The sequence below is a fragment of the Scyliorhinus canicula genome, chromosome 1 (assembly GCF_902713615.1).
Source record: "Scyliorhinus canicula chromosome 1, sScyCan1.1, whole genome shotgun sequence".
Lineage (NCBI taxonomy): Eukaryota > Metazoa > Chordata > Chondrichthyes > Carcharhiniformes > Scyliorhinidae > Scyliorhinus > Scyliorhinus canicula.
In genome coordinates, this window is record NC_052146.1 from 18,474,357 (window position 1) to 18,762,714 (window position 288,358).

Here is a 288,358-nt window from a genome sequence, read left to right on the forward strand (position 1 = left end):
ATCTTTTCAGGGCAATCGAAAGAAAACATCAGCCTTTGATGCAGAGCAGGTTCCTTACACCAACTTGTTGATTCCAGCTGAACAATCAACTGACCTCAATTTTGACTGAACTATTTGCTTAACTTCACATTGTGAGGAGATAATGGAAGCAAAACTGATATGAAAGAGAGCTTACCTGTAGTTAGTTGCAAAGCGCTAATGGCCTGTATTATCAATCAGTAATGTATGGTTATATATGCTTTGAATTTATTAATGAAAACAGTTAGTTACCCTGGTGCTAATTGTCTGCTGATCCATTGAATCAATATTTTGACATCAAATGACGTTTAACCCGTAGAATAGAGACTCCTGCCTGATTGGGGAGATCAGGGATTTTTACTACTACTAGACTACCTGGTGAAGTAACACTGATAAACTGCAGCTACCCAATAATTAGGTCCGAGCACGGTAGCATTGTGGATAGCACAAATGCTTCACAGCTCCAGGGCCCCAGGTTCGATTCCAGCTTGGGTCACTGTGCGGAGTCTGCACATCCTCCTCGTGTGTGCGTGGGTTTCCTCCGGGTGCTCCGGTTTCCTCCCACAGTCCAAAGATGTGCAGGGTAGGTGGATTGGTCATGATAAATTGCCCATAGTGCCCAAAATTTCCCTTAGTGTTGGGTGGGGTTACTGGGTTATGGGGATAGGGTGGAGCTGTTGACCTTGGGTAGGGTGCTCTTTCCAAGAGCCGGTGCAAACCCGATGGGCCGAATGGCCTCCTTCTGCGCTGTAAATTCTATGATAATCTATTTACTATTACTCAAATGTCAGAATTTTCCCTTATTGCTTCAGGGATTTTTCTTGGCCAAAATAGCAACTCTTTGGGCGAAAAGCACTGAAAATGCAGCAAGTGTGGATATTGACGTGGAAATTAATGAATTCGGGCAGTCTGCCGGTGATCGGAAAATTGTTCCGATTGCCGAGTCCCTGTGCAAAGACTTTCTTAGCTAGTGAATTTTGGATCAATCCCATCCTTCTTTCTCCATGCTACCACTGCGTTCGTGACTTTCCAGTTCCTACAGACTGAATCTGGCCCATCTTTGCGTATTTCTAAATTGAAAGTGACACCCATAGAACATAGAACAGTACAGCACAGAACAGGCCCTTCGGCCCTCAATGTTGTGCCGAGCAATGATCACCCTACTCAAACCCACGTATCCACCCTATACCCGTAACCCAACAACCCCCCCCCTTAACCTTACTTTTTACACTACGGGCAATTTAGCATGGCCAATCCACCTCATGTATCTGCTTAATTGTGACTTACGCGCTGAAGGGAAAACATACCTCATGCCTTTACTCCTACCCGATCAGTTTCCTAAATGCTTTCTGGTGACGTGCATAGATCTCTGGCTGCCAGTATTTAAGATTTGATAGATTTTAAAAGCACCTCAGTGTTAACTTGGCTTCAGTGGGGAATACCTCGGGACAGAAGTTTGTGAATTTGAACACCTTCAGGTTGATACTTCAGAGTTGGTCCGAGGAGTTGCTACATTGCCGGCTTGTTCAGGGAGACATTAAAAGCTGGAATGGGATGAGAGGTTTGGCATCATGCAGAAATAAAATCACACGAGCTGAAGTCTGTCTGAGGGTGAATCGCAAACTCTGCATCTTGCCTTTTATCTGAATCTTACTGCAGTCAAAATGTGTGGCAGCCAGTACAGAATAGAATACAGCCTATTGCAAAAATAAATTTAATTGCTAGTTATTAAAAGGTGATGGGGAATGAAGAGATTTTTTTCCCCCTTTGCCAGATTCCCAATAATCATTTATTGTTCAAATGATGTCTCCATGGGGGAATGTATGAATTTCCAGTGCTTCGACACCTGAATCCTTAGTTTGTTTGATTAGATGAAGTGCTCCAAAGGGAACTATTTGGGCAATTCAAAAAAAATGAGGCGGGGGTGGGTGGGTTGAGAGAGAGAGCCTCCACTGATCTTGCACTGAAACGGTTTAAATATGTTAATGAGTCTTGAATCCGGCCACACTCTTCCCCCTCGATCGAAATTAAACACATTTAGAAACAAGTTCAAATTGCACCCCTAGAACTTGGCTGAAGGCTGTCTGCCTTATTTCATGTTACTCAGGTGGGACTTTCCCAGTCAGCATGTATCCATGTATATATCTTCACCTCGAGGAGTTCAGATATACTGAATGAAACCTATTGAAGTTTATTTTGATTTCCTGCGTGCTTAAACTTTTTGTTTTATTGGGCTGTCAGTAGAACGTTCTAAAATAGATCCATAATCCAGGGATGGTTAATTTTGATGTCAATAATCAGCCGCTACAACCTTAAACTCCATCTGATTTATTCTGGTGCAGGTTTTACTTCAGAGCTGACAGCCAGCACAGGTCCCATTGCCTCACAGTTTGAGCATTACAGTGAAGCTCGTATATAACGTGTGATTAACGGCTATTTTTGTTTTGCAAAGACTGTGTGTTAAGAGGAACCAGCATTATCAGCCACGGGGGTTATTGAAATTGGTAGTTAATTGATGGGTCTCAAATTTTGGCCTCAACCATTTAGTATAAGGATGAATACACATAAAGTGCAAGTAACAAAATAAATATATAGTCTCAACCGCATAGAAATTTGATTAGATAAAATTGGCACACAAATATCAAAAATGAACAAAAAAATAATTTCAGTTGATATAACTCAAAATGAATGACTCAGTTGTTTAATTGCTCTACTTTAATAGCACCAGAAACTAAGAGTAATAATAATAAGTGGTGTCATCCATCGGGGTTTTTCGACTTTGGAACAACCCTATTGCCTCAGTTTGAGGTCTATAAACTGACCATCAAAAAGGAGCACAAAAAACAATTGGTGAATGTCACATTGATCAGCAACCTTGGTCCACGATGCAGTACCACACGTGACTCTTGTCCTTTACCTGACCTCTGTATCCTCTTTTTCTAACAAGCACCCAAAAGATGGTTGGAAAAGTTCTTACCTTCTGCAGTTGTTACTAAGATTAAATGTTTTACTTCTCTGGTCTTGTATCCCCTGGTCTTGTATCTTCCAGCCCCACCTTATTAGGCACAACCTGAATTGTGAGAGACTCTTTACTGAGGTTCCAGGATTATCAGTTTGACTAATTTCCACATACCAAAACTCCAGGTCTTACCAAACACAATGTTTTGAATGATTTTCTAGTCATTCAAGCACAATGTGTCATTTTGATGAAAGAGTAACCACGGTTTTACTATGCCAGGGTCAACTTTGACGACAAAGCTTATTCAAAGCTCCTGATTACTAGTCATAGTGCTAAGTGTAATGAGTTAGGGCAGATCCAAGGGGACAGGGAACCACAGTGTAGAATTGTCGTTAATTGACATTTGTGCTCCAAGATCACTGAGCAAATTAAAGTGGATAGCGGAAGGCAGTGCTCTCCTGAGGTCCGTCACTGTTGAACTGAGAGAGCTTTACTCTACACCGCACTGCTAAGTATTGGATGGTTCCTCTGAACTTGAGTCATAATACAAGTTGTTGGGCTACATGGAGTTCTGCTCTAGATCTCACCATGGTTTACCTAATCTGGGGTGGCTTGGTGGTTCCCTGAAATGGAGTATGTTCATCCCCAAGTACTAATGTCCTTCACCGTAACGCCAAAAATGTTTTGAAAATCTGTAATACTTGAGCACAAGTGATTTCAAGCCAGTACTACTGCAATCTATTCACTGAATTGCACTTATAAACTCAGTCTCACCAGCACAGCTATCTGTAGGCAACTTTAGATTATGTTCAATCAGATGTCTGTTTTTCCTTGATTTTTTAAAATTAAGACATATTGGAGTACTGGTTTAATTTGATGTGTTCAAATATTTGAACTGCCTTTGATTGAATGTCATGGATGCACGTACTATGCTGTATTCCGTTTTTAGTTTTATAATACTCAGTACATTGTTGAAAAAAGTCTGTATTTTGTACAGTTGTGAAACTCTGCCACTTTATTTGGCTAAATAAAAGGTAAATAAAGCTTGAACTATATTTATAAAAATCTAAACTTGCCTGTCTACGTATGAGGATATGTGCATTTTCTGCTTACCCTGGCTTCCTCATTTGACACTTTCTCTTCTATGTAATGATATTTCCCAATCAGTTAAAATAGATTATGTACTTTTTCAATGGGGGAGCGTGGCGACACATCTGCTTCTCAATGCCAGGAATCTGGGTTCAATTCCGACTGTCTTGTGTGCAGTTTGCACACTTTCCCCTGTATCTGCGTGGGTTTCCCCCGGGTGCTCCAGTTTCCTCACTAAGTTTAAAGATGTGCAGGTTATGTGGATTGGTCATGCTAAAAATTACCCCTTGAGTGTCCAAATTTGTCCAGGTTAGATGTTGCAGGGTGAGGGTGGAATAGTGGGCCTAGATAGCCACGGGCAACTTCTAACCTCATGTTAAAGCAATCATCAAAATAGCTTAATTTCTATGGTAGAATATTATCTGCCTTTGTCCTATTTCATCCCAACCTTGCTGAACTCACCCAGGCTTCACTGCTTGTCATGATCCCTGAACCTTCACTGTTACGACACCCTGGGCTAGTGCACGGTCAATTCCAGTCCCACAGATCCCGGAGTCACAACACAATGTAATTAGCCAATAATTCTCATTAGAAAAATACCCAAAATCTTGTCCCTTGGCTGTTCAATTAGAACAGTCACCAGGTTTAAACAACTGTTTATCTAGAACTAGAACAAATAAGAAATATGCAGTGAAAACAGTTGCTTAATGACAAACTAAAATCTGACTTCCCCCTTTAACTGCCCCCCCCTCTACTCACAAGGGCAGCATGGTAGCACAGTGGTTAGCAATGTTGTTTCACACCACTAGGGACTGGTTCGATTCCCGACTTGGCTCACTGTGCAGAGTCTGCACATTCTCTCCGTGTCTATGTGGGTTTCCCCCGGATGCTCCGGTTTCCTCCTGAAAGACATGCTTGTTAGGTGAACTGGACATTCTGAATTCTCCCTCTGTGTACCCAAACAGGTGCTGGAATGTGGCGACTAGGGGCTTTTTGACAGTAACTTCATTGCAGTGTTAATGTAAGCCTACTTAAAAATGAAATGAAAATCGCTTATTGCCACAAATAGGCTTCAATAAAGTTATGGTGAAAAGCCCCTAGTCGCCACATTCCGGCACCTGTTCGGGGAGGCTGATACGGGAATTGAACCCATGCTGCTGGCCTGCTTTCGTCTGCTTTAAAAGCTGGCTGTTTAGCCCTGTGCTAAACCAGCCCCTCTTGTGACACTAATAAAGATTATTATTACACATTCAAGACAGATAAACACGTGTGGAAAGGGGTATAAATAATAAGGATTAAGTTCAAAAGATTAAGAGTCCTTGGTTCAGATGATGAGTTCTTCAATGCACTTTCTTCACAGTTTGAGTGTGGTTTAAATTCTCCGGCCCACAGCCAGGAATGATCTTCTTTGCAGTTAGTGATGTCTTGCTCTCGGCTTTTCTAGGCGAGCTTCAGACCAGCCTGTTCTGCAGCGAGAGTTATTAGATTCTGGTCTCTGCTTGAATCAGCCATTTCTGGAGAAAGAGGTAGTTCTCACAGTGGCCTTTTGCTGGGAATTACCTGGATATTGCTGGAATGAGTTGGTTCGATTCCTCCATCCAGCTTGCAGAATCAAGAGTGAAACGAAAATGGACCTTCGTGGCTCTGAGGAACATTCCAGTGAGGTGACATCCAACCTGTTACTGGGCAGAGCACAGCCTCCTGGGCCTATTCATTGGCCACCAGCCACGTCAATCAATCCGAGTCATCACTGATGTCAGTCTAAAACAGCACAGCCTTCTGGATCTTTCTGTTTGAATTAAAGGTGCAGGCTGTTTTCCTTAAAAGACACAGGTCCATTAAAGATCCATGGATCAATAATGTGACAGCAAATGTAAAAGCAAGGGGAAATACAGGAACCGACCGGAAGGACTCTTACATCACTCATTAGCTTCAAAGTCCTGAGGTAGAATTTTCCCATAATTTGTGTCGGGGCTCTGACTGAAAATGGGCGTGTACCTTTCCAGATGCACTCCGGTTTTCAGACAGATCATGAGCTACATTGACGGAATATAAATCAGGATGGGGTGTTCAATCAGTCTGGTTCGCCCTGATAGAGCTGGCAAAGCCAGCCCCCCACAGCAATCAGGGTGCCCCAATCGGAACTGAGGTGAATCTGTCCCCTTTCCCACCAGGAAGGTATTGGGAGGTCTCCTCTCTCTTACCCCCAAGGTACAATTATCAGTAGATATCACCCTCTCCCTTCATGCCACAATTATTGGGGGCTCTCCCCTCCCCCACAGCGGTATCACACCACTCTTAACACCATCCCACCGCCCCGCATGCCAGATCCCCAATCACTGCCAAATATCCGCTACCCCCCCCCCCCCCCCCTCCCCAAAGGCCTTGGCGCCTTCATTCTCCCAACCACACATAACAGACACCTTGGAGGGTCTACCCTGGCACTACCCGCTGGCACATGATGGGCATAGGGATTTTTACATTAACCTATGCCCCCCTCCCACTGTGAGCTGTGCTTAATGTGGAAACCCCCAGCGGGATCCCCTCTAACTGTTTCCCGTCTTCAAACAGCTGTTGTGAAGTTACGTCGGCGACATTCGGTGATGGGGGAATTATGTACCATGTTGGCCCTTCAATGATATGCAGATTCATTAAAATGTGTTTGGGACCTCATTCCATCACCAGTGAGGGGTGGAAAAAATTGGGAAATGAGGGCACATATTTAAAGTTAATGGCAAAAGAAACAAAAGCAATTTGATGAAAAATGTTTTAGAGCCATAAATACCGTACTGTGCAGAAGGCCATTCGGCACATCGAGTCTGCACCAACCCTCTGAAAGAGCACTCTACCTTTTTTAATGCAAGTTTAGAATGTCCAAACTCCACATGGACAGTGACCTGGGGTCAGGATCGAACCCTGGTCCTCCAGCCATGAGGCAGCAGTGCTAACCACTGTGCCACCATGTCCCGTACCAGCCTCCCAAGAAAGGCGCCGGAATGTGGGGACTAGGGGCTTTTCACAGTAACTTAATTGAAGCCTACTGGTGACAGTAAGCGATTTTCATTTCATTTCATTCATGTCACCTCAAGAAAGCTCTACCTAGGCCCACTCTCCCACCGCATCCCCATCTAACGTACACATCCCCAGACACCCTAGGGCAATTATTTTCAGCACAGCCAATCCACCTAAACTGGAGATCTTTGGGCTGTGGGAGGAAACCGAAGCATCCAGAGGAAACATAAGCAGACACTGGAAGAAAGTGCAGACTCCGCACAGACAGTGACCCGAGGCCGGAATTAAACCCGTGTCTCTGAGGCTGTCAGACAGCAGTGCTAACCACTGTGCCGCCCATAACCCAGCAAGTGGTTAAGATCTGGAATGCACTGGCTGAGCGTGATGGAGGCAGGTTCAATCATAGAATTATCATAGAATTTACAGTGCAGAAGGAGGCCATTCGGCCCATCGAGTCTGCACCGGCTCTTGGAAAGAGCACCCTACCCAAGGTCAACACCTCCCCCTATCCCAGTAACGCCACCCAACACTAAGGGCAATTTTGGACACTAAGGGCAATTTATCATGGCCAATCCACCTCACCTGCACATCTTTGGACTGTGGGAGGAAACCGGAGCACCCGGAGGAAACCCACGCACACACGGGGAGCATGTGCAGACTCCACACAGACAGTGATCCAAGCCGGAATAGAACCTGGGACCCTGGAGCTGTGAAGCTATCCACAATGCTACCATGCTGCCCAATCGAGGCATTCAAGATCAGAGTTAGACTGTTATTTAAAAGGATGGTTGCAGAGAGATGGGCCGGGACTCGTCGGGTCGGATAATCGCCCGGGGCGGGGGGGACTCCTGCCACGACGCTCCGATGGCGGGCCGCCAATTCGCCGGCCAACAGAGAATCGGTGGCAATCGCACCCGCGCGTTAGCCACGGCACCAGTCGGGGGCCGTTGCAAGCGACCGCCACGGCAATTCTCTGTGCTTGATGGGCCGAGTGCCCCCCAAGTTCTGCCGAGTCCAGCCGGCGTGGTTCACATATGGTCCTACCCCAGCGTTCTGGTTGTGGGGGCCGTCCTGGGGGGGGGGGATCCAACTCTGGGGAGGGGGGGGGGGGGCTCCACGGTGGCCAGGCCCATGATCGGGGGCTACCGATCGGCGGGTGCGCTCATTCCTGGGGGGGGCCTATGTTCCTCCGCGCTGGCCCCTGTAGGGCTCCACCCTGTTGCGGGGGCCGGCGTGGAGACTGCAACCACGTGCATGCGCCGGCGCGGAGATGGCCGACACGCACATGCGCTGACCTGCACCGGCTGTGGCATGCATGCACGGACCCGCGCCAACCATGTAGGGCCGGCTTTCGGTGCCGGAGCAGCGTGCAGCAATCCGGCGTCATTCTAGCCCCCGAAGAAGAGCAGAATTCCTTTGATGCCAGCGCCGCTCCCGCCAGTTTTGACACTGGCGTCAACACTTGGCTGCGATATCGGTTAATCCCAGCCCTGGGCTGGGATTCTCTAAAAACACGGCTAAGTGTTGACATCGGTGTAAACACAGTGTCTGGGGTGACAGTAGCTGACGGGGGGGCCACCATCTACACTGAGCCCCCTTAGCTTAGAAGGGGATAATTCAAAGGTTAACATTGTGGATGCCGGCCAGCACTGAAATAAAAACAGAAAATGCTGGGAATACACGGCAGGTCAAGCAGCATCCGTGGGGAGAGGAACAGCGTAAACGTATCAGGTCAATGACCTTTCCTGAGAACTGGGAAAAGTTAGAAATGTAATCGGCTTCAAGCAAGTGAAAGGGGGGTGGGGGGGGGGGGGGGGGGGGGGGGGGTTGTAGGCTGGGATAAAGATCACAGAGGGAGGAGGGGTTCTGTGAAGAGGCGGAAAACAGGAGACATCAAATGGTAAAAGTACTGGCGGCGCAGAGCCAAGGGTAACGGGAATGGGACAAGTGAAGGAGCAGATGATGTGTCCAGAGGAGGTGTGAATGGCAGAACTGTCACCCGTCTGTGGTGAATCACAATTTAGTAATTCACACTGTGTTATATTGTCTGTGTTGTGTTCTTGTAAGCTCGGTATACGAGCAGTTGCGCGGCTCTGCCCATAGGGGGAGATGAGGAGCTTGTACCGGGCTCCACCCATGGCTCCGTCCATGGTTCCGCCCATGGCTCCTCCCACTAATCGGAAGTATAAAGCTTTGCAGTCGTGAGCCTGCTGCCAGTTCATCTCGTCGCAGGCGTAAGACTATTAAAACCTCTGTTCACTTCCAACCACGTGTCTTGTGAATTGATGGTCACATCAATTTAATAGTCTTAGGAAACTTGAAAAAAACGACTATGGAATCAGCCATCAAACCTGATCGACTAGAACTCGACCCGCAGGCTGCAGAGGCGAAATAAATTTTTCAACACTGGCTCCGATGTTTCAAGGCCTACCTGGCTGAATCAAGCACATCAGAAATTACAGAGGAGCAGAAACTCAGTCTACTGCACGCAAGGGTGAGCCAGCGTATATCTTCTCAGCTTAACAGTACTACCTCGTATACGGGGGCCCTAGCCATGCTAGATCATGTGAGGCCCATCAACGAGGTCTACGCGCGCCATATTTTTACGACCCGCCGCCAGCGCCCCGCGGAGAAGTTGGATGAATTCCTGCGGGAATTAAAGACTTTAGCTCGGGACTGTAATTACCAAGCTGTATCAGCTGAACAGCATATGGAGCTCGCTGTCCGAGATGTGTACGTGGCAGGGCTCAGGTCAAACTATGTGCGCCAGCAGATGCTTGAAAAAGGGGCCCAGAATTTGGAGGACACTGTAGAATTGGCGACTACCATGGAGGTCTCGTTCCGCAGCCTCACCTCGTTCCCTGTGGACCAAACGACCCCATCCTGGGCCCCCGACCAGTGACTGCCCCAGGTTTGCGCCGCGCGGCCGCCCACCCACTACGCAGCTCCAGTGTGCCATTTTTGCGGACAGCCCCAGCACCCACGGCTGCACTGCCCGGCCCGCAACGCGACCTGCAGCAGCTGCGGTCGCAAAGGACACTATGCCCGGGTCTGCCTGGCGAAGAAATCCCCCTCTCCAAACTCTCCCGCAGCCCAGAGCACACGTTTCCAAAACTCACAGGCCCGCAGGCCCCAAAATGCTGCAACCTGTACTCCAACTCCGCCCCCACCCGACAGGTGCGACTCATGGGGGCCGCCATCTTGGAAATCCTCCCCGACGCGGCCGGCCACGTGTGACTCATGGCGGTCGCTATCTTGGACGCCATTTTCCTCGCCGCCTGCCACGTGCGATCCACGGGGGTGGCCATCTTGGGATCCATCCTCTTCAAACTCGGAAACTCACCTCGAAGACTACGAACTCAGAGGGCAGTCATCACGGGGCCATTCCAGCACAGCTGATCGAGCCGCCGACTACCCGCAACTCAGCGCGGTCACGTTGGATCAGTCGCGTCCGAAACACCTCCGCAACTCAATGATGACCGTTAAAATCAACAGGTACAGGACACCGTGCCTCTTTGACTCCGGGAGCACCGAGAGCTTTGTACACCCAGATCTGGTAAAACGCGGTTCGCTCCCTATTTTCCCTGCACGGCAAACTATCTCCATCGGCCTCGGGCTCACACTCCGTTCACCTCCAAGGGTGCACCGCCGCGACCCTAACAATCCAGGGCACTAGCTGCGCTAACTTCCAGCTATACGTACTCCCCAAACTCTGCGCCCCACTCTTCAGGACTCGACTTCCAGTGCAACCTCAAAAGCCTCACACTCAGCTTCGGCGAGCCCTTGCCCCCACTCACTATCTGCAGCCTCGCTACGCTAAAAATCAACCCCCCTCCATTCTTTGCCAATCTCATGCCGGACTGCAAACCCGTAGCCACTCGCAGCAGGCGGTACAGCCTGCAGGACAGGGTGTTTATCAGAACCGAGGTCCATAGGCTTCTATGTGAGGGGATCATAGAGGCCAGTAACAGCCCCTGGAGAGCTCAGGTGGTGGTCATCAAGACCGGGGAAAAATTCCGAATGGTAGTGGACAATAGCCAAACCATTAATCGGTTCATGCTCCTCGATGCGTACCCCCTCCCCAGGATTGCAGACATGGTGAATCAGATCGCCCATTATAAAGTCTTCTCCACGGTGGATCTGAAGTCTGCATACCACCAGCTCCCAATCCGCCCGGAGGACCGCCACTACACGGCGTTCGAGGCAGATGGCCGCCTCTTCCACTTCCTCCGGGTTCCCTTTGGTGTCACGAATGGGGTCTTGGTGTTCCATCGAGCAATGGACCGAATGGTGGACCAGTACGGGCTGCGGGCACGTTTCCGTACTTGGATAACGTCACCATCTGCGGCCATGATCAGCAGGACCATAACGCTAACCTCCATCAATTTCTCCAGACTGCCCAGAAACTCAACCTCACGTATAACACAGAGAAATGCGTTTTCCGCACGACCAGGCTAGCCATCCTCGGCTATGTAGTGGAAAACGGAGTCCTAGGCCCCGACCGGACCGCATGCGCCCTTGCAACTCTCTCTCATTCATTGTCCCAGGGCCCTCAAAAGGTGCCTGGGGTTTTTCTCATATTATGCCCAGTGGGTCCTCAGTATGCGGACAAAGCCCGCCCACTATTTAAGACCACACTCTTTCGTCTATCAGATGAGGCTCGCCAGGCCTTCACCTGCATCAAGGAGGACATCGCCAAAGCGGCCATGCGGGCGGTGGATGAATCCGTCCCTTTCCAAGTGGAGAGCGATGCCTCAGAGGTCGCTCTCGCAGCCACTCTGAACCAGGCAGGGGGACCAGTCGCCTTTTTCTCCCGAACCCTCTCCGCTTCGGAACTTCGACACTCCTCGGTCGAAAAGGAAGCACAAGCCATCGTGGAAGCGATACGTCACTGGAGGCACTACCTCGCAGGTAGGAGGTTCACCCTCATCACCGACCAAAGATCGGTTGCCTTTATGTTTGACAACTCACAAAGGGGCAAAATTAAAAACGATAAGATCCTACGGTGGAGGATCGAATTCTCCACTTACAAGTACGATATTATGTACCGACCGGGGAAGCACAATGAGCCCCCAGATGCCCTGTCCCGCGGCACATGCGCCAGCACGCAAGACGACCGCCTGAAAGCTATCCACAATGACCTCTGCCACCTGGGGGTCACCCGGCTCGCCCACTACGTCAAGGCCCGAAATCTGCCTTTCTCCACCGAGGAGGTAAAAGCCATCACCAGGGATTGCCCAATCTGCACGGAGTGCAAACCGCACTTCTATAGACCAGACAGGGCCCACCTGGTAAAGGCCTCCCGGCCCTTTGAACGCCTGAGCATCGATTTCAAAGGGCCACTCCCCTCGACCAATCGGAATGTGTACTTTCTAAACGTAATCGACATGTTCTCCCGCTTCTCCTTTGCTATCCCGTGCCCCAATATGACCTCCCACACAGTCATTAGGGCCCTGCACAGCATCTTCACCCTGCTTGGTTTCCCCAGCTATGTACACAGCGACAGGGGTTCATCCTTTATGTGCGACGAGCTGCGTCAGTACCTGCTCGGCAAGGGCATCGCCTCGAGCAGGACGACCAGCTACAACCCCAGGGGGAACGGGCAGGTGGAGAGGGAGAATGCGACGGTCTGGAAGACCGTCTTACTGACCCTCCGTTCCAGGAAGCTCCCGCCCTCCCATTGGCAGGAGGCCCTCCCCGACGTGCTCCATGCTATTAGGTCCCTCCTATGCACAGCCACCAGTCAGACCCCTCACGAACGACTATTTGTTTTTTCCAGGGGCACCACCACGGGGGTTTCGCTCCCAGCATGGTTGAAGACACCGGGCCCGGTTCTCCTCCGGAAGCAAGTCCGGACCCACAAAACTGACCCACTCGTGGAGAGAGTGCTCCTACTCCACTCGAACCCTCAATATGCCTTCATCGAATACCCTGACGGCCATCAGGACACTGTTTTCCTCCGGGACCTGGCGCCTGCAGGTTCCAGCTCCGACACTACTACCGTCGAGGTACCCCTCACACTACACCCCACCCAACCCCCCGCGCCCGGCGTCCCCACGCCTGCAGGTTCACTGCCCGTGCTCTGCACCCCCACGCCTATGGTTTTCCGGCGCTCCCCGTCACCAGTCGAACCAGTCAGGTAAGAAGCTCGGACCAAATCACCCCCAGAGTCCGTCATGGTACCCTCGCCGACCGCCACCACCCAGCCACCAGAAGAGGCTGCAACCCCGGTGCTTCGCAGATCTCTGAGGACGACTCGACCGCCGGACCGACTCAATTTGTAGGCCCATCACCCCCGCTGGACTTGATTTTTTTTACAGGGGGTGAATGTGGTGAATCACAATCTAGTAATTCACACTGCGTTATATTGTATGTGTTGTGTTCTTCTAAGCTCGGTATACGAGCAATTGCGCGGCTCTGCCCATAGGGGGAGATGAGGAGTTTGTACTGGGCTCCACCCTTGGCTCCTCCCATGGTTCCACCCATGGCTCCTCCCACTAACCGGAAGTATAAAGCTTTGCAGTCGTGAGCCTGCCTGCCAGTTCACCTCATCGCAGGCAGGCTCTGTTGTAAGACTATTAAAACCATTGTTCACTTCCAACCACGTGTCTTGTGAATTGATGGTCACATCACCGTCCGAAAGCAAAAAAAAAAGAACGGGAGTAAAACACATCCTGAAAAGAGAAAGGAAACAAAATGGCGGCAGAGATTACGGCCTGCAATTGTTGAACCTAATATTGAGCCTGGGAGAGCTGTAAAGTGCCGAACACAAAAAAAAGGTGTTGTTCCCTGATCTTACGGTCTGTCTCATTGGAAGATCACTCGGCTGGGTTACTCACTCAGGCAATTCCTGCTGGAAGTGTGTTCATTTGGACATGAAATGAAATGAAAAATGAAAATCGCTTATTGTCACAAGTAGGCTTCAAGTGAAGTTACTGTGAAAAGCCCCTAGTCGCCACATTCCGGTGCCTGTTCGGGGAGACTGGTGTCAAGATTGAGCCTGATGTGCTACTTTGCATTAGCACATCCGCTGCAAACCTCTGTCCCATTTTGCACACACCGAAATGCTGGACGGGTAAAGGACCAGAAACCGGCCGACTCCCACAAGGCCAAACCCAGCTGCAAGTCATTGGTTACAGGAGTAGAGGAGAGAAACCTCACCCAGGAACTAAAAGGGCCTGATGACTCTATCTCTAAATTCTCGTATTTGTTATTTTCTAGCTTGCGCAAATTACCGAGGCAGAGAATATATTTTCGCCATGTCTGCTACAACTAATTACATTACCAAAGAAAAGCAGCAGTGACTGAGCTGGGCAATTATTCCATATTTGCAAAATTGGATTAAATTATCAACGCTATCATTCAAACCTCTGCAAGTGTCCAGCGTGAACGATTATATGACTGAAAACAGGTCATTGATGAGTTCCTGGATGAGAATCCATTATTTTATTATCCAGCAGAACACTGAAGTGGCAAAACCCACAGCAGATTAAACAGAGGAAGAGGGCGGGGTGGAGGTGGATAGTGGGGAGGCAAAACATTTCCTTCAGGTAAGCAAAGCATTAATGGCTTCTCAAGTCAATTATTGGAATGAGTAACAGGATGAGTAAGGTCATAGTCATAGAAGAATACGTTTGAAACACAGGAGTGCCACAATCAGGTTTTTTTCTACACCGCTTGTATCTAAATCCTGGAGTTTAATATCTAGCTGATCATCATTTCTCCTGACTCATATATATCTAACTTTTACATTTGTGATCGCTTCCTGGGAACTATTTCTTTTTAATTGCATTGTAAACTAATATTGCATTTTCTAGGCAAAGAAATTGTGCCGGGTGAGTTTGAATGTTGCAGTAAATATTGCACTTATTGCTTTAGCTGCTCGCCCCCACTGGCAATTTCCTCTTCTCTTGATTGCTTAGTTACTACACTAGCAACCCAGAAGTTGCAAGTTCAAATCCCACCATGGGGACGTGTCGACTTTGAATTCAATTAATTTGAGAAATAGCATCAGAAAATGGCAGATCGTCACTTAACATGCAACTGGTTCATGAATGTGCCACAGGGACTGGTGCCTGTTACCTTTGTGCGTGGCACTACAAAGTTGACTCTTTTTTTTTCTTTTTATAAATTTAGGGTACCCAATTCATTTTTCCCAATTAAGGGGCAATTTAGCATGTCCAATCCACCTACTCTGCACATTTTTGGGTTGTGGGGGCGAAACCCACGCAGACACGGGGAGAATGTGCAAACTCCACACGGACAATGACCCAGAGCCGGGATCGAACCTGGGACTTCGGCGCCGTGAGACTGCAGTGCTAACCCACTGCACCACCGTTGACTCTTAAAACCCCCAGGACAACTAGAGGTATGAACAGATGCAACAGGAAACACAGAGTAGGCATGAATGGATCTTTTTCTGGTTGGCAGGATGAAGCGAGTGGTGTGCCACAGAGATCAGTGCTGGGGCCTCAACCTTTTTACAATGTTTATCAATGATTTGGATGAAGGAACTAAGGGTATGGGAGCTAAATTTGCTGATGACACAAAGATAGGTAGGAAAGTAAGTTGTGAAGAGGACGTAAGGGACATGGATCTGTTAAGTGCGTGGGCTAGCAAATGTAGTATCATGTAGGAAAATGTGAAATTGTCCATTTTGGCAGGAAGAATAAAAAGGAAGCTTATCTAAATGGTGAGAGATTGCAGAGCTCTGAGATCAGGAGGGATCTGGTGTCTTAGTGCATGGATCACAAAATGGTAGAATGCACGTACAGCAAGTAATTAGGAATGCTAATGAAATGCTGCTGTTTATTGCGAGGGGAATTGAATAGAAAAGAAGGGAGATTATGCGTCAGCTGTTCAAGGGACCGGAGAAAGCACATCTGGAGTACTGTGCACAGTGTTGTTTTCCTTATGTGAAGAAAGATATAACTGCGCTGGAAACAATTCAGAGAAGGTTTACCAGCCTAATAAAAGCAAATTACTGCAGGTGTTTGAATCTGAAACCAAAAGGGAAAAGAGCTTACGTTTCGAGCCCAGGTGACCCTTTGTCAAAGCTCCAGTCTGATACCAGGAATTGGCGGGCTGTCTTATGAGGAGAGGTTGGGCAGGCTAGACTTGTAGATTGGAGGTTAGAAGAGTAAGAGGGAACTTGATTGAAACATATACGATCGTGGCGGATCTTGACCGTGTGGACGTGGAGAGGATGTTTCCTTTTGTGGGGAGAATCTAGAACTAGGGGGGGTCACTGTTTACAAATAAGCGGTCATTCATTTCAGAGGGTTGTAAATCTTTGGGACCCTTGGAATCTCTTCCATAAAAAACAGCGGAAGCCGAGTCTTTGAATATATTTTTAAGGCAGAGGTGGATAGATTCCTGTTAAACAAGTGCGGGGGTGGTGGTGGTGGGGGGGGGGGGAGGGGGGGGGGGGGGGGGAGATTATTAAGGGTAGGTGACAATGTGGGGTTGAGGTTACAACCACATCAGCCATAATTTTATTGAATGGTGAAGCAGCCTCGAGGGGCCGAGTGGCCTACTCCTGTTCCTAGTTCGTATGTTCATATGTTTGTTTGCAGTTCGACCCCCATCCTGAAAGATCCAGCTCTTGGATCTTCCTGATCCTGCTTCCCTTTTTTAAGATTAATTTATGGTAACTCAGCACCACAGACTGAGCCAGCGCTTATTGCCATCCCCCGTTACACTTGGCGGCGAGCTGCCATTTTGAACTGCTGCAGTTTGTGTGGTGTAGGCACACCCACAGCGCCATTAGATAAGGATATGTGGAGATGCCGGCTTTGGACTGGGGTGAGCACAGTAAGAAGTCTCACAACACCAGGTTAAAGTCCAACAGGTTTGTCTCAAATCACTAGCTTTCGGAGCACTGCTCCTTCCTCAGGTGAAATCTGAGGAAATAGAAATCATTTCATCTGAGGAAGGAGCAGTGCTCCGAAAGCTAGTGATTTGAAACAAACCTGTTGGACTTTAACCTGGTGTTGTAAGATTAGGTACGGAGATTGAGGTTTCTGACACAGCGACAGTGAAGGAATGGCGACATATCTCTAAATCAGATGGGTGCGTGACTTGGAGGAGAAATTTGCAAGCTGGTTGTGCTCCCAGGCACCCTGCTGCTCTAATTCTTCGAGGTGATAAAGATTGCGGTTTTGAGCAGTGCTAGTAACCTTGGCGAATTGCTCGAGTACATCTTGTAAATAGTGTGCGCTGTAGCCACGAGTATCAAGATGTTTTACTGCAAATGTATAGGGCATTGGTGAGGCCACACCTGGAGTATTGTGGGTACAGGGCAGCACGGTGGCCTAGTGGTTAGCATAACCGCCTCACGGCGCTGAGGTCCCAGGTTCGATCCCGGCTCTGGGTCACTGTCCGTGTGGAGTTTGCACATTCTCCCCGTGTCTGCGTGGGTTTTGCCCCCACAACCCAAAAATGTGCAGAGTAGGTGGATTGGCCACGCTAAATTGCCCCTTAATAGAGTATTGTGGGTAGTTTTGGTGTCCTTATCTGAGGAAATGAAATGAAAAGAAATGAAAATCGCTTATTGTCACGAGTAGGCTTCAATGAAGTTACTGTGAAAAGCCTCTAGTTGCCACATTCGGGGAGGCTGGTACGGGAATCAAACCGTGCTGCTGGCCTGCCTTGGTCTGCTTTAAAAGCCAGCGATTTAGCCCAGTGTGCTAAACCAGCCCCTATCGGAAGGATGCTCTTGCTATGGAGGGAGTGCAGCGAAGGTTTACCAGGCTGATTCCTGGGATGGCTGGACTGACGTATGAGGGGAGATGAAATCGGTTAGGATTATATTCATTGGAGTCTAGAAGAGTGAGAGGGGATCTCATAGAAACTTACAAAATTCTAACAGGATTAGACCGGGTAGATTCAGAAAGAATATTCTCGATCGTGGGTGAGTCCAGAGCTAGGGGGTCATAGTTTGAGGATAAGGGGTAGAACTGAGGTGAGGAGACATTTCTTCATCTGTGTTTGTGAATCTGTGAAATTTGTTGCCACAGAAAGTAGTTGAGGCCAAAACGTTGTGTAATTTCAAGAAGGAATTAGAATCTTGGGGCTAAAGGGATCAAGGCATATGGGGGGGAAGGTGGGATCAGGATATTTAACTTGATGACTGTGGTAAACCACTGTAATGTATAATACGTGTATTGTGGTAATGGCCACTGTATTATGTGTAAGGTGGTAAACCACTGTCGATGGCTCCGCCTCCCCTCGAGCTGATATAAGGAGGGCTGGTCTCCGCCTCTGATCCAGTTCGGGATCTGAGGCCAGGAGGCTTTCTGTTTAGTGTATTAAAACCTCAGTTACGTTCACCACTCGTCGTGTTTTTATTGATGGCATATCAATGACCGGCCATGATCATAATGAATGGCGGAGCAGGCTCAAAGGGCCGAATGGCCTCCTGCTTCTATTTTCTATGTTTTCTATGTCTCCAATGGTGGAGGGAGTAATTGTTGCTGAGTTCGCTGAATTCAGCTAGCAATGATCTCAGCACTCAAATTAGGGAAAGATAAATTAATTCATCCCGAATTCTTGCTCCAGCTTGCTACAAAGCAAACCCTGGCCGTGTGTAGAATTGGAGGGGATCAAATCAAGGATTCAGTTGTAGCCCATGATGGAATATACTTTGCTCGTGCTTGCAAATGAAGAATGGCCACTTTAGCAAGAGAGAGCCAACCTGGGTAGTTAGTGAGAAGAAAAAAGGACAGAATGGAAAAAAATACTGGAGGTAAAAAACTGGTGAAAGTCCCATCTTATGGAATCATATCATAGAATTTACAGTGCAGAAGGAGGCCATTGAGCCCATCGAGTCTGCACCGGCTTTTGGAAAGAGCACCCGACCCAAGTCCACACCTCCACCCTATCCCCATAACCCAGTAACCCCACCCAACACTGAGGGCAATTTATCATGGCCAATCCACCTAACCTGCACATCTTTGGACTGTGGGAAGAAACCGAAGCACCCGGAGGAAACCCACGCACACACGGGGAGAATGTGCAGACTCCGCACAGACAGTGACCCAAGCTGGGAATCAAACCTGGGACCCTGGAGCTGTGAAGCAATTGTGCTAACCACTATGCTTATAGTTAGAGATAATCAGCATTGGAAACCTAAATTTACATATGTGCATACGAGTGAGGGGTGGGCCATTCAGCTGCTCAAGCCTGTTCTGCCATTCAATAAGAAGATAACCAGTGGTCTTTCCTTCCAGCTTTTCCCACATTACGTGGGACCGCCACAATGCTGGCTGACCACTCCATCATCATCAACCATCTTACTTTGAATTTCGCACTTAGTTTTATACCCAGATGCCTTTTCTGCCATAAACCCTCCCTGTTTATCCAGGCTGGGGACCAGCACTGGCGCACACTGACTTCCTTGCACCCATGGCTGGGTTTCGTACCCCATAGTCGACGAGCGCTGAAATAGGGCTTGAACCCAGGCCCTTGCAGTTCTGAGGTAAGGCAGCTGCCCACTGAGCCACCCTGAAATCTTTCTGACTCAGCTCTCCGAGTTCAGGAACTTCTAAGTTAACCATGTTGGCCCTCAGTGTTGTCACAATGTTGCTAACCAAGCTCAGCGTTATCCCAGGATCAGAACTAGACACTTGCAGCTATGTACAGCCCAATTGTACACCATCTAGTACCGCACTACTGTATTTGTACATATTCCACCAAATATTTCAGCACAATATGTGCATGACTCCCCACTTGCTGCTTTCAGGAAGGTTCCATTGGAATCACAGCCTGAATCTGTGAATGTCTGGTTAGCTGACTGGGCTAAATCGCTGGCTTTTAAAGCAGGCCAGCAGCACGGTTCAATTCCCGTACCAGCCTCCCTGGACAGGCGCCGGAATGTGGCGACTAGGGGCTTTTCACAGTAACTTCATTTGAAGCCTACTCGTGACAATAAGTGATTTTCATTTCATTTCATTTCATTTCTCTCTGTTCATTCCTCTAAATTGGCTGCAAGTTGGAAAAAATACATAGCACAGCCACTAGGAGGCGATCTTTCCCAACTTTGGACCTGTCATGCGTCAGAGGATTAAAAAGTTGTCTTCACCGCCTCTGAGGGTGGCTGGATGAACCATAAATGTTTCAGTGCGTGAGGAAAGGAAAGCAGTGGAAGTGAGGGAAAAGAAACTAAACAAATGTGCGATACCCTCACTTATAATTACACGTTGTTTAAGAGATGTATGGCAGGATATTTCCTGGCAGAAATCTTTTTGAGTGCCATCATGACAATTGCAGGTTTGTTTTATTTATGGGTGAACTATCTGTCCTCCTCAACATGGAATGATTAAACATTTAACACTTTTTTGTGTCTTCTGTCTGTGTCGATCTCTGATTAACTGGAGGGGAAAGCTGCCTCTCTGCTGCACCAACGAAGCCTTCGATCACTTCCAATTGCACCAGTATGTTCCTTCAATTCTCTACTTGGGAGAACAGCCAAGGGTTTTCCAGATGTCTTGACCAACAATCATCCCCCACCACACGCCAATTTAAAAAAATTACCGTTAATTTTTATCACTGCTTTTTGCGGGACACTGTCGGTACACGATGGTCACTGTGTTTGCCTTCATAACACAGTCACGTTAATTGATTGTGTGATGTTCTTTAAGAAATGATAAATTTCTCAATAATTCTATGTGATATTTCATAATGAAAAGCTGGGGAGCAGACAAGAGACGAACACAGCTCTTTCTCATTCCACCGCCTATCATCCGAATCACCGCTCTCCCTTTGGATTAGAATAATCGAGGGATTCAGGGATGAATTCTGGATTGGGAGAAATTGACCTGTACTTTGCAACTAGGTGATTGGAAAAGAGATTGTAACTATCAACAACTTTCATTTACACATTGTGCAGTGGATGATGCGGCTCTGACAGTCTTCCCTAGAGTTGAAGATCATTCCTCTTCTGAAACTCTTTCTCAATGTGCTTCAAGGGAGCAACAAGTTCCTCAGATTCTCCTGAGTTCTTCTATTCCAGTCCCTGAAGATCCAGAGGTCGATTCTCTTCCGTCTTCTCATTTGGATCAGACTTTCATTGAAAAGTCCTCAATGTCTTCGCAGTTTAGTCATCCTGCTACCGACATTCTGTTTCCCGGTAATACTGACAGTAATGTTGTTCAAATGTTGTCCTATACTGTAGATGATGAAGTCCTACCAGATCCAGAAGAAATCCCTCATGCCTCTAAGACCTCTTCCCTAAGGGCTGGGAGATTGACCGTAACTTGGGAAGGGGAAGAATAGGAGTTGGGATTGGGTAGAATCTCTAGTTGCAAAAGGGAGTTACAGAAATGTACTGTAAATAGTTAAAGATATAGTTTTAGGTAGTTGAAAATTGGATAGTATATTTGAGGAGAGATGTAGTATAAAGGGTTAACAGTTGGGATATGTTAACATATGATGTAGATGCTGATGTAATACTGATATTAGTCAGTCATATGTACTCCCTCATGAGATAGAGGTTGGAACTCACGTCCAGGAGCAAAATGCATACTCTGTAACTCATTTCGAAGCAGCACTAACAAGTGTTAAACAGGTACCAGAGTATGTCTACAATCTGTCTATTAACCAAGTCTACACCTAGAGTCCGCAGATAGAAGGACCATCACAGAACACGCCTGTAAGGTTTTCAAGCTCCTCTGCACCTCCCCCTCCCTATCTCCGTGACTGTCTCCAGCTCAATGAGCCTGTATGCACCCCCTATTCCTCCAATCCGAGATCATTTCTCATTCCCCACTCCCTCCACAATACAGGTACAGGCATTCCCTTCAGTCACATGAACTGTGGCCTCCGGAGTTCCAGCTGGCAGGAATTCTGCCTGGCCGTCGCCCACCTTGCTTTTCGAAAACTTCCTGAAGACTCTTGTCTTTTGGTGTGCCCTCTCCCATTCTACCTCCCCTCCCCCTCCTGCCCCCACTCAACTTGGTGTCCACTCGCGAGCCACCTTCACATATGTAATGACCACATGATGTATTATCCTTCTCTGTATTCCTAACATCAAAAAGTTAAAATATTGGACTTTATCTGAAGTGGTCTGAGATAAATATGGGAGGAAGTTGTTTCTCAGGCGCACAAAGTCTTTGTCAGACCCTCATCTTTGTCAGGCCCTCATCTGGGGGCCATCGTCTTCCATGGTGGGTGTTATTATGGGCCAGGGTTTAGAGAACACCGAAGTATGTCATGGAGTTCATCTGACCCACAATTTTGAATAGATTTGGGTAATGGGGAGCACAAGGGCCCACTTTACAGGTGTGATGAAACAGAGATCAACAGTATGTTTAAAAAAATGTTTATTCTATGAATCCAGATAACATTTTGTAAACACACAGTAAACATCTAATCAACTATCAACACCGATAGCCCCCCCCCCACAAAGTTACAGTACTCTATAGATAACCCTTAATAACTTTTCTAACAACATCCATAAGTCAAAAACCCTTTTTAACAAAGACAGTAGGTTTGCATTCCTTACAGAAACAGGTATTACTTTGAAATCATCAAGTGGAGACATTCTTTAGCAGGCAGAGAGAGAGAAAGAGAGAGAAGGCCTCCTTGGTTTGAATGCAGCTTCCAACTGAAAACGAAACTAAAACTCAGAGCCAAAAACAGCTTCCAGCTCCAACCACACAATGACATCACTGCAGCCACTTGAGAAGACAAACATTTCTTAAAGTGACATTCCCACGACAGTGTGTTACAGTTCACCGAAGAAGCCTGAGTTGCTATGGCAACATGTACATTTACATGCATGTTGGAGTCTGGAGCTGTGGACAGTGATGGTAGAGGCTCCAATGTCCTTTCCAGCAGGACTTTCTCCCACTTACCATCTGTCACTGGTGTGTGTTTGAAGGTTGATACTCGACTTGGCTGCATTATAAGTGTAACTTCCTTGGCCGTAACGTCCTGGGGTGGGAGTCGATCCCAGAGTTACAAGCTCTGGGGGCAGGGACGCCACTGAAAGCACCACAAACCTTCTCAGATTTGGCCTTGGAAGAGTTACAGCATAGACCCAACACCAGGGCCTATAGGGTTATGCTGTTACATTAACTCTGCTGATATTCCCTTGTGTTCAGAGAGCTGAGGGGTAATTTGATTGATGGTTTCAAATAATAAAAGGACTCAGTGGAGTAGATACAGAGAAACAATTTCCTTTGCAGTCCAGAAGAATGGGCCACAGAGTTAAAATTAGAGTGACACCAGTTAGGAGTGAAATATGGAAGGACTTCTCCACATGATGCTAACTAGAAATCTGGAGTTCCCTCCCACTGAAGAGTGAAAATGTTGAGATAATTTATTTTTCAAGACTGAGATTGACAGATTCTTTCTGAGGTAAAATAAGAAAGGGATATAAAGCACAGGCAGGGAAATGAGGGTGAGATATCGATCAATCATGATCTAATTAAAAAACTCCAACAGGCTGAAGGGGCTCCTGTTCGTTTTGCTGAAAAGAGAGACATGATGCTGAAGTTTTTCATCTCAGACACATCAGGACAAATTCAAGAATGCCAAATTTCAAACGTTCACAACAATTTATTCTACACCAGAAAAGGGTTCTGATTTGTTGGCAAGCTGACTCTGATTGGCCAAATGGTGCTGTGGAGAATGCGACAGGAAACTATAGCCCCCCCCCCCAAGCTCTCAGGTAATTCAAAAAGGTGCAAGGTTTGAACATATTTATTTAGTTTTCAGAGAACAGGTCCCTGTGCATGAATGTATGTTGCTTCTAGTGAACTCCCCTTCCTATGTTTCTAAATCTTGGCACGAAAGTCATCCCTCAGTCTCATCTTGCATATCAAACCCATTGATACACCCTTGGATATAACTATCAGCTCTTCATTGCTATCCCTTATGAGATTTTATCATCTTGTAAGCTTCCTGTTATATATTAATGATCCAGATCTTGGTGTGCAGGGGACAATTTCAAAATTTGAGGAGGGCAGTGTAGAACTTCAGAAGGACATAGACAAGTTGGTGAAGTGGACAGATAGATGGCAGATGACATTCAATACAGAGAAGGGTGAGGAGGTGATGCATTTTGGGAAGAAAAACATGGAGAGACAATGGGCTGGATTCTCCGCTCTCGGGATTCACTGTTGCGCCGGCAGCGCACCAACGCCCAGGGATTTTCCAACGGCGTGGGGCTGCTCACAATGGAAAATCCCATTGACCGGCTGGCAGGATGGAGAATCCCGCTGCCGGACCAGAAAACTGGTGCGGTGGGCCGGAGAATCCCGCCCAATATAAAATAAGGGGTACAATTCTTAATGTGGTGCAGGAGCAGAAGGTGTATGTGTGCAAAGATCATTGAAAGTGGAAGGACAGGTGGAGAGCAGAAAATAAATCAGATAGTACAGTATCCTGGGCTTTATTAATAGGGGCATTAAGTACAAGAGCAGTGAGGTTCTGCTGAACTTATACAAGACACTAGTTAGACCTCAGCTGGAATATTGTGTACAGTTCCGGGTGCCACACTATAGGAAGGGTGTGAACGTATTGGAGAGAGTGCAGAAGAGGTTTACAAGAATGGCTCCAGGGATGAGAAACTTCACTTATGAGGATAGATTGGAGAGGTTGGGATTATTCTCCTTGGAGAGAAGAAGGCCGAGAGGAAATTTGAGAGAGATGTTCAAAATCATGAAGGGGCTGGGCAGAGTAGAGAGGGAGAAACTGCTCCCGCTGGTAAAAGAATCAAGGGCAAGAGGGCACAGATTTAAAGTGATTTTCAAAAGAAGCAATTATGATGTGAGAAAAAGATTGCTTCGCACGGCGTGTTGTTAGGGTCTGGAATGCGCTGCCTGGAAATGTGGTGGAGGCCAGTTTGATCAAGGCATTCGAGAGGGAATTAGATGATTATCTGAATAGAAACAGTGTTCAAGGGTACGGGGAAAAACAGTGGACAAAGTCCTGATGCTCGTTTGAAGAGTCGGTGCAGATACGATGGGATAAATGGCCCCCTTCAGCACCGTCACAATTCTGTGATTTTATCAATAGCCATGTCTCACAACCCATCATCCCTTTCTTACAGCTTCCTTTCCAACAGATTTTCGAACCCCAACTTTCTTTAATCCATATCTCTATCTGTCACAAGACAGTTTCTGAGCGCCTCACACAATTTCCTTTTGTATATCATTATTAACGGTCTGATCTGATCTCTAAATTCCTCACAGTTTCCCCACCCGTACATTATCCCTGGTACAATTCCCACCTTAAATCCAAGGGCCAGAAGTTTCAATCAACCTCAGACACAATGGGTCTGGTCAATCACTGCCAGATTGGCTGGATCACTTCATGAAATATTGTATTTCCTTCTCCACAGCCAGCTCTTTCTCCGAAGCCAGTAATATCCTCGAAGACAATCATAGAGTCCCCTTCTTGCTTAAAATTCACCTCTTCCTCAGCAACTCCCCACGGCTCCTTTGACAGCACTTTATAAACTCGCTCAGCCATCTAGAAGGACATGGCCAGCAGATCCATGGGAGGAAAAACAGCTCCAAGTTCCCCTTCAATGTACAAACCATCCTGACTTGTAAGTATATCGACGTTCTGTTGCCCTTCTATTCTCACTGGGCTGTGAGAATGCAGGAACTCCCTCTCTAACAGCACTGTGGGTGTACCTACACCACATGGACTGCAGAGGTTCAAGAAGACAGCTCATCACCGACTTCTCAAAGGCAATTGATGATGAGTAATAAATTCTGACTCAGCCAGTGATACCCACATCCCATGGTTTAATTAAAAATTCCTCGTCCTCTGCTCCCCATACTTACCTGTAGCGCCACGTGCGAAGTACTCAAACATTTTTTCCTGTCTCTACAATGGCCTCTTATCCCATCCTTGCATTGTCACTTTAAGATTGTTCCACATTCCATGTTTGATTGGTGGTTTCATTATAGCCATACAAAACCTTGGTTAGGCCGCATTTGGAGTATTGCTTGCAGTTCTGGTCACCACATTATCAGAAGGACGTGGAAGCTGTGGAGAGAGAGCAAAAAAGGTTCACCAGGATCTCCTGGTCTCGAGGGTGTAGGCCATGAGGAGTGGTTGAATAAACTAGGTTTGTTTTCACTGTAAAGACGGAGGCTGAGGGGAGACCCGATAGAGGTCGACAAAATTATGAGAGGCATAGACAGAGTGGATAGTCAGAGGCTTTTTCCAAGGGTGGAAGGGTCAATTACAAGGAGGCACAGGTTTGAGGTGAGAGGGGGAAAGTTTAAGGGAGATGTGCAGGGTACGTTTTTCACGCAGAGTGGTGGCTGCTATGGTGATATGCCTGTGAATAATATTGTGTACAGTTAGAAATGCGACCTCCAACCAGCTGGTGGCATCAGACATCAGTCATGTGACATCCGATTCTTGCCAGCTGGTAGTAAGGCTGTCGCACATAGGGTAGTTCCAGCAAAGTTCACGAAACGCAAATAGTAACTTAGTCTGTATACAGTAGTATTCTGTTTGTTATCTGTCCACGTGTTAATCAATAAAACATAGATCATAGAATTTACAGTGCAGAAGGAGGCCATTCGGCCCATCGAGTCTGCACCGGCTCTTGGAAAGAGCACCCTACCCGAGGTCAACACCTCCACCCTATCCCCATAACCCAGTAACCCCACCCAATACTAAGAGCAATTTTGGACACCAAGGTCAATTTTTCGTGGCCAATCCACCTAACCTGCACATCTTTGGACTGTGGGAGGAAACCGGAGCACCCGGAGGAAACCCACACACACACGGGGAGGATGTGTAGACTCCACACAGACAGTGACCCAAGCCAAAATCGAACCTGGGACCCTGGAACTGTGAAGCAATTGTGCTATCCACAATGCTACCGTGCTGCTGCTAGTTTAAGTCACCAGCAGTTCTATATGCATCATTTCATTGGCAAGGTCACAGAACACAACAGCTGCCTGGAACACATTGCCAGAGGATGTGGTGGAAGCAGACACATTAGCAACATTTAAGAGGTATCTGACTGGATACATTAATAGGGAGAAAATAGAGGGATATGGACCGAGTAAGGGCAGAAGGTATTTTTTTAGTTAGAGCATCATGATCGGCACAGGCTTGGAGGGCTGAAGGGCCTGTTCCTGAGCTGTACCTTTCTTTGTTTTTTGTTCTTGAGCGTTGTCTGTACCATAGATCATAGGATTTAAAGTGCGGAAGGAGGCCATTCGGCTCATCGAGTCTTCACCGACCCTTGGAAAGAGCAGCCCACTTAAGTCCACACTTCCACCCTATCTCCATAACCCAGTAACCCCACCTAACCTTTTTGGACACTACGGGCAATTTAGAATGGCCAATCCACCTAACCTGCACATATTTGGACTGTGGGAGGAACCAGAGCACCCAGAGGAAACCAACGCAGACACGGGAAGAAAGTGCTGACTCCGCACAGACAGTGACCCAGCGGGGAATCGAACCTGGGACCCTGGAGCTGTGAAGCCACAGTGCTTTTTAAAAAATACCCAATTATTTTTTTATCCAATTAAGGGACAATTTAGCATTGCCAATCCACCTAACGTGCACATCTTTGGGTTGTGGGGGCGAAACCCACGCAAACACGGGGGGGGGAATGTGCAAACACCACACAGACAGTGACCCAGGGCCGTGATTCGAACCCGGGTCCTCATCGCTGCAGTCCCAGTGCTAAACACTGCGCCACATGCCGCCCTACCACAGTGCTAACTACTCTACTACCGTGCCGCCCAGGATAGAGGGCAGGTGTTCTTACATCGAAAGGTGCAACACGGCACCGGCATGTTACCCTTAAGCCACCCACCAATCTGACTTGGAACTGTATCGCAGTTCCTTCCCTGTCGCTGGGGGGTCAAAATCGGGGAACTCTCTCGCCAACACCACCGTGGGTGTTCCTACTGGCGCAAGGGCTGGAGCGCGAGTCGAGAAGGCGGCAGACCCACGACCTTCTCAAGGGCAATTTGAGGGACGGGCGATGCACCCCATGGTCGAATAACAAAAATAAGAGGCGGGCTGTAATTAAACGATCTGCTATTTGATTTAAAAAAAAACAATGTTGCTGAGACAATTTGAGACGGGCGGGGGGGGGGGGGGGGGGGGGGAGGATGGTTAGGATGGAAATGAATGAAAGCAAAAAGCCAGGCAGTGTGTCTTTAAATCTGGGCTCTCTCCAGCCTGTGATAACCTGAGCTGTCAATCAAGGGCGCCCGGGGGTATGTATCAGAGAGGCGCTGACGTCACGGGGACCAGCTGTCAATCAAAGAGCCCGGGCTGCAGTTGCTGCCGAAGAGCAAAGGAATCGAGCAGTGTCTACATACCTGGAACATGGCGACAGCTACAGCAGGTAGGCTCAATGATCTGGATGCAAAAAGATTCCTCATATTGGAAACAAATATGCTTCTTCGTTCATTTGCTTTTATCTAATAAAAAAGAACCCAATCTTTCTCCCTTTGCAACAGAGGCAGAGATGCGTCAGAGGTTGCTGCGTACAGTCAAGAAGGAGGTGAGTAGGTTTGTGTACATTGCAATCACCACGTAGTGAATTGGAGCCTCGCTCAGTCAAGGGAGCAGCGGGACTGTGCTTTTTACCAGCCGCTACCTAATCCCATTACTGATCTTGGGGCTGCTGTTCTGGGGATAGGCAGCCTTTGGCATCACTGACAGGGGGGAAGACTTGGAAATTGTCACCACCTCACAATTGCCAAGCCTTTATTCTATGTATTTAGGTACAAAAGTCTTCCCTTGACAGACTGTGAGCACTGTCAGATTTCTGAATTTAGACCTTTCACGTTAATTTGAGTTCATGGGGGGAAATAATGATTTGGTTGATTTGCATTTTAAAATGGTTTAATATTTAGACACATAGGTATCCTCATGGCCAACTAGTCAGCCAGTCATTTTGGGATACAGCTGCCTCCCAAGCATTCTTGTTGGGTGTTTGCAATTCGCACTGTTAAGGTGGAAAGGAGTGGGATCAGGGCAGAGAATGGCATGAGATGTAGATGCTAGTTCAGAATGTTAATGTGTGGGGGACACTTGCAACATTACTGGCTGAACAGTTCTGGATATGAACAGTGCTGGTCGTGGAAAGTAGGCATTCGGGAGAGGGAAGTTCCTCTTGAGCTTGTAGCCCAAGATTGATATGATTTTAATTTGAAGATGGGATACTTTGTGCTTGGATGTGATATTTAAAGGAATATTCACGGAGGGCAACCCCATACCGCGTTCCGCCTGTGAATTTAAGTGGTTTGATTTGGCCAAAATTTAAATTTTGCCTCAAATACGTTTGATTCTGGATCCTTTTGACCGAAACTGAATTTCTGTGTAATGTGTGTGCATTCCTCAAGAGCATTCACTGGGTCTCATGTTAAATCACTTTCAGAGGTGTGGGACAGTTCCGGGATGTAGAGTGGGCAATAACCCATGCCAGACTAATGTAAAGAATCTGCCCCCTCCATCTCGTCACTTCCCTCTTAACGTGTTTATATGCCCATGACATAAATCATATTTCAAGTATCTCCAGGATATATTCTGTTTGTACCATCTGGTTAAATTAATTAAATAATGGGACAGGCTGTATTCCTGTGTGTATCAGTTGCTGTGCAGCGAGAGATATTGTGAGCTAGATTTTGAAGAAATAAACACATTTTCAGGGAGCAAGTCATTAGAATGATATGTGGCCTCCTCAGCCTGGGTTAGAATAATTTTGGAAAATGTAGCATTGTGAATTATAATTGTGCGATGTTATCGAGTGTCATTAGTAATGCTGATAGAGTAACATTAGGAGAAAGAGTAACATTAGGAGAAAGAGTGTGATTTGGGGGAATGTGTGAAATGGAACCTTATCATTCAATGCTGGCTTTTAATCAAAGTAGTATTAGTTATTGATGTGATTTCTGGATTGTGAGCAATGCTCCAAGGGTTAAGTAATGGTGTGAGATTACAAGAATTTAACTTGTGTTCCCTGGAATAGAGACGGTTAAGTGGTTTGGTTGAGTTCTTTTCGGATTTTGAAAGGCGTGATAGGGTAGAGAGAGAAAGACAAATACTTACAGCTACTGTGGGCTGTCCATGACCACGGGATTTAACCTGGAAATCACAGCCAGGGAAGCGAAAACACAGTTCTTCACACACAGGGGGTACAAGAGTCTTCCCCTACAGAAAGCAGTCGATGCTTCTCAATTGATCATTATACATTTGCAATGGATAGATTTTTGTTAACCAAGGTTGTGTAGAGGCAGGATACAGATCAACCATTGATCAATGTTAGAACAGGATGGAGGGGCTGAATGGTTTCCAGTTCCTGTGCTCTGTGTGTTTGGAAATGAATGAACTGGGGGAGGTTAATATCTCTTGTTGCAGCTATGTTGTGGGTGTGGGGCAGTTCGTGTATTTGATACAATGTGTGCGAACTGACTACGTTATATAGGAGGCATCATATAGACCATGGGCATGGAATGTGTTAGGCTGATGAGAATTCTACTGTTTGCACACCAAGCCACTTGTAATAATGAAACATTACTGTTCATTACAAACTGGGATAGAGGGGCTTAAAACATCAGAAATTGCCCATTGATGGAGATTCTGGGTCTTTGCTTCTAGCTGCCAGTCAAAGAGCTCCTGCAGCATCATCCATTTTGATGGCAGTGTTTGGGTCTGGTAGAGTTAACGAGCTGAATGTAATTTTACCCTGATTGCTGGCAGGATCACGATCTTTATATTCATTGACAGCATTGAATCTCCAGAGCTGACATCAAATTGATGATCCAGGAGTGGCTCCAGCTTCACATCGGTGTGGATTCAAGTGATCAGCCATGACTGTAGGTTGGGGGCTGACTCTGAAACTTGTTTATCCTCATAATACGAAGACCCTAGTGACTGAAGGGCAAATGCTGCCATTGTACCGTCATTAAAATGTTGATTAAACCGTCTGGATTTCTAGTTAATGGTATGAGTGATGCATTTAACACGAGTTAACCTTCCCAGTCATGTTTGATTTCATTGCAGGGGCTCACTGAGCAACACAAGGGTTGGTGGTGATGTTGCACTCAGGGAGTCCGGGGTTGCTGTGGCAACATGCACGTTTGCATGCATGTTGTTGCCTGGAGCTATGGATAGTGTTGGGAGAGGATCCCAACTTTCTTTTCATCAAATGGCCGACCAGGAATCTCTCCCACTCTTACCACCTGTCATTGGGGTGTTTTGGAAGGATTTACAGGTTGATACTCAACCTGTTTGGCTGCATTATGAACATTGTGGGTATGGTAGCTTGATGGTTGTATCACTGCACTCGTAATCCAGAAGCCTGGACTAATGATCCGGGACTGCATGAGTCCAAATCCCACCATCCTGGCCGGGAATTTAAATTCGCTCAATTATGGACATTCCAGGGTGGCAAGGCGGAGCAGTGGTTAGCACTGCTGCCTCACGGCGCCAAGGACTCGGGTTCGATCCTGGCCCCCGGGTCACTGTCTGTGACTGTCTCTTACCCCCCACAACCCAAAGATGTGCAGGGTAGGTGGATTGGCCACGCTAAATTGCCCCTTAATTGGGAAAACAAATTGATAGAAAACTGGAAAAAGTCTCATGAAGCAGGACCACAAAGCTACTGAAATGTTTTTAAAATTCCATCTTCACAAATGTCCTTTGGGGAAGGAAACTTACCATCCTTACCTGGTCTGACCTACATGTATGTCCAGTCCACAGCAATATGCTAGACTCCTGTCTGCCCCAGGCAATGGTTTATAAAGGCTTTCAGGTCTGTTCAAGAAGGCCGTTCACCACCACCTTCGATGGGCAATAAATGATCACAATGGTCGCATCCCATGACTGAATAAATAAACCAGATCCGTGCATCCTGTCAGTTATGGTCCTTCCTTATCTGGGATGCAAACGCTGATTCTGTATTGAGGCAAGTATTAAGAACCCTGCTGATGTTAAATGCAAGGGTATCCCAACACGTAGAAGGGTAACTTGAAACACTGGTGTGGTGTATGTTTTCAAACCGTTACATTGAGAGAAAAGATATGCAAACCAGGGAGGAATAGTCCTGTCGTTTTGCAATCAACTAATAAAGAATAAGAAAAACACACAAACACACAGTACACGTAACTACACTGATAGCTATACACACACACACACAGTGGCTGCAATTCACCTGCTGTTGGGATTTCCTGGCGGCGTGGGTTGGCTGCAAAGGGCAATCCCATTGACAAGCGGCAGAAAGAGAACCAGCGAACAGCACATCACCAAGAAACATGTGGCTGGGGGACCGGAGAATCCAGCCCAGTATCTCATGAAGTTACCCCTTTGTTCCCAACTACCTACGTGTCCTGAACTCTGAGATGCTCCTTTTTCCAAACAATATCTAATATTATAGACATCTATGAGGCAAAAGCAGCAAATATTTACCACGCACTGGTTATTTGTCCCAGTTTCAGCAGAGGCGTAATTTCTCAGTTTGTGTTTTGGGATTTTAACCAGCCGCTTTTTAGCAATGACTTGTTTTTGGGAGAGACTGCTTTCTGCAGTTGGGTGTGGCTGTGATTGTATCTGCTTCTGCTGTGTTTCTTTCTCCACTTATTGTGATACAGATATAACATTCTTTTCCTTTGATGTTACCCACCCTGTGGAGCTGGCTTTTAACATTTAAGTGCCAATTTCCCTATCTCTCCACTCCAAAGCTGCCTCTTCTCCACCTCATCATTTTTCCCATGACACACCGGTAAACACTTTATTTTCTCACTGGTACGCAAATTTGCATATCAAAACACCTCTTCAGACAGCTGCCCTTATCAACTCCCCATTTTATTTTATCCCAATTTCATTATTTAATCTTAATTTTCCACAGTTCATAACACAAATGGTACTCCGTGCTCATTTGTGGTGACTACTCGTCTCAGTCAGTCATACTTGGGATCAGATCTGTTCACTCCCTTGATTGCATAACACACTCGACCCTTGTGACACTCGAGTTGTAAACAATTGGAAGAGCCCAGGTTTGAAGGAGATTGTAAAAATCCTGCAGAGTTTATAGCGACGGTGCTGTGATTGATCGAGCATTTCAGGACCTCCAGGGGAGATGCTTTTTTGGCCATCCGGACACCATATCCAGTCCATCGAAATTGATTTTGCAGGAGTTTTCCTGAATATTGTGGAGCTGGCTTTAAGCAGGGCACAAATGTTTGTTCGACAGTCCTCCCATTGAATCCAGAGGGTGCGGCGGAGGCATTGCTGATGGAACCTTTCTAGCATTCTTATGGGTTGTTGATCATGGTCCAGGTCTCACTGTAGTACAGGAGTTGGTGATGATATCTACGCTATACAGTAGAACTTTCTGTTGGCTTGCGGAGATCATTGTTGTCAAGCACTCGCTGCTGTTTCGTTTTGTAGAAGGCCGACCTGCTCAGCTGATCCACTGTTGGATCTCCTCGCCACTGGTGGCCGTTGGCTGCCAAGGGATGGGACGTGCTAAACGTATTCCAGAGTCTTTCCTTTAACATATAAGGAAAGTGGCTTTAGGTGTGGGTTGATATGAGTTTTGGCAACATTCAAGGTTCGCTGAGCGTCTTGTATGTAGAACTGAAGAGATCAAGAGAGTGTCTTGCAAATTTGGTGCAGAGCGGGCAACAACACAGCAATCATACACAAACTGTAGATCATGTGGACCAAACTGAAATGAAAATGAAAATCGCTTATTGTCACAAGTAGGCTTCAATGAAGTTACTGTGAAAAGCCCCTAGTCGCCACATTCCAGTGCCTGTTTGGGGAGGCTGGTACGGGAATCGAACCATGCTGCTGGCCTGCCTTGATCTGCTTTAAAAGCCAGCGATTTAGCCCTGTGTGCTGAATGGTGGTCTACATTTTGGCATGGAGATGACTGAGGTTAAACAGTTTCCCCCACTTGTATTTATTTCTGACACCGGAGGGCAGTTGATCTTTGATGAGGTGAATACACACTGTCAGGTGGATTGTAAATACTTTGGGGCTATCACACAGCCTTCCTTGACCCAGGTTTGGATTGTTTCAGATCTCCTACTCAAGTCAGTTGCAGGTTGCAGTCATATCATCATGAAGCAGTTGGAGGATAGTGACGACGTTTCTTGGACATCCATATCTTTGGAGCATGATTTCCAGTGGCGGCCATGGAGTGAGTGGTCATGTATGTGGTAGCTCCCACTCGTGGCGGTCTTTTCGTGGCCTTTGCCCGGGTTTGCAGCAGAGATTTTAGAGGGAAAAGGTGTGGCAGGGTGAGCAGAAGAGGTTGACCCCTTAGTTTATGGAGCGGAGGACCATAGAACATAGAACAGTACAGCACAGAACAGGCCCTTCGGCCCTCGATGTTGTGCCGAGCAATGATCACCCTACTTAAACCCACGTAACCCGTAACCCAACAATCCCCCCATTAACCTTACACTACGGGCAATTTAGCATGGCCAATCCACCTAACCCGCACATCTTTGGACTGTGGGAGGAAACCGGAGCACCCGGAGGAAACCCACGCACACACGGGGAGGACGTGCAGACTCCACACAGACAGTGACCCAGCCGGGAATTGAACCTGGGACCCTGGAGCTGTGAAGCATTTATGCTAACCACCATGCTACCGTGAGGCCCTGAAGAGACCAGAAGTGCCCGAGAAAGAGCAAACCAGTTGGTTGAAGCGGGTGTAGTGCTGGCAACGCATGCGGTGATGGCGCAGGGGCCGGCCCTGCTGGCTCAGTGGTCGATGGATCAGCTGGTGAGCTTCTTGAACAAGACGTTCACCCAACAACGGATGGAACCTGGCCCGGGCAGTGGACTCGATCAAGGCAGGGGTTGACCGCGTTGAGACGAGACTGGCAACTCAGGGACAAGCGATCCAGAGGTTGGAGGAGCTGGTGGGGGAGCATGAAGAACAGTCCATCTCGACGGCAGCGGAGATGGGACTGGTGCGAGACCAGCAGAAGCGACTGCTGGAGAACCGATCTCGCAGACAGAACATTTGGATTGTGAGTCTGCTGGAGAGAATCGAAGGATCGGATGCGGGTGCGTATGTTGGGAAGCTGCTGGAGAAGCTGCTTGGAGAAGGTGCGTTTGACCGGCCGTTAGAGGTGGATCGAGCCCACAGCGTGCTGATAAGTCAGCCCCAGGGGGCAGCCGCCGAGGGCGATGGTGGTACGGTTCCATCGGTTCCTTGGTAAGGAGCGTATCATGAGATGGGCCAGGCAGACAAGGTGTTGCATTGGGAAGGTGGCGAGATCCGTGTGTACCATGACCTGGGGGCAGAGCTGGCGAAGAGGAGGGTCAGCTTTAATAAGGTCAAGTCGGCCCTGTACAAGAAGAGCGTAAAGTTTGGACTACTGTACCCGGCCCGCCTATGGGTGATATTTGGGGGCCGGGAATTATACTTTGGCTCGGCAGAGGAGGCAGTGGACTTCATGAAAGAAAATAGACTGGCAGGAGAAGGAGGACTTTGAACTTTGATGGAGGAGAAGTGGAGTGAATGTACTGTATTGCGAAAAACATTGTGGTTCGTTTTTCTGTTTTTTGGCTTTAGGCTTGTATACAGGTCTTTGTTGAGGGATGAGGGGGGTCCGTTGTTGGGTCTGTGTTCGGGCCTTGGGAGGGATTGTTTGTTTGTTTTTACTTCTTGCCTTTGTCTTGATTGTTTGCACTAAGGTTCGAGTGGGGGAGGGGGGAAATCAGAGGGGGTAGGATGATAGGCACCATGGGCGGGGGCTGCCAGGCATGGTGGAGGGACCTTGAATGAGAGGTCACAGGTATAGGTTGAGAGGCGGTAGATTTGGAAGTGAGATGAGGAGGAACTACTCGCAGAGGGTGATGAATTAGTGGAACTCGCTGCCCCATAGTGCGGTGGAATCTGAGTCATTAACAGCTTTCAAGAAGGAAATAGATATCTTTCTGATTAAAAAAAACAGGTTAAAGGGTTTTGGGGGAACAGATAGAGAGGTGGATTTTAGAGGTGGAAGAGATCAGCCATGATCTGATTGAACGGCGGAGCAGGCTCGAAGGGCTGAATCGCCGACTTCTGTTCCGATGTTCTTATGCTCTCTGTTGGGGAGGAAGTAGTATAAAACACTTTTTAAACAAAACAAAATTAAGTGAGTAATGGATGGTCAGAGGGGAATTGCAGAGGCGTAGAGTGGCCAAGCCACAATTGTACATTGTAGAGGTGTTAAAAGGTTTTCGAAGCTGGTCTTTGGTGCGGTTATTTGATCGGTTATAAGTGCTTTCCATTTTTACTCCTGTTTATGAGCAGGGCCCATCATCAAGCCTGGGTGGGTGGACTGTGCAGTTGAGAGGCCGCTGGAAGTTGCCATGCCAACTGGCGAAAAATGCTAATAGGATCCATGTGACAGCATAATGGAGGCCCTAATATCAGAAGAGTCAAAATACAGGAGGAAACACTTACCATTAATGTTGCCGATGGAAGGAATTACCAGTTGGAAAGAATTTATCATTAACTGCATACACTTGCACACACAAGCATTTTGGATGTGTCTTTACTTCTCATTTCGCAAGGTCAGTTCCCTTTTCTCTCCCCTTAAGCTGTTGCCTGTTGCTAATTCTTTCTGAAGGAAATAGTTGCTCGTCACAGTGACGGAGCATTAGTATTAAACCTGGCATTACTGTTGTTTGGTGAAGTAATCTTTTACCTTGAGGAGGTTGAACATCAACCCTCGGATGCTTCCTTTTGTCAATAGGATCCAAGCTGATTGGCCCCAAACAAAGACTTGTTCGCACCTCTACTCCCCCTCAACCCAGTGTCCCAGTTCTCCTCTATTTGTACCCTTAATAAAACTAATAGTTAGGAGAAAGAGGGAGGGAGGGAGGGAGGGAGGGAGGGAGGGAGGGGGGGGGGGGGAGGGGGGGAGGGGGGGAGGGGGGGGAGGGGGGGGAGGGGGTTGAAGGGGTGGTGACAGCCCCTGGTTGGGGCACTGCAACTAAAACAAAATGTCAAAGGAAATCCCCCATTTATATGTGCTGGGTGACCATTAATACCCATCACCTGTTTCTTATCCTTAACCATGTAATTGGCATTAACAATCGGCAACTATGTAATTGACAAGATGTTAACACCCCTCCATCAAACATCAAGCCATTGTTTACCAGACTGTTACTGACCTCTCAAACCCAAACTGCCAGCATCTACCTCCTTTGCAAAATCCACAGACATGGCTGCACTGGTAGACCCATCATCTAAGCCTGTTTTTATCCCACGGCACTGATTTCTTTCTTTCCCTGCACTTTTTTTTTCTCTCTTTGTCCAGTTACTTGGGCAGCACGATGGCACAGTGGTTAGCACTGCTCCCTCACAGCTCCAGGGACCCGGGTTCAATTCCGGCCTCGGGTGACTGTGTGGAGTTTGCACTTTCTCCCCGTGTGTGCGTGGGTTTCCTCTGGGTGCACCGGTTTCCTCCCACAGTCCAAAGATGTGCAAGTTCTATGAATTGGCCATGCGAAATTGCCCCTTATGGGGATAGTTGTATCCGCGATAGTTTCCTAGAACAGTATGTAATGGAACCTGCGCGGGAACAAGCGGTCCAAGATCTGGTCCTGTGTAATGAGACAGGATTGATTAATGATCTCATAGTTAGGGATCCTCTTGGAAGGAGCGATCACAATATGGTGGAATTTAAAATACAGATGGAGGGTGAGAAGGTAAAATCAAACACTAGTGTTTTGTGCTTAAACAAAGGCGATTACAATGGGATGAGAGCAGAGCTAGCTAAGGAAGACTGGGAGCAAAGACTTTATGGTGAAACAGTCGAGGAACAGTGGGGAACCTTCCAAGCGATTTTTCACAGTGCTCAGCAAAGGTTTATACCAACAAAAAGGAAGGACGGTAGAAAGAGGAAAACTCGACCGTGGATATCTAAAGAAATAAGGGAGAGTATCAAATTGAAGGAAAAAGCATACAAAGTGGCAAAGATCAGTGGGAGACTAGAGGACTGGGAAATCTTTAGGGGGCAACAGAAAGCTATTAAAAAGTCTATAAAGAAGAGTAAGATAGATTATGAGAGTAAACTTGCTCAGAATATAAAAACAGACAATAAAAGTTTCTACAAATATATAAAACAAAAAGGTGGCTAAGGTAAATATTGGTCCTTTAGAGGATGAGAAGGAAGATTTAATAATGGGAGATGAGGAAATGGCTGAGGAACTGAACAGGTTTTTTTGGGTCTGTCTTCACAGTGGAAGACACAAATAACATGCCAGTGACTGATAGAAATGAGGCTATGACAGGTGAGGACCTTGAGATGATTGTTATCACTAAGGAAGTAGTGATGGGCAAGCTAATGGGGCTAAAGGTAGACAAGTCTCCTGGCCCTGATGGAATGCATCCGAGTGCTAAAAGAGATGGCTAGGGAAATTGCAAATGCACTAGTGATAATTTACCAAAATTCACTAGACTCTGGGGTGGTCCCTACAGATTGGAAATTAGCAAACATGACACCACTGTTTAAAAAAGGAGGTAGGCAGAAAGCGGGGAATTATAGGCCAGTTAGCTTAACTTCAGTAGTAGGGAAGATGCTGGAATCTATCATCAAGGAAGAAATAGTGAGGCACCTGGATGGAAATTGTCCCATTGGGCAGACGCAGCATGGGTTCATAAAGGGCAGGTCGTGCCTAACTAATTTAGTGGAATTTTTTGAGGATATTACCAGTGTGGTAGATAACAGGGAGCCAATGGATGTGGTATATCTGGATTTCCAGAAAGCTTTTGACAAGGTGCCACACAAAAGGTTGTTGCATAAGATAAAGATGCATGGTATTAAGGGTAAAGTAGTAGCATAGAGGATTGGTTAATTAATAGAAAGCAAAGAGTGGGGATTAATGGATGTTTCTCTGGTTGGCAATCAGTAGCTAGTGGTGTCTCTCAGGGATCAGTGTTGGGCCCACAATTGTTCACAATTTACATAAATGATTTGGAGTTGGGGATCAAGTGCAATGTGTTCAAGTTTGGAGATGATGCTAAGATGAGTGGTAAAGCGAAAAGTGCAGAGGATACTGGAAGTCTGCAGAGGGATTTGGATAGGTTAAGTGAATGGGCTAGGGTCTGGCAGATGGAATACAATGTTGACAAATGTGAGGTTATCCATTTTGGTAGGAATAACAGTAAAAGGGATTATTATTTAAATGCTAAAATATTAAAACATGCTGCTGTGCAGAAAGACCTGGGTGTGCTAGTGCATGAGTCGCAAAAAGTTGGTTTACAGGTGCAACAGGTGATTAAGAAGGCAAATGGAGTTTTGTCCTTCATTGCTAGAGGGATGGAGTTTAAGACTAGGGAGGTTATGCTGCAATTGTATAAGGTGTTAGTGAGGCCACACCTGGCGTATTGTGTTCAGTTTTGGTCTCCTTACCTGAGAAAGGATGTACTGGCGCTGGACGGTGTGCAGAGGAGATTCACTAGGTCAATCCCAGAGTTGAGGGGGTTGGATTACGAGGAGAGGTTGAGTAGACTGGGACTGTACTCATTGGAATTTAGAAGGATGTGGGGGGATCTTCTAGAAACATATAAAATTATGAAGGGAATAGATAGGATAGATGCAGGCAGGTTGTTTCCACTGGCGGGTGAAAGCAGAACTACGGGGCATAGCCTCATAATAAGGGGAAGTAGATTTAGGACTGAGCTTCGGAGGAACTTCTTCACCCAAAGGGTTGTGGATCTATTGAATTCCCTTCCCAGTGAAGCAGTTGAGGCTGCTTCATTAAATGTTTTTAAGGTAAAGGTAGATAGTTTTTTGAAGAATAAAGGGATTAAGGGTTATGGTGTTCGGGCCGGAAAGTGGAGCTGAGTCCACAAAAGATCAGCCATCATCTCATTGAATGGCGGAGCAGGCTCGAGGGGCCAGATGGCCTACTCCTGCTCCTAGTTCTTATGTTCTTAGAGGGTGGAGGCGTGGGCTTAAGTAGGGTGCTCTTTCCACGGGTCAGTGCAGACTCGATGGGCTGAATGGCCTCCTTCTGCAGTGAAAATTCTATGATTGTTGATTATCACTTCCCACCAAGTCCATGCCTCTCCCAACAGCCTCCGAACAGTTTCCAGCTCTCTGGCCCCAGACATCTCCTTTTCTCGATGGACATCTAATCCTCCTATACCTGCATCTCTGAGAGCTTCTTTCTTGAACAGAGGCTCAACCAGACTCACATCAATCCACCACCATCCTCCTCCACCTGGCTGAACTTGTTCTCACATTGAACAATTTCTCCTTTAACTCCACTCACTTCCTTCAAGTAAAAGATGTTGCTATGGGTACCGATGGGTCCCAGCTAGGCTTGCCTTTCTGTGGGCTATTTGGAACATTTTTCCTCCAATCCCGCATTGGGCCCTCAACCTCAGGAAACCCACGCAGACACGGGGAGAACGTGCAGACACCGCACAGACCGTGACCCGAGCCTGGAATTGAACCCGAGTCCCTGGTGCTGTGAATGTCATAGAATTTACAGTGCAGAAGGAGGCTCATTCAGTCCATCGAGTCTACACTGGCTCTTGGAAAGAGCACCCTACCCAAGCCCATACCTCCACCCTATCCCCATAACCCAGTAACCCCACCCAACACTAAGGGCAATTTAGGACACTAAGGGCAATTTAGCATAGCCAATCCACCTAACCTGCACATCTTTGGACTGTGGAAGGAAACCGGAGCACCCGGAGGAAACCCACGCACACACGGGGATGATGTGCAAACTCCGCACACACAGTGACCCAAGCCGGGAATCGAACCTGGGACCCTGGAGCTGTGAAGCAATTGTGCTAACCACTATGCTGCCCTAAGCAACAGTGCTACCCACTGTGCTACCGTGCCGCTCCATTAGTGAACCAGATGGCTTTTTTATAACAAGCAATGGCAGTTTGTTGTCATCATCAACGAGACTGACCTTCACTGAACCAAATTTAAATTCCACCAGCTGCCATGGTGGGATTTGAACCATTGTCCACCGAACATTAACCTGGGAGCCCGGATTACAAGTCCAGTAACATTACCATTACACCACTAGCTTTATTACCTGACCTTTTACCTCCTCCCGTCTCACCATCCAAAACTCAAAACAGTTCGATATAGAGTGAAGCTCCCAGACTGAAACAGCGATGAACAGGAACCTCTTTCATCTCAGACAGAGATTTGAATGACTGTTTTTCTACTCAGTGGACAAGTCCACCACTGCTTTTTGGAGAGAGGTTTCAAGGCTTCGAAGGGCGATTTATGCGCTTACATTTCCGGAGGATTCTCTCCATTCACCCTACCTGGTCCTCTTAGTATCGTGAAAACTTGCTAAAATCCCCCCTTAACCGTCTAAACTTCGGGGAACATACCCTTGTTTGTGTCATGCTACCCTTAAACGTACAGATGCATAGTGAGGAAATCGACACTCCTTGCCCTCCATGGCCAGTATCCTTCCGAAGGTGTGATGCTCACAGGAATTTAGGTGTGGTCAAACTTGGGGCTGAACCTTGACATCCAGACTAACTCACTACACGGCAGTAACTGAGCTAAGGATGCTCTGATTTAGCAGCCTGTGGGGTAGTGCTATTTTGACGCTGTTTCAGGGGCTGGTTTAGCACAGTGGGCTAAATAGCTGACGTGTATTGCAGAACAAGACCAGCAGCGCGGGTTCAATTCCCGTACTGGCCTCCCCGAACAGGCGCCGGAATGTGGCGACTAGGGGCTTTTCACAGTAACTTAATTGAAGCCTACCTGTGACAATAAGTTATATCAAGATGATCAGAGGATTAGATCGGGTGGACATTGAGAGCCTTTTTTCTCGGATGGTGATGTCCAGCACGAGGGGACATAGCTTTAAATTGAGGGGAGATAGATATAGGACAGATCTCAGAGGTAGATTCTTTACTCAGAGAGTAGTAAGGGTGTGGAATGCCCTGTCTGCAACAGTAGTGGACTCGCCAACACTAAACGCATTCAAATGGTCATTGGATAGGCATATGGACGAAAAGGGAATAGTGTAGAGGGACTTTAGAAGGGTTTCACAGGACGGCGCAACATCGAGGGCCGAAGGGCCTGCACTGCGCTGTAATGTTCTATGTTCTTCTGCCCCAACATGGCTGGGCAGAGACGTTACACCTCTCGGAGGGTTGATGGGGGTGGAGTGACTGGCGGGTTTGAGGGGGGGGGGGGGGGGGGTGGGTGCTGCAGCGAGGTGCAGGGTAGAGGATTGACGATGTAATTCCTAGCTCCCAGCCTGCAGACCTATGAACAGATGCTTCGCTTTCCCAGCCCACGCATCCTGCTGGCTGGCTGCAGAAGCAGGTAGTTGAAATAGCTTGGGAATAATTGACATAAATAGGTCCGTAGGCTTTCGCTGAGGAGTGAGCCAAACAAAGGAATTAAATATTTATGGATCTTTCAATTGCAGTTTAAATGCAGGTCAGGCGTTCCATCTTAATGAGCCGACAGGTTATTAATGAGGCTCTGTAGGAAGTCGAATTTTAATTTATTATTCTTCATTCCTCCTCCAGTTCATTTGGGCCTGATGCACGATCAATTGAACAAAGACTAGAGTTGGGTACAACTGAGGCTTTATTGCTCTAAGATGTGTGGCCTCCCACAGCAGCTGGCGAAATGGCTGCAGCATGGAGGACACACATATTTATACTCCGCCTACTGGGCGGAGCCAGCAGACAGGGACCACCGGCGAACCTGTAGTACCATACATCACCTAATAAAGGTGTAACAATGGTTTACCACATTCACCCCCTGTTAAAATTGAGTCCGGCGGGGGTGGTGGAGAACTATATACAGCAATGAATTCATATTTACAATATTTAAGAGCAAAAAAAATGTCTTTTGAAGTCTAGTGGAAAAGTTAGAGGTTTAACCGATCCGGGGCCTTAATGTTCCGCTGGGAGCGACGAAGTGCTGGCGGCGATATCAGTGCTGGCCTGATGTTCGGTGACTCTGGGAGCATGCTGAAATTCTCTTCATCCCCGGGCAGGGGAAGGACGGATGGTCCTGGTGGGGTTAATGGTGAGAGCGCCGGGGGAGCGGAGGGTGGCGCCGGGCCGGAGGGGGTGTGTGTGGGGAACCTGCTGGTGCCAGGTCCCTGAAGGAGACAGTATCCTGGCAGCCGTCGGGGTACGCCACATAGGCATACTGGAGGTTTGTATGGAGCAATTGCGCCCTCTCCACCAACGGGCCTGCCTTGTGGAGTCGGACGTGCCTACAGAACAGGACTGGCCCTGGAGCCGCGAGCCAAGTCGGGAGCGACATCCCGGATGTGGACTTCCTGGGGAAGGCAAAGAGACGTTCATGGGGTGTGTTGTTAATGGCGGTGCACAGTAGTGACCGAATGGAGTGTAGTGCATCAGGGAGGACCTCCTGCCAGCGAGAGGCTGGGAGGTTCCTGGACCGTAGGGCCAGTTGGACGGCCCTCCATACCGTCCCGTTCTCCCTCTCTGCCTGCCCATTTCCCCGGGGGTTATAGCTGGTCGTCCTGCTGGAGACGATACCCCTGCTGAGCAGGAACTGACGCAGCTCATCACTCATGAATGAGGATCCCCTGTCACTGTGGCTATAGGCGGGGAAACCGAACAGAGTGAAGATTGTGTTGAGGACTTTGATGACTATGGCAGACGTCATATCGGAGCATGGGATGGCGAAGGGGAATCTGGAGTACTCATCGACCACACTGAGAAAATACGTGTTTCGGTCGGTGGAGGGGCGGGGCCCTTTGAAATCCACGCTGAGGTGTTCAAAGGGGCGGGAGGCCTTCACCAGGCGCACACGGTCCGGCCGGTAAAAGTGCGGCTTGCACTCGACACAGACCTGGCAGTTCCTGGTGATTGTCTGTACTTCCTCGACGGAGTAGGGCAGGTTGCGGGCCTTGATAAAATGGTACAACCGTGTGACTCCCGGATGACAAAGGCTGTCGTGCAGGGCCCGGAGTCGGTCTACTTGTGCGCTGGCACATATACCTCAGGATAGGGCGTCTGGGGGCTCGTTGAGTTTGCCGGGGCGATACAGAATCTCGTAATTATAGGTGGAGAGCTCGATCCTCCACCTCAAGATCTTATCGTTCTTGATCTTGCCCCGCTGTGTGTTATTAAACACGAAGGCTACCGACCGTTGGTCAGTGAGGAGAGTGAATCTCCTGCCGGCCAGGTAATGCCTCCAGTGCCGCACAGCTTCAACAATAGCTTGGGCCTCTTTATCGACGGATGAGTGCCGAATTTCTGAGGCATGAAGGGTGCGGGAGAAGAATGCCATGGGTCTGCCTGCCTGATTGAGGGTGGCGGCTAGGGCGACATCTGATGCGTCGCTCTCTACTTGAAAGGGCAGTGTCTCGTCTACTGCGTGCATCCTGGCCTAGGCGATATCGGCTCTGATACGGGCGAAGGCCTGTTATGCCTCAGCCGTCAGGGGAAAGTGGGTGGACTGTATGAGTGGGCAGGCCTTGTCTGCATAGTTTGGGACCCGCTGGGCGTAGTATGAGAAGAACCCCAGGCGGTTTTTGAGGGCCTTGGGGCAGTGGGGAAGGGGGGAGCTCCGTGAGGGGGCGCATGCGGTCAGGATCGGGCCCCAGAACTCCGTTCTGGACCACGTAGCCGAGGATGGCTAAGCGGGTCGTGCTAAACACGCCTTTCTCCTTGTTGTAGGTGAGGTTTAGGAGAGTGGCGGTGTGAAGAAATTTGGCACGGTTGGCATCGTGGTCCTGCTGGTCATGGCCGCAGATGGAGACGTTGTCTAGGTATGGGAAGGTGGCCCGCAAACCATACCAGTCGACCATTCGGTCCATCTCCCTTTGGAAGACCGAGACCCCGTTAGTGAAGCCGATGGGAACCGTGAGGAAGTGATAGAGGCGACCGTCCGCCTCGAAGGCAGTGTATGGATGGTCCGATTTACGAATGGGGAGCTGGTGGTAGGCGGATTTGAGGTCTACCGTTGAGAAGACCCGGTACTGTGCAATCTGATTGACCATATCAGCATGGGAGGGGGTACGCATTGAGCTGCGTGTATCGATTGATAGTCTGGCTGTAGTCCACGACCATTCTGTGTTTCTCCCCAGTTTTAACGACTACAACTTGGGCTCTCCAGGGGCTGTTGCTGGCCTCGATGATGCCTTCCCGAAGCAGCCGCTGGACCTCGGACCTGATGAAGGTCCTGTCCTGGGTGCTGTACTGTCTGCTCCTGGTGGCGACAGGTTTGCAATCCGCGGTTAGATTTGCGGAGAGGGAAGGCGGATCGACCTTTAGGGTCGCAAGGCCGCACACAGTGAGGGGTGGTAGGGGCCCGCCGAATTTTAGGGTTAGGCTCTGGAGGTTGCACTGGAAGTCCAGGCCTAGTAGTAGGGCAGCACGGGGATTAGGGAGGACGTAGAGGTGGAAGCCGCTGAATTCTATGCCCTGGACCGTAAGTGTGACCTTACAGTACCCCCGGATCGCGATGGAATGGGAGCCGGAGGCCAGGGAGATTCTTTGGTTGGCGGGGTGGACCCCGAGGGAGCAGCGCCTTACCGTATCCGGGTGTATGAAGCTTTCGGTGCTCCCGGAGTCCAGCAGGCAAGAGGTCACGTGGCCGTTGATTTTCACGCTGGTCGATGCGGGGGCCAGGTTGTGCGGATGAGACTGATCGATTGTCACTGAGGCGAGTCGTGGTCGGTCGTCGCTGACGTCGGATGATGTGGAGCCTGGGGGGCCCGGGTCCTGAAATGCTGTCGGTGTCCATGTGCCATGGGGAAGACAAGATGGCGGCGTCGGAAAATCTTGGCAGGGAAAAAATGGCGGCGCCCATGGGCCGCACATTGCGGGGGTTGGACAAGATGGCGGTGGGCGTGGGCCGCACGTGGTCTATGGGGGGGGGAGGGGGATGGCGGTGCCCACTGGCCGCGCGTGGTTTGGGTAGGTGAAGATGGCGATGCCCATTGTGCGTAGACTAGCGGGGGTGGGGGCGACAGCGGCGACTGCACGGGCCTGGCATACCGCGGCGAAGTACCCCTTCTTGCCGCAAGCTTTACAAAGGGCAGCGCGGGCTGGGCAGCGTTGGCGAGGGTTTCTGCTGGCCGCAAAAATAGCATCGGGGGCCCCCGGGGTGCGATGGCTGGCGTGCGGCGCAGGTGTATTGGCTGGGTAATGCCTCCGCTGGGGCCGCCGTCTGTGGGGTCCACGATGCGTAGGAGGGGTGGGCTGCGCGGCTGGGGTGTAGGCCTGAATGTTGCGGGAGGCAACTGTCATGGAGAGCGCTAGCTTCTGTGTCTCAGCTGGATCGAGCGTGGCCCCCTCTAACAGTCTTTGGCGTATGATGTCCGGCCCAATCTCCGTAATGAACGTGTCCCTCATAAGGAGGTTTGAATGTTCAGTGGCTGTAACGGCCTGACAGTCACAGTCCTGGACGAGTGGGATTAGGGCCGGCCAGAAGTCTTCGATGGACTCACCAGGGAGTTGAGAGCGAGTGGCGAGTACGTGCCTGGCGAAGAGCATGTTCATCTTCTGTGCGTAGTTTTCTTTGAGAAGCGTCATGGCTTCGGCGTAGGTGGGCACGTCCTGGATCAGCGAGAAAACATTGGAGCTCAACCTTGAGTACAGGATCCGTATCTTCTGAGCCTCCGAGATAGCACTGGGCGCCGAGTTGATAGAGGCCTCGAAAGAAGCTAGCCAGTGATTAAAGTCCTTTTTGGCGTCGCTTGATTGTGGATCCAGTTGCAGGTGATCCGGTTTGAATCGGAGGTCCATTTTTAGAAAATCTTAAGAGCAATCGATGCACGATCAATTGAACAAAGAGTTGGGTACAGCTGAGGCTTTATTGCAGTAAGATGTGTGGCCTCCCACAACAGCTGGCAAAATGGCTGCTGCATGGAGGACACACATTATTTATACTCCGCCTACTGGGCGGAGCCTGCAGGCAGGGACTACCGGCGAAGCTGTAGTACAGGTCCTACCATACATCACCTAATACAGGTGTAACAGTGTTTTACCACAGGGCCTCCTTTTTGTTTCTCTGGTTTTCTACCTGTTACTTCTTTCAGTTTAAAAGCAAGAACTGGGATGCAATGCTACAGACTCAAGACAGCCTCTGGTGCGTCAGCAATTGGGCAGTTCTCCTGTTACCTAGGTAGTAACCATTTGCACATTGTTCAATCCGTAGGGCATAACGACTAGCCTGATCCTGATACTGGCGCAAAGGGCACATTCCAGCCAAGATCAATGGGTAGTGATCATTGCTGAGAACTCTGGCTTCATCCTCACTTTTATATTGTGTCGTGGCATGTGGGCGTCGCCATTGGCGGCACGGCAATGCAGCAGTTAGCACTGCTGCCTCACGCCGCCGAGGAAGCGGTTCGATCCCGGCCCGGGTCAATGTCCGTGTGCAGTTTGCACATTTCTCCTGTGTCTGCGTGGGTCTCATCCCCACAACCCAAAGATGTGCAGGGAAGGTGGATTGGCCACGCTAAATTGCACCTAATTGGAAAACAATTATTGGGTACTCTAAACTTAGGGGGCGGCACGGTGGTTAGCACTGTTGCTTCACAAGACCTGGATTCGATTCCCGGCTTGGGTCGCCGAGTGTGCGGAGTTTGCACGTTCTCCCCGTGTCTGCGTGGGTTTCCTCCGGGGGCTCCGGTTTCCCCCCACAGTCCAAAGATGTGTAGGTTAGGCAGATTGGCCATGATAAATTGCCCTTAGTGTCCAAAAAGGTCAGCTGGGGTTACTGGGTTATGGGAATAGGGTGGAAGTGTGGGCTTAAGTAGGGTGCTCTTTCCAAGGGCCGGTGCAGACTCGATGGGCCGAATGGCCTCCTTCTGCACTGTAAATTCTATGATTTGTTGCCCATTCCTAATTGCCCTTGAGCTGAGTGGCTTCCTCAGCCATTTCAGATCAGAGGGCAGTGAAGAGACAGCCACATTGCTGTGGGTCTGCAGTCACACGGAGGCCAGACCAGGCCAGGATGGCAGATTTCCTTCCCTGATGGGTTTTTAACAACAATCGACAAGGGCTTCATGGCCACCATTACTGAGACTCATTTTGCATTCCAGGTTTATTAATTGAATTTAATTCCACCAGCTGCCGTGGTGAGATTTGTACCCATGCGGCCAGAACATTAGACTGGGCCTCTGATTTACTAATCCTGTGCCAGTACCACTGATGCCAGCACCACCACCACCCTCGAGCCCAGTACTAGTCTAAGGAAGTCCTTGGGAGTCCATGGGAACTGAACATAGAACATAGAAAATACAGAACAGGCCCTTCGGCCCACAGTGTTGTGGCAAACATTTGTCCTTGATTAAGAACTAATTAATCTACACCCCATCATTCTACCGTAATCCATGTACCTATCCAATAGCCGCTTGAAGGTCCCTAATGTTTCCGACTCAACTACTACCACAGGCAGTGCATTCCATGCCCCCACTACTCTCTGGATAAAGAACCTACCTCTGACATCCCCCCCTATATCTTCCACCATTCACCTTAAATTTATGTCCCCTTGTAATGGTTTGTTCCACCCGGGGAAAAAGTCTCTGACTGTCTACTCTATCTATTCCCCTGATCATCTTATAAACCTCTTATCAAGTCGCCCCTCATCCTTTTCCGTTCCAATGAGAAAAAACCTAGCACCCTCAACCTTTCCTCGTAAGACCTACTCTCCATTCCAGGCAACATCCTGGTAAATCTCCTTTGCACCTTTTCCAAAGCTTCCACATCCTTCCTAAAATGAGGCGACCAGAACTGCGCACAGTACTCCAAATGTGGCCTTACCAAGGTTTTGTACAGCTGCATCATCACCTCACGGCTCTTAAATTCAACCCCTGAGGCAAGGGTTGGCTCCTTTGGGATTGTCCAAAAAAAAAAGAAAGACTTGCATTTATATAGCGTTTCCCCAACCATTCAACATCTCAAAGCTCCATATAACCAACGCAGAACCTTCTCTAGCATAATCACTATTGTAATGTAGAAAACCCAGCAGCCATTTTGCGCACACCAAAGACATCCTAACAGCAGAGGCCAAAGCACCAGGTTTTTTGTGATGTTGATTGAGCGATAAATATAGACCAGGACACGAAGGAGAACTCACCTGGTCTTCTTTGAAATAGTAGCGTGGGATCTTTTACATCCACCTGAGGTGCAGGATGGGGCCTCGGTATAACATCCCATTTGAAAGGGAGAACCTCCAACAGTGCAGCACTCCCAGGTACTGCGCAGGAACATCAGCCTTGAGGTTTGCACTCAAATCCTGGAGTGGAACTTGAAGTGAGAGTGCCACCAACTGAGCCACGGTTGACATTTAATTGAAACGCATTCTTAGCCAGATATTTGAGAGCGCGCACTCCAGTTGCCGTCTTGCTGTCATTAGTCTAAAGGATTCCTTTGAGCAGGTGAGCTCTCATTTTGCTCCCTCCCCAGGGTTCTCCACAACTTGTTTGTTTATTTCTCCTCTCTAATTTGCTCCACTACTAGAGCTACTGACATTGGTCAGAGTGTGATGTTGCAACTGCCTGCCTTCCGTCACTCCTGTCCGGTGGGTGCATTATGGGTTATCTATAGGTTGCATTATGGGTTATCTATAGGTTGCATTATGGGTTATCTATTGGTTGCAATATGGGTTATCTATAGGTTGCATTATGGGTTATCTATTGGTTGCATTATGGGTTATCTATAGGTTGCATTATGGGTTATCTATTGGTTGCAATATGGGTTATCTATAGGTTGCATTATGGGTTATCTATTGGTTGCAATATGGGTTATCTATTGGTTGCAATATGGGTTATCTATAGGTTGCATTGTGGGTTATCTATTGGTTGCAATATGGGTTATCTATAGGTTGCATTATGGGTTATCTATTGGTTGCAATATGGGTTATCTATTGGTTGCAATATGGGTTATCTATAGGTTGCATTGTGGGTTATCTATTGGTTGCAATATGGGTTATCTATTGGTTGCAATATGGGTTATCTATAGGTTGCATTATGGGTTATCTATTGATTGTAATATGGGTTATCTATAGGTTGCATTATGGGTTATCTATAGGTTGCATTGTGGGCTATCTATAGGTTTCATTATGGGCTATCTGTAGGTTGCAATATGGATTATCTATAGGTTGCAGTATGGGCTATCTATAGGTTTCAATATGGGTTACCTATAGGTTGCAATATGGATTACCTATAGGCTGCAGTATGGGTTATCTATAGGATGTCCTGCGGCAACCCACAAAGGCTTTTCCAACAGTTCCTCCCAAACCCGTGTCCCCTCCACATTGAAAGACAAGGCAGCAGGTACGTGGGAGCACCACCACCTCCAAATCATGCACGGTCTAGACTTGAGCGTCTATCACCAGCCCGTCATCATCATTGGGCCAGAATTATGGGACTCCCTATCTAACAGCCCGGTACTTGGCGAGGTTAACGTCGCATCTTCGGCAGCCGTCGAATCTTCCCACCCATCAGGTGTGACATCACTCCGGTACAAATTATTGCTGCTTTTTAAAAATGGGAGCCAGGTGGCCGTGAGCTCCGAGAGGGAGGAAGGCGAGGTGAACACCGGCGTCTCCATTCAGCACCTGGGAGTCCAAGGGGTCAGAGCCCATTGACCATCTCCGGAGAGGGAGGCAGGAGAGGTGAACACCGGCGTCTCCATTCAGCACCTGGGAGTCCAAGGGGTCAGAGCCCATTGACCATCTCCGGAGAGGGAGGCAGGAGAGGTGAACACCGGCGTCTCCATTCAGCACCTGGGAGTCCAAGGGGTCAGAGTCCATTGACCATCTCCGAGAGGGAGGGAGGAGCACGTCAATGGTATCGGGGGGGGGGGGGGGGGGGGGGGGGGGGGGGGTGACAGAAGGAGGAGGGCAGCAGTCTGGGCATAAGGCTGTGCTCAGGGTGGGGGTCGCAGTTGGTGTGAGTGGTCCTGAAATCTGCTGCCTGTTGTTTAAGTGAGCTTTTAGTGCAAGCATGTGGCAGGGGAGAATGGGTCGAGGGTGGCTGCGGGGGACATGGGCTGGGCAGTGATGACAGTCAGGGAGCTGGGCCTAACCAGCTGGGACCCGAAAGGGAAGGAAAGAGAAGGCCACACCGTGTCCACCCTGGTGAAGAGGGGGCATTCTCAAACCTCTGGACTAACTGTCCAGGAGGCTGATCTTTGAATGATGCAGTGTGAGTGAGAAGGGTGCCTATTGGCTCTATCTATCGCTGAAGCACAAAGCAATTATACCCGCTAACATTCCTGAGTCTCATGTTCGTCAAACTAATTGGCCATCAAAAGTTAACCAAGAGTAATGTCAGCTGCCCACAGTCTCCAAGTTTTTTTTCATAAATTTAGAGTGCCCAATTCATTTTTCCAATTAAGGGGTAATTTAGGGTGGCCAATCCACCTACCTTGCACATAATAATAATAATCGCTTATTGTCACGAGTAGGTTTCAATGAAGTTACTACGAAAAGCCCCTAGTCGCCACATTCTGGCGCCTGTTCAGGTAGGCAGGTACGGGAATTGAACCCGCGCAGCTGGCATTGTTCTGCATTACGAGCCAGCTGTTTAGCCGATTGTGCTAAACCAGCCCCGTGTTTGCGTGGGTTTTGCCCCCACAACATCTTTGGGTTGTGGGGGCGAAAGCCACGCAAACACAGGGAGAATGTGCAAACTCCACATTGACAATGACCCAGGGCCGGGATCAAACCTGGGACCTCAGCGCCGTTAAGACTGCAGTGCTATCCACTGCGCCACCATGCTGCCCTCGAAGTCTCCAAGTTAAGGAATGTGATGAATACTCCGATTTCAGGGCTCAATGCTTGTTTGCAATGGATCAAGAAGAACTGGGCTGGTTTCTGTGCTGGGGCCCCAGGCCTGCCAGTCAGGATCCAGTAACCCCCAAAGCAGACGTCACAGTCCAGTTGACCCTGACCATTGGGGATGAGCGAGCATAGAACCCACCTGTCTCTCTCTCTCTCTCTGATCGCTCGCTCATCCCTCGCTGGATTCTGATCGATATCGGAACTGAGGGACCAGGGGGCCACAGGAGAGGCTCAGGGTCTGGAGGCCGCACTAGACATGCCGTGAAAGTGCTGAAGGAGACCAAAGGTCTACGGGGCTCGTGTCCCTTATGGAGACGTTGGACAACATGTGCCCTCGAAGACTCCGCCTCACGATGCAGACTGTGCAGTACCTGTGCCACCTGCTTGACGCCACGTGGCAGAGGACATCTGCTCCCTAATGCCGTGACTGTCACAGCAGCCCGCTACCTGTATGTGAGGGGGCTTTCTAGCGCTCCGCGGGTGACCTACGTGTGATATCACTGGCATACACCCATAAGTGCATCCATGAGGTTACGGAGACACTTTATTCTCGGGCTCTGGACTACATACATTTTGACTTGGAGCAGGCCCAGTTGGGCTTTGTGACCATAGCTGGTCTGCCACAGGAGCAGAGGGTGACCAACTACATCCATGTCACCCTCTGTGTCCCATGGCCTCTAGCTACTGATATCTTACCACTTTACTGTGGGTAGACTAACAGGAAGCAGCGAGTTAAGGGAGCCTCCCTCAAGTTGGAGAGCAGTAACCACTGGAGTGCAACAGGACTCAGTGCTGAGACCGCAGCTCTTCACAATATGTATTAGTGATTTGGAGGAAGGAACAGTGTGGGCTGTGGCCACTTTTGCAGAGAATACAAAGGTGGAAGGGTAGGCAGGATGTAAGGAGGATAGACATAGTTTACATGGAAATATTGACAGGTTAAGTAATTTTGGAAGAAAGAATGAGAAGACGGATTATTATTTAAATGGAGAAAGGCTGCAGAAAGTTGCAGCACAGGGGGATTGGGGGTCGTTGTTCATGAAACCCAGAAAGCTGACATCTAGGCGCCAAAGGTAATAGGGAAGGCAAATGGAATGCTGGCTTTTATTTCAAGGGGACCGGATGTGGTGAATGTAATATAGATGTATACATGTTAATTCACACTCTTTGTAAGCGCAGTAGCGCTATCCTACCACTAGGGGGAGTAGCGCTGGGAGCACGCAGGAACTTGTACTGGGCTCCACCCTTGGCTCCGCCCACGACTCCTCCCCCTAGTGCAGCTGTATAAATACCCTTGTCCAGAGTCAGCCTGAGTTCACTACGAGTTCATCGACAGGTAACAGGCTGGCTCTGAAGTAAGTCGATTAAAGCCTAGATTCACATCGGAAACACGTGTCTGGTGAATTGATGGATCCATCACCGGAGTATAAAAGTAAAGAGTTTTTGCTGCGACTGTGCAAGGTACTAGTGAGGCCACATTTGGAATATTCTGTACAGTTTTGGTCCCCTTGTTTATGGAAAGATATATTATCGTTGGAGGCAGGACAGAGGAGGTTTACTAGGATGAGCCTGGGCACGAGGGACTGCTATCAGAGGAAATATTAGAGTCATAGATGTTTAGAGAATGGAAACAGGCCCTTCGGCCCAGCGTGTCCATGCCGCCCAGTTTCTATCACGAAGCTAGTCCCACTTGCCTGCATTTGGTCCATATCCCTCTATACCCACCCTGCCCATGTATTAAACAGGTTGGGTCTGGACTCCTTCTGGGTTCTGAAGAATGAGTGGTGATGTGCTTGATACATAAAAGATTCTTATGGAGTTAGATAGGTGAAATGTCTGGAGAATGTTTCTACTCATGGGGGAGTGTAGGACCAGAGGGCATCGTCGCAGAGGAAGGAGGCGCTCATTTAAGACAGAGTGAGGAAGAAATTCTTCTCTTCGTGGTGAACCTTTGGAATTCATTACCACTGGAGGCTGTGGAGCCCGAGTCCTTAAAGATTTTTCAGGCTGAGATCGATAGGTTTTTTATCAGTCGGAGAATTAAAGGTGACGGAGATGAGGCACAAGTGAGTGTTAGATCAGTTGTGATCTTGTTAAATGGTGGAGCAGGCTTGAAGGGCTGAATGGCCTACTCCTGCTCCTATTTCTTATGGTGGAACCAGGGAGTCCCCTTCATAACCCGGAAAGGTTTACAGCTGGTGTGTGACCACCAGATACGCTTCCCTTTTTCCAGGGAGCGTGCACGGCAGCTACATCCTCAGCCAGTTGCAGAGCCCTGGAATCTTTGAGGGACACCCTGGGCTTGTGGGGGACAGGTATATCCCCTCCAGGTCGTGGCTGATCATGTCAGTGGGGCGGCCATAGGCCGCAGCAGGGGCCAAGTATGGTGAAGCCCACAGTGCCACCTGATCTGTCATTGAGCGATGCATCGGCCTGTTAAAGATTCAGTTCCGCTACCTTGGCAGCTCTGGTGGGGTCCTCCAGTACAACCTCCAGAGGGTCTCCTGCACTGTTGTGGTCTGCTGTGCCCTCCACAAGCTGGCTCTGCAGCGGGGCGATGACCTTCCTGAAGACGACCTCGAGGAACGGCACGTGTCATCCGGTGAGGAGGATGCGCAGGAGGGCATCGAGGAAGATCCCACTGAGGATACAGAGGATGGAGGCCAGACGGGGGTGAGAGTGCACATGGGCAGGAGGGCTGGAGGTACCCTAATTATCTCTCTGTCCCAACAGCGTGACCCCCTCTGCGACCAGGGGATGAAGGTGGCTGAGAAACCGAACATCAGGGTTCCGGAGCAGGGCAGTCCTTGAGTGCCTGCTGCCCGGTCCATGCAGGATGGTGATGATGACTCGCAGTGAGGAATAGTCTGTGATGCCCCTCAGCTACTGTTTATGTCTGAGTCCAGTCTGTCTGCTGTCAGCATGCTGACTCCCCGGCTAATATCTGAGTGAGGTTCTGCCCTACATTCCTTTGGCCCTTTGCCCTCGAGGGGGATTAGGGGCGAGGGTCTAGAGTTCACTGAATCAAGCCTGAGTCTTATCACTACAATTGAAACATTCACCCTGAGAGTGCCTAACTGCCTGGCGGGTATGGACACCCAGTGAGAACCCCTGAGTCCCAATGGGGAGAAGTGCAATGCCACTGAGAGGACGGTTCAGAGTTTGAGGCATTAAGGTGGTGATGAACAATAATATTTAATTCAGTGACATTTCCAAATTTAGCAAGTGGCAATGTCCTTCAAACCTCCTGTGCCTACCTTCACCTGTGCCCACACTTCCTTAGACTTGTGTACCCTCCCACTGTATCTATGTGCACTCCCAGGATGCACATCAGAGGTGGAGGCGAACTGTTGTCGTGCGTCCTCTGGAAGGCCGGGACACAAATTCGGGTGCGACTGGTGTTGTCACATCTCTGTTCTGGGCCGGTCTCAGGAAGCAGGGAGTCAGATTGGCTGGTCACTCCCGGGTCTCCGAGATGGAAAATCCTGGGCTGTGCTCCAGTGGATCGTCCTCCCTCCGGGTGCACTGGACCTCTGGGTTACTCCATGGGACGGAGGGGCAGCTGGAGTGAGCTCCAAAAGCCTCAACGTCATCTGGCCATTCCAGGCAGATTGCCATTGTCTGAACCATGCCTTCTCAAGGCCTTGTCTTCTCAACCTTGCCCCTCACCTGAGGTGTGGTGATCCTCAGGTTATATCACCACCAGTCCGCTCTCCCTCTCAAAGGGTAAAGCAGCCTGTGGTCATCTGGGACGGTGGCCACTTTACCTTTACTGTTACAGTTGAAGCCCTCAGCTATGGTTTTTGAGGACTGAGCCATGCCGAGCCTTGGCAGGCGACGGGTCCAGGCGGGATCCCTGGTCATGCACTCAGAGCCTGCGCGGACCAGCTGGCGCATGTGTTCGTGGACATCTTTAACCTGTCCCTACTCCACTCCGGGGTCCCCATCTTCTTCAAGAAGACCACCATCATACCAGTGATAAAGAAGAGCCAGGCAACATGCCTCAGTTACTACTGTCCGGTAGCCCTGACTTCAGTCGTAATGAAGTGTTTCGAGAGGTTGGTTATGAAGCGCATCACCTCCATACTCCCAGAACGCCTTGATCCACTGCAATTTGCATACCGCCGCAACAGGTCCACAGCAGATGCCATCTCCCTGGCCCTACGCTCATCCCTAGAGCATCTCCACAACAAGGACTCCTACATCAGACTCCTATTTATTGACTACAGCTCTGCCTTCAACACCATAAATCCAGCCAAGCTCACATCAAAGCTCCAAAACCTGGGACTTAGCTCTTCACTCTGCAACTGGATCCTTGACTTTCTGACCCACAGACCACAATCAGTAAGAATAAACAACAACACCTCCTCCACAATAGTCCTCAATACCCGGGGCCCTGCAAGGCTGGGTACTTAGCCCCCTACTATCCCGACTGCATGGCAAAACTTGGTTCCAACTCCATCTACAAGTTTGCTGACGATACGACCACAGTGGGCCAGATCTCGTACAACGATGAGTAAGAATACAGGAGGGAGATAGAGAACCTAGTGGAGTGGTGCAGCGACAACAATCTCTCCCTCAATGCCAGCAAAACTAAAGAGCTTGTCATCGACTTCAGGAAGCAAAGTACTGTACACACCCCTGTCAGCATCAACGGGGCCGAGGTGGAGATGGTGAGCAGCTTCAAATTCCTAGGGGTGCACATCTCCAAAAATATGTCCTGGTCCACCCACGTCGCTGCTGCCACCAAGAAAGCACATCAGCGCCTATACTTCCTCAGGAAACTAAGGAAATTCGGCATGTCCACTTAACTATGGGCAGCATGGTAGCATAGTGGTTAGCACAATTGCTTCACAGCTCCAGGGTTCCAGGTTCGATTCTCGGCTTGGGTCACTGTCTGTGCGGAGTCTGCACATCCTCCCCGTGTCCGCTTGGGTTTCCTCCGGGTGCTCCGGTTTCCTCCCACAGTCCAAAGATGTGCAGGTTAGGTGGATTGGCCATGATACATTGCCCTTAGTGTCCAAAATTGCCCTTAGTGTTGGGTGGGGTTACAGGGTTATGGGGATAGGGTGGAGGTGTTGACCTTGGGTAGGGTGCTCTTTCCAGGAGCTGGTGCAGACTCGATGGGTCGAATGGCCTCCTTCTGCACTGTAAATTCTATGAACCCTTGCCAACTTTTACAGATGCACCATAAAAAGCATCCTATCTGGCTGCATCTCAGCCTGGTATGGCAACTGCTCGGCCCAAGACTGCAAGAAACTTCAGAGAGCCCAGTCCATCACACGAACCTGCCTCCCATCCATTGACTCCATCTACACCTCCCGCTGCCTGGGGAAAGCGGGCAGCATAATCAAAGACCTCTCCCACCCGGCTTACTCACTCTTCCAACTTTTTCCATCGGGCAGGATATACAGAAGTCTGAGAACACGCAGGAACAGATTCAAAAACAGCTTCTTCCCCGTTGTTACCAAACTCCTAAATGACCCTCTTATGGACTGACCTCATTAACACTACATCCCTGTATGCTTCATCCGATGCCGGTGTTATGTAGTTACATTGTGTACCTTGTGTTGCCCTATTATGGATTTTCTTTTATTTCCTTTTCATAGATCATAGAATTTACAGGGCAGAAGGAGGTCATTCGTCCCATCGAGTCTGCACCGGCCCTTGGAAAGAGCACCCCATTTAAGTCCACACTTCCAACCTATCCCTGTAACCCAGTAACCCCACCTAACCTTTTTGGACACTAAGGGCAATTTAGCAAGGCCAATCCACCTAACCTGCACATCTTTGGATTGTGGGAGGAAACCGGAGCATCCGGAGGAAACCCACACACACACGGAGAACGTGCAGACTTCTCGCAGGCAGTGACCCAAGCCGGGAATCGAACCTGGGACACTGGAACTGTGAAGCAACTGTGCTAACCACTGTGCTACCGCGCTGCCCATGTAATTAATGATCTGTTGAGATGCTTACAGAAAAATACTTTCCACTATACCTCGGTACGCGTGATAATAAACAAAATCCAATCCAATGCTTTTGAGTTCTCCCATCATAGATCTGACCTCTTGCTCCAGGCCTTCCACAGTGGATGCCACCCTTGTAGTGTTGGCCTGGGTGCCACACTTTTTCCTGCCACAGAAGGCTGTGGGCTCCTCCAATCAGTGTTGCAGTTGGAAGTATACCACTGACAACTCCTTCTGATATTCCCGTCTCTACCGTTGCATCTCAAGGAGCTGAGGGACAAACGTGTCCAGAGGCACTGCACCTGGCTAGGGCACAGCTGATTCCTGGGATCTAGCAGACCTCCGACTGTCCGATCCCTGGGATGTGGATGATAGCTGTGACACTTCTTTGGTGTCCTCCTTGGACATCTATTCCAAGGTTGTGTCGAGGGTGGGCAGTGGGGCATTGCTGGCGGATGGGCCAGACTGATTGGGTGATGTCCCAGCAAGGCGATGAAGATGGTATTTGTAGATGGCCTTGTCAAGGGTTTGGAGTACACAGAACTCACATGAGTTTGATCATCTGGATGAATGTGCAGTGGCTCCTCACTTTTCTCTCGCAGACCCACCTCGCTGTCCAGACCCCCTCCTGTTCCCCTGTGAGGAGTCAGGACCCTCAGCTCGGGCATCCCACCACCGCTCCCCCTCTTCGCTCCCTCGCAACGGTTGTGAGCAAGCTCATCCAGCAGAAACACCAATGGGGATGATTTAACCTGGCCCTCTGGTGGGTTAGACATTGATGATACCTGGCATGTGAGGGAACTGTGGGTAAGCAGGGAGGGGTTCTGGAGGAGGGCCAGGGGGCGTAGGAAGCTTGTGGGAGGTCAGGTGCTGGGTGTTGCCTAGGTGGCAGCATGTGGGATCGAGGTGACATTCCGAGGGGTGCCGATGAGTGCAGAGAGGAATCTGGGAGCACTTACCCTGGCAGAACGGAGTAGGTTGTTCAACTTCTTGTGACTCTGCACACCCGTCCTCTCGTGCAGACCGTTGGCACTGACCAGTGCTGCGACCATCTCCCCAGGCGGGATTCGTCACCTTGCTGGAGGGTCTCCTGTCAGCCTGAGGGTATATTGTCCTCCTCTCCTCCAGGTCGCCTCGGTGAATCGAGGCACAGGTTTGCTCACTGCCATCCTCTTGGCTTGCATGACAGCAAGTGCTGTGGAGCCGTTTAAATGCTGCACTTCACTGAAGTGCTCAGGTGGAAGAGTGAGCAAGCCAGGTGGGAGGGGTCTTTGATTATGCTGCCTGCTTTCCCCCGGCAGCAGGAGGTGTAGATGGAGTCAATGGATGGGAGGCAGGTTCGTGTGATGGACCGGGCGGTGTTCACGGACTCTCTGTAGTTTCTCACGGTCCTGGGCTGAGCAGTTGCCATAGCAGGCTGTGATGCAGCCCGATAGGATGCTTTCTATGGTAAAAATTGGTAAGAGTCATGTCGAATTTCCTTAGTTTCCTGAGGAAGTATAGGTGCTGTTGTGCTTCCTTGGTCGTAGCGTCAACGTGGGTGGACCAGCACAGATTGTTGGTGATGTGCACCCCTAGGAATGTGAAGCTGTCAACCATCTCCACCTCAGCACTATTGATGCTGACAGGGGTGTGTACAACACTTTTCCTCCTGAAGTCATTGACCAGCTCTTTAGTTTTGCTGACATTGAGGGAGAGATTGTTGTTATTGCACCACTCTGCTAGGTTCTCTATCTCCCTCCTGTATTCTGACTCATCGTTGTTCGAGATCTGACCCCCTACGGTCGTGTCATCAGCAAACGTGTAGATGGAGGATCTGAGTGCACGACCAGGGGCCCCGTCAGGACCCGTTGCCTCCCGAAGGTTCACTTTCAAGAAGGGTGATCTGACTTTGGAAGCTGTGACGGTAGGTATGGGTGTTTCTGGGTTGCTGGGGCAGTTGACAGCGGGTTGATGTTTTCCTACTCAAACCGAACGTAGAATGCACTGAGTTCATCGGGGAGGGGTGCGCTGCTGCCGGAGATACTGCTCAACTTCGCTTTGTAACCCGTTATGTTGCCAAAACCGACGAGAGTCTGTGACGTCAGTCTGTGACTCTAGCTTAGTCTGATATTGTCTCTTGGCATCCCTGATGACTTTGCGGAGGTCATTCCTGGATTTCTTGTATAGGTCAGCATAAATGTGGTGAGAGTTTCTGCCTCTACCACCGTCTCAGGCCATCAGCCCCAACCACTTTGTGAAAAACAAACCCAATCTTCCCGTTAATCCTCACGTCCAATTACTTTAAATCTCTGCCCCCTGGTTTTTGACCCCTCTGCCAAGGTAAATAAGTCAACCCAGGCTCCTCATAATTTTACACACCTCAGTTAAGTCTCCCCTCAGCCTCCCGTGATCCGAGGAACACAACCCCAGTCTATCCAATCTTTCCTCGTGGCTAAAATCTTCCATTCCTGGCAACACCCTCATAGATCTTCTCTGCACCCTCTCCAATGCAATCCCACCTTTTGTGTAATGTGGTGACCAGAACGGTACACAACACTCCAGATAACCAGTGTTGTATACAGTTCCAGGATTACCTCTCTGATGTTACATTCCATGCCTCCGCTAATATAGGAAAGTATGCCATGTGCCTTCTTAACCACCTTAACAACCTCAGCTTCAAGGATCAGTTGACAAATGCTCCAAGGTCCTTTTGTTCTTCCTCCCGACTCAGTACCCTCCCATTTAATATATCCCAACAACCATCTCACTAAAGTTAAGGTCTGGTCCGGTGTGACTCGGTGCACACTAAATCGAGGAGAGCTTCCTTAAATGTAACTCCTTGTCCTGCTCCCAAGATGGGGCAGCCTTCTCCTTGCATGTCTTCCAGCGGACGCTGTATGATTGAGACAGGGAGTCGGGATTGTTTATTGGAGTTTCCTGATTCACGACGGGGATTCCTGATTTGCTGGGTGTTGGGAGCAGGCAGGGATTGAACATTTGACTGTGGAACGGGCTGGGGGGATTTTACAGGATGAGGAGGGAGTGAGAATCGGTCACCCTGAGCTGAAATTTTCCAGCTGGCAGACTCCAGCAATCACGACCTGGGAGTAGCTTTCCTCAGTTGCTATGGTGACATGAAGAGGAGCACATAAAAATCTCTTTCAGCCCTCTGCATAAGTACCTGCTTTTGGCCGTATCAGTTTTAAACTTAGCGCATGCACAGTTCAACTACTTTATATGTTAGCTCCACAGATTAATTCTATCTGTTGCTTGCAGCATTGTCCGTGTGTCGTTTGTAATAAATTAACACCAGGATGGAAAACCGGCTTCTCATGGCAACGTGCTGTATAATTAATTGAATCTGTCTCTTTCTTTCCCTCGGCCCTGCATTTTCCTGCTTCCCCCCCCCCCCCCCAAGGGGTTTGATCCTGCATTGTATCAGATTCCACTCCTACACCTTGGAATACGAACTCCCCAGGTGATTAAGGGGCGGAGCTCCCTCCCAATTGGAGGTTCCCCCACAGGATACAAACCCCAGCCTGGGAGCAGGACGAGGAAGGGCACTCTCCTGAGGGGGAGTGGAGGGTGAGGGAGTATTGTATTGAGGACCAGTAGAATAAACCTAGTTGCATCTATCTGGCTACATGTGGAACCTTCACACAACAAAGACCCTCTCTTCTGTTCTCTCCCACTGCCCGTACCCAGGGGAGCTGATGCTAACTTGGCTGAAATCAGCTTTTCTTTTCGTTTGGGAACTGATTGTGCTGGTTATATTTAATTGTTCCACTTTGATGTTTGTTACGTTAGAGTCTCCCTTTCCACTGGCAGTCCCCCATTTAACTGTCCTGTCAGAGGGGGGGGGGGGGGGGGGGGGGGGGGGGGCGAAGTGTCCTCTTCTCCCAGAACACCCTTGAGACTTTTTAACACACAAGAATCGAGAAGAATGGACGCACAGTTCTGGCCTCTATTTTAAAAAAAAAGAAAGATGCAGTGGTTGAAGTACAAAAAAGATTTACAAGAATCATCCGTGAACTAAAAGGGTGAAAGCTATCAGGATTCGGCTGGGAATGTTTTCTATGGAAAGGAGAAAACTGAGGTGTGGCCTGATAGAGGTCATTAAAATTATCATATTCATGGAGAAGGTGTTCCCACTTGTGAGGTATCCATGTGTCGGGGCTGGTTTAGCACAGTGGACAATTGGAAACTTATTTATTTTTTAGATGCAGTTTGCAGCCTACACCCATGGGCTTGGTTTCGCTAGTATCTTTAATAATAAAATCAGATTCATCTTGAAAAGGGACACTCAGTGGAGCATGATGCAATATAAAGGGGATGAGGAAAGGGATTTAGTAGTAATCATGTAAAAATAAAATCAATTTCCAATGCTGGCTTGTATTGCGAAACAAGGCCAGCAGCGCAGGTTCAATTCCTGTACCGGCCTCGCCGAACAGGCGCCGGAATGTGGCGACTAGGGGCTTTTCATAGACTATCATAGAATTTACAGTGCAGAAGGAGGCCATTCGGCCCATCGAGTCCGCACTGGCTCTTGGAAAGAGCACCCTACCCGAGGTCAACACCTCCACCCCATCCCCATTACCCAGTAACTCCACCCAACACTAAGGGCAATTTTGGACACTAAGGGCAATTTATCGTGGCCAATCCACCTAACCTGCACATCTTTGGACTGTGGGAGGAAACCGGAGCACCCGGAGGAAACCCACGCAGACACGGGGAGGATGTGCAGACTCCGCACAGACAGTGACCCAAGCCGGAATCGAACCTGGGACCCTGGAGCTGTGAAGCAATTGTGCTATCCACAATGCTACCGTGCTGCCTCCTTTTCACAGGAACTTCATTGAAGCCCACTTGTGACAATAAGTGATTATTATTATTATAACTTGGGGCCATAACTATAAAGTAGTCATTAATAACTCCAGTGAGTAATTCATGAGAAACTCAGAAACTGGTGAAACTGTGGAACCATGACCACATGGAGCGATTGAGGCAGAAAGCACAGATACTTCTTAAAGCCCAAGAGTGACAAAGGAAACATAGAAAATAGGAGCAGGAGGAGGCCATTCTGCCCTTCGAGTCTGCTCAGCCATTCATTATGATTATGATTGATCATCCAACTCAATATAGCCTTCCCCGCCCTCCACGCCAATCCTTTGGTTCCCTTTTCCCCAAGTGCAATCATAGAAACCCTACTGAGCAGAAGGAGGCCATTCAGCCCATCGTTCTGCACCGATTCCCTGAACAGCACCCTACCCAAGCTCCCATCCTATCCCTGCAACTCCATCCAACCTGACCATCCCTAGACACTGAGGGGAAATTTAGCATGGACAGTCCTCCTAACTTGCCCATCTTTGGATATATCTAACTGCTTCTTGAAAACATACAATGTTTTGGCCTCAAATGCTTTTTGAGGTAGGGAATTTCACAGACTCATCATTCTCTGGGTAAAGAAATTTCTCCTCACGTCTGTCCTAAATGGTCTACCCCGTATCCTCAGACTGTGACCCCTGGTTCTGGACACCCCCACCATTGGGAACATCCTTCCTGCAGCTACCTGTTAGAAGGGAACAGAAGGATATGTTGACAGGATGAGATGAGGTAAGGTGGAAGGAGCTTAAACGCTGGCCAAGATGTGTTGGGCTCAATGACCTGCTCGCTGTGCTGTAAAATTCAGTGTAATTCAGTTCCATGCTGGTCAACACGGGCAACACGGTAATGGGCAATGCGGTAGCACAGTGGTTAGCACAGCTGCTTCACAGCTTCAGGGACTCAGGTTCAATTCCCGGCTTGGGTCACTGTCTGTGTGGAGTCTGCATGTTTTCCCCGTGTCTGCGTGGGTTTCCTCCGGGTGCTCCGGTTTCCTCTCACAGCCCAAAGATGTGCTGGGTAGGTGGATTGGCCATGACAAATTACCCTTAGTGTTCAAAACGTTTGGGTGGGGTTACTGGGTTATGGGAAGGGTGGTGTGGGCTTGGGTAGGGTGCTCTTTCCAAGTGCCGGTACAGACTCGATGGGCTGAATGGCCTCCTTCTGCACTGTAAATCTTTTTTAAAATGCGACCCCAGGCGGAACTGTGGGCGATCTGATTGGGTTAGGAGGGTGGAGGCAAAAGTATTTTCAATCGTTCAGCTGGAGGATGGAGCTTTAGACAAGGTACAGTCTGGCGCCATTAATGGCCCATTTTCACCCTTTTGCGGTGCCTGGGGTAACTGTGGTAGGAAGTCTGTTCGGATCTACAATTAAAAATTAAATTGACGAACATCTGGAGGAGGGAAAAGCCATTAGAAGCACTCAACATAGGTTTCGGAAAGGAAGATCATGATTGCCAAACCTTGATCGAGCCCTTTGTAGGAGGTGACGTTAATACTGCGGGAGCGTAATGCTCTGGGGACATGGTCTTATAGAAAGCTTTTGACAAGATACCACACAAGACAATTGGCGATGATTAAACATTAGGAAATTAGTGGAAGGACAAAAATTTTTCGATTTGGCTCTGGTTCCAAGGGAGCAAAAATTAAGGGCGGTTTCCCAGGGTAGTGGGGATCAGTAAAGTAAAGAGGGAGGGCCGCCTAACTTTGCAGTCAGTAACAAAATAAGCGACACACGATTACACAAAGCTTTAAGATAGACTGGGGGAGAAAATGTGAGTAAGATGCAATGCAGCCCCATTGAGTGAGGGTGAGAGAAACAAAGTGAATGGAATACTGGGTTTAAGGCATGAGGTGCAGAATATAAAAGTTGAGACGTAATTGTGGACCCATATCCAACCAGAATATATTGGAAAACCGAGGGCGGTTTCGGCCCATAGGAAGGATGGATGGATGTGAAAACATAGTAAACATAGAAAATTAGGAAAAGGACATTCAGCATGATCACAGCTGATCCTCTATCGCAACTCCATACTCCAGCGCTCTCCCCATGCCCCTTGACAGCCTTACGAGTCTCGAAATCGACCCTGAGATGCTGCCTGGCCTGATGAAATCCGTAAATGAAAATAAAATTAAAATTGGATTTGTTATCATTCAAATAGAGGAGAATAAGGCCTCCTCCAAGATAGTCCTCAATACTGGGTCCCCGCGAGGCTCCGTACCTTTAAAAAAAAATTATTCTCCTTTTTCACATTTTCTCCCAAATATGCACCCAACAATAAACAATAATCAGTAATGAATGTATTGTCAATCCCCGCCTCAATAACAGCGACCCCACCCTTCCACCAAACCCCAGACATTGGCCCGCATGTTAACATAAACAAATGACTTAGCGGGATCAGGAATCACCCATAGTCACCATTAACACATACAGTCCCGTCCCCCAACCCTACCAACCCCCAACCCCCCCCGATGTGATCCAATTCTCGAAAGTGCATAATGAATAACGCCCATGAATTATAGAATACCGCCATCCTTCCCCTCAGTTCAAATTTGACCTTTTCAAGCGTCAAGAATTCTAGCGGGTCCCCCCGCCACGCTAGGGCACGGGTGGTTCTTCCGACACTCCCAAATATTGCCACCTCTGGGCTCGGAGTCACCCTCCCTTCCAGGACCTCTGACATGACACCTGGGAATCCCTGCCAAAATCCCCTCAGCTTCGGACATGCCCAAAACATATGTACATGGTTCGCAGGACTTCCCCTGCACCTCCCACACCTGTCCTCCACCTCCTCAAAAACCTACTCATCCCTGGCATAGTTATATGAGCCCTGTGGACCAGCTTGAACTAGATCAGGCTAAGCCTGGCACATGACGAGGTTGCATTGATTCTTTTCAGGGCCTTCTCCCATAGCCCAACTTCCAACTCCCCCCCCAACCCCCCCAACGCAATCATCTTCCCACTTCCTCGTCACCTCCCCAACCCCTATTTTTGACATCACCTTATCCTGTCGTCCCCTTAGTGCAGGGGTGTCAAACTCAAATACACCGTGCGCCAAAATTTAAAAATCGGGACAAGTCGAGGGCCGGACTGGTTCAATGTTTTTTTGCAAAACTTATTGAAATGAACTTATTGAACCTGGAACTAATAAAGCTTAGGTTATTGCCTATAAAAACAACATTAAATATTAAATAAATAAAAAAATTAGTTGCATTTATTTCTTATTGCTTTATCTGGAGCTTTTCCAGAGTAATTTCTAATGAAAACATTTTTCCACAGGCCAACACTTTGTGATTCACACTATACCTGAATAAACTCGGCATCAGCCATATCATACACCATAGGCGCTTCAATTGCTGGGGCCAGCTTTAATAGTAATTAGATATTATTAGGGCAGCACGGTGGCCTAGTGGTTAGCACAACCGCCTCACGGCGCTGAGGTCCCAGGTTCGATCCCGGCTCTGGGTCACTGTCCGTGTGGAGTTTGCACGTTCTCCCCGTGTCTGCGTGGGTTTCCCCCCACAACCCAAAAATGTGCAGAGTAGGTGGATTGGCCACGCTAAATTGCCCCTTAATTGGAAAAAATAATTGGCTAATCTAAATTTAAAAAAAAAAGTAATTAGATATTATCTCGCGGGCCAAAGATAATTCCACCGCGGGCCAAATCCGGCCCGCGGGCCTTGAGTTTGACATATATGCCTTAGTGGGAGGCGAGGGAAGCTTGGAACCTGCCTCAGGACAAAGTCCCGTACCTGCGGGTACCGAAATCCGTTTCCACCCGGTAACTCAAACTCCTCCTCTAGCTCCTCCAGGCTCAGGAAACCCTCCTCAATGAAGAGAACCCCAAATCTCTCTATTCTTGCCCGCTGCCACCTCCTGAAGCCCTCATCCAGCCCCCCCTGGAGCGAACCGGTGATTGTCATAGATCGGTGACCACACCGACACCCCCTCCAGTCCCATGTGCTGCCTCCATTGCCCCAACACCCTCAGGGCTGCCGATACCACTGGGCTTGTGGAGTACCGAGCCGGCGGGAACAGCAGAGGTGCCGTTAACAGAGCCTCTAGACTCGTGCCCTTACAAGATGCCGTCTCTACCCGCTCCCACACTGACCCCTCCCCCATTACCCACTTCCTAACCATCGAAATAATAGCCGCCCAGTAGTAATTAATAAAGTTCGGAAGTGCCAAGCCTCCCTCCCCTGACCTTCTTCATTCTCGGGGCTTCCCCAGCCTATATAAAACCCGAGATCGGTGCGTTGAGGCTGTTTACTGAACCCCCTACTATACTCCCTGTACACACACGACTGCACGGCAACATGTGGGTCCAACTCCCATCTACAAGTTTGCTGATGACACAACTGTAGTGGGCCGGATCTCGTACATCGATGAGTCAGAATACAGGAGAGAGATAGAGAACCTAGTGGAATGGTACATCTCTCCCTCAATGTCAGCAAACCTAAAGAGCTGGTCATTGACTTCAGGAAGCAAAGTATCGTGCACACCCCTGCCTGCATAAATGGTGCCGAGGTGGAGATGGTTGACAGCTTCAAATTTCCTGGTGTGCACATCACCAACAATCTGTCCTGGTCCACCCACGTTGATGCTACGAACAAGAAAGCACAACAGCGCTTATACTTCCTCAGGAAACTAAGGAAATTCGGCATGTCCACATTAACGCTTACTAACTTTTACAGATGCACCATAGAAAGCATCCTATCGGGCTGCATCATCAGCCTGGTATGGCAACTGCTCGGCCCAAGAACGCAAGAAACTACAGAGAGTCGTGAACACAGCCCAGTCCATCACACGAACCTGCCTCCCATCCATTGACTCCGTCTACACCTCCCACTGCCGTGGGAAAGAGGGAAACATAATCAAAGACCCCTCCCACCCGGCTTATTCACTCTTCCAACTTCTTCCATCGGGCAGGAGATTGGAAAGTCTGAGAACATGCACTAGCAGATTCAAAAACATCTTCTTCCCCGCTGTTACCAGACTCCTAAATGACCTTCTTATGGACTGAACTGATCTCTTCACACATCTTCTCTACTGAATAGTACTGTACACCATATGCTAATCTGCTGCCTGTGCCTATGTATTTACATTGTGTATTTATGTTATGTCCCAGGGTTGTTTTTCATGTACGGAACGATCTGTTTGGACTGTACACAGAACACTCCTTTTCACTGTACCTCGGTGACAATAAGCGATTATTATTATTATTACACATGACAATAAATCAATCAGGTTTAATAGAGATGCTTAAAATTATGCAGGGATTGAAGTGTTTTTCTTCTTTGACTCCAGTGGTTGAGGAGCCTAGAGACTTAACAGACAGGGTTAAATATAAGACGTTTAGGACCGAGACTAGCAATTTGTCTCATTGCTGTGAGAATGTAGGGTATACTGTGGAAATCAGTGACTGGTACAGAGACCATCTCAACATTTCAGATTAGTTTGGACAGGCGGTTGGAGGAGGCTTGAGAACAAGGTTCTGTTGTGGGATTAGGTTGTTGCTTGGGTCCGAAATATATGTTCCATTCAATTAGAATTTGCCAGTTGGGTCTGTGAATCTTTCCCCTGCATGTGAGGATGTGCCCAAACTACACTTGACTGCAGGCCTTCATCTCAAGTCTGAAGCCCTGTGTGAGGCGCAACATAGGCCGCAATCTGTATGGTATCACACTGCATTATGGGACAGGATGTCCCTGCAGGCTTGAAGACCCCGCCGGCTGGCTCACGTGAGGGCCCGAAGCCCATGGAGTGAGAGAAACAGTCATTTATCGGTGATTTTCTCCGGATCAGGCAATCAACCATCAAGAGGCCAGGCTCATCGCCCAATTAAGGATGGTGGGCGGGCTCTCAAAGATGGAAGGGCCATTGGCTTGAAAGAAGCAGTAGGATTCCATGGCACGTAAGTGAGGGAGAGGGTACTTCAAAATGGAGGCACCCACTCTCCAACTTTTTAAAAATCTTTTAAAAATGCTTTTGTAGCCAGGGCCATTTCTCATTGTTCATTTTATTATTATGTGGGCAGCACAGTAGCACAGTGGGCAGCACGGTAGCACAAGTGGATAGCATTGTGGCTTCACAGCGCCAGGGTCCCAGGTTCGATTCCCCGCTGGGTCACGTTCTGAGTCTGCACGTTCTCCCCGTGTCTGCATGGGTTTCCTCCGGGTGCTCCGGTTTCCTCCCACAGTCCATAGACGTGCAGGTTAGATGTGTTGGCCATGATAAATTGCCCTTAGTGATCAAAAAAGGTTAGATGGGGTAATTGGGTTACGGGGATCGGGTGGAAGTGAGGGCTTAAGTGGGTCGGTGCAGACTCGATGGGGCGAATGGCCTCCCTCTGCACTGTATGTTCTATGTTCTATTATCATTCCTTTGTTCCTATTTTGTGGGGTGGGGAAGAGTCGCCCCCGCCCCCTGCCGCCACCAACAGGGCAGCCTGTGACCGCAGCAGAACCCAGGCAAGTAGGGCCTGTATGTCTGCCCATCTCCACTCGCCTGGTCTGGCACTGAGAGGCCACCTGCCTGTGGACACCTGGAGGCCAAGTGGGGAGACCTGGTCAGCCTGGGGACAATAGGCCCGAGTAGCCCTTTAAATGTGGTACCGGAACCGGGAATCTGGCGTGGGAGGGTGTGACACAGAATTCCGTGCCCGTGTGCCCGCCCACCACCATTCCCCCTGCCCGCACGAGCCTTAAAATTCAACCCAAGGAGCCTGCGAATGGCCCTCAAGCAACCAGCCATGATTGGGATTGTGGCCAACAGCTTAAAATCAGTGTGACAGACTGCACAAATGTTGCGACCCCCCCCCCCCTTTCATGGCAAATTTAAGTCGGTCCTGCTTCGGACTTGAGGAGATGAGTCTCCTGGAGGCTGGATATTAAGCGGCTGCGAGGCAAGGGGAGACGAGAGACTGCTGCATCCGCAACAAGGGGTCCTCAGCTGGAACATTCCTCTGAATGATGGCGGGTGACGGTTTCTAGCCAGCTGTGCCGTCAGCATCAAAATGAAAACCATTTGCCGTGGGAGACCCATCTCGCTCATTCTGGCAGTATGCCTGGACTGCTGAAAGCACGGCATGTGATGTTTACACAAATTCAATTCTGCTAAATCCTTAAGAACATTTTAATACCTCAGTCGCAAAGAAAAAAGGATAATTAGCAGATTATCTGTCTGTAAATGTGAGAATGGGGTGGAGAAGCCCTGAACCCAATAACAGCTGTAATAAAATTTGAAGTTCAGTAATGGATTCCTCCGAGTGAGTTGGGAAGCTATAATCTAATGAAAAGAGGTTTAATTTACCCTTTAATCTTCTGTAGCGAAGGTCGAGTGGTTTATGAACTTCATCAGAAGCTTGAAATTGCATTACCGTCTAAAGGAATCTTCATGTTATTGGCTGACTCCCGAGATAGCAATACTAGAAAGCTCTCTCCATACATTCTAAATAAATAAATAAAATAAAGAATGTCACAAGTAGGCTTACGTTAACACTGCAATGAAGTTACCGGCGCCTCTTCGGGTACACAGAGGGAGAATTCAGGATGCCCAATTCATCTAACAAGCACGTCTTTCAGGATTTGTGGGAGGTAACCGGTGCTCCCGGAGGAAACCCACGCAGAGATGGGGAGAACGTGCAGACTCAGCTGGTACGGGAATTGAACCCGCGCTGCTGGCCTTGTTCTGCATCACAAACCAGCTGACTTGCCCACTGAGCTGAACCAGCCCCCATTCTGATTATATATCCTGCTCATCTTCCTGGTGGCTAATGGACAAGTGACCTGTTTTACAGAACATGTGCAAGGCCTTAATGTCACAGTAATTTTTAGCTGGCATTAGCATTGTGTCGAACAATCCCTGCAGCTCTCCAATCAGCTGAGATTGGTCGGTAACCCTCGGTGCATGCTGGGAGTAAGATGCAGTGAAGCCGCCATTTCTTCAGGATGGGCGACAGGTCATCAATTTGCCAGCACTGATTCTGCTGAGCAATTTAATACTTCAGTCCTGTCCGAGTGGAGAATTTGGCAGGGCTGCCATGGGGGGAAAGGCCGAGGGGGGGGCGGGGGGGGGGGGGGGGGGGGGGGGGCGGCGGCTGGTGAGCCTTAATCGAATAGCTCTTTCAAAGATCTGGCGCAGGCACAAAGCCCTGAATGGCCTCCGTTCTTTACCTGGCATGAACAGGTAAAGAAGTGAAACCAAACAGGGCGGAAAGGACCGGTCGGAAGGTTCTGGAAGAACGGAATTTGATGGAGATGTTCAGAGCCACCAGGCGACCGGGCAGAGTGGATTGGAAAAAATTGTTGCTGTTGGGCGAAAAGGATGGAGATCCAGGGGACATCCGCGTCATGAGGAAAAGATTTTTCATGCAGCGAGTGGTTAGGATCTGGAATGCGCAGCCTGAGAGTGTGTGTGTGTATGTGGGTGGCTGGGGATTGTGTGGGTGGGGATTGGGGGGGAGGGGGGTGCGTCAGCAGAGTCAATCGAGGCTGTCCGAGAGCATTTTATGATTATCTGGAGAGAGAAACTTGCAGGGCTGAGGGGAAAAGGCTGGGGTGCGGGGTTTGCCGAGTGGCTGATGCAGAGAGCCAGGCATGGGCATGATGGACCAAATAGCCTCATTGTATGCTGTAACCATTCTCTGACTCTGTGAGAGGGAGAGATCGGTGTCGCTTCAAAACCACCCAAGAATTTTGAGGTCATTAGTTTCAGGGAAATGGATTGTGTCTGGCATCAGAAAGGGAGAAGAGGGAAGATGCACTCACATTGTGTACGTGTTCTTCCGAAGGCTGAGCGTATTATGGAATGTGCTGCATTCATGGGAGAAGGTCACTTTGATTATCAGTGGTGATCTCAAAGTAGAAATCTGCCCTCCTTAGACTGAGCAGAACCTGTTGCTGCTTGTCTCATTGCTGGTGCTGGGGGGAAGGCGCAGGGCTTCATTTGGCTTTAACTCACTCTGTGACGGAATTGAGGGCGTGGCCAGTGTAAATGAGCTGTCGTTACAGAGATCTACCCCTTAATAATAATAATAATAATAATAATAACTTATTGCCACAAGTAGGCTTCAATGAAGTTACTGTGAAAAGCCCCTAGTCGCCACATTCCGGCGCCTGTTCGGCATACCGGCATATGTGGTGTGGGTTAATAATGCAGCTGTAGGTTCTGTTCCAGAAGCATTCTCTGCATTTCCAAGCGTCTTTATTCCCCATTGTACAGAGCTAAAAGATAAAAGAATGAATTTCTATTTCTGTGGCGTCTTTCAGAACTGTCCCAAAGCACTTGACAGTCACCAATGTAGTTTTGAAGTACAGCCACTGTTATAAGGTAGGAAACGCAGCAGCCAAATTGTGCACAGTATGATCCCGCAAAGAGTAAAGTGACGGCGGCCAGTTAGCCTAATTTAGTGATAATGGTTGAAAGGTAGATATCGGCCATGACTCTGGGGAGAACGTCTCTACTCTTAAGCAGTAAACCAAGGGCACAATTATGCGAATGGGAAGAGACCCATAATGAGAGCTTTTAGCCGGGTGTTTCCCGACGCTCAAGAGTGCCGACAAACGGCACGCTATTGAATGTGACTCGGTTCCCATTTGGGTCGATGCGAGGCCTCAGTGGGGAACTCCCCCATGAGGCTGCACTTAGCTCTGCAGAAGGATTTTTAAATGGCATCCCGATAGCTCAACTCCTCCCACCTCCCCTGACACAATCCCCAAAGCCCTAACTCACCTGTAAGGGGGTCGTCGGACCCCTCACTCCCCTGCACTGGACACCCCTGGGTCCAAACCCTATTGCAGGAAAAATGCCAGCTTGGCACCATCAAATTGGCACTGTGATGTTGTACGAATTAAGTAATGGCATGATGGGAAAACTGGTCAACTACTTGGTACAATATAAGAAAAGCTGACCTAGTCATTCCAATTTGCCAGACCCCTGTAAGACTGATGAGGTCGACTCCGCATAACTTAAAGCATGAATAAGATCAGAGAAGGTCAAGCTATTCCAAAATGCCTGACCTCTGTAACTTAAGATAAGGTTAACTCATCATGACCCAGGGTTGTATGAGTAAGACAAGATAAGGTCAGGAATTAAGGAGTCACCAACCTTTTAATGTTCTATCAAAGGACAAGATAATGGTATGAGGGATGAGACAAAGAGTCCTAGAAGGTCAGCAGGTCGTGCCTGTTTTATGACTTTGCTTATGTTTACACCTCTGATCGAATTCCTGACTAAGCTGCAGTCACGCAATCTTGATAATGATAATGTATAAATACTGAACTGATTCTCTGTGTAAGCGCGGACTTGAGGAGGAATAAGCAGTGGGTAACAACTGCTCTCTGAACTCAAGTTGCAGCCAATACTGCATGCGGTCTTTTCGTAAATAAAGACTACTTATTTTGTCGAAACTAACTCTGTTGAGTCTTTCTACCACAGTCCAGAATCAGGAAAAATATTGACTTCTACAGCACCCTGCCAATGCCAGGCTGTCACCCAGGTGGTGCTGGCAGTGCCACAGTGGCACCAACAGTGCTATGGTGCCACCCTGCCCAGAGGGCAAGCCATGGGGGCCTCCAATCCCCTTGGTGCCCCCCCCCCCACGAGTGCCATTCCACCTGGTCCCTGTTTGTGGAGATCAGCTCTGAACAGCAGTTGCCCGAGGTCTCCAAGGCAAAGAAGGGGTTTGATCCCAAAGCCTTGGGTAGATCGTGGGGATAGGTATTGGAGTGAGACTAGCTGTCTCGCTCTAATATGCAGATTTGCCATACAGTGATCGCCCACGATGGGCGGGATTCACATCGTGATGTCTTGCGAGATCATCTCGCACCTCGCGGCCTGCCTGGAGTTGTGCGGCCGGGAGATCGCGCCCCAGAGCTGTAAAGGTCACTGATGCTGAATCCAGTCCGCGGTTCAGTTTAATGATGGTCATTCCCGGATTTTAGAAATAACACAATAGCAGCTTCGACGCTGTGCGAGTGAAGACCATCTCTCTCACGGTTGACCGCGCAGTCATCAAATTCTGTGAAGGTTCAGATTTTGAGGATTTTTTCACGATGCACCAAAACGTTTGTGTTTTGGAGACTCAAATGTGCGGAGGTTTAAAATGAGGTGATACGCAGAGTTTTGTCGGCGTGTCGCAAGGTGAGAGCAATCTTTTTGTTTGCATTTTCAGTCAGTTGTCATCACAATCGTGCCGCTGCACAACAGGAGGTGAATAATTGATGTGAGTTTCATTAATTAGAGGGGCGCAGCCTCAGACTCGTGCTTTGTTGGAGATTGAAATAAGCTCCCTCAATGTGTGATGTCAAAATGGATGACAAGATGTTCCAAATTGCAAAAATACCAGCATGTTTTTGTTGCTGATCTTGGCAGCTATTTTATTTTGCAGTTTCTCCGAGGTTGTGTTTCCGAGATCGGGCAACCCTGGCATTTCCTTGCCAGCATTTTCTTTGAATTGCCTGACTACCTGTGAAGGTGGGACAGCTGCAGATGACCCATTTTGAGTTTTGGAGTTATCGCGTCTGACTTCAGATTCAGATGCCCACTCGCATGTAGCTCCCTGGGGGGGGGGGGGTCCACGTCCTTTGACCGAGGGATCGGCCTGCAGATGGGCATCCCCGATGTTCTGAATCCTTCTGGAAAAGTTATTTGGGTGATAGGACTGGCCGAGTCTTTGCGGCCAGGCGGAAGAAGCTAAACGTCGCCGGAGGAATTGTTTCTGTTATGTTTCACTTGTTCAGTACGGTAGTTATTACAGCCTGCTCAAAGCAAAAACAGAGCTTAACAGCAGGCCTTCGAGAAAGCAGATGGACTGCTCATTCCCACATCGCTGTTTGTGGGAGCTTGCTGTGCCCATATTGTCCTGTCATGTTTACTGCATTCCAAAAGCTACGACACTTCAAAGAACATGGTTTTTTCAATAAATGTAGAGTACCCAATTCACTTTTTCCAATTAAGGGGCAATTTAGCATGGCCAATCCACCTAGCCTGCACATCTTTGGGGTGTGGGGGCGAAACCCACGCAAACACGGGGAGAATGTGCAAACTCCACACGGACAGTGACCCAGAGCCGGGATCGAACCTGGGACCTCGGCGCCGTGAGGCTGCAGGGCTAACCCACTGCGCCACCATGCTGCCCCTCAAAGAACATGGTTAACTGACGGAAAGGGTCTTCCTGAGGCCAGGAAAGGTGTGATTATAAATACAGGTCAATACAATAAGTGGGGGGGGGGGGGTTAGGGAGTAAGGCGGATTGGGGGAGTTAGTTTAGTTTAGGCGGGATCGACGTGAAGAGATGGAGGGACTGGGGAATTGTGTGTATGAGCTATGTTGGTGGGGTATGGCTGTTAGTTAGGAGGGGGGTTACGTGCTGAATTATGCCTACATTTGTATTTGTATCTTTCGTTGCTTAAAACCATAAATGCCTTAATAAAATGTTTGTTAAAAAAATAAATAAATAAATACAGGTCAAGTTGTGTCACTGAAGTTGGTTTAATCTCATTTCTTTCCAATCCAGGGTAATAAACATGGAGATGAGTGTTTGGATTTAGTCATTTTTTTTTGTTTACGCTTGTTTTTGTGTTTTAATGAATTTTCCTCACTTTCAGAAGTCGCACAGCTTATGGGAGACAATCTTCCCGTAAGCCTCTAACTCAGCCATTTTGTGTTGGCCATCAAAAATGCCACCGTTGCTACTATGCTACTAAGAATGATGGATGGGCGGCATGGTAGCACAGTGATCAGCACTGTTGCTTCACAGCACTAGGGACCGGGGTTCGATTCCCGGCTTGGGTCACTGTCTGTGTGGAGTCTGCACGTTCTCCCCGTGTCTGCGTGGGTTTCCTCCAGGTGCTCCGGTTTCCTCCCACAAGTCCTGAAAGACGTGCTGTTGGGTGAATTGGACATTCTAAATTCTCCCTCTGTGTACCGGAACAGGCGCCGGAATGTGGCGACTAGGAGCTTTTCACAGTAACTTCATTGCAGTGTTAATATAAACCTACTTGTGACACTAATAAAGATTATTATTCTTGTTTCATCCGGATAAAGGATCTTTCAGTCCCGCCACTGTCAACGGGTTTTCCTCTTGTTCACACCCTCCACCACCTTCTGGTTGGTATGAACGCCTGGAAAACCCCACCCCTCGTCTCAGATCAAAGGGTTGTTGATTAATAACTGCAGAAAGGAGAAATGTCTTCGCCCAGAGCGTTGTGAATCTTTAGAATTCTCTACTGAAGTGAGTTGCAGACGCTTAGACTTCCTTAATATTCAAGGCGGGGGTGGGTAGATTGTTTGGATGCTTAAGGAACTGAGTTTGAAGAAAGGCCATGATCCTGTTGAATGCTGGAGGAGGCTCGAGGGGCCGCAAGGCCGACTCCTGCTCCTGTTTCCTATGTGCTGATCTCAGCCTTGTGACTGCAGCGAGGGAGTGGCCTGGATCTTGCTCTGACCCTCCGCGAGGAGAGCTGCAAAGCCAGGCTCTTCGAATCGCACGTTGGGGGAAGGAAGGTGAATATGGTCCAGAAACGTAATCTACCCCATCCATGAGTGGTGCGTGTATCCATGGCAACCGAAAACTAGCAAAACCTGACACGACCTCAGGAAAGCTGAGCCTCAAAGGCAGCCCTAAATGTAGGTCGAGGAGATGTTTTTAAAAAAAAAAAACAATTTGAGTTCTGCAAAAATAGAATTTTATGTTGGTCGGACCTGAACATTTCTTGCTGAGGGCTTGGGATATATTTACTGTAAGATCGGAGTGGATATTCACACAAACATCCTGTGAAGATTTTGACCGTTGGTAACTCCATTTGAAGCTTTTTCCTGTGTTTCGAAAGCCTTTGCTAATTCTTTAGCACACTGGGCTAAATCGCTGGCTTTTAAAGCAGACCAAGGCAGGCCAGCAGCACGGTTCAATTCCCGTACCAGCCTCCCCGAACAGGCGCCGGAATGTGGCGACTAGGGGATTTTCACAGTAACTTCATTGAAGCCTACTCGTGACAATAAGCGATTTTCATTTCATTTCATTTTTGTAAATTTATTTAAACGAATAGCAGATTGGAATGTGATATACCATCAATTCACAGTGAGACCATATCAACAAGTGAACGAAGGCTTTATTACACAAAGAACTAGCCTGCCAGTGACTTCTATATATGAGCGCCACCCACTGGGCGCAGGACTATATACCGTCCCGTCCGGGGCGGGGCCAGAGGCGGAGCCCACCGAGGTTACAGCTCAATCCTTATAGTTTAAAGGTTACACAAGCACCACATCTCCTGGTGAATACATTTCACCACATTCACCCCCTGTTTAAAAAAAAACACAAAAGTCCGGCGGGGTGATGTGGGTCAAATGTCCAGTCTATCCGGAGGCCGGGTCGTCCTTTTGGACCTCCTCAGCTCTGGCGGTGCGGCGGGCACGGATGTCGTAGATGACGGTGACTCCGAGCGCATGTTGTCCGAGCTTCTGCCCGACGTGTCGGAGAGGATTGCGGGGCCGTGGTCGGCAGGTGGGTGGCGGGTGGCGGCAGTGAAGACGCGGGGGTGGTGTAGGCGCTGGAGGACACAGGAGCCCCAGGGAGGCGAAAGAGACACGATTGGTGGCGGTAGGCGATGCGGGGGGGGGGGGGGGGGCGCGTTGGCAGGGGAACCAGCGGGCGCCAGGTCCCCATAGGGAGATTGTATGTTGCCATCTGTCTGGGTGCGTGACGTAGGCGTAATGGGGGTTTGAGTGCAGCAGCTGAACCCTCTCGACTAGGGGATCGATCTTATGGCTCCTCACATGGCTCCGGAGAAGGATAGGCCCCGGAGTTGTCAGCCAGGATGGAAGTGAGACCCTGGAGATGGACTTCCTGGGGAAGACAAACAAACAGTTGTGAGGGGTCTCGTTCGTGGCTGTGCAGAGGAGCGACCTAATGGAGTGGAGCGCGTTGGAGAGGCCCTCCTGCCAGCGGGGGACCGGGAGACGTCTAGACCGGAGGGCCAGAAGGATGGCCTTTCATACCGTGGCGTTCTCCCTCTCCACCTGCCCGTTGCCCTGCGGGTTGTAGCTGGTAGTCCTGCTCGAGGCGATGCCTTTACCGAGCAGGTACTGACGCAGCTCATCGCTCATGAATGATGTGCCCCAGTCACTGTGGATGTACGCAGGGAAACCGAATAGTATGAAGATGCTGTGCAGGGCCTTTATTACTGTGGCCGCGGTCAGGCCAGGACAACGGACAGCGAAAGGGAAGCGGGTGTTCTCGTCAGTGATGGTCAGGAAGTACAGATTGCGGTGGGTGGACAGGAGTGGACCCTTGAAGTCGATACTGAGGCGCTCAAAGGACCGGGAGGCCTTTACCAGATGGGCCTTGTCTGGCCGAAAGAAGTGCGGTTTGCACTCCGTGCAGACTTGGCAATCCCTGGTCATGGCTCTAACCTCCTCGGTGGAGTAGGGCAGATTGCGGGACTTAATAAAATGGACAAGCCGGGTGACCCCTGGGTGGCAGAGGTTGTTATGGAGAGCCCGCAGTCGGTCCTCCTGCGCAAGTACCGCGGGACAGGGCATCTGAGGGCTTGTTGAGTTCCCCAGGACGATACATAATATTGTAAGTGTAGGTGGAGAGTTTGATCCTCCACCTCAAGATCTTATCATTTTTAATCTTGCCTCGCTGTGGATTGTCAAACATAAAGGCTACCGTGAACCTCCTACCAGCCTCCAATGCCGCACGGCTTCCACTATGGCTTGCGCCTCCTTCTCGACAGAGGAGTGTCGAATCTTGGAAGCATTGAGGGTTCTAGAGAAGAAGGCTACGGGCCTGCCCGCCTGGTTGAGGGTAGCAGCCAGGGCGACGTCTGACACATCGCTCTCTACCTGAAAAGGGACGGAACACAGGCACCACATCTCCTGGTGAATACATTTCACCACAGAATGAAATAAAAGCACTGACGTGCAAACCACGATCGGCTCACAACATTAAACAGACGGTGGCAGGCAGCACGGTGGCGCAGTGGTTAGCACAACTGCCTCACGGCGCAGAGGTCCCAGGTTCGATCCCAGCTCTGGGTCACTGTCCGTGTGGAGTTTGTACGTTCTCCCGTGTTTGCGTGGGTTTCGCCCCCACAACCCAAAGATGTGAAAGGCTAGGTGGATTGGCCAAGTTAAATTGCCCGTTAATTGGGAAAAAAAAGAATTTGGTACTCTAAATTTATTTTTAAAAAGACTGTGGTGCAGAACCCAAGAAACATTGAGAAGTGTTTAGTGGAACTGATCAAAACTAAACACGATAAAATTCACTCACTTTAGTTAAATGTAACCTATTTGAATGCCAGCGTCTAAACTCTAAAGGGAAACAAATCTTTCCGTGTGGGAACATCTCACTCAATCATGACTCCTCCACATATTACATATGTTACATATTACCGCTCCCAACTCCAACCTCCCTTTCCCATCCTATCCCGTCAAGATTTGTTCCCATTTCCCTCAGAACACCACATTCGAACCTCTCCAACCAGCTTTTTGCTCCTGCCACTGTCGCGTAATAAATCGCAATAACCAGAGTCACAACTGATATCCATAGAAACCCTACAGCGCAGAGAGAGGCCATTCAGCCCCTCAGGGGTGGCACAGACCTTAGAATCATAGAAATGTTACAGCACAGAAGGAGGCCATTTGGCCTTCCGAACCACCTAGGCCCACTCCCTGCCCGGCCTACCCCACACCCGTAACCCCACACATCGATCAGGGCCAATCCACCCAACTGCACGTCTTTGGACTGTGGGAGGAACCCGGAGCACCCAGAGGAAACCCACGAGAACGTGCAGACTCCACACAGACAGTGACCTGTGGTTGGAATTGAACTGGATCCCTGGTGCTGTGAGGCAGTCGTGCTAACCACTGTACCATCATATACTCTGTGACTGTACCGTGCTTTTCCTCCCTAATCCCCTCCTCTTTGGCCCTTTCAGACCTTCTTCGATGTTGCAGCTTGCAGTCACCCGTCGCAACATCTCCTTTGGCTTTTTGTCAATTTTCTGTCTGATATATGCATTTGTGAAGTGCCCTCGGACACTTTGTGACATCAAAGGTGCTCTATTGATACAAGGCGATTGTTGTATTTTCAGTTGGCAGACTATTTCTCATCAAACATACATTCCCACAGTGTGTCGGACAGTGTGTGTAATCATCGCCCATGATTAGTGACTGCGATTAGCCCAGGCCCAAGATCACACAGTCCCTCCTCAGGACTGACAGGGGCTTTGTTAACGTCCCGCTGCACATCCCAGTGCATATTTTCCAAAAGGAGCGGCCGAACAGTGATTTAGAAGCAGCATGGTGGGGGGTGGGGGGGTGCACTGGATGTACATGTGTATGCATGTACGTTAAAGCTTGAGCTGCAGTCACTGATGGGCTGACTCGTTAGAGTAGGGGGACTTTCAACAGGTGGAAACTCTAGATTTGTAAACAAAAAAGTCTAGAAAATAATGAGGAGCACCGATAAGGTAGATAGTCGACATCTTTTCCCAAAGGTAGAGGAGTCTGGAACTAGAGGGCACAGGTTTAAAGTGAGAGGGGAGAGATTCAAAAGAGACCAGAGGGGAAATTTCTTCACACAGAGGGTGGCGAGTGTCTGGAACGGGCTGCCAGAGGCAGTGGTAGAAGCGGGTATGATTTTGTCCTTTAAAAAGCAGCTAGACAGTGAAATGGGCAGGGTGGGTATAGAGGGATATGGTCCAAATGCAGGCAACTGGGACTAGCTTAGTGATAGAAACTGGACGGCATGGACAAGCTGGGCCGAAGGGCCTCTTTCCATGCTGTAAACATCTATGACTATGAACTGTGTGGCCAAACGCTGGTTCTGTATGAAACATGGATGGTTGAGGCAGCTGTGGGTGTATAAATGTTTCCTTCACCAGCATTGAGCATGTCACCCTTTTCTATTTTAAGCGTATCGTCACACATGCACTTTTTTCCGTTTTGGTGAATGGTTGGACGGGGGTAGGTGGGAGGAGTTGTGGGGCTGAGGGGGGGGGGGGGGGAGAGAGAATGGCGGTGAAAGGATTCCTGAGCTAATTTATCAGCCTGTTGAACCACATTATGAACTCTCCTTCCATGGCCCAACAGGCCCTGGCGTCGGACTCGAACCCAGAGCTTCTGCTCCGGAGGTAGGGACACGACCACTGCGCCCCAAGGCCTCCTCTCACTGGCATCCTTAACCTGAAGCAAATGAATTCGCGGAGCCCAGTTAGGAATGGATTTTGGGAGCACAGAAGGGAGAACATTAACCTATTGTGTCTATGCTGGCTGTTTGACAGCGGTGACCAATTAGTCCCTTTTCCCGGCTCTTTCTCCAGGACTGTTTTTCATTCTCTGAAATGCCAATGCATCCCATTTTGCAGTGAGGAATCACTTCTGAAACCATCTTGAGCTACAAAAGCAGCCACTTCAAATCCCTTTTTTCCTATTGGAGGAAACCTATGACAGAAGTTTACAAACGGAATGGCTGGCTGTGACAGGCTGATATAGTTGTTCACTCGTGAAGCGATTGAAATTGTCTCCTGAATTTAGATGCGGCAATTTATCTTTGCAGCCTCATACACGGAGATATTTATCATTGACGGTGCCCCTGGCCGACTCCTGTCTTCTGTCTCTTCCACTTCATGTGAATTGGTGCAACGTTTTCACAGTACAGAATCTGGCCTTTCGGCCCAACTGCTCCATACTGGTGTCTATCCTCCACATGTCATTGTTCATTTACCCACATCAACATTGCTGTCTATTCCTTGCTCCCTCGTGAGTTTATCTAGCTCCTCCTTAAATGTATCTTTCCCATTTACCTCTTCTGCTCTTGAGTGAGTTCCATGCTCCAAACACTCTCCGGATAAAGACCTTTCTCCTGAATTCCTAATCCGGTTTATTAATATCTTACATCTACGGTCTCTAGTTCTGGTCTCACCGGAAAGTGAAAATATGTGCTCCAAATCTACCTGATCAAACCCTTGTATAAAACTGAACAATTTTATCAGGTCTACAATCCCACTGTCTTCAATCTTCCCAGATATGTACAGTCTCTCAGTTCAAACATCACTCCAGTAATTCCTTTTTGCGCTTTCTCCAAATCCTTGTTATAATATGGAGGTGGGGGGGGGGGGGGGGGGGGGGGGCAGGTCAACTGCTCGCGCTGTCCAATTTGAGTTGCTATCAGGATGGAGTCAAAGAACTTCTTTGCAGGATGGCAAGAGACGGTGAAGATTCTACCTCGAGTCTCATTGCTGTGTTTGCTCTCGATGTCGTCCACCCCCCCCCCCCCCCCCCCCCCCCCCCCCAACCACCACCACCACCACCACCACCACAAGATTGAGGAATGGAAGGGGAGGCAAAAACGTCACGGTTATTTGATTCTCATGACCATTCAGTGCTGTCAACTGTGTAAGTGAGCGTTGGGCAAGAGCAGAATCCGGCTGGAACAGAATGATCTCATTGTCACGTTGCAAATGACTAAACCAGTGCATGTGCCTTCTTCCTCAACCGTGATTTCCCACCTCCAGTTGCTGACAGGGCCCTCAACAGTGTGCGGTCTATCTCCCGCACCACTACCCTCGCCCCCTCCCCTCCCTCCCAGAACAAGAATAGAGTCCCCCTCGTCCTCACATTTTATCCCACCAGCCTCCGTATGCAAAGCATAATCCTCCGCCATTTTCGCCAACTCCAGCGTGATGCCACCACCAAACACATCTTCCCTTCACTCCCTCTGTCAGCATTCCGCAGAGACCGTTCCCTCCGAGATAATCTAGTCCACTCCTCCACCATACCCAGTACCTCTCCCATCACCCATGGCACCTTCCCATGTAATCGCAGAAGGTGTAACACCTGCCCCTTTACCTCTTCCCAGTGAAGCGCAACGCAAACTGGAGGAACAACATCTCATCTTCCGGTTAGGCACGCTACAGCCTTCCGGCCTGAACATCGAATTCAACAACTTCAGATGATCAGCCCCACCTCGACCCATTTGTTTTCATTTCATTTTAACTGTCTTTTACCACTTCTTTATTTCTTAATATACATTTAATCCCCCCCCCCATTTTATGCACCTTTCCTGCACCTTTCTCCTCTTTGCTTCCCCCTTCCCCTCCACCCCACAACTACAGTTCACCCTCTGATGTTAGTTTCCCTGCTGTTTGATCTTTCACATCTTTTGTCCTCTCTGGGGACTGCCATTAACACTCTTTCTCCTTGGTATCTGTGGCCATTAGCACCTGGTTTGCCTGGGTTTCTGTGGCTATGACTCATCTTTCATTCTCACTCCACAGTATAAATATTTCCCACTTTCTCTGTTTGTTAGCTTTGACAAAGGGTCATCGGACTCGAACCGTTAGCTACTTTCTCTCCCTACAGATGCTGCCAGACCTGCTGAGATTTTCCAGCATTTTCTCTTTCATTTCAGATTCCAGCATCTGCAGCTTTTATGTAGCATGTGCCTGGTTGTTGGGTGAGAGGCGCTCTGGTTCATTTGTCCAGTGTTTGGGAGGGGCTTACAGTTCTTGACCAGACAAAATGTCTCCACATTACAGGATTCCTTCTAAAATACGGGGGGAACAGGGCGGCGCGTGGCGCAATGGTTAGCACTGCTGCCTGTGGCGCTGAGGACCCGGGTTCAAATCCTGCCCCTGGGTCACTGTCCGTGTGGAGTTTGCACATTCTCCCCGTGTTTGGGTGGGTTTCACCCCCACAACCCAAAGATGTGAAAGGCTAGGTGGATTGGCCAAGTTAAATTGCCCGTTAATTGGGAAAAAAAAGAATTGGGTACTCTAAATTTATAACAAAAAATAAAGGGGAACACCGTGAGTTCCCTGAGTCACTGAAATTATAGCTTGAACCACAAGTAGGTCAAGATGTTACAGATTCTACGGGGGAAGGCCTAATTTGTACAATAAGAAGTCTTACAACACCAGGTCAAAGTGGCATTGGTTGGAGCACACCTGGAGTACTGTGTACAGTTTTGGTCTCTTTATTTGAGGAGGGATGAGTGCCATTAGAGGCAGTTCAGAGGAGGTTGACTAGATTAATTGGATTGGATTATTGTCACATGTAACCAGCTACAGTGAAAAGATTGATTCCAGAGATGAGGATTTTGTTTTGTGAAGAGAGATTGAGCAGTTTAGGTCTATACTCTCGAGTTCAGAAGAATGAGAGGAGATCTAACCGAGGTATATAAGATGACACAAGGTATTGACAGAACAGATGGAGAGCGGATGCATCCTCCTGTGGGGCATTCTGTAATGAGAGCTCGTAGCATTACGGTAAGGAATAGCAAATTTAAAACGAGTGAGGAGAAATTACTTCTCTCAAAAGGGTTGTGAATCTGTGGAAGACACCACCCCAAGAGCGTGGTGGATCATAGAATAATAGAATTTACAGTGCGGAAGGAGGCCATTCGGCCCTTCGAGTCTGCACCGGCTCTTGGAAAGAGCAGCCCACCTAAGCCCACACCTCCACCCCCGATCCCCGTCACCCCACCTAATCTTTTTGGACACTAAGGGCAATTTATCACGGCCAATCCACCTAACCTGCACGTCTTTAGACTGTGGGAGGAAACCGGAGCACCCGGAGGAAACCCACGCAGGCACGGGGAGAACGTGCAGACTCTGCACAGACAGTGACCCAAGCCGGGAATTGAACCTGGGACCCTGGAGCTGTGAAGCAACTGTGCTAACCACTGTGCTACCGATGCTGGAAACGTTGAGTAAATTTAAGGAGGGGATGGACAGATTTTTACTGAGAAATGGGTTGGAGGGCTATGGAGAACGGGCAGGAAAATGCAGATGAGACCAAGATGAGATCTGCCATCATCGTATTGAATGGCGCAGCGGGCTCGAGAGGCTGAATTGCCTCCTCCTGCTCCTAGATCGTACCTTCTTTATGAATGGCTAGGCTAAGGTGGCCCAGTTGGCCTGCCTCAGCTTTATCTATCTCGCGAGCGGACAATATTTTGCTAAATAATAGACATAATTGCTGACATTTCATTGAATTCAGATGCTTTGCTTTCTCCATTTGTTTCTGATTTGTGAGTGAATGTTGACGGAATGGCCCAGGTTTGCTGAAAGGACAGATGCCATCAGTGATTGGCTGTGTTCCCAGAGCAGTTTGCTTTTACTGAATGGTGCAATGTTATTCTGAACAGATTACACTCAACAACAACTGCTCGCATTTATTTAGTGCTTTTAATGGAGTGAACCGCCCTCAGGGCCATCACAGGAACATTATCAAAGCAAATTTCAGACCAAACGTCTTGAAGGTATCAGGTCAGATGATGAAAGGCTTTGTCAAAGAGGTGATGTGGAGATGCCGGCGTTGGACTGGGGTGAGCACAGTAAGAAGTCTAACAACACCGGGTTAAAGTCCAACAGGTTTGATTCACTAGGTGAATTCACCTGAGGAAGGAGCAGTGCTCCGAAAGCTAGTGTTTGAAACAAACATGTTGGACTTCAACCTGGTGTTGTAAGACTTCTTACTTTGTCAAAGAGATCAGTTCTAAGGAGCATCTTAAAAGGGGAAGAGAGAGATGAGACGGCAAAGTGAATGAGAGGGTAATCCATATGGTGTATAACAAATATTACAAAATAGGAGCAGAAGCAGGCCATTTGGCCCCTCGATCACGCTTGGACCATTTGTGTTCCAAGTGACACTAAAAGCATGTGAGCACCTCAAACCTGTAACATTTTGTGCAGGACGTAATAATAATAATCACTTATTGTCACGAGTAGGCTTCAATGAAGTTACTGTGAAAAGCCCCTTATCACCACATTCCGGCACCTGTTCGGGGAGGCCGGTACGGGAATTGAACCCGCGCTGCCGGCCTTGTTCTGCATTACAAGCCAGCTATTTAGCTCACTGTGCTAAACCAGCACATTCTGGAGTAAATAGCAGCGCCTGTCCTCGGTTCTGAACAATGTGCAGAATGAGGAAAACCATTGACTCTTGAGGCCTCGCAGGGGCAGGATTTCTTTCCCCTGTCGGTTTCTGAACCCTGCCACCAGCCTCAAATGGGGATCGGGAGCGAGGGCTGTGTGGAATAGAGTCACTCGTCGTGGCTTTTCCTGGGGCAGCCAGTCAGTGGCCAGAGAGTTAGCTCGCCGTCCGATTGAGGAAACGGGCGGGCTCTCGAGGTTTGGGGGCTGGCCATATGTGTTCTAGATTGAAAGCAGGGGCAGGATTCCAGGGTTGGTAAGCAATGGAGAGAGTGCTTCCAATCTCTTCCCCCTCTGTAAAGTTTTAATGGAAAAATGACTTTTGTGAGGGCCACGAAGAATCCAGCACGAGTTTTTAGGATACAAAGAAATGACATTTATTTACAAATTAACATATATATACAACAGCAGCAACAACTTCTCTTGCTGCCAACTCCTCTCTGGTTCCAAACTGGCCAGCTCTATTTATGCAGGGAGTCTGCTAATGATTTCTCCGCCCCCCCCCCCCCCCTCCCCTCATTGGGGAAGCTCATACTCCCACAGGATTGTGGGATTGTCATTAGTCCCCAGCCAATGGCAAGCAGGCAGGTTATAACAATGACCTTCGGGGTCTGGCCACCCGTTCCTCTGCCCCCCAGCAGCTCCTGGAGGATGGAAAATTGTAGTCGGCCTTCGCGAATTAGCTGTTAATGAGCTGTCTGGCTTTGCAGTCCTGTCTCCAGGAAAATGGTTGGTCTTGTCCCTGGGGGAGAGGGTGTCTCCCAATGCTGCCCGTTGCCCTCTGTTGATACAATACTGAAAACCGTTTAACACTACCATTTTACTGTGACTGCCCCGAATGTGTCAGTGAGCGTGGCCATTGTGGGTTCGAGCCCCCATTTTGATCAGTGATCCATACTGAGCCATCTGACCGTAGCTAGGCGACGATGAGGATGCTAAAATTGCTGCTGCCGTTCCCAGGTTAAGGAGCCTTTGGCTTTGGCGATTCTTAACTTGGGAACGCCAACAGCAGAATTCTTATCGCTTGTTACCTCCATTACTGCAAGGCCGCTCGATGTAACCTGAATAGAAAAGAGGTGTTTTGCATTTTAGATGTTGTAATGGGGAGATAGTGGAATCAGACTGTGAGGCTCTTACAGAAAAAACTATTGCACTTGTTAAGGATCTAAGCTTTCTGTATAAGTTTTACATTCCAGAGTGATGCCTCAACATAAAGGTTCTTAATATGCCGTGATGATGCCTAATGTTAAAAGCAGCTTCATAATGCATGTGCAACTGCATCGTTAAATTCACGTAGAAATCGTGTTTCAGATGGTGTGAGGTCCCTGCTTCACCCTTCTCTTCCTCCTGACTTTACCATCCCAACGCTCTGGATTAAGTTCCTCTTTTCCTGATATTCAAAATGATCACCATTTTCTTCCATGTTTGTGTCCGCAGGTGAAGCAGATCATGGAGGAAGCGGTTACCAGGAAGTTTGTACATGAGGACAGCAGCCATATCATCTCCTTCTGTGGTAAGTCCTGGGCGGTTTCTCTACATAGATAATACCTGTTTGTGAAGGAATTGGGGAAAGGGAAACTTCTCTTTTAATTCTAGGCCAGCATTTGTTGCCCAGCCCTAGCTGCCCTTGAGGAGGTGGTGGTGAGCCGCCTTCTTGAGGTGCTGCACAGCCCATGTGGCGTCGGTACACCCACAGTGCTGTTAGGCATGGGGGTTACAGGGCGATGGGGCACTATTTGAGCTGGACGCTGTTTCAGGGGCTGGTTTAGCACAGTGGGTCAAATAGCTGGCATGTAATGCAGAACAAGGCCAGCAGCGCGGGTTCAATTCCCGTACCGGCCTCCGCGAACAGGCGCCGGAATGTGGCGACTAGGGGCTTTTCGCAGTAACTTCATTGAAGCCTACTCGTGACAATAAGCGATTATTATTATTATTCCTGTTGTGTCCGTGCAATGAGATCTTGCCTTGCGGACATTTTGGTCAGTAATCAGCAAGATGGACAATTTGGATTTGTTGTAGGCAACCCCGATAGGAGAGTGGCACATACATGGGGGACAAAATTAATTCATTCAATGTTACTTGTACGTCGATGGTGGACATTAACTCGGGATTCACTTGTGCTCCGATAAACAGGAGCAGGCTGGTTGTTGGGTGGCGAGAGACCTGTTTGTAATTTGTATCTCTGTAACTGAATGGTTTTAAAAGTGCAGAAATATTGGGTCCAGTTCTATCCTTCAACGCCAGACTTTCTGAATTTTAACACTCAGGATTCCTTAACGAGAACAGAGTTAAGCCAAGAGCAGAGGAGGCAGTGGTGTAGTGGTATTGTGACTGGACCAATAATCCAGGGATTTGAACAAGGTGGTTGACTCTTAACTACCCCTCAAGGGCATTGAGAAATGGCCAATAAATGCTGGCCTAGCGTCACCCACATCCCACAAAATATTTTTTTTTAAATCTGCCCCCCGACTTCAACAGGGTTGTGGCTTCTCATCTTTGACTGAAAAAAAAGTTTATTTTAAAAAAAAACTCTTTCATGAGATGGGCAGGACCAGCGATTGTTGCTCATTCCCTCATCGCCCTTTGAACCGAGAGGCTTGTTGCAGCATTTCGGAGGGTAGTTAAAGTTCAATCACGCCACTGTGGATCTGGAGTCACAAGTAGGCCAGATCGGGATGGGAGATTTCCATCCCAAAAGGAACATTTAGTGAACCCAGAGGGGTTTTTACAACAATTATTGTCAGTTGTTATGGCCACCGTAATGGAGATTAGCTTTTCAGTTCCGGATTAATGAACTGAATTTGAATTCCTCCGGCTGCCGGTGGTAGGAATTGAACCCGTCTCCCCAGAGCATTAGACCTCCGCCTCTTGGATTACGAGCCTGGTGACATTACCACTTCGCCAAAGTTATTCAGTTTTGAAGGGCCTGTTCGTAGAATTTACAGTGCAGCAGGAGGCCATTTGGCCCATCGAGTCTGCACCGGCCCTTGGAAAGGGCACCCAATCCAAGCCCACATGTCCCGCAACCCAGTAACCCCACCTAACCCTTTTTGGACACGAAGGGACAATTTATCATGGCCAATCCACCTAACCTGCACATCTTTGGACTGTGGGAGGGAACCGGAGCACCCGGAGGAAACTCAGGCATACACAGGAGAGAAAGTGCAAACTCCCCGCAGAGAGTGACCAAGCTGGAATTGAACCTGGCGCTGTGAAGCACCAGTGCTAACCACTGTGCTACCGGGCCGCCCTAATAAAGTGTGTAAGGTTTTTGACACATTCGATCTGTAGAAACTGGACGATGAAGGACTAGATAACCCTATGAAAGCTAGAATTGGCGATTGCGTGGTCATGTTTGGACTAATAAGGAGCAGCCCAAATGAATTCTGAAAGGCTGGTCATGCTTGAGGAATGGAACTCGCTCAGTCAGTTGAGGACCCAGTGTATAGCCAAAGCAGAGGCCATGGATCTGCAGCATTCAGACTATCAAGGAGAGGTTAATGGTGCTGTGCAAGAGTGACTTTGTGAAGATTAATGCGTGCGGACAGATGGAAGACGAAAAGACAGGAAGCGGGGAGTAAATGAATAATTCTCAGCTCGGTAGCAGCTAGCTGTGAAGCATGTTCCAGAGAGCAGTTCCATCTCCAGAGACAGGAATGCTTCGCACTCAGCCTGAGCAGAAATAATGCCAGCTCTTAGTGACAACTTAAAAATAGGGAGCGAGAATGCGCACGGCAGACGGAAGCATTGCAAAAACAGATTAGACACAATGTGAAGTATTGCAAATAAGAGCAACAGAATTGAACTACAAAGCTATGGGTAAGGAAGCGTGGATGGACCTAGGGATACAGACACACTGATCTCGGGATACAGACACACTGATCTCGGGATACAGACACACTGATCCCGGGATACAGACCCACTGATCTCGGGATACAGACACACTGATCTAGGGATACAGACACACTGATCTAGGGATACAGACACACTGATCTAGGGATACAGACACACTGATCTCGGGATACAGACACACTGATCTAGGGATACAGACACACTGATCTCGGGATACAGACACACTGATCTCGGGATACAGACACACTGATCTCGGGATACAGACACACTGATCTAGGGATACAGACACACTGATCTCGGGCTACAGACACACTGATCTCGGGATACAGACACACTGATCTAGGGATACAGACACACTGATCTAGGGATACAGACACTGATCTAGGGATACAGACTCACTGATCTAGGGATACAGACACACTGATCTCGGGATACAGACACACTGATCTAGGGATCCAGACACACTGATCTTGGGATACAGACACACTGATCTCGGGATACAGACACACTGATCTAGGGATACAGACACACTGATCTAGGGATACAGACACACTGATCTCGGGATACAGACCCACTGATCTCGGGATACAGACACACTGATCTCGGGATACAGACACACTGATCTAGGGATAGAGACCCACTGATCTAGGGATACAGACACACTGATCTCGGGATACAGACCCACTGATCTCGGGATACAGACACACTGATCTCGGGATACAGACACACTGATCTAGGGATACAGACACACTGATCTCGGGATACAGACCCACTGATCTCGGGATACAGACACACTGATCTCGGGATACAGACACACTGATCCCGGGATACAGACACACTGATCTAGAGATACAGACACACTGATCTCGGGATACAGACACACTGATCTCGAGATACAGACACACTGATCTCGGGATACAGACACACTGATCTAGGGATACAGACACACTGATCTCGGGATACAGACACACTGATCCTGGGATACAGACCCACTGATCTCGAGATACAGACACACTGATCTAGGGATACAGACCCACTGATCTAGGGATACAGACACACTGATCTCGGGATACAGACACACTGATCTCGGGATACACACACTGATCTCGGGATACAGACACACTGATCTAGGGCTACAGACACACTGATCTAGGGATACAGACACACTGATCTAGGGATACAGACACACTGATCCAGGGATACAGACACACTGATCTAGGGATACAGACACACTGATCTAGGGATGCAGACACACTGATCTCGGGATACAGACACACTGATCTAGGGATACAGACACACTGATCTCGGGATACAGACACACTGATCTAGGGATACAGACACACTGATCCTGGGATACAGACACACTGATCTAGGGATACAGACACACTGATCTAGGGATACAGACACACTGATCTAGGGATACAGACACACTGATCTCGGGATACAGACACACTGATCTAGGGATACAGACACACTGATCTCGGGCTACAGACACACTGATCTCGGGATACAGACACACTGATCTCGGGATACAGACACACTGATCTCGGGATACACACACTGATCTTGGGATACAGACACACTGATCTAGGGATGCAGACACACTGATCTAGGGATGCAGACACACTGATCTAGGGATACAGACACACTGATCTCGGGATACAGACACACTGATCTAGGGATACAGACACACTGATCTAGGGATACAGACACACTGATCTCGGGATACAGACACACTGATCTCGGGATACACACACTGATCTCGGGATGCAGACACACTGATCTAGGGATACAGACACACTGATCTCGGGATACAGACACACTGATCCTGGGATACAGACCCACTGATCTCGGGATACAGACACACTGATCTAGGGATACAGACACACTGATCTCGGGATACAGACACACTGATCTAGGGATACAGACACACTGATCTCGGGATACAGACACACTGATCCTGGGATACAGACCCACTGATCTCGGGATACAGACACACTGATCTAGGGATACAGACACACTGATCTAGGGATACAGACACACTGATCTAGGGATACAGACACACTGATCCCGGGATACAGACACACTGATCTAGGGATACAGACACACTGATCTAGAGATACAGACACACTGATCTCGGGATACAGACACACTGATCTCGGGATACCGACACACTGATCCCGGGATACAGACACACTGATCTAGGGATACAGACACACTGATCTAGGGATACAGACACACTGATCTAGGGATACAGACCCACTGATCTCGGGATACAGACACACTGATCTCGAGATACAGACACACTGATCTCGGGATACAGACACACTGATCTCGAGATACAGACACACTGATCTCGGGATACAGACACACTGATCTAGGGATACAGACACACTGATCTAGGGATACAGACACACTGATCCCGGGATACAGACACACTGATCTAGGGATACCGACACACTGATCTCGGGATACAGACCCACTGATCTCGGGATACAGACACACTGATCTAGGGATACAGACACACTGATCTAGGGATACAGACACACTGATCTAGGGATACAGACCCACTGATCTCGGGATACAGACACACTGATCTCGGGATACAGACACACTGATCTAGTGATACCGACACACTGATCTAGGGCTACAGACACACTGATCTAGGGATACAGACCCACTGATCTAGTGATACCGACACACTGATCTAGTGATACCGACACACTGATCTAGGGCTACAGACACACTGATCTAGAGATACAGACACACTGATCTAGGGCTACAGACACACTGATCTAGAGATACAGACACACTGATCTCGGGATACAGACACACTGATCTAGGGATACAGACACACTGATCTAGAGATACAGACACACTGATCTAGTGATACCGACACACTGATCTAGGGCTACAGACCCACTGATCTCGGGATACAGACACACTGATCTCGGGATACAGACACACTGATCTAGGGATACAGACACACTGATCGAGGGATACAGACACACTGATCTCGGGATGCAGACACACTGATCCCGGGATACAGACACACTGATCTCGGGATACAGACCCACTGATCTCGAGATACAGACACACTGATCTAGGGATACAGACACACTGATCTAGAGATACAGACACACTGATCTAGGGATACAGACCCACTGATCTCGGGATACAGACACACTGATCTAGGGATGCAGACACACTGATCTAGGGATACAGACCCACTGATCGAGGGATACAGACACACTGATCTAGGGATACAGACACACTGATCTAGAGATACAGACACACTGATCTAGGGATACAGACACACTGATCTAGAGATACAGACACACTGATCTAGTGATACCGACACACTGATCTAGGGATACAGACACACTGATCGAGGGATACAGACCCACTGATCTAGGGATACAGACACACTGATCTAGGGATACAGACACACTGATCTCGGGATACAGACACACTGATCTCGGGATACAGACACACTGATCTAGGGATACAGACACACTGATCTAGGGATACAGACACACTGATCTAGGGCTACAGACACACTGATCTAGGGCTACAGACACACTGATCTCGGGATACAGACACACTGATCTAGGGATACAGACACACTGATCTAGGGATACAGACACACTGATCTAGGGATACAGACACACTGATCTAGGGATACAGACACACTGATCTAGGGATACAGACACACTGATCTAGGGCTACAGACACACTGATCTCGGGATACAGACACACTGATCTAGGGCTACAGACACACTGATCTAGGGATACAGACACACTGATCTAGGGATACAGACACACTGATCTAGGGATACAGACACACTGATCTAGGGATACAGACACACTGATCTAGGGATACAGACACACTGATCTAGGGATACAGACACACTGATCTAGGGATACAGACACACTGATCTAGGGATACAGACACACTGATCTAGGGATACTGACACACTGATCTAGGGATACAGACACACTGATCTAGGGATACAGACACACTGATCTAGGGATACAGACACACTGATCCCGGGATACAGACACACTGATCTAGAGATACAGACACACTGATCTCGGGATACAGACACACTGATCTCGGGATACAGACACACTGATCTAGAGATACAGACACACTGATCTCGGGATACAGACACACTGATCTCGGGATACAGACACACTGATCTAGGGCTACAGACACACTGATCTCGGGATACAGACACACTGATCTAGGGATACAGACACACTGATCTAGGGATACAGACACACTGATCTCGGGATACAGACACACTGATCTAGGGCTACAGACACACTGATCTCGGGATACAGACACACTGATCTAGGGATACTGACACACTGATCTAGGGATACAGACACACTGATCTAGGGATACAGACACACTGATCTAGGGATACAGACACACTGATCCCGGGATACAGACACACTGATCTAGAGATACAGACACACTGATCTCGGGATACAGACACACTGATCTCGGGATACAGACACACTGATCTAGAGATACAGACACACTGATCTCGGGATACAGACACACTGATCTCGGGATACAGACACACTGATCTAGGGCTACAGACACACTGATCTCGGGATACAGACACACTGATTTAGGGATACTGACACACTGATCTAGGGATACAGACACACTGATCTAGGGATACAGACACACTGATCTAGGGATACAGACACACTGATCTAGGGATACAGACACACTGATCTAGGGATACAGACACACTGATCTAGGGATACAGACACACTGATCTAGGGATACAGACACACTGATCTAGGGATACTGACACACTGATCTAGGGATACAGACACACTGATCTAGGGCTACAGACACACTGATCTCGGGATACAGACACACTGATCTAGGGATACAGACACACTGATCGAGGGATACAGACACACTGATCTAGGGATACAGACACACTGATCTCGGGATACAGACACACTGATCTAGGGCTACAGACACACTGATCGAGGGATACTGACACACTGATCTAGGGATACAGACACACTGATCTAGGGATACAGACACACTGATCCTGGGATACTGACACACTGATCCCGGGATACAGACACACTGATCTCGGGATACAGACACACTGATCTAGGGCTACAGACACACTGATCTCGGGATACAGACACACTGATCTCGGGATACAGACACACTGATCTAGGGCTACAGACACACTGATCTCGGGATACTGACACACTGATCTAGGGATACAGACACACTGATCTAGGGATACAGACACACTGATCCTGGGATACTGACACACTGATCCCGGGATACAGACACACTGATCTCGGGATACAGACACACTGATCTCGGGATACAGACACACTGATCTCGGGATACAGACACACTGATCTCGGGATACAGACTCACTGATCTCGGGATACAGACACACTGATCTCGGGATACAGACACACTGATCTAGGGATACAGACACACTGATCTCGGGATACACACACTGATCTAGGGCTACAGACACACTGATCTCGGGATACAGACACACTGATCTAGGGATACAGACCCACTGATCTCGGGATACAGACACACTGATCGAGGGATACAGACACACTGATCTAGGGATACAGACACACTGATCTCGAGATACAGACACACTGATCTAGGGATGCAGACACACTGATCTAGGGATACAGACCCACTGATCTCGAGATACAGGCACACTGATCTCGGGATACAGACACACTGATCTCGGGATACAGACACACTGATCTCGAGATACAGGCACACTGATCTAGGGATACAGACACACTGATCCCGGGATACAGACCCACTGATCTCGGGATACAGACCCACTGATCTCGAGATACAGGCACACTGATCTCGGGATACAGACACACTGATCTCGGGATACAGACCCATTGATCTCGGGATACAGACCCACTGATCTCGAGATACAGACACACTGATGTCGGGATACAGACCCACTGATCTCGAGATACAGACACACTGATCTCGGGATACAGACCCACTGATCTCGGGATACAGACCCACTGATCTCGGGATACAGACCCACTGATCTCGAGATACAGACACACTGATGTCGGGATACAGACCCACTGATCTCGAGATACAGGCACACTGATCTCGGGATACAGACCCACTGATCTCGGGATACAGACCCACTGATCTAGGGATACAGACACACTGATCTCGGGATACAGACACACTGATCCTGGGATACAGACCCACTGATCTCGGGATACAGACACACTGATCTAGGGATACAGACACACTGATCTAGGGATACAGACACACTGATCTAGGGATACAGACACACTGATCTAGAGATACAGACACACTGATCTCGGGATACAGACACACTGATCTCGGGATACCGACACACTGATCCCGGGATACAGACACACTGATCTAGGGATACAGACACACTGATCTAGGGATACAGACACACTGATCCCGGGATACAGACACACTGATCTAGGGATACAGACACACTGATCCCGGGATACAGACACACTGATCTAGGGATACCGACACACTGATCTCGGGATACAGACACACTGATCTAGGGATACAGACACACTGATCCCGGGATACAGACACACTGATCTAGGGATACAGACACACTGATCTAGGGATACAGACACACTGATCTCGGGATACAGACACACTGATCTCGGGATACAGACACACTGATCTAGGGATACAGACACACTGATCTAGGGATACAGCCACACTGATCTCGGGATACAGACACACTGATCTAGGGATACAGACACACTGATCTAGGGATACAGACCCACTGATCTCGGGATACAGACACACTGATCTCGGGATACAGACACACTGATCTCGGGATACAGACACACTGATCTAGTGATACAGACACACTGATCTCAGGATACAGACACACTGATCTAGGGATACAGACCCACTGATCTCGGGATACAGACACACTGATCTAGGGATACAGATACACTGATCTCGGGATACAGACACACTGATCTAGGGCTACAGACACACTGATCTAGGGATACAGACCCACTGATCTAGTGATACCGACACACTGATCTAGTGATACAGACACACTGATCTAGGGCTACAGACACACTGATCTAGAGATACAGACACACTGATCTAGTGATACCGACACACTGATCTAGGGCTACAGACACACTGATCTAGAGATACAGACACACTGATCCCGGGATACAGACTCACTGATCTAGAGATACAGACACACTGATCTAGTGATACCGACCCACTGATCGAGGGATACTGACACACTGATCTCGGGATACAGACACACTGATCTAGGGATACAGACCCACTGATCTCGGGATACAGACATACTGATCTAGGGATACAGACCCACTGATCTCGAGATACAGACACACTGATCTCGGGATACAGACACACTGATCTAGGGCTACAGACACACTGATCTCGGGATACAGACACACTGATCTCGGGATACAGACACACTGATCTAGGGATACAGACACACTGATCTAGGGCTACAGACACACTGATCTCGGGATACAGACACACTGATCTCGGGATACAGACCCACTGATCTCGGGATACAGACACACTGATCTAGGGATACTGACACACTGATCTAGGGCTACAGACACACTGATCTCGGGATACAGACCCACTGATCTCGGGTTACAGACACACTGATCTCGGGATACAGACACACTGATCTCGGGATACAGACACACTGATCTCGGGATACAGACACACTGATCTCGGGATACTGACACACTGATCTAGGGCTACAGACACACTGATCTCGGGATACAGACACACTGATCGAGGGATACTGACACACTGATCTAGGGATACTGACACACTGATCTCGGGATACAGACCCACTGATCTAGGGATACTGACACACTGATCTCGGGATACAGACACACTGATCTCGGGATACAGACACACTGATCTCGGGATACAGACACACTGATCTAGGGATACAGACACACTGATCTCGGGATACACACACTGATCTAGGGCTACAGACACACTGATCTCGGGATACAGACACACTGATCTAGGGATACAGACCCACTGATCTCGGGATACAGACACACTGATCGAGGGATACAGACACACTGATCTCGAGATACAGACCCACTGATCTCGAGATACAGACACACTGATCTCGAGATACAGGCACACTGATCTAGGGATACAGACACACTGATCCCGTGATACAGACCCACTGATCTCGGGATACAGACCCACTGATCTCGAGATACAGGCACACTGATCTCGGGATACAGACACACTGATCTCGGGATACAGACCCATTGATCTCGGGATACAGACCCACTGATCTCGAGATACAGAAACACTGATGTCGGGATACAGACCCACTGATCTCGAGATACAGACACACTGATCTCGGGATACAGACCCACTGATCTCGGGATACAGACCCACTGATCTCGGGATACAGACCCACTGATCTCGAGATACAGACACACTGATGTCGGGATACAGACCCACTGATCTCGAGATACAGACACACTGATCTCGGGATACAGACCCACTGATCTCGGGATACAGACCCACTGATCTCGAGATACAGACACACTAATGTAAGGATACAAACTGATTGATGCATTTCAAGGCCAGAACGGTAATGAGGAAAACCTGGAAAGGGTAAATGAAAGACCTTAGGCGGGATTCTCCGGTTGGCAATGGCGAAATCAGGTTCAGTGTCCGGCTGGAGAATACCCATGTCCGAGCAAATCGCCGACGCTGTCGCGATGATTCGCCCCCTCCAAAGCGACGTACTCTAAGCGTACCGGCGACCTCAGGACGTTGCCTGAGGTCCACCCCTGATGCTCCGTCCCCGACCGGCCGGGTTCCTGACCGTGAGGGTCTCTCATGGCCTCGCCCGTGGGGAAATGGGAGTGGCAGCTGCAGACTCAGTCCACCAGTCGGGGGAAGGCTGATCCGCGGGCAGGGGGGACTTTGTCAGGGACTGGGGGTACTGTTGGGGGGCGGGTTCGGGAGTCACGAGCCGGCCAAAGGGGAGGCATATTTTGCGCTCCTGGTCCCCGAGAGGCCGGTGCCATGATGCACGGCGCAGCCTCTGCAGCAGCCACCGTGTGTATGCGTGGCTATGGTCCCGGCAATTCTCTGGGCCGTATCGGCAGCGAGAACCGGGTGCTCTACACCGCCGGCATGCTCGCCCCCAGTCAAACGGAGGATCGGTGGCCATTTTACGCCAAATGTTCGGTCGTAAAACGGCGCCGTTCACATCCGGTATGGGGATGCAGCCTCCAAATCGGTGAATTCACCCCCTTGGTATTAAGAGCAGATTTTGGTATCTGGGAAAAGTGAACCTGTATAAAGTTGTGAATTGATTGGTGTAAAGGAGATAGCTAATCAGAGAAAATCCATCAGAAGTGTGTTGCATCGATTTGCTAAAATCGCTTCACGTGAGAAGAGATAGAATGATAGATTCTGGATGATAATTTTGTTCTATTAGCACTGGAACAGGAGAGGCTAATGAGCAAATGTAACTGATCCTGATTGAAAGGTTTCAGAGTGGACAATTGGGCGAATTTGACCAAAATTTGGCCAAGTGTCAGGATCGCACAGAAAACTGGCGTCGGACTCTCCAGACACCAGAACCAATTTGCCAAATAAAAGTGAGTGGGCAAGGGTTGCACCCTCACTCTGGCAAGGTGGGCCCCTTCGAGCCAAGAACCGACTCCACACAGAGATGTCCCAGGGGCTCCCCCCACCACCTCCGGACATTAATCGCCGGCTCCAGACCCCCTCAGTGTCCCCTTCCCACCCACATGGGGTTCCCACTAGGATATGCCCCTCGCACTGCCCCCTGGCAGAGGTTGACACTGCCAGGCTGCCGGTTCCACGGGCAGCGAGGGCGACCTCAAGGTTCCTTCCCATATTTTCACCGCTTGGTGAATTGGTGAAGGAGCAGTGCTCCGAAAGCTAGTGATTCGAAACAAACCTGTTGGACTTTAACCTGGTGCTGTCAGACTCCTTACTGTGCCCACCCCAGTCCAACGCCGGCATCTCCACATCATGGTGAATTGGTAACCAAGTAGCATAAGCTGAATCATATAAGTTGGGGTACAGTTATTTTTGTTTCCAGTGTGTTTAAATGTCCATAGTGTCAATCCAGGAGGAGTGATTAAAAAAAAATTGCATTTATATAGCACCTTTCACAGACACCAGACAAAACCCAGACGCAACAGGCTGAATGGCCTCTCGACCCATTTGTTTTCATCATGATTAGCTTTACCCCGCCTCGACCCGTTTGTTTTCATCCCATTTCATTCTAACTGTCTTTTACTATTTCTTTCCCTCCTGTCTTTATATATATTTACCCCCCCCCCCCCCATCTTATCCACCTTTCCTTACCCTTTCTCCCCTTTGCCTCCCCCTTCCCCTCTCCCCACATCTACATCTGTCACAGTTTACCCTCTAATGTTAGTTTCTCTGCTGTTTGGCCTTTCACACCCTTTGTCCTCTTTGGGGATTGCACAGTAAGAAGTCTTACAACACCAGGTTAAAGTCCAACAGGTTTGTTTCAAACACGAGCTTTCGGAGCACGGCTCCTTCTTCAGGTGAATGGAAAGGCATTCACCTGAAGAAGGAGCCGTGCTCCGAAAGCTCGTGTTTGAAACAAACCTGTTGGACTTTAACCTGGTGTTGTAAGACTTCTTACTGTGCTCACCCCAGTCCAACGCCGGCATCTCCACATCATGGCTCTTTGGGGATTGCCATTAACACTCTTTCCCCTTGGTTTCTGTGGCTATTAGCACCCGGTTTGCCTGGGTTTCTGTGGCTCTGACTCATCTTTCATTCTCACTCCACAGTATAAATATTTCCCACTTTCTCTGTCTGTTATCTTTGACAAAGGGTCATCTGGACTCGAAACGTTAGCTCTTTTCTCTCCCTACAGATGCTGCCAGACCTGCTGAGATTTTCCAGCATTTTCTCTTTGGTTTCTGAATGGTCTCTTTCAGCATTGCGGCCATTCTGTGACTCTCTTGATTTGCAGCATCGTCATTACTTTATCTTTTTGTGGAAATGAGAAGTCAGTCAGTCGGGGGACAGTAATAACTGCTCCTGGAACGGATGTTTCCGGAAGCTGCTCCGGGCATCATGCTCTGAAGGTGACGAATGGCACAATGCCGAGAATATTTTCCTTCGATCCAGCCCGGTTTACCAGCTCGCCTGTTGTAGTATTAACACGACCAAGCGGACTGTGTGGCTACTGATGCAGGTTCTTTGCTCACTGACTGCGCCCATTAATTTATTTCTGAGCTCAGTTTAACAGCAGCAGTGCTGGTTTTGAAAGGGGGCCAGAATCTAAGCGGCAATGTTCAATTTCTTTGAAAGAAATGTGTTGATGGGGAACAATGCAGCTGTACACGGCACTTTGTCGAGCTGCCCTAACACTGTACATTGTTGGGTATGACTCAGAGATGTCTGAACAGTGAAAATTGTCTTTGTTGTGTGACTGTGGTTACATTGATTTGATTACATTTTGAGTTTCAAAGGTCTTTAGAGAGTGGCGGATGAGAAGCCAGGTTCTTCCACACCGACTGTTCATTGATAAACAACTTGGACTTTCTAAGGACTTCAGATTGATTTGCCTTATTTCTGGCTGTCTTTTCTCCATTATGGGCTTCATAGAATTTTACAGTGCAGAAGGAGGCCATTCGGCCCATCGAGTCTGCACCGGCTCTTTGAAAGAGCACCCTACCCAAGGTCAACAACTCCACCCTATCCCCATTACCCAGTAACCCCACCCAACACTAAGGGCAATTTTGGACACTAAGGGCAATTTTAGCCTGGCCAATCCACCTAACCTGCACATCTTTGGACATCAGTTCCCTGCTAAAGACCTCTACCTGTGCACTGCCTGCCTAGGGATTGTTCATGTGAATTATGCCCTGTGGAGGGGTAATGCAGACAAAGCCATGTTTTCCCACCTTTATACGTGTTATTCAAATTCCCTCAATGGACTAACCGTTCCTTATCCCTGAAATCTCCCGCAGTGCAGCAGCCCGTCAAAACCTCAGCTTTCCTCCACATCCCCTTCTTGCCTATCCACCGTTTGCATTGCCACCATTGGTGGCTGTGCCATCAGCTAGAAAGGCCCTAACGTCTGGGAATCCCTTCCTTCCCCTCTCAACCTCTCTCCGCTCCTTTCAGACACTCATTGAAAACCACACCTTTGACCAATGTCCAGCCGTCCCTCCTAATACCAGCGTGCTTGGCCCAGTGACATGTTGTCCGCTAATGCCTCTGTGAAGGGCCATGTCTCTGCGTTAACAGGGCTTTGTAAATGCCGGCCGTTGTTGAACCAGACTTACAGCTGATCTGGCTCCAAGGAAGTCCACCAAGGAACCCACTTCCAATTCTCACAGTGTCGCTGTGGGGAATCATTGTGGCGAATGGGTGGGAGGGCGTGAACCTGTATCCTTCTGCTTGATGATGCTCATAGAACCACAGAATCTCTACAGTGCAGAAGGAGACCATTTGGCCCATCAAGTCTACACCGATGCTCTGAAAGTGCACTCTAACCGAGCTCCCACCCCGCCCTATCCCTGTAACCCAGTAACCATACTTAACCCGCATAACCCCGGACACAAAGGGGCAATTTAGCGCGGCCAATCCACCGAACCTACACATCTTTGGACTGTGGGAGGAAACCGGAGCACCCGGAGGAAACCCACGCAGACGCGGGGAGGAAGTGAAAACTCCACAGAGACAGTCACCCAAGGCCGGAATTAAATCCGGGTCCCTGGTGCTGTGAGGCAGCAGTGCTAATCACTGTGCCACCGTACCGCCCCAGTTGAAACTCTGCTTCCTTTTGAAACCAAGCTCACGGTTACGTCCTGGTAACCAACATTTCCAGGGTCGCTATTGGCTCCTTTGTTTCCGTCTCTACTGGAGAACTCTAAGGGGGTTGGACTGGATACCAGCGAGACGCCTGTGCTCCTGCCTTTGTTGTACTGGGTTAAAATCGCTATATAAGGTGATGGACCACCTCTCCAGTTTGTTTCCTCACCCCCCCCCCCCCCCCCCCCCCCTCAGAGTGACTAGTGTCTGCCCTGCAGTGGACTAGGTTTTCTTGCAGATTTACAGTTGCCCGAAGCGTCTGGTCCTCAGATATGCAGATGTACATATTGAAAAATCGATTCCGCTGTTATAATGCTTTTACGATCGGTAATTTTTAATTGACTGCTGTCATTATGTAATAAGCAGAATGCCCAGACAAGGGGGTTGCACATCATTGTCTTTCCCTGGTTCTGTGCTGCTAATTTGCTGTCAGTGATTGGGTTCTGGACCCAATCACTGTTAGAAGCACTTGGGAAACGGAGGTGATCCGTCAAAGGGACAACGAACCCAAGTTCTCCTGACCTTCAGCTCAACATGAGGGGATGGAGGATGAGAGTGGAGGGGGGTTAGAGAGCTGTGGCGGTGAGAGATGTGGGAGTCTGGAAGAGAGGGTGGGGGGGGGGGGTAATGGGAGGGGGGTTGCGGGGATAGACTGTCCCACCTCACTGAAAGGAAGGACTTGCAAATCCACCCTTGATCCAGCAATCCTGCTCTCTCCGGGATCGTGGTCAATGGTGGGAGTGCTGGGTGCCTGTTTCTAGACGTCTCCCAAAACCTTCCCCAGAAATACCGTACAGTGTCCTGAGGTCACATAAGATGGGGTGTGGAAGAACTGGTGACATTAGGGGCCATTCCTGTAAGTATGCGGCGGGGGGGGGGGTGAGATTCTCTGATACTGAAGCTAAGTGTTGACGCAGTCGTAAATGAAGTCACAATTCTCGACGGTGTCAACATGGCCTCAGGAGCAGTAATTCTGACCCCTGCAGGGGGCCAGCACGGCACTGGAGCGATCCATGCTCCAGAGTCAGATGGCACCACGGGTCTGCGCATGCGCAGTGGGACCGGCACGATTGCCGCGCATGCGCAGTGGCTCCCCTGCAAAAGAGGCCCCCAGCCCGAGAGGCCGGCCCGCCGATCGGTAGGCTCCGATCGTGGGCCAGGCCACAGCGGAGGCCCTCCCCGGGGTCGGACCCCGACCGACGCCAGTGCCAATGGCGCCGATTCTCCGCTCTCTGGAGAATTGGCGTTGGGGTGCCGTCGCGCGATTCACACCCGTTCCGGCGATTCTCCGGCCCGGCGTGGGCTGAGAGAATCCCGCCCAGGATATTTGCTCTCCGATCATTTTCCCATCAGGTACGTATCCAATTCCCTTTATAAAGCCAAGATTGAATCTGCTTCCTCCCCAGGCTCAGATGGTGCATTCCAGATCCTAACCACTCACTGCTGAAAAATATTTTTCCTCATGTTGCTGTCAGGTGTTTTGTCAAACACCCTAAATCGGTTTTCTCCGACTCAATGCTCCAAGATTAGGACGAACCTGGTTCCCAATGCAATATTCCCCCACAAACTGAGTCATTGTGACCGAGCGAGCAACACCCTTCAGAGGGCCTGGGTAAGAATAAACGGTGCCATTGCAAAAGGCTGCATTTGTTGAGGCCATAGCTGCAAAGGAATCTCCACACATACAGGTGTAGTGCCTGTGACTTTAATGGCAGTGAGGTCAGATACACACACAGCTGCCTGTATCAAAGATGGCGCTGAAAAATAACTCTGTTCTCGCCTCCCTTCTCCCAAGTGGGAGGGGAGGGCTGGGATGGGGGAGGGGGGAGAGGGAGGGGGAGGGGGAGGGGGAGGGGAGAGGAGGATGGGGGAGGGGGAGGAGACAGCGAGTGGAAGGGAGGGCTCAGGAGAGAGAGAGAGAGCGAGGCGAATGGGAGGTGAGGGCTTGAGTGGGTGAGAGAGGGGAGGCAAGAGTGAGGTGAGGGTTCGAGAGAGAGAGAGAGGGAGGGCGGTGAGGTGAGGGTTCGAGAGAGAGAGAGAGAGAGAGAGGGCGGGCGAGTGAGAGGTGGGGGTTCAAGAGAGTGCGAAGGCGGACATTGGATGCAGAGTGTGATGGATGTGGGAATTTGTTATAAATTATATTTTGTATTTTGTTGTGGTAATTAAGGCGATGTAAAGGTGAGATAATCATTTATTTTAACCATTTACTTGTTTACAGGGGGCTAGCTAATGGAATATTGTTTATAGAAAGGAGATTCCCTGAGCTGTAGTTAATTTGGGAGTGGTGTTAGCTAAGCAGGTCATGGGACATCCTAGTGGGATAGAGATGATGTAAGGTCTGGAAAGAGCACAGCAAGTAACCCTGATTGCTAACTTTATTTATGAGTGGACTTGAACTGCATTGGGGTTGGTTGGTTGGAATATATATAGTGAATGTGTAGGGCATAAAGTTTTCCCTTTTATTTAAGAACTGTTTAACTGTTAATTGTAAAACTATTTCTGTGATGTTAATCTGGCTAATTTTGTGTTTAAATTAAAGTTTGTTTTAGTAAAAAGGATGGGCGGGATTCTCCGAAGCGGCGCCGGCTGGGAGAGTCGGCGTCCGCGCCATTTTCTCGCGCAATATGGAGAGTCCGTGCGGCGCCGGTCGGTATCCGTGGCCGGGCTACCGATTCTCCGGCCCGGATGGGCCGAGCGGCCGCGCGTAAACAGCCTAGTCCCGCTGGCGCTGTCCACACCTGGTCGCTGCCGGTGGGTAATTCGCCGCAAAGGCTTGGGGGACGGTCTGTGGGGGGGGGAAGGGTGGCGCCGTTCCGGGGGGGGGGGGGGGGGGGGGGGGGGAGGGGGCGGGGGGCTCCGATGGGGCTCACCGATGGGGCTCACCGATCGGCGGGCGGGCCTCTCGCTCCCCGGGCCTAATTCCTTGCGTGACCGGCCTCAGAACCCCGGCGCCATGTTGGTGAGGGGCCGGAGCGCTCCGCGAGGTTACCGCGCATGCGTCGGTCGGCACCGGCGCCACTGCGCATGTCATCACTGGCGCTGGCGTAACTGCGCATGCGCGGATCCCACGGCGCGCCCAGTTCATGCCGGGATCTGCGGCTGGAGGGTCGCAAATCGCTCCAGTGGCGTGCTGGCCCCCTGTAGGGGCCAGAATTCACCCTGGGAGCGGCCTGTTCACGCCGTCTTAAAAAGCAACAGCGTTTGCGTCGTCGTGGGCACTCTGCCTCCATTACAGAGAATCCCGCCCGATACCTACTGGTCAGCGCAGTCACTCCTGCTGTGAAATATCTCACAGTTTTACAAATTGCTGATTGTCTGGGGTTTCTCGTCCCAGTATCCTTACCAGAATCGGGTTCTGGTCCCGGTATCCTAAAACAGCAATGATGTTAGCAGTGAGAGTAACCACTGTTGCTGCAGAGGACAGACTCGATGCCGGGGGGGGGGGGGCATGTGCAACTGTTCCTGTTCGGCGACTGTTACTATAGTGATTGCGGAAAGAGCTTTAAACTGCATCTAATCTGTACTCTCGATCAGTGTGAGAGCATCCGGCTGACATTGGGTCCAATGAATGGATATACCCACATTGTTCATCTTGCCAGAGAGAAAACGTTACTTGCTGTTATGTGTGCGTGTCTGCCCAATTGAATCATTGGATACAGGTTGGGTTCGGCCTGAGGTTTTGGAAACCCATTGTGCATGTGAGGAAGAAGAGATGAGAGGAATCATAGAATCCCTGCAGTGCAGAAGGAGGCCATTCAGCCCATGGAGTCTGCGCCGACCCTTCGAATGTGTAGTCTGCCTATTTACAAGTGTCCACCCCTACCTTTCCCCATAATCCCTTCACCTAACCTGCACTCGCCTGGACACTAAGGGCAATTTAGCGTGGGCAATCCACCTAACCTGCACTCGCCTGGACACTAAGGGCAATTTAGCGTGGCAATCCACCTAACCTGCACTCGCCTGGACACTAAGGGCAATTTAGCGTGGGCAATCCACCTAACCTGCACTCGCCTGGACACTAAGGGCAATTTAGCGTGGGCAATCCACCTAACCTGCACTCACCTGGACACTAAGGGCAATTTAGCGTGGCAATCCACCTAACCTGCACTCGCCTGGACACTAAGGGCAATTTAGCATGGCCAATCCACCTAACCTGCACATTTTTAGACTGTGGGAGGAAACTGGAGCATCTGGAGGAAACCCACGCAGACACGGGGAGGACGTGCAGACTCCGCAAAATGACGCAATTCGGGAATCGAACCTGGGACAAGGGAGCTGTGAAGCAACAGTGCTAACCACTGTGCTACCGTGCTGCCCCAACTCTTGGAATTGTGCATGTGTTTAGAGTGAGTTAATCCTGTTTATCCTCCCACAACACGGAGAATTAACCTGTGACTATGAGGTTTCAACACAAGACCTATCAGGCAAGGTGGCAGTGGAGTGGGGTCACCCTATCTCCACCGCACTCACATCCAACGCCCTAATGGGGAGGTGGGAAGACAAAGGAGCAAAATGGGACATCGCGGGATGGGGGAAAGACAGGGCCGGGATTCTCCGTTGCGAGTCCGCCTCGCTGCCGCTGCCAGCGAGGACGGAGAATTTGCCGCACGCCCAAATCCCCTTTCACTGCAGAGGGACCGGAAAATCCCACCGGCGTGAAGCAACGGAGAATGCCGGCCCAGAATTCTGGGATTGGAATTTGAACCCAGTTTCTTGAGGGCAAGGAACCTGCCGGCAGCCCTGTTTAGAATCATAGAATAGAATCATAGAATTTACAGTGCAGAAGGAGGCCATTCGGCCCATTGAGTCTGCACCGGCCCTTACAAAGAGCACCCTACTCAAGCTCAGGTATCTACTCTATCTCCGTAACACAGTAACCCCCGCTTAACCTTTTTGGATACTAAAGGGCAATTTAGCATGGCCAATCCACCTACACCCGCACATCTTTGGACTTTGTGCAGATGATGTGCACATCTTTGCACGTCTTTAACAAACGCTCCACTGACGCACAGAGAAAATGGTTTTGTGTGAAGGGGCAAACAGGTCGCAGCGAGGCCTGTCACTAAAGTTTGGGTTTGGGCCATGCTGCTCCAATTAGCAGTGGAGCCACCTCGGTGTGTTCGGATGAGCAGCTTGGAAAGAAACTGCTTTATCGCTGATAAAAGAGACATGTTCTGGAATTGAAGAGCTTGTCGTGTGAGGAGCGCTTGAGGACCTCGGGTCTGTACTCGGTGGAGTTTGGAAGGATGAGGGGGGATCTTATTGAAACTTACAGGATACTGCGAGGCCTGGATAGAGTGGACATGGAGAGGATGTTCCAACTAGTAGGAAAAACTAGAACCCGAGGATGCTACCATGGACGAAAGGTACAAACCTTTAAAACTGAGAGGAGGAGGAACTTCTTCAGCCAGAGGGTGATGAATCTGTGGAACGTATTATAATTATTATTGGGTTGTGGGATGAGACACCCGCAGACACTAGGAGAATGTCCAAACTCCACACAGACAGTCACCCGAGGCCGGAATCGAACCCGGGTCCCTGGCGCTGTGAGGCAGCAGTGCTAACCACTGTGCCACCGGGCCACCCTTTTGTGACTCTTGTCTCATTTATCAATGTTACCAAGGCTTGGACAGGGCGCTGCCATCTCCAGGCTTCTTACTGAGAGTAATAGCACTGTTGTAATCTCTCTGTCTCCCCTTTTCAGTATTTTGTTCCCCTGAGCGTGAACAAACCTTTGCCAAGGTAATGGACAATTAGGAAGAGTTGATGCCCTGGGTCATGACAAGAAATTTTAACACTTGCCCCACCCTTTCCCTCCATTTGTCTCTTCATTCTTCATTGCTTAGTGCAGGAGAAAAATCACCAACAAGAGTAAATTGCATCTGTCTCGAGCCTTTGAAGGCGGCACAATGTCTCCATGGTGCTTCACAAGAGCATTTTCATCACTCAACGCCAAACTGTGGAAGGAGATATTAGGATAGGTTACCGATTTGGCCAAAAGGACAACTTTTGAAGAGCCTCTTAAAGGAGGTGAGGTAGCGAGGGTTATGGAGTGAATCCCACATTTTGAAGCCCAGGTAACTGAAGTCAGGGCTGGCAGTGTATTTTTGTTAGTCGTTCAAGGGATGTGGCTATTGCCGGCAAGGCCAGCATTTATTGAACATCTCTAACTGCCCTTGAGAAGGTGCTGGTGAGCCGTCTTCTTGAACCACTGCAGTCCATGTGGTGTAGGTACACCCACAGTGCTGTTAGCAAGGGAGTTCCAGGAATTTGACTCAATGTCAGTGGAGGTATGGAGACAGGCTTGTCTAACTTTTTTAGCATGAAGGGGGTCACAATTCAGTTTTTTTCTCATTGAAGATTCCAATTGGAAAGATAGGGGGCGGGATTCCCCAACCCCCCCAGCCGGGTCGGAGAATCCTTGGGGAGCGGCGCGAATTCCACCCCGACGCTGGCTGCTATATTCCCTGGCGCTGTTTTTCGGGCAGGGGCGGCGTTCACGCCACGCCGGTCGGGGGCCGTTGGCAGCAGCACCCCCGGCAATTCTCCAGGACCCGATGGGCTGAGCAGCCGTCCGTTTTTGGCCAGTCCCACCGGCGCGTGAATCACTCAGCTCACGTACCTGGCGGGACCTGACAGGTAAGTTGGCAGGGGCGGTCCTCGGGGGGGGGGTCCCACGATGGCCTGGCCCGCAATTGGGGCCCACCGATATGCGGGTGGGTCTGTGCCGTGGGGAACTTCCTTCCTTCCACGCCAGCCCCTGTAGGGCTCTGTCATGGCCAGCGTGGAGAAGAGAGCCCACCCCTCCTGCGCATGCACCAAAATACGGCGGCCAGTCTGCGTAGACGCCAGTTGACGCCGGCCTTTGGTGCATGCGCGAACTCGTGGCGTTCCTTCGCCGCTGGCTGGAGCGGAACCAACCCCACCGCCATCCACCTAGCCCCCGAGACAGGTGAGAATCCCTCACCTTAGTCCCCGGGTGGGAGAATCCCGGCCAAGGGCGTGGCTTCTCCAGCCGCTCACGCAGGTAGGACCATCCAGTCCCGCGCACGTAAACGGAGATTTTATTGGCTCACCGGGCCCAGCACGGGGTCTGGAAAATTCTGACCAAGGTTTGGCACAACATTAAACAGGGATTTAAAAAAAATAGCTGATGTATTATAAGAAACAACTTGCTGAGTAGAAAACAAACAATAAATGGATAATGCTTTAAAAATGAGTAAAAAAGATGACCAGTAGAATGTGAGAGGGCAAGAGTGCGTGTCCGACCCACACTGTGAAAATGGGTGAGAAGGTGTTATGAATAATATTATAAGAACTGTCCGCCCTGTATTTGGATGGGTAATAACAGTAAACATGAGGTCAGTAAGGTATCTAGGTTGGATGTTTACAGTAGAAATGATGTCCATAACCAGATGGATGGGTGTTCAACATTCCAGAAAATCCACCTACTGCAGAGTTTAGGGGCATTATCCGTATGTAGACCACCCATCCTCACTCATTCATGCACCCTCACTCCCTCAACCACCCTCACTCACCCACCCTCATCCACTAAATGGAGGGAGTGCGATGAGAAGGAGAAGACAGACCTGCAGCCGTGCCTGAAGCCGAACGATCCTTGAACTACGGGTGTGTGAGAAGCACGATGAGCCAGGGGAAAGCAGGAAGAAGAGTAGGAAGAGGAAGGGTGGGGGAGAGTGGGGAAAGTTGGGTGGGGGTGAGCTGGGAGAGCCAGGGGGGAAGAGCTGGGTATCTTACCCCTTCTCAATCCTCCTTTTTCCTCCACATACTCTCAGCTGCCGATCTTTGCTGCTCCTCCAGTCACAGGCTGTTTCTCTCGCACGGCTCACTAGCGAGCAGGTGTTGGAGAGGGAGCCCCTGTGATTGGAGGAGCAGCCCCTTACGGAAACCTTCCACATCACTTACCCATTTTACTGCCATTTTGGACAGTGTCTCTGGGGGCAACTTACAGGGGCTTTGCAGGCCACAGTCCGGAGCGTGGGCCGTAGGTTGGACAAGTCTGAACAGAGATATAGCTGGTGTGTGACTTGAAGAGGAACTTAGTGCTGCCTCTTTTCCATGCTGCCCTGGTCCTTCTAGGTGGCAGAGGTCGTGGGTTTGGAAGGTGCTGTCGAAGGAACCTTGGCGAGCTGCTGCAGGGCATCTTGTAGATGGTACACACGGCTGGTGGTGGAGGGAGTGATTGTTTTAGATAGTGGATGGGGTGCCAGCCAAGCAGGCTGCTGGATGGTGTCACGTTTGTTGAGTGTTGTTGGAGCAGCACCCATCCAGGTGGAGTGATTACATTCAGGGTGCTCAAGCGGCCAGGATGTGAGAGGGTTGTGGGGTTGTGGGGCTGGAGGAGATTACAGAGACTGGGAGGGATGAAGCCATAGAGAGGGCTTTGAAAACAGGGGACGGGGATTTTCCTCACACCCTGCCGCGTGTTTTACAGAGGCAGAGACAGCCGACCATTGGCTGGCAACGGGTCTTGGCATGAGTCGGAATGCGGGCGGCATTAAATAAGGAAGTAGGGATTCAAGGTCGGACAAGCTTGGGTTTTATAAACCTTGGAAGATTGAAAATGTTGCCATAACAAGAATGGGTTGCAGACTGAAAATGAAGAATACTTTTGTTGTGGAGTGGTAGAGGGACCCGGCTCGATTCCCCACTGGGTCACTGTCTGTGCGGAGTCTGCATGTTCTCCCCGTGTCTGTGTGGGTTTCCTCTGGGTGCTCCGGTTTCCTCCCACAAATCCTGAAAGACGTGCTTGTCAGGTGAATTGGAAATTCTGAATTCTCCCTGTGTGTACCCGAACATGCGCTGGAGAGTGTGACGACTAAGGGATTTTCACAGTAACTTCATTGCAGTGTTAATGTAAGCCTACTTGTGACACTAACAACGATTATTATTATTTATTCTCTCATGCTACATGTGTGTCACTGGCAAGGCCAGCATTTGCTACCCATCCCTAATTGCCCTCAGATTGAGTAGCTTGCTGGGCTATTGCAGTGGCCAGCTCTCAAAAGATTGAGATTTCTAATGGCCAGACCAGGGAGAGGCAGCATTGCATCATAGAATTTACAGTGCAGAAGGAGGCCATTCGGCCCAATGAGTCGGCACCGGCCGCAACTGTGCTGCCGTGCCACCAGATTTCTAAAGGGCATTAGTCGATTCGGTGGGTTTTAACTAACAATTGATGATCGTCCACCATTGCTGATGATTGATTTTCATTTCCAGATTTTAGCAGTTAACTGGATTTTAATCCCCACCAGCTGCCATGGTGGGTTTGAACATAAGACCATAAGAACTAGGAACTGGACTAGGCCATCTGGCCCCTCGAGCCTGCTCCGCCATTCAACGAGATCATGGCTGATCTTTTGTGGACTCAGCTCCACTTTCCGGCCCGAACACCATAGCCCTTAATCCCTTTATTCTTCAGAAAACTATCTATCTTTATCTTAAAAACACTTAATGAAGGAGCCTCAACTTCTTCACTGGGCAAGGAATTCCATAGATTCACAACCCTTGGGCGAAGAAATTCCTCCTAAACTCAGTCCTAAATCTACTTCCCCTTATTTTGAGGCTATGCCCCCTAGTTCTGCTTTCACCCGCCAGCGGAAACAATCTGCCTGCATCTATCCTATCTATTCCCTTCATAATTTTATATGTTTCTATAAGATCCCCCCTCATCCTTCTAAGTTCCAACGAGTACAGTCCTAGTCTACTCAACCTCTCCTCGTAATCCAACCCCTTCAGCTCTGGGGTTAACCTCGTGAATCTCCTCTGCACACCCTCCAGCGCCAGTAAGGAGACCAAAACTGAACACAATACACCAGGTGTGGTGTTTGAACCCGCATCCCTAGAGCAGTCACCTGGGTCTCCAGATTACTAGCCAGTGACAATACACCATTGTCTCCCCAACTCGCCCTGAGAATGTTGGAACCCCCCCCCCCGCCCCGCCCCGCCTCCGCCGTGCCTGTGGCTACACCTGTTGCACATCCTGCCAAGCGTTCCGAAGTAAAAATAGAAAATGCCGGAAATACTCAGCAGGCTGTGGCAGCATCTGCGGAGAGAGAAACAGAGTTAACGTTTCACACCCTTCATCTGGGAAAAGTTAGAGATTTCATTTGCGATTTTTTTTGGAATGTTGGTTTTGGTGAGCTTGTGTGACTCGTCTGTATAATGAGCTGAATTGATTAATAAATCCAGGACACACTCACTGAGGAAACATATACACGCCAGTTATAAACTGGAGTAAGTAATGCAGTGGGGGTAACTGTTGTGGTGGCACGGTAGCACAGTGGTTAGCACAGTTGCTTCTCAGCGCCAGGGTCCCAGGTTCGATTCCCGGCTTGGGTAACTGTCTCTGTGGAGACTGCACGTTCTCCCCGTGTCTGCGTGGGTTTCTGCCGGTGCTCTGGTTTCCTCCCACAAGTCCCGAAAGATGTGCCGTTAGGTGAATTGGACATTCTGAATTCTCCCTCAGCGTACCCGAACAGGCGCCGGGGGGGGGGGTGCCATATTTCACGCTGAAGCCCTTTCACCCAATCTGCTTTTGAAAGGAAAGAGGTTTTTTATTGGGGTGAGATGGAGTGTGGGGGTGCTCACCACCCAGTAATAATTCAGATGATTTGGTGGCGCAGTGGTTAGCACTGCTGCCTCACAGTGCGGAGGAGCCGGGTTTGATCCTGGCCCCGAGTCACTGTCCGTGTGGAGGTTGCACATTCTCCCGGTGTTAGCACAACCCAAAATGTGCAGGGGAGGCGGATTGCCCACGCTAAATTGCTCCTTAATTAGAAAAAATAATAATTCAGAAGATTTGGAAATATCAGATTTGAACACGTGCCGTTATTTAGAAAAACGAACACAGCTTATATCGACCAAAACCAAAGCAGTTCATTTGCATGAGTGCTCTGTTTTTCCCTGCAAGAAGTCTTACAACACCAGGTTAAAGTCCAACAGGTTTGTTTCAAATCACTAGCTTTCGGAGCACTGCTCCTTCCTCAGGTGAATGAAGAGGTTTGTTTTACCCACATACAGTCAAACCGTTTGCACCTCTTTATTCAGTTGTCCTATTGGATTCCCGGGTAGGTAGCGGGAACCTCATATTGCTTTGAGGCTGTGTCAGATCTCTCCCTCACTACCCTAGGCCCTCAACTCCCCTCCCCTTTGTGATACCTTTGAAGCACCGGGCCTAGTACCTGTGAAACACTGGCCACCGGACTATTAGCCCGGGGGCTAAGGCTCTGGCAACATGGGTTCGAATCCCAACACGGCAGCTGGTAGAATATAAATTCAATTGATAAATCTGGAATTGAGAGCTAGTCTCCACAGTGTTGACCATGGATCTATCCTCGATCTTTGCAAAAACCCATCTGGTTCACTAATGTCCGTGAGGGAAGGAAACCTGCCGTCCTTACCTGGCCTGGCCTGGCCTACACGTGACTCCAGATCCCCAGCCATGCGGTTGAGACTCGGCTGCCCTCTGAAAGGGCCTAACAAGCCACCCAGTTCAAGGGCAATTAGGAATGGGAAAAAAACTGCTGGCCCATCGAACAAGACAACACCCACATCCTGTGGAAGAAAAATGGAACCACTTTGAGAAATACCAGAACAGTATCTCCCATTATAATATCTAGGATGCGAGCCGATGCAGAAAGTATAGCCATACTTTGTAAATGGGCTTCAAACAACTGGGAGACTGCACATGAGTTAACAGTCTTGTGGGACTTCCGGTGGCGGCCATGGAGGAGTAGGTTGCACATTTGATAGCTCCCGCCTGTGACGGACTTTTGGACCTTTCCCCCCTTTTCCCCCGGATTTTATGGGATAAATCAGTGAAGAGTGAGACAGTGAGGAGAAATCCCCCTCTGGTGTATGGAGAATTGGACCAGAAGTGGCCGTGTGGGAAGACAAAGCCTTACAAGGAAGACCCGAGCAGAGCCACTAATGCAGGAAAGCATGGCGGAGAGGCAAGGCCGGGGGGGGGGGGGGGGGGGGGGGGGGGGGGGGGGGGGAGACGGCACAGTGGTCGACAGAGCAGCTGGTGAAGTTTTTCGAAGATTGCTTCGCCAAGCTGAAGAAGGACACTCTGGACCTGATCAAGGCTTCGATTGATCAATTGGTGCAGAAACAAGAGACCCACGGAAGAGTGATCCAGGAGGTGGATAAAAAGGTGTCCGAGCACGAGGAATATATAACCATGCAAGAGACAAAGGTGGAGAGACTAAGGAATCAGCGAGAGGCAGCATGGTTTTGTGAAGGGGAGGTCGTGTCTTACTAACTTGGTAGAGTTTTTCCAAGAGGTCACAAAGATGATTGATGAAGGTAGGGCAGTGGATGTTGTCTACATGGACTTCAGTAAGGCCTTTGACAAGGTCCCTCATGGTAGACTGGTACAAAAGGTGAAATCACACAGGATCAGGGGTGAGCTGGCAAGATGGATACAGAACTGGATAGGTTATAGAAGGCAGAGAGTAGCAATGGAAGGGTGCTTTTCTAATTGGAGGGCTGTGACTAGTGGTGTTCCGCAGGGATCAGTGCTGGGACCTTTGCTGTTTATAATATATATAAATGATTTGGAGGAAAATGTAACTGGTCTGATTAGTAAGTTTGCAGCCGACACAAAGGTTGGTGGAATTGCGGATAGGGATGAGGACTGTCAGAGGATACAGCAGGATTTAGATCGTTTGGAGACTTGGGCGGAGAGATGGCAGATGGAGTTTAATCCAGACAAATGTGAGGTAATGCATTTTGGAAGGTCTAATGCAGGTAGGGAATATACAGTCAATGGTAGAACCCTCAAAGAGTATTGAAAGTCAGAGAGATCTAGGTGTACAGGTCCACAGGTCACTGAAAGGGGCAACACAAGTGGAGAAGGTAGTCAAGAAGGCATACGGCATGCTTGCCTTCATTAGCCGGGGCATTGAGTATAAGAATTGGCAAGTCATGTTGCAGCTGTATAGAACCTTAGTTAGGCCACACTTGGAGTATAGTGTTCAATTCTGGTCGCCACACTACCAGAAGGATGTGGAGGCTTTAGAGAGGGTGCAGAAGAGATTTACCAGGATGTTGCCTGGTATGAAGGGCATTAGCTATGAGGAGAGGTTGAATAAACTCGGTTTGTTCTCACTGGAACGACGGAGGTTGAGGGGCGACCTGACAGAGGTCTACAAAATTATGAGGGGCATAGACAGAGTGGATACTCAGAAGCTTTTCCCCAGGGTAGAGGGGTCAGTTACTAGGGGGCATAGGTTTAAGGTGCGAGGGGCAAGGTTTAGAGGAGATGTACGAGGCAAGTTTTTTGACACAGAGGGTAGTGGGTGCCTGGAACTCGCTGCCGGAGGAGGTGGTGGGTGGAAGCAGGGACGATAGTGACGTTTAAGGGGCATCTTGACAAATACATAAATAGGATGGGAATAGAGGGATATGGACCCAGGAAGTGTAGAAGATTTTAGTTTAGATGGGCAGCATAGTCGGCACAGGCTTGGAGGGCCGAAGGGCCTGTTCCTGTGCTGTATTTTTCTTTGTTCTTTGTTTGTTCTTTGAGATGATGAATGACCCCCAGAAAGGAATGGAGGAGCAGCTAGAGGACCTGGAGAACAGGTCCCAGAGGCAGAATCTCAGAAATGTCGGCCTCCTTGAAGACTGTGAGGGATCGGATGCGAGGGCTTATGTGATGGACCTAAAAAGGGTGATGGCTAGGCGGCGGGAGGGGGGTTGACCAGGCTGATGACATGGAACGTCAGATGGTTGAATGGGCCGGTCAAGAGAGCCCGCGTTTTTGCGCATTTGAGGGGGCTGAAGGCGGACATGGCAATGCTACAAGAGACACACCTAAAGGTTATGGACCAGACAAGATTGAGAAAGGGGTGGGTGGGCCAAGTATTCCTCTCAGGGCTGGACTCAAAGACCAGGGGGGTAGCGATCTTGATCGATAAGCGAGTGGCATTCGAGGCAGGGAGAATCGTGTCAGGCAAGATGGGCAAGTTACATAATCGTGAGTGGGAAGCTGGGTGCGGGTGGTACTCGTCAACATATATGCTCCAAATTGGGACGATGTGGAATTTATGAGGCGGGTGTCAGGAAAGATCCCAGACTTAGAGTCACAGAACCTGATTATGGGGGAGATTTTAACACAGTCTTCGATCTGGAATTGGACCGGTCAAAATCCAGGACATGGAGAAGGCCGGACTTGGCAAAGGAATTGAAGGGGTTTATGGACAGATCCGGGGGGGGGGGGGGGGGGGGGGGGGGGGAGGAGGGAAGAGTAGACCCATGGAGGTTTGCACGGCCAAGGGCAAAGGGGTTTTCTTTTTTCTCCCATGTCCACAAGGTATACTATCGCATCGACTTTTTTGTCTGAGCAGGGCGCTAATACCGGGGGTGGTGGATACTGAGTACTCGGCAATCACAGTGTTGGATCATGCCCCACATTGGGTGGATCTATGGGTTAGTTTGGAGAGAGGACAACGCCCGCTATGGAGGCTGGATGTGGGATTGTTAGCGGACGAAGCGATCTGTGGTCGGGTGAACAAGTCCATCCAGAACTACCTGGAAACAAATGATACGGGGGAGGTCTCTGCAGCAACGGTTTGGGAAGCTTTGAAGGCAGTGGTCAGAGGGGAATTAATCTCAATACGGGCCCACAGAGAAAAGGCTGAATGGACTGAGAGGGGTGGGTTAGTGGAGGAGATACTCCAGGTGGACAGGAGATACTCGGAGGCCCCAGACGCGGGGCTACTGAGGGAGCGGCGGAGGTTACAGGCGGAGTTTGGGCTGTTGACTACAGGGAAAGCGGTGGAATAGTTGAGGAAGGCAAGGGGGGCGATTTATGAGTGTGGGAAAAAGGCAAGCAGAATGTTAGCGCACCAGCTCAGAAAAGGGGAGGCGGCCAGGGAGATAGGGAGAGTAAAGAGGTGGGAATACTGCCCTGGACCCAGTGTGGGTGAATGAGGTGTTTAAGGACTTTTACATTAAATTATATGAGTCAGAACCCCCGCCTGGGGTGGAGGGGATGCGGCAGATTTTGGATCAGTTGAGGTTTCCGAGGGTAGATGAGGATCTGGTGGAAGGACTGGGAGCCCCAATTGAGATTGAGGAAATAATCGAGGGACTGGAGGGCATGCAGTCGGGCAAGGCCCCGGGGCCTGACAGCTACCCGGTGGAATTCTGTAAGATGTTTTCAGAGATATTGAGCCCATTGCTGTTGAGGACATTTAATGAAGCAACAATATCGCAGGCCTCGATTTCATTGATCCTGAAACGGGAGAAGGATCCGGAGCAATGCGGGTCACACAGGCCAATTTCTCTACTGAATGTAGAGACGCCAAACTGCTGGCTAAGATACTGGCCACAAGTATAGAGGACTGTGACCCGGGCGTGATAGGGGAAGACCAGACGGGATTCGTCAAGGGCAGGCAACTCAAGGCCAATGTTCGAAGGCTTTTGAATATTATTATGATGCACTCAGAAGGAGAGGAGGTGGTGTTGGCGATGGATGCGGAGAAGGCTTTTGATCGGGTGGAGTGGAATTACCTGTGGGAGGCGCTGGGAAGGTTTAAGTTTGGTGAGGGCTTTATTGACTGGGTGCGGTTGCTCTATCAGGCACCAGTAGCGAGTGTGCGTATGAACCGGCTGAGGTTGGCGTATTTTAAAATACACCGAGGGACGAGGCAAGGGTGTCATTGTTTGCTCTGGCCATAGAGCCATTGGCCAAGGTGTTAAGAGCCTCTCGGAACTGGAAAGGGCAGGTTTGGGAGGGGGGAGGGGTGGACCACCGGGGTCTCGCTTTATGCAGATGACCTACTCTTGTATATTTCAGACCCGTTGGAGGGGATGGGGGAAGTAATGAGAATCCTGGGGGGATTTGGCAATTTTTCGGGGTATATATTGAACATTGGGAAAAGCGAGATGTTTGCGATCCAGGTAAGAGGACAGGAAAAGAGACTGGGAGAGCTGCCGCTTAGAATGGTAGGGAAGAGCTTTCGCTATCTGGGAATCCCGGTGGCCCGGGAATGGGAGGCACTGCACAAGTTAAACCTATCCCGCCTGGTAGAGGAAATGAAATGGGACTTTAAGAGATGGGACGTACTCCCACTATCACTGGCGGGGAGGATACAGACCGTGAAAATGACGGTCCTCCCCAGATTTCTGTTTGTCTTTCAGTGCCTCCCCATCTTCATCCCTAAGGCTTTTTTCAAGCGGGTGAATAAGGTTATTTTGGGCTTTGTGTGGGCGGGTAAAACCCCGCGAGTGAAGAAAGTGTTGCTGGCGCGCAGTCGGGGGGGGGGGGGGGGGGGGGGGGTGGGTTAGCGCTGCCGAACTTCTGCAATTACTACTGGGTGGCTAATATAGCCATGATTAGGAAGTGGGTAGCGGGGGAGGGGTCGGTGTGGGAGCGGATGGAGGCGGCGTCATGCAAAGACAAAAGTTTGGGAGCACTGGTAACAGCACCTCTTCCGTTCTCGCCGGCCCGATACTCCTCATGTCCGATGGTGGTGGCGGCTCTGAGAATCTGGGGGCAGTGGAGGGGATATAAGAGATTGGAGGGAGCATCGGTTTGGACCCCGATTTATAATAATCATTGGTTTGTACTGGGTAGGCTGGATGGTGGGTTCCGGCAAAGGGAAGGAATTAAAAGGATTGGGGATCTATTTATAGACGGGAGCTTTCCCAGCTTGAAAGCTTTGGAGGATAAATTTGAATTGCCAGCAGGGAACAGGTTTAGGTATCTGCAGGTGCGAGACTTCCTGAGAAAGCAGGTTCCGGCCTTTCCGCTGCTGCCGCCATGGGGGATACAGGACAGAGTAGTTTCCAGTACCTGGGTGGGAGAGGGGAAGGTATCAGATATTTACCTGGAATTTGGGATGCAGAGGAAACCCCGGTGGAGGAGCTCAAGGGCAAATGGGGAGACGAGCTGGGAGGAGAGATAGAGGCGGGTCTGTGGGTGAATGTCCTAAGCAGGGTTAATATTCATCATGTGCCAGGCTTAGCCTGATACAATTAAAGGTGGTTCACCGGGCATACATGACGGTGGCCCGGATGAGCCAGTTTTTCGGGGTAGAGGATAGGTGCGCGAGGTGCGCAGGAAGCCCAGCAAATCATCTCCACATGTTCTGGGCTTGCCCGAAGCTTAGAGGAGTTTTGGCACGGTTTCGCTAAGGCAATGCCCACGGTGCTAAAAACACGGGTGGTGCCGAATCCGGAGGTGGTGATCTTTGGAGTGTCGGAAGAGCCAGGAGTGCAGGGGGCGAAAGAGGCCGACGTCTTGGCCTCTGCCTCCCTGGTAGCCCGGAGACGGGTCTTATTAATGTGGTGGGACTTGAAGCCCCCGAGTGTAGAGACCTGGGTCAGTGACGTGGCTGGGTTTCTCAGCCTTGAGAAAATAAAGTTCGCCTTAAGAGGGTCAATGGTTGGGGTTCACCCAGAGGTGGCAGCCGTTCGTCGACTTTCTCGAGAAAAATTAAACTGTCAGCAGAAGCAGTATTCCAAAGGACAAGTGGTGGGGGGGGGGGGGGGGGGGGGGGGCAGATTGTTGTTTTGTGGTTGGGAAGTGTGAATATTGGGATGGGGGGGAGGGGGGGATGTTTATTGTACCATGTTCATGGCATTGTTATTGTTATTATTCATAAAAACGTGCAAATACCCTTATAAAAATATTTTTGAAAAACAAACAGTGTTGTGTATGGTGGTGTGGCTGGCTGGGGATGTTGTTACAAAGCAGAGCTGTGCTGCCGGATCTTTGCCATTTCTTACATTTGTCCTTTTCCGAGCGGTTGATTCCGATGTGCCATCGCCTCAACTGCTTGATGGAAGAGGAACTCAGGAGGAAAAATCACTTGGCCCACTTTGCTGTTCTGCTGTCTGCTTCAATAGGCAGTTTGCACTGATGGAGAATTAACATGAGACAGTTCCCAACCACAAGGTCCCCTGGGATCAGTTCAAAGCAGATTTATTCTAACAGGATGCAGCAATGAAAAAGACTGGCTTCAGCATCTGAGAGGAAATTTATTTCCAAGCGGTTCTGAAACAGCAGCGTTGTGAATTGACTTAGTTAGCTATCGCTCCCCCATCTCTTTCTGATTATCTTCCGTTTACCACGGCTTCTAGAACATAGAACATAGAACATAGAACACTACAGCGCAGTACGGGCCCTTCGGCCCTCGATGTTGCGCCGACCTGTGAAACCATCTGAAGCCTATCTGACCTACACTATTCCATTTTCATCCATATGTCTATCCAGTGACCACTTAAATGCCCTTAAAGTTGGCGAGTCTACTACTGTTGCAGGCAGGGCGTTCCACACCCCTACTACTCTCTGAGTAAAGAAACTGCCTCTGACATCTGTCCTATATCTCTCACCCCTCAATTTAAAGCTATGTCCCCTCGTGTTGGTCATCACCATCCGAGGAAAAAGACTCTCACTGTCCACCCTATCTAACCCTCTGACTATCTTATATGTCTCTATTAAGTCACCTCTCAGCCTTCTCCTCTCTAACGAAAACAACCTCAATTCCCTGAGCCTTTCCTCGTAAGACCTTCCCTCCATACAGGCAACATCCTAGTAAATCTCCTCTGAACCCTTTCCAAAGCTTCCACATCCTTCCTATAATGTGGTGACCAGAACTGCACGCAGTACTCCAGGTGTGGCCGCACCAGAGTTATGTACAGCTGCAGCATGACCCTGTGGTTCCGAAACTCAATCCCCCTGCTTATAAAGGCTAGCACACCATATGGCTTCTTAACAGCCCTATTAACCTGGGTGGCAACTTTCAAGGATTTATGTACCTGGATGCCGAGATCTCTCTGTTCATCTACACTACCAAGAATCTTGCCATTAGCCCAGTACTCTGCATTCCTGTTACTCCTTCCAAAGTGAACCACCTCACACTTTTCCGCATTAAACTCCATCTGCCACCTCTCAGCCCAGCTCTGCAGCTTATCTATGTCCCTCTGTATCCTATAACATCCTTCAGCACTATCCACAACTCCACCGACCTTCGTGTCATCTGCAAATTTACTAACCCATCCTTCTACACCCTCTTCCAGGTCATTTATAAAATGACAAACAGCAGTGGCCCCAAAACAGATCCTTGCGGTACACCACTAGTAACTGAACTCCAGGATGAACATTTGCCATCAACCACCACCCTCTGTCTTCTTTCAGCTAGCCAATTACTGATCCAAACCGCTAAATCCCCTTCAATTCCATACTTCCTTATTTTCTGCAATAGCCTACCGTGGGGAACCTTATCAAACGCCTTACTGAAATCCATATACACCACATCAACAGCTTTACCCTGATCCACCTGTTTGGTCACCTTCTCAAAAAACTCAATAAGGTTTGTGAGACATGACCTACCCTTCACAAAACCGTGTTGAGTATCGCTAATCAACTTGTTCTTTTCAAGATGATTATAAACCCTATCTCTTATAACCTTTTCCAACATTTTACCCACAACCGAAGTAAGGCTCACAGGTCTATAATTACCAGGGTTGTCTCTACTCCCCTTCTTGAACAAGGGGACAACATTTGCTATCCTCCAGTCTTCCGGCACTATTCCTGTCGACAAAGACGACATAATATCAAGGACAAAGGCTCTGCAATCTCCTCCCTGGCTTCCCAGAGAATCCTAGGATAAATCCCATCTGGCCCAGGGGACTTATCTATTTTGACATTTTCTAAAATTGCTAACACCTCCTCTTTTGAACCTCAATTCCATCTAGCCTGGTCGACTGAACCTGAGTGTTCTCCTCGACAACATTGTCTTTCTCCAGTGTAAACACTGACGAAAAATATCCATTTAATGCTTCCCCTATCTCCTCTGATTCCACACACAACTTTCCACTACTATCCTTGATTGGCCCTAATCTTACTCGAGTCATTCTTTTGTTCCTGATATACCTATAGAAAGCCTTAGGGTTTTCCTTGATCCTATCCGCCAACGACTTTTCGTGTCCTCTCCTCGCTCTTCTTAACTCTCCCTTTAGGTCCTTCCTGGCTAACTTGTAACTCTCAAGTGCCCTAACTGAGCCTTCATGTCTCATCCTAACATAAGCCTTCTTCTTCCTCTTGACAAGTGCTTCAACTTCCTTAGTAAACCACGGCTCCCTTGCTCGACAACTTCCTCCCTGCCTGACAGGTACATACTTATCAAGGACACGCAGTAGCTGTTCCTTGAAAAAGCTCCACATTTCGATTGTACCCATCCCCTGCAGTTTCCTTCTCCATCCTATACCTCCTAAATCTTGCCGAATAGCATCATAATTGCCTTTCCCCCAGCTATAATTCTTGCCTTGCGGTATATACCTATCCCTGCCCATTGCTAAAGTAAACATAACCGAGTTGTGATCACTATCACCAAGTGCTCACCTACATCTAAATCTAACACCTGGCCGGGTTCATTACCCAGTACCAAATCCAATGTGGCCTCGCCCCTTGTTGGTCTGTCTACATACTGTGTCAGAAAACCCTCCTGCACACACTGCACAAAAACTGACCCATCTATAGTACTCGAACTATAGTATTTCCAGTCAATATTTGGAAAGTTAAAGTCCCCCATAACAACTACCCTGTTACTCTCGCTCCTGTCAAGAATCATCTTTGCAATCCTTTCCTCGACATCTCTGGGACTATTCGGAGGTCTATAGACAACTCCCAACAGGGTGACCTCTCCTCTACTGTTCCTAACCTCGGCCCATACTGCCTCAGTAGACGAGTCCTCAAGCGTCCTTTCTACCGCCGTAATACTTTCCTTGATTAACAATGCCACACCCCCCCCTCTTTTACCATCTTCTCTGTTCTTACAGAAACATCTAAATCCTGGAACCTGCAACAACCATTCCTGTCCCTGCTCTACCCATGTCTCCGAAATCGCCACAACATCGAGATCTCAGGTACCAACCCATGCTGCAAGCTCACCCACCTTATTCCGGATGCTCCTGGCGTTGAAGTAGACACACTTCAAACCAGCGTCCTGCTTGCCGGTGCCCTCTTTCGAACTTTTAACCCTATCCCTGACCTCACTACTCTCAACATCCTGTACACTGGGACTACAATTTAGGTTCCCATCCCATCTGTGAACCTTTTGCTATGGGTGGGCTCTGATGTTCTCCCTCTGCCCCAAGAGTGCACCCCCCCCCCCCCCCAAACAGACTGCACCCCCCCTCTCCCCACCACCACATTCCCAGTACCTTTCGATTGCCTCTTGGCCCTTGGCCGTGGCATGTTGGTGATGGGGAAGTGCCGATTTATCTGGCATGTTCCTTTGACAGGAAAGAGAGGCTTGGAAATTCTTTCCATTCCCTATTCCAGCCATGCCGTCATCCATAAGAGATTGTCATTCGAGGAAGCATGAGAGCAAATCCCAAATGAAAGGTGATGTTGAACCCTGGTCTCACTCGCCAAGTATTATGCTGCTTTTCTATGGGTTTGGGCACCACTGGCACCATCTGTTAGTGTTGGGTCATCTTGGAAGATGTTGGGCGTCTTCCTATTAGCAAGAGATTTGGCTGGAGGAAAAGATCCTTTTTCAAAGTAATCTTTATTTACATACTCCACCATGGACAGGATCCGATTGAAAGATACAAGATCCTGAGGGGAGCTGATAGGGTAGACACCAGGAGGATGTTTCCACTTGTGGGAGAGATTAGAACCAAGGGGACACAGTTTAAGAGTAAGAGGTATACTGGGCGCGATTCTCTCAGCCCGGGGCCGGGCCGGAGAACCCCCGTGACTGGCGCAAATCGCGCCACGCCGCCAGGACGTCTGCGGAGAATCGGCGCCATTGGTGCCGGCGTGGTCGGCGCAACGCCGGGCCTCCCGCTGATTCTCGGCCCGGAATGGCTATTACAAAACGCAGGAGTCCCAGCGGCGCCGTCCTTATCTGTTCTCAGCCGGCCGGACCTCGGCGTGGAAGGGTCCGGGGGCGGCCTGTGGAGGGGGGGGGGAGATCGGCCCCGGGGGCCTCCGTTGTGGCTGGGGCTCTCCTTTCTTCCACGCCGGCGCCTGTTTCCCACGCCATGTTGAGTCGGGGCCGGCGTGGAGAAGTGAGCCACTGCGCATGCGCTCATTGGCGCCGGTGCCACTGGGATCAGCAGCTGGAGCGGTGTGGGCCGCCCCAGTGCCGTGCTGGCACTCTGTAGAGTTAGACAGGGTTGATCAGCAGCATCGCACCCCAGCACGTGGCTTCGGGCAAGCTGGTACAGTCAGACTGAGTTACTACAGTTAGATTAGCAGAGAGTCGAACTCATTTGAGAACTGTGTTAATAGTTCAATAAACACGTTGAACTCGTTTCAGAGTCAGGAGCATCCTTTAGATAAGACTGCATCAAGTAGCAGCCTGTGTTATCTGAAGCAGCATAACACAACAGATTGATTATTGAGAGAAATCTGTACTAGGTATAAATTCATCCAGTGGAGAGTTTTTCCCCTGATTCCCACTGACTCCAGTTTAGCCCCTTGATTCCATATTCATTCAAATGCTGCCTTGATGACAAAGGCAGTCACTCTCACCTCACCCCTGGAGTTGAGCTCTTGTTTGAACTAAGGCAGTAATTAGGTCAGGAGCTGTGAATCTGGCAGAGCCCAAACTGATCGTCAGTTATTGCTGAGTAAGTGCCGCTTGATAGCGCTGTTGATGACCCCCTTCCAACACTTTACTGATGATGGAGAGTAGACTAATGAAATAGGTCGGGTTGTATTTGTCCTGTTTCCTGTGTACCGGACACACCAGGACAATTTTCCACATTGCCTGGTAGATGCCAGTGTTGTAGCTGTACTGGAACAGCTTGGCTAGGGGCGCAGCAAATTCTGGGGCAGCAGGGTAGCATGGTGGTTAGCATAAATGCTTCACAGCTCCAGGGTCCCAGGTTCGATTCCCGGCTGGGTCACTGTCTGTGTGGAGTCTGCACGTCCTCCCCCTGTGTGCGTGGGTTTCCTCCGGGTGCTCCGGTTTCCTCCCACAGTCCAAAGATGTGCGGGTTAGGTGGATTGGCCATGCTAAATTGCCCGTAGTGTCCTAAAAAAAGTAAGGTTAATGGGGGAGGTTGTTGGGTTACGGGTATAGGGTGGATACGTGGGTTTGAGTAGGGTGATCATGGCTCGGCACAACATTGAGGGCCGAAGGGCCTGTTCTGTGCTGTACTGTTCTAAGTCTTCAGTTCTATTGCCGGAATATTGTCAGGGCCACATGCCTTTGCAGTATCCAGTACCTTCAGGCATTTCGATGTCCTGTGGAGGCAATTGAATTGGCTGAAGACTGACATCTGTGATGCTGGGGACCTGTGGTTAGCACTGCTGCCTCACTGCGCCAGGGATCCGGGTTCAGTTCCAGCCTTGAGTGGCTGTATAGAACATAGAACAGTACAGCACAGAACAGGCCCTTCGGCCCTCGATGTTGTGCAGAGCAAATGATCACCCTACTCAAACCCACGTATCCACCCTATACCCGTAACCCAACAACCCCCCCCCCCTTAACCTTACGTATGTGTGGAGTTTGTACTTTCTCCCTGTGTCTGCGTGGGTTTCCGCCGGGTGCTCCGGTTTCCTCCCACAGTGCAAAGATGTGCAAGTTGGGCGGATTGGCCATGCTAAATTGTCCCTTAGTGTCCAAAAGTTAGGTGGGGTTACCTTTCAGAGGGTCGGTGCAGACTCGATGGGCCGAAGGCCTCCTTCTGCACTATCGGATTTCTATGACCTCCAGAGGAGGCCGAGATGGATCATCCACTTGGCACATCTGGCTGAAGATTTTTGCAAATGCCTCAGCCTTGTCTTTTGCACTGTTGTGCTGGGCTCCTCCATCATTGAGGATGGAGATATTTGTGGAGCCTCCTCCTCCAGAGAGTTGTTTAATTGTCTACCACCAATCACAGCTGGATATGGCAGGACTACAGAGCTTAGATCTGATGCATTTGTTGTGGAATCGCTTAGCTCTGTCTATTACTTGCTGCTTATGCTGTTTGGCACACAAGTAGTCCTGTGTTGTACTTTCACCAGGTTGTCACTTAATTTATCGATGTGCCTGATGTTGCTCCTGGCATGCTCTCCTGCACTCTTCATTGAACCAGGGTTGATCCCCTGGCTTGGTGGTAATGGTAGAGTGGAGGATATGCTGGGCCATGAGGTTGCAGATTGTGGTTAAATACAATTCTGCTGCTGCTGATGGCCCAGCCTCAAGTTGCTAGATCTGTTCGAAGCCTATGCCATTTAGCACGATGGTACTGCCACACAACACGATGGAGGGCATCCTCAATGTGAAGACGGGACCTTATCTCCACAAGAACTATGCGGTGGTCATTCCTACCGATGCTGTCATGGACCGCTGCATCTACGGTGAGATGGAGGGAGGTTCAACGAAGGGGATCAGGCTGCTATTTGAAAAGAAAGAATGTGCAGTGTCACCGAGAAAAAGCGGGATAATGGCACAAAGTGAATTGCGCATTCGGCAAGCCTGAACAGACACGATGGGCGGAATGGCCTTCCTCCGCACTGTAACAGTTGTGTGAGGGGACAAGCATTTGAATTGTTGACAATGGGATTGCATTGACATGTCCTTGTTTATGACATGTGCCAATAGATAATAGTGTGTGCCTTATGTGTAAATGAAATGTAGAACATTTAAGTTGTTATAGAACATAGAACATAGAACAGTACAGCACAGAACAGGCCCTTCGGCCCTCAATGTTGTGCCGAGCCATGATCACCCTACTCAAACCCACGTATCCACCCTATACCCGTAACCCAACAACCCCCCCCCTTAACCTTACATTTATTAGGACACTACGGGCAATTTAGCATGGCCAATCCACCTAACCCGCACATCTTTGGACTGTGGGAGGAAACCGGAGCACCCGGAGGAAACCCTCGCACACAGGGGGAGGACGTGCAGACTCCACACAGACAGTGACCCAGCCGGGAATCGAACCTGGGACCCTGGAGCTGTGAAGCATTTATGCTAACCACCATGCTACCCTGCTGCCCCCTTGTTATGTGAAGGATCTGCGGAAGAGAAATGCTTCAGAGAATTTGGGGGGGGGGGGAAGGTTGGAGCAGATATCTATTATTATGCTGCCTCCAACAACAGCTTTGAAGTAGATTTAACGATTAATGGATGATAAGTGTAGAACGTGCAGGCCACAATCAGATGGTTTGCGTGCGAGGAATACCTGGGAGTGGATCATAGGCTGGGATCGAATGGCTCGAATTATTTACGTTTTCAATAAGCGAAGCCCAGGAGTGAGGCACAGGGTAGAATTGAAACATTTGGCCAGAGGTCTCACACACAATTTATTGTTCATTAAATCACCCCTCGCTGTCTCTGCTGTACAAGCGCACTGTTATCGATGGGACTATTCTGGGCCAAGAAGGTGTTAATGAGGAAAAGGAAGTTAAGATCCTGTTTTGTTAGATTTGAACGGAGTGCTGTTCCTTCTTGCCCTGACCCCCACAGAGTAAAATTGCAAACTAATGGATTCGGTCAGTGACCCTGCTGAGGTATATCTGATGCAAAATTGATTGCCACTGGATTCTAGGCAGCGATTTTTTTTCCAATCTGTAATCAGTGCTCAGGCAGACTTTTTCGGCACCGGATTTCAAGCTGAGAACATCACAATCTAATGGAACCTCCTCGTGGGCAAAATTGCCACTGCGGCCTCAGTTATTGTAAGAACTATAATTAGGCAGCTGCCTTGAATTGTTGGCTTTTTTTGAGGTACAGGCTGGAGGCTGTAGCAGCCTGTGTGTGTGCACTGAGCAGTTTGTGTGTGGTACAGGCTGGAGGCTGTAGCAGCCTGTGTGTGTGCACTGAGCAGTTTGTGTGTGGTACAGGCCGCAGGCTGTAGCGGCCTGTGTGTGCGCACTGAGCAGTTTGTGTGTGGTACAGGCCGCAGGCTGTAGCAGCCTGTGTGTGTGCACTGAGCAGTTTGTGTGTGGTACAGGCCGCAGGCTGTAGCAGCCTGTGTGTGTGCACTGAGCAGTTTGTGTGTGGTACAGGCCGCAGGCTGTAGCAGCCTGTGTGTGTGCACTGAGCAGTTTGTGTGTGGTACAGGCTGGAGGCTGTAGCGGCCTGTGTGTGTGCACTGAGCAGTTTGTGTGTGGTACAGGCCGCAGGCTGTAGCGGCCTGTGTGTGTGCACTGAGCAGTTTGTGTGTGGTACAGGCCGCAGGCTGTAGCAGCCTGTGTGTGTGCACTGGGCAGTTTGTGTGTGGTACAGGCTGGAGGCTGTAGCAGCCTGTGTGTGCACACTGAGCAGTTTGTGTGTGGTACAGGCTGTAGCAGCCTGTGTGTGCGCACTGAGCAGTTTGTGTGTGGTACAGGCCGCAGGCTGTAGCGGCCTGTGTGTGTGCACTGAGCAGTTTGTGTGTGGTACAGGCCGCAGGCTGTAGCGGCCTGTGTGTGTGCACTGAGCAGTTTGTGTGTGGTACAGGCCGCAGGCTGTAGCAGCCTGTGTGTGTGCATTGAGCAGTTTGTGTGTGGTACAGGCCGCAGGCTGTAGCAGCCTGTGTGTGTGCACTGAGCAGTTTGTGTGTGGTACAGGCTGGAGGCTGTAGCGGCCTGTGTGTGCGCACTGAGCAGTTTGTGTGTGGTACAGGCCGCAGGCTGTAGCGGCCTGTGTGTGTGCACTGAGCAGTTTGTGTGTGGTACAGGCTGGAGGCTGTAGCAGCCTGTGTGTGCGCACTGAGCAGTTTGTGTGTGGTACAGGCCGCAGGCTGTAGCAGCCTGTGTGTGTGCACTGAGCAGTTTGTGTGTGGTACAGGCTGGAGGCTGTAGCGGCCTGTGTGTGCGCACTGAGCAGTTTGTGTGTGGTACAGGCCACAGGCTGTAGCAGCCTGTGTGTGCGCACTGAGCAGTTTGTGTGTGGTACAGGCTGGAGGCTGTAGCAGCCTGTGTGTGTGCACTGAGCAGTTTGTATGTGGTACAGGCCGCAGGCTGTAGCAGCCTGTGTGTGTGCACTGAGCAGTTTGTATGTGGTACAGGCCGCAGGCTGTAGCAGCCTGTGTGTGCGCACTGAGCAGTTTGTATGTGGTACAGGCCGCAGGCTGTAGCAGCCTGTGTGTGTGCACTGAGCAGTTTGTATGTGGTACAGGCTGGAGGCTGTAGCAGCCTGTGTGTGTGCACTGAGCAGTTTGTGTGTGGTACAGGCTGGAGGCTGTACCAGCCTGTGTGTGTGCACTGAGCAGTTTGTGTGTGGTACAGGCCGCAGGCTGTAGCAGCCTGTGTGTGTGCACTGAGCAGTTTGTGTGTGGCACAGGCCGCAGGCTGTAGCAGCCTGTGTGTGTGCACTGAGCAGTTTGTGTGTGGTACAGGCTACAGGCTGTAGCAGCCTGTGTGTGTGCACTGAGCAGTTTGTGTGTGGTACAGGCTACAGGCTGTAGCAGCCTGTGTGTGCGCACTGAGCGATTTTTGTGTGGTACAGGCTGCAGGCTGTAGAGGCCTGCGTGTGTGTGGTGAATGTATTACTGCTACCATTCACCATTGTATTGCATTACATTGTATTGTATTATGTTGGTGCCCTTGTGGGCTCCACCTATGGCTCCGCCCTCTCGAGGGAGGTATATAGATCTGCAGCCTGTAGGCGGCGCTCAGTACAGAGCAGTCGCAGGCAGGCACAGTTCTAGCTGATTAAAACCACTGTTCACTTCTACTCAACATCTCGTGTGAATTTATGGTCGCATCAGTGTGTGCACTGAGTGGTTTGTGTGTGGTACAGGCCAGAGGATGCAGAGTCCTGTGTGTGTGCACTGAGCGGTTTTCCAGGAAATCATTGTGCGACACTTTTGGTGTGCACAACACAAATCTCTCTCCTCCCCCCCCCCCCCCCCCCCCCTCCAGAGACTGGAGCACAGTATCTAGGCTGACATTGCAGGGCAGTGCTAAGGGAGCACTGCACTGGCAGAGGTGACATCTTTTGGATGAGATGCTGAAGTGAGGCTGCGGCCTGCTCTCGAGGGTGGATGTAAACCACCCCCCCCAGTACTATCAGGAAGGAGATCGGGGGGATTTACCTCCGTTGTCCTGACCAGTATTTATCCCTCAGTCAACATCTCAAAAACGGATGGTTTGTCCATTCTCACAATGCCGCTTGTGGGAGCTTGCCGTGCACAAATCATTGCTGTGTTCCCTACATTACAACAGTGAATATCCCTCAAAAGCACCTAATTGGCTGTAAAGGGCGTCGACACATCCTGAGGTCATAAAAGGTGCTATATTAATGTAAATCTTTCATCCATTCTTCTGTGGAGAAGCCCAGATTAAGGGCTAAAGTTGATGCTGGAGGCCGAGTCATGCGGACATATTGGGGGCATTCGCATCCCCTGTAATTAACTCTTTAACCCCCTGAGCCTTCCCTTCCCACCCCTTCTGGAAGTTAACATCGAGGCTGTAATGTTTACTCGTTCAGCATTTTCAGTGGTGTCTGCCTGATCACTGTCCCTTCCCAGTTCTTTTGGCCAGTGCACCTGTCAAATGCGTGAAGGAGCTGGGAGCAGCGTTGGGCAGGAAGGGGTTACAGTAGAAGTGGCCATCAGCCCCAGATTGAAGATTAATGATGTGAGTTGGTTGAACGTTACAAGAGATTGGGAGCTGTGTAGTTATCTACAAGAGCTTAGGGCAAGTGAAGATTGTTTATCAAGAGCCGGCGCGCAGGCTGGCTGTTGCTATGGAAATATAACCAAGGAGCTTCAGATGGAGACATGGAGATTGCTCATCTAATTCTGCTTGCAACCTCTCCTCACAAATGGATAATTCAACAAATTCTGTCCACTTCTGATTGCTGCTCCTGGCCCGTTCTTTCCAGCAGCTTCTTACAAGTTTATTATCTTATCCTATCTCTCCAGCTCTTATGTCAAGGCTGTTGTTATTCTGTAGTTATTGATCCCGAGTGGCTGGTAGGCAAAATATCGACTGGACTGAAGCTAAGTTAACAATACAGAATATAAATTCAGTGCTCCTAGCCAGGAAGGGCGCCGTGCTTCTACGTGCTTAGGTGCGCTCACTCGGTTATTGTCTGGAGAATGTTAAAACGAGGGCCGAGAGGGGAGCAATTTCAAACTTAGGGCTGAATAAGGTGCAAGTTTAATTCTTACAAATACTGGAAGTGGGATGTTTGGGTTCAGCTGGCCCCCTCGCACAACCCCACCTATTCACCTCAATGAAAATCAGGAGAGGTGTTGCCCTGACAACGGATCCTTTGGCGGGATTCTCTGGTAATTCCCCCCCCCCCCCAATGCAGGATCTCCTGTCCCCACCCCTCCCGCTGTCGGTTCCCTGGCGGTAGTGGGAGCGGACAACAGGAAACCGCGTTGACAACTGCGGGACCGGAAGATCCCATTGCTGACCAATGGTGTGCAACATCTGCGAAATGTGGGAGAGGGGATTGGGGGGGGGGGGGGGGGAGATCCTACCCGCTATATCGTCCCATTGTGCCCCGTTCATAGACCCATTGAATCCCTACAGTCCAGAAGGAGGCTATTCGGCCCATCGAGTCTGCACCAATCCTCTGAAAGAGCACCCTACATAGGCCCACTCCCCCGTCCTGTCCCTGTAACCCCATCTAACTTTTTGGACACCAAAGAAGAATTGATCATGGCCAATGTACCTAACCTGCACATCTTTGGACAGTGGGAAGAAACTGGAGCACCCGGAGGAAACCCACTCAGACACGGGAAGAACAGGCAAACTCCATGAAGTCACCCAAGATCAGAATCAAACCCGGATCCCTGGTGCTGTGAGGCAGTAGTGCTAACCACTGTGCCACCGTGCCGCCCGGAGGTTGAAAGGCCAACGGTTAAATGGCCCCGAGTACCCTGCTGGCAACGGGACAGTTTCCCCTTCCTTTTAAAAATTTGCTGTTCTGCGATCTCTCTCCCCACTGATAACCTGTGTAGTGGGCCTGCTCCCTCCGTTCGCATTTGTCACTCTTATATACACAGCTGATAATAAAAAAACAACTTGTGTTTTTATATAGCGTCTTTCACAACCTCAAGATACCCCAAAGTGAGGGCAGCACAGTGGCAGAGTGGTTAGCACAGCTGCCTCACGGCGTCGAGGTCCCAGGTTCGATCCCGGCTCTGGGTCACTGTCCGTGTGGAGTTTGCACATTCTCCCCGTGTCTGTGTAGGTTTTGCCCCCACAATCCAAAGATGTGCAGGGTAGGTGGATTGGCCACGCTAAATTGCCCCTTAATTGGAAAAAATTAATTGGATACTCCAAAGTGCTTCCCAACCAATTAAATACTTTTGATGTGTCATCATGGTTGGAATGCAGAGCAAGCTCCCACGAATAACATTCTGATTATGCCAGGGTTATCTGTTTTAATGCTGTGGAGTGCGAAATGAGTACTGACCAGGACTTCTGTTTGCAATAGTGCCGGGGGTTCCTTTACATGCATCTGAGAGAATAGATGAGCCCTCAGTTTAATGTCTCACTGGTACATCCGAAGCTGCAGTTCTCCCTCAACATTGCCCTCCAGTGCCAGCCGAGATTTTTGTGCTTGATCCTCTGAACTGGGATCTGATACCAAAACCATTTGACTCAGCAGCAAGGATGCTACCAACTGAGCCTCAGCCGACACCTATGGATCAGCAACACACACAGGAGACAAGGATGCTACCAATTGAGCCTCAGCCGACACCTATGGATCAGCTATACGCACAGGATGATGTGTCACACATGGTGTTCATCCAATGCCTGTACTCAGCCAAGTATCCAACAGTGTATGTAACCAGTGACACACGAGGGTGTAGGAGCAGGCCATTCAGCCCTTCCGAGTCTGCTCCACCACTCAATTAGATCATCGCTGATCATCTACCTCAACGCCACTTTCCTGCCCCCAATCCCCGAATCCCTCGGTGTCAGAGAAATCTGTCAATTTCTGTCTTGAACCTGCTCAATGATTGAGCCCTGCCCACCCACTTTCTCATGTGTCAAAATCTGCCCTGATCCACCCAGTAAAAGGGCAGGAGAGAGGCTGGAAGGTGCTCAGTGCCAGAATCTGACACCCTGTGGACACATCAAGGCTCACATATGTTATGGGAGCGGCATTTTCTTAACCCCAAAATGTATCAACCTCTCCCTTTAATGGATTGTTGCTTTTGAAGCACACGGCTTGTTCTCCAGGTGTGGTATTACAATTATGGACACGTGGGTTTTTAAACACAAAACAATGTTTATTCCATGAATTCAACTTAACCTTTTAAAATAAACATTGGATCTCTTAACACCCCTTACTTCAAAGATATCCCCGAAATAATACAATACTAAATAATCCCTCAAAATGTTTCTTCAAACCCCAAAAGACTTCACCTTTAACAACAGACATGAGGTTACATTCAATATACTTATAGTCTTTGGATTTTCAGACATCAACAGACTAGTTCTGTGTTTTCTTCTTGCAGCTTTTTGCAAAAAACACAAACACTCCCAGCTTTCTCCTCAAACCGGCTTTCTCCTTTCAAAACAGCTCACAGCAAACCAGCCAGGCACTTTTCAGCTGCTCTCTCTCAAACTGAAACTAAAAGCAGAAGCGAGCTCAACTCAGCTCCCCCCACCCTCTGACATCACGTCAGTAATATGAGCTGCTCCATTTCTTAAAGGTACATTGCTTAAACATCCATTTCTTAAAGGTACTCTCACATGACACATACTCTGCGTGGAGAGGATCTAGAACGAGGGGGCAAGATTTCTGAATAAGCGGTCTCCCATTTAGGATGGAGAAGAGGCATTTCTTCTCTCAGAGGGTTGGGAATCTTTGGAATTCTCTGCTGCATGGGCCAAATCATTGAATATACTCACAGTTGGGATAAACAGTTTATTGAACTACAGGGGAGTCGAGGGTTACAGGCAACCAGTGGGAAAGCGGAATTGAGGCCAAAGTCAGACCAGGTATAATGGGCGGAATTCTCCGCTCCCGGGAAAAATCGTGAGGGCCGACGTGAACTCGGCCGAGTTTCATGACGGCCTCAGAGGCCGCTCCTCGCCCCCTATTCTCCCCTCCCGGCGGGGCTAGGAGCGGCGCTCTGTAAATCTCGGCCGCAGGGGCGTCGCGCCGAGAGTGATGTGGCCGGCGCGCCTAATGACATCAGCCGCGCATGCGCAGGTTGGCCGGCTCCAACCCGCGCATGCGCGGCTGACGGCACGAACCTGTCAGGGCGTGGTGGCCGTCTTTCCCCTCGCTGCTGCGCAAGACGTGGCAGCTTGATCTTGTGGGGCGGCGGAGGGGAAATAGTGTGTCCCGATTTGGACACCGGCCCGACGATCGGTGGGCACCGATCGCAGGCCTGTCCCCTCCCGAGCACAGTCGTGGTGCTCTTTCCTTTCAAGGCCACCTCCAAGCCCCAAACAGGCTTCTCACTCCCGTTTCACGACGGCAGCGACCAGGTGTGTTTGCCGCCGTCGTGAAATGGCTGCGAACGGCAGGCCATTCGGCCCATCCGGGTCGGAGCATCGCCGTTCGCCGTGAAGAGCGGCAATTCTTCCGAGGGGGGCGTGAATTTTGATGGGGGCCCCCCCGTGATTCTCCCACGCCGCATGGGGAGCGGAGAATCGCGCCCAATGCATTTGACTGAAGTAGGCTTGCTGGGACAAAATGTCTACTCCTCCTGTTTGTTATGGATTAATAAATCACTGAGGCTTTAATTAACAGATATTGCTTGAACAGCCTATATTTTGGCTGCCCTTCCCATGGTGTAGCCATGTCAACCATTTTGGGGCCACCAAATAGTCAGACTCTCCAAATCTGCAGTTAGCGCAGTGTCACAGTGATCTATGTGGAACGAGGCGGAGAAGAAGACAGTTTTGATTCTTGGACACGGTGCTGATCACCGTTCTGGCCTCCACGCTCTGACCTTTTCATGCTTTGGGCAGTAAGCTTGTGACTGGCCTGGAAGCGGTACAACACGCACTTCGCGTTTCCAACGAGCTCCCTGAAGGTTGACAGCTGCTTCAGGGAGAGCTGCAGTACTGTTCCAATGACATTTGCATGCGGAAAACTGCTGCAATCTGTCTCAATCATGCAGAATCAAGCAAGTGGCACCTCAACTCAAACCACCACCCCCCCACCCCCACCAATGTGAAAATACGTGAGCGGCGCCTGGCCGATTAGCCCGTGCACCAAGCGTAAAAGCACACAGGCCACGTAAAATTAGGGTCAGTCGAACACTTAATGGGCTTAATTGCCCTTTTACTTGTCGGCGGACGTGCTTCCGACTGTCGTGCGCGCCCGCCGTCCGAAATGTCACACGAGGGCGTTGGGACGAGCATCCGACGTCTTCTCATGCGAGTTCACGTTGGGCGCGCGCCCGCTCAAACTCAGTAAAATTCTGGCCGCCGGAGAGTTTGTGAAAAAAGACTTGCAAGAATGATCCCGAGAGCTACGAGGCATGAACCAGCGGGAAAGATTGAATCGGGCGAGGGCTTTTCTCTCGATTAACGAGGATGTGACTTGATGCAGACCTTCAGGATTATGAAAGGAGTTTGTTGGGTAAACATGGAGAAGATGGTGGGCGAGGCTGGGACTACTTGCCATAAATATAAAATACCATTTACAATGGTTATTCTATTAATATTGTTTTGTTTATATTTTGTGAAAATTTTAATAAAAATTATTGTAAAAAAAAGAAATTGATAGATTGGGAAGCGATTACCTGCTGGATTCAGGGCCTTGGTCAGCAATCACTCAGACAGTTCCCAAGAAACCCAAGAACAACACCCACACCCCTACAAAAGCAACTACTAAATCGGAAAAAAAAAAAGCAAACAGAAAGGAAAGAGATAACACCCGCCACATCCCACAAACCTATGGACACACTTCTCCCCCCCCCACCCCCCGGTTGCTGCTGCTGCCGGCCTATTTCCCTACCGCTCCGCCAGGAAGTCCAGGAAAGGCTGCCACCGCCTAAAGAACCCCTGTACTGATCCCCTCAGGGCAAATTTCACCTTCTCCAATTTAATGAACCCCGCCATATCATTGATCCAGGCCTCCACACTTGGGGGCCTCGCATCCTTCCACCGAAGAAGAGTCCTCCACCGGGCTACTAGGGACGCAAAGGCCAGAACACCGGCCTCTTTCACCTCCTGCACTCCCGGCTCCACTGCAACCCCAAAAATTGCGAGTACCCAGCCTGGCTTAACCCTGGATCCCACCACCCTCGACACTGTCCTTGCTACCCCCTTTCAAAACTCCCCCAGCGCTGGGCACGCCCAAAACATATGGGCGTGGTTCGCTGGGCTCCCCGAGCACCTAGCACACCTACCTTCGCCCCCGAAAAACCTACTCATCCTTGTCCCAGTCATGTGGGCCCTATGCAGCACCTTGAACTGTATGAGGCTAAGCCTCGCACAGGAAGAGGAGGAATTCACCCTTTCTAGGGCATCCGCCCACGTCCCCTCCTCAATCTCCTCACCCAGCTCCTCTTCCCATTTACCCTTCAGTTCCTCCACCGAGGCCTCGTCTACCTCCTGCATCACCCGGTATATGTCCGAAATCCTCCATCCTCCAACCCACACCCCCGACAGCACCCTGTCCCGTACCCCACTTGGGGGCAGCAAGGGGAACCCCTCCACCTGCCGCCTGGCAAACGCCATAACCTGCATGTACCTAAACATATTCCCCTCTAACTCCCCCAAGCTCGCGAACCTCCCATCCACAAACAGGTCCCTCAACCTCCTAACACCTACCCTGTGCCAGCCCTGAAATCCGCCATCAATGCTCCCTGGAACAAACTGATGGTTCCCCCGTATCGGGGCCTCCATCGAGTCCCCCCACCTCTCCCTATGCCGTCACCATTGCCCCCAGAATTTGAGGGTAGCCGCCACCACCAGGCTCGTGGTATACCTCGTTGGAGGGAGCAGCAACAGCGCCGTTACCAGCACCTCCAGGCTCGTGCCCACACAGGACGCCATCGCCATCCTCTTCCATGCTGCCCCTTCCCCGTCCATTACCCACTTACGCACCATCGCACTTACGTTGGCAGCCCAATAGTACCCACAGAGGTTGGGCAGTGCCAGCCCCCCCTATCCCTGCCCCGTTCCAGGAACACCCTTCTCACCCTTGGAGTCCCATGTGCCCACATAAACCCCGTAATACTCCTGTTAACTCTCCTAAAAAAGGCCTTCGGGATAAGGATTGGAAGGCACTGGAACAGGAAGAAAAACCTTGGGAGCACTGTCATCTTGACGGACTGCACCCTCCCTGCCAGTGACAGCGGTAACATATCCCACCTTTTGAACTCCTCCTCCATCTGCTCCACCAACCTTAGAACATAGAGCATAGAACAGTACAGCACAGAACAGGCCCTTCGGCCCTTGATGTGGTGCCGAGCAATGATCACCCTACCCAAACCCACGTATCCACCCTATACCCGTAACCCAACAACCCCCCCCCCCAGCCTTACTTTTTAGGACACTACGGGCAATTTAGCATGGCCAATCCACCTAACCCGCACATCTTTGGACTGTGGGAGGAAACCGGAGCATCCGGAGGAAACCCACGCACACACGGGGAGGACGTGCAGACTCCATACAGACAGTGACCCAGCCGGGAATCGAACCTGGGACCCTGGAGCTGTAAAGCATTTATGCTAACCACCATGCTACCGTGCTGCCCCTTGTGAGGTACCTGAAGCTCTTCCCAGCCTGCTTCAGTGGGAGCCTACCAATCCCCTCCTCCTGATCCCCCGGGTGTACCACGAACAATTCGCTCTTACCCAGGTTGAGCTTATATCCAGAGAAGCCCCCAAATTCGCTGAGAATCCTCATCACCTCCGGCATCCCCCCCACCGGGTCCGCCACATACAGCAACAGGTCGTCTGCATAAAGCGACACTCAATGCTCCTCCCCACCCCACACCAGGCCCCTCCAGTTCCCTGACTCCCTCAACGCCATGGCCAGGGGCTCAATTGCCAACGCAAAGAGCAAGGGGGACAGGGGACACCCCTGTCTCGTCCCCCGGTACTGCCGAAAGTACTCCGACCTCCTCCTATTCGTGGCTACACTCGCCATCGGGGCCTCATAGAGCAGCCTCACCCAACGGACAAACCCCTCCCCAAACCCAAACCTTTCCAACACCTCCCACAGATGCTCCCACTCAACCCTACCAAAGGCCTTCTCCGCATCTAATGCCACCACTATCTCTGCCTCCCCTTCCACAGCCGGCATCATAATGACGTTGAGGAGCCTTCGTATGTTGGTATTCAACTGCCTTCCCTTCACAAACCCCGTCTGGTCCTCGTGGATGACCCCCGGCACACAATCCTCTATTCTTGTGGCTAAGATCTTTGCCAGCAGCTTGGCGTCTACATTTAGCAGCGAGATCGGCCTATATGACCCACACTGCTTAAGGATCAAGGAAATCAGTGCCCGTGACATAGTTGGGGGCAAAGCCCCCCCCTCCCTTGCCTCGTTAAAGGTCCGGACCAACAGGGGGCCCAACAGGTCCGCATACATTTTATAAAATTCGGCCGGAAACCCATCCGGCCCCGGTGCCTTCCCCGACTGCATGCTCCCTATCCCTTTGACCAGCTCCTCCAGCTCAATCAGCGCCCCCAGTCCCTCCACCTGCCCCTCGTCCACCCTCGGAAATCGCAGCTTGTCCAAGAAGCGCCCCATTCCTCCCCCCCCTTCCACAGGGGGTTCAGGCCGGTACAGTTCCCCATAAAAGTCCCTAAAGACCCCATTAACGTCTACCCCCCTCCGCACCACCTTCCCAACTCTTTTTGTCACTCCCCCAATCTCTCTGGCCGCGTCTCGCTTTCGGAGCTGGTGTGCCAGCATCCTGCTCGCCTTCTCCCCATATTCATACACCTCCACTGAACTTCCGCCTTTCTGGTAGTCAATAGGTTGAATCTGGCCTGAAGGCTACGCCTGTCCCCCAGCAATCCCTCCTCCGGAGGCTCCACATATCTCCTATCCTCCCTCACCATCTCCCCTATCAGTCTCTCCCTCTCCCTCTGCTCCCCCCTCTCCCTATGGGTTTGGATGGAAATCAACTCCCCTCTAATCACCGCCTTCAATGCCTCCCAGACCGTCCCCACTCGGATCTCCCCGTTATCGTTGGCCTCAAGGTACCTCTTAATACACCCCCGAACCTTCCCGGCCACCTCCTTGTCTGCCAGCAGCCCCACCTCCAAGCGCCAGAGCGGACGCTGGTCCCTCTCCTCCCCCAGCCCGAGGTCCACCCAGTGCGGAGCATGATCTGAAATGGCAATGGCAGAGTATTCAAAATACTCCACCCTCGAAACCAACCCCCTGCTCAGGACAAAAAAATCAATCCTAGAATAGGCCTTATGCACGTGGGAGAAAAACGAGTACTCCCTGGCCCTTGGCCTCGCAAACCTCCAGGGATCCACCCCCCCATCTGATCCATAAACCCCCTCAACACCTTAGCTGCCGCCGGCCTCCTACCTGTCCGGGACTTGGATCGATCCAATGGGGGATCCAGGACCGTGTTGAAGTCTCCCCCCCCATGATCAGGCCCCCCAGCTCCAGGTCCGGAATGCGGCCCAACATGCGCCGCATAAACCCCGCATCGTCCCAGTTTGGGGCGTAAACATTCACCAACACCACCCGCTCCCCCTGCAGCTTACCACTCTCCATCACATACCTCCCGCCACTGGCAGCCACCACCTTTAACGCCTCAAATGACACCACCTTCCCCACCAGGATCGCCACCCCCCGACTCTTCTCATCCAGCCCTGAGTGAAATACTTGGCCCACCCACCCCTTCCTCAGCTGGACCTGGTCCGCCACCTTCAGGTGTGTCTCTTGGAGCATGGCCACATCCGCCTTCAGCCCCTTCAAGTGCGCAAATACCCGAGCCCGTTTGACCGGCCCGTTCAGCCCCCTCACATTCCAGGTTATCAGCCGGATCAGAGGGCTCCCTGCCCCCTTCTCCTGCCGATTAGCCATAACCCATCCCCTGCCCACCACTGGCCAGCATCCCCCGCTCGGCTTGTTCCCCACAGCGGCAACTCTCCCCCCCCCCTCCCCCCCACACCCCCTGCATACTCCCTGCATACTCCAGCTCCTTCCTGGCCATTTCAGTAGCAACCCGGAACCCCCCCCCCCAAAAGGCTAGGAGGCCACGCCCTCCCCTTCGCAGCACTCCCGTGAGCCAGCTAACTTCTGCTGACCCCGGCGACTCCCGCCATACCTCCGACCCCTCCCCACGTGGGACTACTCCTCCTCCTTCGTGCCCATCAGCAGGCCCCCCCCCCCCCCCGCTCTTGCGCGGGGAAAATAACAGCCAACAAAGGCCCGCATTTCTCAGCCCCGACCCCGCCCCCATCATCCCGCAGCGCGGGAAACCAGAGAAAAGCCCGCGCTTTCGCCCTGCCCAACCCCGCCTCCTCTAGGGCAACTCCCATTGCCAGTCCCCACCACCAGCTCCCCGCACTCCCAGTTTACCTCCCTGCCCGAACCCGTCCACCAGGCCCATACAAAAAGACATAAAGACATGGCCCCACCCACCCTAAAGCCAACACACACCAACACACATCTAGCATTAAACAGAGAACCCCCCCCCAGAGTAAAAATTAAACACAGTTACATTTTCATACAAAAACCCCCATCTTTGACCCTCAGCTTGAGTCCAATTTCTCGCCCTGCACAAAGGCCCACGCCTCCTCCGGGGACTCAAAATAATGGTGCCGGTCCTTGTAGGTGACCCACAGATGCGCCGGCTGCAACATGCCAAACTTCACACTCCGTCTGTGGAGTACCGCCTTCGTCCTGTTAAACCCGGCCCTCTGCTTCACCACCTCCGCACTCCAGTCCTGGAAGATCCACACCTCCGTGTTCTCCCACTTGCTGCTCACCGGAGCACGCACTCACGATCCACAAACCGGTGAAACCGCACCAACACCGCCCGCGGCGGCTCATTCGGCTTGGGCCTCCTAGCCAGAATTCTGTGGGCCCCCTCTAACTCCAGGGGCCCCTGGAAGGACCCAACTCCCACCAGCGAGTTCAGCACAACAACCACGTAGGCCGCCAGGTCCGACCCCTCCAGCCCCTCCGTGAGGCCCAGGATCCGTAAATTCTTCCGCCTCGACAGGTTGTCCAGCTCCTCGAACCGCTCCTGCCATCTTTTATGGAGCGCCTCGTGCATCTCCACCTTCCCCGCGACGGCCTCATCCTCCCTTTCGGAGGCCTGCTGCTGCAGCTCCCGGATTGCGGCCCCCTGGGCTGTCTGAGTCTCCAGCAGCTTACTGGTGGTAGCCTTCAGTGACTCCAGCAGCTCCACCTTAAGTTTCTGGAAGCAGCGCCGAAGAGTCTCCTGCTGCTCCTGCACCCACTGCCTCAGCTCCTCGAGGGCTCTGCCAGCCGCCATTTTGTTTCCCTTCCCCCGCTTTTCCAGGGGCGCTGCCACCGCTTTTCTACTCACCCCACTCCTGGTCTGGACCATAGGACCCTGGGGATCTTCCTCAGACCCTTTCCCACGTTGGGAATCATCGAAGAAGCTATGTTGGGGGCCCTGAAAAGAGCCCCAAAGTCCGTTTTTAGCGGGAGCTGCCGAACGTGCGGCTTAGCTCCGCATAGCCGCAACCGGAAGTCCCCCAATCTATCAATTTCTGACGGGTTAAATGAGAAACGAACAATTGCGAATAGGACTCAGGATACTTCCCCCGCCAATCCCGCTCCCAAAGCTGGCCACAGGTAATGAAAAACTGAGGGTCAACTTTTACACGATTTCAACTAATACTCGAGTTTATACTCGAGTCACTAATAAATCCATGAGGGAATTCAGGAGAAATTTCCTTCCTGAGAGTGATTAGCATGTGAAAGTTTATTCAAGGGGATGCTAGATAGATGCCCGAGGGAGGAAGGAATAAAAAGAAGGAATAAATAGACAGAAAGAAGCAATGGAAAAAAAAAAATTATATTGCCTTTCACAGTCGCCAGGAATCCCAAAGTGTTTTGCAGTCAATAATAAAGTACTTTGAAATGTAGTCACTGTTGAAATGTAGGGAATGTGACAGCTGGGGTGGTAGTGGCACAGTGCTATTGTCACTGGACCAGAAATCTAGAGAGCCAGAGTCATGCACTGGGCACCCACCACGGCAGATGGTGAAATTTGAATTTAATAAAATCTGCAGTTAATAAGTCTAAGTGATGACCATAGAATCATTGTCGTAAAACCCCATCTGTTTTGTTAATGCCCCTGTAGGGAAGCTAAGCTGCCATCCTTACCACATGTGACTCCAGATCCACAGTGGCTCCAAAGCCCTCTGACCTGACCCTGAAAGCGACTCAGTTGAAGGGCAAGTTGGGATGGGCAATACATGCCCACATTCCACGAATGTAACTTTTTAAAAAAAAAAAAAGCCAATTTGCCCACAAATATCAAGGTGATAAATGATGAGATAATCTATTGTGATGTTGGTTGAAGGGTAAGTATTGGCTAGGACAACCGGGATAATTCACCGGCTCTATTCAAAATAGTTCCACAGGTTCTTTTGTGTCCGCTTTGGGAGAGAGACACCCCCCTGACAGGGGCCGGGATTCTCCCCTACCCGGCGGGGCGGGGGGTCCCGGCGGGACGGAGAGGCATGAACCACTCCGGCGTCGGGCCGCCCCAAAGGTGCAGAATTCTCCGTACCTTTAGGGGCCAATCCCTCACATTGAGGGGCTAGGCCCACGCCGGAGTGGTTCCCACTCCGCCGGCTGATGTGAACGGCCTTTGGCGCCATGCCAACCGGGGCCGAAAGGACTTCGCCGGCTGGCATAAGTCCGCGCATGCGCCGGAGCGTCAGCAGCTGCTGACGTCATACCGGCGCATGCGCAGGGGAGGGGGTCTCTTCCGCCTCCACCATGGTGAAGGCCATAGCGGAGGTGGAAGAAAAAGAGTGCCCCCACGGCACAGGCCCACCCGCCAATCGGTGGGCCACGATCGCGGGCCAGGCCACTGTGGGGGCACCGCCCGGGGTCAGACCCCCCCCCCCCCCCCCCCCCGGACACGGCGGGGGCAGGATTGACGCCGTCCCCGGGCGATTCTCCGACCCCCCTGACAGCTCCATCCGTACTGCACGGGAGCACCAGCTTTGATTAATTTTGGGTGCGGGTCTGTGCAGGGGAGCATGAACACTCAATCTTTCTGACTCAAAAGGTGAGAGTTACCTGATAACTCTTTGATGGGGTTAGGTTGCTGTAGGAAACCCTGTGTGGAGCCTGAACAAAGATATGGAACCTTTGGGTCAAAGAGCCTGTGTTTGTCTATAAATGTTAGTGATATTCAACGATTCACCCTTTGTCCTGTTTTTGTTCAGGAGAGAGAGAGATCAGGAAATACAGACCGTTTGAGGTATCAGATGCTTTTCGATCTCTCCCCCCCCCCCCCCCCCCAGCTGCTTTCCAGAATGGACACTTGATGGATAATGATTTGTGAAGGAGACAGTTATAACCTTCAGATCACCGCCTTTACTTTAAACCTGCCGACAAGATGAGATTTTACTATCCTCACACCTGGCGATCAGAAAGAAACGCTTTGTAAATGTGACCTCCTGATAGTTAACGTTTAAATAAAAGCAACAACAAAAGGAATCATTCAGACTTGAACCCTTGACACTTCTTCCTGCATTTTACTTTGAGCTCTTGTGATTTAATAACACATGCGCAGTGCGCCAGCTGAGCTCGGCTGGTCCTAAAATGGCTGGCCAGGTCGTGCCAGTTTAAAAATACAGCAGAATTTAGAGGCTCTGGGAGGGGCGATAAAAGGTTGTGAATAACGAGGCTGATTTCCATTGTGGCAATTGGGATCTTACTTTTTGGCATCAATGGGGATCAGACAACTCGACCAGACATTGCAGGCCTTTGGGATGGAGACCTGTTGTCCTGACCCAGTTTGGCCTGTGTTTGACTCCAGTTCCACACCAATAAACTCCCCCCTTGTGGAGCAAGCCCCTCAAATTGACATCGGGGGACGGGCAATGAATACCTGCCTTTCCAACCACCCATATCCCAAAAATAATTTTTTTTAAAGAACCATCGCTCTGAAAGCTGTGGAATCTGATGGGCCGAAACTACCAATGATTGGTGCACTCGTTTGCCACGAAGTCTCCAGGCATTAAAGATTAATCTCCTGGGACGAAAAATCACAGGGGCCATTAAAGACAAATTGCATTATCTTTTACATCTTCAAACACTTCCATTTATTAGTCATATAAATATTGCCGATGGTGGGGACAAGAGCTGTCTTGACTTGATATGGGGGGGGGGGGGGGGGGGAGAGATCATGTGGTGAAACCTCCAGGATTAGGCCCAAGCACAGTTGGCAACCCTAACTGTGACTAGTTGACCGTGTGGCCGCTGTGAGGCAGTGGACTGACCTTTGGAGGAAGGTATAGAAATGCCGAAACATTAGCGATTTTAACACGGCTGCCTATTTAACCCCACTTGCCGTTTGACTTCTCACCGTCAGCCATCTTTCTGTTCCCTCCCCAGCTGCTGTCGAAGCCTGTGTGCTGCACGGACTCAAACGGCGAGCGGCTGGCTTCCTCCGGAGCAACAAAATAGCCGCATTGTTCATGAAGGTGGCAAAGTCTTTCCCTTTGGCTGAGGAGCTATGCAGGAAGGTGCAGGACCTGGAGCAGCTAATCGAGAGCAGGTAATGCGGTGTACAGAAGATCTATCGAGGAAGATTGGGCAGGCTGTGGCCTACGTTCCCTGTGCCGTTTTAAAATTTCAACTGCACGTGCAATTTCGTTAACAGCGCGGCCACTTCAAATGTTGAAGGCGTGGGCGAGTATAAGCAGTAATTTAAAGGGGCTGACCTGCATGCACGCCCTGCAGGGCAACTTACACTTTGATGCGTGACCGTCCAGCTTACTGGAATGTAGGAATTGCAGATATATTGTATGATATGTATTTGGTGCAGTAAGGGTTAAAAGCCTGGGTTAGTATGTGCGCGACTGCTGCAGTCACGATTTTAAAGAATCCCGGTTTGAAAAGTTTTGGGAGCCAGAGGTGCAACTAAAGCATCATAAAAGTTTGGGCTAATGAAGGTTTGTTTGGATTAAGGCGGTCCACTGTGGAGTATTTGATTGTCGAACTTTGTGCTCCGTTAGTAAGATGGTGTAACTAACGGGAGGGGCTAGAGTACCAGGCATTTTAACGGAGAAGCAGATTGTCCAGTTGGTTTATGAAGGTCAGACCATGAAGACAAGCTTCTGAAGACTTCTGCTGGAGATCCTGTATTGTTCTGACAGGATTCAGGTCTGTCTCTTAAAACAGTGTCAAAGAACGTCTCGTAAGCAAGTATGCCTGGGTCTGCTAACTGTATTTAAAAGTGGATTGGGTTCGGAGATGGTTCCGTTGTTTGGGAATAAAGATATCAGTTAATGTTTATTGTGTCACTGTATAGACTAACCTTGTAAGCTATTTTCTTGTGTGATGTTAAAGATATTTTAATACAGTGTTAGTAATAAAGGGCGCGATAGAACGTCCTTGTATGCCCGACTCAGTGATGCGACAAGGCCATTCGAGCAAGTGAGGTAAGTGCGGCCTCAGCACTTGCTTTAAGGCAAGACTTCTGCCCCTAGGTCTGGAAGCTTGGGCAGCACAGTGACACAGTGGTTAGCACTGCTGCCTCAGCGCCAGGGACCCGGGTTCGATTCCGGCTTTTGGTGCCTGTCTGTAGGGCGTTTACACTTCCTCCCCAGTGTCTGCGAGGGTTTCCTCCGGGTGCTGCAGTTCCCTCCCACAGTCCAAAGATGTGCAGGTTAGGTGGATTGGCCATGATAAATTACTCTGGAGCAGCCAAAGGTTAGGAGGGGTTACCGGTTTGAGGAGGCGTGGGACCAAGTAAGGTGCTCTTTCAGAGGGTCAGTGTAGACTTGATGGGCTGAATGGCCTCCTTCTGTACTGTAGGGATTCTATGATGATTCTGGAAGACCTGCCTTAGAGATCTGCCAGCCAATTGATGGCTGACAGCTCATAGTCCCAGCAGTGCCAGCCGGGAGCAGTGGCCACTGCTGGGATTACAGGCAGTCCCACCTTGCCAAGGAGCCGAGGCAAGCAACCCGAGTAGCTAAAGCTGCTAGACATGCTGCATAGCGTGGGCCGCGCCCACATTAATTCACCACTTAAGGGCCTCAATAGGCCCAAGGGCAGGTGGGCTGTCTAAAGCCATGCCTGCCCCTGAAAATGTCACTCAGATAGGGAAAAGGAGGGTAGGTGGCGGGCGGATCACAGGATTCGATGTGCCCCCCCCCCCCCCCCCCCCCCCCCCGTCAAACCCACATTGGGGGAAGGGTAAAATTCTGCCCTATGTAATACTGAGTGACAGAAACGGTTTGCTTTTCTTCAAACAATGCCCTGTCATCTTTGCTTCACAAAATGCTGACTTAACATTGGAGTCCAGTGCTGTGTAGAGATTGATTCGGGAGCCAACATGGCTGCTTCAGAAAGGTTGTTGGTGGGACTTGGTTTCTGATTATTTAAAACTGCTGTTTGTGTTGTGAGCGGGGATTAAAAATTCGAAAGGTATGGATGAGAGGGGGAAGTTGGACTAAAAATCTTCAAACAAAGACCTGGGGCGGCATTCTCCCCTACCTGGAGTGACGGAGGGTGCCGGCGTAGGGGAGTAGCGCCAACCACTCAGGGGTCGGGCCTCCCCAAAGGCGGGGAATTCTCCCCACCTTTGGGGGCCAGCCCTGCGCCGGAGCGGTTTGCACCAGAAGACTGGCGCAAAAAACCGGCGCCCCCGGCAGCGGGGCTGGCCGAAAGGCTTTCGCCGGTCCGCGCATGCGTCGACAGTGGCGGCAGCTGGCCGCTGACGTCACTGCCGGCGCATGCGTGATGTGGGGTTCTCTTCCGCTTCTGCCATGGCGGAGGCCGTGGCGGACACGGAGGAAAATAGTGCACCCAGGGCACTGGCCCGGAGTCTGAGCGGGGGGCCCCGATCGCAGGCCAGGCCACCGTGGGGGCACCCCCCGGGGTTCGATCGCGCCCCCCCCCCCCCCCCCCCCCCGGTTTAAACCTCGGTGGCGGGAGAGGCCTCCCAGCGGCGGGACTTCACCGCAGGGGCCTCTCCGATCGGAGCGGCGAGATTCCTGCCGCCGCCACTTCCCGGGTGGCGGAGAATCTCTGCCACGGCGGGGGCGGGATTTCCGGCGGCCCCAGGCGATTCTCCGACCCTGCTGGGGGTCGGAGAATTTTGCCCCTGGATTGTGGAATGGAACGTTAGGAAAGGCCACAGAAGTGGGCAAGGTGAATGGGGTCCATTGAAGCAATGTCTTTAGCTGCTGAGGCTCAAAGCTGTTGAATTCCCAAAAGCTCTCCGTCTCTCTGTCAGGATATTTTGCCCTGGGAAGTACCTTTAAAGGTGCAACAGGAGTACAACTGTTATTGTTGGTTGAATTTGGCTTGCTGGGCCCCTTGCTGTTAACAGTTCTGTCCTAATGACATGCATCTTGTGCCTCCAGGAAGACCCACGGTGCAGCCCTCCACGAGAGTGCGCGCAAACCCCAGAAGGTGTCAAATCTGTCTGCTCAAGCTCTCAAACATCTGTGGATCCGCACTGCCCTCTTCGAGAAGGTCCTGGACAAAATAGTGCAGCACCTGGTGGAGAACAGTAGGTTGGTACTGAACTGGTTCAAACGTGGCTTCACGTAATACACCCCTTCCTTTATCTCAGGGAAATGGCTCCCGGGCAAGGTTATTCCTGCTGGGGACAGGATAGACTGGTGCATTGGTGAGCATCCACCCTGAGACTGCTTTCTCTTGACTGCTACCATATTCCAGCTACTTGCTGGCATAGTAAACGGGGCCTCAGAGTCCAACATTCCTCCATCCCGTGTTTTTTTGGAAGCATTACTTTGTATTCTTCTTCTTCCAGCTCCTGCCGTTGCTCCCAAGGAAGCCCCAACCTGCACTCCAGAGCTGTGAGCCTTTTGAAGAACACGCTGCTCCCAGTTTTAGCCAATGGCTTTTATGTAAAATTACAGGTGGTGGTGGTGGTGGTGGTGGGGGGGGGGGGGGGGGGGGGGGGGGGCACTGCACACGTGCAGTGATGAGGTTCTTATTGCCTTTCACTGCAGGGAACTGAGCTCACTGATTGGCCGGTTTCCTGGATTCTGTTGGTGTAACTGCAAAACGTGGACACCTGGAGCCATCTGGGATGGTGGGTTTCCTTTCTGAAGCAGGAGAAAATGCATTCATCCCATATTGGAAGTGTGTTACAGCCCAAGAGTTAATATTGCGGGGACGTGAATGGGAGACTTGCTCCCTACTAAGTCAATACTGATGGCCAGAGATGCCCATAAGCTACTCCTGGGAAGATGTAGAAGGGTGATTTGGGTTGACTGATCCTCAGTTCCTCTGAGGTTTGGATGCCTTCAATGTCTTTAACCGTCTCATGCATCAACTTTCAGATAAACTCCAGCCATTGTAACAGCTCCCAGTGTAACTCCAACCATTGTAACAGCTCCCAGTATAACTCCAGCCATTGTAACAGCTCCCAGTATAACTCCAACCATTGTAACAGCTCCCAGTATAACTCCAACCATTGTAGCAGCTCCCAGTATAACTCCAGCCATTGTAACAGCTCCCAGTATAACTCCAACCATTGTAGCAGCTCCCAGTATAACTCCAACCATTGTAACAGCTCCCAGTATAACTCCAACCATTGTAACAGCTCCCAGTATAACTCCAACCATTGTAACAGCTCCCAGTATAACTCCAACCATTGTAGCAGCTCCCAGTATAACTCCAACCATTGTAACAGCTCCCAGTATAACTCCAGCCATTGTAGCAGCTCCCAGTATAACTCCAACCATTGTAACAGCTCCCAGTATCACTACAGCCATTGTAACAGCTCCCAGTATAACTCCAACCATTGTAGCAGCTCCCAGTATAACTCCAACCATTGTAGCAGCTCCCAGTATAACTCCAGCCATTGTAGCAGCTCCCAGTATAACTCCAACCATTGTAACAGCTCCCAGTATAACTCCAACCATTGTAGCAGCTCCCAGTGTAACTCCAACCATTGTAGCAGCTCTCAGTATAACTCCAACCATTGTAGCAGCTCTCAGTATAACTCCAACCATTGTAACAGCTCCCAGTATAACTCCAACCATTGTAACAGCTCCCAGTATAACTCCAACCATTGTAACAGCTCTCAGTGTAACTCCAACCATTGTAACAGCTCCCAGTATAACTCCAACCATTGTAGCAGCGCCCAGTATAACTCCAACCATTGTAACAGTTCCCAGTATAACTCCAGCCATTGTAGCAGCTCCCAGTATAACTCCAACCATTGTAACAGCTCCCAGTATAACTCCAACCATTGTAACAGCTCCCAGTATAACTCCAGCCATTGTAACAGCTCCCAGTATAACTCTAACCATTGTAACAGCCCCCAGTATAACTCCAGCCATTGTAACAGCTCCCAGTATAACTCTAACCATTGTAGCAGCTCCCAGTATAACTCCAACCATTGTAGCAGCTCCCAGTGTAACTCCAACCATTGTAGCAGCTCTCAGTATAACTCCAGCCATTGTAGCAGCTCCCAGTATAACTCCAACCATTGTAGCAGCTCCCAGTATAACTCCAGCCATTGTAACAGCTCCCAGTATAACTCTAACCATTGTAGCAGCTCCCAGTATAACTCCAACCATTGTAGCAGCTCCCAGTGTAACTCCAACCATTGTAGCAGCTCCCAGTATAACTCTAACCATTGTAGCAGCTCCCAATATAACTCTTTGTATCGGCTCCCAGTATAACTGCAAACCCCCATCTGTACAAAATATGGTAACCCAAGTGAGGAACTCAAATTGTGGGACAATTACAAGTAAAGAACAGGCCATTTTTCTATAGAATCTTGCTGGAACATGTTACCAATAGAAATTATGTAGCAAACAAAAACGTGGGTGGAAAATGGCAGTGTTTGAGAGAGACACATGTTGCTGAGTGGTGTTGACTGAGGTAAAATCAGGAGTCCACCCAGAAGTGGATCCAGACTGCTTTGTGCCCAGAGAAATTGAGTTCTCTCAGTTAGGCTGTATTGAGCACACTGCAACTATACTGGGTAGAAGATGTGAGTTCACATCTGTATTTTTATCTTGCTCCAGATGCTTGCTCCTTGCGTCCGACTGGTGGATTTACACAGCGTACAGTGAATGTGTTAGAGGGCTCAGTGGATAGTAACTCATGCACCTCCTGTGCTGTGTCAGCCTCTACGATACCCCATACGTCCGCCCTGTGACCCTCTCCGTTAACCTAAGCACGCTTTTGGAGCTGAGCTGCTCGCCTGAGTTTCCATCTCTGTCCCATGGGCTCCACACCTGCTGCTCATTCCTTGGGCCCCCACCGTTCAGCTCAAGCATTCAGTTTGGAACCTGCAATTTAACCGTGTGGGATTAAAGGGCTGATAAAGTCAAGTCAACAATCTTTGGAAACTGTGATTATTTTTCAAGTTTATCTCTTACTTTTTCAGGAAATTAAATCCAGTTGGCTTCCTGCTGGCTCAGAGATAGAACTGCGGGGTGGGAGGTTCTCCAGTCCTGCTCGACACAGGCCTAGAAATTCATCCCCAAAGACAATGGGCCGATGAAATTGTCCGTCCCTCCCGTGGGCGGAAGGACCAGAACATTTAGGCCGTCTTATATCTCGACAGCAGCAGACTGGCGCACAGCCCTACTCAGAATCCCAGTCAAATCTGAGGGGCTCCTTGCCAAAATCGCCCTTGGTGGAATGGCGCACGGGAATGGGCCTCGGTGGTTTTCTCCTTAAATGCAGCGGGCAGGACCTGGGCCTAACCTAGCCCCATTGATCCACAAGCCTGCTTCACAGTATTTCTGATGGAAGTGCGCCAGTGCCTCTGCCAGCAGAGGACAGGGTTGAGCTACGATGTGCTCCGTAGTCAGCTCACCAGCTGGGACAGGTAAACGCCCATCCCAGCTGGGGACAGGCGAACGAAGGCCAGATTGGCGCCTCTATCCCGGTGAAGAAGTCAAAACCTTCAGGAGCGGGGAGAAAAATAACACAAGCAGCCCAGAAAGAATAGCTTTGCAAGGAAACAGTGACAATTGAAAAAGACAAATAATTTTGTGTGTCTTTGTTTTTCCTCAGTAAATACTATGAAAAGGAGGCTCTTCTGATGGACCCGGTGGATGGGCCAATATTGGGTTCTCTGCTAGGTGAGCACTGTGGAATTTTATATTGGCTGCATTAAAGCATACGGAAGCCGGACAAAGAGAATCCGCATTATTCCCAATGGGAAGCCCAGATGGCCCAGCAGTGAGTGATTGGGGGATTGCTACTGCTCTCCAGGTTGTGACTAAAAGTGACTAGTTAATGGCCTTCCTGTTTTTTCTCCTGGTACATTAAATCTCCAACATGGCATCTATTAAAAACACAGCACACTGGGTTTGTTGGTCAAATGACAATTTGGAAGTTTCATTTTTTTCTGCAGTTCTTACTTTTATCAATCAAAATTGCATTCCTTTTCCTCCTCCTCCTGCAGATCCCAGGCCCTAACAGGGCATTGGTGACCATGGACTGCCACTGGATTGGTCCATCATTATGGTAGGCAAAGTGCGGCAGTGGTTTTTCCGTTGCCGTCTGCAGTAGGGCGGACTGGGAAACTCTCCTCTTACCGCCTGCCAGTCAGGCGTATTGGACGGATTTACAAGCTGTTAATTAGTCTGTCTGCAGGAGTGGGGAGCCAGATGGAACCAGTGCCCCCGAACCTGAGGGGGGAGAGCTCATGAATGGCCACTGAAAGAACAAAAGGAGGAAAGAGAAAATACTGGAAAATCTCAGCAGGTCTGGTAGCATCTGTACGGAGGGAAAAGACCATGGGCGGAATTCTCCTCAAGGACCGACGCCGCCGTGAAACCTGGAGAGGTTCACGACGGAGTCGGAAGCCTCTCCCGGCCCCCTATTCTCCCCTCCCCGGGGGGATAGGCGGGTCATACCGGGAAACTCGGCCGCCGGGCCTTGTCCCTGGCTTCAAGACCCGGCGCGCCAAGAATGACGACGCGGCGGTGCCTAATGACGTCAGCCGCGCATGCGCGGGTTGGGCAGCTCAAACCCGAGCATGCGCGGTTGCCGTCTTTCCCCTCAGCCGCCCCGCAAGACGTGGCAGCTTGATCTTGCGGGGCGGCGGAGGGGAAAGAGTGCGCCCCTTGAGACGCCGACCCGATGATCGGTGGGCACCGATCGCGGGCCAGTCCCCTCCCGAGCACGGTCGCGGTGCTCGATCCCCGATCCGCCCCCCTAGGCCCCACACTTACCTGGCGCGCCATGTTCACGACGGCAGCGACCAGGTGTGGTTGCCGCCGTCGTGAACTGGTCGGGAACGGCAGGCCGCTCAGTCGGAGAATTGCGGGCCGCCGTGAAAAACGACGGCCCGCGGATCTCCAAGCGGCGTGTCGGAAAACCGGACACGCTATTTTGCGGGGGGGGGGGGGGGGGGGGGGGGGGGGAGCGGACCTCCCGCTATTCTCCCACCCATCGTGGTTGCGGAGAATCGCGGCCCATAAGACATAGGAGCAGAATTAGAGCTAACCTTTCGAGTCTGATGACTCTTAGAGTTATCGGACTCGAAACGTGAGCTCTTTTCTCTCCCTACAGATGCTGCCAGACCTGCTGAGATTTTCCAGCATTTCCTCTTTCGTTTCAGATTCCAGCACCTGCTGTAATTTGCTTTTATGAAAGAACAAAGGGAATCAGTGCACCCTGAAGGCGTTGATGACAAATTGTTCATTTTAAAATACACGTCCGGAGCGATTGTTTTGTCCGTGTTAGCTGTGACGTTAGTCAGGAGCATTCCGACTTCCGAGTAACAGGAATGGGCCTCAAATCGCACTCCAGAGGCCTGGGCACAATATCTAGGCTGACACTCCAGTGCAGTGCTGACGGAGTGCCGCACTGTTGGAGGTGCCGTCTTTTGGATAAGAGGCCAAACTGAGGCGCCACCTGCACGCAAGCGAACAGGAAAGATCCAGCAGCAATATTCCAGTGAGGAGCAGGGAATTCTCGCTGGTGCCCTGGCCAATATTCACCCCCTCAAACATCACCCAAAAACAGATTATAAAGCACTTTGGGGGTGTCCTGAGGTTACGCAAGATGCTGTATGAATTCAAATCTTTTTGGTTTTAGTTTCAAATGTAGTTGCTCCCTTGGGGGAGGCCGTAGGGTAGTGCGATTTTAACCAGGCTAGTAATCCAGACAAAATGCTCCGCAGACCCGGGTTCGAATCCCACCTCCGCAGATGGGGAAAATTAAATTCAGTAAAAGAATCCTAGAATTAAAAGTCTAATGGTGACCATGAAATCATTGCCGATTTTGTAAAAGCCCATCAAGTTCACTCATGCCATTTAGAGAAGGGAATCTGCTGTCCTTATCTGGTCTGGCCAACATATGACTCCAATGTTATTGACTCTTAAATGCCTCTAAAATGTCCTAACAAGCTACTCAGTAGTTCAAGGGTAATTAGGGATGGGTAATGAATGCTGGCCCAGCCAGCGACGCCCACATACCGTGAAATAATTTTGAAGAAACTATTGATCTTAAGACTATTCTCCATACAAAGTGCACATGATGCATTCCATAAAACATTTAAATTGACTGGAATATTACTGGAAATCGGAATCAGTTACAAGCTGTTTATCCTCTATCTTGGGTGGATGTTGCCTGCTGTGGTACCTGTGCATTTGTCCCCCATCAACACGTCCTTATCCAGGGCTAGACCTGCGCCTTTCCCCAGTGATGCAGAGTTGTTTTTTCTGGTTGAACATGAATCAGCACAACAGCGGAGGATTAAACACTCATATGACTGTGTGGTCACGCACCCCCTTGGGTACACAAGACTCTGACAATAACTGCACCACCTCTTCTCTTTTGCCAGTCGGGCCCTGTGCCCTGGAGTACACGAAGATGAAGACGGCCGATCACTTCTGGACGGATCCCTCGGCGGACGAGTTGGTTCAGAGGCATCGCATTCACAGCGCGCACTGTCGCCAAGACTCGCCCACCAAACGGCCTGCCCTGTGTGTGAGTTTGCTTTTATTTTCCTCCACCCGTTGACCTCTATGGCGGTCGCTTGGACCGGGGTGGCTGGCCCCGACCCTTTCACGAAGCATTTCACTGCAAATGTCTGGAGATTTGACATGGACCGAGGGGGTTGGTGTGGGGGGGGGGGGAGACACGCCAGAGATCCTTGGTCAGTCGAGTCCAATTGTTTTCACTTCTTCATCTTGGAGCTAAGGTTTCCAGCTCTCCAGGACTGACCCGAAGTCACCACGGGAATGAACGAACGTTAATCTCCAGGACATTGCTGAGAGCGAGCCAGAGAGGAAATCAAGGGGGTGTTAAATAAATACAGTGCTGCGTTTGTTGACCAGTTTATGTCTTGTCGAATGGTTGCACAAGTGGGAAAGGTTGTTGGATCGAGGGTCAAGGAGCAACCACTCTGGTGAGTGCGTTTGCTTTCCAAATGCCAAAGGGAGGTCGGCCACCGTAAAGATGGGCTGACCCACTGACCAGTGGTGGGAGAGTGGGCGTCATGTGATGATAAAATCCGGCTTGGAGCTGAACGCTTTGCTTCTGCCAGCTTACTTTCTGACATGATCCTTGTCAAAACCCAACCTAGCTTTCTCTATTAGAAGAGGGAATTGATTTGGAAGCGACATCCTGTAAGGGCACGAGTTTGAGGGCATTGTTAACGGCACCTCTGCCTTTCTCGCCGGCTCGGTACTCCACAAGCCGGTAGTAGTGGCATCCCTGAGGGTGTTGGGACAGTGGCGACAGCACAGGGGTTTGGAGGGGGCATCGGTGTGGGCACCGATATGCGATAGCCATTGATTCGCTCCGGGAGGGGGAGTGGGAGGGAGGCTGGACAGGGGGTTTCGGAGGTGGCAGCGGGCAGGGATCGAGAGATTTGGGGATCTATTTATTGATTAGGGTTTTCCGAGTTTGGAGCAGCTGGAGGAGGAGTTTGAGTTGTCGGGTGGGAACGGGTTCCGCTCCCTGCAAGTGAGGGATTTTGGACTGAGGCAGGTCTCGAGCTTTCCACGCCTCCCACAAAGGGGGCTACAGGTTAATATGATGTCGAGAACAGGAGTTGGGGAGAGGAAGGTCTTGGAAATCTATAAAGAGCTGATGGAGTGGGAGGAAGCCCCAATAAGGGAGGTGAAGAGAAAGTGGGAAGAAGAGTTTGGGGGGTGGAGGGGATTGGAGGCTGGGTTATGGGACGATGCCCTGCGGAGAGTTAACGCGTCCTTGTCATGTGCCAGGCTCAGCCTGATCCAATTCAAGATGGTCCACAGGGCTCATATGGCTGTGACCCGGATCAGCAGGTTCTTTCAGAAGGTGGAGGTCAAGTGCAGGCGATGTGCGGGAAGTCCTGCGAATCATGTACACATGTTCTGAGGGGCGTTTGGCAGGGATTTGCAGACGTTATGTCAGAGGTCCTGCAAGGGAGGGTGGCTACGAGTCCAGAGGTGGTCCAAAGGCCACTGTTGGAGTTTCGGAAGACCTGGGAGCCCGGGGGGGGGGGGGGGTGGAGAAAGAGAGAGAGAGAGGCCGACGTTTTGGCCTTTGCTTGCCTGGTGGCCCGGAGGACGGATTTTACCGGGATGGACAGACTCGGAGCCCCCGAAGTCGGGGGTTTGGGATAGCGACATGACGGGGTTTCTCAGGCTGGGGAAAATTAAATTCGCCTTGCGGGGTTCGTTACAGGCGTTCGCTCGGGGATGGCAGCCGCTCATCGACTTCTTCGAGAAACATTAGACTGTCGGAAGGGGGGGGGCATGGAAGTGACGAACAAGGGTAGGAAAGCCAAAGGCGGGAGGGCCGGGAAGGGCTGGCGGTGTGATTTTATAAGCCATGTTGGTTGGGGTTTGTGTTCGAGGGCAAATGATGGTTATTTCGTTGTGTGTTGTGTTGGATGTTAGTGTTGAAAAGTGTTAAAATTATAAATGCCTCAATAAAATATTTCCTAAAATAAAAAAGAAGAGGGAACTGGTGCGTGTTGAAAATCACTGGGTCTCTGGACAGTTTTTTCAAGAAATTTGCTTCGTTTCTGTTTTCGACGCTCTCTGAAGCCACTGACTCATTTTGGGCCAAGTTTGCATTAGCATCAGCAGCCTTCTGGCCTTCTCTGCCTTGTCTGGGTGGTCATTCCTCATTTGTGAGCTGTTAAATGTCAGCAAGCTATTCAAGTGTGTATGGGGGTGGAGGGGGGTAGTGGATTGAAGGGGGGAGGGGGGTGTTGTTGGTGGCAGGGTACATCACAACCTAGCCCATTCCTGCCGATGTCTATCACTGACCGGCTTTCCGGCAAAGAGGACATTGCTCAAAATTGTATTGAATGGCAGAGTGGGCTTGACAGGCGGTGTGGACTACGCCTGCTCCTAGTTCTTATATTAACAGTCACTTGGTAATACAGAACTTGAATATCGCAGAGAAGAGATACATTTGCCAAAGATTTTTATCTTGCTCTCGACAGGACAAACACAGGAATGGCAAATTTCAAGCGATCCTAACAATTATGCTACAAGAGAAAAGGACGCTGATAGGTTGGCAAGATGACATGGCCCTTGTCAACCAATCAGCATCCTTGCATCCTGTTTTAAAATTTGGTGTTCTTGTGTTTGTCCTGTTGAGTGCGAGGTGGAAGCTTTGGCAAGAGTTGTCTTTTCAGCAATATTCGACCCCCTTTTGTTTTTATCATTTCAAATCCAGGCTGACTTTCACTTAAATCTTTTCCTTCCGGTCCTTTCCCCAGCTGGGTTGCGGCCTGGCATTCATTGGACTGCCGCATTTGTGTTCGTGGCAGCGACAGCGTTTCCAAGAGTCATTCGATAGACCGCAAAGACTTTTGAAATGCACATGCTTTATGAAGGCAGATTTGCTCTTTGATTTTCAGAATGGCGACCCCATGCCCCGCAATACCTCAGAGCAAACTGGCACCTACAGGACACACAGGGGGTTTAAAAGAAATTAAAAAGAAGTAATAGATGGAGTGTCCTGTTTTTGGACACCTGGGTTCACAGTGCTGATTGACTTGTCATGAGCCAATTTCCTCATGTGAAGGCACATCCACCCCCTCAATCAGGGAACAGCCTTCATTATTTGTTTCTCTCATTCAGGCAGAGTTGTCGCTTATGGGTTTCAGCCAGTTAATTGAGCTCATCATCGGGCCCCATCCTGATTTCCGTGACCTGACGCCTGTTGCCTGCCAGTGATCCTATTCCTCGGCAACTAACGAGCAAATAGACCTGAATCCCTTCCTTGTTAACGCTGCAACTGCAGCAGACTAATAACTCGCCACTGCTCCCTGAAGAGATGCTCGCTCGGTGTTTCCTGTCCTTACTACTACTGGGGATGATCTGATTTGCCGACTGTAAATTGAAATTTTAGAGGAATTGCAGGACATTGTGATTCATTTGTTTCTAAAGATCCTTTCTCTCCTCTTCTGTACGGCCATCCACCCACCTCGGCTTCGGGTCGTAGTAACGTGTCAGGGTGAAGGGGTGGGTACAGAACCAGACTTTTCCCAGTAACTGGAAGCTTTTTTAGCCCCAGTAGTTGAAAGCAGCGAGAGTTTAAAAAAAAAAATTCAGAGTATCCAATTATTTTCTTTACCAATTAAGGGGCAATTTAGCATGGCCAATCCACCTACCCTGCACATCTTTGGGTTGTGAGGGTGAAACCCACACAGACATGGGGAGAATGTGCAAACTCCACACGGACAGTGACCCAGGGCCGGGATTCGAATCTGGCACCTCAGCGCGTAGTCCCAGTGCTAACCACTGCGCCACAAAAGCATCGAGAGTTAATGGCTGTGATTCTTCGCCGGCAGCACGCTCACGCCCATGGTTTTCCCGATGGCGTGGGGCTGGCCACAATGGGAAATCCCATTGGCCAGCTGCCGGGATGGAGGATCCCACTGCGGCGGGTGCGCCCCATCCAAAAATGGATCTGGCGGGATGGAGAATCCCGCCCAATGTGGGGTTTTTTGAGATTATGAAGGGCTACAATGAGGTGATGGGGAAAGGTCTTGGCCGGGATTCTCCAATAATGGGGCTATGTCCCCATGCCCACCAGAAAACGGACGTGAATCACTCCAGACTTTTTTCAAAAAGTCCGGAGTGATTCTCCGATTTTAAGAGGGATAGCAGGCCCCAGCGTGCGCTACACAGCTCCTGCTGCCAATACGGAGCCCTGCACTACCGCCCGCTGGTCTGCGCATACGCGCAGCGGCCTGTTCCGCACCGGGCCCATGCGACATGACAGAGCCACGGCAGGCTGGCGTGGAAGAAGATAGCCCCCCCCCCCGGATCACACGCGTCTCTGTCCGTTGCCAGAAGCTGTGGGATCACACCCCAGGCCTTGATGGCCATTGGAAGGTGTGTCCGTGAAGCACACTGAACAGGTTGATTATCAACCTATAATACCTTCGTTACACATACCAATAGCAGGCAGTAAGCTTGTAAGAGATTCCTTTGATGAAAAGGAAGTTGGAGCCTCTGGCGTTGCTATCCATATCTCCAGATTACAACAGGAATGGAAAAGTGCATGTCGCCATAGCAACTTGGTACTCCTTGAGTGAACTATAACTCAGCACCACGTGAGGTGAATCATGATTGTTTGCGCTGGGGATGAGGGCACAGGAATGGAGGATGGCCACAATAGAATGAAAGATCCTGTGAGGAAATACAGGGTTCGATTCCAAGTCCCGCCGGGCACAATGGGTGAATCGTGCATGAGCTCCAAATCCAGCTTCAGCTCGCCAGCAGCAAATCCCACAAAGTGCGGCCTCGATGGGGGGGGGACTCCCCGAGGCCCAAGGAAAAGCGACAAAGTGCCGTTGGAGGATGTTTCTCGGTGCTGCAGCCATTGGGAAACACCCCATTAAACATGCCTGACAGTCCGCTGAATGGCACCTTAATGCCCTCTTCATAGTGTGGGTCTTAGACATTGGAATTCTCTGCAGGTGTGGAGCCCATATCATTGAAGAGAATGGAATAGAAGCTCGAGAAAGGGGAATTGAGCAGGATATTTCGGGTTGGGGGGGGGGGAACAGGTGGATCAGCTGAGGTGGGTCAATGGCCTTCCCCCTCAATACTGATTATGGTTGTCTCTCTGCGGTCCTGCTGGTACCAGTCACTCCGTCTGCGACCATCACTTCTTTTCGCCATCTGGTGTCATTCTCTGCGGCCCTTTGTTTCCAGATTCAGAAGCGACATTCGAGTGGCAGTATGGACGACCGGCTCACGCTCTCTGCCCGCGATTACGTCGAGTCCTTGCACCAGAATTCCCGAGCGACATTACTGTACGGCAAAAACAACGTGCTGGTTCAGCCAGTGAGTAACTGCCCTAACGGCGTTTGCATGTTTTACTGTATGGACTGTGAGGATTGGACGTGCCTGTCTCGGAGAAGGTGTTGCAAGTTTTACTCCAGAGGACTTGAGCACCTACTCCAGTGCAGTACTGAGGGAGTGCTGCACTACCGGAGTTGCTGCCTCGCAGATGAGATGCTAAAATGCAGCGTCTACCGCCCAGTCGGGTTGGTTGTGTTGTTTGGAAGAAAGCAGGGGAGCTCTCGCTGGGTGTTAATAATAATAATCTTTTATTGTCACAAGTATGGAGTTACTGTGAAAAGCCCCCATGAACATCATACATTGATTATCAACCTGCAAAACCTTCTCAACACATGCCAATAGCAGGTGGAAAGGTTGGAGGAGATTCCTTTGATGAAAAAGAAATTGGAGCCTTCCTTTTGATCGATTGGCCATTAGCACACTGCAGCTTGAGGGAGCTTCCTGTCTGCAAGTTGGCTGCCAGTTTCCCATGTTACAAGAGTAACCGCACTTCAAAAGTACATCGCCGGTTGTAAAGTGCTTTGCAGTGGCATGTGATCACGGAATATCCTCCAAGATGTCCTATTACTAACGGAGAGCCTAATTGTGGTATCAGACATTGTCCATACTCTGAATCAGAGCTCAAGCCATTTGAAATCTAATAATGAACTGGAAGGGGGCGGGGGGGAACACATGGGGTGATAGGGTCGTACAATCCTGGCAGTTGTCTTTTTTTAACTCTAAATCTGATGACGATCAGTGACCTTTTTCTTCCATGTCACCCAGTGCTTATTGTTGGAATAATCATGGGATGGCAGAACCACACTCCCATGTTTGGTTTATCCTGCATAAGCAGCCATCCCAATCCCCCTTTCCTTCGGCCGCCGAGCTATCCCATTATTAAATCTTAATACGGTCTCAATCATGAACTCCCAGCCTTCAAGCAAAATAGGTTTCTTGTGCTCCCCATTCTCAATCTCATCCGTTTAATCCTTTAATTGTGCCACCATGCTCCAGAACACTCAATTACTCAAAGAACAAGGAAAAGTACAGCACAGGAACAGACCCTTCGGCCCTCCAAGCTTGTGCCAATCATGATGCCCTAACCACAAAATGAAACCTTCTGCCCTTACTTGACCCCTCTATTTCCTCCCTATTGATGTATCCATCCAGACGCCTCTTAAATGTTGCTAATGTGCCTGCTTCCACTGCATCCTCTGGCGTTCCAGGCACCCATCGCTCTCTGCATGAAAAACCTACCCTGCACATCTCCCTTAAACTTTCCCCCTCTCACCTTGAACCTGTGACCCCTTGTAATTGACACTTCCACCGTAGAAAAAGCCTCTGACTATCCACCCTGTCATAATTTTGTAGACCTCTATCAGGTTTCCCCTCAGCCTCCGTCTTTCCAATGAAAACAATCCTAGTTTATTCAACCTCCCCTCATAGCCAACACCCTCAAGACCAGGAGATCCTGGTGAACCTTCTCTGCACTCTCTCCACAGCTTCCACGTCCTTCTGATAATGTGGTGACCAGAACTGCACGCAATACTCCAAATGCTGCCTAACCAAGGGTTTATATAGCTGCAACATGAGCACCCAACTCTTGTACTCAATGCCCCGGCTGATGGAGGTAGGAATGCCATCTGCTTTCTCAATCACCATGGCCACCTGTGTTGGCACTTTTAGGGAACTGTGTCCAGATCCCTCTGTATGTTAATGTGCCTGAGGGTTCTGCCATTTGCCGGAAACAGTCTTTGTTTCTTCGTACGTAGGGTGTGGGCGTCACCGACAGGGTCAGCATTTGTTGCCCATCCCTAATTGCCCTTGAGACGGCGGCGGTGAGCCGCCTTGTTGAACTGCTGCAGCCAATGTGGTGCAGGTACACCCATTGTGCTGTTGTAGGGAGAGGGTATTCCAGGATTTTGACGATAGCCGTGGAGGAATGGCAATATGGCAACGGGGCTGGTTTAGCTCACTGGGCTAAATCGCTGGCTTTTAAAGCAGACCAAGCAGGCCAGCAGCACGGTTTGATTCCCGTACCAGCCTCCCCGGACAGGCGCCGGGATGTGGCGACTAGGGGCTTTTCACAGTAACTTCATTGGAGCCTACTCGTGACAATAAGCGATTTTCATTTTTTCATTTTCATTTGGTTCCAAGTCAGGACCGTGCGTGGCCTGGAGGGGCATTGACAGGTGGGGGTCGTGCCACACTCATCTTAGTCCCCCTTCAATCCAGCACAGTAATTCACTGCACTGTTAAAATTCTGTCTTGTCCTCAGAGAGATGACATGGAACACATCCCAGGGTACCTTTCGCTCCACCAGACAGGAGACACCATGACATTGAAATGGACCCCCAACCAGCTGATGAATGGCTCTGTGGGAGACTTGGATTATGAGAAAAGGTTAGCTCATTCCCATTAGTGCTGCAACATTTGTGGATGGCCTTTATTTCTTTTGGGAAGGCATGAATCTTAAAGATGTGAATTCATCCAAGTTAAGCATTCCTCACCAAACCAGAACTTTACTGAGAATTGCTGAGAGGTTGGGACATAGTCTGCTGTGTGTGCTTCCATTCAGGCCTAGCTAAAGCTTTTTTCATTTAGTGCATCTTTGGAATGTTGACCTCAGAGAGAGTGGGAAGTCATAGAATTCCTACAGTGCAGAAGGAGGTCATTCGGCCCATCGAGTCTACACGACCCTCTGAAAGACCACCCTACTTAGACCCATGCCCCGACCCTATCTCTGTAGCCCAGTAACCCCACCTAACCTTTAGACACTACGTGGCCATTTAGCACAGCCAATCCACCTAACCCTCACATCTTTGGACTGTGGGAGCAACCAGAGGAAACCCACGCAGACACGGGGAGAAAGCGCAAACTCCACCCGGAATTGAACCTGGGTCCCTGGTGCTGTGAGGCAGCAGTGCTAGCCATTGTGCCACCGGAGAAATGCGCAACCCTGTGTGATAATTGACCTCCTCAATACAGCAATGTCCCGATTCACACTGAACTAATTGGTTCTGTAGTCTGGGGTGCCATGCTCTGCCCCTCAACCTGTGTTGGCACTGGGTATGAGTGCATGTCAGCTAAAGGCAGGACTGGCCTAGGGTGCGATGCGGACTAGGGTCAAATAGCCTGCCTCTCTTTCGGCAGTGCTCTGGGGGAGGGGGAATGGCCATATTGCTATTGTACAGAGTGCAGCAGGCACCTGGAGGGAATGCGTCTCAGGAGGGGCGGCAAAAACAAACGAGGAAATGGCATTCATTGGCACAGGGCACTGCAGTGAAATTAGCTTTAATTTTGACAAAGCATATTTTTTTTTGAAAGGTTGTTTTATGTGTGCAGGAAGGCATGGCAACATTTGTGAAGTGTTGTAACATGATTTTCTCTTTTGTTTCTTGTTGTGAACTTATCGCCTCTTTCTTCCTTCATTTCAATTCCTGTCAATCACCTTGGGCTCGTGCTCGTGCCAACAATGGCTGCCCACTGTTTGTGTCGCTCTGTTTGTTGGCTCTTTCTCTGCTTGGCTGCACTGCTTGCTTGCCAAATTTATCACCCCGCACTGCTTGGGTACTTGGTTTCTCTCTGCTGAGTTTGCTATGCGACTCTCAGCGCCCATTCCCAGAAATCCGTCCGGCCACGGGGGAAGCGAAGTCGAATTGTCCGGTAAGTTATGGCTCCCTGGGACAGTGTTCCATGTACAAAGCCATTCTTGTCCATGAGCTACCAACCGATGCTTTCAAAAGGTCCATTCAGCGCACACCACTACCACCCAATAAAATGTTCCCTTATTAGTGTGATACTGACCCATACAGACGTGCAGAATCCATGGTTCGTCAGCTCCGTAAAGAGGCTACAGCACACTTTCTGTCACTGGGTAGGGGTGAAGGGCCTACTGTTAGATAGAGGTGGGTGAAGGTGGTCTACCACTGACCACTGTACTTTCTGCCTGTCTGAAGGGGACAGCCAGTTAACGATCCCACTGATCACAAAGCTACTAACTTGGTGGAAGAAGCAAATGTGGTTGGGAAGGGTGGGGGGTGGGGGGGGGGGGGGGGGGGGACTTGACACGCATGGCAGACTGCAGTCAGTCTCCTTGTCCAGTGATAAGATGTCCTGGATTGAAATCCACACTGTTAGTTCTATTGCCTATCCTTCATTCTCCATTGGATTTGGAAGTTCCCGGTTGTTAACGTGCTGAGTGTAGGGGAGGGCTCAGTTGGCTAGACTGCCAGTGTTGGATTGGATTGTTTATTGTCACGTGCACCGAGGCACAGTGAAAATTAATGTTCTGCGTGCAGCTCAAACGGATCATTCCATACATGAATGTAAATACATAGACACGGGCATCGGGTGAAGCGTACAGGCGTGTGGGTCAGATCAATGAAAACAGCACCGATTTCAGTCTCCCTATTGGCTGGGGTTGATTTGGGGCCCACCTCCTCACCCTGCCCACAGTAAAAGATGGTCGCCCTTTGCCACGATCAGGTCGACGTCACCAAGGCCTTGCCTTCAGTTGGAAAACTGAGGAAGCAGTTTACATGCCTGAAGTTAAGAGAGTATGAGTAAGGGCAGCACGGTGGCACAGTGGTTAGCACTGCTGCCTCACAGCACCGAGGTCCCAGGTTCGATCCCGGCTCTGGGTCACTGTCCGTGTGGAGTTTGCACATTCTCCCCGTGTTTGCGTGGGTTTCACCCCCACAACCCAAAAATATGCAGGTTAGGTGGATTGGCTATGCTAAATTATCCCTTAATTGGAAAAAATAAATTGGGTACTCTAAATTTAAAAAAAAGCGTATCAGTAATACCAATGGGCAACGAACACCAAGGAAATTGTCAATATGAGTCATGTCTAGATAAATTACACACCGTAGCTACTTTGGACATGGAAGTTCTGCGAGTTGATCTCAAAGTCCTTCTGTGCTCCAGGCAGTTGCGAAAGTCTAGCTAATGAGACATGTGATCTCGTTACTGTCTTCTCTGGCTGTCTAGGTTGTGTTGTGCAGCTGCCTCAGACATTGATGGGGAGAGCAGGGCACAAATGTTAGGCCACTGGAGGGGTTTGGTGAATAGGAGTTCTGCGCATCATTCCAGCACGCCATTATCAGCCAACTGCATAACTGCGCATTGACAATTGGTGCCTGTGACTGTCTGCGACACGAGGGATGTTATCTGTCCTCCGCTGTAGGAATTGGCAATGCACTGTTAAATGTCAGCGTGTAATTGGACACGATTTGATCTTGTTTTCCAGTATATATTGGGACTTTGCCATGACCATCCGTTTGGAAGATATCGTTTACCTGCACTGCCACCAACAGAGTAAGAAGAAAAGAATCCCTGTCTGAATTTTGTTTGTTGAGGTTGTGTTTCTGTTGGATGAAAAATTCCCGAACAATTTGAGGGATGACTGGTGCTCTTATGTGCTCCCCCCCGCCCTCCCTTAACATCCATTATTGGGCGACAGGGCTGGCATTCAACGCCTGTCTCTAGTTGCCCAGCGATTGGCTAGTCCGTTCCACGGCAAAGTGAAGAATCAACTCCCATTTGTGCGGGACCAGGGTCAGGTAAAGGAGCAGCCTGGCAAATCTTCCTTCCTGGAGTTTGGTTAACACGACAGTCTGACACCTTGAACATGTTCACGTTTGCTGCCAGCGGCTTTGTTTTAGATTTTAACTTAATTTGTTTTTGGATTGCTGAAGACTGAATTCAAATTCTTAAATTGCCGGTAGTGGGATTCGAACTCGCCTTCGCTGGATTCCTAGTCCAGTAACCTAACTGCTGTGCTCGGAGTGACGATATAATCGCACTTTTGCCGGGTGGCTGCCCAACCTCCTTTGCATTAAGGTAGAACTGCGGAATCGTGCTGCACAGAAGGAGGCCATTCAGTCCATCATGCCTGTGACAGTCCTCGGCAGACTCCTTTTTTCTCCATTATTTATTCATCCAGTTCCCTTTTTGAGTGTTAACAGGGAGTCTGCTTTCTCCAGCCTTTCATCACAGCTGACAAGGTGGTGCAATTTGTTCGGTTGGAACCCACTGCCCTGCAGAGTGGCGTGGCATCGGTTACTGCTCTCCCACCCTGCCACATGTTAATCTCTGCCATGCCACAGCAGGAACACTGCCAACCTGTTTGTGGAAGAGGCAGCCAACCCAGAGATCTGTGAACAATGTCCCTGCCCATTGTCTTAACAAGGGGTGGGTTTGGCCTAAAGACAATGCTCCGACTAAAGAGAGATCAAGTGGAGCCTACTTGGAAAGAATGGAGTCTTGGCCTTAAAAGAAAATAACCAGAAGAAATAATACTTTGCGATAGTTGCAAATTATTTTTTTAGTTTATTTATGGTTTCCTGTAGAGTTTTTTTGTTGGTTGGACTAAAATTGCACATTTTTCTGACACTGGGCCGCACAATCGTGGACCATCTCGGGTATAATTCCTGGCCATTTCCTGTCACGTTTGCTCTTCTGTATCACAGCTGCTGTCTGACTCCCCGGCCATTGTGGCGTTAATGGGCGTGTTTTCATTTCCTGTGTGCTCATAGTTGACAGCGGCGGGACGGTGGTGCTGGTGAGTCAGGATGGGATCCAGAGGCCCCCACTCCGCTTTCCAAAGGGGGGACATCTGCTGGCTTTCCTGTCATGTCTGGAGAACGGTCTTCTGCCTCGCGGACAGCTGGATCCTCCTTTGTGGTCCCAGCGAGGGAAGGTACAGAAACATGCCTCACGAGTAAAGTCACGACAGTACCCTTAGAAAGGGCAATTTGATCCTTTTTTCAAAATCTTTATGTTTGTTCTCAGAATCATGTAAAGTATGCATGACCCTCTCTGTGTAGTGTTCTGCAGAATTCCAGTTTATAACTTTTAAGATTCCAGACCAGACCCCAACAGTTGCTATCATACAGGACAGAAATCCCAATATTTAATTTCATTTATAGAACTGTAAGAAAAGGATACTTTGCTCCAGGAATGATTCCATACACAAATAGAGATATTGGATATTAAAACAAACTTTATTACTAACACAGTATTACTAACTTTAGCATCACAAAGAAAAATAGCTTACAATTACCCATTAAACAATGCTTAACAATAATGAAACAATAACCCTCAACTACTATCTTTATCTTCACTCAAACAGCACCCAGCTCCGGTCAAAATCCACTTTAAAATACAGTTGGCCGACCCAGGACTACTTGCTGTAAAGAGATGTCTTGGATAAACCACTTTGAGAAGGAGAGATCCTTCAAGAACTCAGCTTGCAGATTCTTGCCTGTCGCACTACTATTTAATCTGCCAGCCTTTTAAAAAAACTGTTGGCCTGTCCACAGGCAAAATCTTTTTAACTAAATTGCTTTGAGAGAAGAAGCTCCTTTGTTCACAGACGGATCTAAGCCCACTGTTTCTCCAGAAACTGATAGTCTGGTCTGTCCCTAATCAAATCTTTAACTGAACTGAAACTCCAAAACCCAACACCTGACTGTTTCAGCACCTGGGTCCTCCCATTAATGACATTGTCTTACTAAGCTGAACACAATGTCTATAATTATCTACTCCCCAGGGTCCTATCTTAATATAAACAAAGTCCCATTATCCCAACTTCAGAAGCAACATTCATGACTGAAATGAATTATGATCTTACTTTTATGATGTTATAATTGCACCTCAGTCTCCAAAGAGTCTAGCTGCTTTTCAAACCTGGAGTATTAAAAACAGGACTGCAGCAGTCACGCACTAACCCAGGCTTTTAACCCTCACAGCACCAGCTACATATAATACAATATATCTGAAATTCCTACAATCATCACACTTTCTACTGTTGTTGATTGTAATGTCACCTCAGATTGTGCCCCTGATAGGATGGCATCGCTGTGGTAGAACGATGCACTCGTGTTGTGCTATGTAGTAATAATGGCCAATGAAGATTGGCGATGTCATTTTTTGTCGTGAGAAAATGGGGGAGAAACAATTCACACAATCTGTTCCCCTGGGGTCACTGCGTAATAATCTGAGCAGAGTTAAGGGGCAGTAAATCCACAGTCTCGTTCAGAGGGCAGGGTACCCTGCTTTGGAAAATGGTAAAACCACACTGATGTTGTCAAGGATGAGTCTCAGGGCTGAGGGGCTGCAGAAATGGTCTTCAAATTGCGTCTAAATGAGCGGATGTGCCTGATCCCGACACTAGGATATTTGACGTGGGGGGGAGGGGGGCTGAAACAGCACCCCACTCCCCTGCCATATTCCCGTAACCCCACCTAACATCTTTGGACACTTAAGGGCCAATCCACGTAAACTACACTTTGTGGAGGGTCAACCACATTGCTGTGGGCCTGGAGTCACATGTAACCCAGGAGGCCGATCTCCTTCCCTAAAAAGCATTAGTGAACCAGATGGGCTTTTACAATAACCAATGATAGTTTCGCGGCCACCATTACTGGGACTAGCTACATTTTTCCGATCCATTGACTGGATTCAAATTCTACCAGCTGCTGTGGTGGGATTTGATCCCATGTCCTTGTAGCGTTAGGCTGGGTCATTGGATTATTAGCCCAGTGACATTACCACTACACTGCCATCACCTCTACCACCTGCCCTCCTGCTACAGGAAGCAGTTGAGTCAGATGGTTCCTTTCAAAAGGTATCTACCCAAGGACACGGAGCAAAGAGTAACAAAAAGAGATGATGAGATGAGGTAGATGGAAAAGGAGGAAGAAGTGGAGCATTGACACTAGCACAGAGGAGCTGGGCTGAATGGCCTGTTTCTGTGCTGTGGATTCAATGTAATTCTATGCAGATCCTGTAACCTCCTATCTTCCATCCCGTTCACCTTCCTGCCCCTGTAGCTCATTGTAGATGTTGAGACTGAAATTGTTCATCTGCCTCTAGGGCAAGGTTTTCCCGAAACTCCGAAAGCGAAGCCCTCCAGGATCTGCTGAATCCAGCTCGGACAAGGAGGATGAAGAGGCGACTGACTACGTTTTCCGAATAATCTTCCCGGGTACTAACTCTGAGTTTGGTATGTATCTGATGAAGCTGCTCACACAACCCAGCCAGGGCTGCCTAATGCGGTATGATGGATGTAGAGGGTTTACAAACGTGTTAGCGTGTTTATCCGTGTAACAGACCTTTCCTATCAGGGTAACTCGGGAATGTTCAGGGTTTTTAACCAATTTAAATGGCAAGTGTTCAATTATAATATTTTGTTAAGTGTTGAGAAGAACATTGCTTTTATGACCAGTCCAGCATTTGGTAAAGAACAAAAGAATCAACCAAGTAACATGCAAGATCATTGAGGACGTCCCTGCAAGATCATTGAGGATGTCTCCCCGAGATCATTGAGGATGTCCCTGCGAGATCATTGAGGATGCCCTGCGAGATCATTGAGGATGTCCCTGTGAGATCATTGAGGATGTCCCTGTGAGATCATTGAGGATGTCCCTGCGGGATCATTGAGGATGTCCCTGTGAGGTTATTGAGGATGTCCCTGCGAGATCATTGAGGATGTCCCCCCGAGATCATTGAGGATGTCCCTGTGAGGTCATTGAGGATGTCCCTGTGAGGTCATTGAGGATGTCCCTATGAGGTCATTGAGGATGTCCCTGTGCGGTCATTGAGGATGTCCCTGTGAGGTCATTGAGGATGTTCCCCCCCCCCAAGATCATTGAGGATGTCCCTGCGAGATCATTGAGGATGTCCCTGCGAGATCATTGAGGATGTCCCTGTGAGGTCATTGAGGATGTCCCCCCCGAGATCATTGAGGATGTCCCCCCGAGATCATTGAGGATGTCCCTGTGAGATCATTGAGGACGTCCCTGTGAGGTCATTGAGGATGTCCCCCCGAGATCATTGAGGATGTCCCCCCGAGATCATTGAGGATGTCCCCCCGAGATCATTGAGGACGTCCCTGCGAGATCATTGAGGATGTCCCCCCCCCCCAAGATCATTGAGGATGTCCCTGTGAGGTCATTGAGGATGTCCCTGTGAGGTCATTGAGGATATCCCTGTGAGGTCATTGAGGATGTCCCTATGAGGTCATTGAGGATGTCCCTGTGAGATCATTGAGGATGTCCCTGTGAGGTCATTGAGGATGTCCCCCCGAGATCATTGAGGATGTCCCCCCGAGATCATTGAGGACGTCCCTGTGAGGTCATTGAGGACGTCCCTGTGAGATCATTGAGGATGTCCCTGTGAGGTCATTGAGGATGTCCCCCCGAGATCATTGAGGATGTCCCCCCGAGATCATTGAGGATGTCCCCCCGAGATCATTGAGGCTGTCACCCCGAGATCATTGAGGATGTCCCCCCGAGATCATTGAGGATGTCCCCCCGAGATCATTGAGGATGTCCCTGCGAGATCATTGAGGATGTCCCCCCGAGATCATTGAGGATGTCCCCCCGAGATCATTGAGGATGTCCCTCCGAGATCATTGAGGATGTCCCTGCGAGATCATTGAGGATGTCCCCCCGAGATCATTGAGGATGTCCCCCCGAGATCATTGAGGATGTCCCTGTGAGATCATTGAGGATGTCCCTGCGAGATCATTGAGGATGTCCCTGTGAGATCATTGAGGATGTCCCCCCGAGATCATTGAGGATGTCCCTGCGAGATCATTGAGGATGTCCCTGTGAGATCATTGAGGATGTCCCCCCGAGATCATTGAGGATGTCCCTGTGAGATCATTGAGGATATCCCTGTGAGGTCATTGAGGATGTCCCTGTGAGATCATTGAGGATGTCCCCCCGAGATCATTGAGGATGTCCCCCCGAGATCATTGAGGACGTCCCTGTGAGATCATTGAGGATGTCCCTGTGAGGTCATTGAGGATGTCCCCCCGAGATCATTGAGGATGTCCCCCCGAGATCATTGAGGATGTCCCCCCCCGAGATCATTGAGGATGCCCCTGTGAGGTCATTGAGGATGTCTCCCTGAGATAGAACATAGAACAGTACAGCACAGAACAGGCCCTTCGGCCCTCGATGTTGTGCCGAGCAATGATCACCCTACTCAACCCACGTATCCACCCTATACCCATAACCCAACAACCCCCCCCTTAACCTTACTTTTTTTTAGGATACTACGGGCAATTTAGCATGGCCAATCCACCTAAGCCGCACATCTTTGGACTGTGGGAGGAAACCGGAGCACCCGGAGAAAACCCACGCACACACGTGGAGGACGTGCAGACTCCGCACAGACAGTGACCCAGCCGGGAATCGAACCTGGGACCCTGGAGCTGTGAAGCATTTATGCTAACCACTATGCCACCGTGCTGCCCCAATCATTGAGGATGTCCGCCCAAGATCATTGAGGATGTCCCTGTGCGGTCATTGAGGATGTCCCTGTGAGGTCATTGAGGATGTCCCCCTGAGATAATTGAGGATGTCCCTGTGAGAACATTGAGGATGTCCCTTTGAGGTCATTGAGGATGTCCCTGTGAGAACATTGAGGATGTCCCTTTGAGGTCATTGAGGATGTCCCTGTGAGGTCATTGAGGATGTCCCTGTGAGGTCATTGAGGATGTCCCTCCAAGATCATTGAGGATGTCCCTGTGAGATCATTGAGGATGTCCCTGTGAGGTCATTGAGGATGTCCCTGTGAGATCATTGAGGATGTCCCTGTGAGGTCATTGTGGATGTCCCCCCAAGATCATTGAGGATGTCCCCCCGAGATCATTGAGGATGTCCCTCCGAGATCATTGAGGATGTCCCCCCGAGATCATTGAGGATGTCCCCCCGAGATCATTGAGGACGTCCCTGTGAGGTCATAGAGAATGTTCCCCTGAGATCATTGAGGATGTCCCTGTGAGAACATTGAGGATGTCCCTGTGAGAACATTGAGGATGTCCCTGTGAGGTCATTGAGGATGTCCCCCCGAGATCATTGAGGATGTCCCTGCGAGATCATTGAGGATGTCCCTGTGAGGTCATTGAGGAAGTCCCTGCGAGATCATTGAGGATGTCCCCCCGAGATCATTGAGGATGTCCCCCCGAGATCATTGAGGACGTCTCTGTGAGATCATTGAGGATGTGTCCCCCCGGTATCATTGAGGATGTCCCTGTGAGGTCATTGAAGATGTCCCCCCGAGATCATTGAGGATGTCCCTATGAGATCATTGAGGATGTCCCTGTGAGGTCATTGAGGATGTCCCCCTGAGGTCATTGAGGATGTCCCCCTGAGATCATTGAGGATGTCCCTGTGAGATCATTGAGGATGTCCCTTTGAGGGCATTGAGGATGTCCCTGTGAGCACATTGAGGATGTCCCTGTGAGGTTATTGAGGATGTCCCTGTGAGGTCATTGAGGATGTCCCTGTGAGCACATTGAGGATGTCCCTGTGAGGTTATTGAGGATGTCCCTGTGAGGTCATTGATGATGTCCCTGTGAGAACATTGAGGATGTCCCTGTGAGGTTATTGAGGATGTCCCTGTGAGATCATTGAGGATGTCCCTGTGAGGTCATTGATGATGTCCCTGTGAGAACATTGAGGATGTCCCTGTGAGGTTATTGAGGATGTCCCTGTGAGATCATTGAGGATGTCCCTGTGAGGTCATTGAGGATGTCCCTGTGAGATCATTGAGGACGTCCCTGTGAGGTCATTGAGGACGTCCCTGTGAGATCATTGAGGACGTCCCTGTGAGGTCATTGAGGATGTCCCCCCGAGATCATTGAGGATGTCCCCCTGAGATCATTGAGGATGTCCCCCCGAGATCATTGAGGATGTCCCTTTGAGGGCATTGAGGATGTCCCTGTGAGCACATTGAGGATGTCCCTGTGAGGTTATTGAGGATGTCCCTGTGAGGTCATTGAGGATGTCCCTGTGAGCACATTGAGGATGTCCCTGTGAGGTCATTGATGATGTCCCTGTGAGAACATTGAGGATGTCCCTGTGAGGTTATTGAGGATGTCCCTGTGAGATCATTGAGGATGTCCCTGTGAGGTCATTGAGGATGTCCCTGTGAGGTCATTGAGGACGTCCCTGTGAGATCATTGAGGACGTCCCTGTGAGGTCATTGAGGATGTCCCCCCGAGATCATTGAGGATGTCCCCCTGAGATCATTGAGGATGTCCCCCCAAGATCATTGAGGAAGTCCCTGCGAGATCATTGAGGACGTCTCTGTGAGATCATTGAGGATGTCCCTGTGAGATCATTGAGGATGTCCCTGTGAGGTCATTGAGGATGTCCCTGTGAGGTCATTGAGGATGTCCCTGTGCGGTCATTGAGGATGTCCCTGTGAGGTCATTGAGGATGTCCCTGTGAGGTCTTTGAGGATGTCCCTGTGAGGTCATTGAAGATGTCCCTGTGAGATCATTAAGGATGTCCCTGTGAGGTCATTGAGGATGTCCCTGTGAGGTCATTGAGGACGTCCTGTGAGGTCATTGAGGACATCCACTGGAGCACTGATACGCTGGGGGGCTTTTTGTATTCATTCATGGAATGTGTGAGTGCCATTGACGAGGGTGCTATTTATTTGCCCTTAGGAGCCGGTTTACCTAAGTTGGCTGGACAGCTGGTTTGTGATGCAGAGCAAGGCCAACAGCATGGGTTCAATTCCCGTACCGGTTGAGGTCATTCATGATGACCCCGCCTTCTCAACCTTACCCCTTGCCTGAGGTGTCGTGATCCTCAGGTTAAATCACCACCAGTCAACTCTCCCCCCTCAAAGAGGAAAGCCGCCTGTGGTCATCTGAGCCCAGCTCCGCATTCTATCTATGTCTCTTTGAAGCCGACAACAGCCCTCCTCACTATCCACAACTCCACCAATCTTCGTATCATCTGCAAATTTACTGACCCACCCTTCAACTCCCTCATCCAAGTCGTTAATGAAAATCACAAACAGCAGAGGACCCAGAACTGATCCCTGCGGTACGCCACTGATAACTGGGCTCCAGGCTGAATATTTGCCATCCAACACCACTCTCTGTCGTCTATCGGTTAGCCAGTTTGTTATCCAACTGGCCAAATTTCCCACTATCCCATGCCTCCTTACTTTCTGCACAAGCCTACAATGGGGAACCATGTCAAATGCCTTACTAAAATCCATGTTCACTACATCCACTGCTTTACCTTCATCCACATGCTTAGTCACCTCCTCAAAGAAGCCAATAAGACTTGTAAGGAAAGACCTACCCCTCACAAATCCGTGCTGACTATCCCTAATCAAGCAGTGTCTTTCCAGATGCTCAGAAATCCTATCCCTCAGTACCCTTTCCATTACTTTGCCTACCACCAAAGTAAGACTAACTGGCCTGTAATTCACAGGGTTATCCCTATTCCCTTTTTTGAACAGGGGCACAACATTTGCCACTCTCCAATCCTCTGGTACCACCCCTGTTGACAGCGAGGACGAAAAGATCATTGCCAACGGCTCTGCAATTTCATTTCTTACTTCCCATACAATCCTTGAATATATTCCGTCAGGCTCGGGGAACTTGTCTACCCTCAAGTTTTTCAAAACGCACAACACATCTTCCTTCCTAACAAGTATCTCCTCGAGCTTACCAGTCTGTTTCACACTATCCTCTCCAACAATATGGCCCCTCTCATTTGTAAATACTGAAGAAAAATACTTGTTCAAGACCTCTCCTATCTCTTCAGACTCAATACACAATCTCCCGCTACTGTCCTTAATCGGACCTACCCTCGCTCTAGTCATTCTCATATTTCTCACATATGTGTAAAAGGCCTCCCGGGGAACATTGATGGGGGATTTCAGGGTTGGCACAGAGCGGGCATCAGACAGCTGAGGGACCTGTTTATTGATGGGAGGTTTGCGAGCCTGGGGGAGTTGGAGGAGAAATTTGGGCTCCCCCCGGGGAACATGTTCAGGTATCTGCAGGTAAAGGCATTTGCTAGGCGGCAGGTGGAGGGATTCCCTTCGCTTCCCGCGAGGGGGGTGAGCGACAGGGTGCTTTCAGGGGTCTGGGTCGGGGAGGGGAAGATATCCGATATCTACAAGGTTATGCAGGAGGCGGAGGAGCCGTCAGTAGAGGAGCTGAAAGCTAAGTGGGAGGGGGAACTGGGGGAACAGATCGAAGACGGGACATGGGCTGATGCTCTGGAGAGGGTTAATTCTTCCTCCTCGTGTGCGCGGCTTAGCCTCATCCAATTCAAGGTGCTGCATAGGGCCCACATGACTGGGACGAGGATGAGTAGGTTCTTTGGGGGTGAGGACAGGTGTGTCAGGTGCTCGGGGAGTCCAGCGAACCATGCCCATATGTTCTGGGCATGCCCGGCACTGGAGGAGTTCTGGAAGGGGGTGGCGAGGACGGTGTCGAGGGTGGTGGGATCCAGGGTCAAGCCAGGATGGGGACTCGCGATTTTTGGGGTTGGGGTGGAGCCGGGAGTGCAGGAGGCGAAAGAGGCCGGTGTCCTGGCCTTTGCGTCCCTAGTAGCCCGGCGAAGGATCTTGCTACAATGGAAGGATGCGAGGCCCCCAAGCGTGGAGACCTGGATCAATGACATGGCTGGTTTCATTAAGCTAGAGAAGGTCAAATTCGCCCTGAGAGGGTCGGTACAAGGGTTCTTTAGGCGGTGGCAGCCTTTTCTCGACTTTCTGGCTCAACGGTAGGGTACAGGGACAGTAGCAGCAGCAACCCGGGGGGGGGGGGGGGGGGGGGGGGGGGGGAGGGAAAAGGGGAGGGAAAAGGGGGGGGGGGGGGGCGACAATGACTATGTTTGTTTATTTAATTTTAATATATTTTTAAGTTCTTTTGTTGTTCATTGGGGTTGGGGGGTGGGGGGGATGTGATACATGCGCCGATACGGTCTGGGGGTGTCACAGTTATTATGGGTTATTTTGTTGCATTTCATTGTTTGTCATGTTTTATATTTTCTGTAAAAAATTCCAATAAAAATTATATTAAAAAAAAAAATATGTGTAAAAGGCCTTGGGGTTTTCCTTGATCCTACCCGCCAAAGATTTTTCATGCCCTCTCTTAGCTCTCCTAATCCCTTTCTTCAGTTCCCTCCTGGCTATCTTGTATCCCTCCAGCGCCCTGTCTGAACCTTGTTTCCTCAGCCTTACATAAGTCTCCTTCCTCTTAACAAGACATTCAACCTCTCTTGTCAACCATGGTTCCCTCACTCGACCATCTCTTCCCTGCCTGACAGGGACATACATATCAAAGACATGCAGTATCTGTTCCTTGAACAAGTTCCACATTTCACTTGTGTCCTTCCCTGACAGCCTATTTTCCCAACTTATGCACTTCAATTCTTGTCTGACTGCATTGTATTTACCCTTCCCCCAATTGTAAACCTTGCCCTGTTGCACACACCTATCCCTCTTCATCACTAAAGTGAAAGTCACAGAATTGTGGTCACTACCTCCAAAATGCTCCCCCACTAATAAATCTATCACCTGCCCTGGTTCATTACCAAGTACCAAATCCAATATGGCCTCCCCTCTGGTCGGACAATCTACATACTGTGTTAGAAAAGCTTCCCTGACACACTGCACAAACATTACCCCATCCAAACTATTTGATCTAAAGAGTTTCCACTCAATGTTTGGGAAGTTGAAGTCACCCATGACTACTACCCTGTGACTTCTGCACCTTTCCAAAATCTGTTTCCCAATCTGTTCCTCCACATTTCTGCTGCTCTTGGGGGGGCCTATAGAAAACTGCCAACAAGGTGACTGTCATGGGAACCTCCCTCCGGGCCCTCGCCACGGCAGCACTCCCATCCCCACCCAAAAAACACTCCAGCAGCCCAGTGGTGACAGCCACCCTCCAATCCTGGAACCAACTGCGGCAGCAACTTGGCCTGACCAAAATGTCGAACAGGGCTCCCATCTGCAACAACCATAGGTTCACACCAGCACTGACTGACGCCACCTTCAAAAGGTGGAGGCAGGACGGGGGGACACTGACAGTCAGGGACCTATACACGGACGACAGGATCGCAACACTGGACGAACTGACAGAGAAATTTCAGCTAGCTAGGGGGAACGAGCTACGGTACCTGCAGCTCAAAAACTTCCTACGAAAGGAGACAAGGACGTACCCACAACCGCCACGACAGACACTACTGGAAGACCTACTGGACGCAAGTATCCTAGAGAAAGGGAACTGTAGTGACATGTATGACCGACTGGTAGATAGGGACGACACCGTACTGGACGCAACAAGAAGGAAATAGGAGGACGACCTGGGGATGGAGATAGGGTGGGGACTCTGGAGCGAAGCACTGCATAGGGTCAACTCCACCTCCACGTGCGCAAGGCTCAGCCTGACGCAACTAAAAGTGGTACATAGAGCCCACTTAACAAGAACCCGTATGAGTAGGTTCTTCCCGGAGGTGGAAGACAGATGTGAACGGTGCCAAAGAGGCCCGGCCAACCACGCCCACATGTTCTGGTCTTGCCCCAGACTCGTGGAGTACTGGACAGCCTTCTTCGAGGTTATGTCCAAAGTGGTGGGAGTGAGGGTGGAGCCATGCCCGATAGTGGCGGTCTTCGGGGTTTCAGAACAGCCAGATCTATTCCTGGGGAGGAGGGCGGACGCCCTTGCCTTTGCCTCCCTGATCGCCCGCCGTAGAATCCTGTTTGGCTGGCAGTCAGCAGCACCGCCCAGAGCTGCGGACTGGCTGTCCGACCTCTCGGAATCTCTCCAAATGGAGAAAATCAAATTTGCCATCCGAGGGTCGGACGACGGCTTCCACAGAACGTGGGAGCCATTCATGCAACTGTTCCGGGACCTATTTGTGGCCAATGTACAAGAGGAAGAATAGTCGGGGGAAGGTAGCGGGAGGGGGGGGGGCTACAGGTTCGGTACGGGGGTTCGATGGCTAGCTAAGGCCCAAAACCAAACTAAATAAACATGTTGAGGGGGGGGGGGGCGGGCGCAGTTACTACTACGAAGATGCTTACCTGTAAATATGTATGTTAATTTTTGCGTGTTTGTTTGTTTTTTTTGTTTTTTTTTCTCTCCTAACAATTTGTAATTTGTTCAATATAAAATATGAAAACTGAATAAAAACATTTATAAAAAAAACAAGGTGACTGCTCCTTTCCTATTTCTGACTTCAACCCATATTACCTCAGTGGGCAGATTCTCCTTGAACTGCCTTTCTGCAGCTGTTATACTATCTCTAATTAACAATGCCACCCCCCCCCCCCCCCCCCACCTCCCTAATCTTGTTGAAACATCTATAACCAGGGACCTCCAACAACCATTTCTGCCCCTCTTCTATCCAAGTTTCCGTGATGGCCACCACATCGTATTCCAAGTACCGATCCATGCCTTAAGTTCACCCATCTTATTCCTGATGCTTCTTGCATTGAAGTATACACACTTCAACCCATCTCCTTGCCTGCAAGTACTCTCCTTTGTCAGTGTTACCTTCCCCACTGCATCACCACGTGCTTTGGCGTCCTGAATATCGGCTTCCTTAGTTGCTGGACTACAAATCCGGTTATCTGTCGATATCCAGAATATTCTACGTTAACATTACCTATCGATATCCGGGATATTCTACGTTAACATTACCTATCGATATCCAGAATATTCTACGTTAACATTACCTATCGATATCCGGGATATTCTGCGTTAACATTATCTGTCGATATCCAGATTATTCTGCGTTAACATTATCTGTCGATATCCAGATTATTCTGTGTTAACATTATCTGTCGATGAAGAACTTCTGGTGACGGCGGGCAGGAGGCAGCCGCACATTGGAGGGCTCCCGTGCGGGAATGGCATTTTCAGGGTTTAACGCCCAGTCCTAGGGACAACAAAGGCAGCAAAAGCGGGGATAAGGCACAGTGAAGGGAAATGTTGAAAATAAGTTTAAAAAACGCCCGTGAAAAAAAGCAGCTGAAAGTCCGTCGGGGAGTGGAAAGGTCACCGCGAGGAAGGCAAGAAAAATGGAGGCTGGGGCACCAGCGGAGGCCACATTGCCCACGGCTGAAGAAATGACTAAGTTGATGGCCGTGGAACTCGAAAGGCAGTTCACAAAACACATGGAGGCGATGAGGAAGGAGATGGGGGCGGTATTGAAAGCGCTGGTGGAGGAGGCGATTGCCCCGGTGAGGACGGCGGTGGCGAGCGCAGTGGCGGAGGTGCGGGAGCAAGGCGAGGTGCTGAAGGAAGTGGAAGAGACATAATCGCAGCACAGCGATCAAATTACCTCGATGGGGAAGGAGATGCGGAAGGTAATAGAGATCAACAATGGTCTGCAAGGCAAAATGGACGACTTGGAAAACAGATCCAGGCAACAGAATCTGAGGATTGTGGGTCTGCCCGAAGGAGTAGAAGGCCCGAGGCCAACTGAGTATTTTGCCATGATGTTGGCGGAGCTATTGGGGGAGAGGGATGATCCCTCCCGATATGAACTGGATCGGGCTCATCAGTCGTGGAGGCCTGTACCAAAGGAGAGTGAGCCGCCAAGAGTAGTGACTCTGTTGTCGTAGGTACAGTGTGAAGGAGAAGGTCCTGTGCTGGGTGAAGCCGAAACGGTTGGTGCAGTGGGCTGGAACTGGTATACGCATATACCAGGACCTTACTGTGGAGCTGACGAGGAGGCAGGCTGCCTTCAGCCGGGTGTAGAAGGCGCTGTACATCAGCAAGGTGTGGTGCGGCATAGTATACCCAGCTAAGTTGAGGGTGACCGACAAATCCAAGGACTTTTATTTTGGGACGGCGGAAGCAGCGGAGGAGTTTGCGAAGGCAGAAGGACTGTGGCTGAATTGAGAAATGGTCATGTACCGATATAGCCTCATGTAACTGTATTTTTTCACTGCGTGCTGGTGTATGTGCTAAATGAGCCAACGTTGTATATATTTGGACAAGGGAAGAGTTGGGACTTTAATTTGCAATGATGGTTCTTTGGGGTTTGTGTGTGTATGCTGGGGTTGTGTGCTAAAGGGGATTTCTTGGTTTTCCTGGAACCGGGCAAGGGGGAAAGAGACCCGAGCGGGGGCCTCCACGCTGGCCGGTTTAAGCCGGCCAGTGAATGGGAGTGAGGTGGGGGGAGGGGCTGCGGCCATCGGAGCCTGGCAGAACAGGGTCCGAGGGGTCTAGCCTGGGTGGAAAGTTGGGGGGAAGGAACCGAGGTTGGAGGGGAGGAGTTTTATAAGAGGAAGTGGAGGGGAGGAATCGGGATGTGGGGAGGGGGGGATTTACGGTTCATGGGTATTTATCATTTACGGTACTCTTTCGGGGATTGGATGGAATTGAATGTTGGGGGGGGGGGGGGGGACTCTTATCGGTCAATGGTGACCATAAGCGATTCCTGATTCCTTTTTCTTCTTTTTTTTTCTTTGCTTTTCCCACAGTGGGAGGGTTTGTTTTATTTGATGCTTACAGTGTCAGGTGGGCCGTTGTTTGCGGTGGAGGGAGGATGGGATCGTTGTTGTTGATAAGGGGATTGACTTTGTATTTGTTACCATTTATTGTTTGTTGGTGGGGTGTAAATTCTGAAGAAAATGTGAAAATGGAGAATAAAAATATTTTTTAGAAAAACAAAAAAAAACATTATCTGTCAATATCCGGGATATTCTGTGTGAACATTACCTATCGATATCTGGAATGTTCTGTGTTAACATTACCTGTTGGTATCTGGAATGTTCTGTGTTAACATTACCTGTTGGTATCTGGAATGTTCTGTGTTAACATTATCTGTCGGTATCTGGAATGTTCTGTGTTAACATTACCTGTCAATTTCCAGAATATTCTGTGTTAACATTATCTGTCGATATCTGGAATGTTCTGTGTTAACATTACCTGTCGGTATCTGGAATGTTCTGTGTTAACATTACCTGTCAATTTCCAGAATATTCTGTGTTAACATTATCTGTCGATATCTGGAATGTTCTGTGTTAACATTACCTGTTGGTGTCTGGAATGTTCTGTGTTAACATTATCTGTCAATTTCCAGAATATTCTGTGTTAACATTATCTGTCGGTATCTGGAATGTTCTGGGTTAACATTACCTGTCGGTATCTGGAATGTTCTGTGTTAACATTACCTGTTGGTGTCTGGAATGTTCTGTGTTAACATTATCTGTCAATTTCCAGAATATTCTGTGTTACCATTACCTGTCGATATCTGGAATGTGTGTTAACATTACCTGTCGATATCTGGAATGTTGTGTGTTAATATTACCTGTCGATATCTGGAATGTTGTGTGTTAACATTACCTGTCGATATCTGGAATGTGTGTTAACAGAACCAACAGCATCTGTGGTCTGCCTTTCTTGTAATCAGTCCTTCACCTACCTCTCTGCTGTGTCGACCTTTCTCTGGCTGAATTAGCTGCATTCTTTTCATTGAATCTGTTCAATATATCAATAAATTCCATGTACGGTTCCACACTAGCTGGAACCACTTGTTTAAGTATTAAGTGTTTTGTGGTGGCTGAGAAATTGATCTGGTGGTTTGACTCATTGAACATGATCCCCGTAAACCCTGGTGTATAGTTCGCATTTTAATATTGTTGAAGAAAGGGACATTCTGTCAACAATCAGTGGAGCAAGTTTCATAAATGGCTTAATCCATTGAAAAAGATTACAGTAAACACTGTTATATAGATCACGCCTTCCCGAATTGTTTAATTCATTGAAAATGATCACCATAAAACTTGGGCCCAGATTTTCGACCCCGGGTTTGGTGCGAGGGGGGGGAATTCTGATTCTCATTCGGAATGAGTGCAGGGGCTGCCTGGTGTGGAGGTTGGCGGGACTGGCAGTGCGGCCAGTGGGCGCAGCAGGGCGGAAAATGGGCATGACAACAGACAGGTGGGGCAGAAGGCACGCGGTAACGCAGGCCTTTCTCTGTGCATTGGCCCTTTGTTGAATTTAATAAAAAAGGTTTCGGACAAAAATCAACCTTCCGCCCGTCACCCACACAACCCGCATGCCCCATGCCAACCTAATCCACTGCATCCCCTCCACACACCCCCATGGCCTCTATAACGGCACCTGGACCAGACCCAAATTTAGATCAGGAAACGGACGAGACCCCAACAATTTTCTGATTTGTAAACTGTGAGGAAAGGCTTCTTTGGCCCAGGAGTGATTCCACTGACACCCAGGGATCTTTTATATTAAAACAATTTTTTTAGTAACACAGGATTAACCCCATTAAAATCCAAGGAAAAAAACAGCTTTTCAATTAACAGTTAAACAGTTACAAATAAAACGAGACGTCTTTGAGTTTACTGTCCCATTTACTTCTAAAAGTTCAATTAAGCACAGGTCAAATGCCTCTTATTAATAAAGTTAACACTCAGTGGCTTACAGATTTATTTTCTCCTTGGGAGAGAAGCTTTCAGAAGTTAGTCTGAGAACAAATCACCTCCTTCCCTCAGAATCCAGAGCAGAGCTCTGAAAATTGAACTGAAAACAGCAAACGCAGGGCAGGGCTGAAAATGAAACTAAAAACAGGCCCAGGCCTTCCCATAGTGACATCACAACCTGCCTAGTTGTTAACCCCTAAATCACATCTTTAGTATTCATATAATCTGGATACCTTGACCTAAGTTATTTTAATAACATTTCTGCAAGAGATACATAATACAATATATGTAAATATTTCCTATATTCATCACCCCTCATACCCTCTATGCTACCACATGCCCCTCTGCTCAAATTCTATGGCCCTTTAAAGCCCATATGCCAAGCCACATCCTTCTACCCACCCTTCATGGACGTTCATATGCCCAATGCCCTCTGCATCCCATAGCCCTTTGTATACTTTATGCCAGCTCATGCCAACCCATGCCCCCACCCACAACACTTTGCCCTTATCCCCTCCATGCCTACACATCTAGTAGGAGGAGAAACTTCAGGGGTCATACTGACATAATATAACATTGTGTCTAACGATGACGTCACTTTTAAACAAGATTGACAAACAGAAACATTCAATACGTAGAGATTCCTTCAACTAATCTCTTATAGAAACAAACATTTCTATTTTTGGAGCCACTTGGAGCTGTCAATCAAACTGCTCACTTAGGAGGCGCTGTGATTATGTTAGTCTGTAATATCAGTTATTGCAGCACAAATCCTATCATGATAACCCTCAGACTTAAGTCAACAGATCGAGTGAAATTTCAAACACTGATTTTTTTTTCAACTGTTTTAAAACCTAAAGCCCAGCAGAGTTAAATCCATTGACTGCTTTGATAGTTCCAATTGATTTTGACAATTCTTTGACAGTTTTGACTGTCCAGTGAGTTTATGCACATTTTTTTAAGACCTAACCTTGTTTACTTTTAACAATCCCAAAGGGTGCTTTACATCTCCCAAAGGTGTCCCGGGACCATATTCAAACACTTTACCTCTCTGACATAGCCTGCACGAGACTCACAGGGAAACACATTATCGATCTCCCCGTGGTCACCCAGCTGGGGCTCGTTAGAACTGAACATAAAAGCCGGCCCAAGCAGTGACCGGGGTGTTTGTTGTCCCAGCAGAGGCTGTAATTGTGGATAGTTACTGCCACAGGAAGAGTACTGTAAATAGTAAAATAAATCATTTGCTTCCTACTGCTGGCTTTGTCAGTCATTAAACTCTCCAAAGAGGTGGTCACAGAAATACAATCATAATTATTTTATCCCTTTCAATCATTCCAATGACTTTTCTTTCAGCTTGCTGCCTGCATCCTCCTCCCGGTGCTGGGTGCTTCTGTTTTTATGGATGTTGATGATTGATCATTGATGTTTGGTTCACTGGATCTTGTTGCAGTTCCCCAAGATCTGATGGATGTACAGGGAGGCGGAATCCCCCTCATATGGCAGCCAAACCTACGCAAATCCTCCTGCTCCTCGTGCTCGCAGAGTGGGTCATCTGATGGAGGGCCTGCCAATGGCTGCAACCATGAAAGGTATGGCCCACAATGGAGCAGGACAGGGCCAAGGCCATTCAGAAAGAGCTGCTGGTGTGCAAGCGTATGCTTGCCGTTCAAACTTTCAGCTGCGGCTTGAGGGGAGTTGTCACTCGTGAGACGAGCACTGGGCCAGTGTTTATTGCCATCCCTAATTGCCCTTGAGAAGCTGCCGGTGAGCCTCCTTCCAGTACTGCTTCAAGCGGAGTGGTATGGTACAAATCAGCGGCTTGATAGACCAGTTCAAAGGGCAGCTAAGAGTCAACTACATTGCTAGCTGGCTGAATTCACATATAGGCCAAGACGGGTAAGACTGGCAGATTTCCTTTCCTAAAGGACAGGAATGAACCAGATGGGTTTCTGTGACAATCCAGTAGTTTCAGGGTTGCCAATACCGATACTCGGGTCTTGTGCGTTTATCCGGTTGAATAACATGCTGACTGTTGATGTATTGGGACTTTGCACAAATACCCTTGGTGATCATGATAGAAATTTCACAAACCTATTCCTTGGGAGATCAGGTAAAACTGCTCCGTGCCTTCCAATTCTCTTCCAGCACCTAGTGGAGTGCCAAGGCCAATTTCCATCTCTTTCCATAGCTAGTGATTCCCGGAAGAGGTGGCTAGTCTATTGCCAGGGGCTTGTAGCTTAAGGGCCGCCACTTCACATCAAGCGTGGCTGACCAGGACTCTCTCCCGCTCCTACCGCCAGCCATTGGCATGTTGTAAGGATTTACCCGCCTTTCATGGCCATCAAACCCTGGGCTGGGACTTGAACCTGGAGCTTCTGGATCAGAGTCAGGAATACTATCCACTGCACCACAAGGCCGCCTATTCCGTGCCCATGAGGGCACAAATCGCATCCTGTCTGCAGAAGAAGTGAGCTTGGGTTAAATCCTTTTTCCGTGCCCCTCTGTTCCCCTGGGTCCCCAACTGTGAAATGGATGGAAGTACTTCCATTGCCCTGAACGTCTTCAAATTCAGTCTGTGTAAAGAACACGAGGGTCTCGAATGAGATGGGGTTCTTCGATCAATGTCGTCTTATAGCATTGCACCTTAGCTGTCCATTGTAATATTGGGCCTCTGTCATTGCAGGTTCTTCACGACAGCCCATTGCCCTGTAGGTCACATTGAATTCAGATTCTCATGAGCCAAAACAAAGGATTTTATACGTTCTTTGTGTCTGACTTCAGAGATTGAACACGAAAGTCAAGCCTGACACTCGAGTGCAGCGCTGACGGAGTGCTACATTGCTGGAGGTGCAGGTTATCAGATGAGCCGTTAAACTGAGGCCCCATTTGGCTGCTCGGGTGGGTATAAAAGATCTCATGGCACTATTCCGAGGAAGGGCAGGAGGATTCTCCCCAGTGCTCCGGCCAATATTTATCCCTCGATCAGTGTGACAAAAAGCAGATGAACTGGTCATTACCACATTGCTATTTGTGGGAATTTGCTGAGTGCGAAGCCTTATGCATTTCCGACATGACAAGTGGCTGTATTGCATTCACGGCCGAACACTTTGAAACCTCTGCTGGTTACGAAGGGCAGCGGGACGTAAATGCTAGTTGTTGTTCTCCATTGGAGAAAATAATTTGCAAGGGTCTTGCGAGAAGGGGAATGGAGTCCCGGCAAGACAAGCTCACTGGTATTGAAATGTTCCCCGAGCCTGGAGAATGGGCAGGGGCCCGAGGGAGAGGTAAGGACCATTCTGCAGCCTAACTTGTCAGGAATCCCCTGACATTGTTACTGAGGACCGTTCGGCGATCGCCCTGACCATACTAGCCACAGGCGCAGACCGGCCAGCTGAACTGTCAGTGCCCCTTCTGGTGTCGGTGTTTACTGTGGTTTTCCCTTCCAGGGCTCCGCTGAAGATGCTGTGTGACAACATGAAGTACCAGATCCTCTCCAGAGCATTCTATGGATGTAGGTATCAATCAGGTTTGATGTGGTGAATGACTTGAGCACTGTGCTTCCACCTATGTTGCTTTGTTTCAGTAGGAAAGCCGGTGTCACAGTTTGGGATTTCTCAGTCATTTCCGTAGGGATAATATTTGGATGTGAGCAACTTTTACCAGCACATGAGCGTCTGCAGAGGAAAAGAATGACTGTTCTTACCAACCCGGCCCATACAGTAGTGATGCCCACCATGTGAATCAGAAAACCTGCTCCTCAGCCACCTAGAGCCCTGGATACTCCTGGGAGTGGCAAAAAGAACACTCCAAGTCCCAGACTGATTTAAAGGATGAAATACTGGAAAATTGTCTCCTCGCCTTCAGCGAGTGACACAGATCCAGATCCTGCTTCAACTGTGGCCAACTCTGGGTGCGATTCTCCCCCAAATCTCTCAGTGGGTTTGTACCGGCGACTTCCCCACCGCTAGTTAATGATACTTGGTCACTTTTTTATGCCCCGGGGAGTTTCTCACTGGTTTAGTCCAAGTTTAGAATTTTTTTTCGCACTGGGGAGCTGGACTCCGAAATCGGGCCGCCATTTTGAAAGGGTGCCCCGATCTCGAAGTGAGCTTTGTGGGTCCTCCACACCTCCCACCCATGGGCAATGCCACCCACCCCCCCATACACATGGACACTACCCTGCACCCCCCAAATTAGGACACCCCAATATGGGGTATGATTAGCATAGCTGCCTGCCATTGGTGCAGAACACCGGTTTACCATTGGCCCTGGTAGGCCATGTGCCTCTGGACCGGTTGGTTGAGACCAGTCATGTGACGGCTCCCCGATTGGCCGAGAGGCTGAGTTAACCCCGCCTCCAGGGTGGGGTATAAATACCCAGTACTCCCGGCGGCCGTCCTTCTCCTGTAATCGACCGCAGGGCTAACATCTAGCAGATTAAAGCCATACTTTTGTTCAGCAACTCGTCTCGCGTTCAATTGATGGTACATCACCCGGGCCTCCCCACTCTTCAAGCCCCCTTACAACACTTTAGGACCTTTCAGGACCCCAGCCTATCATCCACCCAACCTCCCAGAGGTCCCAACTTACCTGCCCTGCACTCCCCGACCCTTCAACCCACCTGCACTCCCACAACCTTCAAACAACCCTCATTTTATGGGCAAGGCCCCCCGGCCCTTAGCAGTGCCACCGTGGCACTTGGGCACCCTTGCACTGTCACCCTGGTACCCAGGTAGTGATCCTGCCGGCTTGACGGTGCCATCCGGGAATCTTGACAGTACCAGGGCGGCTGTGCCAAAGTGCCAGCTGGGCAGTGCCAAGGTGCCCATGTTCCAGGGGAAGAGCCAGGGAGCCACCCTGCACTTACCCTGACCAACCTGGGGTCTCCGATGGCCCAGGAGACTCCCGGGGCTCCGTTCCACCTGGGTCACTTTTGCGTGGACCAGCACTGATCAGCGCCCAGCTGCAGCCTCCCTGGGGAGGTCGGTGAATTGAAGGAGGCCGTTGGATCCCGCGCAGGTAGGTCGTAAGTATGTTTACGACCTATTTCCGTGGGCATCATTCAGTTCCGCCTATCTGGGGCAGCGTTCCAACTCCGACGTCTAGCGGGACTTCAGAGAACCACGGGAAGCGCGGAGCCAGTCAGGTGGATCGCTGGAGGGTTTTCCCGAGATTCTCCGGCCACATTCCGCTCAAGCGAGAGCGCAACACGGCCGGAGAATCGCACCCTCTGTGTTAAGCCGTGGCTCAGGAGCCCCACTCTCACCGTCCCTGTCGCATTTGCTGCAGGGGGAGACAGCGGGCCGAGAAGGTGCGCAATTCGCTGCCTCAGGTGGCCCTCTTCCCAGGTAGCTGAGATGTGACCTTTTGCTCGCCTCTTTGAATGCCCTTCCAAAGGGTGAGCCTCTGTAGATCATGGCCTTCGATGACTGTCAGGGGAAATGGCCGCCATCTTCTTTTCTCTTTGCAGATGTCCTTATAGCGGAGACATGGATGCCCATGAGATCGTGGCCCAGTGGCCAGTTCTTGGCAGGACCAGCTCACTGACTTGGAGGTCCTGGAATTGGCTAATTCCATCAGAATGCAGTCGTTGCTAAGCCAACGGCATCTGCGCAGGCTTGGCCACATTCACCAGCCGGATGATGGCCGTATATCCAAAGACACTGCTTTAGGCCCCAGTATATCAACCTCTTGTACGAGGTGATGTTTAACACAAGTAGAAACAGGTCTCGCTCTCACTTGAAGGAATACGTTTGGAGCAAAATCTGTCAAAATGGCTGTCGATTTTTCAGGCCTTCCCACTGCGGAGTTGGGAGTCGTGGGTGGACAAATGAAAATTAATATGCGAGATGGACATTGTTTTTTGGGTGGAATGGCAATCGTGCAGCCCATCCGATATCAGCTGGGGTGTTAAAATAACATTGCAGCCAATTCTATGGATTTGCCACCTGGCAGGATAAGTTAAAGGTCTCCCTACCCTCCTTTATTTCTTGGTTATGTGTGGGTCAACCAGTTGGGAAACCCGGTGGATAAAGGGAGGTGAGCTCTGCTGGATCAAGGAGGTAAGTGCCTTTCTGCTGACTTGCCAGTTTCAGTTTACCTGCTTCTCTTCGCCCCTCTCTAATGGTCTGGAATCATCACCCAAAGGCCCTCCTGATCTCCTCAGAGGCCTCTGATCCCTCCCTTCTCCTCACACCGCTGCCCTTTGCCTCCGGCCTAGTGCTGAAGGCCTAGCTGCCCACCAGCCAACCAGCCTCTCGATCAGGCCTGGCAGCAGCATGAAAACGTTCACAGAAAGTGTTAATCAGGCCCTGCCCTCAGATTCGGTGGGACCTGTAGTGAACGTATTATAGTAACCATTCACCACTGTACTACATTGTACCACGCTGTTGCCCATGTGGGCTCCACCTATGGACCATTGTACTGTAGTACACCGATTGTATCATAGGGGCTGGTTTAGCACACTGGGCTAAATCGCTGGCTTTTAAAGCAGACCAAGGCAGGCCAGCAGCACGGTTCAATTCCCGTACCAGCCTCCCGAACAGGCGCCGGAATGTGGCGCCTAGGGGCTTTTCACAGTAACTTCATTGAAGCCTACTCGTGACAATAAGCGATTTTCATTTCATGTTGGTGCCCTTGTGGGCTCCGCCCCCTTGAGGGGTGGTATAAAGAGCAGCTGCCCTGTAGGCGGCTCTCATTGCAGAGCAGTCGCAGGCAGGCACTGTTCTCATTGATTAAAGCCACTGTTCACTTCAACTCTCTGTCTCGCATGAATTGATAGTCGCATCATGACCCGAGCGAAACCTTTTTTTTAATGGACTTCCCGACCTCCAAACAGCCTCACCCAACCTCCCCTTCCCACTCATGCCCCCCCCCCCCGCCCCACTCCACAGAACTCCCTCCCCATCAATTAATAACTAGCCCTTTGATTCAGATTGCGTTCTGAATGATCAGACTTTCCAGATTTCTACTGTGCTCTGTGCGACTAAAGAGCTGCGTTTCTGGACCTTGAGTGTAAGGTGCAGCTCATACGCGTGTGCAGCTTCTCGGTCAGGATTGTCCAACCTTACAGCCAGTGAGCAAATTTTAGAACGATAAGACATTAGGAATCTATCTTGCTATTAATCAAACAACAAAAACTCTGCCTTTTTTTGAGCAAACTTGAAATGAGGAAACAGATTTATTAGCTTATTTTCTTGTCACTATATTGAACACTGATTTAGTGAGGTATCTACCATTGTTTTCGCCTGCACAAGTCGGCCAGTGGCTGCCCGCACACTGCACATTGTGGTGCAGAGCTGTTTGGATAGATTGAAGAAAAGACACAAGAAATCTCTGCAAAGCACCCCAGCAGGAATCAAACATCCAGGTTGGAGGTGGATTTGATCAATTTAAAAAAGACATTTGTAATAATCTGTTTGCCCCAGTGTCACTGAGAATAATCCGGAAGCTGATGCTGGGTGTTTAGCGCCTTTCTGTTCTCTCAGTCCCTCCCCTGCAACTAAATAGGGGCAAGAGGGTCAGGGTGGGTGACAGACAGGCCAGGTAGCCAATCACTGCAGCTGGACCTGGCCTGCAACCCTCCGCCAAACGTTGGCAAGACAGCGAGCAGGCTAGGTTGTGGTGTAAACACCCCACCCCCTGGGACAGTTGGAAGAGTTCACTGTGGGGCGGCGGGGGGGGTTGCTGATGTGACGTTGGTTTATTTCTCACGGATGCTCCTTTGCTCCCTCAGGGCTTGCGTACTGCAGACACCTGTCCACCGTAAGGACCCACCTCTCTGCGCTTGTCAACCACACCATCATCTGTCCGGCTGCGCCGTCCAATGCAGGCCGCGGCCTCACCAGAGAGATTTGGCAAACCTTCCTGCAAGACAAAATGGTGGGTGGAAAATGAGGGGGGGGCCGTTGGGCTGGGTTAGAGGGTTGTGCAGCCATCTCTGGGAGCTGGGGGCCCTGAGCTATTTGTGAGGCGGTAGTCTGTCTCCAAAAGTACTTGGCAATGTGTGAGTTTCGATCCAGCTGTCGCCACACAATTAGGCGATGTAAAGATAGCTGGTGATGTGAAATGGAACCACTCCAATGTCGCAAAGGGTATTTGTGAGGTAAGTATTTCCAGGTCCCTAGCCCTATGAGGAACAGACCCTGGCACCAGAAGTGGCACAGCTACACAATCAATGGGGTTCGTGGTGACGTCTTTGTGCTTCATGTTCAAGGAACCTGAGCTGGGGTTTGGGGGAAGGGGGAGGAGCGATAGTAGAGAAGATGGAGGTGAGGGGGAACAGTCAGAGTTCCAGTTCCTGCTCAGTCTCTTCCAAAGGGAACACTTGCGACCATGAGGTGGAAACCACCCGAAGCTCAGTCACGATACCACAAAATGAGTAGAGGTGCGCGTTCTAAATAAGCACGCAAGGAATAGGTAACGCTGGTAGGATGAGACGAAGCTGGGTGGGAGTAAGCTCACAGTGAGTATAGACGGAATGGGCCGAATGGCCTGTTTCAGGGCTGCGGAATCTGTAATTCCGCAGGTTGGATTTTACAGTTCTCTGCCGGGGAGTGGGGGGGGGGGGCGGAGCGGAGCCCGAGTCATCAACTCGCTGCTGTCTCAGGGCGTCCAATCATGCGCCAGCTGGCTGTGCCCAATTGGCGCTACAGGCTGGGGCACCACACAGCAGAGGGATCAGGATGTGAGCGGGGCGTCGGTCAGGGCTCCACCTTTAAACGTGCTCAGAATCTCTCGTTAGCTTTTATTGAAGACTCAGGAAGGAGCTTTGAAAATAAAACCTGCAGACACTGCCCACTCCTCCCACAGAATCTGCTGTTCCATTCAGCCATGGCCCCGGTGGCAGACCCTCTTGCGTTTGTCATTGTTGCCGCAAAACACCCCCAAACCTTTACAAGACTTGACGCCCAAACAAATGCTGCGGAAAATTGAAACGGCAAATTGGCTCCATTAGAAGCTCAATTTCAAAATGGCTGGGCCTGCTAATTTCACTAATAAATAGGGGACATTGGCGTCACCAATTCCAAAGATGCACTGTCCTCCGAGTGAGGAAGGTCCTCATTAGCTTACTCTTAAATGGCCCACCCCTTACCCAGAGACAGTCCTCTGGTCCTAGATTCACCAGCCAGGGGAAACATCCCTCCGAAGTCCCGTTGCCGGCCTGATGTTGTCATCAGCCACATTTTAGGTTTGCGTGGGGGATGGGGGCGATTAGAGGATGGTCAGGTGCCCAGTGTGTTGTTCACTATTGGGACATTTAACATTGGATGATGTGTGAGATACCTGGTAGTGTTTGCCCCAGTGGGATTGCATTAAAGCAGGTGTCACCCCCATCTGGAGAAGAGCAGGGGCACAACAAAAATGATAACCTGTTTGAAAGACCCAGTCGAGACGTCATCCACGTGTCTTTTTTTTCTGCTACTTTTGAATAAAAAACTGCAGAGCTACGACGAACAGGAACTCCTGCGGCTCATTTACTACGGAGGAATTGAGATGGGGATTCGGAGGGAGGTGTGGCCATTTCTCCTGGGACACTATCAGTTCGGGATGACCGAGGTGGAGAGAAACGAGGTCAGTAACTTGGAGACACTGGGTACTGTTCTGTCCACACGACAATGAGTTAACGTCCAGGAGCAGGTTTCCCATTCCCCCCCCCCCCCCCCCCCCCCAAGCTGCTGCCAGACCTGCTGAGATTGCCCAGCATTTCCGGTTGTTGTTTCAGATTCCAGCATCCGCAGTCATTTGCTTTGACACTTTGATTTTCCTCGGATTCAGGCATGTTGCTGCCGGTGGTAAAGACAGGGCCATTCCTGAATAATTTTGCTTCCTATTTGTCCGTTTATAAATTCGCATTATTAGCTCCCCGCCTTGTTCTCAGAATGAAATGCTTCCCGAAAGCACTCCCCCCTTGATCGGGATCAGGACTTTCCGGCCTCACAGGCACCGCCGTGTGCAGGACAGGAACATTTGGAGAGAGGCCAAAACTCAGTTGACGTCTATCAGTTCTCCCGAGTGCCCGGGACTGGGCAATCCCATCGCGCGGACCTTTCTGGGTCAAGGGCTGTAGGGGTTCGGGGTGGCGAAGAGGCCAGAAAACCCCGTGTGCCGTTACGTCTGAACGAGGGAGGCCCAACACAGTGAGCGTGGCCCCTGGATTTTGATACACTTCTCCAGGACTCAGTGAGGTAAATACACCACTTCGAGGCAAAGGCTCAATCTCTGGTCTGGGCCAGGCCTGCAACAAGAGTTTGCATTTATCCAGCCCCTTCAGCACGCTAGCACAGTGGTTAGCACAGTTGCTTCACAGCTCCAGGGTCTCAGGGTTGATTCCCGGCTTGGATTACGGTCTGTGTGGAGTCCGCACGTTCTCCCGTGTGCTCCTCCGGGTGCTCCGGTTTCTTCCCACAGTCCAAAGATGGGCAGGTTAGGTGGGGATTGGCCACGCTAAATTACCCTTGGTGTCCAAAAAGGTTGGTGGGGTTACTGGGTTATGGGGATAGGGTGGAGGCGTGGGTTTAAGTCGGGCGCTGTTTCCAAGAGCCGGTGCAGACTCGATGGGCCGAATGGTCTCCTTCTGCACTGTAAATTCTGTAATTCAGGGAAATATCCTGAGGAGCGTTACCAGACAAAAGTTAGTACTGGCCAGGGTGGTGGCTATTGGCTTGGTTAAAGGAAGATCTCCTAAGAAATAGCCTTTTGAGGAGCAAGGGAAAGGTGGAGGGCTTCGTGGTGGGAATTTGGGTTTGGGGCCTAGAGAGTTGAAGGCACAGCCACCATTGCTGGAGTGAAGGATGTACAGGATGCAGAGACCAGACTGAGGCGGGGGAAGGCTGGGCACTCTGAGAGTTGTAGGGCTGGAGGAAATTAGAGATAGGGAGGGAGGGACACAGCCATCAAAATATTTGAACAAGTGGTTGAGAGTTTTAAATTTGACGCCAGGGCGTTACAACGAGCCCCTGCCTCGTACTGCAACAGAGTAGGAAAGTCAATCCGGGATCTTGCTTTTGGTCGTAGAGTCAAGGCGGCACAGAAGTAATTCAGCCCATCGAGTGCATGCTGCCCCTCTAGAGCGATCCATTCAATCCCATTCTCCCAATCCAACCCTGTAACCCTGAGTGATTATTTTTCTCAGCTGCCTGTCCAATTTCTATTGAAGTTGACCATCTCCACTTCCCCCAAAGCACTCAGTGTGTAAAAAAGATTCTTCCTCACAGCTCCCTTTGCGCTTCCTGCTCAAAACATTTCAGTGAAACCCCACACGCTGGGTGTTCATAATCAAAGTCAAATAATTCAGTCCTGTTGATAGAGGCAGCGTTGCTTTTCTTGAAATGAACATTTAAGAACACCTCCCGGGCTGAGATCACCCCCATTGACGAACTCTTTTGTATTCCTGCTCTTCTGTGCATCGCCGTTAGCAACAGTGTTTTCAGTTGCCTGGAGCCCACGTTCCCAAGATCTCCCTCTAAATCCCATGATCGCCCTGGTGGAAAGTATGGGTGTTCAGTCAGAAAGGGAATGGCGTCAGACATTCCCAAATACCCTTTCACCGTTTGCATGTGGAGAGCAGCATCCAGAGCCATTTAATGTTGGGGTTTTTAGCACCGCCAGAGTGGCAACGATTCGATAACTTCGGGAAGGTCGCGACTTGCGGGTCTCCATAAGGGGAATGCTTTAGCTAAAGTTCTCGGTGGCTGCAAGTTTTGTTCAATAAGACCATAAGACAGAGGAGCAGAATTTGGCCACTCGGTCCATCGAGTCTGCTCCGCCATTCAATCATGGCTGATATTTTCTCATCCCCATTCTCCTCCCTTCACCCCATAACCCCTGATCCCTTTAATGATCAAGAACCTATTTATCTTGTTTTTAAAGACACTCAGTGATTTGGCCTCCACAGCCTTCTGCAGCAAAGTGTTCCATAGATTCACCACACTCCGGCTGAAGAAATTCCTCCTCATCTCTGCTTCAAAGGATCGTCTCTTTAGTCTGAGATTGTGACCTCTGCTTCCAGTTTTTCCTACAAATAGAAACACCCTCTCCATGTCCACTCTAACCAGGCCGCACAGTATCCTGCAAGTTTCAATAAGATCCCCCCTCATCCTTCTAAACTCCAATGAGTCCAGACCCAGAGTCCTCAAACGTTCCTCATACGACAAGCTCTTCATTCCAGGGATCATTATTGTGAACCTCCTCTGGACCCTTTCCAAGGCCAGCACATCCTTCCTTAGATACCGGGCCCAAAACTGCTCACAATATCCAAAGGGGGTCTGACCAGAGCCTTACACAGCCTCAGAAGTACATCCCTGCTCTTGTACTCTCGCCCTCTCGACATGAGCTCTAACATTGCATTAGCCTTCCTAACTGCCGACTGAACTTGCAATGTAATTCCCGTTCTCAGCTGGACGGTCAGATGCGAACCTGCTACGAGCAGACCATGGGTGAGTGGATGGCCTGCGAAGCTGTTGTCCGTCAGAGGGAGAGGGAGTCACACGCCGCAGCGTTAGCCAAGTGCTCGTCCGCGATCAGCATGGACGCTCAGGTGCAACGGATGCTGCATCGCGATTCAACAGTGAGCAATGAGGTGAGGGCCAGGGTGGGAAGAGTGTGTCGATCGAATGAAAGGAGGAAAAGTACTAGGCACCGCCACAACAACAACCTGCATTGATATGCCACCTTTCATGTAGCAAGGCATCCCAGGGTACTTCTGAGAGGAGTGTCATCAAACAAGGTTTGGCACTAAGCTACATCACGAGATAGCAGGACGGCTGGTCAAATTGGTATTGAGGAACATTTTAAAAGAGGAAGGTGGGGGGGGGGGGGGGGCAAAGAGATTTAGGGAAGAATTCTAACCGTTGGGCCTTGGAAGGCATTGCTGCCAGTGCCTGAGCAATTCAAATCAGGGATGCAGAGGAGGCCGTAATTTGAGGAATGCAGAGATGTCGGAGGATGTGCGGGGCTGGAGGAGATTATAGAAGTAAGGAGGGATTTGAAAACAGGCGAGATTTATAAAATTTTCAAAACGCAAGGAAGGGTCCTGCTGAAGCTCTGGTAAATTTATTCATCATTCGAAGCATTTTGCTTTATGCATTCAGTGAGGGCTTGTAGTTTAAATATGTATTTGCTCCAGTTCTAAAGAGTAGTGGATTGGATGTGACACTGAACACACAATCCAAGAGTTTATATTCCAAGGTGGAGAAGCTGTAAAATTGAATTCACTTGCTCTCTGAACTTGTGTGTTGACATATCTGCTAAAATGACCAACCAGATGATTCCCTCCTGCCCTCCGTGGATGGGAACAGTCAACCTCAACATGTCTGCCATGCAGGGCACGATGGCCCAGTGCTTCATGGTTGACCCTTGCACATCTTGTGGAGTGGCCTAGCACGTCACTGAATTGTAAAGTCACTTGAAGAAGACACACTACTATTCTTTTGGGTTGAGCATAGAGGGGCAGTGAATGTGTCCGTGGTGATATTGGAGGAGATTCTGGTGGAGCATGAAAGCTGCCAAAGGCCAGTTAGGCCGAAGGGCCTGTTTTTCTGTGCTGTACCTTCTTTATGTAATTGTTTCAATGTAAGAAAAAAAAGATTTAAAAAAAACATCCTGAAGTGGTTCGATACTTCACCAAGCCAAGAAGGTAAGTAGGCCTCTGGCTTGACAGCTATTTTGTGTTGAGTTAGCTGCGCTCAACTGCACAAAGCTATAATCAGTCTTGGCACTGTGGGGTTAGAAGTTAGATGGAGCTCCCATTCCTGATCATCATCCAGTAGTAGGAAACAGATTTTTTTTGTGTGGTTCTTCAGGTGAGAACACATCTGACGCTCCATTGCCATACCACCTGCTAACACTTGATCTCCAACCTACATAGGGAGAATGGCCACTTGCCTGCCTCGAGGCTGCTATGTCTCCTTGTTGGCTTCCCCTCATTCTTCATTCTGAACCTGTCGTCGACTCTCCCATTTGTTCCCATGGCCAAATTGGAGCAGTAACTGCCCTCCCCAGCAAGCAGCCACCGACCCCCTCCATCGAAACTCCACAGTGCAGATGGAGGCCATTTAGCCCATCGAGTCTGCACCGAACCTCTGAAAGAGAACTGTACTTACGTCCACTCCCCCACCCTATCCCCATAGCCCCACCTAACCTGCACATCTTTGGACTGTGGGAGAAAACGGCAGCACCCAGAGGGAACCCAAGCAGACACGGGGAGAAAGTGCAAACCCCACACAGACAGTGAGCCAAGGCTGGAATTGAACCCGTGTCCCTGGCGCTGTGAGGCAGCAGTGCTGATCACTGTGCGACCGTGCCGTCCCCTTTCCCCCTTAGAAAATACACTGTGAGCATGAAAGTTCTGAAAACTTGTGTCGATTTCCCATCATGCTGTCTGGTGTCATGTGAGAGTACCTTTAAGAAATGGATGTTTAAGCAATGTACCTTTAAGAAAATAGTGATGTCAGAGAGCGGGTGGAGCTGAGCTCACTTCTGCTTTTTTGGGGAGATTTAGTTTCAGTTTGAAGAAAGCTTGGGTGTGGCTGTGAGCTGCATTGCTGGTGATCTCTGCCATGAAGGACTATCTCTTAATCCTTTAGTGAAATCGGAATTGTAAAAAGGTCTCCGTATTGAATATAATTCTAATGTGCTTCTGTTTGAAGGATTTGTTAAGTCTTTTGGATGTGTAAAGGAACAGTTTGCAAGATTGGGTAGTGTTGTATTATTTTTGGGATTATCTTTGAAGTAAGGCGTGTTGAGAGATCCAATATTTATTAAAAAGGTTAATTTGAGTTAATGGAATAAACATTGTTTTGTTTTAAAAACCATGTGTCCATAATTGTAATACCACACCCGGGGAACAAGCTGTGTGCTTCAAAAGCAACAATACATTAAAGGTGGGGGTTGGTTGAACTCCATGATACATTTTGGGGTTCTGAAAACACCTCTCCCATAACACTAGCATGACGAAATGCTAATATGAAGAAAGACTTGTTTTTCATTAGAACAGAGGAGATTAAAGATAATTTGATGGAAACGTTTACATTATGAAGGGATGGAACAGCCTCGATATGAAGAAACCGTTCCTAATGATTGATGAGTCTATGACAAGAAACCACTGATATAAGATTAAACGTGAAAGCATTAGCACAGAGAGCTGGAGCATATTACGCCGCAAAGCTCTGGAATATCGGGATTCAAGCAGAGGCTGTCAGCATTTAAGAATAGGTCAGGTAAGCGGTTGAAGGAAAAGGGATAAAGGAATACAGGAACTGGTTGGGCATGTGACATTAGGACAGCAGCTCCTGTGCAAGCTTAAAAACTGACATGGACTTGCTGGACCTGATGCTTATTTCTATACAGTATCACTTTGTTCTTCTCTTTATCCTGTGAACTTCCCTTTCTCCCATTCCCTCTCCATCCCTTCACTATCTATCCTGAAACTCATGCACTTCTCCTCCCACTTTCTGCTGACTCCCTCTAAAATCCAAATCTATCTCCCAAACCCCATTGACAGAATGGATTTTCCAGGTGGTTATGCTGCCTCCAGCCTCTGCACAGGCAGCCTAATCTTGATGGGTCCGCCGTCACTGATTTTTAATCTTTTTCTTTTGTTTTAACCGCTCTCCTTCAGGTTTCTTGTCCCTCCTGAGGGGATTGAGTCCCTGACGATAACAAAATGGCCAGTGACTCCCTCCAACACCTTTTCCAAGAGCCCAGGACTTGTGCGTGACTTTTAGCAGTGAGGACAGGCCCACTTGACTGCACTTGACATCTATATCCTGGCACTGCCGGTACTGATTACTATATAGCACGTGAGAGTGGCAATCCCCACAGGCCCTGAGCCCAGGAGCCCTGTGGCTAACCGTACCCGCCTGGTGCAGCGGCGCTGTCACTTTCGTTACAGTAATTCAAAGGCGGCCTCGCTGTGTGGCTGGATGTTTGAGAAGGTGAAAGGTCGCATTGATACAGTATAGGACACAGTTCAATATGGGGATTGTCGGGCCTTTAGTTGAATGGCGTTATCAAGAGTGTCGCAAAGGAGCAGACATCTTGAGGCATCGATTAATGTGTCTTTTATTTTGTCCTTTGCCCCTTTCAAATGAAAATCCACAGAGGGAGGCAATGAGCGAAAGGCCTTGCCAACGACAGAGGCTGCTGGTACCAGTTTTAGATAACCTATGGAGCAAGAACCCCCTCCATTGTTGCTTGACGTCAATTCAACGCTAAGAAAACAGTATAAAATGATAGTTTGATGTTTAATTGTGTAGTTTCTCTTCCCTGCACCTCTCTGAGTGACTCTACTCTCATATTCCAGTCTTCCCAGAGTTGTGGCTCAGACAGTGAGAACCATTTGCGTCTGCAGAGTGATTCCAGCACCAGTACTCAGGTAAGCCCCACCCTCGTGGCCTTAGTTGCTCATTCCGCGACCAGAAGTGCGGGTGGGGGGGGGGGTCACAGCCCACCGTTGTTTGGGAATCCCCGCTGTATGACATTCCAAATAGGTGAGTTGAGAAGGGCTGAATGGCCTTCCTCCTCCATGAGAGGGGGCTGGCGGGTTTCGTGCTGAACAATGCCCGTCCAGGAAACAGATGTGAAATTTGAATTCAATCAAAAGCTGAAATTAAAAGTCAACAGTGACCATGAAACCACTGTCGATTGTCGTAAAAACCCATCTGGTTCACTGATGTGCTTTAGGCGAGGAAATCTGCCATCTTTACCCGGACTGGTCTGTATGGGACTCTGGACCCACAGCAATGTGGTTGACTCATAGTTGCCCTCTGAATTGGCCCAGCAAGCCACTCAGTTCAAGGGCAGTTAGGGATGAATGTTGTCCCAGTCAGCGACACCCACATCCCATAAATTAAAAAATAACCTACCATTGGCTTCAGGGCCCAACATTGAGATTTTAACACATTTAAAATCCATCCACTTGCTCAGCGTTATTGGGGCCCTAGCAGTGGTAAAGGTGGGGGGGGGGGATTTAAAAAATCAGACACATTTTCTGCTCTCGCCAGGTCATCCAGCAGATGGCACCACCATTGCATGCGCGCGCGCGCACACACACACACACACACACACACACACACACACATCCTCCCCACCAGTAGGGTGGGTGGGTGGGGTTCCTGGGTTCCGGGGATACGGTGAAGGTGTGGGCTTGGGTAGGGTGCTCTTTCCAAGGACCGGAGCAGACTTGATGGGCCGAATGGCCTGTACTGTAAATTCTATGATATCCTTTCATGTCTTAGATCTTAGCTTTCTGCCACACTCGATTTTTCAATTAAACACGTGGACAACTATAAGCTGCCATTGTGAGGTCCATATGTGTGCCTTAGTTAAGTATGAAAATACCAATAAATGGGAATGGAGGCTGCTTATTACGATATTTAACTAGTGATTGATATTTTTGTGACAACATTTTCACAGCAGTTTATGGTTGAGTTCAAGTATTTATTTTACGTTCTATTGTTGAGACCAATCACAGCCATTGGTGATATAGAAAACATGCTATTTCACAGCGTCAGAAAACTGCACTGGTGCATTGGAGTCGATGTTGGATTTTGTCGTCAATGTCCACTCGCACCGAGAGGAGGTTCCTGAGGGATGGGAAATGATCCACGTTGGCCAAGGGCTCATCGTGGATCTTGATGATTGGGGGGCAGTTTTGTGTGGCCGGACTGGGCTGGCAGAGAACCTTTGTTTTCCGGATGTTTAGTCTGAGGCCCATTCTCTCCTATGCCTCGGGAACGTGTTGACCATAGTTTGAAGCTTGGCCTCTGAATGTGCGCACACAGGATTGTCGGAGTACTGATGCTTGATGACAGAGGTTACGGTGGTCTTGGTTCTGGCCTGGCGGCGATGGAGGTTGAACAGTTTCCCAGTTGTCCGGTACGTTAGCTCCGCTCCAGTGGGGAGCTTCAGGATGGCTGGGTGCAGTGTTGCGCGAGGAAGATGGAGATGAGCGTTGGTGCGATGACGCAGCCCTGTTTGACCCCAGTTTGCACAAGTATTGGGTCTGTGGTGGTTCCGTTGCTGAGGTTCGCGGCTTGCATGTCATCGTGGAGCAGGCGGAGGGTGCTGACGAATTTCTGCGGGCAGCCGAATTTGAGGACGATGCTCCACAATCCCTCATGGTTGATAAGAGTCGAAGGCCTTTGCAAAATCGAAGCCCTCTGGAGATGAGAGGCAGAAGGGCTGGTAAAATGATAGCTGAAGGTGTCGGGACGGAAGCTTGGTATGGAAGAGAAGACACACAGAAGTGTGGAGGGCAAAAGTCATATCTATGCTGAGATACAGGCTACTAGACTAGAAGGGCTTGAGGTTCATAAGGAGGAGGTGTTAGCGATTCTGGAAAGTGTGTAAATAGATAAGTCCCCTGGGCCGGATGGGATTTATCCTAGGATTCTCTGGGAAGCTAGGGAGGAGATTGCTGAGCCTTTGGCTTTGATCTTTAAGTCATCTTTGTCTACAGGAATAGTGCCAGAGGACTGGAGGATAGCAAATGTTGTCCCCTTGTACAAGAAGGGGAGTAGAGATAACCCCGGTAACTATAGACCAGTGAGCCTTACTTCTGTTGTGGGAAAGTCTTGGAAAGGTTTATAAGAGATAGGATGTATAATCATCTGGAAAGGAATAATTTGATTAGAGATAGTCAACATGGTTTTGTGAAGGGTAGGTCGTGCCTCACAAACCTCATTGAGTTCTTCGAGAAGGTGACCAAACAGGTGGATGTGGGTAAAGCAGTTGATGTGGTGTATATGGATTTCAGTAAAGCGTTTGATAAGGTTCCCCACGGTAGACTATTGCAGAAAATACAGAGGCATGGGATTCAGGGTGATTTAACAGTTTGGATCAGAAATTGGCTAGCTGATAGAAGACAAAGAGTGGTGGTTGATGGGAAATGCTCTGACTGGTGTCCAGTTACTAGTGGTGTGCCACAAGGATCTGTTTTGGGGCCATTGCTGTTTGTCATTTTTATAATTGACCTGGAGGAGGGCGTAGAAGCATGGGTGAGTAAATTTGCAGATGACACTAAAGTCGGTGGAATTGTGGACAGTGCAGAAGGATGTTACAAGTTACAGAGGGACATAGATAAGCTGCAGAGCTGGGCTGACAGGTGGCAAATGGAGTTTAATGCAGAAAAGTGTGAGGTGATTCATTTTGGAAGGAATAACAGGAAGGCAGAGTACTGGGCTAATGGTAAGATTCTTGGTATTGTGGATGAGCAGAGAGATCTCGGTGTCCATGTCCATAGATCCCTGAAAGTTGCCACCCAGGTTGAGAGGGTTGTTAAGAAGGCGTACGGTGTGTTAGCTTTTATTGGTAGAGGAATTGAGTTTCAGAGCCATGAGGTCATGTTCCAGTTGTACAAAACTCTGGTGCGGCCGCATTTGGAGTATTGTGTGCAGTTCTGGTTGCCACATTATAGGAAGGATGTGGAAGCATTGGAAAGGGTACAGAGGAATAAATGACCTGGAAGAGGGTGTAGAAGGATGGGTTAGTAAATTTGCAGATGACACGAAGGTCGGTGGAGTTGTGGATAGTGCTGAAGGATGTTATAGGATACAGAGGGACATAGATAAGCTGCAGAGCTGGGCTGAGAGGTGGCAGATGGAGTTTAATGCGGAAAAGTGTGAGGTGGTTCACTTTGGAAGGAGTAACAGGAATGCAGAGTACTGGGCTAATGGCAAGATTCTTGGTAGTGTAGATGAACAGAGAGATCTCGGCATCCAGGTACATAAATCCCTGAAAGTTGCCACCCAGGTTAATAGGGCTGTTAAGAAGGCATATGGTGTGCTAGCCTTTATAAGCAGGGGGATTGAGTTTCGGAACCACAAGGTCATGCTGCAGCTGTACATAACTCTGGTGCGGCCACACCTGGAGTACTGCGTGCAGTTCTGGTCACCACATTATAGGAAGGATGTGGAAGCTTTGGAAAGGGTTCAGAGGAGATTTACTAGGATGTTGCCTGGTATGGAGGGAAGGTCTTACGAGGAAAGGCTCAGGGAATTGAGGTTGTTTTCGTTAGAGAGGAGAAGGCTGAGAGGTGACTTAATAGAGACATATAAGATAGTCAGAGGGTTAGATAGGGTGGACAGTGAGAGTCTTTTTCCTCGGATGGTGATGACCAACACGAGGGGACATAGCTTTAAATTGAGGGGTGAGAGATATAGGACAGATGTCAGAGGCAGTTTCTTTACTCAGAGAGTAGTAGGGGTGTGGAACGCCCTGCCTGCAACAGTAGTAGACTCGCCAACTTTAAGGGCATTTAAGTGGTCACTGGATAGACATATGGATGAAAATGGAATAGTGTAGGTCAGATAGGCTTCAGATGGTTTCACAGGTCGGCGCAACATCGAGGGCCGAAGGGCCCGTACTGCGCTGTAGTGTTCTATGTTCTATGTTCTAGAGGAGATTTACAAGAATGTTGCCTGGTATGGAGGGAAGATCATATGAGGAAAGGCTGAAGGACTTGAGGCTGTTTTCGTTAGAGAGAAGAAGGTTAAGAGGGGACTTAATTGAGGCATACAAGATGATCAGAGGATTAGATAGGGTGGACATCGAGAGCCTTTTTCCTCGGATGGTGATGTCCAGCACAAGGGGACATAGCTTTAAATTGAGGGGAGATAGATATAGGGCAGATGTCAGAGGGAGGTTCTTTACTCAGAGAGTAGTAAGGGCGTGGAATGCCCTGCCTGCAACAGTAGTGGACTCGCCAACACTAAACGCATTCAAATGGTCATTGGATAGGCATATGGACGATAAGGGAATAGTGTAGAGGGACTTTAGAAGGGTTTCACAGGACGGTGCAACATCGTGGGCCGAACGGCCTGTACTGCGCTGTAATGTTCTATGTTCAAATGCTATTAACCATCTCAAGCTCAGGCAGAACGTTCCGTCTCAGTGGCAACGAAGAGTGATTTAAAAGTCGTGAATTGAAGTTATCTCAATACATAATTAAATGTAATTATTTACATTGGGTAAATGGTTAATAAAAGCAACCAATATTTGTATTCACTAAGATATTGATTTAACGAGCTATTTACATGATGTTATCAGCCATAGTGACAGATATTATTGTGTTTTTGGCAGTTTCACTGTCCAGGATTAAAGGCCCATGGTCCCCACTGGTGTAAATAGGAGTCGGTCACCATATGTCACATGGCGCGTAGGACTCAGCAAATACCGTGACATTGACACAAGGACAAATACATTGTTAGTTGTTAATTAAGGCTTCATGGCAACAGCATCCAAGCCTATGAAATGATTCACTGTTACCTTGTCAGGCTGAGATTGGCGGCTCCTTATTCTTTCCCCCTCTATCGAAGCCTCAGGAGGTAAGAGAAATGTGGAAGTAGAATAGGTTATTGGCCACATCAAACCTAGTAACGGTCATTCATCTGTCCCATTGCAATTTTCAGAATGGTTAATTATCACCACCAATCCCTCCACCCACCGCAGACATTCTTAACGCTTCCCCGAGTGGAAAAACCTGAACCTACTATCTAGACCTGCCACAAATTCCAATTAAACAACCCAATACAGTTCATAAATTATCCAGAATCTCCAGCAACCAAAACACAATTCCATTAGCCCTTTATCTGGAACCAAGTAAGTGGTTGGAATCCATCATCACCTCTCCTTTTATGACTCTTTAATTACGGTTTTAGTAGACATACTGCCTGTATGTATTTTAAACCAGGGTTTTTAATATTTCTGCCACAAATATGAAATGATATATATCAATTTCTATATTCATTACACCAGGTAAGAATGGCTGATTTCCTTTCTTCAAGGACATTAGAGAATAAGTTTTTTTTAACGTCAATAATTCCATGGTTTTCATCGAGCTTTTAGTCTCTAATTTTTATTGAATTCAAGTTTCACCATCTGCCGCGGTGGGATTTGAACCCAGTCTCCCAAAGCATGACCCTGGGTCTCTGGATTGACAATGCCACTACGCCACATCCTGCTCCCAATTTGATACTTGTTCAATTTCGGGTCAGGAAAGTGTTGTCTTGTCTGACGCTGCACACGCGAAGTTTGGAAAAAGGTTCTGGCGCGCTGACTGACTTCAAATTCTTGGGACACGCAGCCAAGTTGTATAAAAAAACCAAAATGGTGACTGGGCCCAAACATTATTGGTGCCATCTGGGCGTGGAATTCATTTCAGTTCAGCTGCCGAATAGAGCGCGGGGACGAAATGAGGACGTTGTGAATGAAGGCAATTCGTACAAGCGGGGGTGGAATGATGAAAAAAACAACAATGTGAGGAGGAGCTTTGGGTCTGTGTTCGCAGTCAAGAATGTTTGGCTCTAAAATTGGCTTTAAGGCCCATGCACTAGGAAAGAATGCATTTGCCAACTTTTTGTTCTTGATTGCTCTCATCGGTCTGGATTTTCGCTCCCAAGTCGGGATATTTCCGGCTCCATGAGCCCATCCCAGAAGGAAGTGCCCCGTCAGTTAGGATTGTCATGGCGGGGTGGGCAGGTTTATCTGGGAGTTGGGTCCGCCGCCCCCAAAGCAAGGTTCCTCGGAACATTGGCCTGTGTCTTCACATATTTTTTAAAGCAATATAACAAAAATCAGCCCTCCACCCCTCACGCTCCACACACTGGCCATGCCCTTTCTACGCCAACCTTTGCCATCTCATGCCCTCTACCCAGCGCCCATGATCCTTCATACGGTCCATGCCCATTTATGCCTCTTTACCCACCCATTATGGCCTCCCAGAAGACCATAAGACATAGGAGCAGAATTAAGCCACTCGGCCCATCGAGTCTGCTCCGCCATTCAATCATGGCTGATTGAATGATCTTCTGCCTTCTCCCCCATAACGCCTGATCCCCCTATTAATCAAGGACCTATCTATCTCTGTCTTAAAGATACTCAGTGATTTGGCCTTCCACAGATTCACCACCCTCTGCTGAAGAAATTCCTCCTCATCTCTATTTCAAAGGATCGTCCCTTTAGTCTGAAATGGTGTCCTCTGATTCTAGTTTCCCCTCCAAGTGGAAACGTCCTCTCCACGTCCACTATATCCAGGCTTTGCAGTATCCTGTAAGTTTAAATAAGATCCAGAGTCCTCAACCGTTCCTCATACGACAAGTTCTTCATTCCAGGGATCATTTGTGTGAACCTCCCCATACCCACCATGCAAATTCATGTCCCTTTACACATCCCTGTGGCCCCCTCATACCTTCCATTCCATTTCATGTCACTCTAATCAACCCCACCGTGGTCCTTTACAGATCCTGTGCCAACTTAGTGCCAACTCATGCCAATCAATGCCCCCCCCCACACACACACACACACATTACCCTTTGCTCTTATACTTACCATGCCAAGTCACTCAGTATCCACACAGGATCTAGGCTAAGATTAAATTAAATAAATATGGAAGTGTTTATTGCAAACATTTTTTTTTAAAGCAATCATTCATGAAAAAAATTCAGTACACTTACATTCTTCGAACAACATCCTTATAAATATAAACATTTAATCCAAGTGCTTTTTTTCTTACCTGAAATCAAAAATTGAAATTCATAATCACACTTCAAAGAATCTATTTGGAGTTGTCAATCAAACCATGAATTGGAAGGCACCCTACTGTGATAATGGAAGGTTGTGAAATCAATCATGCAGTACTAATCCAATAATGGTAACCCTCCGGCTTCGCTAAACAGACAGAATTAAATCACAAGCAGTGATGTTTTAAAAACACCAGATGTTTATTCAAAGATTTAAAGAGCGGGAGGTTTAAATTCCTTGACAGCCTGACTTACCTTTCACATTTCACTTCTGACAGTTTATGCCCTGCCCAATTTCACGTGCGGTAATGGGTCACAGTGGGCTGCCCCTCTGAATCAGAAGATTGTGGGCCTGGGTCCTACTCCAGGGTCTCGAGCATATTGTCCGGGCTGACACTCGGGTCCAGTACTGAAGGTGTGAACGTCCTTCTGATGACACATCAAACCAAGATCTTGTCTGCCATTTTACCGTTGAAAGATCCCATAGCACCACTGGAATAAGAGCAGCGACGTTCTCCCAGTGTGCTGGTCAACATTGCTACCCTAACTAGTATCTAAAACAGACCTGTCTGGCCATTCGTATCATTGCCAGATTGTGGGATCTTACTGTGTGAAAATTGGCTGCCACATTTCCTGCCTCGCCACTAGGCTTCAAACATAGTTCATAAGCAGTGAACCTCTTTGAGGTGTCCCACAGTCATGAGAAACGTGACTGTAAATAAATGCAAATTGTCTTTCATGCCAAGTTAAATTGAGAGGTGGCAGCGGTAAATCAGGAAGGTCCCGAAGAAGCCACATGTGAGAGTGAGCAACCTCGAGGAGACGTTGGGCCTAGATTTCCAGTCGTGAGACGGGCAAAACGGCATAGGCGGGATCGGGGAGGGAGGGTGTGTATCCGTTGTGAGAGATAGACCAGCAAGACCGTACGCAAACCCATTTAAATGCAAGGGGGGCCCGTGTTAATCATTTAACTCTGAGACGGGTGAAAATAGGCCACATTTTTAAACCAGAATAGGTGGGATTCAATGACTTTTTTTTTTTTGCTCTCAGGTGTTTGAGTCTGTGGAAGAGGCGGAGGGTGAACAAACAGAGAAGGAAGTGGGGACCGGCAGCGAGAAAGCGGCAGCACCCATTCCAAATGGCACGGTGCCAAATGGTGCCTGCTCCCCAGACTCTGGGCACCCGTCCTCGCGCAATTTCTCCACAACGTCGGGCTACTCAGAGCGCAGCTTCAGCACTGAGGAGGTGATACAGTGCAGCCAGCAAACATTGGCACTAAGGCGGGGCAGCGGGGTAAGCAAAGCAGAGGAAGGATTTCACCCCCAGGTGGAGCTACAGGACAAGGCACCTCCCCTGCAGCGGCTGCCGGAAGTCATTCCCACAGCACATGGATCCAAAGGAGCAATGCCTCTGGTGGATGGATCTGAAAAAGTAGTTCCCATGACGGTCCAAATGGAAAAAGTAGTTCCTGTGGTGAAGGGATCAGAAGAGGTAGTTGCTGTGGCAAATCGATCTGAAGAAGCAGTTGCTGTGGCAAATAGATCTGAAGAAGTAGTTCCAGTGGCGGAAGGATCAAAAGAAGTAGTTCCTGTGATGAAAGGGTCAAAAGAAGTGGTTCCTGTGGTGCAAGGATCAAAAGAAGTAGTTCCTGTGATGAAAGGGTCAAAAGAAGTGGTTCCTGTGGTGCAAGGATCAAAAGAAGTAGTTCCTGTGATGAAAGGGTCAAAAGAAGTGGTTCCCGTGGTGCAAGGATCAAAAGAAGTAGTTCCTGTGATGAAAAAGTCAAAAGAAGTGGTTCCCGTGGTGCAAGGATCAAAAGAAGTAGTTCCTGTGATGAAAGGATCAAAAGAAGTGGTTCCTGTGGTGCAAGGATCAAAAGAAGTGGTTCCTGTGGCGCAAGGATCAAGAGAAGTGGTTACTGTCTGGGAAACATTAAATGAAGTGATTCCTGTGGCGGAAGGATCAAAAGAAGTGGTTACTGTGGAAGGAGGATCAAAAGAAGTAGTTCCTGTGGTGGAAGGATCAAAAGAAATGGTTCCCCTGGCGAAAGGATCAAAAGAGGTAGTTCCTGTGACAGGAGGATCAGTTCCTGACCATGAGGAGTCAAAAGGCGACCGTCCTATGTTTAAAACGACAGAGAATGTGACTGAGCAAGAGCTGATTGGACAAGAAGAAGCAGTACCTATTGGGCCAGAAATGGAAGGCTTTTGTCACCAGCTGAGTATGGCGGAGGGCAATGCTCCTGCAATTTCCCCAGCCTCCTCCACGGGAGTGACATACACTGTGAGTATTCAGAGCTCCACGTGGTTGTTGCTGCGGGAGAACCAACGAGAGGTCTCGTATAATTGTCCTCCTTAGATTTAATCCCAAAGGTTTAGCACAAAGCCAGTAGATCTATATGGCAGTACTTGTGTCTTGACCACGAGCCATTTTCCCATGTTTACCTTTTTATGTGAAAAAAAAAAGCAAAACCTTACTTATCAAGGGTGAGGGGTGCTGAAACTGGGGAAAAGAAAATATTTTCTTCCCCAAGTGCTCAGCGTCCGCATTGAGTGTTCAAAGATGATGGTCAGACAAATACCCAACTGGTCCATCAAGGTTGCCTCATACTCATAGATGGTCGAAGCTTCAAAACTAGACATTTGGACTTTTCACAAAGGGCAAAATTGGACTGTCTGATTCAAAACCAAGCCTAAATCCTTCTGACAATTCACCAGGTTATCTATAAAGCCCTCAGAAACCTACCAGCCAATATTTCCAAGTTCCTTAGCTTCTATCCAGTTTCTCCTATTCCCATTTTCCCCATGACCTTTACCATGATCTGTCGGTCCAGAGCCATTGCCTCGTCAATGGATCCCGCAGCTGCATTAATTCCTTCTTGAATGGTGCTGCCATACTGCCACTTGGCACCATTCCTGGCAGAAATTGGCATGTTGATTTTCTTTGTGCTTTTGCTGGTCAAGCAACATAGTGTGTCTCTTTTTTAAAAATCTTTTAGCAAGAATTGCTGGACATGTATACGGTCAATCTGCACAGGATAGAGAAGGATGTCCAGCGCTGTGACCGCAACTACTGGTACTTCACGCCCGCTAATCTGGAGAAACTGCGCAATGTCATGTGCAGGTAGGTCTTGTCCATTGTGATTTTAAAAAAATAAACCTTGATGCGGCGCCAGATGGCAGGCTGGACAAGAGGGTTACGTCCCGTGAGATTGGTGATCAGCGTTCAAGTTAGATTGTGAGGAGTATGAATAGAATTATATCCAACCTGAAAGAGTTTAGAGATGGGAGAGCAGCATGAAGAGACAGGATTCTGGACAAATATTAGCTTAGAAGGGATAATGAACAAAGCTGGCGGCACAGTGGTTAGCACTGCTGCCTCACAGCACCAGGAACCCAGGTTCGATTATGGCTTCGGGTGACTGTGTGGAGTTTGCACATCTCCCCGTCTGCATGGATTCCTCCGGGTGCTCCGTTTTCCTCCCACCGTCCAAAGGTTCGGTAGATTGGCCATGAGTGGGGATAGGACCGGGGGGGGGGGGCCTAGTTAGGGTGCTCGTTCGAACAGTCGATACAGACTACATTGGGTCGAATGGTCGCCTTCTGCACTGTCGGGATTCCATGGATATTGTGGAAAACTCCTAAAAGTTTATGAAGGGAACGAATACAACTTCTTGAAACAGATAATGCGAGAATGATACGAACAGTGGGACTAAAGTTTGCATCATTAATTATTTTAATGTTGTTTGCTCCTTTTGCAGTTACATCTGGCAGCATTTAGAGATTGGTTATGTGCAGGGAATGTGTGACCTTCTGGCCCCGCTGCTGGTTGTCCTGGACGATGGCAAGTTTATGATTTAATTAAATTTAATTAAATCGAGCAGCTCACAACATTTTTTTTAAGTCAATGTTAATTGTCAATAATAATTCTAAATTGGATTTCTAAAGTAATCCTGCGAAGACTTAGATGTCTTTCCGGTTGTTCAGCGACTCCAGTGTAACTCATTTACATTCGCTGAGTTGGCAGCTCTTTGGCCTTTGGTGAAACAGCTCTGGCTCTTAAACCCATAGCAACAGCAGAAGGTCTTTCAGCTTCTTGAGCCTGTTCCTGCCATTCAGTTCGATCTTGGCAAATTCGTACCTCAACTCCATTTACTCACCTTCGTTCTCTCTCGCTGAAAACCCTCAGCTGTCAGAAACAATCTCTTATTAGTGTTGAAAATTTCAATTGATTCCCACCCAGCCCACAGCCATCAACAGATGTTTTGTGGGACAGAGCGTGAGGTTTCCTCCAACCTCTGTGTGAAGAACTGAATGGTATAGCTCTCATTTGAAGGTTAGGCCCTTTCTTTATTCTGGATTTCCCCGCTAACTGAAATGCAGGCTCTGATATTTTAAAGCCGGGCTGATTGGACTTTGTTTTTAACTCCACAACTGATGCAAAAGCCTGAATATTGCAGTGACCTGACATCCCCGGTTTTTGTGGGAAATTGCCAGTTTTACATTCGAGGTCTCGGTGTCCCAAGTTTAAGAAGCATTTAGATGAGTGCTTGAAACGTCATAGTATACAAGGCTACAGACCAAGTGCTGTAAAATGGGTTTAGAATAAGCCCCCTACCCCCCCCCCCCCTCCCCCCCCCCCTCCCAAATCAAACTGTCGCATAAGATACCCACTCACCCCCGCTCGATCAAACAGTTCCATCGGATACCCCCCAATCAAACAGTTCCATAGGATATCCCCTTCCTGCTCAAACAGTTCCATAGGATACTCCCCCCTGCTCAAACAGTTCCATAGGATACTCCCTCCTGCTCAAACAGTTCCATAGGATACTCCCTCCTGCTCAAACAGTTCCATAGGATATCCCCTTCCTGCTCAAACAGTTCCATAGGATACTCCCCCCTGCTCAAACAGTTCCATAGGATACTCCCTCCTGCTCAAACAGTTCCATAGGATACTCCCTCCTGCTCAAACAGTTCCATAGGATACTCCCTCCTGTTCAAACAGTTACATAGGATACCCCCCCCCCCCCCCAACCGATCAAACAGTTGTATAGGATACCCACCCACCTCCGCCTGATCAGACAGTCAGTTGTCACTGTCGACTATTCCAGCAATCATTTGGAATACAGCAGCAGAAATCCAGCATATTTTCGAGACTGACAAAGCCTTTAGATACATAGAAGATAGGAGCAGGAAGAGGGCTTTTGGCCCTTCGAGCCTGCTCCGCCATTCATCTCGATCATGGCTGATCATCCAACTCAATAGCCTAATCCTGCTTTCTCCCCATTGCCTTTGATCCCATTCTCCCCAAGTGCTATATCTAGCCGCCTCTTGAATATATTCAATGTTTTAGCATCAACAACTTCCTCTGGTAATGAACTCCACAGGCTCACCACTCTTTGGGTGAAGAAATGTCTCCTTATCTCGGTCCGAAATGGTTTACCCCGAATCCCCAGGCTGTGACCCCTAGTCCTGGACACACCCATCATTGGGAACATTCTCCCTGCATCTACCCTGTCTGGTCCTGTTGGAATTTTATAAGTCTCTATGAGATCCCCCCTCATTCTTCTGAACTCCAGCGAGAACAATCCTAACCTAGTCAAAATGCCTTTTGTCACCGGGCATTAAAATGACAGTTGACCGTGAAAGGCTCAGTCTGGTGCTGGTATCTTCCTTGTGAGTTGCCAATCACTGCTGGAATAGCCTATCCTCTCCAAAGGTAATATGGAGGTCAGCTCCACAGCAGATCATTTCCCCAGCCTGCTGGCAACAGAACCAGTGCTGGAATATTTGTTTTGACTCCGCAAGAATATAGAGGTGGACGGTTGTCCATTTCAAAAGGTTGCTCCTGCGTTGAGAAAATGACAAAGGGACTGAAAGGGCAATTGGATTCCTCCATCAACATTTTAACCCTCGTCCCGGGTTCTGAAAGCAGCAGAAGGGAATTGTGGGGGCGGTGCAGTGGCCTGGCGTTTGGTGCTCCGGCGCGGACTCTACACCAACAAGAGCCTTGCTGTTAATGAAGAAGGTCAAAGATCAAGTCAGTCCATGGCACTCTGTCGCACGTTCTTATGCCCAAACCATCAGTGGGGTCGGCCCAGAACTCAGCGAAGCGCGACTTATCATTGGCCAGTAGATGACATTTAAAACTGAGGGGGACCAAAAGAAAATAGGAGGAAAAAAATAGGGGCAAGTAAACTATATTAAAAAGGCCAGAGACATTTCTAAATTTACTGTCCATAAACATTTCCATGAAGCTCCGTGTAACGAATCGATTAGCGACTTTGCTCAAGATAGTGCATTGCACGGTGAGGTTACAATGAAATAGAGGGTTCCGGGTGACTCATTGCGATAGATGAGCCTTGGTTCAGTTTCTTCGAAAGAAATGATGCAGAAATGCCATTGAAACCAAAGTCTGTGGTTCGTAACCTCTGCCTTCAACTATTGGGTGAATTAAGAGGGTTGCCAACTCTGGCTGGACAGATTCTGGGTGATGCCATCGCATGTCATCACATCTACTCCTCCCCACAGACTCCCAATATGTCAATCATCATGGAACCCCGCCTTCTCGACGCTTTTCAGTGCGTCCAGCATTGACTTTGGAAAATCTGGTCACCCAGGGTAGACGGCACGAGAGGGTGGGCAGAGGAGGGAGGGAGAGAAGTCATGGAAGGGAAAGATGGAAGGAGAGTGACACATACGAGGGAGGGAGGAAAGGGCATGGGAAGGGAGGTTGGGTGGTCAGCATGGGGGGGGCACAGGAGGGAGTGGGATATCCTGGGATGGGGCAACATGGGGGAATTACATTGGAAGAGACAGCTAGGAGGGATGAAATGTGGGATGAGAATGGCATAGGAAGAAGGGGTGAGATGTCGCTGATATTGGAGGAGTCAAAGGAATGGGATGGGTAGGGGATGAGTGGGAAGGCTGGAATAGCATGGGTTGGGAATTGAATGCAGTGCTGTTGCAGTACAGTTGCTAATTTCATCGCAAATGTTTTGCAAGTCTCTGCTGTTATTGGATTACAAGCCTGGAATGGGAAATGCAAAGCTTGGCTTTATATTCAATCTGTCAGTGCACAGTCATAGGATTGAAAATGAGGAGTCAGCTCTTTGAGAACCTCACCACCCCTCCTCCCACTCCACCCCACCCGCGGGAACATCTACAGGTGAAATTGCATTCCTTCTGCATGTCCGTCCCTCACCGCTTTGTCTTGCTGCCCTTGTCCAGAGGCGATGGCGTTCAGCTGCTTCACCCAGCTGATGAAGAGGATGAACCAGAACTTTCCGCACGGAGGGGCCATGGACACTCACTTCGCCAACATGCGTTCTCTCATCCAGGTACACTTCACTCTCTCTGGTTTTACCCTCTGCAATGCTGCCACGCCTGGTGTTTGTTGGACGTGTTATGTGAGGCAGAAAAGTTATTGTTAAACTTGTATCAAACCTTGGTTTGACCGCAATTGGAATAGGGTGCAATAGTTCTGGTCTCCATATTTAGTGAAGGATATAGAAGTACAGAAGAAGGCTGCCACATTGGTTGAGGTAAATAGCATAGCGGCATCAAGCTACGTACACAACGGAGAACAGAATAAAGGGTTATGCAGTTAGAGTTTTCTGAAGGAGACTTGTGTGAAGCTTAAACCACTTGACCTGACTACCCTGTTTCTGAGCTCTACATGCTATGTAAAAGCCAATTAGTCTTGAGTCTTACCCCGGATCAAAAAACACTTAAGAGGCTTCAATGAAGTTACTGTGAAAAGCCCCTAGTCGCCACATTCCGGCGCCTGTTTGGCGAGGCTGGTATGGGAATTGAACCGTGCTGCTGGCCTGCCTTGGTCTGCTTTCAAAGTCAGCGATTTAGCCCTGTGCTAAACCATGGGGTTGGGTGGGGGGGGAGCGTACAAACTCCACACACTGACCCAAAGCCGGAATTGAACCGGGGTCCCAGGCGCTGTGAGGCCCACCGTGCCACCCCAATCAAGCAACGCCTTGATCTTAAACTCTCATTCTTGCTTTCATGGCCTGAGATATCCCCGTCTCTGTCGTCTCCTCCAACCGCAAACTGCACCAAAGTACCTGTCTTCACCACTCCCAGTTTGAATCCCTCAGTAATTAGGGGGAGGTAGTGGGAATGTCGCTGGATCAGTAATCCAGAGGCCAAGGTTGATGCTCTGGGGGGGGGCCGAGGATTCAAATCCCACTATTGTAGCTAATGGAATTGAATTTAAATAATTAAATCTGGAATGGTGACCATTGTCATGAAAACCAATCTGGCTCACTAATGTCCTTTTGGGAAGGAAATCTGCCGTCCTTACCTGGTCTGGCCTACATGCGACTCCAGACCCAACATAATGTGGTTGATTCTTCCCTCTGAAATGTCACAAAGTTCAAGGCCAACTGGGGATGGGCAACAAATTCTGCCCTTGCCTGTGATGCGTACTTCCCATGAAAAGGTAAATTTAAAAACAAAATGGTGGCAATACTTCCAGATGCCTCGGAGCTATGCTCTGAAATTCCTTCCCTCCGAGCCTCCTCCCTCTGTTTTCTCCTGTTAAGAAACACTTTAAAACCTACCTTCTGGATCAAGCATGTGGCCACCTGCTCTGTTTGGCTTACTGCCGAATTTTGCTTATATTGCTCCTGTGAAGTGCTTTGGGACATTTTATTATGTTAAAGGTATAAATACAAGTTGTGGCTCCTGCGCTGGCTCTCTGTGATGTTACGGCATGTACGCCAAGTCCTTTTCAGCAGGGTAGCTCAATGGGAGCACTCTGAGTCTGAAGCTGATGGGTTGAAACCTCACTCTGAAACACGGCGCTTAAATCTGGACAAAGGAAACTACGAAGGTATGAGGAGCAAATTGGCTGTGGGAACCTGCATTGAAAGATATCCTGTTGGATTGGCAATGGCCAGCATTTAAGGAATTAACACGCGGTTTACAATAAATTTACATTCCATTGAGGCCCATAAACCCAGAAGAAAAGGTGATACAACAGTGGCTAACAAGAGAAGTTTAGGATTGTATTTGATCAAAGGTAGAGGCTTATAAATCTACCATAAAAAGTAGTAAACCTGAGGATTCGAAGCATTTTCAAATTCAGCAAGGGATTAGGGTCAGGGCCCAAGAAAATGATGAGGAAAGAGAAAATAGAAGATGAAAGAAAAATAGCAAAAATATAGAAATGGACTGTAATAGCTTCTATAGATACGTGAAAAGGAAAAGATTGGCAAAGACAATCCCTTACAGGTCGAGACACAAGAATATTATAATGGGGGATATAGCAATTGAGGAGAAACTAAACCAGTACGTTGTCTTCATGGAGGAAGATGTGAAAAACTTTCCGGAAGAGAACCAAAGGACTAGCAAGGATGGGGAACTGAAGATAATTAGCATGAGTAAAAACGTAGCACTGTAAAAATTACTGGGACTGAACGCTGAGGAATGCCCTGGACCAGATTATTCAAAAGAGTTGAAACTGCTGGCTGCTGTGGCGATAGTGAAATGAAAATGAAAATCGGTTATTGTCACAAGTAGGCTTCAAATGAAGTTACTGTGAAAAGCCCCTAGTCGCGACATTCCGGCGCCTGTTCAGGGAGGCTGGTGCGGGAATTGAACCGTGCTGCTGGCCTGCCTTGGTCTGCTTTCAAAGCCAGCTCTGGCTTTGGTGCTCCGCTCCCAAAATATAGTAGACTCCGGAACAGTTCCTGCAGATTGGAAGGTAGGAAATATAACCCAACTATTTAAGAAAGGAGGGAGACGGAATCAGGTAAGGACAAACCACGTCAGCAGCAGGGAAAATGGTAGAATCTATTACAAAGGATGTGAGATTGGACAGAATCAGCATGGATTTATGAAAGGGAAATTATGTTTGACAAACCTGTTAGAGTCCTCTGAGGATGTAACTAGGAGGGTACATAAAGAGGAACCAGTGGGTGTGGTGGATTTGGATTTTCAGAAAGCTTTTGATAAGGCCCCACACAAGAGGTTAGTGAGCAGAATTAGAGCACATGGGATTGAGGGTCATGTATTGACATGGTTTGAGAATTGTTTAATGAACAGAAAACTGAGAGTACGAAGAAACGGGTCACTTTCAGGTTGGCAGGCTATGACTACTGGGTGGTGTAAGGGTTAATGCTTGGCCCCCAGCTATCCACAATCTGTATCAATGATTTGCAAGGGGTCCAAATGTAACATTTCCAAGTTTGCTGATGACAAAGCTAGCTGAGAATGTGGGGTGTGAGAAAGATGCAAAGAGGCTTCAAGGAGATTTAAACAGGCTGAGTGAATGGGCAAGAACGCGACAGTTAGAATATAATGTGGTATAATGTGAAGTTATCCACTTTGGCCAGAAAACCAGATATACAGAGTATTCCTGAAATGGGGAGAGATTGGGAAGTGTTGATGTTCTTGTCCATAAGTCACTGAAAGCTAATATGCAGATACAGCAAGCAATTAAGAAGGCAAATGGTACATTGGCCTTTATTGCAAGAGGATCTAAGTGTAGGAGTGAAGATGTCCAACTGGTTTAGCTCACTGAGCTAAATCGCTGGCTTTTAAAGCAGACCAAGCAGGCCAGCAGCACGATTCGGTTCCCGTACTAGCCTCCCCGGACAGGCGCCGGAATGTGGCGACTAGGGGCTTTTCACAGTAACTTCATTGAAGCCTACTCGTGACAATAAGCGAATTTCATTTCATTTTTCATTTCATACAGAACCTTGGTAAGACCGCACCTGGAAGATTGTGTCTCCTTTCCTAAGAAAAGATACACTTTCCATAGAGGGAGTGCAGTGAAGGTTCGCCAAACTGATTCTTGGGGCTGGTGGGATTGTCATATGAGGAGAGATTGAGGAGAGTGGGCCTATATTCCCTGGAGTTTAGAATGAGAGGTGCTCTCATTGAAGTGTGCAAAATTCTTAGAGTACTCAACAGGGTTGATGCAGGAAGGATGCATCTCCTAGCTGGGGCATCTAGAGCCAAGGGACACAGCCTCAGAATACAATGTAGGCAGCTTAGGACTTAGGTGAGAAGGAATTCCTTCACTCCCAGAGTGGTGAATATTTGGAATTCCCTATCCCAGAGGGGTGTGGAGGCTCAGTCATTGAGTATATTCAGGACATAGATAGATAGATTTCTAGATATGAAAGATAATAATAATAATCGCTTATTGTCACATGTAGGATTCTATTAAGTTACTCTGAAAAGCCTCCAGTCGCCACATTCCAGCGGCTGTTCAGGGAGGCCGGTACGGGAATTGAACCCACACTGCTGGCGTTGTTCTGCATTACAAGCCAGCTATTTAGCCCACTGTACTAAACCAGCCCCTCAATAGCAAGATATATGGGGATAGTGCGGAAAAACGGTGTTGAGGGAGAAGATCAACCATGACCAAGTTGAATGGCAGAGCAGAGGCTCGAGGGGCCAAATGGGCTACTCCTATTTCCCATATTCATATGTTCCAGAAATTGAGGACATAATCTAGAGTGATACTTTAGTGCAAAATTGAGATGGTGCCTCATTATCGTGGATGCCATACTTCAGGTGGGGCATTAAATGGAGACATGTCAACTTTTCATAGCACTATCTTTAAAAGAGAGGAAGATAATCGCAGTATTTTGGAGAACATTCATCCCTCTACCAACACCGCACAAAAACCAATCAATTGTTTGTGAAAATTGTTGCTGTTTGAGGGATCTTACTGTGCACGTGTCCCCTCTCTATCTCTCTCTCTTTCTCTCTCGACATATAGGGTAGACTAACTTTTTATAATGTTCTGAAACCCAAATTTACCCTAGTGTCGAGCACAAAGGTCAGGGACTCGCTGGGCGGGATTCTCCCAGCCTTGGGCCGGGACGTAGAATCCCCGCAAACGGGCCATGCCGCCCCGACGCCAGCACGCGATTCTCCTCAGAGCGGAGAATTGGCGCCGGCGTGGTTGGCACGGTCACGGGCCGCTCTACGCGGCCAGCCCGCCGATTCTCCGGAACACCCAGGTAAGGGATTGCTACAGGGACAGGAACCCATCCCAGGTAAGTTCAGGGAAAAGAGTGGAGCAGCGAAACAGGCTCCAAATTAGAGAAAGGGCTTCAGGGAGCTGACTTTCTGGAAAGCGGAGGCCACTGGGGAACGGTGCCCCTTCACAGCAGTGGCTTTGTGCTTGGTGCAGCCGAAGATCTGAGGCTGTGCCTGTAATTTGCTGCTTTGAGTGTGGACTTGGGAATCCAGGGAAACGGAATCTCGGAAGACGAGATTGAAACACTACTGCTGTTGATGTCATCCGAGTTAGTTCGACGTTTGGAAAGAATTCCAAGGCGAGATTTTCGAAGGGGAAAACTGATGCCCTTCCTGTGCGAGACAGAGTTTCAGTGAGATTTGTGGACTCAGTGCTACTGACTTCCGGGTGGGTTGTTGTGAAATCCATGGACTCTGTCTTGTCACATCTGCCATCTATTATGCAGTGTGGTGCGTTCAACCACAGTTGGATTGTTATTCACAAGCGCCTCATATTAACATTGAATGTTCGAGTCTAAGATAGATTTTCTATATAGTGTTATCTTTCTGACCTTATGGAGTAAAATTTATTTTTGTTTGTTTAAAATCCTTGGAATCTTGTGGTTTTTGTCACTGAGCAAGTGTCTTAAATGTCAAACCTTGTTTACTTTAAACAAAACATCATCCTGGCTCCAAAGTTAATGAGGGTTTGAATGACAATTTCCAGTATTAACATAGAATCCCTACAGTGCAGAAGGAGGCCAATCGGCCCATCTAGCCTGCACCGACCCTTTGAAAGAGCCCCCAACCCCACTCTCCTGCCCTAACACCATAACCCCATCTAACCTGTACATCCATAGACACTAAGGGGCAATTTTAGCATGGCCAATCCACCTAAACTGCACACCTTTGGACTGGGGGAGGAAACTGGACCACCCGGAGGAAACCCACGGAAAAATTGGGAGAACGTACAAACTCCACACTGCCATCAAGGCTGGAATTGAATGCAGGCTCCTGCCACTGGGAGGCAGCAATGCTAACCACTGTGCCGCCCTTAATCGTCAAAGTTTATTTGCACGAGTGTATGTGGTTGAACATAGAACATACAGTGCAGAAGGATGCCATTCGGCCCATCGAGTCTGCACCGACCCACTTAAGCCCTCACTTCCACCCTATATCCGTAATCCAATAACCCCTCCTAACCTTTTTGAACACTAAGGGCAATTTATCGTGGCCAATCCACCTACCTTGCACGTCTTTGGACTGTGGGAGGAAACCGGAGCAGCCGGAGGAAACCCACGCACACACGGGGAGAACGTGCAGACTCCGCACAGACAGTTTCCCAGCGAGGAATCGAACCTGGGACCCTGGCACTGTGAAGCCACAGTGCTATCCACTTGTGCTACCGTGCTGCCCAATATGTCCTTCGCGCTGTTGTACTGGGTGATCAGACTTCTGGTGATGGCAGCTGATGGAATTTCCCTGGTCCCATTGCCCCCCAATCACACTCAATGGCCGAATCCTTTACAAGAGTCACTGTTTTTGTAAAACCAAAAGCAAAATTGCCTTTCAGAGCTTGAACTGCTTCTTGCAAAATGGCTGGCACGTCCCTCATATGATGTGTTTGTGCCTGTGTTCCAGATCCTAGATTCGGAGTTATTTGAGTTAATGCACCAGAATGGGGACTACACCCACTTCTATTTCTGCTATCGCTGGTTTCTTCTCGACTTCAAGCGAGGTAAGTGTGAGTGGGTAGTACTGGGCCATACTTTGTCCTTTCTTTTCTTTTTGCTCCCTGCTGCATTCCTCCTCAGCACATTTTCCACCTTGAATCACCACCTAGTGCGAAGTGGAGATGGTCTGTGGCTGTGGGAAATACATCCAGCAGAGACTCAGAATCGCAGAGCGACTCAAGCCAGCCGGTGGGACAGCTTTCGCAGGGTGGGGGTCTCGGGAAAGGGTAGGAATTGTGGGCGGGGGGGGTCAACAACGAGGTCAAGGTCTCTCCACCTCCTCCCCCTTTCCTTTGCTGATCCATCGATCAGGAGCTGATTGAACCCAGGGCCCACCACCGAGAGACCGCAAGCGACTCGCACAGGTTTGCTTATGGTGTTTGCTTATAGCGACAGGCCCGGCAGGCAGTAGTTGCCCACTTAACGGTCTGAAATGGTGGCTGGCTGAGAGGCCCATTCATGGGCCTTCCCGCCACAGACTGATTGGGGTGGAGGCAGGAAGGTAGCCGGGTCCTCAGCCATCACCATCCGCCCAATTTCCCACCCAGTTTCCAAACGCGTCACGGGGGAGGGTATAATATACAGGCAGCAGAGATTTGGACAGCTTCAACGTGACAGAGGGTAGAATGTGGGATTGTGTTGGATTAGCCCAGTCTAGAAGGAAGAAAGGCATAGAGGAGGGTTCCAGCAGCACATGAGCTGAGGTGGGGCAGAGTTGGGCAATGTTACTGATGTGGAACTAGGCGGTCTTGGTGATGGCATGGATATGTGGTCGATCACCATTAACCTCAATGAGCCAAAGTGGGGCGAATTTGAGTGTGAACATCGCTGGCGCTCAAATCCAGGATTCAGTGGTTGGGAGCCGGGCCTTCTACCAACCTACCTCAGTCCATTGCGTAATAAATAGCTATCCCCACACTAGCCCAGCTCCATTCCTGAGGACAACTTTCTCAACACTCTGCCAGTGCAGAGGGGGACTGATTAACATCACTCTGCCTCTGTTCCTCCTGACCTGCTGGGCTGCTCTGTGAATACAGACTTTCTTTGGGGGTTTGGTGGACTGAGGGTCCTTCTGCAGCCACAGGGACATCGGATCGTCCAGCGGAGATGTAGCGGGCCAAACTATGTCCCCTTTAAAAATAAGCGAGCGAGGGGTGGCATCATTTCCAGGTACGGGCCATGTAATTCCTGGCAGCCCACACCCACCAGCTCAACAACAAGACAGCTGGAAAGGAGAGAGTATGTCCGTGTATGTGTGTGTCCACTGAGATCGATCCATTTAACTAGGCAATCAATATGGTAGCTCCAGTCATTTTAATTATCAAACACAATTCGTCACGCACAGGAATGAAGCAGCAATCGATCTTTTTTATAGGTTTCTTTGAGATCGAATCCGTACAGTACAGGAGCAGGACATTCGGCCCATCGAGTCTGCACTGACCTTCTGAAAGAATACCCTACCTAGGCCTAATCCCCCACCCTATCCCCGTAACCCCACCTAATCTTTGGACACTTTTGCACCGTGGCCAATCCACCTAACCTGTACATTGTTGGACTGTGGGAGGAAACCGGAGCACCCGGAGGAAACCCATGCAGACACGGGGGGGAATGTGTAAACTCCACGCAGTCACCCGAGGTTGGAATCGAAGCAGGGTTCCTGACTTTGCGAGGCAGTAGTGCTAACCACAGTGCTGCCCCTGAAAAGGTCAGATTTATCCCCAGTTATTTGACAGACGGATTGTCGTCTGTTGAAACTGTCTGTTCCATTGCTCTTTGCTTCTGTTCTGCCACTCCCTCTTATAAAACAGCTTGCAAAGCCATTCAGTAACCATGGAATCGCCCACCCTCAGCCAATCAGTGACACTGTCCCTTTTGACCCACGTGTAAAACATGCTTTTATTTTACTTCCCCCGACCCTTTTCAGCGGTTTTACGGCAGGCGCAGCTCACGACAACAGCGTAATGAACTCCACTTAGTGCAGTTTAAGAATTACATTGATCAGCCTCCTGTATGAAGACCGACTTTATGAGTGGTGGAGACACTGTGCTTCTGGAGTTAAGGCTTTCAGGAGATGCAGCCTCAAGAGAAAACACAATTACCCATTTTTCTCCTCAAATCCCCCCCCAACCCCACCTGTATTTTTGCCACTTTGATTTCCTGAAGCTCTCTTTCCCCTCTGCAGAGTTAATCTATGGTGACGTGTTTTCGGTCTGGGAGACTATCTGGGCAGCTAAATACACCTCATCTGCTCATTTTGTACTCTTCATCGCGCTGTCGCTGGTGGAGCTCTATCGAGATATCATCCTGGAGAACAACATGGACTTCACGGACATCATCAAGTTCTTTAACGGTGAGCGCGGGCGGGGTAGAGAACCCGAATTGCCTGGGAGCGAGTAGGGAATGTTTTCCAGGTGTGTTTCCCCCGTGGCTGTTGCTGTGACGCAAGCTATCAGTGAGCTGCCATCAATCTCCACCACTGGAGGAGGGACCTATAAACAGGTAACCACAGAGTAAGGTTAGAGGGTAAGGAGTCTGTTGTGTCATTCAGGTATATCAGGGTTGGTCTGTAACTTCCCTCCATTTCCCCATCTTGGTTCGATAATCCTTGTTCCCCTTTATCCAGCTCCATGCACCCGATTCCTAAGAGCTGATCCCTATTAGTCCCTAATAGTCTGGGAAGGAGGCCAGTGAATGACCTGTGTCATTAGTGGGATAATCTCATCCCTTTTATCCAGGCGGGAATCATACTCGGTTTCCTGAAGTGAACGTCTTGACGGGGTGGATGTGGAGTGGATGTTTCCTCTTGTCGGAGAATCGAGATCTTCATCAAAAGATCGTGGAAGCAGAATCTTTGAATATTTGTAAGACAAAGGTGGACAGATTCTTTATTAACAAGCGAGGGTGAAAGGTTATCGGGGGGGGGGGGTTGAGGTCACATTCAGATCAGCCATGATCTTATTGAATGGCGGAGCAGGCTCGAGAGGCCTACTCCTGTTCCTCGTATGCTCGTAAAGGGTCTGGTTATAACTCATTCAAAGACTCAGTGCCTCCAGTCGCACCCGCACATCCCAATTCAGATAGGGTACTTCACTCTCCTCTGATTGGACTGGAGGTGACCTAGGATTCCCGCCCTAAGGTGCCAGGTCGATCCCAGGAGCGCCCCTTGACCTCTGAACCCTGCCAACCATCACTTCCTGTTCTACCTTCTAGAAATGGCCGAGCATCACGATGCACAGCAGGTGCTGAAGCTGGCGCGGGACCTCGTTTACAAAGTGCAGACGCTGATCGAAAACAAATGAGGCGGAGAGAGGAGGAAGACGAGGACGCCCAGGCTGCACATCAGCCGAGGATTGTGGGTGAAGTCTTGGGCACTGCAGCTGTCCAATCCATACATTGTTATTTATAGTGTTATCTTTGTGCTGGGACCACTGGTTTAGCCATTGTTTGTTCTGTTACAGCGCGAGGTGTTGAAGAGTTCTTGTTCCCTATGCTCACAAGGCTGCAGCTTATTAACGCCTGGGTTTCTCCTTCAGTGCTGCGCCCGGAGAACCTCACAGCTGCTGGTTCAATGAGCCTTTTCCTGTACACAATTTCTCTTTGGATTGGCCATTGACGTCCAGTGCATCAAAGTGTCAAAGCAACCAGGGCGGTGGTTGGGGGGGGCACGCGGCACACATTTAAAACTGGGGAATTCAGGTTGCAAGAAGGAATGCCGGGGAAGATCATTTCCAGCCTGGACGTACCACCCACGCAGACAGTATGAATGGGAAATACTTCCGAATGAGGGGATTTGGTGAGAAGGTGGGTAGATCAGGCTGAGAGAAATCAAAAATGGACTGAGTTTGTTGGGTCAATCAATCTTTCCTCCGCCCGATAGGTCATGTTAATTACCATTAACTCTCCTTTATCCAGCTATCAGGTTTTTAGGGGGGGGGGTTTGTGAAATGTTAATTGTAAGTTCCAATTCCTGCCCTCCCAGTGTGCAAAGCTCAGATGCAAAACTCAACCCGCATAACCAAAGTAGCCCCACAGAAGTTTCAAAGTGATGTAAGGAAAGGTTCCAGTTCTCAGGCGCCTCTCTCTGTCTCCGGTTACGCACTTGTTGAAGTTGTTGCCTTGATTCCACCATTTGCCACCTGCCTCTGTTCTTTTGCGCTTTGAAGCTGTCCAGCTCTGTGGGCATCTTACTCAATCCTATAGTCCGACTTGCTTCTCACACAGGCTCCCGTGGTTTGGATTAGATTTTCGAGTGGGGGGGGGGGGGGGGGGGGCAGGTATGCAGGGGGGGGAGCGCACCCGCCTCTCGGCCAGAAGCTTACTTGTTCCATTCCAGTGATTCAGGCTGACACTCGGGTGCGGTACGGGGAGAGTGCTGCACTGCCAGAGCTACTGTCACTTAGATAAGGTGCAGGATTCACTGGTTCCCCAGCCGCATGTTCCACGGCGATGTGCCGTTCACTGGCGGCGGCATCCTACACTCCCGACGCTTGTCAATGGGATTTCCCATGGTAACCACCCCACCCTGCCGGGAAACCCGCCGGCAGGAAAAGTGAATCGTAACGGCTGGAAAATTCCAGCCAAGTTGTTTAGACGAGGCACCGCTTGTCCTCTGGGCTGGGCATGAAAGACCCCTGTGCATTATCTTGAAGATGAGCAGGCCCATCCTTCCACATTCCATTCCATCCTTCAGCCAACATGATTAAACCCCTCTCCGTGATTAAATCAGATCACATATCTGATTATTGTTTACAGGGCCTTGCTATTGGCTGTTTGATTGCTGCATTTCCTATGTTACAGTAAAGAGCAGAAATACACTTCAGAGGTACCTCATTGGTACCTGCTTTGTGATGTCCTGGGGTGGTGAGAAGGTGCTATATAAATGATGCAAGTAATTCCTTGCAGCCTCTCCTTTTTCTTTAAAGTATTTTTATTCAAATTTGAATATTTTTACATTTAACAGACATAACGTTGCAAAACAAAATAAACCCAATACCAACCCCGAAACCTGCCCCCCCCCCACCCACCCCTGTAACACTCCAACCTCCCCCCCGCACCCGCTAGCAGTTGACAGTAACCCGTAACCAGCTCCCCGAAATGTAGTACAATCAAACCCCATCTTTCATGGGACCCCTCACTCACCCCTCTGATGTGACCATCAATTCACTCGGAACACGATTGGAAGTAAACTGTGGTTTTAATAGTCTTACAACTGAGCCTGCCTGCGACCAGAAGAACTGAGGGCCGGCTAACACGGCAGCACGTTATACTTCCGGCAGTGGGAGGGCCATGGGCGGAGCCGAGGGTGGTGCCCTGTACAAGCTCCTCATCTCCCCCTATGGGCAGAGCCGCGCAACGGCTCTCCGAGAGAGCCCACAAGGACACAATATTATACAATACAATAGTGTGAATTACAATACAGTATGAATTCACCACACCCTCTTAAAGCGAATATCACCTTTTCTAAGTGCAAGAGCTCCATTAAATCCCCCAGCCACACCGAGGCACTGGGTGGAGAAGCTGACCTCCACCCCAACAGGACCCACCTGCGAGCGCTCCACGAGGCGAAGGATAAAACTTTGCCACCCCACCCCACCCCACATACACAAGCACACACCCCTCCCCTCACACACACCAGTGGGATTTTCCTGAGAACTCTGACACTCTCCTCTTATTGTGGCTTCCTTGAGAGTCCCCAGGCTGGTGTTTGAAGACAATTCCCTCTGTCTACTTCTCACAACCAGTGCCAGGGAGATTCATGATGTGGAGATGCCGGCGTTGGACTGGGGTGGAGCACAGTAAGAAGCCTTACAACACCAGGTTAAAGTCCCAACAGGTTTGTTTCAAACACTAGCTTTCGGAGCACTGCTCCTTCCTCAGGTGAATGTCCATTCACCTGAGGAAGGAGCAGTGCTCCGAAAGCTAGTGTTTGAAACAAACATGTTGGACTTTAACCTGGTGTTGTAAGACTTCTTACTAGGGAGATTGATGGAATGTGCCTTCAGCAGATGCAGTGGGTTGCAGTGTCAATTCAAACACCTTTAGGAAGAGACCCAAGCCCATTATTGGGAACTACCCTGGAGGTTATAAGCCAAGATGCAATAGTTCCCAGTGGTTACTATGGGAAAGGATGGGGACGGGAGGTGCAGTCCTTGGCAAAAGGGGGGCAGCTTAGGCGCCTGACTGTCCTCCGCAGCACACTGCCACGTTTCTGGGGTGAGTATGGAGTCCCCAGTGTTTTGGTGAAGGAATTTGACATTGCCAGAGAGAGGGAACTGGATGTGTGCATCAAACCTGATCACAACTAGAAGATACTAGTTCAGATTGAGCGCTGCAGACAATTGGCCGTGATTCTCCGATCTTGTTCGCCCCGCCAGCGAGCACAGATACTTTGGGCGGGATTCTCCGGCCACCCACGACCGAGGTCAAGGAACATTTCCATTAGCCCGTGGCATTCCTGCGTTGGGTGGGGCGGAGAATCCAGCCCATTGACACTCCATTCAAATGCGGCAGGACCGGAGAATCCCAGACACCGGCAAGGTCGGAGAATTCCGGCCAGCATTCCCATATTAAATACTGCTTCTTCAAAGACATCTACGATTTGATTAGTTCTGGATTGAAGGCCCAGAAGTAAATAGTCTCTGTAGACATCACTTTGGGGTTTTTTTCATGTTTCGGTGACATTAACTTTCTTGTACACACACACAAACAGTCCAAGAATCGGTTGGTATTTCTGTGAAAGACACAGTCAATGCGAAATTAGTCACAAAAATCAATGGCTGGAATCAAGATGTAAGATCAATCTTTAATTCAAATGATCAATTTCTTGGAAATGGAGCCAGTTTGTTTGTGACTGCCACATTTCTCTGTTAATTCTGCTGCACACGAACCATGGCTCACCCAGGTTATCCAGTGAATGGCTCAGCCAAACGAGGAGGGGGGGTTGAACCCAGGACCACGTTGAGTTAATCCGTCCAATTTGATCATATGACAGAGATGTTGCAGCCTTGCCCCAGGCAGTCAGCTGTGCCACCGCGCCTGTCGTTCACCAACCCCCATCCGAACCCCCTAACGCCAAGTCTTGGGAGAGGCAATCTCTGGGAGATTCCTCAGTGTGATCAAGCAGTCTCCAGGACACCCTGGTTAGCCCTGGTCTCAGCTAACTAGCGACTTGTCCCCTCTTAACCAGCAGTGTGAGTTTCCCTGAAGAGCTGTACTGTCTCCATACTCAAACCTCACGTGAGCCGATACTGCCTCCTGGGGACCTCACCTGGCTCTGATATTCCAAAGCCAGATGCAGCACATGGTGGAGCTCTGGAACAAAAGCCAAAAACACTGGAATTATTCAGCAGCCCCGGCAGCATCAGCGGAGAGAGAGAAACAGCAAACGTTACAAGTCGATGACCTTTCATCAGTGTTCTGACAGGAGGTCAGGAACCTGAAATGTTTAACTCGGTTTTTCTGTTTTCGGAGGTGCTGCAGACTTTGATGTTAGTGTAACGGACTCTCATCCTACATCTTTCACAAAGAGCCTGCCTTACCAGATTGTAACTAGTTCCTTGGCCATTTTAGAAGTTTCAGTCATTAGCCCGTCCATTCCTCCAGAGTAAATGATCCTGATTCTCGGAGCTACCCTCGTAACAAAGAGCTCAAAGGTTTTCTCTCCGCTTTCATCCGCTCCACAGCCTCAATATTCACCTTCTGCAGGACGAAAACTGGGCCCAGTCCATTCAAAAAGATCTATAATAGGTGCCGGAATCAATATCAACCCAAATCAGGGGCTGGTTTAGCACAGGGCTAAATCGCTGGCTTTTAAAGCAGACCAGGCAGGCCAGCAGCACGGTTCGATTCCCGTACCAGCCTCCCCGAACAGGTGCCGGAATGTGGCGACTAGGGGCTTTTCACAGTAACTTCATTTGAAGCCTACTTGTGACAATAAGCGATTTTCATTTCATTTCAAAGACATTAAAAGCTGCCTTTAGCCCCATTATAATGACCTCCATTTTCTACTTCACAGTCCTGGCAATAGGGCAGGATTTTCTGGGCTGTTGATTTTGGAGGAGTCACAGTGAAACCATACCCCATCCCAGGCTCCACTGAGCTGCCCCACTCTAAGGAGCATTGATTGGCTAGGGGGTGAGGCGTCCGTCCTGACTGGCATTGTGACCCCCTGGGCTGGTGCGCAGCCAATTCCTGCCCCACTCGACCCAGAGTCGCAACACAGATGAAATTAGATTCTATTTAAAATACCCGAGGTCCTTGGTTGAGCCCCAATAAACTGCAGTCACTAAGTTTGTAACTTTAACACAAAGTAACCTTTTATTATGTACAGTATTATAATCACACGGACTGAAAATGTAACTGACTATCTAATACCACTTTCCCAATCTTCCACACCCCCCTCCAACCTTCCTTACTCGCCCCAGTCTCTCTGTGTACACACACACACAAAATCAAACACAGAGGGGAAAGGGTGGTGGAGAGGAAAAGAAAATCTCAATAAAATGAATATGGTAAGGATCTTTGCTGCACCGAAATGACTTCCAGTCAATGTTCAGCTTTTGTTTCAATACTTCTTCCTTCTAGGATTCAGATGGTTGTCTCTGGCCAGGTTGTCGACCTTCTCTGTAGACCCAGCATCATTCCATGTTCACAGCACAGGGTGTGCCAGGCACTCACTGCTTTCACTGACTGTAAGGCACCATGGGGTGTCCTGGCGTCTGAGAGGCACCATCTAGATGCAAGATTACTATCATTGGTTTTTAAAGCAAGTTCTTAGCCGCCATCAGATTCAAGGTAAAAATGAAATGCAAGGGGTATCACTGGAACCATCCAAAGGACGTTTTGATTCATTCAAGGGATGTGAGCTTCACTGGCTGGGCCCGGCATTCATTGCCCATCCCTAATTGCGAGAAGGTGGTGGTGAGCTGCCTTCTTGAACCGCTGCGGTCCCTGAGGTGGGTGTGGGAATACCCACAGTGCTGTCAGGGAGGGAGTTCCAGGATTTTTTCCCAAGTCCAGGTGGTGAGTGGCTTGGAGGGGAACCTCCAGCCTCCAGGTGGTGCTGTTCCCATGTTCCTGCTCGCCTTGTCACAAGTATTCCAATCTTCTGTTGCCGTCCTTACCAGTTGCCCTGAGCCGTACCATTGTGTTGCTTTCTCGCATTTCTTTGACCTTTCGTGGTCTATTGATCTTCTCCACATTCTTCTGACGATCCGTTACATTCCAAAGTGTCCCCCTCGAGCATCACATGTCTGATAGTGCTTGGCAGTTGTCACAACTGCCCTAAAACCTCCACAAAAGTATCTGTTTTCTGTCAAACTTGAAGGAAGCATTAACCCGCCCTCCAAAGTCTTAAAGGATGCGGTGTACCAAAAGCAAAGTCCAAATTGATTTGGTAAATTGGTCACTGTGTTTCCCCCAGCACAGAGGAGGCCCACATTAGCCTGATATTTAAATATAGCCACATCAGCCAAACATGTTCCTAATGTGCACCTAATGCCAGGGAATAGGGGAGTCGGGGTCCTAACAATTCCAGCTCTATACCAGTTGAGCTGAGGGTTTTGGGGAGTGAAGGTTTGAGGGCATTCCCGTTTGACTTCAGACAGTTCCTTGAAGCTCAGGAAGGCTGGCCTGTGGATAAGGGATGGATGTGCCCTGTGCAACTTTGTTTCCAATCCGGTTGAACAACATTCCAGGTTCTCTCTGCCTCTTGGTGCCTACCCACTCCCACAATGCATTATGTTGGTCCATGCTCATTCAGAGTTGAAGAAATATTTTTCGACGGGCATAGAATATGTATTTCCAAAGGTCCTCTAAAGATATATATATATATATCACTGTATTATTATGGAATTTAAAACGTTCAGCTGTGTGTTAATCCTGTTTTTGTTCCCCCCAAGGTGTATGTTTTATGATTCCCGTGCAGTATAATGTCTTCAGTGCCTCTCCCAGAGAATAGGCATTAGAGCCATTTCACAGTTTCATTTCTGGAACGTATCCGGTGTGATGTGAGAAGCAGATGGAAAACCAAATCTATGTGTAGCACGAGCTTGTATAAGAAAAGACAACCGGTAGTTTTAACAGAGATAAAGTAGTAGAAGTTTAGTTTGCAACATCCAAATTTCCATTTCTTTATTTTTCTTTTGGGGGTTTGAATTTGGCTGGTCTTATTGCCTTTAAAGTAACTCCCCCCCCTCTCAGTCTTCTTCAGAAGGATGACATAGGGTGATCATTGCTCGGCACAACATTGAGGGCCGAAGGGCCTGTTCTGTGCTGTACTGTTCTAAATCTAAAACATAATTTACACCCTATTTAAAACTGATTGTTACATTTTTGATATTTTAGTCTTCATTTGCACTTAGAATCATTGAATCATAGAATTTACAGTGCAGAAGGAGGCCATTCAGCCCATCGAGTCTGCACCGGCCCCTGGAAAGAGCATCTCACCTACACCCACAGCTCCACCCCATCCCCGCAACCCAGTAACTCCACCTAACCTTTTTGGATACGAAGGGCAATTTAGCATGGCCAATCTACCTAACCTGCACATCTTTGGACCTTTTGTGTGATTCGTTGTCTATTTTTGTTCAGATAGGGGGGAAATATGCACATTCCACCAAACACTAATAATGTTGAATGTTTAGTCCTTTAAGCACTATGGAACCTATTTAGAAAACTGCCAGTAATGTCGACAAATTCTTTTAAAAACTTCATGGGATGTGTGGGTTGCTGGCTTGGCCTGCATTTATTGCCCATCCCTAATTGCCCTGGCATTTATGTGTCAACTACATTGCTGTGGGTCTGGAGTCACATCCAGGCCAGGTAAGGATGGCAGACTTCCTTCCCTAAACGGCATTAATGAACCAGATGGGTTTATTCAACAATGGCTTCACGACTACACTATCGTCCCCCCACGCAAATGGCTTGCCGTAGGTTTGGTTCTCCTGCTGCTTCTCTCTGCCTCAGTCTTGGTCATTCTGATAAATCTCAATTTCTGCGTGTGTCGACATTCCTTGGACGCTGAGAGTTCAGGCTCTTGATACCAGAGTGTGTATGTTCTGCAGACAGTGAGCACGAGCCTTTGGTGTGTCAACCCTTCCTTCCTCTCTTTTGTCAATTTTGCGTTCTCGCAAGCCAGAGAGACAAGTCAAAGTCCACTTCTCCTTTAGCACAATACAGAAAAATGGAGAAAACCGGACTCAACCAACCAACCAAACTAACTTCAGATGGCACTGCTAGCACAGACTGAACAGCATAGTGGCATTTTCTGAAGAATTGTGCTTTGGAATCGTCCACTGCTCTCTTGACTCGTAGCTCGGGATTTACATCCCTCGGCTTACTGGGAGGGAACTCCCGACTTGCAAGAGAGAAACACTCCTGATCTCCGCCTTTGACGAGGATTGAATGAACTATGATTTGGAACGGCAAGGAAATAAAGCAACACCGCCCAAGCACACAGACACAGCCAGATGTGTAGCCAGGGCCCGATCAACAGACAGAAGTGGTGACCTCCTCTAGCCCAAGTGCCGTGTAACTGATTTGCGATATCCAACCCGGTTGTACATTTTGAAGGTATCTGTGTCACTGCCTGGAGTAAAATGTTGTTCTGTATATTGAGATTATTTGCTTTTAAATGTTGTAAACACTATCTATTGTAAATGTTTAAACACAGAAAAGGTATCTATACGGATGACTATAATATATATATAATATATATATATAGTAGAAGTGAATTGTGCATTCTCTGAAGAAACAGAAACAAACCACTTAGTGCTTTATAATGTGGGCCACAATTCTGTTCTGTGTGCCAAGTTCCTATCCTCTTGCTATTGTGTTCTGATGATGTTTTGATTGGTTTATATTTAATTGGACCACCTTACGCCAGCAATGGGCTCCACGCTTTCCTCAGCTTTGAAAAAGTCTCTATAACTTTCTCAGCTTTCTGTCACAGAGTATGGTGTTATTAGTCAATCTATAGAGGGACGTATCTTCTCCCGCTAGGGTGGGATATCTGATCCAAGTGGCCTGCTTTGGTGTCCTCTTCCCCTCCTCCTCCTCCTCCACTCCCCCACTTGCACAGGCAGTAAAACCTCCTGACTGTCTCGTCGCAGTTCCACAGGAAACCAGGGTCACGATTCAGAGCTGCCTTCGATTTGTTTTAACTTTCTGAATCAAATTGAAGGCACCCTGGTGAGCGTCAATCTTGCAGTTACTTGGAGAGTGAAATAAGTTTCAGGAGATGTTGGATCTCAAACGGGAGCCCATGGTGGATGTAGGGAGGACTCAAAGACAAAACGACATGGAGTTGACTTTGAAGATTTCTGTGATCAACCGTGCTGACTTTCCAGACCTGCTGTCACAGTTTGGCCCATTACGGAGCTAGACTGTTACGGGTATAGTGTTGCATCAGAAGAATTGCCAAATAAATCATGAGTGTCACGCTCTTGGTTCTTAAGGAAAACAAGGAATCTTTAGAGAACAGTCAGGTAAAATAAATGATTTGCCCTTTTGTAAGCAAGACATTGATTCCTTTGTCGTTTTGATCTTTGGCAGTGTCTGCACTGTGCTGTGATTTGCTAACACTGCCCCATACTTCAGTATTTGCAGTTCTCATACTTGTACAAAGACTTAGACTGCATTTCACAGCCTCTGAGATTAGCAGATGCTCAAGTTGGTATATCTTTGTACTGAGTGTACCTAATTTGATAAAATCTCTTTCTTCTACGCAACGTTTAGATACAGTGGACTCCCAGCTGTTTTATTTCTAAACCAGTAGGTGGTTGCTGTGATGATCCATGACTCCCAACCATGAATATGTCCAAAACTTATAATGTGCTACTGTTCCAGTAGACGCTCCCGTTTCTCCCTCTCCCTTCTGCTATGATACCAGGAATAAAGAATGTCCAAGATAGATTTTTTTTCCAGTTGTTTGGCAGCTCTTGCCTCTATCCAATGCTACTATTTACCCTCTATTTATTCTCCTACTATTTCCCCTCCCTTCCTACACACAGTATGCAACAGAGAGGATGAGGAAGGGACCATGCTGGACTCTTTAAAAATCTCCGGAAGGCCAACTACCAATGCCTAATGCGCGTGGCGGCATGGTGACACAGTGGTTAGAACTGCTGCCTCACAGCTGCAGGGACCCAGGTTCAATTCCGGCCTCAGGTGACTGTGTCCCGGAGTCTGCACGTTCTTCCCGTGTCTGTGTGGGTTTCCTCCGGGTGTTCCGGTTTCTTCCCACAGTCCAAAGATGTGCAGGTTAGGTGGATTGGCCACGCTAAATTGCCCCTTAGTGTCCAAAAAGGTTAGGTGGGGTTACTGGGCTACGACGATAGGGTGGAGGCGTGGGCTTAAGTAGGGTGCTCTTTCAAGGGCCGGAGCAGACTCGATGGGCTGAATGGCCTCCTTCTGCACTATAAATTCTATTCTGTTCATTTAGAAGGATGTTAAATTTCCCCCCTCTGTGGTTGAAATGAAGTGCATCATAAGAACTAGGAGTAGGCCATTCAGCCCCTCAAGCCTGCTCCACCATTCAATGCGATCATGGCTGATCTCCTCTCGGCCTCACCTCCACTTTCCTGCCCGGTCTCCATAAAACACGTCGTAGCTCACCCTCTGAGAAAGTAAGAGTCAGGAACATGAATATTTAGAAACTTATAAATATAATTTCAAATGTTACCCTTTACCTCCCTGTGATGCACCTTTTCTATCTATCTTTCTCTTCACCATGTATCCTCTTCTACCTGTCCCGCTCTCTTTCTCTCTCTATTTAATAGTCTGTGTTCCTGGTAAATTTCTCATTTTTCCCAAGATTGATATCCCGTGTGCTTTCCCCTCCCTACATTTCACCATCTGATATTATTATTTCCCCTGGACCTCGAAATCCTGTAGCACCTTCCCTCCGTCAGTCATCATTTTCTAACCCACTGCAAACACTTAAAACCCATGCCTGGCACCATCTATAATAATATTCTTTATTAGTGTCACAGTGGGCTCACGTTAACAGTGCAATGAAGTTACTGTAAAAATCCCTTAGTCGCCACACTCTGCCGCCTGTTCGGGTACACTGAGGGAGAATTCAGAATGTCCAATTCACCTAACAAACCCGTCTTTCGGGACTTGTGGGAGGAAACCGGAGCACCCCTGAGGAAACGCACGCAAACACGAGGAGAATGTGCAAGCTCCGCACAGACAGTGACCCAAGCTGGGAATCGAACCTGGGACCCTGGAGCTGTGAAGCAACAGTGCTACCCACTGTGCTGCCTGACTTACCTGATCATCTCCCTCTTAGTTCCTGTTCTATCTCAGTAACCTGCACTGTGGTCCTTGACCTTTCATTTAAGAAACATGGGAATATGTAATGGCCAGAAGAAACCTTTCAGGTTCCGACAGCCAGTCTAATGTCTGGGAAATATCCCACAAATTGGGTAGCAGGGTAGCACAAGTAGATAGCACTGTGGCTTCACAGCGCCAGGGTCCCAGGTTCGATTCTCCCCTGGGTCACTACGGCGAAACAGCCAAGATCTTATTTGGTCACTTTATAGATGACGCACTGTTTCCTGATGGCCTCAGCCACCTATCCACCCATATCCCTGTCTACTGAGATGCAGAATTAACTTGTATTGCCACTGTAAGTTCGTCTTTCCCAATCTCACTTATGTTTAATTTTTTTTTTTGAAAACACACAGGAAGACAGGCTGTTTTTAGAAGAAAAATGTCTTCATGGATTTATTGCCGTTGTAGAGGTTCCTAAAACAGTGAAATGCAGTCTTGAGCACCTGTGCCATTCTGTGGCTTACATATCCTGCCATTGTGTCTCTCCATCTTGACCCTCTTGCTGAAGCACTGTATCAACATGTGGTAACTTTATAATGTAGTAAAATATATATTTTATCATTGAATTTCTTTTCTAAGAATTGGCAGTTAAAGAGGAAAAATGAAACGATTTAAAAATTATATATATATATATATATATACACATGCAAATTCTATGGTGAGTGTATTTTAAATATGAGATATATCTATAAATAAATATAATATAAATGTTCCAAGTATTTTGGGATGTACGTGTGTGTGGGCTTCGTACAGCAGTGGGAGCATATTTGGTCTGGCCACTTGACAAGTTTTGGCGAGGTCTGCACATGGAAAAAGAATTGCGTAATAAACACTAAACATTTAGAAGTCACTTCTTTATTGAACATTTGGCACATCTGCCTTCCTCTATTCTTTGATAAGCTCACTCACACTTAGAGTAGAATCCCTACAGTGTAGCAGGAGGCCATTCGGCCCATCGAGTCTGCACCGACACTCTGAAAGAGCACCCTACCTAGGTTGCGTGTTCTCTGGGTGGTAAAGAGGTTTCTTCTGAATCCCCTATTAGATTTCTTGATGCCTATCTTACATTGGTGGCCTAATTGTGTGCCAATGTTTCCCCGCCAGAGAGATGCATTTTTATTCACATGGAGTGGTGTTATCTTTATTTTCCTTTTGCTGGACAGGTGGTTTTCCAATATTTTGGTTGAAGAGTCCCTGGCGGGATTCTCTGATCCTGAGGCAAAGTGTTGATGCCATCGTACAGGCCCCCAGGAGCAGCGATTCTGACCCCTACAGGGGACCAGCACGGCACTGGAGCGACCCACGCCGCTCCAGCTGCCTATACCGCCGTCAAATGGGCGCCGCAGGTCTACGCATGCGTGCTGCGACCAGCGCTAATGCGCAGTGCGACCGGCGCGATTGCGCGCATGTGCGGTGGCTCCTTCTCCGCGCCGGCCCCGACGCAACATGGCGTAGGGCTACAGGGACTGGCGCAGAGCAAAAGAGGCCCCCAGCCCGAGAGGCCGGCCTGCCGATCGGCAGGCCCCTATCGCGGGCCATGCCACAGCAGAGTCGACCCCCCCCCCCCCCCAAGGGTTGGACCCCCCACCAGGCCACCCCCGGACGGATGCATGCCGCGGTCCCGCTGGGTAAGACTTGGATTTTTTTTGCGGCCGCTTGGCCCATCACGGGCGAGAATCGTGGCCGCCAACCGGCGCCAGTGGCTCCGATTCTCTGCTTTCCGGAGAACCGTCGGGGCGGCGTCACGCGATTCGCGCGTGGCCCAGCGATTCTCAGGCCCAGCGATTCTCAGGCCCAGCGATTCTCAGGCCCAGCTTGGGCTAAGAGAATCCCCACCCCCCCCCCCCTTTTTAAATGGATTAGTGATCATGGACCTCCACCTAATTTACAATACATAATATGGAAGTACTGTGTTTAAACTTAGTGTTTAAACTTAATGCTTTTAGGAAACAAGTATTTAGTTACAGGTGTCAAATGTACAGATTTCCCCCAATATTGTTTTGTGTTACAGATAGGACTGAAAGATTTTATAAGGCAGCACGGTAGCACAGTGGTTATCACAGCTCCAGGTCCCAGGTTCGATTCCCAGCTTGGGTCACTGTCTGTGCGGAGCTTACACATTCTCCCCGTCTGTGCGTGCGTTTCCTCCGGGTGCTCCGGTTTCCTCTCACAGTCCACGCTAAATTGCCCTTCATGTCCAAAAAGGATAGGTGGGGTTATGGGGAAAGGGTGGAGGCGTGGTGCTTAAGTAGGGTGCTCTTTCCAAGGGCTGGTGCAGACTCAACGGGCCGAATGGCCTCCTTTTGCACTGTATATTCTATGATATCAACAATACATCAAAATCAGCACAGCATAAATGTCAATTCAGTGAAAATATCTGATTGTAGTTACTGGTAAACTGAAAAGCTTTCCTGTTCTGTGCTCACTGGTACTTCAAACCACTTCAGTTCCACAGAAAGTCAACGACAATCAGGAGATTATCAGATGGTTACTGACATTGTGAATCTTAACTGCTCCTCCATGGTGTCCTTCTCGCAGGTGTCACCATTCTCCGTTCCCACTTTACCTCGGGGCCGCTTCTTGGGACCATTCATTAATGGGCAGAATTTAATGGCTTCAATTTAGTCCCTTGGTGATTGTCGTGGCGGAGGGCAGGTGGAGCCTTGGAGCAACCATTGACCACAAACTGAGCCAGACCAGCAAGAGCACATCAGGGGCTTGGAATTCTGAGCTAAATAAACCCACTCCTGACTCATGAACTAAGGGCAGGCGTCAGCCACTTAGCCCTTTGAACCCTCTCTGCCATTCAATTAAATCATGGCTGATCTGACTGTGACCTCCCACCGACCCCTGGTAGGCTTTCAGCCCTGGTTTATGAAGGATTTATCTACCTCCTCATTGAACTCCCCAAAGCCTGTCCACCATTTTCCAAATCAGGACCGTGATGGAAGGCTCTCCACTTGCCTAGATAAATACAGCTCCACCAATACTCAAGGAGCTCAGCATGTTCCAGGGGCCCCATCCACCACCTTCAGCATTCACTCCCTCCACCACTGACGCACAGTGTGGGCCATCTAAAATATACACTCACGACTTCCGGTTGCGGCTATGACCAGCTAAGTCGCACATTTGGCAGCTCCTGCAACAAAGGTGTTTAAGGGCCGATTGGAGGGCCCCGACGGTACTGTAAAGACGAATCCCGGTGGGGGAAGGCTCCCTGAGGAGAGTGAGACCAACTTTATGGTCGGTACTCGGAGTGGGGCGACAAAAAAAGCGGCAGCAGCTCCCCGAAAAAAGCGGGGGAAGAGGACCAAAATGGCGGCCGGTGGCGCACTAGAAGATTGGAGAAAATGGGCGGAGGAGCAGCAGGCCGCTCTCCTCCGGTGTTTTACGGAGCTGAAAGTGGAACTCTTAGAGTCTATGAACGCGACGACCACAAGGCTGATGGGGGCCCAGGCGACCCAAGAGGCGTCGATAAGAGAGCTGCAGCAGGAGATGACTGCAAGGGAGGAGGAGGCCACGGTCCTCGTGGGAAAGGTGGAGGTGCACGAGGCACTCCACCTGAAATGGCAGAGCCGCTTTGAGGAGCTGGACACTCGAATGAGGCGGAAGAACTTGAGGATCCTGGGCCTAGCAGAAGGCCTGGAGGGGCCTGATCTCCCGAAATATGTAGCGGAGATGCTGAGCTCCCTGATGGGAGAGGGGGCCGGTCCATCGCCCCTGGAGCTGGAAGAAGCATATCGGGTCATGGCTAGGCGGCCTAGGGCGAACGAGCCCCCGAGGGCGGTGCTGGTGCGATTCCAGCGTTTCTGTGATCGGGAGAAAGTGCTGAGGTGGGCCAAGAGGGAGAAAAGCAGCAAATGGGAGAATTCGACGGTGCGGATATATCAGGACTGGAGTGCGGAGGTGGCAAAGCGGCGGGCCCGGTTTAACCGGACGAAGGCGGTGCTGCACGCAAAGAGGATCAAGTTCGGAATGCTGCAGCCAGCGCGCTTGTGGGTCACCTACAAGGACCAGCACCATTACTTTGAGACCCCAGAGGAGGCATGGACTTTTGTTCGGGAGGAAAAGCTGGACCTGAACTAGAACTTGGGAACGCCGGCGGTCGAGGCCGCCCGAGTACCCTTGACTGATCAAGTGGCCCATGTCTTTCTTAGGCCAGGTCGGAACTTGGTTAAAGTTGATGGATCGTTTGGTTTCTTTGAAACTTGTGTTATGGGGGGTTTCTTTGTTCCTTTTTGTGTGTCTCTTCCCGTTGCCAACTTCCCTTAATTATTGTTGTTGTAGGGGGGGCTTTTTTACTGTTTCTTGATCTGTTCTTTAAGGGTTATGGTTACTGTTCTGTTCGATGGAGGGTGATGGTTAAATACGTTATTATTGGGTAGTTATTTAGTTATGCAGGCATAGTTATGTATTTATGTATTTATTTGAGATTTGTTATTTATATTGTTATATTGTTAAGTTGGGGAGGCGGGACGGGGGGGGTGCAAGTTGGTTATGCGGGTTTTCTTTTTCTCTTTTTTCTTCCTCTCGTTTTAAGGGGGCTTTTTTATGGGCTTGGATGGGGACGGGGGTGGAATTGAAGATGGCGGGGTAGGGTGTGGCCGGGCGAAAGCGCGGGCTTTCCCCTGTTTCCCGCGCGCGGGACGGAGGAAGGGGGAGGAGAGAAGAGTGGGGTGTGGCCAGCAATGGCGGCTTTTCCCGCGCTGAAGCGGGGTCAGAGAGAGATGGCAAGGGGGGGGGGGGAGGCCCCTCCCCCCCCACATCGGGAGGAGTTGGAGTGTGGCAGGGGCAGCCGGGTCAGCAAAAATCAGCTGACTCTCGGGAGTACGATGGTGGATACACCGCGGCTAGGAGGGGTCCTAGCCAGGGGGGGGGGGGGGGGTTAGGGGGGGATACCGGGTTGCTGCTGGAAAGGCCGAGGACGGGAAGGGAAGAACGGGAGGAGAGAGGGGGGGGGGCCATCGCCATGGGGAACGGGTCAGAAGGGGAGGGTCGACCCGGGGCGAACAGGGGACAGGACATGGCTAATAGACAGGGGAAAGGGACAGGTCGCTCCGCGACCCGGTTGATTACTTGGAACGTGAGGGGGCTGAATGGGCCGGTCAAGAGAGCAAGGGTTTTTTCACACCTAAAGGGACTGCAGGCGGATGTGGCAATGTTGCAGGAGACTCACTTGAGAGTAGTAGACCAGGTACGCCTGAGAAGGGGGTGGGTGGGACAGGTGTTCCACTCAGGCTTGGACGCAAAGAACCGGGGGGTGGCGATTTTGGTGGGAAAGAGGGTGTCGTTCGTGGCGGCGCAGGTGGTAGCAGATAAGGAGGGTAGGTACGTGATGGTGAAGGGTAGGCTGCAGGGAGAGAATGTGGTGCTGGTGAATGTGTATGCCCCGAATTGGGATGACGCGGGTTTTATGAGGCGCCTGTTGGGCCTCATTCCGGGTCTGGAGGCAGGGGGCCTGATCATGGGGGGGGACTTCAATACAGTGCTCGACCCTGGGCTGGACAGATCGAGTTCCAGGACGAATAGGAGGCCGGCAGCGGCAGAGGTGCTAAGGGGGTTCATGGAGCAGATGGGGGGGGTAGACCCTTGGAGATTTGGCAGGCCAAGGGCGAGGGAGTATTCTTTTTTCTCCCACGTCCACAGGGTGTACTCCAGAATAGACTTTTTTGTACTGAGCAGGGGGCTGATTTCGAGAGTGCAGGACACGGAGTACTCGGCCATTGCGATTTCGGACCATGCACCACACTGGGTAGAGGTAGAACTGGGGGAAGCACGGGACCAGCGCCCGTTGTGGCGCCTGGATGTGGGGCTGCTGGCGGACGATGAGGTGAGCGGAAGGGTCCGGAAGGGCATTGAGAGATATCTGGGCACGAACGACACGGGCGAGGTGAAGGTGGGGGTAGTCTGGGAGGCCCTGAAAGCAGTGATCAGAGGAGAGCTGATCTCCATAAGGGCACACAGAGAAAGGAAGGAGAGGCAGGAGAGGGAGAGACTGGTGGGGGAACTTATAGAAGTGGACAGGAGATATGCGGAGACACCAGAGGAGGGGCTGTTGAGGGAGCGGCGCAGTTTACAGGCCCAGTTTGACCTACTGACCACTAGGAAGGCGGAGACGCAATGGAGAAGGGCACAGGGCGCGGTCTATGAGTACGGGGAAAAGGCGAGCAGGATGCTGGCACACCAGCTGCGCAAGCGAGATGCAGCCAGAGAGATTGGGGGAGTGAGAGAGAAGGGAGGGAACGTAGTGCAGAAGGGGCAAGAGGTGAACGGGGTCTTCAGGGATTTCTACAGGGAATTGTACCGGTCTGAGCCGCCCAGGAGGAGGGGGGGAATGGAGAACTTCCTCGATAGATTGAGGTTCCCAAAGGTCCAGGAGGAACGGGTGGAGGGGCTGGGGGCGCCGATAGAGCTGCAGGAGCTAGTTAAAGGGATAGGCCAGATGCAGGCGGGGAAGGCGCCGGGGCCGGATGGGTTCCCGGTGGAATTTTATAAGAAGTATGTGGACTTGGTGGGTCCAGTGCTGGTGCGAGCCTTCAATGAGGCGCGAGAGGGGGGGGTTCTGCCCCCGACAATGTCACAGGCCCTGGTCGCCTTGATCCTGAAGCGGGACAAAGACCCGGTACAGTGCGGGTCCTACAGGCCTATCTCCCTCTTGAATGTAGATGCCAAACTGTTGGCAAAGGTCCTGGCAACCAGAATAGAGGATTGTGTGCCAGGGGTAATCCATGAGGACCAGACGGGGTTCGTAAAGGGACGACAACTTAACACAAATGTCCGGAGACTGTTGAATGTGATTATGATGCCAGCAGTGGAGGGGGAGGCTGAGATAGTGGTAGCACTGGACGCGGAGAAGGCATTCGATAGGGTGGAGTGGGAATACCTGTGGGAGACGCTGGAACGGTTTGGGTTTGGGGAGGGATTTATCAAGTGGGTGAAGCTGCTGTATTCGGCCCCGATGGCGAGTGTGGTTACAAACGGGAGGAGGTCAGAGTATTTTGGGCTCCATCGAGGTACCAGGCAGGGATGCCCCCTATCCCCCTTACTATTTGCATTAGCGATCGAACCGTTGGCGATGGCACTGAGGGGTTCAGGGGGTTGGAGAGGACTGACAAGGGGAGGGGAGGAGCATCGGGTATCACTCTATGCGGATGATTTGTTGTTATATGTGGCGGACCCGGAAGGGGGAATGCCGGAGGTAATGGAAATACTAGCGGAGTTTGGGGACTTTTCGGGATATAAATTAAATGTGGGTAAAAGTGAGGTCTTTGTGATACACCCGGGAGATCAGGGGGAGGGAATTGGGCGGCTCCCCTTTAAGAGAGCAGTAAAGAGCTTCAGGTACTTGGGGGTGCAGGTGGCAAGGAACTGGGGGACCCTCCACAAGCTGAACTTTTCAAGGCTGGTGGAGCAGATGGAGGAGGAGTTCAAGAGGTGGGACATGGTACCGCTGTCGCTAGCAGGGAGGGTGCAGTCAGTCAAAATGACGGTCCTCCCGAGGTTCTTGTTTCTGTTTCAGTGCTTGCCCATCTTTCTCCCCAGGGCCTTCTTCAGGAAGGTAACTAGCAGCATTATGGGCTATGTGTGGGCGCATGGCACCCCTAGAGTGAGAAGGATTTTCTTGGAACGGAGTAGGGACAGTGGAGGATTAGCGCTACCCAATCTTTCCGGATACTACTGGGCGGCGAACGCATCGATGGTGCGCAAGTGGGTGATGGAGGGGGAGGGGGCAGCTTGGAAACGTATGGAGAGGGCGTCCTGCGGCAATACAAGCCTGGGGGCGCTAGTAACGGCACCATGGCCGCTCCCCCCCACAAGGTATACCACGAGTCCGGTAGTGGCGGCCACCCTGAAAATCTGGGGGCAGTGGAGGCGACACAGGGGGGAAGTGGGGGGTCTGATGGCGGCGCCACTGAGAGGGAACCACAGATTTGTCCCGGGGAACACTGGCGGGGGATTCCAGAGTTGGCACAGGGCGGGCATCAGGCAACTGAGGGACATGTTCATAGAGGGGAGGTTTGCGAGCCTGGGAGAGCTGGAGGAGAAATTTGAGCTCCCCCCGGGGAACACGTTTAGATACCTGCAGGTGAAGGCATTTGCCAGACGACAGGTGGAAGGATTTCCCTTGCTTCCCGATAGAGGGGTGAGTGATAGGGTGCTGTCAGGGGTCTGGGTCGGAGAAGGGAAGGTCTCGGACATCTACAAATAATGCAGGAGGTGGAGGAGGTATCGATAGAGGAGCTGAAAGACAAGTGGGAAGCGGAGCTGGGAGAGCAGATAGAAGATGGGACATGGGCGGATGCCTTAGAGAGGGTCAATTCGTCGTCGTCGTGCGCAAGGTTGGGCCTCATCCAATTTAAGGTGCTGCACAGAGCCCATATGACGGGGACTAGGATGAGTCGGTTCTTCGGGGGTGAGGACAGGTGTGTTAGGTGTTCGGGAAGCCCTGCGAACCATGTGCATATGTTCTGGATGTGCCCAGCACTGGAAGAGTTCTGGGAGGGGGTGGCGGGGACGGTATCGAGAGTGGTGGGAACCAGGGTCAAACCAGGGTGGGGGCTAGCGATTTTTGGGGTTGGGGTGGAGCCAGGAGTACAGGAGGCAGGGGAGGCCGGAATATTGGCCTTTGCGTCCTTGGTAGCTCGGAGAAGGATCTTGATTCAGTGGAGGGACACAAGGCCACCAAGTGTTAACACCTGGTTAAACGACATGGCAAGCTTCATCCAATTGGAAAGAATCAAATTCGCCCTGAGAGGGTCGGTACAGGGGTTCTTCCGGCGGTGGCAGCCCTTCCTTGACTTTCTGGATCAGAGATAGGAACTGGAGGCCGAAACAGCAGCAACCCGGGGAGAAAGGGGGGGGGGAAGGGAGGGGGGGGGGGGGGATAGCAACGTAGGGAGCACGTCAGCGGGGGGTCGCGGGCAATGACTGCCCGAGGCCATCGGCAGAAAGGGAAAAACGGTTTGGTTGCTAGACTGGTAGCGCGGGGGGGGGGGGGGGGGGGGGGGGAGGGTGGGGGGGGTGCGCGCGGGGGAGGGCGTGGGGAGGATTTTCCAGGGGGGATTTGTTGTGTTATAATTTAAAATGTAGTAGGGGTAAGTGTTTGTATCGAAAAATTTCAATAAAAATTATTTTAAAAAAAAAAATATACACTCACCAAGGCTCCTTCAACAGCAAATTCTAAAGCCGTCACCTCCAGCACCTCGAAGGACCGGGGATACTGCTGGACAGGAATAGCACCGCTTGCAAGTTCCCCTCCGAGTCACACACCATCCTGACTTGGAACTATATTGCGTTCACTGCCCGTGTGTCGAAATCCTGGAACTCTCGCCCGAACAGCACCCTGGATGTACCTACACCACATGGACTGCAGAAGGTTGCAGTAAATGCTAGCCTGCCGGCGACGTCCACATCCCATGAAAGAATTTTTAAATGTTGCACTCGTCAAACTGAGTGACATTGATACTGGGGAATGCTCATTTCTCTATTTCCAATAAGAGTTGTTGATGCCAAACACGCTCAGGTCAGGTACAGGAGAACGTAGATGCAGAGTCAGACTCATCATATAGCAATGGAAGCTCTGGGTGTAGAGGAATCTCCTGGTTCACCAAGGTGGCATTTTCCCTTTCCCACACCAGCTGTCCCATGGCCTCATTGAATGAAGAATCCTTAATCAACATCAAGGGCTGATGTCCGTTTGTCGACTAGGGGCTTTTCACAGTAACTTCAGTTGAAGCCGACTTGTGACAAGTGGTTTTCATTTCATTTTCATTACCTGTCATTGATGTTTCTCAAATATTTCAGATCAGGGATAGTATTTGAACCAGTGGGATGAGAAGAGGAAGAAAGTTAATTGGTCAGCGGGTTACCAGCAGGAATCCACTGGTGATGGCTGGCCTGGCCCAGGTGGTGAGGGAGGTTGCTGGGTAGGAATCGGCCAGCCGCCTGCTTCTGGGTAAGGAGGGTGTTAACGGGGGAGCCTCAGAGTGGTGGGGATGGAGGGGTAAAATCCAGGGCAGGCGAGGTCTCCCTTTACATTGGGAGAGCACCTGCTCCTCCTGACCCTACCAGGGATAATAAAAGGGAAACACTTTGAATATTGTGGAAGAGAGAGGCATGGGGCGCCATTTAATGGCTACGTTGCGCTTAAGCAAGAGCGTGCCGAGGTCGTTAGATTGTGGGAGAGGCCAAAATTGAGAACCGTGCCGGGTGCCGATCGGTTTGCAATCTAACTGGTCCACCCCCATTGATGAAATCAGGATCCTGCCGTGGCGTGGGGAGAAACCAATAATCACCACTTCGGCCCAATCTCCATACAATTAACAAGAGTGACACCTGTCTAATGGCCTCTCCAGCAAGTGGTCACATGGACGCTGATTAATATTCCTTTCTAAAAACGTGAAGCTGGTGGAAGGGCTGCTGGGGGTATCCAAGAAGCTATCTTCACCCCCCCCCCTTCGGAAATGAGCCCGGGGGCACTGGGGTTGCTGCCCCAATGCTCGGAGGGAGGGTGGGGGAGCCCTTGGGGGGCCAGCCTCGGTCAGTGGGCTGCCATTGGGGGAGGGGGAGCTGTGGATCAGCTCGGGAAGGCCCTCCCGCTATTCTCCCACCCGTCGTGGGGGTCGGAGAATTTCGCCCATTGAATATTTAAATTGCACAGACCGTAAGCTGGAACCACAAAACCTGGTGCAAAGCCCAAGCATGCCCCTTCGCCCCCCCCCCCCCCCCCCCCCGTTCCGCGCCCCCCCCCCCCCCCCCACACACACATTTTTGAAAACACATATATATATATATATATATATATATATACACAGCTAAGTCAGTACATTGTCCCTGAACTTGGGCTTTGGTCTGCTCAGCTGCCCTGAGCGTGTATCACATCGTGTGGCAGTACTTGGGATGCACCTGGGTTATTGCCCACATGACGGATGGCATCATTTGTGCCTGGGATGACCACGGTGCCTGGAGGGTTTGCTGCATTGGTAACAGGAGGGGGCACCGTCTCCAACAGTGCAGGGGATTCAGATTGTCGACTCAGTGTATCAGCTTCTGTGGTCCGGGTCCATGTAACAGATGACGCCGGTTCCTGACATACAGGGGCAAACATCTTTTAAAAAATAAATTTAGAGTACTCACTTCTTTTTTTTCCAACTAAGGAGCAATGTAGCGTAGCCAATCCACCTAGCCTGAATATCTTTTTTTGGGTTGTGGGGGTGAGACCCACAGACACGGGGAGAATGTGCAATCTCCACACGGACAGTGATCCGGGGCCAGGATCGAACCCGGGTCCTCGGCGCCGTGAGGCTGCAGTGCCAACCACCCTGCCGCCCAACAGGGCAAACATCTGAGGCAACCACATAACTGTTTGGTTGGGGGGCATGACTGTGGACTGCTGCCACTTTGTCATAGCCACGTGTCGTTTGCACTCTTGACTGGCCCGGATACAGAGACAGAATCTCTTTTCCCTTTGTCACTGTTTAATGATGGCTTCCCTCACTTTTGTTTCCACTTTGGGTTGCAATAGGGCCTTGGCGACAGGGATCATTGTTGTGACGTATCTGGAGAGCACTCTCTGTACTCCCTCTCTTGGCAGATTACGCAGACTAAATAGTGCGGCGTAGAAGTCTGTTGCCATGGAGGCATTTTCCGAGGAGGTGCTTTGCTGGACATTCTGCATGCTCCGCCAAACCATACTGGGGATATAGGGGGCAGCTTGTAATATGTTCAAAGTTCCATGTGTGTGTAAAGTCCTAGAACTCCCAGGAGACAAACTGTTAGACGTTGCCCATCACTGGTCTTTATATGCCATATGCAGCAAACTGTCTCTTCAGCTTTCCAATTACTGTGTTGCTCATCATGTCGGGCAAGTCACCAACTTCATACCACCCTGAGAGTGAATCAACAATGATCAGACGCGGCGAGTGAGCATGGAACCTGATGGAGGTGCAGTTGTTCTTTGGTTTGATGAGACTTGAGTGCATTGCATGGTGTACACCTGGACACTTCCCTCTCTGTGTCACCGTACAATAGGGGCCAGTACATGGTTTCCTTTGCCTCGCACTTTGTTGCTTCTATCCCTGGGCATCCTTGGTGGAGTTGCTGGGTGTAGTATTTCTGCAGAGAGCTGGGAATGACCAATCTCTGGCCACACATTTTCAGTCCATCCTGTACAGTTAACCTTTCTTTCATGGAATTAAAAATACGGAGCTCGTAGGGAAGTTCTTTTGACGTCACGGGTTTCGTGATGGTGTCATGGAGCTGCCTGCATGTGTGATCTGCTTGTAGGACAGCTTTGAGTTCTTCAACTCTGCGGGATGGGTGCACTTGAATTGTCAGAATAGAGATGCCCTCCTCACAGTCGGCATGCTCAGTGATGGATAAGTGAGCCGTAGGGAGGGCATCGGCGCGGTCTAGCTCCTTACCAAGCTTGTAGGTCACACTGAGGATGTAGCATTGGAGTCTGAGCATTATCCATTGCAGGCAGGGTGATGCAGTATAGACGATGGTGATGAGTGGCTTGTGATCAGTTTGAATGTTGACATGGCGGCCATAGATGAAATCATGGAATTTCTGACATGCGAAGACTACAGGACAAGGAGTTCCTCCTTGATCTGGGAAAAGCGAATTTCCATGTCAGTAAGAGCCCTTGATGCAAAAGCCATTGGTGTGCCATTCTGGATGTGCACTGATCTGAATCAGTGCTGAGGGACATCTGCTGATAAGGTGCTTAGAATCAAAAGGAGGCTATTTGGCCCATCGAGTCTGCACCGGCCCTTGGAAAGAGCCCCACTTAAGCCCACACCTCACCCTATCCCAGTAACCCCACCCAACCTTTTTTTTTGGACACTAAGGGAAATTTAGCATGGCCAATCCACGTAACCTACACAATTTTGGACTGTGGGAGGAAACCGGTGCACCCGGAGGAAACCCACGTAGACACTGTGTGCAGACTCTGCACAGACAGTGACCCAAGCCAGGAAACGAACCTGGGACCCTGGAGCTGTGAAGCAACTGTGCTAACCACTGTGCTACAGTGCTGCCCTCAGATAGAACATTACAGCGCAGTACGGGCCCTTCGGCCCTTGATCTTGTGCCGACCTGTGAAACCATCTGAAGCCTATCTGACCTACACTATTCCATTTTCATCCATATGTCTATTATTACGACATTTGCCGTATAATCGTCTTATCCAGATCTGGCTTCAACACCATTGGTGGTAAACAAGTGGCACATGTAGGGGACCTGGCTGACTCTGATTCCGCATTTAGTGAAGTTGAGCTTCAACTGAATGGTCCTGATTCTGTCGTATCATGTTCTTGCATCATATGTCCCCAGATCAGATCATCATCAACAATGGTTATCAAGATTGCCCTGCAAAGATCAGATCCATGGACCTTTGGCAGACCTCACCAGCAGTGGAGATGCCATTTGGCCATGTGGAGGAACCTGTAACTGTCCAATGGAGGCATGAACGTAGTGAATTTTGAACACTCTTCATCCAGCGGGATGCACCAAAATCCACACTTTGCATCCAGGATACTGAAAATGATAGCATTGGGCATGTCAGCCATGGCCTGTTCCACCGTCTACATTGGATGATGGTGGGTCAGAAGTGCTTTATTTATATGAACTGGGTTGATGCAGATCTTGACCATGCCATTTTACCGCAGCCATTTTACCGTAGCTACTGTCGCAGAAACCCACACTGTAGACTCATCTCTGGGGACGATGACACCCAATCCATAAGATCATAACTTCCCAGTTCCCAGAGGACACAATCTCAGACTAAAGGGATGATCCTTTAAAACAGAGATGAGGCGAGATTTCTTCAGCCAGAGGGTGGTGAATCTATGGAACTCTTTGCCACAGATGGCTGTGGAGGCCAAATCACTGAGTGTCTTTAAGGACAAGATAAATAGGTTCTTGATCATTAAAGGGATCAGGGGTTATGGGGAGAAGGCAGGAGAATGGGGATGAGAAAATATCAGCCATGATTGAATGGCGGAGCAGACTCGATGGCCGAGTGGCATAATTCTGCTCCTATGTCTTATGGTCTTTTCGTATTTCACCTTTTCCCAGGATAAAGTCGACACTTTCGCATTATAATGCCTTATGGGATTTGATCACTCTGTTCCTGTTCCGAACTTGGAGAGGTAGCCAGCTCTCTCTCTTATTCCTCCCCCAGCTCCCATTCCTCTCCAGCTACCAATCTCCCATTCTTCACTCCAGCTCCCAGTCTCCCATTCCTCCCCCAGCTCCCAGTCTCCCATTCCTCTTCCCAGCTCCCAGTCTCCCATTCCAGCTCCCAGTCTCCCATTCCTCCCCACAGTTCCCAGTCTCCCATTCCAGCTCCCAGTCTCCCATTCCTCCCCCCAGCTACCAGTCTCCCATTCCAGCTCCCAGTCTCCCATTCCAGCTCCCAGTCCCCCATTCCTCCCCACAGTTCCCAGTCTCCCATTCCAGCTCCCAGTCTCACATTCCTCCCCCCAGTTCCCAGTCTCCCATTCCAGCTCCCAGTCTCCCATTCTTCCCCCCAGCTCCCAGTCTCCTATTCTAGCTCCCAGTCTCACATTCCTCCCCCCCACAGTTCCCAGTCTCCCATTCCTCCCCCAGCTCCAAGTCTCCCATTCCTCACTCCAGCTCCCAGTCTCCCATTCCTCCCCCAGCTCCCAGTCTCCTATTCCTCCCCCAGCTCCCAGTCTCCTATTCCTCCCCCAGCTCCCAGTCTCCCATTCCAGCTCCCAGTCCCCCATTCCTCCCCCAGCTCCCAGTCTCCCATTCCAGCTCCCAGTCCTCCCCCAGCTCCCAGTCTCCTATTCCTCCCCCAGCTCCCAGTCTCCCATTCCAGCTCCCAGTCCCCCATTCCTCCCCCAGCTCCCAGTCTCCCATTCCAGCTCCCAATCTCCCATTCCTCCCCTCAGCCCAGTCTCCCATTCCTCACTCCAGCTCCCAGTCTCCCATTCCTCACTCCAGCTCCCAGTCTCCTATTCCTCCCAGATCCCAGTCACCCATTCCTCCCAGATCCCAGTCTCCCATTCCTCCCAGATCCCAGTCTCCCATTCCTCCCAGATCCCAGTCACCCATTCTTCACTCCAGCTCCAAGTCTCTCATTTCTCCCCCAGCTCCTTTTTCAAACCTCTCCCCAGCTCCCACTTTTCCAAACTTCTCCCCAGCTTCCAATCTCCTCCCCAGCTTCCAATCTCCCATTCCTCCCCCGACTCCCAGTCTCCCATTCTTATCCAGCTCCCAGTCACTCATTCCTCTAATTCCCAGCCACCAATCTCTCTCTCCAGGACCCAGTCTCCCATTCCTCTTTCATAATCCCTTCTCCCATTCCCCAAATAGCAATGATTGCACCCAGAATAATCGGTATGTATTAAAATCAAATTTCCCACTATTGGGTGACAGAAGGGGCAATGGTTATTTAAAAAAAAAAAAATTTAGAGTACCCAATTATTTTTTCCAATTAAGGGGGCAATTTAGCATGGCCAACCCACCTACCCTGCACATCTTTTGGGTCGTGGGGGCGAAACCCACGCAAACACGGGGAGAATGTGCAAACTCCACAGACAGTGACCCAGAGCCGGAATAGAACCTGGGACCTCAGCGCCATGAGGCAGCAGGGCAAACTACTGCGCCACCGTGCTGAAGGGGCAGGAGTTATGTTTGTTACAAATATCTCGGTACTTTAGTGTGTCACAAATATCTCGGCAGTTTTGAGCTAAATTGGTGAAGGAGCCGCTGAACGTGGAGGCGATCAATGGAGAAAACAAATATTGTTTGAAAACACTTTCATCAGTTTTGCTCTTTCAGATGCCTAATGTCTCAGTATCATTCTTACATCCAACTGGTTGCAGGATTCATTGTCATCTAAAAATTGAATAAAAAGGAATCATTTCCGTAAAGATTTAAAATGATTACACACAGCAGCTTAGCCTTTGCTCACAGAGTGCTCCATCTTGTGCTCTCTGATCAAAGCAATCCCCCTCAAACTGCGTGCCCATTTCTAATACATGAATAAATCCCCTGCAGAATAGCCTGGATTGAATTGAACTTTCCAGGCCAAGCAGTGTTAGAGGGTAGGTGTATTGAAATCCCTGTGGAGGGGAGGGAAAGGGCAGATGAAATAAATACTTTCATTGATATAGCATCATAACCTATGGAAGTCCCTAATGCTTTTATTATGGGCCAGGGTTTAGAAAACTCCAAGGTTTATCATGGAGTTCACCTGACCTACAACTGTTTATTAGTTTATTGGTTTTGGTCACGATGAGCACAAGGGCCTGCCTTTCAAGGGTTATTCAACAGAGGCCTTAAGCACTTTTTTTTTAACAAACAATTTTAATGAGGCATTTTTGGCATTACAAACAACCACAGTATAAAAAATAGAGTACAAAGAACAATAGTCATAATGCAACCGCTGACATCTGTCCCTCCAAGGCACGCCTATTTAACCTCCTACTGTATGCTACCTTAACCCCCCCCCCCCCCCCCCCCCCGGCTGACGATTAATTCTCCGCAAAGAAGTCAATGAATGGTTGCCACCTCCGGGCGAACCCTGACACCGACCCTCTCAAGGCGAGCTTGATCTTTTCCAGGCCGAGAAAGCTCGCCATGTTGGTTAACCAGGCCTCTGACTTCGGAGGCCTAGACTCCCTCCAAGCCAGTAGTATCCGTCGGCAGGCTACCAAGGAGGAAAAGGCCAGAACATCTGCCTCTCCCTCCTCCTGAACACCCGGGTCCTCCAACACCCCAAAGATCGCTACCCCTGGACTCATTTCCACCCGAGTCTTCAATACTCTGGACATGACATCCGCGAACCCCTGCCAATATCCCCTAGGTTTGGGGCATGCCCAGAACATATGGACATGGTTCACTGGTCCACCCGCACATCTGACACACTTGTCTTCCACCCCAAAAAATCTGCTCATCCGGGCCACTGTCATGTGGGCCCGGTGCACCACCTTAAACTGGATCGCGTAGCGGTTGCATTGACCCTGCTCAATGCCTCCACCCATAGGCCGTCCTCCATCTCACCACCCACTTCCTCCTCCCACTTACGCTTCAGCTCCTCTGTATGCATCTCCTCTGCCCCCATTAATTCTTTGTAGATGTCTGAGATGCTCCCCTCCCCCAGCCATCCCCTAGACACTACCCTATCTTGAATCCCTCTTCGTGGCAGGAGTGGGAAGGATGGTACCTGCCTGCGCAGAAAGTCTCACACCTGTAGGTATCTGAAATCATTCCCTGCTGTCAGCCCAAACTTCTCCAGTGCCCTTAAGCTAGGAAAGCTCCCTTCCAGAAACAGGTCCCCCATCTTCTCAATCCCCGTGGGGCTGTTTAGCACACTGAGCTAAAGTGCTGGCTTTGAAAGCAGACCAAGGCAGGCCAGCAGCACGGTTTGATTCCCGTAACAGCCTCCCCAGACAGGCGCCAGAATGTGGCGACTAGGGGCTTTTCACAGTAACTTCATTGAAGCCTACTTGTGACACTTGTGGGGTGGGTGGGGTGAGGGTCGGGGAGAGTGGGGGTGAGGGTGGGGAGAGGGTGGGGAGAGTGGGGAGAGGGTGGGGAGAGTGGGGAGAGGGTGGGGAGAGTGGGGAGAGGGTGTGGTGGGGGGAGAGGGTGTGGTGGGGGGAGAGGGTGGGGTGGGGGGGAGAGTGTGGGGAGGGGGTGGGGTGAGGGGGGTGGGGTGAGGGGGGGGTGGGGTGAGGGGGGGGTGGGGTGAGGGGGGGTGGGGTGAGGGGGGGTGGGGTGAGGGGGGGTGGGGTGAGGGGGGGTGGGGTGAGGGGGGGGTGGGGTGAGGGGGGGTGGGGTGAGGGGGGGTGGGGTGAGGGGGGTGGGGTGAGGGGGGGTGGGGTGAGGGGGGGGTGGGGTGAGGGGGGGTGGGGTGAGGAGGGTGGGGTGAGAGGGGGGGAGAGGGTGGGGTGAGAGGGGGGGGTGGGTGGGGTGAGGGGGGTGAGAGGGGGGTGAGGGTGGGAGGTGGGGGTGAGGGTGGGAGGTGGGGGTGAGGTGGGAGGGTGGGCTGAGTGGGAGGAGAGTGGGGGGAGGGTGGGAAGGGTGGTGGTGGTGGGGGGGGAGGGGGGGAGGGTGGGTGGTTGGTGCTGATGGAGATTTCCTCATTCTGCCAGCTTTGAGCCTCCTGTCATTGGGATGCCACAGCATCAGGAATGGCCACTTGACACTCAGTCACCATTTCAGAGTTTCCGAATCAAACTGCTGGGAAATCTCTGCAGCTCCGGAGGAGTGTCACAGAATGCCCCGGACATCAGCACCATGGCCACCGGGAGGAGGGGGGGGAACAGGGCCAGCGCCACCCCGCGGCTCGGAGGACCACACACTCCCCACTCGGCCACCTCCAGGGCCAACGTCACCCCGCGGATCGGAGGACCACACACTCCCCACTCGGACACCTCCAGGGCCAGCGCCACCCCGCGGCTCGGAGGTCCAAACACTCCCCACTCGGACACCTCCAGAGTCAACGCCACCCCGCGGCTCGGAGGACCACACACTCCCCACTCGGCCACCTCCAGGGCCAGCGTTATATCGCGGATCGGAGGACCAAACACTCCCCACTCGGCCACCTCCAGGGCCAGCGTCACCCCGCGGATCGGAGGACCACACACTTCCCACTCGGCCACCTCCAGGGCCAGCGTCACCCCGCGGATCGGAGGACCACACACTCCCCACTCGGACTCCTCCACAGGGTCTGGCTTGTCCGCTTGGACACTCGTCGGCGCGCGGGGTGGTGCTCGCGTGTTTTATGTCCGGGCGGCCGATCGCGGGTTTCGCCGCTGCGACTTTTGGTTCCGCGCCTGGCCGAAAGGTCCCTCCGCCTCCTCCCCCGCGCCCCCCCACCCCGCGGCTGGGGCTGGCAGCTGGGAGGCGTGTGCCGGGGCGGGAATGCGGAGCGGAGCCGGGGCCCGGTCGGAGGCTGGTGACAGGCTGGTCCGGGAGTTCCTGCAGAGCGGGGCGACTGTGAGGTGAGGTCGGGCCTGGGTCCCACCTCCTGGCCTGGAGCCTCACCCTGACCCCACCCCCACGGGGGGGGGGGGGGGGGGAGAGACATCAAAACCCGCACAGACAGGGCACCGACACCCCCATTCCGCTGGCCGCGCTCTGTCAGATGGGAAAATGTCAACGAGCTATTCGACTGTAGGGGGCATCACCAAGTGGCTTCTTCCAGGACCTGGCAGAAGGAGCTGTTTCCCCTTGTTGACCCCCTCCCCGGGCTGCTGAGGGCAACTGTCGCCGGCGGTCTTGTCCGCTGAGCTCCACCTGGGGGAATGGGGGCCATCCTTCCAGGGAGCCAGCAGTGGGCTCGACGGGCCGAACGCCTCGCCTCCTGTGTCTGCGTGAGCCATTCCCTCAGCACCAGCTTCAGGGTCGAACCTTCTTTTTGGACCCGGTGGAGTTGCTGGAGGTCCTGTCTGGAGGAGGTGACTGGGCAGCAGGACTCATTGCCCAACTGCACCCAGACCGTCCGTCCAACTGCACCCTGACTGTTTGCCCCACTGCACCCTGACCGTCTGCCCCACTGCACCCTGACCGTCTGCCCCACTGCACCCTGACCGTCTGCCCCACTGCACCCTGACCGTCTGCCCCACTGCACCCTGACCGTCTGCCCCACTGCACCCTGACCGTCTGCCCCACTGCACCCTGACCGTCTGCCCCACTGCACCCTGACCGTCTGCCCCACTGCACCCTGACCGTCTGCCCCACTGCACCCTGACCGTCTGCCCAACTGCACCCTGACCGTCTGCCCCACTGCACCCTGACCGTCTGCCCCACTGCACCCTGACCGTCTGCCCCACTGCACCCTGACCGTCTGCCCAACTGCACCCAGACCGTCTGCCCCACTGCACCCTGACCGTCTTCCCCACTGCACCCTGACCGTCTTCCCCACTGCACCCAGACCGTCTGCCCAACTGCACCCAGACCGTCTGCCCAACTGCACCCAGACCGTCTGCCCAACTGCACCCAGACCGTCTGCCCAACTGCACCCTGACCGTCTGCCCAACTGCACCCTGACCGTCTGCCCAACTGCACCCTGACCGTCTGCCCAACTGCACCCTGACCGTCTGCCCAACTGCAGCCCTGACCGTCTGCCCAACTGCACCCTGACCGTCTGCCCAACTGCACCCTGACCGTCTGCCCAACTGCACCCTGACCGTCTGCCCAACTGCACCCTGACCGTCTGCCCAACTGCACCCTGACCGTCTGCCCAACTGCAACCTGACCGTCTGCCCAACTGCACCCTGACCGTCTGCCCAACTGCACCCTGACCGTCTGCCCAACTGCACCCTGACCGTCTGCCCAACTGCACCCTGACCGTCTGCCCAACTGCAACCTGACCGTCTGCCCCACTGCACCCTGACCGTCTGCCCAACTGCACCCTGACCGTCTGCCCAACTGCACCTGCCGTCGGCCCAACTGCACCCTGACCGTCTGCCCAACTGCACCCTGACCGTCTGCCCAACTGCACCCTGACCGTCTGCCCAACTGCAACCTGACCGTCTGCCCAACTGCACCCTGACCGTCTGCCCAACTGCACCCTGACCGTCTGCCCAACTGCACCCTGACCGTCTGCCCAACTGCACCCTGACCGTCTGCCCAACTGCACCCTGACCGTCTGCCCAACTGCAACCTGACCGTCTGCCCAACTGCACCCTGACCTTCTGCCCAACTGCACCCTGACCTGCCCAACTGCACCCTGACCGTCTGCCCAACTGACAAGTGCTTCTTCCCCCTTCTGAAACGGGGGCAGTGCATTGAGGTGGGGGGAAGGCGATGGGGTCCAAACTGAAAATTGTGGACTCTGGGGAACCAATTATCCTCGTCCATTTCTCAGCTTTTTAAAAAGAAATCTGGTCCTATTCTGCTTGCCGTCATTCCACCATTGCTGTTTGTGGGCACTTGCAATGTGCAATTTGGCTACACTTTAATTAGTCGTAAAGGGCTTTGAGATGAGGTTGCAAAAGGCGCTGTATAGCTATTGTCCCTTGAGTCAGTACGTGAAATAAACTTCCAGAAAGAATAGTGAGGTAAAAATCATGAAGTTTAAGAAGCAGTTGAGTGCTGCAGTGGGGTAAATGTTAGGACGCCTAAGGATGAGTGAACATTGATGAGCAGAATAGGTCTCTTGTGGTGATCTCGTGAACCCTCTTTGTGCTATTCACTTATCTGGGTAATGTTCTGATAACTAATTCCAAAGGCTTGTTGGGGACAGGAAACAGTTGTTGTTTTCAATGTGTTGGCCCAAGTATTTCCAAATCAGGGCAACGTGGGGCTTCCAGGGGACTTGCAGGTGGTGCCGTTCCCATGCATCTGCTGCCCATGTCCTGATGGATAGAGAGACTGTGTTTTTGGGAGGTAGCATCAAGAAAGGAATGGGATTTGGCAACAAACAACAAAAAGATCGATTTATTATTTTACAGGAATAGAATGATGAAGAACTGGGGTGTTATCGGAGGAATAGCTGCAGCTTTAGCAGCCAGCATCTACGTACTGTGGGGACCAATCAGTGAAAGAAAGAGACGCAGGAAAGGTACTGTACAAGAGGAATGTATCTGTTAGAAATTGCTTCAAAGTGGTTGTGGTGTTCTTTGTGATTCTTGTTCTCAGAATGAATGTTGTAGTGTTCACAAAGGCTAGGTTCATAAACAAGCTAACATTTATTTACACTACTTAAATTAAGTTCAACCACTTAGTCCCAAAGTAAACAACAAAATAATCTATAATCTATACTCAACTACACCAGTCTCTTCACTTTGTGCAATACTGTACTGCACTCACTATCACTGCTCTCTAGCTATCCTCTCCAGCTCTCTCCCAGAGATCTGAGTCACTGCTTTCATATACTTCTGTAACTAGCTCCATCTAGTGGTTATCTACATCATTACATTAACCCTTTGTTATCTGTACATTTCCTATAATGTCACATAGAACATAGAGGGCACCCTTTTCTTATATTTTGTTACCTTTTCTGTTTGACTATCTTTTTTAATTCATTTTTCCTTTCATGGGTGGTGGGTGTTGCTGGCTAAGCCAGCATTTGTTGCCCATCCCTAATTGCCCTTGAACCGAGTAGCTTGCTCGGCCATTTCAGAGGGCAGTTGAGATTCAACCACATTGCTATGGGCCTGGAGTCACCATGTCAGCCAGACCGGGGAAGGGGGACAGATTTCCTTCCCTCAAGTGAGCCCAGAATGGGTTTTTAACGGCGACTAATGATGGTCCTCATGGTCACCATTACTGTGACTGGCTTCTCAATTGCAGATTTTATTAACTGAATTTAAATTCCACCGTAGTGGGATTTGAACGCCCCACCCGAGAATTAGCCCGGGCCTTGACACTACCTCTGGATCCCAGCATCTGTCCCGCGTTTGGCAGTTCCCGAACCTAAAATACTCGTGCCTCTTTCCTTCATGCGAGACAGACAGCTGCTTTTGAACTGTCCAAACATCGGGTGATAACCTATTCTGTAGTGAAATGAAAGCATACAAAGCCACTCAGAGCAGCCTGTACCCAATCCCACTGTCTGCCTGGTGTAGCCTTAAAAATCAATGTAAACCATGCACAAATATCGACAGTTACTGTTGCTCAGACATAAACTGGTTGCGTTTGGCTGTTCTGATTTGTGCCTTGTGATCTACACTAGTGGACAGTTTATTTTTCTGAACGTTGCCTTCCTAGCACAGGGGCTGGTTTAGCACAGAGCTCAATAGCTAGCTTTTAAAGCAGACCAAGGCAGGCCAGCAGCACGGTTCAATTCCCGTACCAGCCTCCCCGAACAGGCGGCGGAATATGGCGACTAGGGGCTTTTCACAGTAACTTCATTGAAGCCTACTCGTGACAATAAGCGATTTTCATTTAATTTTCATTTTCAACTATTTGAAGAAGTTGTTTTTTTTCATCAGAACCTTTTTAAATTAAATGATCATAACTAACATTAATGCTCTTTTTGATTCACCAATTTTTAAATACATGGGGCACTGCGTGATGTGGGAAGAGCCTAGGGTTGTTCTCCTTAGAATAAAGATTAAATCATAAAAAGTACCAGCAAAGCTTAACACTGTGGCTCCTTGAATTCAATAAGGTCATGGCTAAACGTCCACATCAACTCCACTTTCCTGCTCTTTTCCCATATTTCTCGATTCCCTTAGCGTCCAAAAATCCATCTCTCTGTATCTTGCATGTACTCGATGCCGGATTATTCAAATCCCCCTGCGATCGGCAGATTTAATCAGTGAGGGAATCAAGGGCTCTGGGGATAATGCGGAAAAGCGGAGTTGAGGATTATCCCATCAGATCAGTCATTAACTAATTGAATGGTGGAGCAGACTCAATGGGCAGAATGGCCTATTTCTTCTCCTGCGCGTATGGTCCAGAGAATGCTGAAGCTTCACAATCCTTTGATTGAAGATGTTTCTCCATTTTTCAGTTCTAAATGGTAGACACCTTATGCTAAGTCTACGACTCCAGTCCTAGACTCCCTGGCCAGCAGAAAGAACCTCTCAGAAGTGTTTAAACATTTACCATTGTTTATCCACTGTCATATTATGCTCACTCTTCCTCAGAGGGTCCTTTGCTACAATGTTATTAATTAGTCCTCTCATTAATGCAGCACGGTAGCCTTGTGGTTAGCACAATTGCTTCACAGCTCCAGGGTCCCAGGTTCGATTCTGGCTTGGGTCACTGTCCGTGCGGAGTCTGCACATCCTCCCTGTGTGTGCGCGGGTTTCCTCCGGGTGCTCCGGTTTCCTCCCACAGTCCAAAGATGTGCAGGTTAGGTGGATTGGACATGATAAATTGCCCTTAGTGTCCAAAGTTGCCCTTAGTGTTGGGTGGGGTTACTGGGTTATGGGGATAAGGTGGAGGTGTTGACCTTGGGTAGGGTGCTCTTTCCAAGAGCCGGTGCAGACTCGATGGGCCGAATGGCCTCCTCCTGCACTGTCAATTCTATGCTATCTATGATTGCACAATCTAAAAAAGGCTATTCCATCACCAGTTCAGAGAGAGGAGATAGATTTAACAGAGGTGTTCATAATCGTGAAGGGTTTTGATAGAGTAATTAAGGAGAAACTGTTTCCAGTGTCAGAAGGGTTGGCCACCAGAAGACACCGATTTAAGGTAATGGGCAAAAGGAGCAGAGTGGGGACAGGGAGTTAATTTTAATGCAGCAAGCTATTATGATCTGGAATGCACAGCTTGAAAGGGTGGTTGGTAGAAGTAGATTCAGTGGAAGCATTTTAAAGGAAATTGAATAAATACTCGAAGAGGGAAAATATGTAGGGCTACGGGAAAAGTGCAAAGAGGGAGCAACTAATTGGATAGCTCTTTCACAAGGCTAGCCCAGGTACAATGGGCCAAATGGCCTCCTTTCCTGTATTATTCTATGAATCTGACTCCGAGTGGGGGGATAATTGAGCATTTTGTTTTGTCTGTTGGCTGTACCGATCCTATTTGAAATGAGTTTGGTTGGTCTCAGATGCAGTCTCAGCCATTGTGGGCCCCCATGTTCAGACATTAATTGGCGACCTTAGGGTGGATAAGCGTTTCAACTGGTGCAGTCGGGCGTGAAGTTGGAATTTTGATGCAGGGTATATGTGCCTCTCTCAGCATCTTGCTATGTAACAGCTGACCTTCGGCTTGATGCAGAGACTGGGTACCTGCAAGAGGAGAGCGTGCCATCTCCCAGTGCTCTCATCCCTCGCCTTGAGCAGAAACCTTCACAAAATGGACAAGACACTTTCCGCAGCTCGTTTCTTGACCAGTGAACCCCGATAGCATTGTCGCGATGTGTTGTCTTCAAGGTGCCACTGAGGTCGGCCGCTGTTAAGGACTGAATTGTTGTTGTCATCGATCAGGGAAGGATGATTCAGCATTGACTGGGATATGCTAATTCAGCTCTGTCAAATGGTCAGGCTCAGTAACCTTGCCAAGCTAACATGTTACCATCAGCACTTCGCCTTTAAGGAAAAAAAAATCCTTTTAAACTATCAGCCCGCATGGATGGAGAGAAACAGAAAGATGCTTTGATGTTAAATCATGATTTTTTGTAACTGTTTAATATTTAAAAGTAACCCTGATGGTAAGACGCTCTGGTTTTTCTCTCTTTATCTCTCTCTCTCTCTGCTTCCTCTCATCCCTCTCTCTCGCACACTAGTATTATTAAGTGTTGAGGCAAAGTAGCTTGGAGGAGTCATCGGTTCTGAGTGAAGCAGTCAGAATTAACAGCTGGAGAGTCGAAACTCAAAACTTCCATCGTGTCTCTACGCTCCCTCCAGAAGAGCTGTAATGACAGTGAGCTGGGTGGAGGAGGATTGGATATATGGCTTCTCAGCCAGGGAATATGGATTTATTTTTATATTATTTACTATCGAATGTCGCTTGACATTGCTTAGTGTTGGACTGCAGCTTGTTTGCGATAGATGGACATTAATGTGACCTGCTGTAAGACCACTGCTCCTGTACGCTCTGCATGAATCCAAGTCATTGTAGGTCATTTTCAGGTTAGTTTGAAGTCAGTAAATTCCTTTGTAAATTTCCACTTCCTGGGTGAAATTACCTTATTTTAATCATTGTATTGCATTTGGGACAAAGTGTTTTGAATGCAGTGTGATGGCTCTGCAGGACTATCTCAGAATACATTTCCAGGCTTGGCTTATGTCCAGACTGTGGCTGCTGGTGGCTTCCCATTCCCTGGCAATCCAGCCCTTTGAGCCAATGCAACTCCGTCCAACTGGTGTCTATCCACTGGAAGTTTGGAACGGACGGTTCTCAATGTTTTAACCTCTCAGATGGACCTATGATAAACACGAGTGTTTTGATCGGTTAAGCTTTGCGGCCGGTGCAACGTAAAAAGGGGGCAATGATTTAATCGTCGCGGCGGTGAGGTGTCTGATACGGTTAATGGGCCAGTTTAATAACTGGTTTGCTCAGAGCTGATTGTGACATTGGATATTGTTCTTTTCCAGGCCTAGTTCCAGGCCTCTTGAACCTGGGAAACACCTGCTTTATGAACTCCCTGGTCCAGGGGCTGGCTGCTTGTCCGTCCTTCATCCGTTGGCTCGATGATTTCACCAGGCGTTACAATCTGGATAGTCCCCAGGAAGAGCGTTGTCCGTATCTCTCTGTCACGCTTCTCCGATTACTCCGAGGTGAGATACTGAGCAGGAAGGGGACCAGGTTAAAGATCAAAGTACTGACAGATCTTTTTCTATGGTGGAAGCGAGAGGCAGCAAAAACAGCGCGGACCAACAGAAATAACCATTCACCATTGCAGTTGGTCGTTGCATTGTGCTCTTTTATCATTCATTCATAACATGCGATTGCTGCTGGCTAGGCCAGCACTTATTACCCTCCCCTAATTGCCCTTGAGAACGTGGTGGTGAGCTGCTTTCTCGAGCTGCTGCAGGACGGCCATGTGGTGCTTGATACAGCCAACTTGCTGCCAGGAAGGAGGTTCCCCCCCCTTTCCGGCAATGCCCCCTGGCACTGCCAAGGCTACTGTCGAGGCCTGATTCCGCCCCCACCCCTCTCCTGAGTCTGTACTCACCTGTGCACCCCCTGTGAAGGCCATATGCCAGGTTTCCATTGGTCCAGACTTGTTGTGGGGGGGGGGGGGGGGGGGAATAATGCAGCAGGAATTCCCCCCCCCCCCCCCCATGTTTCAGGTTGATGACCCTTCTCATCAGAATTCTGATGAAATACTTTTGATGATAGGTCATTGACTTGAAACCTGTTCCTCTCCACAGCAGCTTCCTGACCTGAGGAGAAATGAGAATTGTTTTACTCGGCAAGCCATATGATCCGGAATGCACTGCCTGAAAATGTAGTGGGAGCAGGTTGAATAATAACTTGCAAAAGAGAATTTGATGAACATTTGGGGGGAAAAAAATTGTGGTGTCCTAGTGACAGAGAGAGGGTGATCGTTCTCAGAACCAGCATAGGTACGAGAGGCCGAATGGCCTCCTGTGCTTGTGTGATTCCATGGTTGTGGATTCCTGTCTATCCATTCCATTTCAAGATCTCTCATTTCTTCTGTTGGTTGAAGTTTTAAAAAACCCAGAATTATTTCAAAGGTCAAACAGTTCAGGAGTCAGCAATTCGTTCTCTCCCATTTCTTGCCTTCTCTCCCACTCCTGCTTGGGGGCAGTCCAGTGGGAGTCGGCGTCCCTTCTGCCAAGTGGGTATCCTTCACGTGTGAACATAGTCGGCACCACAGCCGAGCCTGATCGGATTGCTCCCCCTGTGTATGGATGATGTTAATGTCATGTCAATTGCGTTGTTAAGCATAAGAGAAACGGGTCATGGATATTCATTGCCTTTCAGCACATCTGATTAGGGAATATCTCAGGCCACCTGCTGTGGAGGAGGTGGGCAGATCAGAGGACCTCCTCATGGGCCTGGCCCTAGCCAAGGTGGCCATTAACAGGTCCAGGTAGTGGGCAGATGAGGGGGCCATTAGACCTGACTGCCACTCTTCCGCTGCTATGTTTGCAGGTACACTCGAGTCGTTCCGTGACCGGTGTGCACCACAGGGGCTGGAGTGCATTATCAGCCCCAGGAACATCATTTCAATTTAAGTACTTAAGTTTCCTTTGAAAGTTTCCTTTTTGTTACTGTCCTCTCTTAAGGGACTGCCTCCCCTGTTCAATGTTTATTTTATTGCCAATTTACAGATTTTTAAAAGAGTATATAAAAAAGGCGATATCTTAGGCGGATATCTCCGCACCCGGTGTGGAGTGGGGCAGGGCAGATTGGAGGTCCTCCTTGTGCATCTGGGCCTGGCTAAAGTGGCCATTAACTGGTCCAATCAACGGGCCGTAGAGGGGGTTGTGAGACACAAATGTCTGCCCTGTTCAGCTACATTCGTGTCCGCGTGTCCCTGGAAAGGGAACACGTGATGTCCACTGGTGCGCTTGAAGCCTTCCGTAACCGGTGGGTGGGCACCACAGGGACATCATCAGCCACAGGAACGACATTTTAATTTAATTAGATACGGTCCCTTTGAAAGTTCTATTTTTGTTACAGTATCCCTTCACGGGACTATCACCCCTGTTACTAGTTTATTAGTTTATTTCATTGGTTATTTACTGTTTCTAAAAAGATCACATAATTAGGGGTTAGCTGGGACACTGGGTTGTGTAGGAGGAGAGTTGTGAGACTGAATAAGTCAATAAACTCTCGTAATAAAGAAAAGCTACGTGTCTTGGTTTTGGCTTCACCAACCGGCTTGGTTGAGGTCAGCCGCTGATTGATCTGAACTGTTTGTCCCTCCCTTCACCAGCTCAGCAACACTAAGGCGTATTGCGTCGCCTCCGTTGCCATCCTGATTAAGGTGAGCTGTCTCAGCACAAACCAGGGATTGAATAGTGGGCAACTTTTCCAATAAACCTTTCTCTACTTACGGCAGACTGGACTAGTTAATTTGCAGTGCTTCGAAATGCAGTGTGGGTTTTCCCAGCAGGATCAGGAATTCAACAGCAAAACTTCTAAAAGTTTCTTGCTGTAGTTTGTCAGTATTTGCAAAGTGTATTGATCACCGTAGACATATAAGTGTACTTCATATCTGTGATGTGCTTTGGGATGTCCTGAGGTTTTAAGAGGTGCTATATAAATGCAAACCCCCCCTCCCCCTTCCATTAAATGAAATGTGTTTCCATTGAGCTGTAGTTCAGATGCAGGTCTGAGCTCTCCTGATGGCTGGATGAAGCAAGGGCCAAGGGGAAAGTTGCACATCGCATGTTTTATCTTCTGCTTTTCTGCTGCTAGTATTATCCAATGGGGAAGAGACTGCAGAGGATGTGGTGGATGCAGGAAGTCTCCTGGAAGTCTTGAGGATGTACAAATGGCAAATGTCTTCATTTGAAGAACAGGTAAACAAGACATCGAAGAGCCTGTGGTGTTATCACAGCTGAAGGAGTAAGACTGCTGTATGAATACACTCAATCATCAACCAATAGGAGACGGGGAGATCTTGCGTGGTTAGTTAATTTCATCATAGAATAGAATAGAGCATAGAATCCCTACGGTGCAGAAGGCCATTCAGCCCATTGAGTGTGCACCGACCCTTCAAAAGAACACCCCACCAAGGCCCAATTCCCTGCCCTAACCTTGTAACCCCACTCAACCTTTGGACACTTAGGGGCAATTTAGCATGGCCAATCCAGCTAACCTGCACATCTTTGGAATGTGGGTGGAAATAGGAGCACCCGGAGGAAACCCACGCACACACGGGGAGAACGTGCAAACCCACACAGTCATCCGAGGTCAGATTCGAACCCAAGTCCCTGGCGCTGTGAGGCAGCAGTGCTAGCCACCGTGCCGCCCACTATCACTTTCAGTGATCGAAACTGGCCTCCGGTCCTTCCCTGTACCATCAGTGAGCTTCCTTCAACAAATCTGTGAGCCCAGGGAAGACACCATGTTAAGGAACTACTGCTGCTGTACCAGGCCAAATGACCATCTCCCGCTGTCAATTTTATGATTCTCTATATTGTCATCCATACCAACACCGGAGGGTCATTTACTTCATTTCACTTCCTGTGCCATCACTGATAGCGTTTGGCTGATTGAGCTTCTGTCAATGATATCTCTGTTTCTGTGTTTTGTCCACATGTGTCTACTTGTAAACAGCGGTCTGGCAAAATGGCAAACGTGAAAAAATATGCCGAATCCCTCCCTGAGCCATTCCTCCTTGTGTGCGAGAGTGCTCGTTCCTGTCACATCTGAACCTCTTTCTGACCCCTTTTCCTGTTTCCACTAAGTAACGGCATGCTTCTAACCTTGTGCCGGCAGGACGCTCATGAATTGTTCCACATTCTCACTGCCGCCCTGGAGGATGAGAGAGATCGCCAGCCTCGAGTTGCACATTTATTCGACGTTCGATCTCTGGAGGTAAAATAGCTTTTACACTGGGATTGTGTTCTAAAGGCTCCACGTTCTGATGTGACGACAAGACACGTTGTGACTGAGGTGTTTTAAGGAAAGCCCGTCACCTTTTGTTGCATCCAACATTGAACCGGGCTTTTAAAAAGGAACTGTGTACAAACACCAAATAGTTTGATCACGATTGTTGCGTGTTTCAGTTTATTTCCCCGGAATAATTTGGAAATAATTGACCTTTTTTATATAGCATGTTTTCAATCAAAGTGAGTTCAAGAAGGCACGCACTGCAATTGCTCAGACACTTTCTCGATAATGAGCCATGTCTTGAAAATGTGTATGTACGAAAACTAATTGAGTAGATTGGATTGGATTGGATTTGTTTATTGTCACGTGTACCGAGGTACAGTGAAAAGTATTTTTCTGCGAGCAGCGCAACAGATCATTGAGCACATGGGAAGAAAAGGGAATAAAAGAAAATACATAATAGGGCAACACAAGGTATACAATGTAACTGCATAAGCATTGGCATTGGGTGAAGCATACAGGGTGTAGTGTTAATGAGGTCAGTCCATAAGAGGGTCATTTAGGAGTCTGGTGACAGTGGGGAAGAAGCTGTTTTTGAGTCTGTTCGTGCATGTTCTCAGACTTCTGTATCTCCTGCCCGATGGAAGAAGTTGGAAGAGTGAGTAAGCCGGGTAGGAGGGATCTTTGATTATGCTGCCTGCTTTCCTCAGGCAGCGGGAGGTGTAGATGAAGTCAATGGATGGGAGGCAGGTTTGTGTGATGGACTGGGCGGTATTCACGACTCTGAAGTTTCTGGCGGTCCTGGGCCGAGCAGTTGCCATACCAGGCTGTGATGCAGCCAGATAGGATGCTTTCTCTGGTGCACCTGTAAAAGTTGGTAAGGATTTCAACATGCCAAATTTCCTTAGTTTCCTGAGGAAGTACAGGAAGATTGTGAAATATTGCTGCTTTGCTTTGAACTGAGAGCCAACTGACTCATCCCACATCCATTCACATGAGATGCTCCCCATTCATTTTGAAAATAGCAAACTTTTTTTTTTTTACATGGCCCAGACGGGGGTGGGATGGGAAGCGACGTCTGTTTGACTAAGAAGGAAGAAGTCAGAGGGGCAACCTCCCAGTTTCTGCAGACGCTGGAAAATAAAAGGAAATAAAAGAAACCAGCACAGTTCAACCTGAGATGAGAGTAGGCCCAGTGAGGGAAAACCACAGGCTTGGTTAGCGGCAATCAGAGTTTGCCCACTCGTGTGGAATAATGCGTTTATGTATTCGGGAGATGCGATTTGAGGTTGTGAATTCAGTGAGTTATGATTATATCTCTCACTTCACATTCCTTCGCTGCCCGTAAAATGAAGCAGTTCAGCACCAACTTGCAGTTAATGTAGAAAAATGTCCCAACACGTTTCACAGGCTAATGATGGCGAAATTAGGACGGGTGACTACAAGCTTGGTCGATGGGGTAGGATATAAGCTGCATCTTGAAGGAGGGCTGAGAGGGGGAGAGGCTTAGGAGGGCCTACTCCACTGGAGGTACGGCTGCCTCTGGTGGGGGCGCAGGAAGTGGAGGACGGACGGGAGATCAGAATTGGAGGAATGTAGAGTTCTTGGAGACTTGTAGAGCTGGAAGAGGTGATGGGGAGATGCCTTGGAGTGATTTGAACATGAGGACAGGAATTTTAAATTCAAGGTGTTAGTGGACTGGGAGGCAATGTAGGGCATTGGCCATGGCGATAATGCATGAATGGGATGTGGAGTGAGTTAGAATAATGGCTGAGTTCTGTCTGACTAAAACATTGGAAAAACACACGATGGATATGTATAAGAGAGACAATACCCAGATCAGAATGCAAAGTGGCACAATTATGAGCATTGCTAATAGTACAACTGCTGTTCTAATACAAGAGATACAGGTAACAAATACATTGAAACTAAGAGAATATCAGATGGAAAATGTTCATAAATAGTCGCTCACTCACAATGTGCACTTGTGACAAAGACTACAAACAGCAGGTTATTTTAAACCCTGTTGAATTGTCTGTTTTCCTCCCTGATTCTTGACTAATATCAACAAATTCCTTATTTTTAAAAATAGAAGTATTTTGCCTTCTATCAGCGTTGGTAATCTGCATCTCTGGTTTTGTAGGCTCCACCAGAATCGGAGGAAAAACAGCTGAGCTGCAGGAGTCGAGGTAAAAAAAACCTTTGTTCCTGAATGAACTTTAGTGATGAGATCTCAATCCAACAATCACTCTGCATAACAGAGCAGTGAGCAACAATAACGACATGACTGGAGAGACTGAAGCTATAAGTTATCCAGGCAATGAGATAATCTTTATTGTCACAAGTAGGTTTACTTTAACACTGCAATGAAGTTACCGTGAAAAGCCCCTAGTTGCCATACTCAGGCACCTGCTCGGGTACACAGAGGGAGAACTCAGAATGTCCAAATTACCTAACAGCGCGTCTTTTGGGACTTGTGGGAGGAAACCGGAGCACCAGGAGGGAACCCATGCAGACTCTGCACAGACAGTGACCCAAGCCGGGAATCAAACCTAGGACCCTGCTTGCATCATGCTTACAGCCAGCATTTATGGGTAAATTGTATTATAGAATAGAATCCCTACAGTGCAAAAGGAGGCTATTCAGCCCACCGAGTCTGCGACCGACCGACCAAAAGAGCACTTTACCTAGATCAACTCCCCTGTCCTAACCCTGTAACCTAACTGGCACATCCCTAGACAATGAGGGGCAATCCAGCATGGTCAATCCACGTAACCTGCCCATCTTTGAACCGTGGGAAGAAACCGGAGCACCCGGCGAAAATTCACGCAGACACGGGAAGAACGTGCAAACTCCACACAGACTAGGCTGGAATGGAACCCAGGTCCCTGGTGCCGTGAGGCAGCATTGCTAACCACTGTACCACCCTCAGGCTGAGTTTTGATTTGAAGGATTACATCATGATAAAGATTGACCGGTACCATGGTTTTGAATGCTGAGCTGAAAGAAAATAGCACTGCATTCAATTTTTAAAAGCATGCTATTTGGATGTTTATTTTAAAAGTCACCCGTGACCTAGTAAAATGTCCAAGGCATTTCACGGGAAATCATCAACCAAAATTTAACACTCGAACACGTGGCGTGACAATGGGACAGGGACTAACTAAATGTTACCAAGGGAAAATCCAGTCTTGGGAATATTCTCTATGACATGCCACAAGTGTTTCACGATCCAATCGAATTGGAGTGCGGGTGAACACAATCCAAAGATTAAACACGAGTAAGTCCCGATAGTTACGTATTGTTAAGCCTGTTGCTGCCAACCTTTCATTGCGGGTCGATTTTAACCTGTCTGTCTGAGATTGTGATTTGTGACTTTTTTTTACAGCAGCCGTTAAAATTGGGCTCCACTAATAATAATATAATAATAATCGCTTATTGTCACACGTAGGCTTCAATGAAGTTACTGTGAAAAGCCCCTAGTTGCCACATTTCGCCGCCTGTTCGGGGAGACTGGTACGGGAATTGAACCCGCGCTGCTGGCCTTGTTCTGCGTTACAGGCCAGCTGTTTAGCACACTGTGCTAAACCAGCCCCTAAGTTGCCTGAGGTGTTTTGCAGGTCTCATTCCAAATCTATCACTGTTAATTCGTCCTGTATCTATCTATTATTGAAGGGCCTTTGCTGCCACCACCAAGTCCCTGGAAGTCCCAGCACCCGTTCCACGGCCGACTGACCAGTAACATGGTGTGCAAACGGTGCGAGCAACAGGTGGGTTTTCATGTGAAGAAAGAGGAGAGATTACACAAACTAGGGTTGTATTGTGAGGAATTTAGAAGGTTAGGAGTTATTTGATCGAAGTTTACAAGAAATGAAGAGGAACAGATAGAGTTAGATACGGATACTTCTGCTAGTTAGGGGGTCTAGAGCTATAGGACATAGTCTAAAAATTAGGGCCAGACTTTTCCGGAGTGGAATTAGGAAACCGCTCTATAGGCAAAGTGTGATAGCAGTTTGGAACTCTCTTCCACAAACTACAATTGATGCAAGATCCATTTTAAAACTTGAGTTTTTGTTCTCCAATTGGGGATATGGTGCAACGGTGGAGTTAGGTTGCAGATCAGCCATGACCCCAAAGAATGGCGGACAGAGTCAATAGATGGTCTGTTCCTGCTTCTGTGTAAACATGTGAGGTTTTAAGCTTCAAATGGTGTAGTTTAGTTACCCGCTGAACTCTCAGTATGAATTGTATTTCTTTTCTCATTTTGAAAGATATACTGAATGTAAATGTAACACCTGAACCTGTGGTGGTTTCTGGGTGCCTATGCTGTAAATATTCACGGGGCATGTTGATTACGCCATACTGCTGGCTGAGAAAGTCTGAGCTGGGGGAACAATCCATGCCAATCCCTACGCCGCTTATTAACTGGCTTACTCGAAAACATTGCCGGACTGGTTCCCATTAGAAATCCTTGTGGATGAGAACTAGTGGAGATAAGAGAATTGTGGATGATTGACATTTCCTGTTATAACCATTGCAAGTGCATTCGCATTGAATTCTGTAGAATTAGCCTAAAATCAGGCCATTCAGCCTTGGTGTTCATGCTCCCTCTCACCCTTTCTTCATGTCACCACATCAACTTATCCTTCCATTCCTTTTTTCCTCATGTGTCTGTGCAGCTTCCCCTTGAATGGATCTGTAATATTCCCTCAACTATTCTTTGTGGTGGCGTGCTTTACATTCTAAGCACACTGGTTAAAGACCTATCTCCTGAATTCTAACAGAATTTATTAGTAACATTTTTATAGTCCCTACAGTGGGTGAAGGCTCCTAACTCTGGGCTTCCCCACAAGTCTACCTGATCAAACATGATCAGAATTTGTATGAAACAGCAGCACGGTGGCGCAGTGGGTTCGCTCTGCTGCCTCACGGCGCCGAGGTCACGGGTTCGATCCCGGATCTGGGTCACTATCCATGTGGAGTTTGCACATGCTCCCCGTGTTTGCATGGGTTTCGCCCCCACAACCCAAAGGATGTGCAGGCTAGGTGGATTGGCCACGCTAAATTGCCCCTTCATTGGAAAAAAAAATGAATTGGGTACTCTAAATTTAAAAAAAAAACATAATTTCTATGAAACATCGTAAACCTGTAGATGAATTTGCCAAGCAAATCTCCTGTTTTATGTGGAAGACCAGGATTTATGCTCTCTGTTTGTTGAAAGCTACAGTCCCTGAGCCGTGACTCACTAGACTGCCTGTAATGCAGGTTCACCCGCTGATTTTTGCTTCATTTTATCAGTTGACACTCTTTCTCCTTAATCCTGGCTCTGTAGACGGTGAACTGTGAATTCAGGCCCACCGACAAATGGAACAGAACAGCCCCGCTAAGGTTGCAAGTAACGAGGAGGGGGTGGGGTCGGCTGCTAATGCCCTCCCTCCCCCACCCTGGCCTCTATATATTATTGCAAAGCTCTGGTGTGGGGAAAGAATACTGCGAGAATTTTACCACATAATCACTGGCTTTGCGTTTTCTTGTCAGAGTCCTGTGAGGTATGACACATTTGACAGCCTCTCCCTCAGCATTCCGACAGTCACATGGGTATGTACTGTCTACAGTTTATTTTGTGCTGATTGCTTTGTATTATTTTTACTGATTAAGAACAGACAAATTCTTCTGTGTGGTGTAGCAACTTCAGAGACTTGAGCACTGACTCTCGTGCAGTACTGCACCATCTGAGGGGGGATTTTCAGATGCGATATTGTGTGCCCTCACAGATGGACACAAAAGGTCTCTTGTCACTCTTTCGAAGAGAAGCAGGGGAGTTTTCCCTGGTGTCCCTGGCAATATTTGTCCTTCAACCTAAATTACTGAAACAGATGATCTGGTTATTATCATGTTGCTGATTCTGGGAGTTCTGCTGTACTTTATTGGTCAGTATCAGCGCTTTGGGATGTTCTAAGGTAGTGAAAGGTGGTGTATCAATGCAAGTTTCCCTTCAAAATGAATGACATTGCGGAAAAGTTTTCTACGACTGCTCATCAGTTTAGTACCGGAGAGTGGGGAAGACAAGTCAGGGAAGATCAGTTGAGTGAGGCTGCAAGGGAGGAACTGTAGGTAGGAGATGAGGGACTGAGCTGGCGAAGGGGACCAAAGAAGGTCGTGATACAGTCCCCAGGAAGGGATAAAGAGGAGAGACGATGATAGAAAAACATGGGATTAAATCTAAATAACTTAACAAGACGGCACAGTAGCACAGTGGTTAGCCCTGTTGCCTCTCATCGCCAGGGACCCGGGTTTGATTTCCGACTTGGGTCCGTGTAGTGTCTGCACGTTCTCCCCGTGTCTGCGTGGGTTTCCTCCGGGTGCTCAGTTTCCTCCACAAGTCCCGAAAAATGTGTGAATTGGACATTCTGAATTCTCCCTCTGTGTACCCGAACAGGTGCCGAAATGTGGCGACTAGGGGATTTCCACAGTAAATTCATTGTAATGTTAATGTAAGCCTACGTTTGACACTAATAAAGATAATTATATTATTATCTTTGAAAAAAAGTGGAAGTTGAAAGCAAAGTTTCACCAGTGGGAAATAAAATTGAAGTGTTTGGATACTCTCATTATGATGCTTCCTACATGACAAAAGTGACTACATGTCAAAAAGTACTTAATTATCTGTAAAGCGCTTTGGGATGACCCAAGGTCATGATAGGTGCTCTATAGATGCAAGTCTCCTTTTATTTGTGTCACACTGCAGCAACCAGTGCAACTGCATTGATACAGTAACCTGGTTACATACAGTTTTCCCATGATAAAATGTTGCCATGCTTAGATAGGGTTTCACCGTTTATGGTAACTTATGTAGGCATTTTCAATTATAAGTGTTGGCAATGGTGATTTGAAAAGAATTACAAGACTTTTAACATTTATATTAACCCTTTGTGGGGATCTGCGCCCCAAGCAGCATATGCACCCTGTTCAACTAAGTAAAATACTCCACCAACATACTTATTGTCGGATATATGGTCATGGTTTAAATGGGATTGAAAGTGGCTGGGACGTGGAGATAGAGGTAGCAAAATAAGCTAATTACTCACTTTACAGTTCAATAAAGCTGGACAGTGACTTTACTAATTGACAGCTGTACTTTTGTCTCATGATTATAGAACATAGATAGAACATAGAACATTACAGCGCAGTACAGGCCCTTCGGCCCTCGATGTTGCGCCGACCTGTGAAACCACTCTAAAGCCCATCTACACTATTTCCTTATCATCCATATGTCTATCCAATGACCATTTGAATGTACTTAGTGTTGGCGAGTCCACTACTGTTGCAGGCTGGGCATACCACACACTTACTACTCTCTGAGTAAAGAACCTACCTCTGACATCTGTCCTGTATCTATCTCCCCTCAATTTAAAGCTATGTCCCCTCGTGCTAGACATCACCATCCGAGGAAAAAGGCTCTCACTGTCCATCCTATCTAATCCTCTGATCATCTTATATGCCTCAATTAAGTCACCTCTTAACCTTCTTCTCTCTATCGAAAACAGCCTCAAGTATCCTCAGCCTTCCCTCATAAGATCTTCCCTCCATACCAGGCAACATTCTGGTAAATCTCCTCTGCACCCTTTCCAATGCTTCCACATCCTTCCTATAAGGCGGCGACCAGAATTGCACGCAAGACTCCAAATGTGGGCGCACCAGAGTTTTGTACAGCTGCAACATGACCGTAGGGCTCTGAAATTCAATCCCTCTACCAATAAAAGCTAACACACCGTATGCCTTCTTAACAACCCTCTCAACCTGGGTGGCAACTTTCAGGGATCTATGGACATGGACACCGAGATCTCTCAGCTCATCCACACTACCAAGAATCTTACCATTAGCCCAGTACTCTGTCTTCCTGTTATTCCTTCCAAAATGAATCACCTCACACTTTTCTGCATTAAACTCCATTTGCCACCTCTCAGCCCAGCTCTGCAGCTTACCTATGTCCCTCTGTAACTTGTAACATCCTTCCGCACTGTCCACAACTCCACCGACTTTAGTGTCATCTGCAAATTTACTCACCCATCCTTCTACGCCCTCCTCCAGGTCATTTATAAAAATGACAAACAACAGTGGCCCAAAAACAGATCGTTGTGGTACACCACTAGTCTGAACATTTCCCATCAACCACCACCCTTTGTCTTCTTCCAGCTAGCCAATTTCTGATCCAAACTGCTAAATCACCCTGAATCCCATGCCTCCGTATTTTCTGCAATAGCCTACCGTGGGGAACCTTATCAAACGCTTTACTAAATCCATATACACCACATCAACTGCTTTACCCTCATCCACCTGTTTGGTCACCTTCTCGAAGAACTTAATGAGGTTTGTGAGGCACGACCTACCCTTCAAAAAACCGTGTTGACTATCTCTAATCAAATTATTCCTTTCCAGGTGATTATACATCCTATCTCTTATAGACCTTTCCAAGACTTTGCCCACAACAGAAGTAAGGCTCACTGATCTATAGTTACCGGGGTTGTCTCTACTCCCTTTCTTGAACAACGGGACAACATTTGCTATCCTCCAGTCTTCTGGCACTATTCCTGTAGACAAAGATAACTTAAAGATCAAAGCCAAAGGCTCAGCAATCTCCTCCCTAGCTTCCCAGAGAATCCTAGGATAAATCCCATCCGGCCCAGGGGACTTATCTATTTTCACTCTTTCCAGAATAGCTAACACCTCCTCCTTATGAACCTCAAGCCCTTCTAGTCTAGTAGCCTGTATCTCAGTATTCTCCTCGACAACATTGTCTTTTTCCTGCGTGAATACTGATGAAAAATATTCATTTAGCACCTCTCCTATCTCCTCGGACTCCACGCACAACTTCCCACTACTGTCCTTGACTGGCCCTACTCTTACCCTAGTCATTCTTTTATTCCTGACATATCTATAGAAAGCTTTAGGGTTATCCTTGATCCTACCTGCCAAAGACTTCTCATGTCCTTCTCATTATCATGCATGATGGTAATAGTGGGGGGAACTATATAGGTGGATAGAAACTATTGAGATGGATAGAAAACTGGTTGGCAGAGAGGAAACAAAGAGTAAGAATTAATGGGTCCTTTTCAAATTGGCAGGCAGTAACTAGTGGGGTACCACAGGGATCGGTGCTGGGACCCCAGTTATTCACAATATATATTAATGATTTGGATGAGGGAACAAAATGTAACATCTCAAAGTTTGCAGATGATACCAAGTTGGGTGGGAGAGTTAACTGTGACGAGGATGCAGGGATCCTACAGCAAGATCTGGACAGGTTGGGCGAGTGGGTAAATCAATGGCAGATGCAGTATAATTTGGATAAGTGTGAGGTTATTCACTTTGGAAGCAAAAACAGGAAGGCAGATTACTACCTAAACAGTTGTAAATTGGGAGAGGGGAGTGTGCAAAGGGACCTGGGTGTCCTTGTGCACATTCACTGAAGGTAAGCATGCAGGTGCAGCAGGCGGTAAAGAAGGCTAATGGTATGTTGGCCTTCATTGCGAGAGGTTTTGAGTACAGAAGCAGGGATGTGTTGCTGCAATTATACAGGGCCTTGGTGAGGCCACACTGAGAATATTGTGTGCAGTTTTGGTCTCCTTTTCTGAGGAAGGATGTTCTTGCTCTCGAGGGAGTGCAGTGAAGGTTTGCCAGACTGATTCCAGGGACGGCGGGACTGTCATATGAGGAGAGATTGACTAGGTTAGGATTGTTCTCGCTGCAGTTCAGAAGAATGAGGGGGGGTCTCATAGAGACGTAGAAAATTATGACAGGACTAGACAGGGGAGATGCAGGGAAGATGTTCCCAATGGTGGGTGTGTCCAGAACCAGGGGTCACAGTCTGAGGATTCAGGGTAAACCATTTCGGACAGAGATGAGACATTTCTTCACCCAAAGAGTGGTGAGCCTGTGGAGTTCATTACCACAGGAAGTAGTTGATGCTAAAACATTGACTATATTCAAAAGGCAGCTAGATATAGCACTTGGGAAGAATGGGATCAAAGGCTATGGGGAGAAAGCAGGATAGGCTATTGAGTTGGATGATCAGCCATGATCGTGATATATGGCTCGAAGGGCCAAAAGGCCGCCTCCTGCTCCTATCTTCTATGTATCTATGTAAAGGCAAAGATTGTGGGTGTTACAATGAGCTGATGCGTCTGCTCTGTGCTCTGGTTTTAAATGACCTCTTATTTTGTACCTCCCCAGGGCAGACCTGTGACACTGGACCTCTGCCTCCAACACTTCATCTCATCAGAGTCCATTAAAGATGTGATGTGTGAAAACTGTACCAAGGTGAGCACCAGTCTGTTTTTTTCCAATTAACACGGGTGGCAGGGTGGCACAGTGGTTGGCACTGCGGCCTCCAGCGGGTTCGATTCCAGCCTTGGGTGACTGTCTATGTGGAGTTTGCATTTCTCCCCGTGTCTGCGTGGGTTTCCTGAACCACACAAGATAGGCTGGTTTGAGGTTCAATCCCTGATCCATGTTGAGTTAGCTAATCTAGAGTCGGAACAGCGGGAAATGCAATGAAGTTGCCTCTAAGTGGCTAAGTGGAGGGGGAAAGATATTACTTGGGGTTCCCACTCCTGAGATGGTGATCTCTGTTGGGAAAACATGTTTCTTCCAGGTTTCAGGTGAGAATGTTAGCTGTGATGCTGCCAGTGGTTGGACAGCTCGCTAATGCTTACTGTCTAGACGTGTCATTTGAAGAGTAACTGTGGCAACAATTGCAAAGATTTAGAGTAAAAAGTTGAATAATGAGTAAAGCTGAAAGATAATATGAATGCTTTGCTGCAGACAATTGGCCATAAAGCTGTTATCTAGCAATATGATAACATAGTTGTTATGTTACTGGAAACATAATCTAGGGGCCTGAACTAATATAATTTCCTTAAAAACTGAAGCAGTCCATATGCAAATGCAACAAGACCTGGATAATACCCAGGCTTGAGCTGACAAGTGGCAAATGATATTCGTACCATACAAGTGGCAGGCAATGACCATCTCCTACAGAGAGGATCTAGCCATCTCCCCATGACATTCAATGACATTACCATCACCAAATCCCCCATTATCAACATCCTGGGGGGTTACCATTGAACAAAAACTGAACTGGTCTAGCCATATAAATACTGTGTCCACAAGAGCAGGTCAAAGGCTTGGAACTCTGCAGCGAGTAACTCACCTCCTGACTCCCCAATGCCTGTCCACCATCTACAAGGCACAAGTCCAGAATGTGATGGAATACTCTTCACTTGCCTGGATGAGTGCAGCTCCAACAAGACTCAAGACTTTTCACACCATCCAGGACAAAGCAGCCCACTTGATTTCTCCTCCTTCCACGAACTTTGACTCCCTCCACCACCGGAGGACAGTGGCAGCCGTGTGTAACATTTTCAAGATGCACTGCAATAACTCACCAAGGTTCCTGAAGCAGCACCTTCCAAACTCACGACCACTACCATCTAGAAGGACAAGAGCAGCAGATACCTGGGAACCCCACCACCTGGAGGTTCCCCTCCAAGTCACTCACCGCCTTGACTTGGAAATATATTGCCGTTCCTTTACTGTCGCTGGCTTAAAATCCTAAAACTCCCTCCCTAACAGCACAGTGGGTATACCTACAGCGGAAGGACTATAGCGGTTCAAGACAGCTCACCACCACCTTCTCAAGGGAAACTAGGGAAGGGCAATAAATATTGCTCTAATCAGTGACGCCCACATCCCGTAAAATAATTTTTAAAAAATACAAATTTGGAGCAGGAGTAGGCCATTCAGCCCCTCTGCCTGTTGTACCATTCAATAAGATCATGTCTGATCTGATTGTGGCCGTAACTCCACATTCTGCCTCCCCGCCGTATCCATTGACTCCCTTATTAATCCAAACTATGCGAGTCCAAATCCCACCGTGGCAGCTGTGAGATTTAAACTCAACTAATGAAATAAATCTGGAATAAAAAGTCCGTATCACTAATCGTGAACATGAAAACGAATGGCGTGTCACTAATTGTTCACTTGCATCTTTACAGAAGAGAAATTAATGTCCTTCCCTGGTCTGACCGATACATGACCCCGGACCTAAAACAATGCCTCCTAACTACCTTCTGAAATGGCCCAACGGGTCACTCCATTACATTCAAGAGGGTAGCTCACCAATACCATTTCGAGGGCCATTAGGGATGGGTGATCAATACTGGATTTGCAAGTGACACTCATACTCTGTGAATGAATCAAAAACAAACCTATACCATTTGTTTATCATGAGAATCTTTTCACTGACACTTATGCTCCTCAAGTTACCTTATTGTCAGTCCCCAATATTCCACTTGTTAAGCTGATGAACAATCGAGCCCAAACATAATTTTTGTTTTCAAAACCTTGTAAATTGAATGAATCGTGTGTCATGACCGAAAGGTGGTCCGGCATGATTCAGGGGGGTGAGGAGTGTCTAGAAGCTGGGTGAGAGCATTAGGCAGCCCATCTAACTGAGGCCTGCGTGTGTTCATCTGCTTTGTTCAGTACATTGCTTCAAAGTGCGGTTTCTGAAACGACTGCAGTCTGAGGCTGTCCAATGCTGCGTTGGAAGCAGCTCCCAAATTTCCGACAGGCGAAGTTAATTGTGAACCTCGAATGACCCTGGACGTGTCGGGAGAACCTAGGTGGAGAGGGGAGAAATGGGAGTGTGAGAAGGTGGTCCATAGTGACTGTCCTGAGTGTGCAAGGTGTAAGTGAGGAAGAGATTGCGTTTAAATGGTTTTCTCCTTTCTGACAACACTTTCTGTTCTTCGGGAAATCCAGGAAGGGGAAACGCTGAACGGAGAGACTGCGGAAAACCAAAGGACAACCTTCATCAAACAGCTTAAAATTGGAAAGGTGAGGTTTGCATCAACGGTGGGGCCTGCTTCCTGCGAGTTTTATGGTTATGCTCCTGAAAAGGCTTTAAAGGTTTATTTTAAAGGAGTATTTTTTTAAAAAAAAACAAAAATTGGATCTCACTTGGAAGAGGGAAGACTTTGTGACTGGAAGCTCTCAGCAAGTCAGGCAGCATCTGTGCAGAGAGGACGATGGGATCAACGTTCCGGGTCTATCATTCTTTGTCAGAAGGGTTATGGTGAAGGGCTACATAATAATCTTTATTGTCACAAGTAGGCTTACATTAACACTGCAATGCTGTTACTGTGAAAATCCCCTAGTCGCCACACTCCAGCGCCTGTTCGGGTACACTGAGGGAGAATTCAGAATGTCCAATTCACCTAACAAACACGTCTTTCGCGACTTGTGGGAGGAAACCGGAGCACCCGGAGGAAACTCACGCAGACACGGGGAGAACATGCAGACTCCGCACAGACAGTGACCCAAGCCAGGAATCGAACCTGGGTACCTGGCGCTGTGAAGCAACAATGCTAACCCTGCCATGCCTACACAACAAATACTGCTGAATGATCTCCCCGTGTTTGCGTGGGTTTCCTCCGGGTGCTCCGGTTTCCTCCCACAAGTCCTGAAAGATGTGCTTGTTAGGTGAATTGGATATTCTGAATTCTCCCTCTGTGTACCCGAAGAGGAGCCGGAGCGTGGCGACTGGGCGATTCAAATAGAACTTCATTGCAGTGTTAATGTAAGCGTACTTGTGACACTAAGAAAAATTATTATTACGTATTGTCTGTTTCTATCGTGTGGAGATGCCGCCGTTGGACTGGGGTGAGGACAGTAAGAAGCCTTACAACACCAGGTTAAAGTCCAACATGTTTGTTTCAAACACTAGCTTTCGGAGCACTGCTCGTTCCTCAGGTGAATGAAGAGGTATATTCACCTCAGGAAGGAGCAGTGCTCCGAAAGCTTATGTTTGAAGCAAACATGTTGGACTTTAACCTGGTGTTGTAGGACTTCTTACTGTTTCTATAGGGCACAGCTGAGACTGCCAGTGAATTAATGTAATCTCACCACCACTGGGCATCAGAAATGTGGCGTTAATGCCCCTTACATTTGATAGATGTGTTCTCGACCACTGCCTATCCCCTCCCATCCTTCAGATTGACTTTGGCATCCCAAGTACTTACTGATTCATGTCTATCTGCCATCCTCCAGGGTTGTTCGAGGAGCCATTCTTTATACATGAGCTTGATAGTGAGCATTAGCAGCTTACTCCAACACGGTAAAGTGAAGATCACAGCTGAACCACATCCCTTTCGCACTTGGCACTCAGACGTTCATTGGGAGCCACTGCTGTTTGGGAGCTAAAAAGATGACAAGATTTTCCCCAGGCCCCCATTACCATTGTAGCAGTGGCCTGTTAACACAGTAGAATTTGGAGCTTTCCTGGCTAAGATCCACGTTGGCACCTTTTTACTGAGTTAATATCCTTCTTTTAAAGAAACTGAATTTTCTGATCTTATCCAGGGTGATCACAGATGGAACAAACTGGCCGCGGCTCACTTGGGGTAGAGAAAGGCAACATGAGGCCTGTCTCCCATTAATAGCTGTGAAGTGTACCAGTGCACAGGGACTGGGCCCTGTTTATAATCCTCCGTCTAGGCTCTGTGCTTCCCTCAGCGCTGGCCTCTGTGTATCCCTGACTTTTATCGCATCATCACTGATGACAGTGCTTTCAGCTGCCTGGGCCCCTAGCTCTAGAATTCCCTCCCTAAACCCCACTGCCTCTCTACCTTTCTGAAATATTTCTGAAATATTTTAACAAGCTTATGATCACCTGTTCAGTAACTCATTACCTGGCTTGGTATCAAATTTTGTTTGATAACCTGGGACATTTTACTACATGAAAGGTGCTGTATAAATTCAAGCTCTCGCAAGCTCGCACGTTAGTCTCTATTAGAGGAATGTTTGAGAATCTATATCCCAGCTAGGGGTCAGTGCCGTTATGTGAGAAAGCATATTTAAATTTTAAAAACAGGGACAGTGAAGATCAAGTGCGCTGTAATTCCTAATCCTTGCATCCTGATGTTTTGATGTTTTCTTTAAGCTCCCGCAGTGCCTGTGTATCCACCTGCAGAGGCTCTCGTGGTCCAACCGTGGAACCCCCCTGAAACGCAATGAGCACGTGCAGTTCAGCGAGCTCCTCTCGCTTGATACCTACAAGTACCGGAGTCCATCTCAGAGGTCGGGCCACCGCAGAATGAGCAGGCCCGCCAGTACAGGGAGTTTACCACGTATGCTAGAGGAGACCAAGACAGGTACTTGCTGTGTTAACCGGGAAATCATCACGCAGCCTCTGAACTCAACAATGTGATGCTTATTTCCACTTCAAACTCTTATTTTTTTATTTAATCAAGGATTTTTATAATCAAGGATTTTCATAATAGAAGTTCACTCTTTTGGAATATTTCTGATTCTGTTAATGGATCCATTCCAGAGTAAAGATCAAAGCTGTACAGCTCAGCAGCAGACCCAGCAATAATACTTCAATAAAACGTCCTTGCTCAACACTTTGGCTTAATTACACAGGATCATAGGGCATGGAAATAAGCCATACAACCCAACTGCTGACGATGTTCCATCGAGGTCTTGTGCATCTTCCTCGTCTACATTTATCATAGAATTTACAGTGCAGAAGGAGGCCATTCGGCCCATCGATTCTGCACCGGCCCTTGGAAAGAGCACCCCACTTAAGCCCGCGCCTCCACCCTACGCCCGTAACCCAGTAACCCCACCTAACCTTTTTTTTGGACACTTAAGGGGAATTTAGCATGGCCAATCCACCTAACCTGCACATCTTTGGACAGTGGGAGGAAACCGGAGCAACCGGAGACATGGGGAGGACATGCAGACTCCGCTCAGACAGTGACCCAAGCCAGGAATTGAACCTGGGACCCTGCAGCTGTGAAACAACTGTGTTAACCACAGTGCTACTGTGCTGCCCTTATTGTAAGCCTCTACTTCCTCTCCGTCACCCTCATATACCCATCTAGCTTCATCTCAAATTCATCTATACCACTCGCCGTGGTAGCGGGTTCCATGTCCTGACCACTCGGTGAGGAATGCAATGAAACTTCATCCAGCATTGGACTCCACACACCAAATGATTTGATTATTTTGTTAATCTGGTGGCAAAACCAATTTCAAAGAGGGTGCATTCCACCTAAGAATGTACGACTTTAGGTCTAACGGCAAAATAAATACCGTACAAAATCTTATCAAGTTTCAGTTGATATGAAGAAGCTTTGTATATTGTACTCAGTAAGATGAGGGGTTGTGTCTGGACTTTTGACACCCTCCCTCTACCTGGAGGACAGGGATATGGGTTCCCACCTCTGCTCACCCCCTGAATTACTGATCTGTGCTTCTATTGATGACAGGCCCAACATTTCCTTACAGGGAGGAACAATGAACGACTGTCCCTAAGCAAAGTGTAGCTCCTTTGCCATCTATCTCTCCAATTAATTGATCTATCCTAACCTTAAATATGTTCAACAATGGAGCTTCCACAACCCTCTGGGACAGAGAATTCCAAAGATTCACAACCCTTTGAGTGAACACGTTTCTCCTCAGTCCTGAATAATTGGTCCCTCAGCCTGAGAATGTGTCCCCATGTTCTAGATTCCCCAATCAGGGGGAACAATCTCTCAGTGGCCACCCTATCAAACCCCCTCAGAATGTTTTAGGTTTTAGACGAAGCCTGTGTGGAATATAAGGAAAGTAGGAAGGAACTTAAGCAAGGAGTCAGGAGGGCTAGAAGGGGGTCACGAAAAGTCATTGGCAAATAGGGTTAAGGAAAATCCAACGGCTTTTTACACGTACATAAAAAGCAAGAGGGTATCCAGGGAAAGGGTTGGCCCACTGAAGGATAGCAAGGGAATCTGTGTGTGGAGCCAGAGGAAATGGACGAGGTACTAAATGAATACTTTGCATCAGTATTCACTAAAGAGAAGGAATTGGTGGATGTTGAGTCTGGAGAAGGGTGTGTAGACAGCCTGGGTCACATTGAGATCCAAAAAGACGAGGTGTTGGGCGTCTTGAAAAATATTATGGTAGATAAGTTCCCCAGGGCCTGATGGGATCTACCCCAGAATAATGAAGGAGGCTAGAGAGGAAATTGCTGAGTCCTTGACAGAAATCTTTGGATCCTCACTGTCTTCAGCTGATGTCCCGGAGGACTGGAGAATAGCCAATGTTGTTCCTTTGTTTAAGAAGGGTAGCAAGGATATCCAAGGGAACTACAGGCCGGTGAGCCTTACGTCAGTGGTAGGGAAATTACTGGAGAGAATTCATCGAGACAGGATCTACTCCCATTTGGAAACAAATGGACGTATTAGCGAGAGGCAGCATGGTTTTGTGAAGGGGAGGTCGTGTCTCACTAACTTGATAGAGTTTTTCAAAGAGGTCACAAAGATGATTAATGCAGGTAGGGCCGTGGATGTTGTCTATATGGACTTCAGTAAGGTCTTTGACAAGGTCCCTCATGGCAGACTGGTACAAAAGGTGAAGTCACACGGGATCAGGGGTGAGCTGGCAAGATGGATACAGAACTGGCTAGGTCATAGAAGGCAGAGAGTAGCAATGGAAGGGTGCTTTTCTGATTGGAGGGCTGTGACTAGTGGTGTTCTGCAGGGATCAGTGTTGGGACCTTTGCTGTTTGTAGTATATATAAATGATTTGGAGGAAAATGTAACTGGTCTGATTAGTAAGTTTGCAGACGACACAAAGGTTGGTGGAATTACGGTTAGCGATGAGGACTGTTGGAGGATACAGCAGGATTTTGATCGTTTGGAGACTTGGGCAGAGAGTTTCATCCGGACAAATGTGAGGTAATGCATTTTGGAAGATCTAGTGCAGGCCGGGAATATACAGTGAATGGTAGAACCCTCAAAGAGTATTGACAGTCAGAGAGATCTAGATGTACAGGTCCACAGGTCACTGAAAGGGGCAACACAGGTGGAGAAGGTAGTCAAGAAGGCATACGGCATGCTTGCCTTCATTGGCCGGGGCATTGAGTATAAGAATTGGCAAGTCATGTTGCAGCTATATAGAACCTTAGTTAGGCCACACTTGGAGTATAGTGTTCAATTCTGGTCGCCTCACTACCAGAAGGATGTGGAGGCTTTAGAGAGGGTGCAGAAGAGATTTACAAGGATGTTGCCTTGTATGGAGGGCATTAGCTATGAGGAGCGGTTGAATAAACTCGGTTTGTTCTCACTGGAACGACGGAGGTTGAGAGGCGACCTGATGGAGGTCTACAAAATTATGAGGGGCAGAGAGAGAGTGGATAGTCAGAGACTTTCTTCCAGGGTAGAGGAGTCAATTACTAGGGGGCATAGGTTTAAGGTGCGAGGGGCAAGGTTTAGAGGAGATGTACGAGGCAAGTTTTTTTACACAGAGGGTAGTGGGTGCCTGGAACTCGCTGCCGGAGGAGGTGGTGGAAGTCGAGGCATCTTGACAAATGCATGAATAGGGTGGGAATGGAAGGATACAGACCTCGGAAGTGTAGAAGATTTTAGTTTTAGACGGACAGCATGGTCGGTGCAGGCTTGGAGGGCCAAAGGGCCTGTTCCTGTGCTGTACTTTTCTTTGTTCTTTATTTCAATGAGATCACACCTCATTCTTCTGAACTCCAGAGAGTTAACCCCATTTGCTTAACCTCTCATCACAGGACAACTGCCTTATCGCAGAGACAATTTACTGAATCTTCGCTGTAGCGTCTCCAAAGCAACTATACCCTTTCTTAAATGTGGAGACCAAAACTGCACACAGTATTCCAGATGTGGACTTACCAAAACTAATACTGTACTCCAGTCCCCTTTCATTAAAGCCAACGTACTATTTGCCTTCTAATTGCTTGCTGCACCTGCATGCCAACTTTCTGCCTTCCTTGCGCAAGCACAGTCAAATCTCTCTCTGTACATCAACGTTTCTTGTGAATATAAAAATATTCTGCTTTTTTATTCTTGTCACCGAAGTGAATAAGTTCACATTTCCCTCCACCTGCCATGTTGTTGGCCACTGACTGAACAGAAATTTCCCTTTTTGAGGCAGAGCTTTGCAGCAGATGGGAAAAGCGGCATTGAAGCCACCGGCCCGTGTATTGTTAGCAAAATTCAACAGGGGCCACAGCTGGAGTATTGTGTGCAGTTCTGGAATCCACACTATAGGAGGGATGTGATAGCTGTGGAAATGGTGCAGAGGAGATTTACCAGGATGTTGTAGGGGCTGGAGAGTTTTAGCTATGAAGAGAGGTTGGATAGACTGGGGTTATTTTCCTTGGAGCAGAGGAGACTGAGGGGACGCACGATTGACATGTATCATTAATTATGAGGAAAAATGAAAATCGCTTATTGTCACGAGTAGGCTTCAATGAGGTTACTGTGAAAAGCCCCTAGTCGCCACATTCCGGCGTCTGTCCGGGGAGGCTGGTACGGGAACATAGATAGAATAAACGTTTACCCTTGGTGGAGGGCTCAATGCCCAGGGGGCATAGATTTAAGGTAAGGGGCAGGAGGATTAGAGGGGATGTGGGGGGAAACATTTTCCACCCAGAGGTTGGTAGAGTCTGGAACTCGCTGCCTATAAGGGTGATGGAGGCAGAGATCCTCAGCATTGAATAAATATTTAGATGTGTACTTGTGATGCCAAAGCATACGAGGCTATGGACAAAGTGCAGGAAAATTTTTGACTGGCGCAGACATCGGGCCTTTCTGAGCTATGACATCCTCCCCAGCCCTGCAGAGAGGAGTGACAGAGTGCACTATTACACCACTGGTGAGGGAGGGGATAATTGCGACGGGACTTACCACCGATGTATAATGCGATTTGGACCTCTTGAGATTTTGCGCTCCTGTGGCTATTCACGCCTGATGCAAATAGGAGCGCAAGATCCCAGCCAATATCCCTTTGCGGCCTCTGTGTCCTTCCCCACAGCTTATCTTCCACCTAACTTAGTGACATTGGTTAATTTGACACATTGCATATATTAGATACGTACGCAAACTTCAATGTCATTGTCTCCCAGCAGCTGTCAGTTCACTTCAATAATGGTTCTTTAAATTTTATTTTCCTGTTTGTCTCCTTTCAGGATTCATGCAGCCCAGTCTGAGTAAAATGCAAGTTGCAAACGGAGCATGTGCATCATCTCTGCTATCCGCTTCTTTTGCAACCTCTCCGTCTCCTGTAACTCGAAGTTACGCGTGAGTCTTTCGATTTAATTTTTTCTCCCCCGAAGGCTTAATTTTGTTTTTGTTTTTATACGGACCTAATGGCGCATCAGAATGCACTTCAGAATCGAAAGATCCTTCAAGTGGGTTTCCAGGATGAATCTGGTATTGCAAAGAACAAAGAAAAGTACAGCACAGGAACAGGCCCTTCGGCCCTCCAAACCTGTGCCGACCATGCTGCCCGTCTAAACTAAAATCTTCTCCACTTCCTGGGTCCGTTTCCCTATGTTCCTATCCTATTCATGTATTTGTTAAGATGCCCCTTAAACGTCACTATCATCTCTGCTTCCACTACCACCTCCGGCAGCGAGTTCCAGGCATCCACTACCCTCTGTGTAAAAAAAAACGTGCCTCGTACATCTCCTCTAAACCTTGCCCCTTGCACCTTAAACCAACGTCCCTAGTAATTGACCCCTCTACCCTGGGGAAAAGCCTCTGACTATCCATCCTGTCTATGCCCCTCATAATTTTGTAGACCTCTGTCAGGTCGCCCCTCAACCTCTGTCGTTCCAGTGAGAACAAACCGAGTTTTTCAACCGCTCCTCATAGCTAATGCCCTCCATACCAGACAACATCCTGGTAAATCTCTTCTGCACCCTCTCTAAAGCCTCCACATCGTTCTGGTAGTGTGGCGACCAGAATTGAACACTATACCCCAAGTGTGGCCTAACTAAGATTCTGTAATAGTGCTGGCTTTCTGCCAATAAAGGGCCCTCAGGCACTTCTTTGAAGACAAAAAATAATTACCGAGAAATGCACTTTCTACTCAAAGGAACATTTTGCAGAGCTGTGGGGGAAAGAACAAGGGATGGGGATTAATTGGTTTGCTGGCACAGGCAAGATGGGCTGAATGACCTCCTGTGCTTGTATCATATGATGATTCCATTCACTTTCCATTTCTTGTCGGAGCACATTCTTGTGCGAGCAATAAAATATCAAATAAATTGTGTCACTTTTGATGTCAGAAACAACACTTCTATTGGCTGAACAAAAGGGAGGAGAGGGAAAGAAAGAACACCTTTCTCCAGCATGACAGCACTGTTCTGCTTTATTCCCGCAGCACGTCGATGTATTTGTTCCGACTGATGTCTGTGGTTGTCCATCATGGTGACATACACTCGGGCCACTTCGTGACCTACCGCCGTTCGCCGTCCACCTCGAAGAACCCGGCGGTGGTGAGCAACCAGTGGCTGTGGATATCGGACGACACGGTGCGCAGAGCCAACACGCAGGAAGTACTCGCCTCCAACGCTTACTTGCTCTTCTACGAGCGGGTTCGGCCCCTGGTGAGGCGGGCGAGCCGGGAGTTTGGGTCGGAGGAGTGAGCAGAATGTTGGGCGTTTGGCTGGTGCGGTAAAGAGACAAATAAGCTTCATGGTTTTTTTTTTAAAGAGGAATCCAATTGCCGAAAGGAACAGGAGCCCAACGATTACCCACCCAGATACTCAACTCAATATTTGTGCAGTAAACCAAGAGTTTGCGAGGTCTGTTGTATTTTTTTTTAAATGTATTGATTTGTCACTTAATTCCATCGCAAAAGTTCCACAAAAGGGAGTAATGGCGATATATTTATGAACTTGACTGTGTGCTTGAAGCAGTTGAGAAACGTTATTGCAGAGAAAAGTCAGAGTTAGCTCAGCAATGTCATGATGAGGGCAGCACGGTGGCAAAGTGAGTAGCACAGCTGCCTCACGGCGCCGAGGTCCCAGGTTCGATCCCGGCTCTGGGTCACTGTCCGTGTGGAGTTTGCACATTCTCCCCGTGTTTGCGTGGGTTTCGCCCCCACAACCCAAAAAGGTGCAATCTAGGTGGATTGGCCACTCTAAATTGCCCCTTAATTGGAAAAATGATTGGGTACACTAAATTTATTAAAAAAAAAAGCAATGTCATGATGGATTGTTGAGTCGAAAGCCTAAAGTGAGATATCAAATCAGCCACATGTATCTATCCAGGTTGGAACAATCACCTTTTCGGGCACTGGCCAGTTGCGTATTGCTGCAGCCATGGCTCAGATCGCAAAAGGGGCTGTCACTGCCAGTCACAGGCTTAGTGTGAAGGTTTTAGTGAAAGATTGAAGAAGCTTGCTTGACGACTTGGTAGGCGCGTGCAGTGCATGTACAGATGGTCCCAGGTTCTCTCCAGTCTGTGCTAATTCCAACACAGGATAACAGTAGAGAATGCTTTATTTACCCTGTGCAGAGAGGGCAACGTTTTGAGTTCTAATTACCTGCTGCCTGACTGAGAGGCCTGTCAGGTTAGACTAGACTGTGGTGCCCCAACCCAGTCGGATGATCTACTCACACTCCCTATTGAGATTTGTGCACCAAGGGCTCAGGTGCAGCACTGTAGGATCAGCAGTGCCTATGGGACCATGTCTCAGCAAGAGTTGACACCTTCAGAGAGAAGAAATAGGTCGAAGAACATGACAGATCATGTGAATTGTAATGTACCAAATCGCTGATGTGTTATTTTCGCTGCCATGAAACATGCCGGGAGAAGAGGTGACACAATCTCTGAACATAAACAGTTAGGAAGTGATTTTCGGCAGTTTCCAGAAAGTGGGATCACACTAATAACTGTGAACCCTCACTAGTGAGGGAGTGTATTCCCAGGAGTCAGGCATGGTTTTCTGATCGCATGGAGTGCCTGCGTGAAATAACAAGAAGTGAGTTCTTTATTGTATGGGTGAAAGTTCTGTGATCGGCCAACCTGAAGCAGTCACGTACAACAAAAATAAACCGTGGGTGATTTATATTCGAGTCTCAGCCCTGTCAACTGGATAATGAAACAAGTCAAGCTGGGAGAGACGGAATCTGCTAAACTTCTGTGCCAAGTTTGAAGCCTGATTTTGGCCAGACAACTATTGGCCTCACTCCCCAGGTTAGAAAAGGGGGGAATTAAGCCAGTAATCTACCCATTTCCTTTACCCTCTCAGTATTGGACCCCCTTCTTCAGTCAGAAGGTACATGAATCATTCATTGCCTGATGGCAGTAAGAATGCTTGCACAGGTTAGAGCAACAGCCACCCGGTCATCCATGGGTTGATTTGCATTGGCACCCAGTCTTATTCAGCACTGTTCAGGCGCTGTGAAGAAGTGCCCTTTTTGTTGGCTGTCTTCTGTTCTGTTTCAAGTTGACTGTTTTAAAAAAAAAAATCTGTACAAATCGGTGTGCCCCTTGTACCCCCTTCATTATCACCTCTGAATCTTTTTCGTGGGAGACTGTTCAACATGCACACAGTCTGTTTATAACCTCAGGTGAAGCTATGTACAGGCCGGTTGCTTTATTTTGTGAAAAGGACCACCTGAGTTGACAAGCCTGTGATTTCCCCTTTCTCCGAGCACTGGTGGGCAAAGGCACTGCACGGTGATGTGTTGCACTAAGCGGGTCGCGTTCCATTGGGGTTGGTTTAGCTCACTCTGCTAAATTGCTGGCTTTTACAGCAGACCAAGCAGGCCAGCAGCATGGTTCGATTCCCGTACCAGGCTCCCCGGACAAGCGCCGGAATGTGGCGACTAGGGGCTTTTCACAGTAACTTCATTGAAGCCTACTCGTGACAATAAGCGATTTTCATTTTCATTGCTGCTTTCTGCTAAATCAGCTGCTTTCTGACGAGGCAGAGCCACAATTAGCCGGAGTTTCCACTGACGAGGGGGGAAAATCCAGTTCCGGTTCACTTCTCCTACAACTACATATTTGTGTGTGCAATGGGTTGTGAGTATCGTGGGCGGTGTGTACAGTGGGTAAGAACAAGAAATTGACTTTGAAGCCGTCCCTGGTTGAATAGCTCCCCAGAGCCCGAAATACTCAACCTCACAGCGGGAGTTGACATGCAGCACTGCCTTTACCACTCCGGGGAAGAGGGTGCTGGGGAGCCTGTGTACTGTACTCCATGAACACTCCCATCTCATGGTGTATGAGTTGAAGTGTTAATCACACTGGGTCATAGACTGCAGCTGGAGTGGATGTGACACACCACACTGCACCGTGTGGCAGGCAATAATGGTGGAGGGCTGGTTATATGGAAGGAAGGGAATGGGTGTTTGCTCGGGTGAGCTTTTCTCCAATTTTCTATGCACAATATATACACCACCCGACAGTAAGCTTTATTATTCCACCACTGTGTAATGCAAGTATAAGTTTAGTATTCAAGTGAGGTACTCTCACCTCAGTCATCACTTCATTTCAGTATCAGTAATTTCTGGAGTGGTCTGTGATATATGACTGGATGAAGCTATGGGAAATAAAGAGTCTGTTCTACAAATAGGATTGGAGGAAGTTTGAAAGGTGCCCTGTCCCCATGACAAACCCGGTGTGGATCTGAACCACAAATACCAGGGACGCCCCACGTTCATAGAATCTACAGTTCAGGAGGCCATTCGGCCCATCGCTTCTTCACCGATCCTAGGAAAGAGCATCCTACTGAAGCTCACGTCTCCATCCTATCCCCGTAACCCAGTAACTCCACCTAACCTTTTGGACACTTAAGGGGCAATTTATCATGGCCAATCCACCTAACCTGCACATCTTTGGACTGTGGGAGGAAACCGGAGGAACGGGGAGCACGTGCAAACACCACACAGACAGTTACTGAGGCTGGAATTGAATCTGGGTCCCTGGAGCTATGAGGCAGCAGTGCTAACCACTGTGCCACCCGTTTGACTAAGTTAGCTGAGCTTAGTTAGGATGGCTACAGTTGATCTCTGTGCCCATGAGGGCAAGGTTCCTGCTGCTGACTTTATCCAG

General features: G+C 49.3%; 2 protein-coding genes across 3 annotated transcripts; both read left to right on the plus strand.

The window, feature by feature from the left end:
* The first annotated feature begins 28,319 nt into the window (after nucleotides 1-28,319).
* Nucleotides 28,320-223,424, plus strand: sgsm1a (small G protein signaling modulator 1a). Its single transcript, XM_038814691.1, has 25 exons — nucleotides 28,320-28,421; nucleotides 28,537-28,580; nucleotides 87,032-87,107; nucleotides 144,820-144,982; nucleotides 147,801-147,953; nucleotides 151,447-151,514; nucleotides 154,229-154,374; nucleotides 159,558-159,689; nucleotides 161,968-162,092; nucleotides 164,941-165,008; nucleotides 166,229-166,392; nucleotides 168,570-168,699; nucleotides 183,379-183,517; nucleotides 185,375-185,439; nucleotides 189,664-189,809; nucleotides 191,373-191,501; nucleotides 194,326-194,508; nucleotides 198,232-198,303; nucleotides 206,498-207,730; nucleotides 208,446-208,570; nucleotides 209,208-209,290; nucleotides 212,677-212,786; nucleotides 219,079-219,175; nucleotides 221,353-221,520; nucleotides 222,381-223,424. Exons 1-25 carry the CDS (start codon nucleotides 28,403-28,405, stop codon nucleotides 222,467-222,469), a joined length of 3,927 nt encoding a protein of 1,308 aa, XP_038670619.1. The 5' UTR covers nucleotides 28,320-28,402; the 3' UTR covers nucleotides 222,470-223,424.
* A 28,773-nt stretch (nucleotides 223,425-252,197) lies between these two features.
* On the plus strand, nucleotides 252,198-285,379 carry LOC119975181 (ubiquitin carboxyl-terminal hydrolase 30-like). 2 transcript variants are annotated; one of them, XM_038814812.1, is made up of 13 exons: nucleotides 252,199-252,490; nucleotides 254,945-255,054; nucleotides 259,487-259,669; nucleotides 262,287-262,390; nucleotides 263,313-263,411; nucleotides 265,570-265,615; nucleotides 267,102-267,196; nucleotides 268,965-269,024; nucleotides 273,660-273,746; nucleotides 276,252-276,326; nucleotides 278,431-278,641; nucleotides 283,474-283,585; nucleotides 284,673-285,379. In XM_038814812.1, the coding sequence occupies exons 1-13, from the start codon at nucleotides 252,411-252,413 to the stop codon at nucleotides 284,935-284,937; spliced, it is 1,527 nt and encodes a 508-aa protein (XP_038670740.1). In that variant the 5' UTR covers nucleotides 252,199-252,410; the 3' UTR covers nucleotides 284,938-285,379. The 2 variants fall into 2 exon arrangements, with proteins under 2 accessions (XP_038670823.1, XP_038670740.1); XM_038814895.1 differs by lacking the exon at nucleotides 268,965-269,024 and having other exon boundaries at nucleotides 252,198-252,490.
* Nucleotides 285,380-288,358: the final 2,979 nt, after the last annotated feature.

What these genes read in the sequence shown, in the direction of transcription:
- sgsm1a (XM_038814691.1), top strand. An exon ending in AATGGCTGCAACCATGAAAG is followed by an intron (nt 183,518 to 185,374) that starts GTATGGCCCACA and finishes TTTCCCTTCCAG; the next exon opens with GGCTCCGCTGAAGATGCTGT. An exon ending in ATTCCAGCACCAGTACTCAG is followed by an intron (nt 198,304 to 206,497) that starts GTAAGCCCCACC and finishes TTTTGCTCTCAG; the next exon opens with GTGTTTGAGTCTGTGGAAGA.
- LOC119975181 (XM_038814812.1), top strand. Translation starts at nt 252,411, where the DNA reads ATGCGGAGCGGAGCCGGGGCCCGGTCGGAGGCTGGTGACAGGCTGGTC. An exon ending in GCTTCTCCGATTACTCCGAG is followed by an intron (nt 259,670 to 262,286) that starts GTGAGATACTGA and finishes TTCTGCTGCTAG; the next exon opens with TATTATCCAATGGGGAAGAG. An exon ending in TGTCTTCATTTGAAGAACAG is followed by an intron (nt 262,391 to 263,312) that starts GTAAACAAGACA and finishes TTGTGCCGGCAG; the next exon opens with GACGCTCATGAATTGTTCCA.